The sequence below is a fragment of the Hyla sarda genome, chromosome 13 (genome assembly GCF_029499605.1).
Source record: "Hyla sarda isolate aHylSar1 chromosome 13, aHylSar1.hap1, whole genome shotgun sequence".
Classification (NCBI taxonomy): domain Eukaryota; kingdom Metazoa; phylum Chordata; class Amphibia; order Anura; family Hylidae; genus Hyla; species Hyla sarda.
In genome coordinates, this window is record NC_079201.1 from 27021406 (window position 1) to 27265198 (window position 243793).

The 243793-nt window shown below is 43.6% G+C and overlaps 5 protein-coding genes across 17 annotated transcripts; 2 read left to right on the top strand and 3 right to left on the bottom strand.

Annotated features, from left to right (window-relative positions):
• Positions 1-3484: 3484 nt before the first annotated feature.
• On the bottom strand, positions 3485-11878 carry LOC130297556 (nicotinamide N-methyltransferase-like). Of its 2 annotated transcripts, XR_008849583.1 has the most exons (4): positions 11564-11878; positions 9079-9286; positions 5297-6210; positions 5039-5187 (listed from the first exon to the last, which is right to left on the bottom strand). XR_008849583.1 is itself a non-coding variant. In XM_056550134.1 (3 exons), exons 1-3 carry the CDS (start codon positions 11709-11711, stop codon positions 5775-5777), a joined length of 792 nt encoding a protein of 263 aa, XP_056406109.1. In that variant the 5' UTR covers positions 11712-11878; the 3' UTR covers positions 3485-5774. The 2 variants fall into 2 exon arrangements, 1 of the variants encoding a protein (XP_056406109.1); XM_056550134.1 differs by having other exon boundaries at positions 3485-6210.
• Positions 11879-25924: 14046 nt separating this feature from the next.
• On the bottom strand, positions 25925-47523 carry LOC130297559 (nicotinamide N-methyltransferase-like). Of its 4 annotated transcripts, none has more exons than XM_056550140.1 (4): positions 47394-47523; positions 39900-40117; positions 35317-35524; positions 25925-28798 (listed from the first exon to the last, which is right to left on the bottom strand). In XM_056550140.1, exons 2-4 carry the CDS (start codon positions 40045-40047, stop codon positions 28363-28365), a joined length of 792 nt encoding a protein of 263 aa, XP_056406115.1. In that variant the 5' UTR covers positions 40048-40117; positions 47394-47523; the 3' UTR covers positions 25925-28362. The 4 variants fall into 4 exon arrangements, with proteins under 4 accessions (XP_056406115.1, XP_056406118.1, XP_056406116.1 ...); XM_056550143.1 differs by lacking the exon at positions 47394-47523 and adding an exon at positions 47323-47375; XM_056550141.1 differs by lacking the exon at positions 47394-47523 and adding an exon at positions 47250-47264.
• CSNK1D (casein kinase 1 delta) lies at positions 47451-89649 on the top strand. Of its 4 annotated transcripts, none has more exons than XM_056550138.1 (10): positions 47451-47778; positions 57575-57685; positions 57827-57975; positions 67699-67927; positions 69324-69494; positions 70332-70480; positions 75617-75788; positions 77421-77467; positions 83048-83115; positions 87901-89649. In XM_056550138.1, the coding sequence occupies exons 1-9, from the start codon at positions 47703-47705 to the stop codon at positions 83078-83080; spliced, it is 1137 nt and encodes a 378-aa protein (XP_056406113.1). In that variant the 5' UTR covers positions 47451-47702; the 3' UTR covers positions 83081-83115; positions 87901-89649. The 4 variants fall into 4 exon arrangements, with proteins under 4 accessions (XP_056406113.1, XP_056406111.1, XP_056406110.1 ...); XM_056550136.1 differs by having other exon boundaries at positions 47452-47778; positions 77421-77560; XM_056550135.1 differs by lacking the exon at positions 83048-83115 and having other exon boundaries at positions 47452-47778; positions 77421-77560.
• Positions 89650-100498: 10849 nt separating this feature from the next.
• Positions 100499-142002, bottom strand: SLC16A3 (solute carrier family 16 member 3). Of its 3 annotated transcripts, none has more exons than XM_056550037.1 (6): positions 141873-142002; positions 135646-135834; positions 112794-113035; positions 107702-107845; positions 105929-106693; positions 100499-102274 (listed from the first exon to the last, which is right to left on the bottom strand). In XM_056550037.1, the coding sequence occupies exons 3-6, from the start codon at positions 113014-113016 to the stop codon at positions 101988-101990; spliced, it is 1419 nt and encodes a 472-aa protein (XP_056406012.1). In that variant the 5' UTR covers positions 113017-113035; positions 135646-135834; positions 141873-142002; the 3' UTR covers positions 100499-101987. The 3 variants fall into 3 exon arrangements, with proteins under 3 accessions (XP_056406012.1, XP_056406011.1, XP_056406010.1); XM_056550036.1 differs by having other exon boundaries at positions 135641-135834; XM_056550035.1 differs by lacking the exons at positions 135646-135834; positions 141873-142002 and adding an exon at positions 124412-124568.
• On the top strand, positions 141945-241927 carry CCDC57 (coiled-coil domain containing 57). Of its 4 annotated transcripts, none has more exons than XM_056550030.1 (20): positions 141945-142065; positions 145694-146111; positions 148888-148996; positions 166832-166933; positions 167999-168156; positions 170419-170493; positions 175260-175460; positions 197119-197277; positions 205000-205162; positions 206787-206906; positions 213597-213786; positions 213868-214050; positions 218522-218622; positions 221288-221488; positions 225373-225429; positions 226415-226628; positions 229055-229176; positions 230034-230150; positions 231611-231797; positions 241581-241927. In XM_056550030.1, the coding sequence occupies exons 2-20, from the start codon at positions 145711-145713 to the stop codon at positions 241742-241744; spliced, it is 3024 nt and encodes a 1007-aa protein (XP_056406005.1). In that variant the 5' UTR covers positions 141945-142065; positions 145694-145710; the 3' UTR covers positions 241745-241927. The 4 variants fall into 4 exon arrangements, with proteins under 4 accessions (XP_056406005.1, XP_056406003.1, XP_056406004.1 ...); XM_056550028.1 differs by lacking the exon at positions 141945-142065 and adding an exon at positions 142071-142183; XM_056550029.1 differs by lacking the exon at positions 141945-142065 and adding an exon at positions 142071-142183 and having other exon boundaries at positions 230034-230117; positions 231608-231797.
• Positions 241928-243793: the final 1866 nt, after the last annotated feature.

Genomic DNA, 243793 nt, shown 5'->3' on the forward strand with positions numbered 1-243793 from the left:
CTTTTTTTTTATATATCAACTGGCTCCAGAAAGTTAAACAGATTTGTAAATTACTTCTATTAAAAAATCTTAATCCTATCAGTACTTATGAGCTTCTGAAGTCGAGTTGCTCTTTTCTGTCTAAGTGCTCTCTGATGACACGTGTCTCGGGAACCGCCCAGTTTAGAAGCGGTTTGCTATGGGGATTTTCTTCTAAACTGGGCGGTTCCCAAGACACTTTATTTTTTACACTTGCATGTTCTTGTAGACTCAGTGTTTTAATTTTTACACGGGGTAAGAAATACCCCCAAAATTTGTAACCCAATTTCTCTTGAGTAAGGAAATACCTCATATGTGTATGTAAAGTGGTCTACGGGCGCAGTAAAGGGGTCAGAATGGAAGGAACGACAATGGGATTTTGGAGATTGAGTGTTGCTGAAATGTTTTTTTGGGGGCAAGTCACATTTAGGAAGCCCCTATGGTACCAGAACAGTAAAAAAAAAAAAAAAAAAACACATGGCATACTATTTTGGAAACTACACCCCTCAAGGAACGTAACAAGGGGTACAGTGAGCCTTAAAACCCCACAGGTGTTTGATAAATGTTCATTAAAGTGAGATTTCATGAGGAAATTTTTTTTTTTTACACTAAAATGCTGGGGTTACCCCAAATTTTTAATTTACACAAGTGATAATAGGAGAAAATGTCACCGTAAATTTGTAAATACATTTCTTCGAAGTAAGGACATACCTCATACTTGACGTTAACTGCTCTGCGGGTGCACACCAGGTCTCAGAAGAGCAGGAGCGTCATTCAGCTTTTGAAGAATTTTGTCAGGGGCCTTGAGCGTTTACAGAGCTACCATGGAGCCAGAACAGCTAGACCCCCCCCTTAAGTGCCATAATTTTGGAAACTACACCCCTCAAGGAACGTAACAAGGGGTACAGGGAGTATTTACACCTCACAGGTGTTTGGAACATTGGGCTGTAAAATGACAAAATAGTTTTTTTTTTCATATTTTTCATTTGCACAAGGGGTAATAGGAGAAAATGCCCCGGGGAAGGTGTATAGGGGGGAACTGGACATTTGGAAAGGACGGGTGTTCCCTAAATTTATTTTCCAGGAATGGATAAAGTGTTCTATAGGGGGGAGGGATGAAAATTACAATGTTACTACTGATATTCCAATTATGTTCCCAGAATTATGCCACAGAGCATAGCCAAAAGTATAAATTATGCCCGCCCCAAACCCTATGCTCTGAATCATCTTTCTGGGAATGTGATGTGTGTGGCCGTCCCTAACCTGTTGCCTCAAATACGCACACTGCTCAGGTGGAGAGAGAGCGCTGCGCATTTGAGGTAACATAAAAAAGTCCCCGATGATAGTGACAATAGTGGAAAAAAAGAGGTCTTATCAGGTTTTCTTTTTTTTTTTTTTTTGATGAAAAAGTTTTTTGGGCAATTGAGTGGTTTATGGGGTTAAAATTTGGAATGTACTCTGGACTTGGTACATTGGGGTCAAATTATGGAAAATTTAAATGAAAAGGAAAAATGTAGTACTGCGTGGAAGTGTGATACTCCCAGTTTTTAATGCAGAGGACTGGATGATCGGGGCAAGTGTCACACTGAGTGGTGGTGTCCTTCCGTTTCCCCCTACTGCGATACACTCTGCTTTTTTGGGGGATCGTCCCTTCTTTCCAGTGTGGGGGACCACACCTGGAAAGTGTTGGCTGGGGACGATCCTGGCACCTATAACTCCAGTACAACTCCAGGCCGCCTCTTTCCCGGTCGCCAAAGATCAGGGCCCTTAGGACTTCTTCTTGGAACTGGAGGAATGTCCCTGTTGCCTTCGTACTGGGACAGTATAAAAGCGTTGTACATGGCAACCTGTACCAAGTAGACCGCAACTTTTTTGTACCATACCCGTGTTTTTTGCATGGCGTTGTATGGCTTGAGGACTTGATCAGAGAGGTCAACTCCCCCCATATAGTGATTGTTGTCCAGAATATTATCGGGCTTGAGGACTGTTGTTGTGGTACCTCGCACAGAGACGGATGCGAGAGAAAAGAAAAACCCCTCCCCTAATAAAAGTTTGAATCACCCCCTTTTTCCTATTTAAAAGAAAAACAGTGTAAATGAAAAGAAACATATGTGGTATTGCCGTGTACGTAAATGTCCGAACTATAAAAATGTCTAGTTAATTAAACCGCATGGTCAATGGTGTACGCGCGAAAAAATTCCAAAGTCCAAAATAGCGTATTTAATTCCGATCTAAACAAAAATGAAACAAATTCACATCATGGTGCAAAAAATGAGCCCTCATACCGCCCCATTGGTGGAAAAATAAAAACGTTATAGGGGTCAGAAGATGACAATTTTAAACGTATACATTTTCCTGCATGTAGTTAGGATTTTTTACAGAAGTACGACAAAATTAAACCTATATAAGTAGGGTATAATTTTAACTGTATGGACCTACAGAATAAAGATAAGTTGTAATTTTTACCGAAAAATGTACTGCGTAGAAACGGAAGCCCACAAAATTTTCTAAATTTCATTTTTTCTTCAATTTTGTCACACAATGATTTTTTTTATTTGTTTCACCATAGAGTTTTGGGTAAAATGACTGATGTCATTACAAAGTAGCATTGGTGGCACAAAAAATAAGCCATTGTATGGATTTTTAGGTGCAAAATATAAAGGGTTATGATTTTTAAAGGGTAAGGAGGACAAAATGAAAGTCCAAAAACGGAAAAACACTCGGTCCTTAAAGGGGTACTCTGCTGATCAGCGTTTAGGACAAAATGTTCTGAATGCTTAGAGCTGATGCAGGGAGCTCGTGACGTCATAGCCCCCTCCCATAGACTTGCATTGAGGGGGCGGGGCGTGACATCATAATGGGCAGGATTATGACATCACAAGCTCCCAGCATCGGCGTTTGTTTCAAACGCTGAGCAGCGGAGTACCGCTTTAAGGGGTTAAGTACCAGGGCACGAGGACGTACATTTACGTCCAATGTCGTTAAGGGGTTAGTTAAATTTTACTGTACTGATGTGATATAATAAAGTTACTTGTAATATTAAACTGTGGAGTACATTTGGGTTATTTTCTGGATTTTTTGTTTTGTTTTCACTTATTTAGCAATGTGTTACCTCATTTTATTTGTTAAAACATTTCAGACGATGTTCAGTCACTGACCAAACATCAGTAAGAAAATGATCCATTTATTATGCATGTTAAAATTGGGCCCTAAATGTTTCATTAGTTGGCATGGGTTACTCACACAAACTTTATTATAAAAAAAATAATACCTATTTTAGTTATCATTATAAAAATACTAAAAATGCTGAATTCAATAATCCAGAGGCTGAGACAAGAAAACCAATAAAAGGTTATCTGATTTAAAAAAAACAAAAGTTAGGGCACATTCACATGGAAGAATTTTGGTCAGAATTTTGCACCAGTGAGCAAAAACTAAAATGCACAAACAACAAAGGACCTAAATAAGATTACTCTTTATTAACAAAAATACAAAATATAAAATGTATCCATAAAATTAATAAATGCACCATGAACATCAATGGGAAGTACACAAGGAGGAGACTGAATAATGGCTTCTCATGGTAAAACAAGAAAACATCAAATGAAGAACTTTTATGGGTTACTCTGGTGCTCCTGCGTTCTGAACATTTTGTTCAGACTGCTCAGAGCCAGAGGCCGTGATTGTGATGACACGGCCACGCCCCTCTTGATATTATGCCACGCCCCCTCCATTCATGTCTATGGGAGGGGGTGTGCCGGCTGACACGCCCCTCCCATTGACATGAATGGAGAGGGGTGGCGAGACGCCATGAGGTGAGTGGCTATGACATCACGACCACTGCTGCAGGAATCCAGCATTTGTTTAGAACACCGGGTGCTGCGGGAGATTGCAGGGGGCCCCAGCAGTGACATCTTATCCCCTATTCTTTTTGTAGGGGATTAAATATCTAGCAGCTGAGTACCCCTTTAACTCTGGATGAAAGATACAATGTAAGCTCTAGCATCACAAACAGCTCAAACAGATAGTACATACATAACAATACTAAACCCGAGAGACACAAAATAAAGTTGTTAACCATGTACTTGCGCTTCGTAAGTTTTTGTGTTAAAGCTTCACTGTAATTTAGAAAATCTTTTAACATGCTTAAAGTTTTGATTGCTCGGGGTCCAAGTGTTCAGACCCCCATTGATCTCTCAAAATCACTGGGAGAAGTGCATGCTATCCAGCTGCCTGCAAGCTGCACTAAACAGGCTCCATTATAACTCTGTGGGGTTTGTCTAGTGTAGATGGAAAGAGATCGTGGCCATCTTGGGAGTGACGCGCGCGAGCATGCCCTTCTCCCAGTAATATCTAAAGATTGATCGAGAGCTGAACACTCAGACCCCGAGCAGTCAAAAGTTTTGACATTTCACATGGACACTGGATAATAGGTCATTTTGTAATGACACATTCCCTAGTAGGATATATATATATATATATATATATATAAAATTTTATGGCCATCCAATTATATAGAAAATGTTAGCTTATTTGCGCCATTTTGTTGTTTTTTACTTTAGATAATGCATTAATAATTTTATTATGTATTTATTTATTATTAACAATTTATAAAACCTAATTACACGTGTTATCATTCCATGACATTAGCCTTGATTTAGTAAACTATGCCTTAAAGGGGTACTCTGGAAGAAAGAAAATGCTTTCAAATCAACTGGTGCCAGCAAGTTGTAAAATTACTTCTGTTTAAAAATCTTAATTCTTCCAGTACTTATCAGCTACTGTATGCTCCAGAGGAAGTCATGTAGTTCTTTCCAGTCTGACCACAGTGCTCTTTGCTGACACCTCTGTCCATGTCAGGAACTGTCCAGAGTAGAAGGAAATCTCCATAGCGAACCTTTCCTGCTTGGGACAGTTCCTGACATGAGCAGAGGTAGCAGCAGAGAGCCCTGTGGTAAGATTGGAAAGAAATACACAACTTCATCTGGAGCATACAGCAGCTGAAAAGTACTGGAAGGCTTAAGATATTTAAATAGAAGTAATTTACAAATCTGTATACTTTTCTGGCACCAGTTGACTTGAATTTTTTTTTTCCACCGGAGTGCCCCTATAATGGCACATTTTTGTTTAGATCTGAGATCCTACATCAGTGGTCTCCAAGCTGTGGACCTCCATCTGTTGCAAAATTACCACTCCCAGCATGCAGGACAGCCATTGGCTGTCGGGGCATACTGGGAGTTGTAATTTTGCCACAGCTGGAGGTCCACAGTGTGAGGACCACAGTCCTACATAATACTTAAGGCTGTTCAGCCATAGAGAAAATCTTGCCTGAAATAGTTTTTTAAAGGGGTAGTCCGACTCTAATACATCACGCCCCCTCCCATAGACTTGCATTGAGGGGGCGGGGCGTGATGTCACAAGGGTGGCGGAGTCATGATGTCGCGATACTTGGGCACTGTGGTCGTCACGCTGCACACTCGGAGCCTCCAGTGCTGTGGAGAGCTCACAAAGGTGGGTGCGGAATGACAGATTGCGGGGGTCCCCAGCAGCGGGACCCCCGCGATCAGACATCTTATCCCCTATCCTTTGGATAGGCGATAAGATGTATTAGGGTCAAAACCAGCAGGAAGGGGAAATATAAGTCCTTTTCTTATATTTCCTATTGTTTTTTAATCCATCTCTATTTTTAACGCTAAAAAAACTGGCCAATTAGCTGCTATGAAATGCCGTGCAGAACCCTTTTCTGGATACAACGCTCACACCTTTCTTTCTTTCCTAGCAACGATAACATAATGACCTGATAAATCTGCACCGCCTTCTCCAGAGGTTTCATTTATCATAAAGAGCTCAAAGTTTTCAATAACGTATCCAGCCCCAGTTATGGCTTCTCTCAGAAAGGCTTCATTGAGGCACAGGCCAGAAAACCTTTCTTCGCCTACCATGTAGAAATTGTTTCCCAAAACACCCGCGAGCACCAAATAACCACCTACTTTTAATAAATGGGTAATATTTTTTAATGCAGTGACATAGGATTCTAGATCTTGACATGCTCCCTCCAGACACAGGCAACTCAGGAGGCAATCCACTGCGGGAATAGTAACCGGATCTAGGGGATTTGTAATCAGAACATCACACTTCAGGACTTGTTTTATGCATTCTCTCAGCCGTTCTTCCTTTTCTTGGTAAGATATCCTGTCACAGAAGAAGAAGGAACGTTACTATAAAAATATTTTATCTACACGTATACGTAGTAATAAAAAGGATAGACTGTAACAGGACAACAGGAGACATGAGGCTATCCCCGGGATCCCCGCTGTGGCACCCCGCTGTCTTTACTGCACAGAGCGAGTTCGCTCTGTACGTAATTACGGACAGTACAGGGGCCGGAGCATCGTTACGTCACGGCTCCGCCCCTCGTGACGTCACGGACCGTCCCCCTCAGTACGAGTCTATGGGAGGGGGCGTGGCGGTCGTCACGCCCCTGCCATAGACTTGTATTGAGGGGGCCGTCCGTGATGTCACGAGGGGCGGAGCCATGACTTCACGCTGCTCCGTCCCCTGTATCGCCCGTCATTACACACAGAGCGAACTCGCTCTGTGCAGTAATGACAGCGGGGTGCCGCAGTGGCGATCCTGGGGGTCCCCAGCAGTGGGACCGCGGCGATCTGACATCTTATCCCCTATCCTTTTGGATAGGGGATAAGATGTCTAGGGGCGGAGTACCCCTTTAAGATTGTGAGATACATTGGTCCCTCAAGTTACAATATTAATTGATTCCAAGATGACCATTGTATGTTGAAACCATTATAGAGTGGTTCCTCAACTTACAATGGCCTCAGGTTACAATATTTTCAACATTTAGTGGTCTTTTTTGGACCTTTGTAACTTTAAACCATACCCACCATACAATGGTATTTTATGGATCCTTGCAACTAGTTGAAACCATACTTACTATACAATGCTACAGACAGTCCAGATCTGTGAAATGTGTCAATGGCTGGAAGAACTGACCAATCACAATGGGCATTCATGCTAAAACCCCTGTATTCCTGAAATGGGTGCACTGACTGGCTGTCTGGTAGCGCCTCAGTACAGTACAGGGAGGTACTACATGTTCTGTGCCACTCTTTACCTCTGCCAGGATTAGGTACCCTTTGGACACCAGGTGATGACGGCTTCATTTAATTATTTTGGGACACTGTGTGTACTGTACAGGACCCTGAAGAAGCTCCTGTCCTCTACATAGACAGTGATTACAGCTCCCAGCAGATCTTTCTTACTTTTATATGTAAGGATTTGCTTTATCTGTATTAGTTATCTTATTTTTCTTTAATCCTCACTTTTTCCTACTATTTGATAACATTTTGGGGCTTCAGAACAAATTACCAGGTTTCCATAAAGTGATGGTCTCCATATACAATGGCTCCAACATACAATGGTCCTTGACCCAAATAATATTGTAACCTGGTAATTTTTTCTGAAGCCTCAAAATGTCCCCTGAAAATAGGAAAAAGTTAGGATTCAAGTTACAGTGGTCCAGACAGTGGTGTACCAAGGGGGGGTGGGGGTGCGGGGGTGGACGGCCCACTCCGGGTGGGTGCCACTCGCAAGGGGGGTGCCAGGGGTGGACTGACCAACCGGTCTGTTTGGACGTCGTCCGAGGGTCCGGCCGTGTTAAGGGACAGATCCTATTGACTTGAATGGGGCCGTCAGGGATCCGGAAGTTTACCAGAGTTTAGCGTAGAAAAAAAAAGTGCATGAACTATTTTATTTTCCGATAAACTCACTTCATTATTACAGATTGCCAACTGAGCACCATATAGCGGACCCCGACGGCAATGTGAAAGATGCCTTACCGGAGGATGGGTGATATTTATGGGTGAGGTTTAAGGGGTTTCCTCAACTTGCAAAGTTATCCTCTCTCTATGGGACTATGGTGGGAATTTATCATTGTAGGTGTTGGTGAAGCATTTTTGTACACCTTTATTTTATGTGCTGCTAATGTGTAGCTGCACTAAATTTATTAAATGGTTGCAGGGCATTTAAAAGGGTACTCCAGTGAAAAAAATATTTTCATATCAACTGACTCCAGAAAGTTAAACAGATTTGTAAATGACTTCTTTTAAAAATATCTTAATCCTACCGGTACTTATCCGCTTCTGAAGTTGAGTTGTTATTTTCTGTCTGAGAACAGTGCTCTCTGCTGACACCTCTGTCTGTTTCAGGAACTGTCCAAAGTAGGAGAAAATCCCCATAGCAAACCTCTCCTACTCTGGACAGGTCCTGAGACAGACAGGGGTGTCAGCAAAGAGCACTGTTGTCAGACAGAAAAGAACAACTCAACTTCAGCGGTTGACAAGTACTGGAAGGATTAAGATCTTTATTTTTTTTTTATAGAAGCATTTTACAAATCTTTTTAACTTTCTGGAGCCAATTGGCATGAAAAAAATTGTTTTTCACTGGAGTACCCCCTTGATAAATTTTGTGCAGGTATTTAAATTACTTTTTGGTGGTATCTGCGCAAAAATTTGCAAGAATAAATTTATTACCACTGCAAAGGACTAACCTTAAGGCTAGGTTCAGACTACGGAATTTCCGCCAGAATTTTCGCTTTGAAATTTCCGGCAGAAATTCCGCTTACTATAATGCATAGTGTAGTGAATGGTTTTCCGTTCACAAATTCACACTTCGGAATTTGTGAAGCGGAAAATCCGGATGAAAAATCCGCTAGAAAATTTCCGCCTGAAGAAAGGGGTTGCTCTTTCTTCAGGCGGAAATCCTAGCGGAACACATAGCAGTCTATAGGAGACTGCAGTGTCCGCGCGGTCCTAGCACTGACTAATTCAGTCGGCGCAGGCGGAACACGGAATCTCTGGGCGGAAATTTTCTGCCCGGAGATTCCGTAGTCTGAACCTAGCCTTATAGCTGCAAAGTACACACTTAAATTATTATTATTTTTTTATCAATTTGCCCCTATCTTATAGGGGGCCTAATGCTTGTCCCTTCTTCCAGAATCATTTTTAAAAGATATTGTTTGGCATTGTATTTTTTGCACAGTACCTGCCACCTTCCAGTTGGCATACATGTTTCACCACAGGGCTCCAGTCAAATGCTCCAGGCTGATTCTTAAGCCATAGATTAAATTCCTCTCTGTTTTTGTCAGTAAAATCAGAGACAATGATGTTTTTGAAGACTTCACAGGCTGATAGTAGCTGGTATATAGTGGGCCCCGTCCCAATGTCAATCAATGTGTCACCTTTAACTTTACCTTATAGGACAAAAAAGAAACAAAACATTATGAAAAGGTTCAACAAATTGTACAAAATAAAAACCTTTACAATTATGACTGTAGCCATTTTCCCATTGTATCTGCTTTAGGCTTGAGGCTAAGTTTACACAGCGTAAACAATCCTGCTGTGAAATAAAATACGGCGTGACATTTCACTCTGTGTGAACTTAGCCTAAAGTGGTATTTCATATCACTAGGATTTGCCATCACTTTGTGATTGGTAAGAGAAGGATCTCTGAGACCCCCACCAATCATAAGAAGGAAGATGGAAGCAGCATTAGGTTAGCGCTATCTTTCCAGGGCCATGACCACCACTGTGCAGGGATGAAGCCATGGTGCTGATTTGCTAAAAAAGGGGGTCTCCTCGGAGGAGACCCCCTTTTTTAGCAAATCAGCACCATGGCTTCATCCCTTCGGCAAGCACCTTAGATGCCAGGCATCACTGGTGACCACAGTGACACTGTTTCTGTGCCCATGAAGTTACTATGCTGCACATGTACAGCATAATTACATAACACTAGAATTTCTATTGCATATATATATATATATATATATATATATATATATATAATCCCAAAATAAAGCAGCACTACTTATCCAGTCCAACCAAAAAATTGGTGCCAGCGTCCCAAAGGACTTGATCAGAGTCCATCCAAGATAAGAACCAGATACAGGCGCAGCACTCCAACAAAAAAGTGATTTAATATCTCATGTCAGCATTACAACGTTTCAGCATGCTTGAAAAAGGCTCCAGGAGGAGCTGAAACGTTGTAATGCTGACATGAGATATTAAATCACTTTTTTGTTGGAGTGCTGCGCCTGTATCTGGTTCATATATATATATATATATATATATATATATATATATATATATAATATGTGTGTGTGTGTATATTTTTCACCAGGGGGTTAAAGGAGGACATAATATAAGGGAAGGCCAATTTATAGAGTCCCAAATTGCGAACCCCCTAATGCACTTATTTCAACAGGTATTAGAAAATAAGAATTCTCTGGCCATGTCCTAAAGCTCATTGTGATGACCCTTTTCATCCAGCACTTTAGTTAGTTGTCCTTTAAAGGTGGTTTTTGTACCTTTTTGATTGATGGCCTATTACTGCCAGTACCCTGCCGATCGGCTGTTCAGTGAATGGGAGCCGAGCTGCAGTTACCTGGTGCCACCACTATATAATCAACGATGCAAGGCTTCCAGCTTCGTTCACTGTATAGTGTAGGGCAGCGAACATCTGATCAGCAGAGGTGTTGATCCTGTAGATTGATCATCTGTCTAAAAATCATGGAAAACCTCTTTCACATGTTATATTTATTATTTCAAGGGGTAATCCAGGATTTTTTAATTTACTTTGCAACATGGGCTGTAAAGTTAGTGTAAGATATATATATATATATATATATATATATATATATATATATATAGCATGTATATAGTGTCTGTACCTGTGTTTGATGGCTGGTCTGTTCATTCTTAGCAGCATACAAAATGAGTATTGTCTGAGGTTTTCCCCGGTTACAGTGGGTATAATTATATATATATAGGGTATAATTAGTTTTCTCAACATATCCTAATGTCCATGATAGTTAAGAAAAGTAGTTTTAAAAGTGTCCTACCCCTCAAAAAAAAAGCGCTGGGACCCCCACGTTCTCCTGAACGGGACCCGTCTCTCTGAAAGGGAGCGCATGCTACAGACGGCAGTGCTCCAATCTTTCTCTATGGGAGTGAAGAGACCCGAGTGCTGTTCTCAGGCATCTCCGGCGCTCCCATAGAAATGAATGGAGCGCATGCTGTCTGTAGTACGTAGTCTCCTCAGAGAGCCTGGTCGCATTCTGGGGATTGCGAGGGGTCCCAGCAGTTGAACCCCCTGTAATTAGACACATTGCATATTCTGTGGATAATTATGTTCAACAATAGGCAGCACCTATATCTTGCATGGCACTGCATCTGCTCGGTGTGAGCCAGGTCTTATCGTTCAGCTCGAATCTTTACCAGGTGGCAGACCTAAATAAGCGGATCCCTTCTAAAAATAAATGCGTACCCCAGCATTAGACCTTAACAAGCCTTCTATTACAGCAAGCTAATTTCCCCAAAATTTTTATCCCATTACCTTTTAGCATACTTTTTAACATATTCCAATTATAAACATCTGTAGAATAGAAAAAATATTCCATCCCCCAAATTAGAAATCAATGTAAATATTATGGAGGCTTAAGTTTGGAAAAATGAAAACAATTGTGACCTACCTGAATGAAATGTTTTTGCTAGCTGCTTGAGTACAAATTGTAGATAGTCGTCTCCCAAAGACCCTTCACCCATTCTATAATAGGCGTTCAGATATGCCTTAGGGCTGAATAATTTCTGGTATTCCTCTTTTCCTGTGAAGTTAGACATGGTTTCTTCTCTGGAGATACTGGCTGAACTGACTGAGATGTTTCTTCACCAGGACTGTCCTCAGTGCACTGCTGGGTCTTGTGAATAGAGTACAAACATTGGTGGTCTGCCAAGACAGTGCTTGCGTAATCTCAAATTCCGAACACCCAGTTCTTTTACTGTGCACTGATAAGATATGGGGAAAATTTATCAAGGCTTGTATGATAAAAGCAAAAAATTTTTGCACTTTTTGCAAGTCTCATTTTGTTAAAAAATTTGCAACTTGTGTTTTATTAACTTTTGCACCTCCTCTGACAAAAGGGCATAGTTATGCTGTTTGCTCAACTCCCAATAAAGTCAATGGGAGTTACACCGATTGCAAATCCTAACTCCTTCAGCTGTTTTCAGCTTCCCGATAGCCTCCAGATAGGGGTAGGTCCTAGAGATGGAACCTGCACCTGGGGACATTTATAGCATATCCTGTTGACATGCCATAAATGTCCCAGATGGTTATACCCTGTTAGGGTAGGGTCACACACAGCCTAAATGCAGCATATATTTTACACTGCGCAAAATCCGCTGTGCAGTGGTAAATATGGTGCGTATGCTCTTATGAGCAGATACACAGGGCTACCCGGCGGCAGCCCTGTGTGTGCAGTGAGGTTTGGAGGAGGGCACGTTGGGCCCGCCTCTAATCATTACTGCACACACAGGGCTTCCGCAGGTAGCCCTGTAGGTCTGCTCTTAGCCGAATATGCAGCGTAACGCTATGTGTGGCCCTATCCTTAAGTTTAGCAAGTTTTTAGACACATTTATTATATGCAACTATTTGAATCCACAAAACAAAGAAGTACAACTAAAGAATTTCAGATTCATGGCATAATTGAAATGAGCAAAAGGCAAAACCTGCAAGCGGAGTTAAGTCTCAAATTATAAAATTGTCTATGAAAGTGTCACTGTCCCTTTGAATGGAGTGGTGCAATTTTGTTAGCAAAAAGTAGCATATAATAAATCTGTCTTAATACTCATTACACTTAAATCATGCCCTTGTAAAATGAAGGCCAAGCCTTCTGTCAGAGGACTAGCAGCTATCTTTGTTTTCATGTTCATTTTGAGAACGCTGTCCATCATTAATTGAGAGCACCCACTGGGCGAAGCCCAGAGAAAGAAAGGATTGGAATAAAAAAAGATGTTAGTTATGGGTGTGGCTTGCTACTTGCTTCTATAGCTCCACAGAGACTGTAAAGGTAGGACCTTTGAACCCATGAAGTGAGCCCAAATGACCTCCACCCCAGCAAAAGTTTCAATTTATATTTCTTTACAGGAGGCAGGTTGGAAGGTCTTGCTTAGATGGTACTTAGTTCCAACCAGGGTGGCGAGAATTTTCTCTGTGATTCTCGTAAGTATAAGAGTAGGGGGGGGGGCAATGCTTTATATCTTGTGGGATTGCCCTCATGTTTAGCAATTTTGAATTCGCATTTACCATCTCGTCTATTCGGTAATGGATGTTAACCTTAGAAGGCAGCCAGAACGAGCATTATTGAATGCTCCTCTAAAAGGGAGTACCAGAAGCTTATCGATTACATTTTCTTGGCAGCCAAACTTGCCATCGCCAGGAGTTGAAAGATTCAATCTATACCTCCAGAGCTGCTTAGGACAAAGATTTCACAGAAAGCTTTTCACGATCACTTACCTGGATAACTCACTGTAACTGATACTCTTTTGGAATTGCTGACTATATTTTAGATTTCCCCCTCTGGTCCCTTCCCTTTGGGAGTCTTGTCTGTCTTTCTTTTTTGTGTCCATACACTCTGGCCCTGATTTACAATTCTGAACCCGACCTGCTTTGGTTGGGTTGTGCAGAGTGTGGCGCAGTGAGCCACAAATTCTGTCAGTGCTAGAATTTGTGGCACACTGGGCCAAAATAAGTTTACAGACTCAACACACTGGGGGGCATGGTGACCTGAAAAAGGGGCATGTCCTCATAACCATACCTATTTACTATTGAATTCACACAAAAAATCTGTGATTAAATCGCTGGAAATGTCCACGAAGGAAAAGCTGGTCAGAACATTCCAGACCTTTTAAATTCCCATAGTAAATAGATTGGAATCATGCGAGGCTGAAATTACATTCCACAATAGTAAAAACCCAACACTCTTAACCAATCAGGGCCACTTAATCAATCAGGGCCACTACCCTTAATAACTTCCGGAAATCTCGTTTTTAAAGATTTATGATTGATTTTGGAAATTCAGTGATAGGGGTTTATTGATGGAATAATCAGCTATCCATAATGGGGGAGATTTATCGAAACCTGTCCAGATGAAAAGTTGCCCAGTTGCCCATAGCAACCAATCAGATTGCTCCTTTCATTTTGCAGAGGCCTTGTTAAAAAGGAAAGAAGTAATCTTATTGGTTGCTATGGGCAACACAGCAACTTTTCCTCTGGACGGGTTTTGATAAATCTCAATCTCATCTTCAGTTATGTGTATAATGGTAATGGATCTCATTGTCCTTGTCTACTAACATTCTGATCCTTTTATAATTAGCTTTTTGTGTATTTGATTATGTTACTTTGTGTGCCGTATGACATTGACTTTAAGATATTGGCTGTACCCTTGTAAATCATGAAAATAAAAATCTGTAAGTTATATTGACTCGTTTTACATACATATCACTCTGCTCCATACCCTGATGCTGATGGATTGGACGCCATCTTCATGATGACAGGTTCGCTTTAAAGAAAATGGGGCCCTGGGCAACAAAAAAATAATGTCCCTCATCCCTTTTTAATAATTTTTTTTTCTCATTGCAAACTATATATAATACGATATAAAGCCCAATTAATATGCAGTAACCAAAGAGTAGTCATACTATAAGAATGCACATGATACTCTCATAATATTTTCACATAATTCATTTGCAAATAAGAGCAAGAGTTTAGATCATATTTATAAATGTACAGTTAGGCTCAATAGAGGTCAATAGAGACTTTTACCCCTTCTCGACCCTTTTCATTATGTCATGGGTTATCTAAGGGAGTATGGCACAGGCTCAGGAGCCAAGCCCGCTTTATATCTGGCGTATGCCAACTGCTATCTTTTCCCTGATATCTTTTCTACCTATTTTGGATAACTGTGTTAGCCCATCAGGTGTCCTCACTTGCTCTCTCCTGAGTTCCTCCTTGCGTAACTTATCGCGGAATCACCTTTGGACTCACTTCTCGTAGTTGGTTGTTGTTCTGTCACGTTTACATATGTTCATTTATATATTTAAATTTTTTTAAATTTTTTTTCTTTATTTAACTAATTATTCAACATACAAAATGTAATATCCATACAACAATTAAACCAAAATAAGTGCATTTTTTGCATGTGCCGTTTTTTCTGCTGTCAAAATAAATGGAAATGAGTGCAGATGGGTACAAACTGGTGCAAACAGATTGTAAAAAAATCCCATTGACAGAAAACATGTCACTTTTACCACACCTAAAAACATAATCCCCCCATATGAGAAAAATTTCCTTTTTTTCAATTGTACCTCACACATATATATCTTACAAAAAACAAGCCCTCATAAGGCTCTTTAGGTTAAAAAAAGATAAGAGTTATGGCTCTTAGGAGAGGAGAAAAAAACTAAAATCTAAACTGAAAATTTAATTTAAAAAATAAATGTTAAAAATAAATATTGAGGAGAAAATCACATAGGAAGTGCGAGGCCACCGTCACACACAGGTACAGACACTATATTATGAACTACACTAACTTTACAGCCCCTGTAGCATAGTCAAATAAAAAAAATCCTGGAATACCCTTTTAATGGCAAATCATTTGTCACTTATGGACAGAAAAAAGGTGAAGTCCTGCATTCGCCCCCAAAACCTTTCCCTTCTTATTGCGTATACGCCCTAACTGACACAACCACAAAGACGGTCCCTGCCTAGCTACGTGCTGGGACTTCAGAGTCAAAATAACAGTAGAGGAGGGGGTGCGGGCGTTTAAAGTACTTTTCAGGGCTGAAGTGAATTAGGGTGGGTTAGGCTAAGTTCACACGGCCTTCTAGACCCGTTCCGTTTTACTCCCGTCAAAATTAAAAACGGACTTAAAAAAACGGACAATAACGGATGCAAACGGATGTTATCTGTTTGTATCTGTTTGGATCCGCTTTTGTTCAGTTAATAAACCCAAAAACATTTTTTTTGTTCTGAGCATGCTCAAAAGTAAAAATGGATAAAAAAAATGGATTGAAAAAACGGATGCAAACGGATGACATTAAAGGCACATCCATTTTCCATAGACTTCAATGTTAAATTTACTGTATCTGTTTTTTCTTCCGTTTTTGGACGGAAGAAAAAATACTGCATGTGCCGTTTTTTCTGCTGTCAAAAAAAATGGAAATGAGTGCAGACGGGTACAAACGGGTGCAAACGGATTGTAAAAAAAATCCCATTGACATGAATGTGATTTTTTAAAAACCGTTTTGAATCTGTTTACAGCCTGCAAAAAAGCAAAAAAAAAACAGGGATAAAAAAAACGGGGACAGACGGCCGTGTGAACACACCATTAGTGTGTAAAGGATGGGAGCTACGACTTTTGTGTGACTTTCAGGGAAAAGTCAAACTTGGCGGTGGTATTTGTACACTGCAGCACATGTGGGCAACGCTCTATCTATAGGCACACTACTATATTATTTCAGCACACAGTACTTATCCTCTCAACAGTAGCATATAAATGCAGGTTATTTTTTTCATTTGATGTTAGCCGTTTTGGGGTTGAGCCATAAGGATAAAGTATGTACATATTTTTTTGCATATGGGCATACAGGTCGTGTATTTCTTTGCTTCCTCATACTGTGTCTTATAGCTGCTCAATACTGTTTACATATGTGATTGTGCACCAGGACTTCTCTGTGTCCGAGGGTTATTATATCCAGTGCCGGGTTAGTGTGGTAGGATTATATTCCTCTGCTTGGTCTTAGTATATTTTAAATTATTTTAACTATTTGTTTACTCACTTTTGTGTATCCGAACCAATGAAGATATTTTGCATTTTTTCATTATACATCATGAGTGTGCATCATTAAATGGTTGCTATCTTTTCCTTTTTTTGTTTGAATGGTTATTTTTGCAACTGGTTTGCACCCTGACATTATTCTGTGGGTGGTGCCTGTCTTTTTCTCTTATTGCACATCATGAATCGATCACTGCATAAAACAAGTCTAAAGCACTGCTATAGCAAAAGTCGCACAAAAAATACAGGAAAAGTGATTGAGCCTTTTGATGAGTCAATTTGTGAAAAAAAAAACATTCTAAAAAGGTTGAGGAATTCCCCTCTTGAAGACTATACATACGCGGAATGTCAAGCATGTGGTCCTTACCCTATGAACACAGATGGATGCAGGATTGCTTAAAGGGGTACTCCCGTGGAAAACTTTTTTTATTTTTACTTATTTATTTATTTTTTTAAATCAACTGGTGGCAGAAAGTTAAACAGATTTATAAATTACTTCTATAAAAAAAAATCTTAATCCTTCCAGTACTCATTAGCTGCTGAATACTATAGAGGAAATAGTTTTCTTTTTGGAACACAGAGCTCTCGGCTGACATCACGAGCACAGTGCTCTCTGCTGACATCTCTGTCCATTTTAAGAACTGTCCAGAGTAGGAGAAAATCCCCATATAAAACATATGCTGCTCTGGACAGTTCCTAAAATGGACAGAGATGTCAGCAGAGAGCACTGTGGTCATGATGTCAGCAGAGAGCTCTGTGTTCCAAAAAGAAAAACATTTACTCTGTAGTATACAGACCCTAATAAGTACTGGGAAGATTAATATTTTTTTAATAGAATTAATTTACAAATCTGTTTAACTTTCTGGCACCAGTTGATTTAAAAAAAAAAGTTTTCCACGGGAGTACCCCTTTAAAGAGATTGGAGAATAAGTTGACTCCTAGTCTACTGAAACACAAAAGGTCGAGAATAAATCCTCCTGTCCTTTCAGATAAAGACCTTAGCATTATTGATGAGGTCTACTCCACTTCTGATACTGAACAAGAGGAGGATTTTCTTGGGCCTTAGAAGGCTCAGAAGTTGATCAAGTTGGTCCAGACCGAGGATGGGGAGGTTCGTGTCCGCAGTAGTAGCTATTCTAAGAACAAAGGGAAGAAAAGTTATTCCTTATCTCAACAACTGGATGCTATTAGCAGAGTCAAAAGACTTATTAAAAATTCAGACAGATTACTCTTCAACTCCTAAGCCAACTAGGCTGGATTGTGAACTGGGAGAGATCCCATCTTTCCCCAGTCACCACAAGATCCATTGCAGGAAGAATCAGGCATCTACGCAGACCTCGCCAGGTCTCTTTAAGAACTTTGATGAGAGTTCTAGGACTCATGTCCTCTACAATAGATACTTTCCCTTGCTCATTGTGGTAACTTAGACCTCCACAATCAGAAGTCCTCAACCATTGTAACAGGTCCTTTTGGAGTCTAGACACGCATAGAAGATAGGTTGCGCTTAGTTTAGCCAGATTGGATGGTACTTACCACAGATACCTCGGGCGTTGGTTTGGGGGCACTCGCATACCTCAGATGTCCGTTTAAGGAACTTGGAAGCCAGTGGAGAAAATCCTGTCATCAAATGTCAGGGAATTGAAAGCAATCAGGCTCTATGGGGGGTATTTATCAAAACTGGTTGTTCTATGTGGTTTTTTACCCATTTTTTTGGGGCATTGTTTTCTACGGACTTGCGCAAAATTTATCATTTGTCGCACGCTATATCGTAACTTTGGCGTTTATTGGGGTTTACTAGCCAAAACTGGTGGTATTGCACTTTTTTCTGTCCGTTTAAAAATGACTTTGATTTGCGACAAAATTGCGGTATTAGTGACCGTTTTTGCGACAAAGTATAAAAGGCGCAATTAGTAAATTCTCAACCACTGCAAAAAAATGCTGTCAACAGTTGAAATCCAGTCGGAACATGAAAACAACATAATGACAAAGGCGCAATGCAAAGTCGCAAATCGCAATGTCTCAGAGGAAATGCGACAAAAGTACACAAGAAAAGACGTGTATATCCAATGATAAATACCCCCCTATGTCACTATGTCCCTTACCTCAAGAACAGGGCAGTGAGAATCAGATTGGACAATATACATGTAGTGTCTGTTTTCTACATCAACAAGAAGCACCAGATCAGAACTCCTACTCAGGGAAGTAGGGAACATCATGAAATGGGCAGAAGATTGGGTATCATGGATATCTGCTGTCCACATAAAGGGAGCACTGAATATTCTCATGGACAGATTGTCCCGCAACCTGATAGTTCCAGGAAAGTGGTTTCTGGACCTTCAGATCTTCCTTTAGTTAACCAGAATGTGGGGCAATACGGAAGTGGACCTGATGGCTACATGAAACAATACCAAACTCCACAAATTCTGCTCCCTATATCCAGTGGACAGTCCCCTAGCGGTGGATGCCATGTCCATTCCATGGACATTCCATCTGGATTATATGTTCCCTTCTATGCCAATGATACCGGGAAGAGGGATAAAAAAAAAGGGCAGATAGCGCTACAACCCGACTCCAATCACCATTCAAACAAAAATAGACAAATAGAACTTATAGATAGAATAGAATTATTTTCTACATTTGGATTGTATTAACTTATGTTACAATTTGGAGGGGTTGGACCCCCTCCAAGAATTTACTAGAGCCCATTCTACAAGGGCTGGTGGCTCTTCCTGGTTGGAAAGATGCCCTGTCCCGATTAAGCAAATTTGTTTATCTGTTACTTCAAACATTTTTTTGTTATTATAGGATGGACACTAGACTTGTAGCCCAACCTACTCAGAAGCACAAGACTTCCTCCCTAGTTTATTTACTTTATAATTGACTCTGGTAGGTGGAGGGGGTAAACCTATTATATGGGCGGGGAACTTATTTACATATTTAATTATTTGATCTTTATTAAAAATTCCTTTGTCCATTGGGGCGCACAGGGGCAAAACTACAACTCCTAGCATACCCTGACAGCCCTGGGCATGGTCTGATGAAGTGGTCTCCAAACTGTGGACCTCCAGATATTGAAAAACAACAACTCCCAGTATGACCTGACACACTTGGCCACAGTTTATTGCAGGGTTTCCCAACCTGTGGTTCTCTAGGTGTTGCAAAACTACAACTCCCAGCATGCTCTGTCTGACAGCCCTACGTATGGTCTGATGAAGTGGTCTCCAAACTGTGGACCTCCCAGCATGACCTGACACCCTTGGGCATGGACTATTGCAGGGCTCCCCAACTTTTAGTTCTCCTGATGTTGCAAAACTACAACTCCCAGCATGCTGTGACAGCCCTGGGCATGGTCTGATGCAGTGGTCTCCAAACTGTGGACCTCTAAATGTTGAAACACCTGCCCTGACAGCCCTTGGCATGGTGTGATGGATTTGTCTCCAACTTGTGGTTCTTCTGCTGTTGCAAAACTACAATTCCCAGCATGCTGTCACAGCCCTGGGCATGGTTTGATGTAGTCGTTTCTATACTTTGGACCGCTAGATGTTGAAAAACCACAACTCCCAGCATGCTGTGACAGCCCTGGGCATGGTCTGATGCAGTAGTCTCCAAATGGTTGATCTACTGATGTTACAAAAATACAACTCCCAGCATAACCAGACTGCTGTCCAGGGCATGCTGGGAATTGTAGTTTTGCAACAGCTGTAGGTCCACAGTTTGGAGACCACAGGTCTATCTATACACAGGACAGGGGAGAACTCAGGCTAGGTTCATACTGCTTTTTAGCAGTCGAAAAATGTGATGCTAAACAGTGCCACCTAGTGTATATGCTATTTTAAGCAGACTGGACAACACTACAGACTAAACTTTTAAGTCTTCTTAAAATAGTGCATATGTCCCAAATGTGTTGAAATAAATAGCACACGCTGCTGTCTGTTACAGTACAGTGACCCCCGACCTATGATGGCCCCGATATACGATCATTTCAACATACGATGGCCTCTCAGGCCATCGCATGTTGAAGGCAGCATCAACATACGATGCTTTTGTATGTCGGGGCCATCGCATAAACGGCTATCCGGCAGCGCAGACTGCTTCAGCTGCCACCGGATAGCAGTTTACGGAGCCCCGTGTGCCCCTGTGAGTGTCACTTACCTGTCCCCGCTGTTCCGGACCGTCCTCTTCATGCTCAGCTCCATGGTCGTCGCTCACCTTCATCGTCATCACCAATCTTAGGAATCCCCAAAGATATTGAATGGAGCATGGGCTTTTCATGGGCACTCAGCAATGTTAGGAAGCCCCATAGAGTATGAATGGGGTGCTGGTCGTGCATGTGCACTCAGCATTGTTAGGAAGCTCCACAAGAATGAATGGAGCACTGGCCGTGAATACATATTTAGCAATGTTAAGAAGCCCCATAGAGTATGAATATGGTGCTGGTCGTGCATGTGCACTCAGCATTGTTAGGAAGCCCCATAGAGTATGAATGGAGCACTGTCTGGGTATGTGCACTGAGCACAAGAGAGATTCTGGGGCCCCCCGGGTTCTCCTGTATGGAGCCCCAGCTCCCCCCCCCCCCTGGAGCAGCACATTGTGAGCCTCCATATATCTCTATGGGAGAGCAGTTCATTGTTTAGTGTGGCGTTTTTTTTTAGTTTTTTTTTATTCTGGCGATTTTTCACTTCTCTTTGGCGTTTTCCTGCTCCTTGGCAGTTTTTCAAAATCACCTTGAGACTATGGTGTTATTTTCACTGAAAAAAATGTTATGTGGGTTTTTAACTTTGATGTTTTTGTGGGCGTTTTTTGTTCTTTTTTGGACTTTAGCGATCCAAAAAAAAAAGAATAGAGTTAGCTATTTTTATTAAATTTCGTAGGGTACCATAAAAAAAAAAAAAAAAAAAAAAAAATGTTACAGTAGGGATGGAAAAAATTGTAGTTAACAAAATTTATATTTTTTTAGAACTAAATTTTTATTAATTTTCAAACAGGGACAAAACAGGTAAATATGAAAGCCGAGAATGGGGAGGGAATTGGGCAGCGACGGCGGGACTCTGGCCCTGCAGAAGCCGCTGCAGTTACCAGAAAGCGAGGCCTGGACCCTGCAGAAGATGCGGAAGGAGTCGGAGGATCGCGAAGAAGACACCAGAGCAGCGGGACAGCATCGGGAGCCCCTTGGACAGCATCGGTGAGGACCTGGTCTGGAGTGGCGGGGACAGGTGAGTACAGCTTCCTATACTTTACATTGCACGGATCCCTCAACATACGATGGATTCGACAAACGATGGGTCGTTTGGAACGAATTACCATCGTATGTTGAGGGACCACTTGTACTGTATACCGCCCAAAGGGCTATAGGAGCAGGGAGTCCTGTCAGTCTGGTGACAGGATTCCCGGCTCCTGTATAGTATACACGGGTACACTATGCACCCCTGTATACTATACAGCTGGGGGAGGTGCGTAGTGATGCTATACATCACTCCTCATCTCCTTACACTCTTTGGACCGGGCGCTCAGCATCCGATCCACAGAGTGGTACCCTGAAGGCCGTGAGAAAACTGCCACAGGGGACAAATTTGGCTGTTTCCACACACCAGGAAAAGTGCCAGAAAAACTGCCAAAATGCAGGAAAAAGCTGTGGCAGTTTTTCTGGCAGTTTTTCCTGGCATTTTTGCTGGCGGGAAAAAACCTCAGTGGAATCCTAGCCTAAATAAAAAAACTACAATTTGCATTCAGCTCTGGCTCCTCCCATTCCTCGATCATCTCTGAGATGTATCTACACCTTGTTTGGAGTCACCTGTGGTAACATCAGGTGATAGGACAGGGTTTGAAAAGACACGGCCCTGTCTATATAAGGTCTCACAGCTGAAAATGTATATCAGAGCAAAAACCAAGCCATGAGGAAGAAAGAACTGCCTGTAGAGCTCAGAAACAGTAGTGTAGACACAGATCTGAAAAGGTGTACAAAGAATGTCTGCTGTACTAAAAGTTTTTGAGAGCACAGAGGCCTCTATAATTCTCTACAAATGAAAAAAGTTTCAAACAACCAGGACTCTTCCTAGAGATGGCCAACCCACTAAACCTAAGTGATCGTGAAGAAGGCCCTTGGTATGAGAGATTACCAAGAACCCAATGGTCACTCTGGCTGAGCTCTAAAGATTCAGTGAGAGGAGAAAATCTTAGAAGGCTAACCATTGCTGTAGTCTACACCAATCTGGGCTTTATAGCAGAGTGGCTGGAAAAAGAACTATCCTCAATAAAATACACATTAAAGCCTCCCGGAGTTTACAGAATGCCCTAAAGGACTCTCAGACTGTGAGAAACAATTCTCTGGTCTGATGAAACCAATGTTAAACATTTGGTTCTTAGCGTCAAGTCTGACAAAACCAAACACTGACCATCACCAATAGTGATCGTCCAATAGTGTTGGGTGCGAATATTCACATTTCGAATTTTTATTGCTAATATACCAAATTCGTGAATATATTCGCTATATATTCGAAATCACGAATATTTACTTTTTTCCGCATATTCACGTATGCGCATATTTGCATATTCCTTCTTTTCATTTGTGGGCCAATTAGAATGATCCAAATACACTTGTCAGGTGTTATCAACATCATCCCTAGCAACCAATAGTAAAGTTGCCCACCCCCTCACTTTTCTTCCTCAAATACGCGAATATGCGAATATAATGAATACGCGAAATTTTCAAATATAGGACGAATATTCATTTGTATATTCGCAGAATATCGCAAATCCGAATATGGCCAATGCCACTCATCACTACTGTCCAATACCAACCCTACAGTGAAATATGGTTGTGGCAGCATCATACTGCAAAGTCCTATTGTTTTCAATGGGATTCTGCTGCACTGTGCGCTTGGTGGAATTTCTCGAGGTGGAAACATCCGCTCAGAAATGCATTGTTGTCTTTGCAAGCAGTCCTAGCGCCAGCATGTTCTGCTGATGCCTGCTTTGTGCAGAGTGTCCACTGGGCGGACATTCCGCAAAAAAATACACCAGGTGAACATACCCTAATTGTTCATTAATCTGTTAGCGTCTATTCGCATGGCAGAATTTCCGTTTGCAGAATTCCACCTCAAATTAAAGCCCATAGGTTTCTATAGGATTCCGCACTCCCATTCATACTTCTGAATTTCGGAAATTCAGAAGTGTGAATGGGAGTGCGGAATCCCATAGAAGTCTATAGGCTTTAATTTAAGGAGGAATTCCATGAATTCAGTTTTTTGAATGTGAAAGGTGTTTTCTTTCCTATCTTTTTATTACATTTTATGGTAATGACTTGATATAATAAAGTTACTTGATATAAAACTGTGGATGATATTTGGGTCCTTTTCTTGGATGTTTTCTTTTTACCAGTATTTATGTGGCAATGTGTTAACTCATTTTGTTTGTTAAACATTTCCAACAAGGTTTTTTTTCTTTTCTTTAATTATTCCTTTAGTCACTGACCAAACATTAACAAAAAAATTGATTCATTTATTCTGCATGTTTACACCGTATAATTAATGTTTTATTAGTTGTCATGGTTACTTACACAAACTTTATTATAAAAAAATAGCTATTTTAGTTACCATTAAGTATAAATGTAGCTTAAAATGTAGCTTTTGATAATCCAGAGGCTGAGTTGAGAAAAACAATAAGGTTTTCTGATTAAAAAACAAAACTAGGCCACATTCACATGGAAGTTTGATCAGATTTTGCACCAACAAAAGATCTGCATCTCCTTAATGTTCTGGACCCACTACTGGTTTTGGTTTACAAATAATGATGTGGATTTGATGTTAAATGGGTACTCCACTGCCACAGCGTTTGGAATATTTTGTTCTGAACGCTGGGTGCGAGCTGCGAGGGTTGTGACATCACGGCCACACCCCTCATGATGTCACACCACGCCCCCTCAATGCAAGTCTATAATGTAATAGACTTGCATTGAGGGGTGTGGCGTCACATGGGGCATGGCCGTGATGTCACAACCCCCGCAACTCGCTCCTAGCGTTCGGAACAAAATATTCCGAACGCTGCGGCAGTGGATTATCCCTTTAAAGGGAATGTACCATCATAAAATGATCTATTCTTTAACCACTTAAAGGGGTACTCCACCCCTAGACATCTTATCCCCTATGCAAAGGATAGGGGATAAGATATCTGATCGTGGGCATCCCCTGCGATCCCCCTGCTGCATCCCCACGTTCATTTAGAGCGTTGGGTGCAGCTTCGGAGACTTGTGACATCACAGCCAAGCCCCTTTGTGACATCACGGCCACGCCCCTCAATGCAAGTCTATGGGAGAGTTGCTTTGAGGGGGTGTGGCTGTGATGTAGCGAGGGGCGTGGCTGTGACATCACAAGCCTTCTGCCCTGCATCGGCAGTAATCCGGCATGGAGCGAAGTTCGCTCCGTGCACCGGATGATTGGACCTCCGCAGCCGAGATCGCGGGGGTCCCCAGCGGCGGGAGACCAGCAATCAGACAACTTATCCCCTATCCTTTGGATAGGGGATAAGGTGTCTAGGGGTGGAGTACCCCTTTAAAGGGGTACTCCGGTGGAAAATATTTTTTTTAAATGAACTGATGCCAGAGAGTTAAACAGTTTTAGCAGCTGTATGCTACAGAGGAAATTCTTTTCTTTTGAATTTCTTTTTTGTCTTGTCCACAGTGCTCTCTGCTGACACCTCTGTCCGTGTCAGGAACTGTCCAGAGCAGCATAGGTTTGCAATGGGGATTTTCTCCTGCTCTTGATACGGGCATCAGGTGTCAGCAGAGAGCACTGTGGACAAGACAAAAAGGAAATTCAAAAAGAAAAGAATTTCCTCAGTACTTCACTTTTTAGGTCTCCATAGGGGACAATACATAGCAATCATTAGATTGCTGTTACTAAGCAATGCTATGCATAGACATAGCACTGACCAGCAATATCCGCAATCTACTTCTCTGGTCTGCTGGAAGGCAGTCCAGAGGAGCATATCGTCGGAGCCACTGGGGGGGAAGCAAGGGGACCTCTGGCAGCCATTTTGACTCATAGACACTTGCGACTATGCTGTGGGTTGTCAGATGAGTCCTCCGATAATGCGGCAGATGGCGTGATCAGTATTAAAGTGTACGTAAATGTAAGTCCTGCTGTGTTAAGTACCAGTATACCTGGACATACATTTACATCCGGGTTAAAGCATGTTTTAATAACCATATTTTCAAATAATTGTTTGCTCTTATTTTCCATTTTGCTATCTATATCATTAAAAAAAAATCCTAAAATCATGACGTTTTCAGTATGGCCACTAGGCCTAATATTAACCTCGTAATGACCATTGACATGTACCTGGAAGCCCCCAGCTGATTTTTGTAGCTGAGGGCTGCCACTAACAGCTGACATGTGGCAATCACCGTGGGCGGCTATTAACCCTTTAGATCGCCGCTGTCAAACTGACAGCGACGCCTAAAGGGAGATTTAAATGGACCCTGGTGGTCTAGTGGGATGGATCGTTATCCACTGCTGAAGTAGCCGGAGGACTTACCTCTCCTGTAGTCCGGTCCATGGCTCTATCAAGGCTTTATCAATCGCCGGTCACATAGTTCAATGGAGTTCTATGGAACTCCATTGATCTGTATGAGTAATCTACCGTAATAATTCCTCCCAAGTCCTCTAAAGGACCAACAAAGTGTAAAATTTTTTTTTAAAATAAAGGCTTTTATTTATTAAAAGTTTATTAAAACTTCCATATTAAGAGTTTACATACCACAGTTTTCCCATATTCCATATAAAAATATGTAAACATCATAAAAATAAGCTTATTTAGTATCGCTATTTGCGTAATTGTCCGAACTAAAAAAAATATAACATTATTTATCCCGTATCACGTTATACCCCAGATGAATGAAAATATGAATGATGATATTACAAAGTACAATTGTTCCTGAAAAAAATAAGCCCTTATATTGGTGTGTAGACTAAAAAATAAAAGTAATGGCTATTAAAAGGCGAGGAGAAAAAACAATAGTGCAGCAACAAAAATTGTCCTGGTCCTTAAGGGGTTCAATTGAAACTTCCTGTTCTGTACATATCACTTTTAATTTGTCTCCTCTTTATCATCACATCCCAGAGTACAGTGAAAGTTGACATCAGTGTATAGATAAGACAAAATCTTGGCAATAGCTTAAGCTCACAGCTAAGCCTCCCCCTTTCTATGGATTGACCTCTGTATAGGTCACAGAGGATGCCCAGTAATCTTTGTTATGTCAAAGGAACAGATGCCTCTTGCTGCCTATGTCCATGGGACCTGCTGTTAAGCACATCTCTAAATACTGTTAAAAACAGCTCAAGCATAATGGCTGCCTCCATATATAGAAAAAAATGAAATTAAATAAAAAAATTGAAAATAGAATCAGACATGCCAAACCTTTTGGGCGCCCGGGGTCTCAGTGTTAAGACCCCGACCGATCTCTTGATATCACTGGAAGAAGCTGATTGCGAGCTGCACTAAACAGGCTCCATTATAACTCTATGGGTTCCATCCAGTGTAGCTGGATCGTGGCCAGCCAGGAGTAAAGCATGCTAGCATGCACTTCTCCCAGTAATATGTAGAGATCGGTCAGGGTCTAAACACTAAGACCCCGAGTGATCAAAACTTTTGACGTGTTTTTTTTACAGAGAAAGGGTCACTTTAAATATTTATTAGATCATTTTGTGACGGCACATTCCCTTCCAGTAGGTTACTATATATACCATATATGTATGTAAAAGATGTTTTACATCACTGGCCATAAATATATATATATATATATATATATATATATATATATATATATATATTTATTATTTTTTATGGCCAGCGATGTAAAACATCTATTACCCACCTATTGATATTTTGATGCCAGATTATAAAAAAATTTAGTTTTTTGTGCAATTTTTTTCTCACTTATAATTTTTTTCTTACTCATAATTTTATTATGAATGCCATAACATTTTTAAGTTTTTAAATTAACTGGTGCAAGAAAATGATACAGAATTTTAAAAATGACTTCTATTTAAAAATCTTAATCCTTCCAGTACTTATCAGCTGCTGTACACTACAGAGGAAGTTGTGTGGTTCTTTCCAGTCTGACCACAGTGCTCTCTGTTGTCACCTCTGTCAGTGTCAGAAACTATCCCAGAGGAGAGAAAAAAAATGATGCACTGGATATGGCGCTGGTTCAACTTGATTCCCAAAGAGATACACAGAATGCATATGTATTGTTAAGAAGCATCAATAGGTTTTATTAACAACGAATAAAACAAAAAAGTAATACATAAAAAGGGCAATGATACATTTCAAGGGAATATCCCTCTTTCTCAGATTGGCAAAGTGTCAGGAACTGCACAGAGCAAGTGCATATTCCCAGAGCGAACCTCTCCTGCTCCGGACAGTTCCTGACACTGACAGAGGTGGCAGCGGAGAGCAGTGGGGTCAGACTGGAAATAACTATACAACTTCCTTTGGAGCATACAGCAGCCAAAGCCAAAAGAGTATCTAGCAGGAAGGAGAAATATAAGTCCTTCCCTCATATTTCCTATTGTTTTTGAATCCACCTCTATTTTTAACGCTAAAAAAACTGGACAATTAGCTGCTATGAAATGCCGTGCAGAACCCTTTTCTGGATACAACGCTCACACCTTTCTTTCTTTCCTAGCAACAATAACATAATGACCTAAAAAATCTGCACCGCCTTCTCCAGAAGTTTCATTCTTCATAAAGAGCTCAAAGTTTTCAATAACGTATCCAGTCCCAGTTATGGCTTCTCTCAGAAAGGCTTCATTGAGGCACAGGCCAGAAAACCTTTCTTCACCTACCATGTAGAAATTGTTTCCCAGATCACCCGCGAGCACCAAATAACCACCTACTTTTAATAAATGGGTAATATTTTTTAATGCAGTGACATAGGATTCTAGATCTTGACATGCTCCCTCCAGACACAGGCAACTCAGGAGGCAATCCACTGCGGGAATAGTAACCGGATCTAGGGGATTTGTAATCAGAACATCACACTTCAGGACTTGTTTTATGCATTCTCTCAGCCGTTCTTCCTTTTCTTGGTAAGATATCCTGTCACAGAAGAAGAAGGAACGTTACTACAAAAATATTTTATCTACAAGTATACCTAGTAATAAAAAGGATAGACTGTACCAGGACAACAGGAGACATGAGGTGTTATTGTTATTTTACCAAAGTGAAAGTGAAGAATGACTTTATGAATTGCCTTTCGCAAAATGGGGGACATATGAAAAAAAAATGTGCATAATTTTTGTAACTAATCACAACAAGACTGCGCTATGCCTACCCCTATTAACTGACCATAAAGTGTCCCCCCTTTTTCCATAATAAATGACATAACACATGTTAACCAAGTGGACGTGGGGGTTGGCCACAGCTTTATTGAATTTATGTTAACATGGATGTAAAACAACCTCCAACCTCCTGTGGGTTGGCAACTAGAGAGGAAGCGCACTGCCAGCCGCCAGCATTGGCCGACGGGCAACTCAGCCATCCACCTACATCATTACTAGAAATTAACTCCTGCACCGCCAGCTGTGACTTCTGAAATTCAAATACATGGAAAGGGACCAGCAACCGCAGCCGAACTGCAACCAGCCTCCAGGAAAGCGCACCTGCCAAGACAACAACCCTCCAAAACATCCGACAGAGTAAATAAACAAATTGACCAAGAAATGACAAGTAGGAAGGAAATATACCATTATATATTCTTTTTTTTATGTTTTTTTTATAAAAATTTTAAAAAGGGCGGGAGGGTGAGAACTCCTGCTGGCCACAATCAGGTAAGAGGAGGGGGCAAGCAGGGGCTTATTATATCCCCTGACACGACCACCCCTTCCTGTTCTAAGACCAGTCCCCCCATTAACCCCTTAACCACCAAAACGAGGGGAATGACTGCTTAAGACAGGGGAAGGGGGGCGGGAGCCTGGCTACCTGTGCTGCACCTATAAACATTCGCCCAGTCCGTGCCACCTAGCCCTATACGGACTGGTGGCACCCAGACTGTGCGAAATACACCTTCCCCTATTAACTGACCATAAAGTGTCCCTCCCCCCCCCCCTTTTTCCATAATAAATGACATAACACATGTTAACCATCTTAAGTGGATGTGGGGGTCGGCCACAGCTTTATTGAAATGATGTTAACATGGATGTAAAACAACCTCCAACGTCCTGTAGGTTGGCAACCAGAGACCCCCACCTAACACATACAATGCTTGCTCGGTACCATCCTGCAGCCCTGATAAGAATATATCAAGCCCTCTGTCGTTAAGGTGAACCCCATCAAAAGACGAGCTGCCTGTGCCTAACCACTACACCCGACTGTGCACGGACGTATCGAGCCAAACGTGAGCATCCCGTGCCCCCTGCCAGGTGACTCTAAGGACAATTTCGGACCAAACGTCAATGACTTCGGAGAAGAGTAAGATGATCCTCTCTAAGTAATTCCTCATCAGCGTGATCAATTCGGGAACCGGCATGGAACATAGATCATTCCCAGCGGCATGGATAACCAGAAATACCAGTGAGAGAGAATGACCCGCAATCACCAGGGGCCACAAAAAAATCGTTCAAATAATGAATTATGGACGAACAGACAGTTTCAAACCACACCACCCACTCCAAGAACGAACTGAACATATCGAAGGTGATAACACTCTGGGTATACCGGTAGGAGCCGGAAGGCAGATTGTATTTCGGATTTTGCCATAAGGGCTCCTCTTCCCGCCCGCCAAACCAACAACACTGCCCTATAAAAGGATACAGAAGGGGCATCCTTAGAAATTCCGGCATTAACTGAGCCACCCTTCGGGTACGAAAGGTGATGTATTAAGCGGAACTTGCCACTCTCCTTTTTCGGGACCACCCCCAGGGGGGATAACGTCAAACTGAAGAAAGGGGGGAAACAAAAGGACCCTGAAATCGACCCAGATTGACCTCCTTTCCTACTTTTTCCCTAAGGGCAGCAGGGTGAAGGTTATCGGACTGCAAATTCAGGGCCTGCTGTGAAAAAACAGAGGGAACATATGGGATGAAAAAAAAAAGAAAAACCAAGATATAACTGATTAGCTTCGGACCTACTGGGGTAACACTCTAGCCAGGGCAACATCGCGGCCACGTTCACTGGCGTCTTTCCCCTCGGAAGGAGCTGGCTCCTAGACCAGCAGTTTTGCCACACTGTGGAACATTCGTGTTTGAACTTGCACAGTCCGAAGAACTTGCAGTGGCCCTCATTAAAGAGCCAGAAAGATCCGGGACGGCGTGCGGCCACTGCACCCTGGGAACCCGATGAGGAAGCAGTTGCCCCTGCTGGAAAGGGAGTAGAACGATGGGACATCATTGATCTAAGTCAAACATTGGTGGCCCTAGAACCCCAACCTACATCCGGCTGCAGAGCTAACCGCCATCTGAACTCCTCATCGTACTTCCACCACCCAAAACAGCCATGCGACTTGAAAGCGCCATAGATGGAATCCATGTATATGAAGAGCTCAGAACAGCGCTCCAGGTGCTGCTGTCCCATAATACACCCCAGGACCGAGAAGGCTTGTAATCAATTACACTTCAATTGAGTTTTACGCGGCTGGTGTTCAGCAGGTTTGTCAGAAAAAGGCGTGCGTTCCTTATCTATCAGAAATTAAGTACCATATGTTAATGTATTGATTAGCCCATATATTTTTCTTCTTCCTCGACATGAGCCCCCAGGAGGCTGATGCAGCAGAATAAAGCCTCTTTGTGCACCCTCGTCCCGGGCGGATAAGGGGCCCGCTTCGCCAAGGAGTGTTGAAAAGACCCCGCCCCTTGAGAACCAGGCTCCAAATGCGCCAGCAAGGCCTTAAGGGCCGAACTAACTACCTCTGACCCTCCCCAAGCCCCAGCAAAGTTTTACTCACAGGGAGACATAGATGGAGGAGGAGCAGGTTCAGAAGAAGGCAACACCACCGGAACCAGAGGAGGAGGAACCAGAATCGATGAAGAAGCAGCAGCGTGCAAGCCCACAACTGCGCCGGACCAATTGTCCGCTCGTTGGGAACCCATCGCCGAATCCGAGGGCTCCCGCTGCCTCCTGGAAGAACACTCATGACCCCGCGGGCTCCTGAAGCAGCTGTCTGAGGAAGAGGGGGACCGCCATCTGGAGGACCTGGAGCATCTGGAGCGACTCCTCAACCGATGGGATTCATGGCGGCCGTGCCTACAGCTCTTGCTGGAACCACCCGTCTTGCTGCGGCGTTACCGACTGGAACCATCCGATGAAGAGCCAGACAAGGAATGCCGCCTCCTGGATGCATCACGGCGGCGGCTACTGTAGCCGTACACAGAATTACACTGCCTGGAAGCAGGTGGCTGGCAGGTAAGGGGAAGGGACTCTAGGGCATCATGAAAACCTGACCCATGGGCCGCAGGTTCCTCCACATAGGGAGGGGGGCAGGAGAAGAGGAAGGGGGTGTAAGTGACACAGACATATCTGGCACAGGGTCAGGCAAATCAATCTCCTCAGGCGAGGAGCTGGAAGCAGGGGCCATGTTATTGCCAATAATAACAGAAGAAACCGGTGAAGGAGAGGGGAGGATGAAGGGCTCCACCGGCACCACACCGACTTCTCCTGACTGTGCGGAGAGTAAGGGAAGAGTCCTCGGCGCTCCCGCTCTCCGTCGCAGCGCCCCTCCCACCACCTCTAACAGTACTCACCACAGCAGCCGCACCACAGCACGGCCACCTGTGGCATCCGGAGCAAGGACAGCGGTAATCAGCAAGGGGGCCGGTCTGGAGGAGTTTAAAAAAAATGTAATAAAAGTAATCATGAGTTTCTTATCAATTTCCCACCATAAATAATAATTTTTTTGGTTGCCTCATAGATTTTATGGTAAAATAAAAGGTGCCATTGCAAATAACAATTGGTCATGCAAAAAACAAGCCCTCATATAGGTCTGTAGATAAAAATAAAAGAGTCATCTGTGATTGGTTGTAATGGGAAAAACCAGACAATTCTCCTCACACATTGTGATAAATCAGATTGTCACGATCATACCCTATCGGTCCAGCCAAGACATTAGAGAGAGTGTGATGGTGCAAGGGTTAAGGCCACCAGACCTCTGGGTATACACTACTAGTCCCAGCAAGTCACCAAATTAACCCTTAGATAAACGTGTTTCCACCAGAGCTGCCTTCAGAAAGGTGAGCTCATATATTTAGAGATCAAAGACCAGAGCTGATTAATTAAACATTTAATCTGATAAAAGGTATCACAGTGCTAACTATATAAAAATACAGAAACAAATGACATACAGGTATAAAAATATATAAAAGAGTTTTGCAAGACAAGTTCAGAAAACAAAAATGAAGTTCTTACAGCATGATGGTATAGCCGTCCTTTGTGGGTGAGAGCTCTTGTCAGCTTTGGGCACAGCCTTCAACAACAGTTGAGTCCAGCATTTTAAGTCTTTCCTGCTTCCTTGGAGGGAAACTCCATTCCCCCCCTCCCCTCTGATCCCACCAGGTGGGGCATCTCTCTTCCTGACCCCTTATCTGTTTATTATATGATGGGACTAGAGTGCCCCTTACATCCTGCTGCTTCAAAAGAGCCTTTGACTTCAAAGGAGATGTAAACAAACAGCCAGACCCCCAATAAAATGCAATACACAAAAAGGATACACCGTCTGAATGACCTCTCACCCATGTCTTGGATAATACATCACACACAGTTATAATTATAATACACATATAGGATTTTAATAATCAGGCCTTGGACCTGACACAGATCTATTGGGGAAGGTTTATCAAAACCTGTACGGAGGAAAAGTTGACCAGTTGCTCATAGAAACCAATCAGATCGCTTCTTTATTTCTAAAAAGACCTCTGAAAAAGAAAAGAAGAGATCTAAATTGGTAAAATTTTCCTCTGCCCAGGCTTTGATAACTCTCCCCCCTGGTGTATAGGACAGGGAGCAGCTGTGGGGACCACATTATACACAGAGTTACTCCATTCCCAACTGCTTTAAAAATTATGGGGAAGATTTATCAAAACCTGTGCAGAGGAAAAGTTGCTGAGTTGCCCATAGCAACCAATCAGATTGCATCTTTCATTTTGCAGAGGTCTTGTTAAAAATGAAGGAACCGATCTGATTGGTTGCTAAGGGCAACTGGGCAACTTTTCCTCTGGACAGGTTTTGATAAATCTTCGCCTATGATTTTTTTTTTTAACCCCTTAACGACGCAAGACGTATATTTACGTCCTGCGCCGGCACCCGCATATGAAGCGGGATCGCGCCGCGATCCCGCATCATATCGCGTCGGTCCTGGCGCTCATCAACGGCCGGGACCCGCGGCTAATACCACACATCGCCGATCGCGGCGATGTGTGGTATTAACCCTTTAGAAGCGGCGGTCAAAGCTGACCGCCGCTTCTAAAGCGAAAGTGAAAGTGACCCGGCTGCTCAGTCGGGCTGTTCGGGACCGCCGCGGTGAAATCGCGGCGTCCCGAACAGCTGACCGGACACCGGGAGGGCCCTTACCTGCCTCCTCGGTGTCCGATCGACGAATGACTGCTCCGTGCCTGAGATCCAAATGTTAGCGGGAGAGGGCGGGAGTGGAACAAACATCCTATGGGAGCGGGTGGGAATGGTCAGAAATCCAGCAGAAGCGGGATTTAAAAAACAGCCTTCTACAGGGCTCTACTGTACAGGACCCTGAAGAAGCACCTGCCTATTGTGTATGAAGTCATTTATGATTTCTAGCAGCAATTTCTGAATTTACAATGTAAAGATTTGCTTTATTTGTATTAGTTGAGAGAAAAAGTCTATCAGCTCACCCCTGGTACGCTTCAGGTCCGTGCCCTGACAGGTGCGACCCAGCACTGAGAGAAACCAAATGGAAGAAAGAAATATATCCAGCGCGGACTTCGTGCGAATATGAACTTCTTTATTCAGGTACCAACAAGAACAGGATAAAGTGACGCGTTTCAGCCAGACAAACTAGCCTTTAAGGCTAGTTTGTCTGGCTGAAACGCGTCACTTTATCCTGTTCTTGTTGGTACCTGAATAAAGAAGTTCATATTTGCACGAAGTCCGCGCTGGATATATTTCTTTCTTCTATTTGTATTAGTTATCTTGTCTATTTTTCCTATTTTTGGGTGACATTTTGGGGCTTCAGAACCAAATACCAGGTTTCCATAGAGTTATGGTCTCAGCATACAATGGTTTCATCATAAAATGTTTGTCCTGGAACCAGTTCATGTTGTAACCACTGTATTTGCCATTGTTTAGATATATACAGTGTTATCATACATAAAAATGGTCTTATAGCTATGTTATCTTGGGAATATATACAATGGGTGCGGAGAGGGGGGGGGCAATATATCTTTGTAGAAGCTAGCAATTTTACGGCTGGGGTCCAGATCCCGACACATTGTCACTGCTGTATGATCTGACCGGCTACAGACTAGATAGATAACACAAGGGCCAGTGCAGACTAAGTAGATCTATTGCAGAACAGTCAGGCACATTGAGGGCTGTTGTTACCAGAGAGAGGGGAAGGAGGTTAAAGGTTTGGCATTGTATTTTTTGCACAGTACCTGCCACCTTCCAGTTGGCATACATGTTTCACCACAGGACTCCAGTCAAATGCTCCAGGCTGATTCTTAAGCCATAGATTAAATTCCTCTCTGTTTTTGTCAGTAAAATCAGAGACAATGATGTTTTTGAAGACTTCACAGGCTGATAGTAGCTGGTATATAGTGGGCCCTGTCCCAATGTCAATCAATGTGTCACCTTTAACTTTACCTTATAGGACAAAAAAGAAACAAAACATGATGAAAAGGTTCAACAAATTGTACAAAATAAAAACCTTTACAATTATGACTGTTGCCATTTTCCCATTGTATCTGCTTTAGATTAAGTTCATACAACATAAAAACTACAGCTGTAAAACTTAGCCTAAAGTGGTATTCCATCTTGTAAAGTGATGGATGGCATAAGACTAGGATACATCACTTAGTGATTGGTGGGGGACTGACCTCTGGGACCCTCATAGATTATGAGAAGGAAGGTAGAAGCAGCATTAGGTTAGCGCTGTCTCTCCAGGGAATTGCACAGTGGCCATGATTACCTCTATGCAGAGATGAAGCGACAGATGAAGTACGCAGCGCTGGAGCCATGACTCCGCCCCGTGTGACCGTCACACCCCCTCCCATAGACTTGCATTGCGGGGGCGGAGTGTGATGTCACACGGGGGTAGAGTCGTGATGTCACGATACTCCAGCCCTGACCCGGCAGACTCCGAGGCTGCAGTGCTGCGTGCAGCTCCCAGAGATGGGTGCTGCATGCGAGATAACGGCGGGACCCCCGTAATTGGACATCTTATCCCCTATCTTTTACCAATTTTTCCAATCCTTCCTGAATAGACTATAACCCTGTATGCTGACCCCCCAGTCATAGCTATCATCCAACCATGTCTCTGTTATTCCTACAATGTCATAATCCTCCTCAGACATCATCAACTCCCGTTCGTCATTTTTATTAGTCAGACTTCTGGCATTGGTCAACATGCAATATAGAGGTGTTTGAGGCTTTTTCCTATGAAGCCTATCCCTATTATCTAACCCCTCCCTCCGCTCCACCCCCCAGGTACATTAATAAGTCCCTGCTCTCTATCTACACTGTCTTCCACTTCTATATTGTGGCCATCGTCTCCCCGAGCACAGCTGCACCAATTGAGGTGCAGCCCGTCCCTACTGTAGAACCTGTATCTGATAGAAAAGTTGGCCCAGTTCTCCATGAACCCAAACCCCTCCTTCCTACACCAACTTCTGAGCCACTTATTTACCTCACTAATTTTCCACTGCCTCTCTGGTGTTGGACTTAGTACAGGTAATATTTCAGAAAATACTACCTTGCAGGTCCTTGCCTTAAGCTTACGGCCTAAGTCCCTAAAATCATTTTTAAGGACAATCCACCTACATCTTACTTTGATATTCGTGCTAATGTGCACCATGACCGCTGGGTCTTCTCCAGCCCCACCCAGCAACCTGTCAACCCGATTCACAAAGTGCTGCAGGAAAACAACACACTGTTTGACGATCCCGGTCCTTGCGACAGATTGCCCTGTCTGTTGAGTCCCCCACATGAGGATGTAAAAGCAACGCACCAAAAAAACTGTTGAAGACCAAGTACACCCTTTCAGGACAACAGAATTCCCCAATGGAGGTGGCCTCTTTCAGCAGAATAAAATGACCTGTAACTCTGCAAAAATTGTTCCAAAATGACTCTTCCAAAAATAGTTCAAGGTGTTAAGCATCTGTGGATGTGCTGGAAAAACAAGATTCATGGAGGGTACACCTCACATCATGACATTTTTTTTTTAGATACCACAAACACTTTAAGAGTACGTTCACACGTACGCAGATTTGATGCGCAGGATTTGATGCAGAGGATTTTCTGCTGCGGCTTTCAATGTAAACTAAATGACTCAGCACAGCTTCTAATCTGCAGTTACAAATCCTGCGCATCAAATCTGCGCAGGATCCTGTATGTGTGAACGTACCCTTAAGGTAGGGTCACAGGTAGAGCATACGAAGCATATTTCATGCTGCGAATGCACCCATGCCAGTCACTGGAGTGAGCTCCCCGCTGTGGCAGAGTACCCCTGTGTGTCTTCCCATAGCAGATCAGCAGCGGTGAAACTGCTGCTATAAGCAGACCCACAGGGAGCGTGCTCTAGTGACTGGCATAGGCGCATCCGCATCCTGAAATACCCTGCAGATGTGTTACATGTGACCCTACTCTTAAAGGGGTACTCCGCCCCTAGACATCTTATCCCCTATCCAAAGGATAGGGGATAAGATGTCAGATCGTCGGGGTCCCGCTGCTGGGGACCCCGGGGATCGCTGCTGCAGCACCCCGCTTTCATTACTGCGCAGAGCGAGATCGCTCTGAACGTAATGACGGGCAATACAGGGGCCGGAGCATCGTTACGCCAAGGCTCCGCCCCACGGGCGTCACGGCCTGCCCCCGTCAATACAAGTCTATGGGAGGGGGCGTGGCGGTCGTCACGCCCCCTGCCATAGACTTGCATTAAGGGGACGGGCCGTGATGTCATGAGGGGTGGAGCCATGACGTCACGCTGCTCCGGGCCCTGTATCGCCCGTCATTACACACAGAGCGAACTCGCTCTGTGCAGTAATGATGGCGGGGTGCCGCAGCGGCGATCCCCGGGGTCCCCAGAAGCGGGACCGCGGCGATCTGACATCTTATCCCCTATCCTTTGGATAGGGGATAAGATGCCAGGGGCGGAGTACCCCTTTAAGGATCTGTTGCGAAATTCCACAGGACACCTTCAGAGGTCTAGTTTGGTTCTTTTTTATAATTCAATTATTGGTGAAAATTTTGTATGGAAAAATGTTGTATACAGTGGTCCCTCAAGTTACAATATTAATTGGTTCCAGGACGACCATTGTATGTTGAAACCATTGTATGTTGAGACCATAACTCTATGGAAACCTGGTAAAGTGAGGATTAACAAAAAATAAGTAGATAACCAATACAGATAAAGCAAGTCCTTACATATAAAAGTAAGGAAATAGCTGTCTATGTCAGTGTTTCCCAACCAGGGTGCCTCCAGCTGTTGCAAAACTACAACTCCCAGCATGCCCGGACAGCCGTTGGATGTCCGGGCATGCTGGGAGTTGTAGTTTTGCAACAGCTGGAGGCACCCTGGTTGGGAAACAATGGTTTATGTAGCGGACAGGAGCTTCTTCAGGGTCCTATACAGTACACACAGTGTCCCAAATGGAGCCACCCTTACTTGGTGTCCAAAGGAGCAGCTAACCCAGCACCGGTAAGGAGTAGTACAGAATTTGTAGTTCCTCCCTGTACCGTAGCCATTCAGTGCTTGTCAGTAGTAGAAGTGATTTACAGTAATAGAGGTGATTTACCAGTAAAATACCAATTCTGATTGGTCAGTTCCTCCAGTTGTGACACGTTTCACAGATCTGGACTTTCCGTAGCATTGTATGTTGAGTCTGGTTTCAAGTTACAATGGTCCAGAAAAGACCATTGTATGTTGAAACTATTGTATTTTGAGGCCATTGTAAGTTGAGGGATCACTGTACTATGCATATATGAGACAACTAGCAGTGTACCTGGCATTGCCTGGTCTTCCTACCTAAACCATGTGGGAAAGGAAAAGCAACAATGAAGTTCTCATCCTCATATCCAGTTCTCACATGCTGACCTCATATACTGCCCTCATATCCCGACCTCATATACCGTTCTCATATCCCGACCCCATATCCCACCCTTATATCCCATTCTCATGTCCCGTCCTAAAATCCTGTCCTCATGTCCCAACTTCATATCCCGTTCTCATGTCCCGTCCTCATATGCCGTCCTCATATACTGCCCTCATATCCCGCCCTTATATCCCGTTCTCATGTCCCGTCCTCATATGCCGTCCTCATATACTGCCCTCATATCCCGCCCTTATATCCCATTCTCATGTCCCGTCCTCATATCCCGACCCCATATCCCACCCTTATATCCCATTCTCATGTCCCGTCCTAAAATCCTGTCCTCATGTCCCAACTTCATATCCCGTTCTCATGTCCCGTCCTCATATGCCGTCCTCATATACTGCCCTCATATCCCGCCCTTATATCCCGTTCTCATGTCCCGTCCTCATATGCCGTCCTCATATACTGCCCTCATATCCCGCCCTTATATCCCATTCTCATGTCCCGTCCTCATATCCCGACCCCATATCCCACCCTTATATCCCATTCTCATGTCCCGTCCTAAAATCCTGTCCTCATGTCCCAACTTCATATCCCGTTCTCATGTCCCGTCCTCATATGCCGTCCTCATATACTGCCCTCATATCCCGTCCTCATATCCCGCCCTTATATCCCATTCTCATGTCCCGTCCTCATATGCCGTCCTCATATACTGCCCTCATATCCCGTCCTCATATCCCGACCCCATATCCCACCCTTATATCCCATTCTCATGTCCCGTTCTAAAATCCTGTCCTCATGTCCCAACTTCATATCCCGTTCTCATGTCCCGTCCTCATATGACGATCCTCCCCCAGATAAGAAATCAATGTGAATATTATGGAAGCTTAGACAAATCAACCTTAGAAATGAAAACAATTGTGACCTACCTGAATGAAATGTTTTTGCTAGCTGCCTGAGTACAAATTGTAGATAGTCGTCTCCCAAAGACCCTTCACCCATTCTAAAATAGGCGTTCAGATACGCCTTAGGGCTGAATAATTTCTGGTATTCCTCTTTTCCTGTGAAGTTAGACATGGTTTCTTCTCTGGAGATACTGGCTGAACTGACTGAGATGTTTCTTCACCAGTAATGTCCACTGCTGGGTCTTGTGAATAGAATACAAAGTGCTTGTTCAGACAAAAGCACCTTGGTGGTCTGCCAAAGCAGTGCTTACATAGGCTCAAATTGCGAACAATCTGTCCTTTCACTGTGCACTGAGGAGGTACAGGGGGAAATGTATAAAGGCTTGTATAAAAAACAAAACAAAAAAAAGTTGCACATTTTTGCATAAACATCATTTTGCTAAATAAAAACAAATAAATAAATTGTGTTTTAGTAACTTTTGCACCTCTTCTGAAAAAAAGGCAATTTGAGCAACTCCCATTAAAGGCAATGAGAGTTACACAGATTGCCTAACTCGCCTCCTTTGTCTGTTTTTTAGCTTCCCAACTACTTCCAGGTGGGGGTCCTTGAGGTGGGACCCGCAACTGGGGACATTTATAGCATATCCAGTCAATATGCCATAAACATCCCAGATGACCCCTTCAAGTTTAGTGAATTTTTAGACATATTTATTATATGCAAATATTTAATCCCTTAAGGACCAGGCGTTTTTCGTTTTTTGCACTTTCGTTTTTTCCTCCTTACCTTTAAAAAAATCATAACTCTTTCAATTTTGCACCTAAAAATCTGTATTATGGTGTATTTTGTGCACCACCAATTCTACTTTGTAATGACATCAGTCATTGTACCCAAAAATCTACGGCGAAAAGGAAAAAAAAATCATTGTGCGACAAAATTGAAGAAAAAATGCCATTTTGTAAAGTTTGGGGGCTTCCATTTCTACGCAGTAAATTTTTTGGTAAAAATGACACCTTATCATTATTCTGTAGGTCCATACGATTAAAATGATACCCTACTTATGTAGGTTTGATTTTGTCGTACTTCTGGAAAAAATCATAACTACATCCAGGAAAATTTATACGTTTAAAATTGTAATCTTCTGACCCCTATAACTTTTTTTTTTTTCTGCGTATGGGGCGGTATGAGGGCTCATTTTTGTGCCGTGATCTGAAGTTTTTATCGGTACCATTTTTGTATTGATTGGACTTTTTTATCGCATTTTATTAATTTTTTCATGTTATAAAAAGTGACCAAAAATACGCTATTTTGGACTTTGGAATTTTTGGGCGCGTACGCCATTGACAGTGCAGTTAAATTAACTATATATTTTTATAATTCGGACATTTCCGCACGCAGTGATATCACATATGTTTTTTATTTTTATTTACACAGTTTTTTTTTATGAGAAAAGGGGGGTGATTCTAACTTTTATTAGTGAAGGAGTTAAATGATCTTTATCAACTTTTTTTTCACTTTTATTTTGCAATGTTATAGCTCCCATAGGGACTATAACACTGCACACACTGATCTTTTACATTGATCAATGGTTTCTCATAGGAAACCATTGATCAATGATTCTTCCGCTTGACTGCTCATGCCTGGATCTCTCTGAGCAGTCATTCAGTGATCGGACAGCAAGGAGGAAGGTAGGGACCCTCCTGCTGTTCTACAGCTGTTCGGGATGCCGCAATTTCGCTGCGGACATCCCAAACAGCCCCCTGAGCTAACTGGCATTAGTGTACTTTCACTTTAGATGTGGCGTTCAACTTTGAATGCAAACCTGTGTGACTACTGCAACTCAATTATCTTCAAACCAGTAGCACAGTGGCTAGCAAATCAAAGCTCATTGATATCTAAGAAGTCCCAGCAAACCTGTGAGGAACCTGAACTACGGTCCTCTATACAAAAACTGTTCTGTTTCCTGCAGTTGCATAAAATATGCAGTAAAGTTTATTCCGGTTTTCATCAAATATCGCCTGTGGACATTCAATTATTTCTCCCTACCGTTTCTGGGACGGTTGGCGGTAGGACCATTACTCTAAGGAAACCTCATCCTGGTGTCACGACAACATAGGGTTAATACCAACATACCCTACACTATTACCTGCACCACCTAGTCACCACACACCCAAAAGGCTACCATGATATCACAGACTTTACTACCCCCGATGGCCCTACATTGCTACTGCCATCCTCCTTGCGGACACCACAACTTAACCTCCAAAGAAATTTCTACCATGTTTCTTATTAAAAGACTTTAACAAAGATTCTTGAAAATAAAAAGCTGTAAGTCCTAATGAATCTTTTCACATACATATCATTCTGCTCTATATGGTGATGCGGGAGGATTGGACAGAATTTTCATGGTGACAGGTTCACTTTAAAGAAAAAGGGGCCCAGGGCAACCACAAAAAAATGGGGTCCCTCATCCTTTTTACACATTTTTTTCTCATTACAAACTTTATGTAACACAATATCCCAAATAATAACAACAGTTTAGATTATATTTATAGGTCAAATTAGTAAAAAAGAGGTCTAATACTCGAACCCCTTCCCGACCCATAACATATTATTAATTCATGGGTTAGTTGAGGGAGTAAGGTACAGGCTCAGGAGTGTCGGCTGCTATCTTTCCCCCGTTATCTTTCCATTCATATTTTAGCTGTGTCAGGCCGGTGGGTGTCCTCACCTGCTCTATTCTGAGTCCCTCCTTGGGTAACTCCCACCTGTCACATTAACATATGTTCATTTATATATTTATCTTTTTTGTTATAAAGCTTTCTTTTCCTTCTTTTCCTGCCTGGGTATTTGCCTGGGGTCGTCATTTCTATAGCCCTTCCCTTTAAAGGGGTATTCCAGGAAAAAACATTTTTCTTTATATCAACTGGCTCCAGAAAGTTTTGTAAATTACTTCTATCAAAAAAATCTTAATCCTTTCAATAATTATCATCTGCTGAAGTTGAGTTGTTGTTTTCTGTCTGGAAACAGTGCTCTCTGCTAACATCTCTGCTTGTCTCGGGAACTGCACAGAGTAGAAGAGGTTTGCTATGGGGATTTGCTTCTAAACTGGGCGGTTCCCGAGACAGGTGTCATCAGAGAGCACTTAGACAGAAAAGAACAACTCAACTTCAGCAGCTCATAAGTACTGAAAAGGATTAAGATTTTTTAATAGAAGTAATTTACAAATCTGTTTAACTTTCTGGAGCCAGTTGATATATATAAAAAAGTTTTTTTTCCTGGATAACCCCTTTAACCCTCTATATAATATCCAAGGCCTAAATAGTCTGGTCATGAAGCATTTCAGGCATATCATTCCATGCAGGGCGACATTGGCCCTCATTTACTAAGAGTGGAGTGGAGTTTTCTTTGTGGGGCTTTTTTTCCCCCGACAGGTATTTTTCCATAGTATTTACTATTGTATCTTGTATTTGGTGATTTTTCTTATGTTTTGCTTTTTTACACATGCTCTGAGCTGTTGGGTTTTCCAGAGCTCAAATCTACCACATTTTATGTGGGAACATTACTAAAGTTGTAGTTTTGTTTTTCTCTAAAATGTGTTTTTGGAGACACACTCCTTTTCCTTGGCCATGTCCCTTTTTCAGGTTTTTGAAGTAAAGTGGAGAGTTTGTAAAGTAAAATCTACTCGGAAAAGCCTTAGTAAATGAGGCCCATTCTGTTCCTAAAGAGACTTCACCTGTAAAGCGTACCTGTCAGATCACCCGGAAAAAAAAAAACTGTTATATGTTGCTCAGTATATGTTGCTCCTGATCATGTACATGTAATCTTATGTGTCTATGACCAATACAAGTACACACACTGTGCCTACAGCTTTTGCAGAACTACAGCTCCCAGCATGCCCACACATCCTATGAGTTGTAGTTTTGCAACAGCTGGAGGCATATGATTGGTAAAACTGATTTTCAGCAGTGTTGCTGCAGGATGTGTTCTTCCACTGGTTGCAAAACCACAACTCCCAGCATGCCCACACATCATTTGGGTGTGCAGGCATGCTGGGAATTGTAGTTTTGCAACAGCTAGAAGTATATGATTGTAGTCCCCCCTGTAACGCACACACACATTCACTTCATATATTCACAGATACATATACATATAAATACAGTCATGGCCTTAAATGTTGGCACCCCTGAATTTTTCCCAGAAAATGAAGTATTTCTCACAGAAAAGGATTGCAGTAGCACATGTTTTGCTATACACATGTTTATTCCCTTTGTGTGTATTGGAATTAAACCAAAAAGGGAGGAAAAAATCAAATTGGACATAATGTCACATCAAACTCCAAAAATGGTCTGGACAAAATTATTGGTACCCTTTCAAAATTGTGGAAAAATAAGATTGTTTTAAGCAGGTGATGCTCCTTTAAACTCACCTGGGGCAAGTGACATGTGTGGGCAATTTAAAAATCACACCTGAAAGTGGATAAAAAGGAGAGAAGTTCACTTAATCTTTGCATTTTGTGTCTGTGTGTGCCACACTAAGCATGGACAACAGAAAGAGGAGAAGAGAACTATCTGAGGACTTATCAAGAAGTTTGCAACCCATGGCATTGTATCTAATCTCCCTGGGCGTGGACGGAAGAGAAAAATTTATGAAAGCTGTCAATGCAGGATAGGCCGGATGGTGGATAAGCAGCCCCAAACAAGTTCCAAAGATATTCAAGCTGTCCTACAGGCTCAGGGAGCATCAGTGTCAGCGCAAATTATTCGTCGACATTTAAATGAAATGAAAAGCTATGGCAGGAGACCCAGGAGGACCCCACTGCTGACACAGAGACATAAAAAAGCAAGACTACATTTTGCAAAAATGAACTTTTTGGTAAAGCACATCATTCTACTGTTTACCAAAAACGGAATGAGGCTTACAAAGAAAAGAACACAGTACCTACAGGAAAATATGGTGGAGGTTCAATGATGTATTGGGGTTGTTTTGCTGCCTCTGAGACTGGGTGTCTTGAACGTGTGCAAGGCATCGTGAAATCTGAGGATTACCAACGGATTTTGGGTCGCACTTAACAGCCCAGTGTCAGAAATCTGGGTTTGCGTCCGAGATCTTGGGTCTTCCAGCAGGACAATTACCCCAAACATACGTCATAAGGCACCCAGAAATGGATGGCAACAAAGCGCTGGAGAGTTCTGAAGTGGCAGCAATGAGTCCAGAGCTAAATCCCATTGAACACCTGTGGAGAGATCTTAAAATTGCTGGTGGAAAAATAGAGACCTGGAGCAGTTTGTAAAGGAAGAGTGGTCCAACATTCCGGCTGAGAGGTGTAAGAAGCTTATTGATGGTTATAGGAAGAGACTGATTCCAGTTATTTTTTCCAAAGGGTGTGCAACCAAATATTAAGGGTGCCAATAATTTTGTCCAGCCCATTTTTGGAGTTTGATGTGACATTTTGTCCAATTTGCTTTTTTTCCTCCCTTTTTTGGTTTGGTTCCAATACACACAAAGGGAATAAACATGTGTATAGCAAAACATGTGTTACTGCAATCCTTTTCTGTGAGAAATACTTCATTTTCTAGAAAAATGTCAGGGGTGCCGACATTTACGGCTATGACTGTATATATCCAGACACACATATATTTACATGCAGGGACACTTACTTTTTAAACAAACAATCCTCCATTCAGTCTTCTGTCTCCAGCTCAGTCATGGCAGCAGTGTGCTTCTGCCTCTCCTCCCCTTCTCTTCACACAGCAGACAGTGAGGGAGCCCAGAGTAGTGTGCTTCTGCCCCTCCCCCACCCCTTCTCTCCACAGGAACAGCAAGCAGTATCTTTAGACCTGCAGACCTGTCAATCATGAAGTGTGTCCATGATGTAGGTGATGATAAGTGGACACAGTAGGACTAGTGTGTATCCCAGGAGGCGGGGGGGGGGGGGGGGGTCAGTTCTTTGACTGGCTTTTTCAGTATGAAATACTGATTTTTTTTTTTTTTTTTTATGAAAGCAATTGCAAAACCTATTGGTTTTGCATACTTTACAACATATCAAAAGTTTTTTTTATATCTGACACTGCCCATTTAATCCTCGTCCCAACCTAAATTTATGTGTAAACTTGTTCCTATTCTTTTTATGGCACTAGTGGCTGAGAAGAAGCAGGCCCTCATGAGCCCTAACACAGCTCATAGACAGAAAATGTAAAAAGGTTATAGGGGCAATGATATGGCAAATTGAAGCATGTTTTATCGCAGAAAACATGTCACGTATACCACAACTAAAAACAGAATCCCCCCGAATGAGAATTTTATTTATTTTTTTCAGTTATACCTCACACATTTTTATTGTTTCCCAGTATATTTTAGGGTTAAATGAAGGGTGTCATTACAGAGTACAATTTGCCATACAAAAAAAAAAGCTTTGTAGGTAAAAAAAAATAAGAGTTATGGCTCTTAGCGGGAGTGTTCCCTGATGTCTGTCGCACTGCCGTGTCATAACGGCACAAAGCCACTTAGTGGCATCCGTCACATATAAGGTTCCATAGTAAAAAGATATAGTGCACAACATATGTCTTTCTATGAGATCCAGCTCAGTAGAATAGTTCAGAGGTGTGTGCTATACCAACCAGCAGACCTTGCTGCATATGTTATGATCCACGATAGGCCTCCATCAGGTACATGGGGGAGGGGGTCCAGGAGTCCGTCTGGGTTCACACTACGTTTTCTCCCATACGGGAGCGCATACGGCAGGGGGAGCTAAAACCTCGCGCTCCCGTATGTCACCGTATGCGCTCCCGTATGTCATTCATTTCAATGAGCCGGCCGGAGTGAAACGTTCGGTCCGGTCGGCTCATTTTTGCACCGTATGCGCTTTTACAACCGGACCTAAAACTTTGGTCAACCACGGTTTTAGGTCCGGTTGTAAAAGCGCATACGGCGCAAAAATGAGCCGACCGGACCGAACGTTTCACTCCGGCCGGCTCATTGAAATGAATGACATACGGGAGCGCATACGGTGACATACGGGAGCGCGAGCTTTTAGCTCCCCCCTGCCGTATGCGCTCCCGTATGGGAGAAAACGTAGTGTGAACCCAGCCTAAGACATGACCCGGACATGTCCCAGCATTTCCATGAAATGGATGCAGAGTCTTAAAGGGGTACTCTGGCCCCAAAACATCTTATCCCCTATCCAAAGGATATATGGACCTGGACTACCATGATGGACACCTGTATTGTGGTATATGGAGCTGGCACTGTAGAAGAGCTGTTGCAAAACTAGATTTTTAGTTTTGCAACAGCTGGAGGCACACTGGTTGGAAAACAATAAAATATTAGGTTAACTCTATATGCTACTGTAAGAAAGGATTTCTGGTATAACCCACACTGCATTGCAATGTCGAAAATATGATGTTTGCACCGGATATAAATAATAGTGTAGTGCCTACAAACGACCACCTGGTGGCAGCAGTTAAATCCGGCGGCAGCCTACGTGATCGATACTCTGTGGTTACGGTCATGTGACTTACTGGCTCCGCCCTCAGCTAGTTCGTAGCTTGTTGCTAGGTGGAGTGACGTCACAGGCTCTGGGTGACAGCCTCTCGCTGGGGTTCTTTTCCGGAACGGGAACGGGGGTCAGTGTAATCCGCCGTAATCCACCGGCACCGAGCGGACGGGAAGCTCGTGAGTGTCGGGAACACTCGGTGAAGCCCCTGCCTTGTCCGTACAGCTCGGTTTCGGGCGCCCTCATAGCCGATGGCCACCGTGAACCGATGGTGAAAAGTGCTCCGGGGGTCAGAGGCTGATTGCGGGGAGGAGGAGAAGGTCTGCGCGGTGTCATGGAGCTGAGAGTCGGGAACCGGTACCGGCTGGGCCGGAAGATTGGTAGCGGTTCTTTTGGAGACATTTATTTGGGTAAGAAACGTACTGGAGACGGGAGGGGTGAAGGAGGGGTGCGGGGTTGTCGGGCTTCATTGTAACTAGTGGGGGCGGTAGTCGGGGACACCGGGGTGTCATGGTGTCTGGATAGGATGTTGGGGTCTGTAGGCCCGGACTGTGTGAGCCGGAGGGGGAGGGGACACCACCCCCCGCCTGTATATAGGGAGGATGATAATGGGGCCTCGGCTGCTGTATACAGTATGTCCTGTACACCCTCATTGTGGGGTCCCCCGAATCCTACATAATGGATGTGTGGGGCCCCAAAGCCTCATGACAGGAGCCGGGGCCCAGAGGAATTGGGAGTGTCTTGGTATAGTGCACCCTCCTCCCATCATTGTGGGGTCCCCCGAATCCTACATAAGGGATTGGTGGGGCCCCAAAGCCTCATGACAGGAGCCGGGGCCCAGAGGAATAGGGAGTGTCTTGGTATAGTGCACCCTCCTCCCATCATTGTGGGGTCCCCCGAATCCTATACTTAAGGGATTTGTGGGGCCCCAAAGCCTCATGACAGGAGCCGGGGCCCAGAGGAATAGGGAGTGTCTTGGTATAGTGCACCCTCCTCCCATCATTGTGGGGTCCCCCGAATCCTATACTTAAGGGATTTGTGGGGCCCCAAAGCCTCATGACAGGAGCCGGGGCCCAGAGGAATAGGGAGTGGTATAGTGCACCCTCCTCCCATCATTGTGGGGTTCCCTGAGTCTGAGAACTGGGCCTCCTCTACCTACATACGTGGTGTGGGGCCCTAAAGCCTCATGACAGGAGCCAGGGCCCTGAGGAATACGGAGTGTCTTGGTATAGTGTGTGTGTGCGCGCCCCCCCCCCCCCCATCATTAAGGGGTCCCCTACACTCCAGTACTTCTGCCCTCCTCTGCCTACATAATGAATGTGTAGCCCAAAGCTTCATGACAGGAGCAGGGGGCCTGAAGAATAGTGCCTTTGTATAGCCTTCCTTATCATTTTGGGGTCCCCTACACCCCAGTACTGGGCCTCCTCTAACTACATAAGGTATGTGTGGGGCCCTAAAGCCTCATGACAGGATCCAGGGCCCTGAGGAAAATGGAGTGTCTTGATATAGTGTGCGTGCCCCCCCATCATTAAGGGGTCCCCTACACTCCAGTACTTCTGCCCTCATTACATAATGAATGTGTAGCCCAAAGCTTCATGACAGGAGCAGGGGGCCTGAGGGATGGGAAGCGTCTCAGTATAGCCTCTCCCCAAATTAGGCGCAAGCATCACCCCCCATCCCCCCCCCCAAAAAAAAAAAAAAAAATGTCAGAGCCGGTAGCCATATGGCACGATTTTAGACCCACACCTCAGTCAGTCCTGGATAATGGTATTAATAAAAGACTAAAGGTGAATGCAGGGAGTTTTAGTTGTGTTACGGCCAGGGGTCCACATTTTGGAGACCACTGTCTAGGACGTCTCGTGTGGTAGGTGCTAAACCTGGTCTTGTGGCCCGGTATCCAGGTAGAGTGGTGGGCTCTGGAGCGTTTACCCTGGATATGATCCCCACTGCGGTCAGCTTCTGCTTGTCTGTACTGTATATAGGATCTTCTCTACACCTTCATTGTGGGGTCATGGCAGCACCGTGTACTGTATATAGGATCTTCTCTAGACCTTCATTTTGGGGTCATGGCAGCACCGTGTACTGTATATAGGATCTTCTCTAGACCTTTATTGTGGGGTCATGGCAGCACCGTGTACTGTATATAGGATCTTCTCTAGACCTTTATTGTGGGGTCATGGCAGCACCGTGTACTGTGTATAGGATCTTCTCTAGACCTTCATTGGTGGGGTCATGGCAGCACCGTGTACTGTGTATAGGATCTTCTCTAGACCTTCATTGGTGGGGTCATGGCAGCACCGTGTACTGTATATAGGATCTTCTCTAGACCTTCATTGTGGGGTCATGGCAGCACCGTGTACTGTATATAGGATCTTCTCTAGACCTTCATTGGTGGGGTCATGGCAGCACCGTGTACTGTATATAGGATCTTCTCTAGACCTTCATTGGTGGGGTCATGGCAGCACCTTGTACTGTAGATAGGATCTTCTCTAGACCTTCATTGGTGGGGTCATGGCAGCACCGTGTACTGTAGATAGGATCTTCTCTAGACCTTCATTGGTGGGGTCATGGCAGCACCGTGTACTGTAGATAGGATCTTCTCTAGACCTTCATTGGTGGGGTCATGGCAGCACCGTGTACTGTATATAGGATCTTCTCTAGACCTTCATTGGTGGGGTCATGGCAGCACAGTGTACTGTATATAGGATCTTCTCTAGACCTTCATTGGTGGGGTCATGGCAGCACCGTGTACTGTATATAGGATCTTCTCTAGACCTTCATTGGTGGGGTCATGGCAGCACCGTGTACTGTATATAGGATCTTCTCTAGACCTTTATTGTGGGGTCATGGCAGCACCGTGTACTGTAGATAGGATCTTCTCTAGACCTTCATTGGTGGGGTCATGGCAGCACCGTGTACTGTAGATAGGATCTTCTCTAGACCTTCATTGGTGGGGTCATGGCAGCACCGTGTACTGTAGATAGGATCTTCTCTAGACCTTTATTGTGGGGTCATGGCAGCACCGTGTACTGTAGATAGGATCTTCTCTAGACCTTCATTGGTGGGGTCATGGCAGCACCGTGTACTGTATATAGGATCTTCTCTAGACCTTCATTGGTGGGGTCATGGCAGCACCGTGTACTGTATATAGGATCTTCTCTAGACCTTCATTGGTGGGGTCATGGCAGCACCGTGTACTGTATATAGGATCTTCTCTAGACCTTCATTGGTGGGGTCATGGCAGCACCGTGTACTGTATATAGGATCTTCTCTAGACCTTTATTGTGGGGTCATGGCAGCACAGTGTACTGTATATAGGATCTTCTCTAGACCTTCATTGGTGGGGTCATGGCAGCACCGTGTACTGTATATAGGATCTTCTCTAGACCTTCATTGGTGGGGTCATGGCAGCACCGTGTACTGTATATAGGATCTTCTCTAGACCTTTATTGTGGGGTCATGGCAGCACCGTGTACTGTGTATAGGATCTTCTCTAGACCTTCATTGGTGGGGTCATGGCAGCACCGTGTACTGTGTATAGGATCTTCTCTAGACCTTCATTGGTGGGGTCATGGCAGCACCGTGTACTGTATATAGGATCTTCTCTAGACCTTCATTGTGGGGTCATGGCAGCACCGTGTACTGTATATAGGATCTTCTCTAGACCTTCATTGGTGGGGTCATGGCAGCACCGTGTACTGTATATAGGATCTTCTCTAGACCTTCATTGGTGGGGTCATGGCAGCACCTTGTACTGTAGATAGGATCTTCTCTAGACCTTCATTGGTGGGGTCATGGCAGCACCGTGTACTGTAGATAGGATCTTCTCTAGACCTTCATTGGTGGGGTCATGGCAGCACCGTGTACTGTAGATAGGATCTTCTCTAGACCTTCATTGGTGGGGTCATGGCAGCACTGTGTACTGTATATAGGATCTTCTCTAGACCTTCATTGGTGGGGTCATGGCAGCACAGTGTACTGTATATAGGATCTTCTCTAGACCTTCATTGGTGGGGTCATGGCAGCACCGTGTACTGTATATAGGATCTTCTCTAGACCTTTATTGTGGGGTCATGGCAGCACCGTGTACTGTAGATAGGATCTTCTCTAGACCTTCATTGGTGGGGTCATGGCAGCACCGTGTACTGTAGATAGGATCTTCTCTAGACCTTCATTGGTGGGGTCATGGCAGCACCGTGTACTGTAGATAGGATCTTCTCTAGACCTTTATTGTGGGGTCATGGCAGCACCGTGTACTGTAGATAGGATCTTCTCTAGACCTTCATTGGTGGGGTCATGGCAGCACCGTGTACTGTATATAGGATCTTCTCTAGACCTTCATTGGTGGGGTCATGGCAGCACCGTGTACTGTATATAGGATCTTCTCTAGACCTTCATTGGTGGGGTCATGGCAGCACCGTGTACTGTATATAGGATCTTCTCTAGACCTTCATTGGTGGGGTCATGGCAGCACCGTGTACTGTATATAGGATCTTCTCTAGACCTTTATTGTGGGGTCATGGCAGCACAGTGTACTGTATATAGGATCTTCTCTAGACCTTCATTGGTGGGGTCATGGCAGCACCGTGTACTGTATATAGGATCTTCTCTAGACCTTCATTGTGGGGTCATGGCAGCACCGTGTACTGTATATAGGATCTTCTCTAGACCTTCATTGGTGGGGTCATGGCAGCACCTTGTACTGTAGATAGGATCTTCTCTAGACCTTCATTGGTGGGGTCATGGCAGCACCGTGTACTGTAGATAGGATCTTCTCTAGACCTTCATTGGTGGGGTCATGGCAGCACCGTGTACTGTAGATAGGATCTTCTCTAGACCTTCATTGGTGGGGTCATGGCAGCACCGTGTACTGTATATAGGATCTTCTCTAGACCTTCATTGGTGGGGTCATGGCAGCACAGTGTACTGTATATAGGATCTTCTCTAGACCTTCATTGGTGGGGTCATGGCAGCACCGTGTACTGTATATAGGATCTTCTCTAGACCTTCATTGGTGGGGTCATGGCAGCACCGTGTACTGTATATAGGATCTTCTCTAGACCTTTATTGTGGGGTCATGGCAGCACCGTGTACTGTAGATAGGATCTTCTCTAGACCTTCATTGGTGGGGTCATGGCAGCACCGTGTACTGTAGATAGGATCTTCTCTAGACCTTCATTGGTGGGGTCATGGCAGCACCGTGTACTGTATATAGGATCTTCTCTAGACCTTTATTGTGGGGTCATGGCAGCACCGTGTACTGTAGATAGGATCTTCTCTAGACCTTCATTGGTGGGGTCATGGCAGCACCGTGTACTGTATATAGGATCTTCTCTAGACCTTCATTGGTGGGGTCATGGCAGCACCGTGTACTGTATATAGGATCTTCTCTAGACCTTCATTGGTGGGGTCATGGCAGCACCGTGTACTGTATATAGGATCTTCTCTAGACCTTTATTGTGGGGTCATGGCAGCACAGTGTACTGTATATAGGATCTTCTCTAGACCTTCATTGGTGGGGTCATGGCAGCACCGTGTACTGTATATAGGATCTTCTCTAGACCTTCATTGTGGGGTCATGGCAGCACCGTGTACTGTATATAGGATCTTCTCTAGACCTTCATTGGTGGGGTCATGGCAGCACTGTGTACTGTATATAGGATCTTCTCTAGACCTTAATTGGTGGGGTCATGGCAGCACCGTGTACTGTATATAGGATCTTCTCTAGACCTCTATTGTGGGGTCATGGCAGCACCGTGTACTGTATATAGGATCTTCTCTAGACCTTTATTGTGGGGTCATGGCAGCACCGTGTACCTGTATATAGGATCTTCTCTAGACCTTCATTGGTGGGGTCATGGCAGCACCGTGTACTGTATATAGGATCTTCTCTAGACCTTTATGGTGGGGTCATGGCAGCACCGTGTACTGTATATAGGATCTTCTCTAGACCTTTATTGTGGGGTCATGACAGCACCGTGTACTGTATATAGGATCTTCTCCAGACCTTCATTGGTGGGGTCATGGCAGCACCGTGTACTGTATATAGGATCTTCTCTAGACCTTCATTGGTGGGGTCATGGCAGCACTGTGTACTGTATATAGGATCTTCTCTAGACCTTCATTGGTGGGGTCATGGCAGCACCGTGTACTGTATATAGGATCTTCTCTAGACCTTCATTGGTGGGGTCATGGCAGCACCGTGTACTGTATATAGGATCTTCTCTAGACCTTCATTGGTGGGGTCATGGCAGGAGTCTGGCCAATATTCTGAATACTGTCAGTAGTCACTGGCCTTAGCAGAGATAGCCTTATGCCTATTGCTCAGCATGAAGCCATTTTGGCTTCAGGAGAAGTGACTGGCTCCAAAAGTTGACCAGATTTTTCTCCAGTTTTTTTTTTTTTTTCTAGCATGATGAAGGTAAACAGCCCCCCAGGAGGGGGTCCTTACTGGTGTCTTTCGTGTCCCTGTTACATTGGTTCCGGTCCGGCTGCTCTCCAGATTGTCTTCATACTTACTATAAATAACTGGAAGATGCTCATTGTGAGTCATATAGGATTATGGTCCTTGTAAACAGGCCGGCCATCGAGTAGAAGTCACACAGCCAGTCTCTGGATTGCTCATGCCCTTAACATTCATCATGGTTGGCCACACATCCCCCGTGTACATGGAGCAGAGTGCGGCCGACCAACAATGATTTTAGGTCTGCAGAAATGATCAGCCAATAAATGTCTTCTCTTTCCTAGGCTGATCGCTGGCCCTTTCACACAGGTCGGGTATAAGGGAAAAACAGCTGTAAATGTTTGGCCAATAATCTGCTGATGTACAAGACCCTTCACTTAGAGAAAGTGACTTCTGGTCCACACTGTGTGAACTGTGGGAGAGGAACAGAACCCGTGTCATGTCAGGGAAATGAGGGCGGCTGTTTACCCTGACCATGCTTTACCTGGAGTATTGTGTGTGGTTTATTTATTTATTTAAAGCGGTTGTCTGGTGAAAATTATCTAAAAAATATCGCCAGGCTGCCTCCTATATAAAAAAAAAAAAAAAAAAAAAAAATACTTTTTCTCTTGGTCCCAATAGCTTCTGCCATTGCTGCTCAGTCTCTCCATCTTCCACTTCCTGGGCCTGTGGCTTGGGATTTCAGAGTGCTTCTCAGCCAATCAATGGATGAGGCCGGACACCGCTGTGGCCAAGATTGGCTGGGCGGCAATGTGCCATGCTAACCCCCATCTCCAGTGAACCCCCCTGGTGTTGCAGACAACACGTCACATAGACAAGCCCTGTACTTGGTTCTCTTTGGTGGAGGTGCAGCTTGTATGCATGACCGCCACTCCATTCTAACAGGAGACATAAGACCCTGGCACTAGCTATCATTGGGGGGTCCCTGCACACCCAATAATCTAGCTGTCTAGTATATAGGGGTTAACTTACTACCAGAATTCCTTTTTCAAAGTGATTTTGTGCAGCACTTTTCATGATGGTCATCTTTTAAGATAACCTTCATATCAGTCGGCGCTTAATACCTAAACAGACGCCGTTCTTCCTGTTCCCTGACGTTCAGAAATATGTGATAGGAGGCAAAGCTTCCCGCTCCAACTCCATAGTACCAGTCTCCAGTGTAAGATCCATTGCCATAGTCAACATAGCATACTGGGAAATATTGGACTCAGTTAAGTCAGTGAGGTTTAATGGATACCATTGGTGTCCAGCATTAAAGGTATTAGTCTCCAAATTGTGATGTTGCAAAATACAACTCGCAGGATGCCCGGACAGCCGTTGGCTGTCCGGGCATCCTGCGAGTTGTATTTTGCAACACCTGGAGGTCCACAGCTTGTAAGGCTGCATTCACATCACGATTTCTCCATCCGACATGAGTACATGATTTTTATAACTTTAAAATCGGATGAAATCGTATATAAAATCGGATCCATTGACCTCCATTAAAAAATCGGATCCATTACACACATCCGATTTGATCTGCATCCGATTTCACACGATTTTTGTTCGGGTCTGAAATCGGGGTTGACCACGATTTCAGACCTGAACAAAAATCGTGTGAAATCGGATGCGGATCAAATTGGATGTGTGTAATGGATCCGATTTTTTAATGGAGGTCAATGGATCCGACTTTATATACGATTTCATACGATTTTAAGTTATAAAAATCGTGTACTCATGTCTGATGGAGAAATTGGAGAAATCGTGATGTGAATGCAGCCTAAGAAATTGGGTCTCCCTATGACTGAGCCAGACGTTGGAATAAGGTGTGCTGGTGTGAACCCTGCCCAATTTCCTTTTTGTGTATCGTGTTTGGAGTTTTCTACTGAAGTGTTTTGATGGATTACGAAAGGGGCTGTCACTTTCCAGGAAGTTGCAGAAATAATTGGGTTTGTGCACAAGTCAGGCACCGTAAAGAAAGATCACAAGAACGTCCTGTAGGCAAAAGCTTGAAGTGTCACAATATGTTGGAGAAACCTCCTTGTGATGACCCAGTCCCATGCAAGGGAGGGGTTGGATATAGATAACAACTGGTCTAGTCAGATGTGGGTGTAGGTGAGGCCTATCGCCAGCTAACTGATAGACTTCTACCTGCCAACCCAACACTGGACATGGACAGGCAGCATTAGATGTTTGCTTCTAGCTTAGTACAAGGTTTATATCTCCTTTTAGGTTTAGAATTGGTCTGGTTTAAAGGGGTTATACACTATAAGGTGATTTTAGTACGTACCTGCCAGACCGTAATGGACATGCTTCGGTAGTATATACGCTTGTCTTGGGGCCATATGGCTATGTCATGAGATTACCATAATACTGTGGCTAGCTTTTTGTGAACTGGTATTTCCTGTTTGAATTTTCTTTTTTTTTTTTCTACAAATCCCATAATTCCATTTTCCTCCCTCCCACACATCAGCTACCCCACCCATTGAAACATATATGAGCTGCATCCATTCAAAAGACCTGTGGTTTTCAATCAGGGTGTCTACAGCTGTTGCATTAGTTGCAGATTGATCTCTCTCCCACAAAGCGATCGCTCCACCCATTGAAGCATACAGGTTCCCTGTCATCAGCTGACAAGTGAAGTCAGGTCTCGGCCGCATTGTAACCTGGGAAAAATCTGAGACAACAGTCATTTTGTATACTGTTAAAAATAAATATTGGGTGAAAATTAGGGATCGACTGATATAGATTATTATTATTTTTTTTTTTATTTTTTTTTTTAGGGCCGATACCGATAATCTGTGAACTTTCAGGCCGATAGCCGATAACTTTTATACCGATATTCCGGTGTAAGTTATCGGCGGGCGCTTTAAATCGATGAACTGCAGCGGCTTTTGCGGGGCCAGAGACCGCCACCCGCTTCTCTCCCCCTGCCTTTCCTGGGGTCCTCCTGAATCCAACCACCACCACTGCTGCTGCCCTCTTCTCTCCCCCTGCCGGTCCTGAGTCCAACCACCGCCGCTGCCCCATTGCCTCCCCCATCCCCGGTTTTTAGAATTACCTGTTCCCGGGGTCCGTGCTACTTCTGGCTTGGCGGCGTCCTAAGCTGTCACTGTGATGTCGCTTTGAGGATGTCACTCGTCATTGCACAGCAATGGTGCAAGACTCCGCAGGAACCAGAAGTAGCACGGACCCTGGGAACAGGTCATTATAAAACCAGGGATTGGGGAGGCAATGGGGCAGTGGCAGTCTCTGGGCGGGGCGGAGGTGCGGGGCATTATTGGCAAGGTAATTGCCGATACCGATAAAGTCCAAAATCGATAATATTGGCCAAACCCATAATCAGTCGATCCCTAGTGAAAATCAAAGAAGAATTGTGAGAAAAACAGTCATACACAGGTACAGACACTATATTATGAACTACACTAACTTTACAGCCCCTGTAGCATAATCAAAAAAAAAAAAAAAAAATCCTTGAATAACCCCCTGTAAGTCCAGGTCTTGCGTTGGTTAGAGGAGCTTTACTCCTTGTATAATAACACCATTTTTTTTTTCTCATATAAATTGGTCTCCTGATATAAGTGAAGTGGTAATGATTTGCAATTGGGATACAAGACCTTGTTTGTATAGACTGTAAGGATGGGGGTTGTATGCCATAGCAATGACACATGACTAAATGGACTGTTGTCTTTATTGAGTGCCATTACAACCTGGTGGCTGTCTCATCATATCCTGTGTGGCTCATAATGCCCTCTGTGTTCCAGGCACTGACATTGCAGCAGCTGAGGAAGTTGCCATCAAATTGGAATGTGTGAAAACAAAGCACCCGCAGCTCCATATCGAGAGCAAGATCTATAAGATGATGCAAGGAGGAGGTGAGTGGAAGTGATCATGGTGAGCTATGGTAGTGGGAAAAAGACGGGTGCTGAATGGGGTGGACACAGGACAAATATTGGGGGTAACAGTTGTCCTTTGACGTAAATATGGAGGAGTTGATCATCTTGTTTGCTTTCCAGTGGGTATCCCAACCATAAAGTGGTGTGGGGCCGAAGGGGACTACAATGTCATGGTCATGGAGTTGTTGGGACCAAGCCTTGAAGATCTTTTCAACTTTTGCTCCAGGAAATTTAGCTTGAAGACTGTGCTGCTACTTGCTGACCAGATGGTAAGAGTCATTGCGGTATTATCCATATCCTGCAGATTCTCCTCTGGGGTCCACCACAAATGTATGTTTATATGGGCATAATGATTGGGAGGTTCTGCACGGTTCTCCCTCTTCTGTTGGAGTCAATAAAAGCAGAGTTTTCCGTTGTAAGGCCAGAAATTTGCATGATTTTCAAGCCAAAAAACACTGTTATAAGCCATGTGAACATGCGTAAAAAGGGATTTGCCTATAGCACTGTTTCCCAACCAGGGTGCCTCCAGCTGTTGCAAAACTACAACTCCCAGCAAGCCCGGACAGCCAAAGGCTGTCCGGGCTTGCTGGGAGTTGTAGTTTTGCAACAGCTGGAGGCACCCTGGTTGAGAAACACCCGCCTATAGCAACTGACGCATATTTACGATAAGGAACCAAGGCACTTATCTGAGGCCAGCAGATCAACATGAGGAACCAGTGCAGTGAAATGAATAGTGTCTGGTGGTGATAAGGCAACAGTCGGGTTCAAAGGTCTTCTGCTAAATCCGTATGCCCTAAACGTGATTTAAATGCAGCCTTAGGGAGGACACTACTTGCTGTGAGGTTGTCTCCTACTCTTGAGCGATACTCTGATTTTCTGCGCCATCGTGAGAACAAGCCCACTTCAGACTTGCCCACTCATCCCACATAAGTAGGCTGGGTCCTTAGATGGGATTGCCCTTTGGTACTTCCTGTTCGAGCACATGTTTTGCTATACACATGTTTATTCGCATTGTATGTATTGGAACTAAACCAAAAAGGGAGGAAAAAAGGCAAATTGGACATAATGTCACACCAAACTCCAAAAATGGTCTGGACAAAATTATTGGCACCCTTGCAATATTGTGGATAAATAAGATTGTTTCAAGCATGTGATGCTCCTTTAAACTCACCTTGGGCAAGTAACAGGTGTGGGCAATATAAAAATTGCATCTGAAAGCAGATAAAAAGGAGAGAAGTTCATTTAGTATTTGCATTGTGTGTCTGTGTGTGCCACACGAAGCATAGACAACAGAAAGAGAAGAGAACTGTCTGAGGACTTGAGAACCAAAATTGTGGGAAAATATCAACAATCTCAAGGTTACAAGTCCATCTCCAGAGATCTACATTTGCCTTTGTCCACAGTGCGCAACATTATCAAGAAGTTTGCAACCCATGGCACTGTAGCTAATCTCCCTGGGCATGGACGCAAGAGAAGAATTCAACACAGTATTGTCCGGATGGTGGATAAGCAGCCCCAAACAAGTTCCAAAGATATTCAAGCTGTCCTGCAGGCTCAGGGAGCATCAGTGTCAGCGTGAACTATCCATCAACATTTAAATGAAATGAAACTATGGCAGGAGACCCAGGAGTACCCCACTGCTGAAACAGAGACATAAAAAAAGCAAGACTACATTTTGCCAAAATGAACTTGACTAATCCAAAATCCTTCCGGGAAAACGTCTTGTGGCCAGATGAGACCAAGATAGAGCTTTTTGGTAAAGCACATCATTCTACTGTTTACCAAAAATGGAATGAGGCCTACAAAGAAAAGAACACAGTACCTACAGGGAAATATGGTGAAGGTTCAATGATGTTTTGGGGTTGTTTTGCTGCCTCTGGCACTGGGTGCCTTGAATATGTACAAGACATCATGAAATCTGAGGATTACCAATGGATTTTGGGTCACACTATACAGCCCATTGTCAGAAAGCTGGGTTTGCGTCCGAGATCTTGGGTCTTCCAGCAGGACAATGACCCAAAACTTATGTCAAAAAGCCCCCAGAAATGGATGGCAACAAAGCGCTGGAGAGTTCTGAAGTGGCAGCAATGAGTCCAAATCTAAATCTCAGTGAACACCTGTGGAGAGATCTTAAAATTGCTGCTGGGAAAAGAGAGACCTGGAGCAGTTTGCAAAGGAAGAGAGTGGTCCAACATTCCGGCTGAGAGGTGGAAGAAGCTTATTGATGATTAGAGGAAGTGACTGATTTCAGTTATCGTTTACAAAGGGTGTACCACCAAATATAAAGTTAAGGGTGCCAATAATTTTGTCCAGCCCATTTTTGGAGTTTGGTGACATTATGTCCAACTTGCTTTTTTCCCCCTCCTTTTTTGGTTTAGTTCCAATACAAACAAAGAGAATAAACATGTGTATAGCAAAACATGTGTTACTGCAATCCTTTTCTGAGAGAAATACTAAACATTTCAGGGGTGCCGACATTTACAGCCATGACTATATGTTATCACACACGGGTTTGTCCTTACTGATGCCTGTATATATGATCACACACACCCGCACAGCCTGGCTGTCACTCCCACAGACCATGCATGCTTAGTTCTGTTCCTCTTTACTTGTAGAGTGCACTGTGCATTGTTACACACACTATATTTGCACTTTAGAGGAATTTAAGCAGAAAAAAATAAACGAATCTCCCGGAGAAAGATTCTCAGGACTGCTTAGTAGCAGGGATAGAATTCCTTCCGCATGTTGCACCCAAACAGCAGGAGAGAACGTCTGCCAAGTCTAGAGACAGCTGTGTCTGAACATGATTCTGATGGTTTAGTCATGAAAGACATCCAAACACAAATCAATGAAGGGGAGACGTGGGGGACATAGGACAGAAGTGCTGACTATTTTTACCTGTAGGTTAGAGCAGGTTAACGATGCATTGGAATTCAGTCCAAGGCAAATGGATTAGATTTTACAAAACATTGCGCACGGGCTGTGGAAATTTTTTGCATTTTAAAATGTGCTGCGCATGTTGAGAATCGTACGAACATTTTGTGGTCAATGTGGGGGGGGAGGAGATCAACTGATCAAATACTTTTGTGGGTCAGCCCAAGATCAAGCAGATTTATCACACCTGTGTAACCCCTAGAGGACATGCAACATACATGTGTCATTTCTGCCTGTTCCTTAGTGCACAGTGACATGCATGTACATCACATTTTACAGGAGTCCATGAAACAGTCAGTCCATGCTCTTACTCAGTGAGTGACCCACATCAGTGATGCCATTAAAGGAAATGTGTCACTTGCGCTAATATGGTAGAGCAGAAGTAATTTTTAAATAGTAATGCATGTTTTAAATAAAGATTGTTTAAAGTCCCCAAAATGTAATAAAACAACAAACTAACAGGTACTCACCTCTGATCCGCTCTCTGCCTCTGGCTGGCATTCTGGACAAGCTTAAGGAGCGGAGGTCACATGACCACCACTGTCAATTGGCCTCAGGTCTTGCTCCGTACTCCTGACATGGCTCAGGTGTGGTGCTGTTTGGGCAAGAAATTGTCTCTCTTTTTCTATTACTGCAGAACCCTTTTAAAGCCTGCTATAACAAACTGCCTCCCAGCCAGACATGGGCATACTCTGAGGTCAGTAAGATGGCAGAACAAAACAGTTAACTGAAGAGGCAAACAGACCATTTATTTCTATTTTGAGCCCTAACATATCCCTGTATGTGGAAAAATAAAAAAGTTATAGGGGTCAGAAGATGACCTTTTTAAACATATACATTTTCGTGCATATAGTTATGATTTTTTCCAGAAGTACGACAAAATCAAATCTATTTTTTCTCTATCGGCTCCATTGGGGGACACAGACAGTGGGTGTATGCTGCTGTCTCTAGGAGGTGACACACTATGGTAATAAAAAACGTCTGCTCCTCCCAGCAGGCTATACCCGCCTTAAAGTCCTGAGCTAATCAGTTTAAGCTTAGTGTCTGAAGGAGGTGGACATGGTCTGGAATTCTCCGGACCAGGTCTTCTGATTTTTAGTTTTCCTAGTATAGGGACGTGTTAGTTTTTTATTCCTTTTTCTTTCCTGTTTTCAGGTGGGGACTCAGGGACTCCGGTTCCCTGTTTCCCCATTGCGAGTAAGGGGGCACAGACATTGCGTATATGCGCTGTTCACCCCCCCTCGCCAACGGTCAGCGCCTGGGTTGGTACCACATGGGTCCGGGTCCCCCTATTTCCCTGCTTGCCTCGCTCGTGCATAGCAGCCAGGTGTGATGCAGGTCATTAAAGCTGACTGAAGACTTCACTGAAGACAACATTAGGTAAGTTCTTCTGGCTGAGGTAAGTACTTTCCTCCCTTTTCTCCTTAGGTACGGTCTTGCAACCTCTGGAGACCCTCTGTTTTTGGCCCACCTTAAAGGGCATGTCATCTATGTTTTACATTGGGCACTTCACTGTGTGTGTGGTTCCCTGCGGCTGTGTCTGCAGCGCCTTATAGGCGGCTAACAGCGGTGCTGGTACGGGCCGGGCGCTCTCAGCGCCGGCTTACTTTCACTTCTACAGCAGACTCTGCCGGCGTATAGGCCACCCGCTCTATTTCCCCGAGCGCATATGTGGCTGACGTGTGCGCTCGGGACAAGGAGCGGGCGCCATTACAGCTTTTTCTCGGCCAGTCTATAGCTCCGCCCACAGGGCTGTCAGAGCTCTTCAGAGGCGCAAAGTAGCCCTCAATCACCGCCGTGGGCGTGATTTTCAGTTAGAAGGGGCCAATTAGTTAGTGCCTCTGCTTCAGGCACGCCCCTCTCTCTCTATTGGCTAGCCTGTTTCTTACACTCTAGCTGCACGGAGCCGAGTTCTCCTCACTGCAGCGGCCAGGGGACACAGACTAGGGTGAGAAAGTTCCTCTTTTCTCATTATGTCCATACCCAGAGCTGTTCCTCCCTCTAAACAGAAACCTGGTTCGTCAGTGACTTACTTTGTCTGTAAGCACTGCAATACCAAGATGCCTGGCTCTACTGAGCCCACTTGTCCTGCCTGCTCCACTGCTTCCCCAGACCCCCTGGTACCCCCTGATGCCCTTTCGGGTTCCAGTGGATTCAGCCGCTCCACCAGCCTGGGTTTCTTCCATGACCCAGTATATGGCTGACTTGACCCAAGTCTCCCGTTCGGTGGCTGAGGCCTCCTGGGAAGTGGTGTCCGCCTTGAAGGGGTCTTCCTTGCACAGGGCCCGCTCCTTGTCTCCACATACTTCACGCTCTCACAAGCGTACTAGGGGTGCCTCGTCCGACTCTTCCATTGAGTCTTCAGATAGACGTGGGCATTCCCCTCGTGGGTCCACCCCCCCCCCCCCCCGTCATCTGGGCACAAATGTCTCTCCTCCAGAGGATGTACTCGGAGTCGCCGCTCTGCCACGCCAGAGCCGTGTACCCGGTCAGGATCGCCCCCTCCAAGACTGCCTCTACTCGTTCACATTCTCCTGGTGAACTGGCGGACGAGGCTTCCGAGCCAGCATCTGACTCAGGACCGCTCGGATTCAGTTGAAACGGTGAAGTCATTGGTGACAGCCATAAGAGACACCTTTCACTTAGAGGACCCAGGATTTTCGGATGTCACTCCAGGAGTATCCTTTCATCGTGCTAAGCCAGCACCTCAAAGGTTCAGCTCTCGCGCTGACTTTGACGACATTCTGGAATCTGCATGGAAACATCCAGACAAGAGGATCCGGGAATCAAGACGATTCAAGAACGTTATCCATTTGACTAGGACTTTGTCACTAAGGGGGTTTCCACTCCCTCAGTGGATCCACCAATCTCCCGGATCTCTAAGGCGACTACGCTGCCACTGGCTTCAAGGATTCCACGGACAAGAAGGTAGAATCCTTAGCGAAGTTTGCCTCTGAAGCAGCTGGCTCTTCTCTTCTTCCCAGCTTCGCCTTGACATGGGTGTCCAATGCCCTGTCGGAGTGGTGCCAAAAGCTCCATCAGGATATCTTAGCGGGATCCCCCCCCCCCCCCCTAGAGGATCTATCTGCTCTGGCTCTCCAATGCTCTAAAGCTGGGGACTTCCTGTGCGCAGCTTCCATGCAGTCAGCCCGTTGTTCTGCCTTTGCTGTGGGTCACTTAGCGGCTCTCCGCCGCTTTATGTGGCTTAAAGCTTGGAACGCGGATGCCGCTTCCAAAAGGTCTCTCTCGCTGAGCTTGCTTTTACGGGTTGCCGTCTTTTTGGCAAGCGCCTTGATGAGATTATCTCTGAGGCGACGGGAGGTAAGAGTTCCTTGTTGCCTCAAAATAAGGCTCGCCCTACTTCCCAAAGGAAGTCCTCTTCCTTTTGGACCTTTTGGCCCCAGCAAAGGGTCTGGGCAGGTGCCTTCGCGGGACAAAGGCTCCCTCGTTCCGGGCGCGCCCGTCTTGTAAGTCGGACTCCAATCGGTCTGGCGGTTTTGCACCCAAATCAGGCAACCGCAAACCCACTTCTGCATGAAGTGAGGCCCCCACCCGCGGTTTCTTCTTGGGTGGGAGGTCGTCTTACTTTTTCTAGACATCTGGACCTCACACATTTCAGGACTCTTGGGTCAGGGACATGGTGTCCAACACTTACCGAATCGAATTTGCCTCCCTTCCGAGGGATCACTTTTTTCGATCCCGGTCTCCTTCTCTGGCAAAGCAATTTCGAGAGGCTCGCCAGTCTCTGCTTCTCCAGGGGGTTATTGTTCCCGTTCCTCCAGGGGAACGGTTTCAGGGTTTCTATTCAAATCTTTTTGTGGTTCCCAAGAAGGACGGTTCTGTGCGTCCAATCCTAGACCTCAAGCGTCTCAACCGTCATCTTCTTATCCGCCACTTCCGAATAGAATCTCTCCGTTCTGTGGTGGCGTCCCTGGAACAAGGGGAGTTTCTTTGATCGGTGGACATCAAGGATGCCTACCTCCATGTGCCAATATTTCGAGGCCATTATCGGTACCTCCGCTTTGCGGTTCCGGAGGGGCATTTTCAATTCGTAGCCCTCCCCTTTGGTCTGGCCACGGTTCCTCGGGTCTTTACCAAGATCCTTGCGCAGTGATGGGCCTGTTACGGTCGAGGGGAGTCTCGGTGATACCCTACCTGGACGATCTTCTCATCAAGGCTCCAACCCGAGCCCAGACTCTGGAGAATGTGGACGTCACTCTCCACACTCTGGATCGCTTCGGGTGGATGGTCAACCGGGACAAGTCAGTCCTCTGTCCTACCCAGTCTCTAACCTTCTTGGGATTTCGCTTCGAGACGGCCTATGCCCAAATTTGCCTCCCGCCGGACAAACGTCTGGCGCTTCTGTTGGGGGTCCGCTCCCTTTGGACCCAGGTCTCAGTCCCCATCCGCACTTGTATGGAAGTCCTGGGTCGGATGGTGGCAACTATGGAGACCGTACCCTTTGCCCAATTTCATTACCGCCCCCTTCAACTGGCGATTCTCTCTCGATGGGACAGGTCTCCTCTGTCCCTTGATCGTCAGATTGTTCTCCCTCTCAGGGTCCATTAGTCTCTGCTCTGGTGGCTCCGCTCCCCCCTTCTCCAAGGGCGGTCATTTCTTCCCCCTTCACTGGTAGGTTGTTACAACGGATGCCAGCCTGTCGGGCTGGGGCGATGTGTTCAGGGATTGAACGGTTTAGGGACTCTGGTCTCCTCGGCCCTTCTTCCGATAAACATATTGGAATTACGGGCGATTCTTCTTTGTCTTCTTCATTGGGAGTCCCGGCTTCAGTCCCGTCCTGTCCGCGTCCACTCGGACAACGCCATGGCCGTGGTGTACATAAATCGACATGGCGGGACCGCGCAGCTCGGCAGCCATGGCCGAGGTGACCAAGATTCTCATCTGGGCGGAAAGCAATGTTCCGGCCATTTTCAGCGATTCACATTACGGTAGTGCTCAACTGGGAAGTGGACTTCCTCAGTCGGTCCTCACCCGACCCGGCGAGTGGTCTCTACATCCAGAGGTCTTCGCGCAACTCTGCGACCTCTGGGACATTCCGGACGTGGACCTCTTCGCGTCCCGACACAATAGGAAGATCCTTCCTTTTGTGTCCAAGTCCCGGGACCCTCAGGCTCTGGCCGTGGACGCCCTAGTGATTCCTTGGGCGGGGTTTGCCCTACCCTATCTATTCCCTCCCCTTCCGCTCCTTCCCAGGGTTCTGAGGAAGCTCAAAATACAGGACGTCCCCGCCATTCTGGTAGCTCCAGATTGGCCCCGAAGGTCGTGGTACGCCGACTTAGTCAGGCTCCTGGACGACGCCTTCCGCTCCGTCCGCACCTGCTCTCTCGGGGTCCTCTTCACAGTCTCTGCATTTGACGGCGTGGCGGTTGAGACCGTGTTTTTGAGGGCCCGCGGGTTCTCTTCCCAAGTCATTCACACCATGCTCAGGGATCGTAAGCCCTCCTCCGCAAGAATTTACCACCGTACTTGGTGGTCTTATTTTCCTTGGTGTGAAGCTCAGGACTTATCCCCTGTAACCTTCTCGGTTCCCCGTCTTCTCTCCTTTTTGCAGTCTGGTTTGGAACTGGGGTTGTCTCTCAGTTCCCTTAAAGGTCAGGTTTCGGCCCTTGCTATTCTTTTCCAGCGGCCCTTGGCTTCTAATTCTCATGTCCCGACCTTCCTTCAAGGAGTGGCGCATGCTGTTCCTTATCGGTCACCCTGGGACTTGAATTTTGTTCTGAGTGCCCTCCACGGTGCACCCTTTGAGCCACTTGGAGAGGTGTCTCTCCGCCTCCTTTCTTGGAAAGTGGCGTTTCTTGTTGCTATCACCTCCATCGGGAGGGTGTCTGAATTGGCAGCTCTCTCCTGCCGTTCTCAGTTTCTGGTGATCCACCAGGACAAGGTTGTTTTCCGGCCAGATCCTTCCTTTTTGCCTAAGGTGGTTTTGCCTTTCATCTCAATGAGGACATTGTCCTCCCGTCTTTTTGTCCTGCTCCTTCTCATCCTAAGGAGTTCTTACTACACAAGATGGATGTAGTTCGGGCTTTTTTGGTCTTAGCTCTCCATCACTTCTTCGTTTTGTCAGTGTGATTCCTTTTTCGTCCTTAAGGAAGGTTGTCGCAAGGGACACCCTGCTTCCAAGGCCACCATTTCTCGGTGGATTCGGTCCGCCATTTCGGAAGCCTATCGCTGTAAGGGGAAGATTCCTCCTTTCAGGGTTGTGGCTCATTCTACCCGTTCTGTTGGGGCATCCTGGGCTCTCCAGAATAGAGCCGCAGACTTGCAAGGCGGCTACCTGGTCGTCTTTGCACACTTTCTCGAGGTTCTACCGAGTTCATACTTTCGCATCGGCTGATGCTAGTCTGGGTCGTAAAGTGTTGTCTGCCTGACTGGTTATCTGCCCACCCAAGGGACGGCTTTGGTACGTCCTACGGTCTGTGGAGCCTATAGAGAAAAGGAGATTTTTGTTTACTTACCGTAAAATCTCTTTCTCGGAGGATCCATTGGGGGACACAGCTCCCGCCCTTTTTGGGGTTTCCTTTGGTTCTTTGTCCGAGGGTGTGTTCAGTTTGTTTTTTCTTCTGGTTCTCGGACAGTTTGGTGTTTTTCTTAGACCTGTTGGTCTCCTCCCATTGCTCTGGAACTTAAACTGATTAGCTCAGGACCTGAAGGCGGATATATCCTGCGGGGAGGAACAGACCTTTTTTTATTACCATAGTGTCACACGTATACACCCACGGTCTGTGTCCCCCAATGGATCCTCCGAGAGAGATTAAACGGTGCCTCCACGTGTTGCATAACTACTACTCCCAAAGGCTGTCCGGGCGTGTTGGGAGTTGTGGTTTTGCAACACCTGGAGGCACTTGTTGACAAACCTTGACATAAGGATCAAGGAATAGAAGGTGCTGGGCTGCAACAAACCAAATACCCTGCAGAGACATCTGTGCAGTACATGAACCTTCTGTAGTCTTGCCATTCATTGTCTTTTATATGTGAAACTGATTTTTTTTTTAATAAATAATAATTTTTTTTTTTTTTTTTTTTTTTTTTATATACAGATCAGTCGCATCGAATACATTCATTCCAAAAACTTCATCCACCGCGATGTTAAGCCTGATAATTTCCTCATGGGCCTTGGTAAAAAAGGAAACCTGGTCTACATAATTGATTTTGGACTTGCAAAGAAGTATCGAGATGCCAGAACACACCAGCATATTCCCTACCGTGAAAACAAGAACCTGACTGGGACTGCCCGATATGCGTCCATAAACACTCACCTTGGAATAGGTATGGCTTAGCAGAAGGTGCAGTGTAGCTAGTCTTAAAGAGTAACGGTCATAAACCACATTTCTACTTCCCTGCCCCCTCCTGCCTTAATTCTTTTCACTTTTTTTCTTTTTTTTTTTTAAAACCTTTTCTTCCCTCCTGTCTTTAGCTTACACATAGTGGGAAGGGGGCGTTCCCCGGCAGGCGCAGCATCATCTGAAGCCCTGCCAGGTTAACTTCCGCCCCCTGTCTTCCTGCGCAGCCAAGAGGCAGCCAATCACTGCAGGATGTCCTCCTTCCCGTTCTCTCTGCCTATGAGAGGAGGGGGGGATCGGAGCAGACCTGCAGTGACTAGCTACACAAAGCATTTGCTCTTCCCTCAATGATTGACAGGGCAGAGAGAGAATGCAGTTTATAGCTGATGTCCCACCTGCACTTCATGAGTTTGGACTTATGAGTCCAAACTTAGTGCACAGACAGAGAAAGGGAAACCCCTAGTGGCCATATTTTTCAAGTCCTTAAACTTTATATCAGAAATATTTTTATTTTCAATAAAGGAAAATATAATCAGTTGATTTTTAATGACAGTGCCCATTTAATGTATCATTTATGTTTATAATTTTTTTAAATATATATATATATATTTTTTTATTTGACCTTATTTTCCTTTTAGTTCTAAAATGACTACCCTTCAAGGAGAACTCAAGCCAAAACGAATTTATCCCCTATAGGCGATAAGTAGCTAACCGCAGTGGGGGCTTTTTGATGCTCTGGTAGCCAGGTCCCATTTCAGAGATCGCTGGGGGGTCCCAGCAGTCTGACCCTATCTTGTGGATAGGGGATAAGTTAGTTTTGGCTGGAGTTCTCCTTCATAGAAGTAATAGTCCTATATTGGAGAATAAAGGCTCTAAATTCATACTTACTGTGCCATGTATGGGTTGTCTTTCACCCTGATTCCTTCTTTCTCTCTGATACAAGTGGTGCAGGTCAGTAGTCAAGTTGGTGGTCCTACTCGGCAAATAACAGCTCTCTATGCACACGTATACGAATGTAACTGTTATGAGTAGGATCTCCCACTTGACTACTTGGCCCTGAAGGTCTATTGATGATGATCATAGCGGAGTACAGCATTTGGCTAACTTTAGAAATCTAAGAAATCGGCGGCTGCTTGTGTGCACACCACCTCAATTTACTTGGGACAAAGGACATTTTTTTTCTTTTTTTTTTTCTTTTCTTTTTTTTGCCGTCAGGTTCACAGTGGTCAGACACCACCAACAAGATACTTGTGTCCCATCCTGTGGATAGAGAATCCTTTTTTAATCTTAGGATAACCCCTTTTCCTGTTACTAAATGCAATGCCCTACAGTCACAAATTGAAATTCTTTAGTTTTGTGCAATGATGTTGTTTCTCTTGCAGAACAATCTCGCAGGGATGATCTCGAGTCATTGGGTTATGTGTTGATGTATTTCAACCTTGGCTCACTACCATGGCAGGGACTAAAAGCAGCCACCAAACGACAAAAATACGAGCGCATAAGTGAGAAAAAGATGTCTACACCCATTGAGGTCTTGTGTAAAAGTTATCCTTGTAAGTTTCCAGGCTTTAATACACTACACGATACTTGCGTATACCATGATGTGGATAAATGTAGCTTGCTTTTGGGATTGCGGTATATCGCCAGAGTTCAACTTATGTGTTTTACAATGTAGCAAATATTAGAAAGCTAGTTTAGAATCCTTTTCCTGACACTACCTCCATAGGCAGATGTTCACTCGGTGTAACCTTGATTTTTTTTTTTTTTTCCAAAACTTTATTTAGCAAGTTTTATAATTTAACAGTCATACACAAGGAACCTTGATTTTATTTTTTAATACTTGAATTCTAGCTAAACAGTTATCTGTAAAATGTTCATAGGTTTCCTTTTTTACTATACACTGTTCAGCTATGGCCTAAAAACCACTGACAAATGAAGTGCATAACAATGACAGTAGTGCCTGTCAAAAGTACATAGCAGCAAGTGAACAGCCCCTTCTTGGAGTTGATATTGTAAAAAGGTAATATACGACTTTGACAGTGACCCGAATGTGATGGCGAGACATCTGGTCAGAGAATCTGTGAAGTGGCATGTCTTTTGGAGTGTTCTGGTTATGTAGTAGATCAGTGTTTCCCAATCAGGGTGCCTTCAGCTGTTGGAAAACTACAACTCCCAGCATGCCCGGACAGCCGAAGGCTGTCCGGGCATGCTGGGAGTTGTAGTTTTGCAACAGCTGGAGGCTCCCTGGTTGGAAAGCACTGTAGTAGATAGTACCCACCAGAAGTGCTACAAGGAAGGATAACACAATATTAGGCATGTAGTCATAATAGTAAAGTCAGGACATGAGAATATTGACAATAAGCTGAAAAATGTATTTATTTATTTTTTAGCCGAGTTTGCTACCTACCTGAACTTCTGTCGGTCCCTACGTTTTGATGACAAGCCAGATTACTCTTTCTTAAGGCAGCTATTCAGGAATCTCTTCCATCGTCAAGGTTTCTCCTATGACTACGTGTTTGATTGGAACATGCTAAAGTTTGTGAGTATAATGCAGAACTATAACTACATAACTTAAATGGATACTCTGACTATACACGTTCATGGGATATTCTCTGGATATGCCATAAATGTCTGATAGAATGAGGCCCCACCCGTCGGAGAACGGTATCTCTTCACGTTTACGCCAGCGACTGCATATACGGAGAGTGCTGTCCTTTTGTCATTCAGGAGATTCAGCTATTTGGGGGCACCACATGACCATATACTTATGTGCTGTGGAGAGACATCTTTAATGGGTACTCCGGTGGAAAATATATATATAAAATAAGTATATATATTTTATTTTTTATTTTTTTTTTAAATCAACTGGTGCCAGAAAGTTAAACAGATTTCTAAAAGACTTCTATTAAAAAATCTTTACCCTTCCAGTACTCTTTAGCAGCTGTATGCTACAGAGGAAATTCTTTTCTTTTTGAATTTCTTTTTTGTCTTGTCCACAGTGCTCTCTGACACCTGATGCCCATATCGGGAACTGTCCAGAGCAGGAGAAAATCCCCATATCAAACCTATGCTGGTCTGGACAGTTCCTGACACGGACAGAGGTGTCAGCAGAGAGCATTGTGGTCAAGACATAAAAGAAATTCAAAAAGTAAGTAAAGAATTTCCTCTGTAGCATACAACTGCTAAAAAGTACTGGAAGGGTTAAGATTTTTTTTTTTATAGATGTAATTTACAAATCTGTTAAACTTTCTGGCACCTGTAGATTTAAAAAAAAAATAAAAAATTTCCACCGGAGTATCCCTTTAACGACGCAGGACGTAAATGTACGTCCTGGTGAGGTGGTACTTAACGCACCAGGACGTACATTTACGTCCTAAACATAACCACCAGCATCGGAGCGATGCCCGGATCATGCGCGGCAGGTCCCGGCTGCTGATCGCAGCCAGGAACCCGCCCGTAATGGCGGACATCCGCGATCCCGTGGATGTCCGCCATTAACCCCTCAGATGCCGTGATCAATACAAATCACGGCATCTGCAGCATCGCGGTCATTAAAATGGATGATCGGATCGCCCACAGTGCTTCCGCGGCGATCCGATCATTCAGCACGGCAGCCGGAGGGCCCCTCACCTGCCTCCGCTGTCTTCCGGGAGTCTTCTGCTCTGAACTGCCTTCCCGCAGACCAGAGCAGAAGATGACCGATAATGCTGATCAGCGCTGTGTCCTATACATAGCACTGAACAGGAATAGCAATAGAAGGATTGCTATAAATAGTCCCCTATGGGGACTATTAAAGTGTAAAAAAGTAAAAAAATGTAGTTAAAAAAAATGTGAACCCACCCTCCCCCAATAAAAACGTAAATTGTCCCATTTTCCAAAATAGATGCTTTTTTTAATACATTTTATTCCAAATTTTTTTTTATAAAAAATGGATTAAAAGATCTATATAAGCAAATATGGTATAAAAAAAAAAGTCCAGATCACAGCGCAAAAAATGAGCCCTCATACCGCCGCTTATACGTAAAAATGAAAAAGTTATAGGTCTTCAAAATAGGGGGATTTTAAACATACTAATTTGGTTAAAAAGTCTGCGATTTTTTTTTTAAAATTTTTTTTTTAAGCGCAACAGTAATAGAAAAGTATGTTATCATGGATATCCTTTGAATCGTATTGACCCAAAGAATAAAGAACACATGTCATTTACCGTAAATTGTATGGCGTGAAAACAAAACCTTCCAAAATTAGCAAAATTTAGTTTTTTATTTCACCACACAAATATTATTTTTTTTGTTGCGCCATACATTTTATGGTAAAGTGAGTGACGGCATTACAACGGACAACTGGTCGGACAACTGTGGATGAAAATATAAGAGTTATGATTTTTTGAAGGCGAGGAGGATAAAATGAAAACTTAAAAATGTAATTGTCTGCGTCCTTAAAGAAGTATTCTGGTGCAGAGTATTCCTGCTCCGTCCTGCCCGGGCTGCAAAAAAAATTTAAATAAACCATCTCTCACCTTCCTGGGTTCCTGCGGAGCGCCACTACAGCTGATCGGTCCTCCGGTCAATCTTCTTCATACTTCCGTGTGTAGCGAAGTGTCACTTGGCGCTCAGCCTGTTGCCGGCCGCCGCGATATTCTGCCTCTGCCCATAATAGGCTTAGCGCCATGCGATGCTTCCTTACACCCGGAAGTATGAAGAAGATGGACCGGAGGACCGATCAGCTGTAGTGACGCTCTGCTGGAACCCAGGAAGGTGAGAGATTATTTTCATTTTTTTTTTTTTTTTTTTTTTTTTTTTTTTTTTTTTTTTTTTTTGCAGCCCGCGCAGGATGGAGCAGGAATACTCTGCACCAGAGTACTCCTTTAAGGCCCAAATGGGCTGCGTCCTTAAGGGGTTAATCTGTATAAAGTGCACATGAGCATGAGCGGTTCTAGAGCACCCGTTAGATGCTCTTATGTAATTTGTCCTGGGGACAATTTATTTTAAATAGAAACTTTTTGCATTGACTGGAAGCATAGACAAAACAATAACCGTATTATCCCTGTTACTTGTGCACTTGTTAATACACTTACATATCTGTGTACGCTGAATGGCTACTTTATTGGAGACTTCAATCTAGTAGAACCTTGTCTTTTTGCTTTCAGAACCACAGCGCTTTGTTGTGGCATAGATCCACTAGTGCAGTGTTTCCCAACCAGGGTGCCTCCAGCTGTTGCAAAACTACAACTCCCAGCATGCCTGGACAGCCAAAGGCTGTCCAGGCATGTTGGGAGTTGTAGTTTTGCAACATCTGGAGGCACCCTGGTTGGGAAACACTGCACTAGGAGGTGATCTTTCTGCTAGGATATTGGCCGGTACAGAATGGCATCCCCTGCATCACCTTTTTGCTCAGAACAATTTTTGACATCATCATCTGACTCTTTTTTTTTCGTCAGCAGCATCCCCTTTTTCTGAATGGTTTTTCCATAAAAACACTATGGTATACTCTAGACCCCATTACGTGAGAACCCCAGAAAGTTGACCATTTGTGACGTTGTGACCCCGCGCTAGTCCAGCACTGATGACACAGCCTTATCTGTTCAGATAATATGTAATGTAACTCTTAATGTGGATACCGAATGAAACTGATGACTTCATTTTATGCTTTCTCCGGGGTCACAGGTCTGATATAAGGAAACTCTCATTGTGAAAGGACAGTTGTCTATCACAAAGTGGCCATTCAATGCATGTCCGGGCAGTTCTCCAGCCATGGAGCTTAAATGTTGCTCTGATTTTCTCCATTTAACCCCTTAAGGACTCAGCCCATTTTGGCCTTAAGGACTCAGACAATTTAATTTTTACGTTTTCATTTTTTCCTCCTCGCCTTCTAAAAATCATAACTCTTTTATATTTTCATCCACAGACTAGTATGAGGGCTTGTTTTTTGCGCCACCAGTTGTCCTTTGTAATGACATCACTCATTATATCATAAAATGTATGGCGCAACCAAAAAACACTATTTTTGTGGGGAAATTAAAAAGAAAAACGCAATTTTGCTAATTTTGGAAGGTTTCGTTTTCACGCCGTACAATTTACGGTAAAAATGATGTGTGTTCTTTATTCTGAGGGTCAATATGATTAAAATGATACCCATGATTATATACTTTTCTATTATTGTTGTGCTTAAAAAAAAATCACAAACTTTTTAACCAAATTAGTAAGTTTATAATCCCTTTATTTTGATGACCTATAACTTTTTTTTTCCCCTATAAGCGGTGGTGTGAGGGCTCATTTTTGCGCCATGATCTGTACTTTTTTTTGATACCACATTTGCATATAAAAAACTTTTAATACATTTTTGATTTTTTTAAATAAAATGTATTAAAAAAGTAGCAATTTTGGGCTTTTTTTTTTTTTTTTTAACGTTCACGCCATTCACCGTACAGGATCATTAACATTTTATTTTAATAGTTCGGATATTTACGCACGTGGCGATACCAAATATGACTAAAATTAATTTTTTACGCTTTTTGGGGGTAAAATAGGAAAAAACGGACGTTTTACTTTTTTATTGGGGGAGGGGATTTTTCACTTTTTTTTTTTTTTTTTTTTTAACTTTTACATTTTTTTAAATTTTTTTTTTTTACACTTGAATAGTCCCCATAGGGGACTTTTCATAGCAATACCATGATTGCTAATACTGATCTGTTCTATGTATAGGACATAGAACAGATCAGTGTTATCGGCGAACTTCTGCTCTGGTCTGCTCGATCACAGACCAGAGCAGAAGACGCCGGAAGCAGGAAGGAGAGGGGACCTCCGTGCGGTGTTCTGAATGATCGGATCCCCGCAGCAGCGCTGCGGGCGATCGTTCATTTAAATCGCGCACTGCCGCAGATGCCGGGATCTGTATCGATCCCGGCACCTGAGGGGTTAATGGCGGACGCCCGCGAGATCGCGGTTATGCACAGGACGTAAATGTACGTCCTGGTGCGTTAAGTACCACCGCACCAGGACATACATTTACGTCCTGCGTCCTTAAGGGGTTAAAGGGGTACTCCGCCCCTGGCATCTTATCCACTATCCAAAGGATAGGGGATAAGATGTTAGATCGCCGCGGTCCCGCTGCTGGGGACCCCTGGGATCTCAGCTGCGGCACTCCACAATCATTACTGCACACAGCAAACTCGCTCTGTGCATAATGACGGGCGATACAGGGGCCGGAGCAGTGTGACGTCATGGCTCTGCCCCTCATGACATCACGGCCCGTCCCCTTAATGCAAGTCTATGGCAGGGGGCGTGACGACCGCCACGCTCTCTCCCATAGACTTGTATTGACGGGGGCGGGCCGTGACGTCACGGGGGGCGGAGCCGTGACGTAACGATGCTCCGGCCCCTGTATTGCCCGTCATTACGCGCAGAGCAATCTCGCTCTGCGCAGTAATGATAGTGGGGTGCTGCAGCAGCGATCCCCGGGGTCCCCAGCAGCGGGACCGCGGCGATCTGACATCTTATCCCCTATCCTTTGGATAGGGGATGTCTAGGAGCGGAGTACCCCTTTAATGAAAAAGACTACTGTGGGCTCCTCCTCAGCTTTTCTTTTTGCCAGTCTTGAGAAAAGTGATAAGACTGCTTGATTTCTCATTTAGTATGTTACATAGCAGAGTTGACTGTAGCTACTGCTTTCCTCATAGGGTGCAAGTCGTGCTGCTGAAGATGCAGAGCGTGAGAGAAGAGAGCGTGAAGAGCGCCTAAGACACACAAGAAATCCTGCTGCCCGGGGCTTGCCTTCTACTGCTTCAGGGAGACTAAGAGGGACGCAAGAAGTAACGCCACCCACTCCACTCACACCAACCTCCCACACAGGTATGACAGTATAACTTGTTTCGGCACTGAATAGCAATTTGCACAGTTCACCATACAACCTAAGGGTATGTTTACATGGGCAAAAAAAGCTTCAGAAAGGCCCCTAAAAAATGCCTCAAAAGACATGCAACAAGCATGGTGACCAGTGATGGAGAGCCGCCTCTTTCTAGGGGTTATGCAGGAAAAAAACCTTTTATATATATCAACTGGCTCCAGAAAGTTAAACAAATTTGTAAATTACTTCTATTAAAAAATCTTAAGCCTTTCAGTACTTATGAGCTTCTGAAGTTGAGTTGTTGTTTTCTAAGTGCTTTCTGATGACACGTCTCTCGGGAATTGCCCAGTTTAGAAGCAAATCCCAATAGCAAACCTCTTCTACTCTGTGCAGTTCCCGGGACAAGCAGAGGTGTCAGCAGAGAGCACTGTTGTTGGACAAAAAAGAACTCAACTTCAGCAGCTGATAATTATTGGAAGGATTAAGAATTTTTAATAGAAGTAATTTACAAATCTGTTTAACTTTCTGGAGCCAGTTGATATAAAAAATGTAAAAAAAACTTTTTTTTTTCCTGGATAACCCATTTTTAACCTGGATCCTGGCACATCTTTAAGTGGTTTAAACAGCTTTCCTCTATTTGATAGCCTATGTGATCTGTAACATATTTGTAAATCACGTCAATTGCCAAAAATAGAGTTTTTTTTTTTTTTTTCTTGGGGTAAGAATACAGTCTTGGCCACTAGATGTCTCACTACTTCCACTTGGCTATACTCTCCCGCTTTTTAGGCTGTCCTCTTGTAACAGTCAGGTAAGGATGGAACATAGGAAGTGGCGCTGCCTGTTGCAGTTGCCCGGAGTAACACATTAAGATGCAGATTAATAGGGTTCTGCTTACCTGGGGCTGTTGAGCTCAGAGCTCCACACTTATTAGTGCATATTCAAGAAACACAGTGGCTGCCCCCAACCCTGACTGGAACCCCAAGGAGCTCCTGCTTGCAAATAGTTGTGATGGCTCCAGGCCAGCGGAGGGAGGAAAAGAGGGTTTATATGGGCGCAGGCCGTGAGGGTGTAATTAAAAAACTGCAGACAATGTTAATATTGTAAAATAAAAGGAATAAAATATTTAATGGTACGGATGACTCATTAGGTCATCAAGGTCTTGAGGAAGGATCTCCTCGAAACGCGTCAAGTATTTGCATGTAATATTCGTAAACAGGCCAGTTGTATGAGGGCTGATAGTGTTGGGGTAAGTATACCTGTATTAAATTGGGCTTTTAATCCCAAATACATGGTTGCTTTTGAGGGATGACCCGAATGTAATCACTGACTGAATCGGAGTCTTCTGGCAAATAAAGTCAATAGAGCCCATGCCTATTGGTGCATGTGTACGTTGGCATCCAATTTTAACAGCTTGTGCATTAGGTTACACGTATAAATCGGCAATCCTAATATAAACCCAGCATCTTGTTCTGTTTGTATCCTGTCTCTATGGTACAGTTAACGACCATGGCTGCTTCTGTTGTAATTGTTGCTTAGTTTTGCAGGATGTATTATATCTCGGAGCAGCTGGAGTACTTGGTGACGCACATTTTGTTTCTCCTCATCAATGCCCTAATATTTCTAATTGATTTTAACAGCCAACACCTCCCCCAGACCTGTGTCCGGTATGGAACGTGAACGGAAAGTGAGTATGAGACTGCATCGTGGTGCTCCTGTTAATGTCTCTTCATCTGACCTAACTGGTCGACAAGATACCTCTCGCATGTCAACTTCACAGGTATGAGTTAAACTGCTAAGGCTCATGGGTATAAAGGAACACAAATTGCTTTTGCTTCTGAGCTTGCTAGCTGTAAAGAGTGTGATTCATACCTTCATCTCAGCAATGCTGTCTGTCTAAATTGCTAAGGGTTATGGGAGATCTACCCAGTTTGGATTGTTCTCCTTTAATCGTGCAATGCCTGCATTTTAGTTTTATTTTGCTTCCATTACTATGGTGATGATCTGTGGGGTTCCTGAGAGCTGCTGCCATCATCATTTCAGTTGAGACTCCTAGCAGAATAAAGTTCTCATTATACCACAGTTGCATCTCTGTAGAACTTCTTTCACTAGCTAACATTTGTGGTGACTCCTCTTCTCATTAGGCCACTGCCAATCATTACATGTTGTGAACTATCATCTTATCTGATATAATATTGCCTCTAAAATGAACACGCCTAATGTAGTAATACCAACGAATTATGAGTGTTTAAAAACATTCTTCATGTTCTTCATTTACTGTGACACTGATAACAATGATACTTACCTGGTCCTGTTCGATGCTCTGCTTCTCCTGCAATCTTCTGCCTTTTATCTTTCGTTCCAAGGCCAATCTGGAGCATGGGCAGAGCTTGTTGACCTCACTGTCACTAAGCTTTGCCCATGCTTAAAGGAGTACTCTGGAGCAAAATATTTATTGCACATTGTAAAGCTAGTCCAAAGTTATAGAATATCCTAAATTACCTCCGTTGCGCTAACTGCACGCTTATACAACTTTTCAGAAAACCGAAAGTGCAGCCAGTATCTCACAATTATTAATTTCGTTCCCCCAGTATTCCGCCTGCCGCGGCCATCTTCGTAACGAAACGTCATCACTGTAAAGATCCTCCCCGCTCCCATATTTTACATATTCATATATTCCTCGTTTGCGCAGCCGTCATTGGCTGGACTGCGCAAATGACTCTGAGTGCCTCCTGCCTATCACATGAAGCTGAGCGCGCCGGCGCACTCAGCCTTTCCCCGGGACCGAACATGTGACCACTCCAAGCCAATGATATCCCGGTTAGTTATGCTGCCGTAACTAACAGGGATATTCTTCAAACAAGTTACACATAATTTCAATGTGTAACGTTTCAAAGGGGCGGGTTTAATATAATTACTAGGGAGGGGAAAGGATGAGGTAGAGGAGGGGGTGAGAAGGACTGAAACACGGAGGCACTGGAAACTGGAGCAAGGCAGCATGGGGGATGACGATTTTTACGTCATCCTCCACACCACCATAACCCGGAAGAACCGGGAAATTCGCTGCGCTGCAGCGAGAAAACGGCCAGACCGATTTCTGAAAGAAGGATATTGATAGAAAGGTACAGCCGCGGGAAACATTTTGGGCTAAATGTACTCCTTTAAAGCATATTTAAACCATAGTACTCCTTTAAAGTCTTTCTTGGAACGAAAGATAAGGTGGAAGGTTAAAGGAGAACCAGAGCATCGAATGGGACCAGGTAAGTATCGTTGTCATCAGTGTCGCCTGCACTACCTTTCTGTACTAGCAGGTTGGTGCAGGTGACGTTGATGACAGATTTACCTTTTAATAATGGGAGTGACTATCATGTGATGAGTGGAATTATATAGTCAGGGGGATATGTATGTTCATTCTGGGCCGTGTATGCCAAATACACCCCACCTGACCGTGTAATCCCACCCTTCACATCAGGAGTCTCAAACTTGTGGCCCTCCAGATGTTGCAAAACTTCAACTCCCAGCATTCCTGACAGCCGTTAGCTGCAGCAAATGGCTGTCTGAGCTGGGAGTTGAAGTTTGCAACATCTGGAGGGCCACCAGTTTGATGTCTGAGCTGGGAGTTGAAGTTTGCAACATCTGGAGGGCCACCAGTTTGAGACCACTGCTTCACATAGTTACTCCTATTATTAAAATTCTCTCCCATCTGACTCCTTCCCTAAATTGTAGGGCAAACTATAAAAAGCACAAATCTCTGGAATGAAAAGGCGTATCGGTAAACTGTAAAGGCGTGATCAGGACTCCCTAAACTATTAAATTGCATTTTTTTTGGGGAGTTGACCATAGGTCTTCTAGAAGGTGTCTGACCCTAGAATTAGGTCTCTTTAAAATTTGGGTGGTTTCATTTGCATCCAATAACTTGCAGAATGCTGTCGGGAGTAGGCAGCACACCTCATATATAAACTGGTGCTACATTGTCTGCAATAAACATGCCCAACAATACATTGCTTATTTACCCATGATTGCATCTTATGTGGGCTTTTAAAAATATATAAAAAACAATCTCACTATATCAGTGATAGGCCCTTGTAAATCTGCCCATGTTACAGCAGTATTATTTCTCTTTGTGGTGGGTGTGCTTAAAATTTCCCCTCTTTTATTCAAATAGGTTTCTTATAATGGGCTGTTGGGCTGTTTTTCCTCTTCCCCCTAAGAGTGTGCTCACACATTCAGGTCTTTAATTGCTATTTAATGCAAAGCCAGAAACCGCTCATAAATTGAGGTTAGAAATAAATGGAAGTCTCTCCTTTTATAAGAGTCCTTTCCTGGCTTAAAAACCTGAACGTGTGAACACGCCCTAAAAGGGGGGTTTCCACTAACAATGTTTATGGTGTATCTACAAAATAGGTGATGAATGTATGATCGCTGGGACCCCACTGGTCATTAGGGATGACTGTCCTTGAGTCCCATGTACCTGCGTAACATGCAGTACATCATGCCCAAAAACGTATCTGGTCGGACCCCCCGAGATCTAAAAATGATCCTCTATCCTGCGGATAGGGGATACGTTTTTGGGCACGGTATACTTCCTGCCTATGTATTAGAAAGAGCAGAGTACTCAATGACCTGTCAATCCCATTGACCAGTACTTCCTTAACAGCGTGCTTTCAGTTCCTGCAGCACCACAACTCCCTGCACGACCAGACAGCCAAATGCTGTGCGGGCATGCTGGGAAGTGTAGTTTTGCAACAGCTGGAGGCACACTGGTTGGGAAACATTGCCATAGACCAGTGGTCTCAAACTGGTGGCCCTCCAGATGTTGCAAAACTTCAACTCCCAGCTGGGAGTTGAAGTTTTGCAACATCTGGAGGGCCACCAGTTTGAGACCACTGCCATAGACAGTGAATGGAGTGTATTTAAAAAAATGAAAAAATTCAAGCTTTTGTGTGCGCTGACAAAATCTCCTCTTGCAAAATGGAACTTAACTGGCATGAGAAAATGGGGGTCAGGCTGGGGTGTCAGTGTAGATTCGGAGTCTAAAGTCAGGTATATCTAAACAACTGGCTTCAGTCAGGTGTGTGTGTGTTTTTTTTTTTTTTTTGTTTTTGTTTTTTTCCGTTTAGTTGTTTTTTTAGGTTTTGGTAGTGGAACTTCAACCCAATGTCTGGATTCTCACATGGGATGACCTCATTGGATTGGTTCTGTAAACATCTAGCTCTCGGCCATTGAACACATAAGAAGCTCAGCTCTTATGCATGAATATAGTGTGATCACTATGGATGCAGAAGTGTCTAAAAGCCACATGGTGCACATCTAGACAAGCAGTCTAAAGAGAATGTGGCACTTATTTCCGTGGTCTGTCGCTGATGTGTGTACTGCATGCATCCCTAGTGAACGCACATAAGAAGATTATGCAGATTAAGGCCAGGTTTTAGTGTGGTTGTAGGGCAGACTGTCCGTCTCTTTAAAGGGGTACTCTGGTGGAAATTATTATACCGTATTTATCGGCGTATAACACGCATTTTTTAGGCTAAAATTTTTAGCCTAAAGTCTGTGTGCGTGTTATACGCCGATACACCCCCAGGAAAGGCAGGGGGAGAGAGGCCGTCGCTGGCCGCTTCTCTCCCCCTGCCTTTCCTGGGGTCTAGAGCGCTGCTGTCGGCCCTTCTCACCCCCTGGTTATCGGCGCCGCTGCCCATTCTGTCCCCCTATCGGTGCCGGCGCCGACAGCCAGGGGGAGAGAAGGGGCAGCGGCACCCATTGCCGGCGCCGCTTCCCCGTTGCCTCCCCCCATCCCCGGTGGCATAATTACCTGACTCGGGTCCGCGCTGCTCCAGGCCTCCGTCGTGCGTCCCTGGCGTCGTTGCTATGCGCTGAACGGCGCGGCGCATGACGTCAGTGCGCCGCGCCGTGCATAGCAACGACGCTGGGGACGCACGACGGAGGCCTGCAGCAGCGCGGACCCGACTCAGGTAATTATGCCACCAGGGATGGGGGGAGGCAACGGGGAAGCGGCGCCGGCAATGGGTGCCGCTGCCCCTTCTCTCCCCCTGGCTGTCGGCGCCGCTTCTCTCCCCCTGGCTATCGGCGCCGGCACCGATAGTCAGGGGGACAGAACGGTAACCAGGGGGTGAGAAGGGCCGACAGCAGAGCTCTAGACCCCAGGAAAGGCAGGGGGAGAGAAGCGGGCAGCGACGGCCTCTCTCCCCCTGCCTTTCCTGGGGGTATATCGGGGTATACACACGCACCCTCATTTTACCATGGATATTTGGGTAAAAAACTTTTTTTACCCAAATATCCTTGGTAAAATGAGGGTGCGTGTTATAGGCCGGTGCGTGGTATACCCCGATAAATACGGTATTTATATTATTTTTATATATATATATATATATATATATATATATATATATATATATATATATATATATATATATATATATATAAATTTAAATTAATATATTTTTTTTTTTTTTTTTTTTAAATCAACTGGTGCCAAAAAGTTAATCAGATTAGAAAATGACTTCTATTTAAAAATCTTAACCCTTCCAGTACTTATAAGTCAGTGTCTCCCAACCAGGGTGCCCCCAGCTGTTGCAAAACTAAAACTCCCAGAATGCCCGGACAGCCTCTGGAGGCACCCTGGTTGGGAGACACTGACTTATAAGCTGCTGCATGCTCCACAGGAAGTACTTTTTCTTTTTGAATTTCTTTTCTGTCGGATCACAGTGCTCTCTCTGCTGACACCTCTGTCCATGTCAGGAACTGTCCAGAGCAGGAGAAAATCCCCATAGCAAACCTATCCTGCTCTGGACAGTTCCTGACATGGACAGAGGTGTCAGCAGAGAGCACTGTGGTCAGATAGAAAGGAAATTCAAAAAGAAAAGAACTTCCTCTGTAGAATACAGCTGCTGATAAGTACTGGAAGTACTGGATTAAGATTTTGAAATAGAAGTAATTTACAGATCTGGTTTTAACTTTCTGGCACCTGTTGATTTGAGAAGTAGTTTTCCACCCGAGTAGCCCTTTAACCTCGCATGCATAAGCTAATTTGGGGCATTAGTATGAATTTTAAGTGTCATGAGAAATTCCATTTATGGAAACTAAATGGAGTTTCCTCAGAGATCCTCACTTTCTCAGCCACTGCTTCACACTTCCTTCTGGCTGGCGCATCATGGGTGTATGCTTAAACACAAAGCAAATGTACATCTTAAGCACAGTAAACTGCTGGGTTGTTGGACAGTGACAAGCAGCTGTCTTTTCCCCACCTCAGAATAGCATTCCATTCGAACATCATGGCAAGTAGCTGCTCGCCCCAGTCTCGGTTGAAGGCAGCACTGGGTGAGTGTTGTTTAGAAAGCATCCCTATGGATTACAGCCATTCCTCTTTTCCCAATAACTGACTGCTGTATATAATTTTTTTCTTTTCTTTTCTATTTAATGCATACAATTATGGGCGTTTATCTTGCCTGAGCTACTTAGAACATCATTTAGAGAGATGCATTACAGCAGTCACATGGACATAGAAATGTAGTCTGAAGCTGACTCATTGACTTCTATGGGAGAGTGTTGTAAGCGTGGTCTGTGTAATAAAATACAACATAATTCCCTTTCAAGGGCTCTACCAACCATTAAAGGGGTACTCCAGTGGAAAACAATTTATTTAAAATCAACTGGTGCCAGAAAGTTAAAAAGATTTGTAAATTACTTCTATTTAAAAATCTCAGTACTTATCAGCTGCTGTATACTACAGAGGAAGTTCTTTTTTCTTTTTGAATTTCTTTCCAGTTTGCCCACAGTGCTCTCTGGTGACACCTCTGTCCATGTCAGGAACTGTCCGGAGCAAGATAGGTTTGCTATGGGGATTTGCTCCTACTCTGGACAGTTCCTGACATGGACAGAGGTGTCAGCAGAAAGCACTGTGGTCATGATAGAAAAGAAATTCAAATAGAAAAGCACTTCCTCTGTAGAATACATCAGCTGATAAGTACTGGAAGGATTGAGTTTTTTTTTAACAGAAATAATTTACAAATCTGTATAATTTTCTGGCACCAGTTGAATAAAATTAGTGTTTCCGACGAAGTACCCCTTTAACCCCTTAACCATGAAGGACATATATTTACGTCCTCCGCTGGCTCCCGTGATATGCCGCGGGGTCACGCAGTGCCCTGCGTCATATTGAGTCGGTCCCGGCGGCTATCAACGGCCGGGACCTGCGGCTAATACAGGACATCACCGATCACGGTGATGCCCTGTATTAACCCTTCAGGCGCAGCGATCAAAGCTGACCGCCGCGTCTGAAGTGAAAGTGTAAGTATCCTGGCTGCTCAGTAGGGCTGTTTGGGACTGCTGCGGTGAAATCGCGGCGTCCCCAACAGCTTACAGGACACCGGAAGGGACCTTACCTGCCTCCTCGGTGTCCGATCGACAAATGACTGCTCCGTGCCTGAGATCCAGGCAGGAGCAGTCAAGCGCCGATAACACTGATCACAGGCATGTTAATACACGCCTGTGATCTGTGTAAGAGATCAGTGTGTGCAGTGTTATAGGTCCCTATGGGACCTATAACACTGCAAAAAAAAAGTGTTCATAAAGATCATTTAACACCTTCCCTAATAAAAGTTTGAATCCCCCCCCTTTTCCCATAAAAAAAATAAGTGTAAATAAAAATATACATGTGGTATCGCCGCGTGCGTAAATGTCCAAACTATAAAAATATATCGTTAATTAAACCGCACAGTCAGTGGCGTACACATAAAAAAAAATCCAAATTCAAAAAAAGCTTATTTTTGGTCACTTTTTATACCATTAAAAAATGAATAAAAAGTGATCAAAAAGTCCGATCAAAACAAAAATGGTACCGATAAAAACTTCAGATCATGGCGCAAAAAATGAGTCCTCATACGGCCAGTACGCGGAAAAATAAGTTATAGGGGTCAGAAGATGACATTTTTAAATGTATACATTTTCCTGCATGTAGTTATGATTTTTTTCAGAAGTGCGACAAAATCCAACCTATATATGTAGGTGATCATTTTAACCGTATGGATCTACAGAGTAATGTGTCATTTTTACCGAAATATGCACTGCGTAGAAACCGAAGCCCCCAAAAGTTACAAAATGGCGTTTTTTCTTCGATTTTGTCACACAATGATTTTTTTCTTCCGTTTCGCCTTGAATTTTTGGGTAAAATGACTAATGTCCCTGCAAAGTAGAATTGGAGACGCAAAAAATAAGCCATAATATGGATTTTTAGGTGGAAAATTGAAAGGGTTATGATTTTTAAAAGGTAAGGAGGAAAAACGAAAGTGCAAAAACTGAAAAACCCTGAGTCCTTAAGGGGTTAAAGTACCAGTCCCATGCCGATAAGTACAGAAAAACATATTCCTATCTGGAGGATAGGGTATAAGTTTTAGGTCTTGGGGGATCTGAGCGCTGTGGCCCCCTGCGGTTGTCTGTACAGAGCCCCGGCTCTCCCACAGGATGGTGGGTCGGGCGGGGGACGTGATTTTCCATTCTGAGAGCCGGGGCTCCGTACACATGATCACAGGGGGCCACAGCGCTCAGACCCCCCAGTTTACAAAAAGCCACAGTGTTATGGTAATCTCACAACATAGCCATTTAGCTCCAAGACAAGCGCAGATCCTTCCTAGGCATGTCCATTACTATCTGGCAGGTACGTACTAAATACACCTCATGGTGGAGAACCCCTTTAATCTGTATTCACAAATATGCAAAGATCCTAATATAAAACATTTATAAATGACCCACACCATCAAGGATACTGAAACAACCTTGTAATGTTAAGGCCTTACAAGCTAATATATGACGGAACCAACAAATTAACACTGTGCAGCACCCACATTACTTTCGTCTTCGCCAACCAAATACTCCCACTCAATTTACATAGTACGAATAGCAGCAAATACAACAGTGCAGCACTACATACTGTTACATCAGTGCTGAACTATTAAAATGCCGCACAACTTACCAACAAATACAGTGAAGCACAAAATGTCTCCAGAAGAATGACCATTGTCATTGGAGGTCCTTTACCCATTATTAGCGCAGTCTCCACTTTAAAGTCCCTGCTTAGTGCCAGTGTCTGGCACCGGTAAGGACCCCAAACCTCACCAGACAGTTACTCCCCCTTTACAGTTTTTAGAAGCGCTTGTTTCAGGTTGGGGGAATAACCAAAAATAAAACATTTACAAATTCCCCTCTGAATGATCACATTACAGGTAGAGGGGGTCCCAGCGACTTAACATTTATCGCCTATCCTGTGAGTAGGTAATAACAGTAGGGATTTGGCAGCACAAATTACATTTGATTCCTACATTGCTGCTCTTATGGTGACGACTAGTACTTTATTGCAGAATATGATGTGCCCTATAAAACGTAACCCATGTCCTCAGGATAGGGAATTAGCATCTGTTGGTGGAGGGTGTCCGACTTCTGGGCCCCCCTGTGATCTCCAGAACCAGCGCCCTGTCTCTCCCTGTACACAGCAGCATGTCAGCATGCACTCTACTAGCGGAGATACAGGAGCGCTGTACTTGGGTATCTCTGTTGCTCCCATAGAGGATTCATGGAGCACATGCCAACACGCTGCTTCATGCACCGGGAGAGACTGGGGCTTGTCAGATGCTTTGTCGCCTTTTTTTTAAAGGGACATTTCAAAGCTAATCCCATATCCACAGTAATGAGTTGTCAGTAATGAAATGTCGTTGCGTATCAAGAAAACGAGAGACCAGTGTGAAAGCAACTAAATGAAAATAGCAGTGCGTATATATAGAATAAAATGCTTACTGAAATAATAATAATTGTACATTACAAACCAGTTTAGATCAATCTAACTTGCAGCATTCCATAACCTTCTCAGTGTGTGAGGCATGCAGAGTAGTTCTGCAGCAGCTGGAGGGCCTCATGTTGGGGACAGTTTTTAATACTAATTCCTGCTTTCTCGAAACGATCAGACACCCCCCTATCCTGTCCTGTATCCCACCCCAACCGATTACTAGAATAAAGGGGTACAGACTCAATGCTCTGCCTTTTCTATCCCTTCACCTATTTGGTCATTTCATGGTTGTTTGGAGTTTTGACACCTGTGTGCAGTGTGTGGGGCAACCAGGGGCAATTTTGACAGATTCCTTTTAGAGTCTTATTGTAAAAGGTAGTGTGTAGGCCTAATAATGTCCAAGGGGTGGTCTGGCATCAATATTGATTTTTTTTTTAGGGCCAATAACGATAATCTGTGAACTTTGAGGCCGATACCTTATACCGATATTCCGGTATAAGTTATCGGCTAATTGCCAATACCAATAATATCCAAAATCGTGAATATCGGCTGATAATATCGGCCAAACCGATAATCAATCGATCCCTATCTGGCACACAGGAAAATATTGACTTAAAGGGGTACTCTGCCCCTAGACATCTTATCCCCTATCCAAAGGATAGGGGATAAGATGTCTGATTGCGGGGGTCCTGCCACTGGGGACCCTCGCGATCTCTTCTGTGGCACCCCAGACATCCGGTGCATGGAGAGAACTTAGCTGGCGATGTGGGGTGGAGACTTGTGACATCACTGTCACCCACTGCTCATGATGTCATGGCCACACCCCCTCAATGCAAGTCTATGGGAGGGGGCGTGACAACGTCACGCCCCCTCCCATTGACTTGCATTGAGAGGGTGTGGCCATGACGTCACGAGCCTCCTGCGCTGCACCCGATGCTCTAAATGAACGCCGGATGCTGCAGGGAGATGGTGGGGGGTCCCCAGCAATCAGACATCTTATTCTTTGGATAAGGGATAAGATGTCTAGGGGCGGAGTAACCCTTTAAAACAGCCTGTCATTCGTTTCCTGCTGCCTGAACACCAGCTACCTGCCACGTATTCTGCATTGAGACAGCGTTTCCGAGACATTGCATTTTATCATACTATCTAGAAATGGGGCTGAGAGTCATCGGGGCGTTTCTAAACGGTGATATGCCCAGGGATGAAGGGTTCTGGTATCTTGTCGTCAGCTTCTCATAAGTCTCTGCAGCTATCCATAGAAATGTCTTTTCCTGCAGTGTACTGACCAGAATGATACAGATAGTCATGACCTTCTCCTTGCTTTGCAGATTCCCAGTCGGGTGGCCTCCAGTGGTTTCCCTTCAACTGTCCACCGATGAACACATTCCCCCGTGGAGGGGCGGTTAAGTGCATGGCTAATCTTTCAATGGTTTCACTAGCAAATAAAAATAAAATAAAAAAATAAAAAAAATGGAATCTGAAAATAAAGGCACAACCACAGCAACAAAACCCGATTTAAAAGCAACCAAATCCGAATGGAGCTTTACATGCTTTTTGACAAAGATGGCGGCGTGAACAACAAACGGCCCAGCTAGCGAAGATGTGACGCCCTTTAGAACTCTTGCCCACCAGTGCAGACGTAGACTTTTAAGCGCCAAATACAGCAATGCCATTTTATTTTTCTTAGTTCCTTTTTCAGGGCTCTTTTTTTTGTTTTTTTTTTTCAAGGCCCTTCTCTACATGGTTTTGTATGTATCTTTGTTTAAAAAAAAAAAAACAACTTTCCATGAATAAATGTGCCAGATCTGTCGGTCTTGTTTCCACAATGACAGTGATGTAGCATGAGCGGAGATTCGCTGGCCATGATTTTACTGGTGAGAAGACTAGTGCATATGGGCTCCATGTACAGTTCTTTTTAATAAGCTTTATTTAATTTAGTTTTTAATTTAGTTTTAGTTTTTCCCGCTTTTTTTCTTTTTCTTTTATCAGGGGTAATAAAGCATTCCTATGCATGCCTAGATAGAGGGATTTTTTTTTAAAGACGTAAAGTTCTTGAAGCACTGGCGATCATTTGTATTTCGGAAACCATTCTGTGAAATCCCTCGCAGTGCACTGTGAGGGTGTGTGTTTTTTGTTCTGTTTCTTCCCCCCCCCCCTCACCCCCTCTGTTGTTAATTTTAGGTTTTAGGACATATCAATCCTGATGCCTTCATATCAGAAAAGGAGGGGAAAAAAAACCCATACACTTCCATTTAGAAGCATCGCCGTACACAATGCGGCATTAGTGTTTTAGATCTCACCGTTTGAGCCTCAAGTTATCACTGTAGCAAGTAAAAGGTGAAAGCCACTAAGTGTACGTAGAGGTAACTCTTTAAACGTGTTAATCTTTGTCCTTATATATTAGGCAGCACAGGCCCTTGTTAAAGGTGTAAATTCATAGGACTGGCTACCCATATTTGGGTTGTGCAATATGGACAAATGTCTAAATTTTGTGAGGGGTAGGGGCTGTGATATGGGGAGGGGGTAGGGCGGGTTTCCAATGTTTGATGTGGTCTTCAGCTGTGTTTTTAAAGATTAAATTTCCTCTTCATTCAGTAGGCTTCACATGACTTTTTATGGTACAGGATGCAGTCTGTTAGATGGATATTTACAATAGGTAAGGCTTTGTGTTCTTGTTGTAAGAATGTTTATTACCGAGTATTTCTAAAGTGTGAGGATCGTCATGGAAGGAGTCGTCTGTGTATGCTAGTTAACCTGTAATATTTCCGCATGTCCCATGTGCTCTGTACAATTCTTCACGACGTGCTTTTTTCTTTGTAAATATCTGTGAATGTCCTGTTAACTAACCAACTTTTCTAACCACTGTACACCAAGGTCTTTACATACTGTTTGAGAGCATTAGTAAATTACAACAGAGGGGAGCGCTCAATTCCCTCATTTGCCATAATGACAGAATGTTTTCCTGGGATCTTAAGAAATCCTGTACATTGATACTTATTGCCAAGAAAACAATTTGTATCACTACTGTATTTGTGTACTTTACAAAGTGTGTAAATAATAAATTCGTAACTTCTACAGTTTTGTGTCTGTTCGTATTATTTTTTTTTGTGACTTATCAGAATGCATTGCGTATTTAAAGGCATCACTTTGGGGCCTAGCTTTGCAATAGTTCTTGTAAAAGTGTAGCGACCCCCCCCATAACTCCGTCCAGTACTTACCAGCTGCTGTATGCTCCAGAGGGAGTTGTGTAGTTCTTTCCAGTCTGAGCACAGTGCTCTCTGCTGACACCTCTGTCCATGTCAGGAACTGTCAGGAGCAATAGCGAACCTCTCCTGCTCTGAACAGTTCCGGACATGGACAGAGGTGTCAGCAGAGAGCACTGTGCTCAGACTGGAAAGAACTACACAACTTCCTCTGAAGTATAGAGCAGCTGATAAATAATAAAAGCATTGAGGTTTTTTTTTAGACTTAATTTACAAATCTGTTTAACTATTTATTTATTTTCTACACCAGTTGTTGAGTTTTTGTTTTTTTTCCCACCGGAGTACCCCTTTTAGAGTAAGCTTAGGAGCTGATCTCTCTTCAGATTTGACACGCCTCCAACACTCATTCAAATTCTGGACAATGGTGATCACAGAGATGTCTGACACTAATCCTTGTGCAAAAGGGATGAGATACTGGTGTTGGTTTGGGGGTGCTGTTTGGTTAAGTTGACGGCCAAAGGGGCCCACACCTGCCTCATACGATTGGATCGGCACTTTGGAAATACATGCAGCCTGTCTAAACATGGTGCTGATAATACTGATCTTGATCTATGCTAGAACAGCATCGAACAGTCTTTGCAATCAAAAGATTTCATGTAGTAGTCCCCTATGGAGTCTACAAAATATACATATATTAAACTGAAAAATGTTTTGTAATGTTAATAAACCCCTCCCCTAAAATAAGTTTAAATAACCCCCATTTTTGGGCAATTAAAAATAACATTAATGAAACCAGTAGGTAAATGGTCTAAATGTAAAAAAAAAAAAAAAAAATCCTTATTAGAAAAAAAAAATCAAATGTCATATTAAAACAAAAATGCTACAGATAAAAACTACAATGGTGGGGAAAAATAGCCGTCATACAGTCCCATATATGACAAATAAGTGTTGGGGCTCAGGAGACAATTTTTTAATCATACTCATTTTATCACAAAAGTTAATTTTAAAAGTAGTAAAACAAAACCTATAACAACTGGGTATCTGTAATCGTATGGACCTAGAGAATAGACAACGTCTCGATTTAACCATAAATTACACTGCGTGGAAACAAAATAAAACTGTTTAATTTTTTGGGGTCTCTCCCCACAAATTTTGCCTTTGCAGTAGATTGTGTGGTAAAGTGTCATTACGAAGTACAATTGGTCCCTCATAAAACAAACCCTTATATGGCTCAGAAGGTGAAAAATGTATGGCTTTTAAAAGGCGAGGAGTTAAAAAAAACACAAAAATAAAAATAAAATGCGTTCTGCACTGACATTTGACTGTTTGTAGGGAATTGTTGCTTTAATGGTGATGTCATGTCCCAGATTTAAGGACTATTGGACCTAAGAAAAGAATTAAGATCGCCAGAACTATCACTCTAGCACAATAAAATGTGATTTATTTGTTGTAGGGCAATGTGTGATATACTATGTATCACCAAAATACAATGGCACTTCTTACTAGCAGGTTGGACCAGTTTTAATTTCAGCCATTCATAGGTAACACATGCAGAAAATGAAAGCCTGCAACCTACATAAACTAGCGAGAGAACAAGTCCTATTGAGAAGCCCCAAGAACGGTTTGTCAGGAAATTTGTGGCGTTAGCTTCCTTGGCAAAATGTTTCAGAGAAACCTGAAATCATCATCAATACGGAGACTGGCTGGAGTAGTGTAAAGACGTCTAGGCTGCGGATCAATGATGACTGGTGCACACAAGGAGCAGGTTTGCTATTGCCAAGCTTTTTTGCATTTGATACAGCAGGTAAAAATAAATTAAGATTTGTAATTTACACCCTGTAAAGAAAAGAAAAAAAAAATACTTTCATGGCCCTTTTAAATCTGGCCACTAGGGGTCTCCCTTCTGGTCCAGACTGCATTCCATCTGCTCAAAAGCACAGACTTTTGTCTCCTGCTGTAATGGCAGGAGACCAAAATCGGGAAGTGCGGTCTGGCCACAGGCAGTGAATAGCACCTGCTTATCCCTGTTTCATACACAAGCAGAGAGTGAGCGCTATTTACTGCATATGGCCAGACCGCACTTCCTGAGTTTGGTCTCCTGCCAGTCCAGCAGGAGACCAAAATCTGTGCTTTTGAGCAGACTGAATGCAGTCTGGGCCAGAAGGGAGACCCCTAATGGCCAGATTTATAAGGCCATGAAAGTAACATAAAAAGACATTTTATTTACAGGGAGTAAATTTCAAATCTTATTATTTTTACCTGCTGTATCATATGCAAAAAAAAATTTTTTAATGACAGTGCCCATTTAACAGAGAGAAAAACCAAAAGGTTTTAAGATATCCAAAGATTAAAAAAAAAAAAAAAAAATTTAAGATGATTTCCATTCTCGGCCAATACACAGATTATTTGCACCTTGATGGTGTATTTCCACATGAAGGTTATCACATGAACTCGCAGAAGGTTCTTTACGTCCCAGTCCGTTGGGTTTGTCTATATTACTAATAAACATGATCAAGGTGACAACTCCCTGACCTTTTAACAATGCCATAAGACGTTAAAGGAGTAATCCAGCACTTAATGTGCCTGTTCTCAACAAACTTTTTATATAATGTAGATAGCATATGTATATTTGTAATATACATTGATTAAAAATTGTGTATTTTTGGGTGGAAAAATGCTGTCTCTGGAGCTATTGCCTGTGTCTATGAGGAGTCCAAATACAGGAAGTGAGGGCAGGACAAGAAGGGCTCTGTGCAGGTTCCTGGCTTGTCAATCATCCTAATGTGTGAGCTAGGAGCATATTATAGAGCCTTGGTGTACAGAGCCCCGCTTGTCCTCGGTGTACAGAGCCCCGCTTGTCCTCGGTGTACGGAGCCCCGCTTGTCCTCGGTGTACGGAGCCCCGCTTGTCCTCGGTGTACGGAGCCCCGCTTGTCCTCGGTGTACGGAGCCCCGCTTGTCCTCGGTGTACGGAGCCCCGCTTGTCCTCGGTGTACGGAGCCCCGCTTGTCCTCGGTATACAGAACCCTACTTGTCCACCCTCCATTCCTGTATTTGGACTCCTCATAGAGACACACATGCAATAGCTGTAGAGACAAAAATATACATATTTTTTAACCAATGTATATTACAAATATACATATAGTATTATCTACATTATATCAAAAAGTTTTTGCTGACAGGTACACTTTAAAGGGAACCAAACAGTAGATTGTACCATATATAACACTTGGCAACACGTTACTTATGGTAAAATCCTTATCACCATCCTTGGGGGATGTTTTTTCCCATAGGGATGGTAAGGATATGAAGTTTGTAATATACCCCCGCTGCACTGTAAGTAGTCTTCGGGGAGCTATACTCCCAACTGTAGTGACACCCCTTTGGCCTGATTGAGAGCCTGCGTCACCACTCTGCTCTGTCTGCTTAGGGACCAGTGCGATGACATGGGCCATCAAACAAGCAAGAGGGGGGCATCACTTTGGCTATAGCGATAGGACACCCAGGGGACTACTTACAGGGCAGCCAGGGGTGGTGGTAAAGATTTTACCATATATTACGTGTTGTCAAGTGTTATATATGGTAAAATCTACAGCTTGGTTCCCTTTAATAACTTAGCCCCTATCCAGAGGATAAGTGAGTGTCTGACTGCTGGGAGCCCCTGGGATGAGCACTGATAAGTACTGGAAGTATTAAGATTTTTACCCCCCGGAGTACCCCTTTAAAAGCGGAACTCCTTTATGTTTAGACTAGAAGAGTCTACGGCCAAGCTGCCGGATTTGGTTTCAGCCTGACCTACAGTAGATTTGTTTCCCTCTAGTGAGTCCTATTGGTACAGCGAGCAAGCTTTGTAAAGCGTTGTGGAATAGTGTCGGCACTTTTATAAATGAATTATACCCCAGAATTATGCCATTGAAAAATACAGCTCCTCCTGCAAAGAACAAAATTGCAGCATCGTGAAAGTCGTCAAGGGTTAATGCAGTCACGAGCCATTTGTTTACATAAAATAAGTGGAAGAACATTATGCTGTTGGTATATACAAAGGCAGAAACAGTTTACTAGATTTTACAGGTAATATCTGCTTAGCAGCCTTTGCGACCAAAGCCGAATTGGTGATCTGCTCTTTAATATATTTTAGAACAGTGGTCTCAAACTGTGGCCCTCCAGATGTTGCAAAACTTTAACTCCCAGCATGCCCGGACAGCCTTTGGCTGTCCAGGCATGCTGGGAGTTGTAGTTTAGCAACACCTGGAGGCACCCTGGTTGGGAAACACGGAGTTATAATCTTATCACAGCACAATAGAGCTCTGTTAGGTAAATAGGCATTCCTTTCAAAAATAACAAAAAAAATTGTTTTTTGTGATCTGATTGAGTTACAAGCCTCTTGGGCCCCTTTCACACTACAGGTATCATCCTGTAAAAAACAACCTCCGTTATTACTCCCAGCAAAAAGTCCTAAAAACGGCCGTCAAAAAATCCAATGTCAATGGGATTTTTTGAACATCCTTTTGCATCAGGTATGTCCGTTTTTACTAATGTCCGTTATTTTTGCCGGCACAAAAAGTGGTGCATGCACAAATTTTCAGTCCGGCAAAAAAAAAAATGGTGAAAAACCGGACGTTAAAATTTAACATTGAGGTCCATGGGAACCGGATGTTCCAAAAAAAAAAAAAACATCCGTGTTATCATCAGTTATTGTCAGGTTTTTAACATCCGTTTTTTTTGTACTGAGCATGCTCAGTACAGCTTTACAAAAAAAGGGTTAAAAACCCGATTAAAAAGAAAACGGATGTAACTGGTAATAACGGATAAGAGATGAACAACATCCGTTTTTTTTAAGAAAAAAAATACATTAAAAATAATGGATGATGGATGATGGTCATCAGTTATCATCCTATATTACCAGTTATTGCGTCCTTTTTTTTTTTTATCCGTTATTGTAAAATAACGGCAGTAAAAAAGCAGGATGAAACCTGTAGTGTGAAAGGGGCCTTAACGACCAATGATGCAAGTATCGACAAGAAATGATGCAAGTATCGACAAAAATTTACCTCTAACATAAATTAGAATATGTCACGAATAAACAATCACAGAATCAAAGTTAAATGGGTACTCCCGTGGAAAACTTTTTTTTTTTAAATCAATTGGTGCCAGAAAGTTAAACAGATTTGTAAATTACTTCTATAAAAAAATCGAAATCCTTCCAGTACTTTTTAGGGGCTGTATACTATAGAGGAAATGCTTATCTTTTTAGATTTCTCTGATGTCACAACCACAGTGCTCTCTGCTGACCTCTGCTCTCCATTTTAGGAACTGTCCAGAGCAGCATATGTTTGCTACGGGTATTTTCTCCTGCTCTGGACAGTTCCTAAAATGGACAGCAGAGGTCAGCAGAGAGCACTGTGGTCGTGACATCAGAGAAATCTAAAAAGACACAAAATGGCGAAGTTAGTCTCCCATGACCTGGTTCACCCTTTCGACCTGCCCATTGGATTGTGGGTGGTAACCTGACGAAAAATCCAATTTAACTTGGAGACATGAACAGAGGGCCCTCCCGAACTTTGAGACAAACTGAACCCCTCTGTTGGAGACAATATGAGAAGGCAATCCATGTAGGTGGAGGAATAACTTGGCAAGCTGCGGTGCAGATGGTAATCCTGGTAGAGGCACAAAATGAGCCATTTTAGAAAATCGGTCCACTGCAACCCAAATGACCATATTGCCGCCAGAGGAAAGAAGGTCAGTAATAAAGTCCATTGCTATATCGGTCCAGGGCTGCTCTGGAACTGGCAATGGATGTAGTAGACCAGCAGGCTTGGGGGGGTCTTCTCCCGGGCACAGACCGAACGAACAAAGTCAACGACATCCTATTTTAAAGTTGGCCACCAGTACTGTTGGGAGATGAGTTGCTAGGACTTACGAATACCGGCATGACCGGCCAACAGAGAGGAATGGCCCCATTTCAAGACTCGAAGTCCAAGATGGGGAGTTACGTAAGTCTTCCCAGGAGGCAGGTGCTGAAGACTTGCTGGCGCTGCAGAAATGAGACGATCAGGAGGAACAATATTTTAAGGGAGGGATTCCTGATCTTCTACATCAGAGGATCTAGATAGGGCATCAGCTCGAAGATTCTTCTCTGCAGGACAGAAGTGAATAAAAAAGTCAAATCTAGAGAAGAACAGAGACCAACAAGCCTGCCGAGGGTTAAGACGATGGGCAGTCTGTAGCTAAAGCAAGTTCATGTGGTCAGAATAAATAGTAAGCGGATGTACAGTGCCCTCCAAGACATGACACCATTCTTCCAGCTCGCGATCTCCGATGGTATAATTTCTCTCCGCAGGGGAAAATCTCTTGGAGAAAAAAAACGCAGGTTACAGTTCTACCTTTGGAGGACTTTTGTGCTAAAACTGCACCTGCTCCAACTGAAGAAGCATCCACTTCCAAAATAAATGGCTTGCCTGGATCAGGTCTTGATAAAACAGGAGCAGCAGCAAAGGCGGACTTTAACTGTTTAAACGCTTCTTCGGCCTCTGGAGTCCACACCTTCGGATTAGCAGTTTTTTTGGTAAGAGATACGATGGGGGCTATCAAGGTGGAGTAGTGAGGAATAAATTATTACCGATAATAATTGGCAAAGCCGAGGAAGTGCTGGATTGCTTTTAAGCTAGAAGGTCATGGCCAGTCCAGTCCAGCGGACAACTTGTTAGGATCCATTTGTAGACCTTGACTGGTAACGATATACCCCAGAAATGGAAGACTGTTTTTTTTTCGAAAGAACACTTGTCAAGTTTTGCATAGAGATTATTGTCTCGGAGATAATGTAGAACTTGACGGAGGTGAGAGCGATGAGTGACGACATTGGGCAAATAGACGAAAATGTCATCCAAATAGACAACGACGCAGGAGTATATGAGGTCACGAAAAATATCATTGACAAACTCCTGGAAAACTGCTGGAGCATTACAGAGTCCGAATGGCATCACAAGGTCACAAACGCAGTCTTCCATTCGTCTCCTTCTCATATATGAATCAAATTATAGGCCCCAAGAAGGTCTAGTTTAGAGAAGATCCTGGCACCCCACAGACGATCAAATAAGTCCAGATTAAAGGAAGTGTGTAGCGGTTCTTTACAGTAATTGTATTCAAGCCTCGGTAGTCAATGCAAGGTCGCAAAGACCCGTCTTTTTTTCCAACGAAGAAAAATCCGGCCCCAGCAGGGGTAGAGGAGATTCTCTTGGATGTAATTGGACATGGCCTGAGTTTCAGGGACTGACAAAGGGTAAATTCTGCCCCGAGGAGGTGTGGTGCTGGGCAGTAAGTCGATTGGACAATCATAGGGACGATGTGGTGGTAAGACTTCAGCTTGTTTTTCACTGAAGACATCTGCAAAGTCCTGAAGGAACGAAGGCAAACTGGGCATAGGAATAGAAGATGGCTCCAACTTAGACAGATGTATATGAATACAGTGATTGTTGCAATATGGACCGCAACAGAGAACTTCTCCAGACTTCCAATCCAGCTGCTGGGCATGGAGTTGCAACCAAGGTAGGCCAAGCAGGAGAGAAGTACAATGAGAAGGTACATAGAAGGACAAGTTCTCCTTATGCAAAACTCTGACTTGCATTGATAAGGGTTCTGTGCGATACAGCACAGTACAGTACAGTCTTTCTCGATTGACCGTAGAGATGTACAAGGGCTTTAACAGGCGAGACTCTGGCAGATGATACCTATGTACTAGGGAGGCATCAACAAAGTTTCCCGCAGAACCAGAGTCCAGGAAGGCAAGAATCTCTTTGGAGGGTAGAAATAGCTGGACCGTTGAATTCAAACGTGGAGAGGTGGTATTCACACCTAGGGAGGCCTCTCCCACAAACCCTAGGTGTGAGCGTTTCCTGTGACTGTGAATGCAGAGGACATTCTCTGAGGACATGATCTGCACTGACGCAGTATAGACAAAGATTCTCAGTTTGTCGGCGAGTTCTTTCCTGCAGGGTCAGGCAAGACCGATCCACCAGGTTGCGGTGGTTGCTGGAAGACAGATGCCAGACGAGGAAAGCACCAAGGTCGTGCAGACTCCCTTTCTTGGCGTAGTTCCTCACGTGACTCAGAGAAGCGGATATCAATCCCGGATGCCAACTGTATGACTTCATTCAGGCTAGATGGCAATTCCCAGGCAGCGAGGACATCCTTGATATGACTAGATAGTCCTCTCTTGAAGGTGGCGCAAAGAGCTTCATTGTTCCATGATAACTCTGATACCAGGGTACGAAAATGGATGGCATACTCGTCCACAGTGGAGTTACCCTGAGAAAGACTCAGCAATGCCATCTCAGCTGAAGAAGCTCGAGCTGGTTCTTCAAAGACTCCCCGAAATTCCATCAAAAAAGCCTTGAAATTGGTTGTAAAAGCATCACTGCGATCCCAAAGGGGGTTTACCCAGGCCAATCCCCTCCCAGTTAAGAGACTGATGAAGAAGGCCACCTTTGCACGTTCCGTAGGGAACTATTCCGCCATGAGTTCAATGTGCATGGAGCACTGAGTCACGAAACCACGACAGGACTTTTCCTCATCCTTCTCAGGAAGAGACAGGTGGAGTTTAGATCTGGAGACGACTGCAGGTGCGGGAGGCAACACTGGAGCAGGAGGAGGCTGTGGCAGTTGCGGTTGTTGTTGAGCATTTAGCAACTGTGCCTGCTGGGCCAACTGCTGTGACTGGGGCACCATGATAGAAGCGAGATCTGAATTATCAGGCAGAGGAACTCCAGCGGGATCCATGGCCGGATCTTGCTTTTACGAAGCTGGATGTGGATCCTCTAACCTGTGTGGCAGATGGCTCAGACCGTATTGGGGAGCGGAGTCTAAGATGCCGCTGGTCTTCACCAGAGCCCGCCGCAACGCCGGTGACACCCAGGTTGCTACCCCCGACACAGCAAGATCACACAGGTAGCTGGGCAGGCGAGGTACCGAAGCAAGAGGCAGGTAGCATAGTCGAACTTAGCAGGTGGTCAAGGCAGGCGGCAAAGGTGCGTAGTCAAATAATGTAGCGGAAAGGTCTGGATACACGGGTAAGACAAACAGGCAATAGGGAATGCTTAATCTCAGGCTAGGGACACTGAAGATCCGGCAGGGAAGAGGGGGAGGTGCAGGAACTTATAGACTGGTGACAGGTGTAGGACATAATTATGGGTGCACTGGCCCTTTAAATTTTAGAGCTCCAGCGCGCGTGCCCTAGGGGACGGGGACACGCACGCCGGAGCTGAGACACAGTGGATGCAGCAGCAAAGGAGCATGGTAAGTGACGGGCTGAGATTTACATGCGGGCGCATCACGCAATGCAAAACCCAGTCCCGCCGACAGCCAGGGAGAGAGGGACAATGCAATCGTGACCTGTGCGTGCGGCCGGAGCATGAAGTGTAACAGCTGCAACTCCCAGCATGCCCAGACAGCCAAAGGCTGTCCGGAATGCAGGGAGTTGTGGTTTTGCAACTTTGGGGTGGCTACAGTTTGAATACCGTTAATCTACAACAACAATTTTTGGTGGTATTAGATCAGATTATTCAGGTTAAAGGGGTATTCCGCTGTTCGTGGGGGTCCTGTCACTGGGGCATCCCCCAATCTCCCGCAGCCCTTGGCGTTCAAAACAAATGGCCATAAAGGGCTAACACGCCCCTCACATATACATGAATGGAAGGGGTGTGATGTGATGTCACAAGGGGTGTGGTCGTGACATCACAATCACGTCAGCCTGCGTTCTGAACAAAATGCAGTACCCCTTTAAAGCATTTTTGATGACTGATAGGAGCACATTTTTCTATTAGTCCTTTTTAAATGAAAACTGACGGTGGGTTCACAACCAATAAAACTCAATGCACAGGATTAGAGTGAGTAAACCGGAATACAATAAGGCATCACTTATCTAGATCCAGGGTGTATTAGCCAGCATTGCTTTGTGCAATGGAGGCGGGACCTGGCATACCCAACATCCCTGCCTCTATCTCCTCTGCTCTGATATGCCCGCTCACATGGGAATATTCATGAGGTAGGTAGGCATATCCGTGCAGAGGGGATGGAGGCAGGAATGCTGGGTATGCTAGGACCCGCCTCCATTGCACAAAGCCAGCCATTTCCAGATTAGAAATGTTGGCCATTTCAACATGTGATACCTTATTGTAATCCGGTTCACCCGCACTATAACCCAGAGTATTGGGTATTTATGACATTGCAAGAAACTAACCAGACTAGGGTATAGCTACACAATGTTAGAAAAGGCATCTCAAGTAAAAGTCACAATGAAAAGTCTCTAAACAGCACTGATAACATGTCCATCTGTATTTTTTTTGTTTTTGTTTATCCATATTTTCATTTTAGAAAATGCTTTACGAAATTATAAAGCAGGGTAGGAAACAATATTATCAACCACGTGTGCGTATTTAAGGTCCATTTCATATCTGCCTAAACCAAAAGACTTTCTGCCCTCAAAAACAGATATGCCACCCCCCCCCCCTTCCAATACAAAAAAAACTACATTGCCCACGATCCCCCACTACTTGGCACAGTGATTTCTTGTCAACAATGCAATTTTGTTACATAACATATTTTTTCCCTTTTTATGATAATCTGTAAACATTTCTAAACATCCCTTTAAGAATATATAGAAAAATCCTGGGCTTATAGCGTGAAGGCAGTGCTAGCATACACATAAAGGAATAGACTCACTGTTCCAGTAGAGTACAAAACGACCAGCCGGTCTTCTTTTATTTTCTCTTTTTCCAATAAAGTGCAGTATACAACATTCACATGTCAGCCAGGTATTCTCAGCTCAGGGCAACAGGATATGACGCAACGTTTCGAGGGACACGCCCCCCTTTAAGAAGGCTATAACCTTTTGACGACTGTATATTGCAAAGCACTTGCATGTCTAAGCAAATATTTTTATATCCAATAATCCAATCCAATATTGCTTGTATACAGAACGGGAAGGGTATGGCTCCTGTTAAAAGAAACTAGGAGACAGATCATCCCTGCTGCATCTACTTCTTTAAAGGGGTACTCTGCTGCTAGACATCTTATCTCTAGGGATGAGATGTCTGATCACTGGGGTCCCACTGCTGGGGCCTCTGCAATCTCCCACAGCACTCGGCATTCTAAACCAACGCCAGGTTCCTGTGGCAGTGACGTCACGCCATGCCCCCTCCATTCATGTCTATAGGAGGGGGCGTCTCAACCTACACGCCCCCTCCCATGGACATGAACGGAGGGGGTGTGACGTGACATCACAAGTGCGTGGCCATGATGTCACGATCACAGCCTCCGGCTCCGAGCGTTCTGAACAAAATCTGAACACTGGAGCACCGGAGTACCCCTTTAAGGGAATGTGTTCTTAGTTTATACTGTAGGTAATTTTCCCCCAAAAAAATAATATTAAACATTATTTCTAATCATTTTTGGAGAAATTTTTTTTTTTTTTCATTTAACTTTTTATATTATAAAATAATCTTGAAAAATTAAAATTTTCTGACCACAAAGCACACATGATAATGGTAGCAGGAAAAGAATATAAGCGTGCTCTGTTTGTACTTCTAGTGTTACCATGAATAAGAATCACTAACGATTCAAAATGCGTTGGAGTTTCATTTGTATTTTTTAATACTTTTTTTTCTACCTATTTTAATTATGCCTCAACAAATTTTGAAATTTTTGTGTTATGCATAATCCCTGCAGGGAACCGCCCGTGCCTTGCTACGTACTTCCTTTTAACACTTCATGTCCTCCAAGGGATTTCGTAATAACTTTTTTTTTTTTGCAAGGAATAAAGCACACAACTATTCTTTGTTTAAAAAATTATATGTTTATACGAACATATAATTGACTCTCAGTGCAATATCAAATATAACCAAAAATCAAATAAAACTTCATAAAGAGACACCATAAATAAAATGATAAATATAAATACATTTACAGTGGACACAAGACAAAACAAAACAAAAAAGTAAAAAATCAAGACTGTGTGAAACCAAACAGGGGTACTGTGATGGGTCGATACAACCATTTACAATAATAGTAGCTAACATTTTAGACGGAGAACCTGTGACCTTTTGCTTCGACCTCTGCATGTGTGGTTTGGCTTCTTGAATACATTAGAGTGATCCAGAATTGGCACAGCCCTAATTCTAAATCCTATAAATAAATTCTGCTAAAATGTCCAGTCATCCTTCACACACAGGTTTCTGGATTCGTTACAACGTCACCATTTTTCTCCTTCTCTTCTTTCAAGAACTGTTCTGCCTCTGCCGGTTCTGCCTTCTCATCTTGGGGCGCTTTGTCCTCCAGTTTATTGATCTCTCCTATTTCTGCAACCTCTTCTTTACCATGTGGTTCCTCAGGCTTTTTCTTAATGCAGAAAAAATTGCCAAGGGTTAACACTAATGCAGATGTGACCACTTCAGTCCCGGCAATAATGAAGACGAACATGTATCTTCCCGTTGCATCCAAAATTTTCCCTGTGAATGGCAACAAAAATATAGGTCATCAATATGAGGAATACAGATAAAGGATTTTAGAGCTTTTAAACACATGGTTAAAGTGAGATGACTTCATTAAAGTGTGACCTTAAAGGGGTACTCCGCCGCTCAGCGTTTGGAACAAACAGTTCCAAATGCAGGAGCCGAAAGCTTGTGACATCATAGCTCCGCCCCCTCAATGGCACGCCATGCCCCGTCAATGCAAGTCTATGGGAGTTGCATTGAGGGTGCGTGGCTATGACGTCACGAGCTCCCGGCTCCTATGTTCGGAACAGTTTGTTCCAAACGCTGAGCAGCCGAGTACCCCTTTAAAGAAGTAGTCCCCAATAAAAAAACAAACTTGTCCCCTATCCACAGGATACAGCGTATGTGTACTGCTTTGTGCCGTGGTCGACACATTCCATTCATGCAGAGAGCCGGTGCGGCGTGTGGGAAATCGCAGGTGGTTCCAGCAGTCCCGCGATCTGACACTTATCCCCTATCCTACGGGTAGGGGATATGTTTTTTGATACTGTACAACACCTTTAGGGCTGGATTTACACATTGCTTTCTTTTGAAAAATGCCACTGCGTGTTTTTTTTGTTTTGTTTTTTATGTAAGATTGAAAAGCATAAGGCTCTGTTCACACCCCGTTTTTGTTTCTGTTTAACATATGCATTTTATAAACTTGAAAAGGAAAAAAAATTATATGTTAATGGATGCTAAAAGCGGATGCTGCTGTATGTCACACTACTTAATGTACATAATAGCGTACAGAGGTCCCTCAATTTACAATGGCCTTAGGTTGCAATATTTTTAACATACAATGGTCTATTCAGGATCATTATAACTTGAAACCAGACTCAACATATTGTATGTTGAGTCTGGTTTCAAGTTATAATGATCCTGAATAGACCATTCAGATCCGCAAAACGTGTCAATGGCTGGAAGAACTGACCAATCAGAATGGTAATTTCACTGGTAAAACCCCTATATTACTGAAATGCATGCACTGACTGGCTGTCTGGTAGCACCTCCCTACAGAACATGGAGGGATTACATGTTCTGTACCACTATCTATTTGCGCCACCGTTATCTGCTCCTTCGGACACTAGGTGAGGTCGGCCCCATTTTACATTTTTGGGACACTGGGGGAGATTCATCAAAACCTGTGCAGAGGAAAAATTGACAAGTTGACCTGAGCAACCAATAAGATCACTTCATTTTTGAAAAGGCCTCTCAATAATAAAAGAAGCAATCTGATTGGTTGCTATGGACAACTGGTCAACTTTTCCTCAACACAGGTTTGATGAATCTCCCCCACTGTGTGTACTGTACAGGACCCTGAAGAAGCTCCTGTCCTCTACATAGACAGTGATTTACAGCTCCCAGCAGATCTTTATTACTTTTATATGTAAGGATTTGCTTTATCTATATTAGTTATCTACTTATTTTTTCTATAATTCTCACTTTTTTTCTATTTTTGGATGACATTTTGGGGATTCAGAACCAATTCTGTAGAGTTATGATCTCAACATAAAATGGTCTTAAAGTGGTACTCCCCTGCTCAGCATTTGGAACAAACTCTTCCAAATGCTGCAGCCGATGCCGGGAACTCGTGATGTCACAGCCCCGCCCCCCTCATGATGTTATGCTCTGCCCCCTCAATTCAAGTCTATGGGATGGGGCGAGATGGCTGCCACGCCCCCTGCTATAGGTTTGCATTGAGGAGGCGGAGCGTGACGTCACACGGGGGCGGGGCAGTGACATCACAATGCTCCAGCCCCGGTGATCGCCAGTAATCAGACCCGGAGCAAACATGCTCAGGGGACTGATTATAATGGGGTGCTGCGTGCAAGATAACGGGGGTCCCCAGCTTTGGATAGGGGATAAGATGTCTTAGCGAAGGAGTACCCTTTTAAGTGAACACTGCAGTTGACTTTTTTGTTTATGGCAAAATTAAACATACTGTAAAAGAAACAGTGAAACTGAGACAAGAGCGCAGCATGCACCCACCATAGTCTTTCCTATATATTTCCTATTCATTTTGAATCGATTTTTGGTTTTGGTTCCAAAAAACGACAGTGTTTTTTTTTTTTTTTTTTGCTATGTAAGAAACCACCCTAAGAGTGTTTTCACATGAACAGTATCACCTGCATATTTTCTTATTAAGGTTAATAGGTAGCAAAATCAGCTGCAGAAAATATGCAGCAGATACTGGACATGTGAATACACCCTAAAAGGGTCTCTAAATCAAGATGACCCCCTTATCAGATTGAAGCTGATCCAACAATCAGAAGATGCAGCTAGACATAATATTACAAGCTGGACATTTAAATGAATATTCCACAATATAAAACATGGACCGATCAGGTCTGCCAGAAGAAGAGTTCTTAGTTACTGGCTACAAAGGGGTTATCCCAAGATGCTAAATTATCCCCTATCCACAGGATCGATGATCTTAAAGGGATACTCCACTGGCCAGCATTCGGAAATTAATGTTCTGAACGCTATATTCGCTCTGTGGGGGTCTGCCACGCCCCTCGTGACATCACGACCACGCACCCTCAATGCAAGTCCCACCAATCCTGGAATGGAGCTAAGCACTTTATGGGACTTCCAAACATTACTGGGCTCAGCACTTTAAAGGAGTACTACAGGTTGCAACTTTTTTTTACCTGCCCAGTGTGTAATCACACTGCAGGCACCATCTGCAGCAATGTCCCACTTCGGCCAATGAAAGTCTGAGCGGGATCAGGAAGAAGACCGGGGCTTACTAAGTCTCACTGCCGCTCAGACTATCATTGGCCGAGGTGGAAAATCGATGTTGTCGGCGACTAGCTGAGCTGCAGTGTGACGAGTCCACCACAAAAGGCAGGAGACCGCAGTGGAGGCCGGGATACTGGGTCATAAGTCCAGGTGTTTTTCTTTTCTTTTTTACTAAGGAGGCTTCATTGGCTGTCACGCGTACACCCGCCCTCTACTATAAAGCATCCTTAGTACTCATAGGGGGATATTTATCAAAGGATTTAGACTGGTTTTTCCTGTCTAAATTTGTCGCACACAAAGTCGCAGTCTAAATATGTGCGACTTTTCTGCGACTTTTGCTCTAGAGGATTTTTAGAACATTATGCATGCAAGTCTATTTTAGACGGAAATACATTGGAAAATGCATTGGTGCTGAATATATCAAAAGCGACTTTTCAGCGACAAGTCGCATCGGCTGAAAGTACGCTGAAATGTCAGTCCATGCTGGAGCAGGTTTAAATATAGTCTAAAGCATAGATCCCAAAGTCTGTGCACAGAATTTATCAAGAGCCGTGCGCCTTTTGATAAATTATAGACCGGCCTAACCCTCTGTAGTTTGGTCTATATTGATGCGGGACATAGACAACTTTGATAAATATCCCCCATAGAGTCAGCTATCACATTCGGCATCAAAACACAGAAATTTCCAGTACGAGGATGCTAAAATTTAAAAAAGAGGAGGAAATGAAAGTTGCTACACTTGAAAACAGAGCATTGCCCATTAGAGTCTTGTTTTATCCTATCAAAGCAAATGCTAAAATAACAGTAAATCTGGAATGTTAACTATCACTATTGTATAAAAAAATAAATATAGAAACACCAAGCAATGTCTTTTCCTAGACTTACCTGCTGAAGGTGGTCCAATAAGGACAGCAATTGCTTCTGCCAGAAGAACCAATCCAATAGCACTGGAAAACCTCTGTGTGCCAACAATTGCCATGAGGACCTCAAACTGTAATGCACCAACCATCCCATACGAAATCCCAAAGAAAATACAGAAAATCACCAAGCCTGTATAAGTGTCCGCCATGGATCCCATCAGGTCAGTGAATCCATTAAAGATCATGGCGAAGCCAAAGAGATAGACGCAGCGTGGTCGAACCCACTTCATCCCAGCAATGATACCACAGGTGGGCCGGGCAAAGATGTCAACAAATCCAAGAATGCTAAGGAGAAAAGCGGCTTTTGTATCTTGATACCCAATGTCTTTTGCATAGCTGACCACAAACACTGGAGGAACAAAAAGCCCCAAAACCATAATAGAAGCAGCAACAGTGTAGATGACGAATCCACGGTCCTTGAACACAGAGAAGTCCAGCAGTTTTTTGGGTTTGGGCTTTTCTACTTCTTTGGTCTCTTTTTCATTCTTTGGTGGCTCTAGAGGTCTCATCAGGGCACCACATGCGCAGCAGTTAAGGAGCAGACCACCTAATATAAGAAAGCCTCCTCGCCAGCCAAACTCATATTGGAGAATTTGTCCTAATGGAGACAGCGCACAAAGGAACACAGGGCTTCCAGCAGCCGCCAACCCATTGGCCAGTGGACGGCGTTTGTCAAAGTATCGATTTAACATAATAAGGGAAGGCTGGAAATTCAGTGCCAGTCCAAGACCTACAAACACACACAATAGCATTAATAAGGGAAAAAGAAGTCAAGACAAAACATAACACAGCACCTAACCCCTCATTTTACAGCTCTTTACCTACACTATAACCCAGTATGGGTTTAGTGCGGGTGAACTGGCTGATAGATTCTCTTTAAAGGGGTTCTCCAGTCCTGAGACATCTTATCCCCTATCCAAAGGATAGGGGATAAGATGTCTCACTGCGGGGGTATTGTGACGTCATGACTCCGCTCCCGTGTGACGTCACCCCCTGCCCCCGCTATGCAAATCTATGGGAGGGGGCGTGACGGCCGTCACGCCCCCTCCCATAGACTTGCATAGCGGCGGTGGGGTCATGATACTTGGTGGCGTCACGATACTCCATCCCCGTGGTCGCCACCTGGCTGTATGTGAGCTGGCACCGCGGTGTGCAGCTCAAACAGGTGGGTGGCGAATACAAAATTGCGGGACCCCCGCGGTGAGACATCTTATCCCCTATCCTCTGGATAGGGCATAAGATGTCTCAGGGCCGGAGTACCCTTTTAAAGGGGTACTCCAGAGTTTCAAATCAACTAGTGTCAGAAAGTCAAACAGATTTGTAAATTACATCTATATAAAAATCTTTAGCCTTCCAGTACTTATCAGCTGCTGTATGCTCCAGAGGACTTTTTGAAGGAACTTTCTGGAGCAGGAGACGTTTACTATGGGAATTTTCTCCTGCTCTGCACAGTTCCTGATACAGACAGAGGTGTCAGCAGAGAGCACTGTGGTCAGACTGGAAAGAACTACACAACTTCCTCTAGAGCATACAGCAGCTGATAAGTACTAGAAGGATTAAGAATTTTATATAGAAGTAATTTCCAAATCCGTATAACTTTTTGGCAACAGTTCATTTGGATTTTTTTCTCTCTGGCGTACCCCTTTAATTACCCAGCCATTAGGAGTCATTACTAATACTTTCCCTCATCTCTACCATCACCACTGCCCATGATTTAGTGAATGGTGATGTAACCTACCTGTCACGACTCCAGCAGTGAGGTAGATCGCGATGATGTTTGTACAAAACGATGCACACACCATCCCAAGTGAGGCAAATAGACCACCAACCATCATTACTGGCCGGCACCCAAACCGGTTCACACAAATACTGCACAAGGGACCTACAACACAAGATATAGAACTTAGTTTCACGCAAAATGTGTATAATGATATATTAGGCGACACTTATTTACCCATCATCAGTAAAGACAGATCATTAAGATAACGTTATAAAAAAATTGTTATCTATCAGATCACTTGTTTTTATGTTCTGTTTGATTTCAAGGGAAACCTTATCAAATGCAAAAATACAAATAGGTAGAAACACACAATACAGATGACAGAAACACCTTTACAACAATCTCAGTATCTCACAATAAGAGGGGTATTCTCAACTGAAACAGGTATCCCCTCACAAGCGGATCAGTGGGGGTCTGACTGCTAGGAAAATCCTACCCCCGAATAAATGGAGCGCACCACGCATGCCTGGCCGGTGTTCCAGTTGTTCTCTATGGGTCCGAGCAGCTGATCAGTGGGCTCTTCTTTTTCTTGTGGATTGCTGATAATGTTACTATTTGTGAATACCCCTTTACATTAGGCATGATTGACAAGAAAGGGTGCCCCCCCCCCCTTCCACTCATTGGAGTGTTGTCAGGCTTTATCTATCTCCACCAAAGACTCTTTTGGACTAAAGGCCACAACAAGGAGTGATAATCTCAATCTAGATTTTGTAGTTTTAAGTGCGATTTTCCCAGAGCAACCAATCACAGCTCAGCTTTCATTTTGCCAGAGAGTGTTAAAGGGGTATTCCAGGAATTTTTTTTATTTGACTATGCTACAGTGGCTGTAAAGTTAGTGTAGTTCATAATATAGTGTCTGTACCTGTGTGTGACGGTTTTCTCACAATTCTTGATTTTCACCCCAATATTTATTTTTATCAGCATACAAAATGGCTGTTGTCTCAGATTTTACCCAGGTTACAATGTGTCCGAGACCTGACTCACTAGTCAGCTGATGACAGAGAGCCTGTCTGCTTCAATGGGTGGAGGGATTGCTTGGTGGGAGAGAGATCAATCTGCAACTAATGCAAAAGCTGTAGGCACCCCGACTGAAAATCACAGGTCTTTTGAATGGATGCAGCTCATTTATGTTTCAATGGGCAGGGTGGCTGATGTGTGGAAGGGAGGAAAATGGAATTATGGGATTTGTAGGCAAAAAAGAAAACTCAAATCGGAAATACCAGTTCACAAAAAGCTAGCCACAGTGTTATGGTAATCTCACAACATAGCCATTTAGCCCCAAGACAAGCGCAGATCCTTCCTTAGCATGTCCATTACTGTCTGCCAGGTATGTACTAAAATCACCTTATGGTGGATATCTTTAAGTTCCAGGCCCGTATACTCACTTAACAATTTTTTGTGGACTCTTTTTTTTTTTGCACATCTTAAAAAGGGTACTCCCCTGGCCAGCATTTGGAACTAAATGTTCCAAACGTTGTTTTTGCACTGCATGGTCGGCAATGCCCCTCGTGACATCACGACCACGCCCCTCAATGCAAGTCTATGGGAAGGAGTGTGACGGCAGTCTGAGCTGTTTAAAACAGCATTTAGTGATATGCTTTACAGCAGGACCCATAGACCGCAATAGACAGGAGCTGTCCCATTCACATGAATTGGAGACCTTTACAGAGATAATTTTACAGGGAGGGGGGAGAGGCTGATCCCTGCTGTGAATGGTGGTGGATCTAGTGTTATCTCTCTACTGATGTCCCTTTTCACTGTACCCCCTGAGAAGAAAGATATTAAAGGAAAATTATCTGTACAGAACAGGAATTCTCAGCTTAATTTTAGTCAGAATAGAATTCTTAGAGAACATTTTTAACATAACAACCTGATTTCAACAATAGGTTTATAGCTCAGCACTGGTCATTACAATTTGGGGCATAGCAAGGGACATCAGATCACTTACACTAAAGGCATTTTAATGTCCCATGGGATGTGCCAGATTTGAAAGGAAAAAGGTGCCTGGTCCATTCACTATAGGATTAGATGGAGCAATATCTCTACTTTGTAAACACTATGTAAGCTGACCCTAATAAGTCTCTATATAAAAGATCTGGCTTTTTGGGCAGCATTGATCAGCTGCTTAGTTAGTAAGAACTGTGCTGGACAGGGGATCTTGTCTTCTGGCAATCTAGAAGGTTGACCTTCTCTGTTCTCTACACAAGACCCAACAGATCATCTAACAAGGGATTGGTATCGTGTATGGAAACTCTAACCATATACAGTCATGGCCGTAAATGTTGGCACTCCTAAAAATTTTCTACAAAATGAAGTATTTCTCACAGAAAAGGATTGCAGTAACACATGTTTTGCTATACACAGGTTTATTCCCTTTGTGTGTATTGGAATTAAACCAAAAAAGGGAGGAAAAAAAGCAAATTGGACATAATATTACACCAAACTTAAAATGGGCTGGACATTATTGGCACCCTTAATATTTGGTTGCACACCCTTTGGAAAAAATAACTGAAATCAGTGGCTTCCTATAACCATCAATAAGCTTCTTACACCTCTCAGCCGGAATATTGGACCACTCTCTTCCTTTGCAAACTGCTCCAGGTCTCTCTTATTGGAAGGCGCCTTTTCCCAACAGCAACTTTAAGATCTCTCTACAGGTGTTCAATGGGGTTTAGATCTGGACTCATTGCTGGCCGCTTCAGAACTCTCAAGCGCTTTGTTGCCATCCATTTCTGGGCGCTTTTTGACCTATGTTTGGTGGTCATTGTCCTGCTGGAAAACCCAAGATCTCGGACGCAAACCCAGCTTTATGAAACTGGGCTGTACAGTGAGACCCATAATCCATTGGTAATCCTCAGATTCCATGATACCTTGCACACATTCAAGGCACTCAGTGCCAGAGGCAGCAAAACAACCCCAAAACATCATTGAACCTCAACCATATTTCACTGTAGGTACTGTGTTCTTTTCTTTGTAGGCCTCATTCCACAATTTTGGTTCTCAAGTCCTCCAACAGTTCTCAAGTCCTCTCAAGTTCTCCTCTTTCTGTTGTCCATGCTTAGTGTGGCAAACACAGACACACAATGCAAAGACTAAGTGAACTTCTCTCCTTTTTATCTGCTTTCAGGTGTGATTTTTATATTGCCCACACCTGTTACTTTCCTCAGGTGAGTTTAAAGGAGCATCACATGCTTGAAACAATCTTATTTTTCCACAATTTTGTCAAATTTGATTTTTTTCCTCCCTTTTTTGGTTTAGTTCCAATACACACAAAGGGAATAAACATGTGTATAGCAAAACATGTGTTACTGCAATCCTTTTCTGTGAGAAATACTTCATTTTTTTGGAAAAATTTCAGGGGTGCCAACATTTTCGGCCATGACTGTATACAAATATCATGACCAATAAATCAGTCGGAAACTAAAGTGAGACCGCAGTCAGAGGACAGAGATATGGCTGATCCCATGTAACGGATCGCTTGCCAGTACAGATGGACTATAAGTCTGTCTTCAGGCAGACACTACACTAGACTGGATTACATCGTCCTTATCCTGATTTAGATTATCCGACTCTGAAAGAGAAACAACATACAGGCTCCTTGCAAATACAAGTGTATTTAGGACCCACAATACGCTGTGTGAACAGAGCATAAGGTTTTTTTCTTTTCTTATTTAGCTTTATGGCTCCCTTGCTAGGCAATGGCTCATGGGAGTTCGTGGTGGAGGGGACTCACAGAACCAATTATTTCCACTTCTCCTGGCAAAAGAGCTGAAGGGCGTCTTATAGTAAATCTATCCAAGGAATCGCCAAGGGAATCATCCTCAGCACTTCCCTGCAAATCATTCTGCAATTGTGCCATAGTCTTTGTATTATTTGTAGATTGAAAAACAATCCATATTAGGAACACAATAGAAATAACAGGAACGACATAGACCGTACCTCTAATGATTACGGCCTTGCGAGGAAGATGCTCCAAAAACCACATCTTTCGGTGTCCGGTGTTGAAACGTGTAGCCAAAAAATTCATCTTTTGGAACATTTTGTTCCGAACGCTTGGAGCGGGTGGCGTTGGGTCATGACCTCACAACCACGCCCCTCGTGACATCACACCACGCCCCCTCAATGCAAGTCTTTGGGAGGGCGCGTAGCAACTGCCACGTCCCCTCCCATAGACTTGCATTGAGGGGGCATGGTCGTGACATCACGACCCCCGCTGCCAGCATGCAGCGTTATAAACGAACACTGGGTGCTGCACAGAGATTGCGGGGGTCCGGGCTGTGGGACCCTCACGATCAGACATCTTATCCCCTATCTTTTGGATAGGGGATAAGATGTCTAGGGACAGACTACCCTTTTAACAAAGTAAGCAATGTTCCACAACCCACATCTAATATCTCCCTGAACTGATTTCGAGGCGGTGTCGTGAACCAAGCTGGACGCGAGGGCAGCAGCAGCTGTGGTTCTGGTATAAGGGCTTTGAGGCTGAGTTATACCTGGAATTGGCACAACTCTAAAAGGTAAGCCGACTACCTATATAGAGAAACCATGGGTACAATTCTGGGGAAATGATGCCTTACATGAGAGCTCCCAAACCTGTGGCTCACCAACTGTTGTAAAACTACACCTCCCATCATATGATAGGAGTTGTAGTTTGGTAAAAGCTGGACAGCCACAGATTGGGGAGCACTGCCTCCCATGGTACACATGGAGACCAATGGATCTTTTAGGTATTGCACAGACATCAACTGCTCCAATTGGTGAAGGTCTAAATGAGGTAATGACCCATTTCCCTTTTATTTGGGCTGCATTGACATTTTGTGATTGTATTGTGTTACGACAACGGCGGTGTGTGAATGGAGCCTATCCTGATAGGGCATATAAGGAAGCTGTCTAGTTTTGAAATACCAAAATACAGTCATATGCAGCCATGAAAAAAGATATACAAGTCATTTATAATATGCAGTATCTATTGTTAGTAAGGCCAGATGTAAAATAATCCCTTTCTTTACAACTACACAGGAATTGACAACAATTTGGTGAGCGCTCTTACCTGTTCCATACAGCATAGCTAGTAGGATGGAGGATATCCATGCTGTGTCACTGTAACCAATGCCAAACTCCCTGATGAGTTCCTTGAAGAACACGCTGACTGCTTTAGGGAAAGCATAGGAGAATCCGGTGATGACAAAACAGCCGAAGAGAACTGCCCATCCCCAACCTCCATCTGGCGCCTTAACTTTGGACGGATTGTCATCCACAACCACTGCCCCCATGGTGAACTATTCTGTCCACCTGCAATGAGGAATAAAGAGGGTTCAATGTTCAGACTCAAACTAGTCATTGCATTAGATTACTAGCCACCATTCTACATGCACGTTCACACACATTCATGGTCTTTTATTCCTGCGGTGAAGTAGGATGTGTAAAGCGGACCTGTTGTAGGTTTCTATCTCTCATTAGTTAGTTGACCCCTCCAGCACCGAGATATTAGAGTTTAAAATGATATGCAAATTATGCTTTGGAGTCCACTGGGCGTTCCCTTTAGTGACTTGAGCCCAGCACAGTTTGGCCCCATTACCAGTCACTGCAATCCCGGCCCTCCCCTGTAATCCCACTCCTGTGCCTTAGAGCAATGGAGTGGCGCATGCGCGGTAAAGTACTCTTCTCCAAGCTTCCTCTGTGATCCGTGAGGGTCAGAGTTGTCGCATCGCACCTGATCAGCTAGTTATCTCTTATCCTATGGATGGGGATAACTTTTAATCTTGGGATAGCCACTTTCAATGCAAAACATACAAATACTTTTTTTTATATATGTACCATATACAAAAGACGCATCTGCCTAGAGGGGTTCTTAACAATATAGACCTTGATATACATTTAGGTTTTGAGAATTAACAAAAACAACTATTTTATGTATTTAAAAAAAAACAACAAAGCACCAACAAGCAGCTTTGCTTTTGAAATTAAAAGTTTTTTTTTTTTTTTTAGATATATATATATATATATATAAAGTTATATATATTTATATATTTTTTTGTATAGTCACGTACTGTAATAAGAACTTCATAAACATTAACAGAGAACACAAAGTCAGCCGCCAGCAGCATTTTTTTTTAGGCATCCAGTCTACCTTCCAGCCCTGTGACTGCGGTCAAAGACAAACATCTCTCTTCCATGCGTTGTTACCCGCCAGTCATACTGGCCTAGACTAGACGATAAACTGTGAAGTTTTATTCGTAGCCTCCAAAACTTTTATTAGAACCAAGAACATTGCTGCCAAGCACATCAAACACAACACCATGCTGTGCCAGTGGGCACTACTATTTGTAATTCTATCCCACAAGCAGTGACCTGCATATAACCTGCATCCTTGTGACAAAGCTTTTCATAGATTTCCTTACCTACAAATGAGAAACCCTAGTTTTCCAATGAAAGAGTTGAACCCTTCACTTTAAAGGGATACTCCACCCCTAGACATCTTATCCCCTATCCAAAGGATAGGGGATAAGATGTTTGATCGCGGGGGTCCCACCGCTGGGAACCCCAACAATCTCTTCTGAGCACCCCGTATCATCTGGTGCACGGAGCGAGCTTCGCTCCGTGCCTGATGACTGGCGATGCAGGGGCCGGAGGATCGTTACGTCACGCCTCCAGGTGACGACACATCACGCCCCCTTAATGCAAGTCTATGGGAGGAGGAGTGGCGGCCAAAGGATAGGGTAATAAGATGTCTAGGGGCATACGCCTTTAAGGCTATGATCCCATGGCGGAATTCTGTCGAAATGTAATGCCCATTATGGTCAATGGGATTCCGCTGTCCAATTCACACAATACCGCATTCCGCAAAATTTTAAGACCTGTCTTTAACCCGTTGTGGACGTATGGTGTACAGGAACGCTTGACATACCTGTACCCCCTGGAGCAGGGGTTCTCAACCGGTCGTACGTGTACCCCTAAGGGTACGCCACCGGTTGTGCGGGGGTACACAATGCGCTGACAAATACCGGCCATGCATTGGCCAGTATTTGTCAGCGCATTGCGGGGAATGGCCGCGGCAGCTCTCAGTAAAGTATTGCGGCCGCGGCTACTTTATGGGAGCTGCGTGGTTGCTGGGGGGGGGGGGGGGAATCGGAGGGGGAGAGAAAGAATGGCACAAGGGTATTAAGATGGAGGGGGAGAGAGGGATAGTGACAAAAGGGGATCAGAGGGAGGGGAGAATTATGGCACAAGGGGAGTAAGATGGAGGGGGGGGGGGGTAATGATTATCCCCCCCCCCTCCATCTTTATCCCCTTGTGCCATTATTCCCCCTGCCTCTGATCCCCTTTTGCCATATCGGATAATTATGGCACAAGGGGATCAGAGGGAGGGGGGAATAATGGCACAGGGGGATTAATATGGAGGGGGAGGGATAATGACAAAACGGGATCAGAGGGAGGAGGGTATTATGGCACAAGGGGATAAAGATGGAGGGATAATGGCAAAAGGGGATCAGAGGGAGGGGGGGGATGATGGCACAAGGGGATTAAATATTGCATTAGTATAAAGGTAAGCACACGCCTTTTGTCCGCAGGTACCCCTCGCGCGTAAATTTAGCGCGAGGGGTACCCGCGGATATGCTTTCAGCCTTTGGGGGTACAGTCACCAAAAAGGTTGAGAACCACTGCCCTGTTGTGTTGATTCCGCTGTGTAAACAAGGCCTTACGCTTGCCTGTTTTTCTACCTTCACACATGGTGTTTTCCAAAGAGTGTATTTCCAGCTGTTGCAAAACTGCAACTCCCAGCATGCCCGGACAGCCGAAGGCTGTCCGGGCATGCTGTGAGTTGTAGTTTTGCAACAGCTGGAGACACACTCTTTGGAAAAACACTGTTCTAACAGATGAACTGACTGTTCTGATATATCAGATGAACTGACTTGCGGCCTGATATATCCCAGCCCTTGACAAGGGCCATTGAGGAGATATTTAATGTTTTTCACTTCCCTTGCCAATGGTTTTAATGATATGGATGATCGGTATATACATTTTATGATCAGAAATTCTATATAATAGCTCAGACTATCTGGAATATAATAGAGTTCCAGCCTTATGCATAAAAAGCCAGAACTACAGAAGAATATAGTCACACAGCAAAAGACCAGATTTCCGCAAGATGCCCTTGCTGTCACCAGCCAACTCCCCGTTATGTCATACTATGCCGGTATTAATAATTCAGAGTGTTTTGCGCTGTGTTATTTCTACATCTAAAGAGCGAATATTTTTGGTCCGAGTCAATTTACCATGAAATCATATAGAATTACTGACAAAATAAGGTCAGTGCACAGAGCTCCCTGGTACAGACCGCTGACTTCAGATAGGTTCTTACAGAAAGGGTCACAGGTATCGTGTACGCAGCAGATTCATGCTGCGCAAAATCTACAGTGCAGCAGAAAATCCACTGCGTAATTTGCTAAGAGAGGACACACAGGGCTACCTAGCGGCAGCCCTGTTTGTGCTGTAAGCTTTGGAGGCGGGCCCGTGAGTCAGTCACGCAGGTGCGCTGGGCCCACCTCCAAACCTTACTGCACACACAGGGCTGCCGCGGGAAGCCCTGAATGTCTTCTCATAGGAGAATATGCAGTGTATTTCCTGCTGTGCAGCAGATTTTGCACAACGTGAAATGCGCTGCATATACTCTACGTGTGACCCTACTCTTCGGCTGTCTATGCATGCTGGGAGTTATAGTTTTGCAACAGCTGGCAGATGTTATGCATGGTGGACAGTCTCATGGGCACTTTTATTCAGGACTATTAGGAAGGTTACTTCACGTTTTATTTTGTATTGATAAAGCAATAAAGATAAAAATGAATATATATATATATATAACCAAAGGATAAATTGGCCAGCACTATTGATCCAAACTATTGTAAAAACCTGGCTTGCAGGTGCAGGCTGCTGGGCTAAATATACAGCAACAGGAGAATACAGCAGCACACTGCTAGCACAAAGATATAGATGAAACATGAGTATATAGTACTCTATATACTCATGTTTCATCTATATCTTTGTGCTAGCAGTGTGCTGCTGTATTCTCCTGTTGCTGTATATATCTACTTTGACAGACATTATCCATAGGAGAAGTAACCAAATTGGTGGCTCAATTGAACATAGCACCAACAAGCACAGTCTCTATGGGACTTCCGAACGTAGCCAAGTATAGCACCTGCCAGATCTATGGTGGCTGAGCATGTGGACCTCTGTGACCCCCACCCATCAGTTATGCTGTATTCCATGGATAGGTGATAGCAAAATCTGTATGTATTACCTACAAACTGTACTGTAACATCTTCACAGATTTCACCCTATACATAGAAACATAGAATGTGTCCGCAGATGAGAACAATTCTGCCCATCTAGTCTGACCAATATTCTGAATACTATGAACACTCCATTGTCTCATCTTATATAAAAGATAGCCTTATGTCTATCTCTACCTTATATGAAGGATAGCCTTATACCTATCCCTATCTTATATGTAGGATAGCCTTATGCCTATCCCTATCTTATATGAAGGATAACCTTATACCTATCCCTACCTTATATGGAGGATAGCCTTATACCTATCCCTATCTTATATGGCGGATAGCCTTATGCCTATCCCTATCTTATATGAAGGATAGCCTTATGCCTATCCCTATCTTATATGAAGGATAGCCTTATACCTATCTATATCTTATATGGAGGATAGCCTTATACCTATCTATGGCGGATAGCCTTATACCTATCTCTATCTTACATGAAGGATAGCCTTATGCCTATTTCTATCTTATATGGAGGATAGCCTTATACCTATCCCTATCTTATATGAAGGATAGCCTTATACCTATCCCTATCTTATATGAAGAATAGCTTTATGCCTATCCCTATCTTATTTGGAGGATATCCTTATACCTATCTATATCTTATATGGCGGATATCCTTATACCTATCTCTATCTTATATGAAGGATAGCCTTATGCCTATCTCTATCTTATATGGAGGATAGCCTTATGTCTATCCCTATCTTATATGAAGGATAGCCTTATACCTGTCTCTATCTTATATGAAGGATAGCCTTATACCTATACCTATCTGATATGGAGGATAGCCTTATGCCTATCTCTATCGTATATGAAGGATAGCCTTATGTATATCCCTATCTTATATGAAGGATAGCATTATACCTATCTCTATCGTATATGAAGGATAGCCTTATGTATATCCCTATCTTATATGAAGGATAGCCTTATGCCTATCTCTATCGTATATGAAGGATAGCCTTATGTATATCCCTATCTTATATGAAGGATAGCCTTATGTATATCCCTATCTTATATGAAGGATAGCCTCATACCTATCTATATCTTATATGAAGGATAAACTCCTTAACTGTATTTGCAGCGACCACTTCTGCAGGAAGGCTATCCCATGCATCCGCTTCTCTCTCAGTAAAGTAATACTTCCTTACATTACTGCATAAACCTTACCCCTCTAATACAACACTATGTCCTCTTGTGGTAGTTTTTCTTTTATATACACTTTCCTCCTGTATTGTGTTGTTTTTTTCATGTCCCTTTGGTTATACAATGCAAAGAATTAGTAAAATCTGCAACTTTTTGGGCAAAATTCCATCCATCCACATACATTGTACCGTAGACCACTATAATAGAGAATCGGGATCACAAACCTGCAGCAAATTACTCTGGCTTTATGTTAATAATGCAAAAGGACTTAGAAAAATAGATAATAGAGTTCTGAAAATGTTACACATCTGGGTGGGTCACAACTGCACATAATCTGCATCATTTCACCATATAAAAATAATAGAAATGCTCTCCATTTTAGGAGGCTGCTGACTCCGCACCCCCCAACAGCTATTCTTAACCCACGTTCCAGGAATGCTCCCTGTCCGCAGCCCCAAATTATTTCGGGGTCAGGGTGGGTGTCCTTTCAGTGACATTTATAACTCAGAAGAAATCTTTCTCACACGTAGACCAGAAATAACCTTAACCTTATAACACTTATGCCCTATTTTTGGGTCTTGCTCTTTAGGCTGGATATCTGCCCTACTCTTTATAATACCCATCCATTCTGGCTGAGGAGTCTGTGCATTGTATAGGATTGTATAAAAGGGTACAAACGTTAAAGGGGGTTATGCAGGAAAAAACTTTTTTATATAGATCATCAACTGTCTCCAGAAAGTTAAACAGATTTGTAAATTACTTCTATTAAAAAAATCTTAATCCTTTCAGTACTTATGAGCTTCTGAAGTTGAGTTGTTCTTTTCTAAGTGCTCTCTGATGACACGTGTCTCGGGAACCGCCCAGTTTAGAAGAGGTTTGCTATGGGGATTTTCTTCTAAACTGGGCGGTTCCCGAGACAGGTGTCATCAGAGAGCACTTAGACAGAAAAGAACAACTCAACTTCAGAAGCTCATAAGTACTGAAAGGATTAAGATTTTTTTAATAGAAGTAATTTACAAATCTGTTTAACTTTCTGGAGCCAGTTGATATATATATTAAAAAAAAAAGTTTTTTCCTGGATAACCCCTTTAAAGAAGTACTCTTATTTATGTTTTCTTATATACTGCAGCATAGACTATTATTGGAGAATAATGATGCTTGTGAATGCCTTGTGCTTACCACTTTTAGCTGATGTGGAAGGCATGGGTTTTCAGCCATACTGATTCTATTTACACACTGAAATAATTTTTAGAGAAAGGGGTATCTAACCATCTGACTAGACTCCAGTAGCCAGCAGCCTAAACTGCTGGGGTCAGTTCACATTATGCACAGTTTTGATGCGTTTTCTTTTTCATAATGAGTTTTTTTTAAATAAATATTAGCATGAGAAAAAAGTGATTTGGCCATCAAACACAATTGAGGTGTTTTATGGACATATGGAGTCTTCAGGCTGTGTTTTTACTGTATGTTTGTAGCGTTTTTACCACAGTTTTTTTGTGATTTAACAAAATGTGCAGTAAGAGTTATCTTTCTTTCTGTGATTTGTGCAATCACATTAAAGTAGGTCAATTATCCTGAAATTTCAGGGTAGACTACTTAATATCCTGATCCCATAGGGATGGCAACAGCAGTATACAGATACAGATGGGAGGGGAGGTGTAAAACTACTATATAGCCTGATTCTATGGAGATAGCAGCAGCAGTATACAGATAGAGCCGGGGGGAGGTGTATAACTTCTATATATTCTGATCCCATAGACATAACAGCAGAAGTATAAAGATAGAGCTAGAGGTGAGGGGTATAACTACTATATATGCTGATCACATAGAGATAGCAGCAGCAGTATACAGATAGAGCTGGGAGGAGTGTTGTATAAATACTATATATCCAAATTCCATAGATATGGCAGCAGCAGTATACGTATCTGGGTGGGTAGGGGAGCATTTAGAAAAGATGTGATAGGCGATGATATCGTGTAGTTCACAGGAACTTGCTGAATCAGGACAGACCACTGTGATTTCTTGTGGGTCAGGCTGCTGATCACATGACCCAGTTACAGTAATGAAACACATGAGTGCAGCTCTGATATGATAAAATTGAAGGACTAGTGGTGGTGAAAGTGCATGATATGGGCAGACAAAAAAAATTTAAATAAATAAACTGGAGTGCTTCTTTAAGTTTAAAAAAAATAAAATAAAAAAAATAAAAACATTGTTTGCCAATGATTCCCCTTGCAACACTACAACTTCCAGCATGCCCGGACAGCCTTTGGCTGATATAGAAGTGGACAGGGAGGATCACGGTATGATAAGTTTGCCATTCAGGTGAGTGGGAAAGCTGGGTAGCACTTTTGATGGTAGAGAGATGCTATCTCAGTGCCCTGACACACAGCCATGGCCAGGCTTTTATTCAGGTCTCTATTTAATTATTTTAAAACCCTTAAAGTAACCCGAGGATTAATCCTCCCTACAGCAGCAGCCGCTGCCAGCGAGATGGGAGATGCAGGGATGAGGAGGAGAATGGCGCAGGGCAACAGATGTCTTTGCCATGGCAGCTGCTAATAAGTTTTATGCAAATAGCGGCGGGACCTGCATTAGCTTTGTGCTAAGTGAACAGCGGCCACCTGTTTAGCTGGGGGAGGGGCGATGGACAAATAATCTGTAGGGGAGATGTTAGGCCTGGGTTTACACGTACAGGACCATTGCATCCAAAGTAGAACACTTCGGCTAATAAAAACAAATGATAAAAAATGATATTATATATTGGGGTTCACTAGTCAGCGGTTGCAGTTCAGGGGATTTGCCACAGAGGGCGGCATTGAGGTTATATAAATACTGAACCAGATTAATTCAAGTGCCAGATGCACCCATGGCCACTACTGGCAGGTTGTGTACCTAGAATATCTATCTAGCCTGCAGCCAGGCCGTATGCTCTGCTAAAGCTGGTACTGCAACAAATTACCGCATGGACTTTTGCTGCAAATTACCAATATTGTGCCAATTTTACCGCAATTTCGATCATCTGCAGTAATCAATTGCTTTACCGCTAATTAGCTGCAATGTGTGAACACATCTCTGGCTGCAGTAAAAACCAATAAATATGGAGGATTTTTTTCCCCTTGAATCCATATGTTAGAGAGAAGTCTTAGGGTACGTTCACACTGCGGAATTCTGCAAGTAGAATTCCACGCAGTATCATCAGTGTGAATGGGTCTTCTGCAAGACCCTTTCACACTGCGGAATTTCAGTGGCGGACAATTCTGCCACTGAAATTGTTCAGCGCAAGATAAGAACATTTTCATTCTTTGGGCGAAATTCCGCGAGTACTCCATAGCCGTCAATGGTGACGGTGCAATGTCCCACGGTCCTACCGCCAAACTATTTTCTGTGGCGCCCGCCTGATGGAATCTCCACTCACGGAATTCCGCGAGAGGAGATTACGCAGTGTGAATATACCTTTAAAGGGGCACTTCAGTACTGAACAACTTGTCCCCTATCCAAAGGATAGGGGATAGGTGTATGATTTCAGGGGCGGTCTGACGACTGGGACCCCTCACAATCTCCTGCCCAGCGCCCCGGCTCAATTTTCTGCCTGGCACCTCGACTCTCCGCATACACGGAGCGAGCACCCCCAAAACACCCCCACATGCATGCGTTTTGGGGGTGCAGGTATAAAGGAAAGGCTGGGACTTCCTTTAAAATCCATCCCTGGCCTTGTAGTCAATAATGGCAATTAAAAACCTGAACACGTGAACACGGCCTTAATGAGTAAAGCAATGTTTCCCAACCAGGGTGCCTCCAGCTGTTGCAAAACTGTTGCCAAAGGCTGTCCGGGCATGCTGGGAGTTGTACTTTTGCAACAACTGGAGGCACCCTGGTTGGGAAACACTGCTCTTCGGCTCCATACTCACATGCAGTGGCCAACTCCCTCACCATTTTGCTGATAATTTAGCAGTATTATCTGCAGCCATTGGCCGGCGCACGTGGACAAGACAGAGATGCAGCAATATGGTGAAAACATGATTTGCCTTTTAATAGTTAAAGGCCACACCGTTTTGGGGTACAATAAGCTGTACAGGGTCTTTTCATCAATGGGCACATCATTATGACCCATAGAGATCTCCGATGTTTTTCAATTTGGGCCATCAGACCTGCAGTCAGGCCAAACCTGCATCCATAAGGCTAAGGCTAGGTTCAGACTACGGAATTTCCGCCTGCAATTCCACTTTGAAATTGCAGGTGGAAATTTCGCTTGCTAAAATGTATAGTGCAGTGAATGTGTTTCCGTTCACAAATTCACACTTCGGAATTTGTGAAGCGGAATTTGTGAACGGAAAATCCGCTTGGAAATTTTCGCCTGAAGAAAGGGGTTGCTCTTTCTTCAGGTTGAAATCCGTGCGGAACACATTGCAGTCTATTGGAGACTGCAGTGTCCGCGCGGTCCTAGCGTCGACTGATTCAGTCAGCACTGGCCGCACTCGGAATCTCTGGGTGGACATTTTCTGCCTGGAGATTCCGTAGTCTGAACCTAGCCTAAGTTTCCACTTGGTTTTTTTCTGGCAGTTTTTGGAATACTACCACTGCAGTTTTTGAGCCAAAGTCAGAAGTGGATCCATAAGGGAGGAGAAATATAAGTTCTTCCTTTATATGTCCTATTCCTTTTGAATTCACTCCTGGCTTTGGCTCATAAACTGCAGTGGTAGTTTTCCAAACACTGCCAGAAAAAAACAAGAGGAAATTTAGCCTAACACCCATCCGTAACAGGCCTTGGCGTGTGTTCACACATTCAGGTTTCTTTCAATTGAAAAGATTGACTTGATTCGTGTCCTCCATCTATGACCTGTTCCTGGTTTTGTATTCAGTCACTGCATATAAACACCTGAATGTGTGAACACGCCCTAAATGGTTAAAACTGAGCCTGTTTAAGTCATCCGAAGAGATTTATTAAAGGGGTATTCCGGTGAAAAACATTTTTTTTTTCCCATATCAGCAGAAACAGATTTGTAAATGACTTCTATAAAAAAAAAATCTTAATCCTTCCAGTACTTATCAGCTGCTGTATGCTACAGAGGAAGTTGAGTTGTTCTTTTCTGTCTGAACTCAGTGCTCTCTGCTGCCACCTCTGTCCATGTCAGGAACTGTCCAGAGTAAGAGAAACAGTTCCTAAAATGGACAGAGATGTCAGCATTTTCCTCTGTAGTATTCAGCAGCTTATAAGTACTGGAAGGATTAGGATTTTTTTTTATAGAAGTCATTTACAAATCTGTTTAACTTTCTGGCACCAGTTGGAGTACCCCTTTAACTTTTCATCTGCACAGGTTTTAGTTTATGCACAACCCCTCCTTCTATTAACACTGTAGTCCAGTGAACCTCCAGCTGTTGCAAAACTACAACTCCCAACATGCCCGGACAGCCGCTGACTGTCCGGGCATGCTGGGAGTTGTAGTTTTGCAACAGCTGGAGGTGCACAGTTTGGAGACCACTGCCATAGTCTATACCCAACTCTACAAAAGGACAAAAAAAAAAAAAGAGGAAGAAATGATAAAATAAAAGAGGAGTAGATCATAGCTCAATAGTAACCTACAATAATTAACTACCAAACACAGTCACACAGATCTGCATGATCAGGCTCAGGGCAGACACATCTATAACAGCTGAACTAATAATAATAATAATAATAATAATAATAATAATAATATATATATATATACATACACACACACACTTTGTATTTTTATATACATACATATATACAGAGATATAAATATATAAAATATAGTGTATAATATAATAAATCATGCATCCATTATTTATAGGGACAAAATAACATCGCACATTAACAGCTACAAAGTAGCATAAAAACAAACAAACATGTAAAGTAGCATAAAAATAGTTACAATATCCCCCACACACCCACCACCCACTATCACAAACTATATATAACCCTACAACCAGCATACTGTATAGATAATCTACCATGGAGGACGGCACCTACATGTAAAACACAAACGATATATATATATATATATATATATATATATATATATATATATATCATAGACACAATAAATATGTACGCCACCATGACGTATAGCACACAGGGACCCCGCAGCACACCAGCCCCCTGCCCAGGGCATCAGTCAGTGCCCCGGCTGTGCCCACCTCCCGCTCCTCTCCCATCCCCGGGCACCTGCAGCCGATCCTCTCTATTCCCTCTCCCGGACTCCGTCGCTTCTCGGAGCTTTAACTCCGCACGTCCTCCCGTGACGTCACCACCGCCTGTCACCTCCAGTAGAGGCTGAAGGTCGCAGCAGTGATCGGAGCATCCTCCGCCGGTGGGTCCAGAGCATCCTCTGGACTGGGGGAGGGGGCACCGATCATCATCACCCTGTGACACTGAGGAGGAGGATGGAGCAGGGGATGGGCTCTCCATACAGATCCCACCACTGCACGACTACATTTATATCATTATTTTTTTTTTTTTATTGTTGTTGTTGTATTCTTTTACATTTTATTTTTTTGTTGTTGTATTCTTTTACATTTTATTTTTTTGTTGTTGTATTCTTTTACATTTTATTTTTTGTTGTTGTATTCTTTTACATTTTATTTTTTTGTTGTATTCTTTTACATTTTATTTTTTTGTTGTATTCTTTTACATTTTATTTTTTTGTTGTTGTATTCTTTTACATTTTATTTTTTGTTGTTGTATTCTTTTACATTTTATTTTTTTAGTTGTTGTTGTATTCTTTTACATTTTATTTTTTCCTTGTTGTATTCTTTTACATTTTTTTGTTGTATTCTTTTACATTTTATTTTTTTGTTGTTGTATTTTTTTTACTGCAGACAATATATATTATATATATGTACATTTCTAGGTTCATTTGCTTCTGATCATCACCCCCCATGGGAGCTGCAGGAGCGGCCATAATGGCTCCTCTTAGAGAAGCATAGAGCAGTGGCTGTAGTGTGTGAGTGCAAAGTATGACGATCAGAGATTGTGCCCCATAGATTGGAGAGTGAGTGGAGGTGCATACAATGTGCAGGTCACCCCTCAGTCAGTACGGGAGCAGGAAGTCCTACAGTAAACAGGAGTCCCTGCTCCTGTACATATAATGGGGAGATTTATTAAAAAGTTGATCAGTTGCTCATAGCAACCAATCAGATGCACTCTTTTATTTTTCGGAAGCCTTTATTAGAAGTGAAAGAAGCGATCTGGTTGCTATAGGCAACTGCAATACACAGGTTTTGATAAATATTTCCACTCTGTGGGTCGCTACTTCCTGTACGGAATTTAGGTACAGGAGCAGGGATTCCTGTTTACCCCGCCCCTATATGTTTTTTTGTTTTTTTTTGTTTTTTTTTATATTGATTGTGACTTATTGGAGGAGTTGTATACAGAGGGGAGCTAAGGGGGGGGGGGAATCACAGTCATACTAGGGGAATCTATCTAATGGGGAGGATTACCTTCCTACTAGAGGAATCTAATTGGGGGGGGGGGGGGGGTAACTTTCTTCTAGGGGAATATCTCAAATGGGGGATTCTCCTAGAGGCATCTACCTAATGGGGGATTACTTCCTGCTGGGGTCATCTACCTAATAGGGGTGATTAGCTTCCCCCTAAATCAGTTTCTCAAGCACGGTCCTCAGGACCCTCCAACAGGTTATGTTTTCTTATGTTTACTGTCTAAAATGGACAGCAGAGGTCAGCAGAGAGCACTGTGGTCATGACATCAGAGAAATCCAAAAAGAAAAGCATTTCCTCTGTAGTATATAGCCCATAAAATGTATTGGAAGGATCAAGATTTTTTAATAGAAGTAATTTACAGATCTGTTTAACTTTCAGGTACCAGTTGATTTAAAAAAAAAAAGTTTTCCATGGGAGTACCCCTTTAAATCACCTGTGAAAGACTAAGAAAATCCTGAAAACATGACCTGGTGGGGGGGGAGGGGGGTCTTGAGGACCGGACTCGGGGAACACTGTCCTAAAGGAATTTGCATAATTGGGGATGGGGGAGGGGGTGTTACTTTCCTACTAGGGACATCGATCTAATGGGGAGATTACCTTCCTACTATGGGCATCCACCTTTTATGGGGGATTGTCTTTCTACTGGGGACATTTACTTATGGGGGGGATTACCTTCCTACTAGAGGTATCTACTAATATGGGGGGGGGGGGGTATTACACAGAATACAAAATCAGAATGTTTCAGAGCTTTTTATTATACATAGATATATTTGTGATGCACTCTGTATATTGGTATTTTGTTTCGCTTATGCCATCAGTTTTCCAATGGAAATCCAATGGATGACAGTAAAGACCAATATAATTACATCTTTGCATCAACCAACTTAGAACATTCCCCTTCAGTTGTTAAAGGGGTACTCCACTGGAAAATATATTTTTTTTAATCAACTGGTGCCAGAAAGTTAAACAGATTTTTAATTTACTTATATTTAAAAATCTTAATCCTTCCAGTACTTATTAGCTGCTGTATGCTCCACAGGAAGTTCTTTTCCTTTTAAATTTCCTTTCTGTCTGACCACAGTGCTCTCTACTGACACCTCTGTCCATTTTAAGAACTGTACAGAGTAGGAGCAAATCCCCATAGCAAACCTCTTCTGCTCTGGACAGTTCCTAAAATGGACAGAGGTGTCAGCAGAGAGCACTGTGGTCAGATAGAAAGGAAATTCAAAAAGAAAAGAACTTCCTGTGGAGCATACAACAGCTGATAAGTAATGGAAGGATTAACATTTTTAAATAAAAGTCATTTACAAATCTGTTTAACTTTCTGGCACCAGTTGATTTAAAAAAAAACTAATCTTTTCCAGGGGAGTACCCCTTTAAGTGACAATTGTAGAGATAGTAATTACTGCTGAAAATGACTTGGCGTCGTGTCGGACATAAGAGCACAGCGCAGGAGGCTGCAGCTGCTGCTGGCTCCGAGAATACGGGAAACCTTCATGTTTTTGCACAATGGTTTTGCACAATACAGTCATCAGATCCGGTCTTGTGTATTGCAATAAAAGACCAAGATCCCCATTTGCTGTATTCCTTAAAGTATTACCATTTATACTAACATTTCACATGTCATACAGACATGTCATGAATTTAGATCGCACTGGGTCTCAGTCCTGAAATCCGCTGTGATCGTGAGTTATAACATAGAGAAGCATGCAGTAGCGCTCTTCACTCCCTGGCCGGCCGCAGATCCGACTGATGCAGTTCATTATAGTCTATGGAATGCATTAAACTGATCTGGTGGGCGGCTGATTATAACTCACGATCACAGCGGGTTGTAGGACTGAGACCGGGTGCAATCTAAACTTTTCTATAGAAACATAAATGACAGTAGCACTATAAGCCTACATGCAGTTTGAGAGACTTTGCAGCATAAGCTGTCTTATGTGTACATAGTGGGGAGGATTTATCAAAACCTGTGAAGAGGAAAAGTTGCCCATAGCAACCAGATTCCTTTTTTCATTTTTAATAAGGAAATAAGCAATCTGATTTCTTTGCACTTGGTTTGATAAATCTCCCCCAAAGAGTAGCACTATTCCTGGCCATTAAGTAACTCTTCTTCAGGCTTTGTCTCTAATTATATAGAGACTAGCTGCTATGATGTCTCCCATACACTGTTCACACAGATGAAGAGCTCCTGCTCCCTGATATCTCTATACCACACCCTAAAAAGAAGCAGCAGCAGAATTAATGGATGACATTATAGAGCAGTACTGAACAGTGTAACATGATGATTAAAATTATTTTTCAGGCTTTACACAAAATAGCCCAATTGGCAGGGATTTGCAGGCAGTTTGATAAAACCATACTCACCTCTCTGCCCCATTCTGTTTTCTTTAGTCTATAGACTTTTTATGGACTCATAGGGGGGAGATTTAAGGGGGGAGATTTATCAAAACCTGTCTAGAGAAAAAGTTGCTGAGTTGCCCATAGCAACAAAAGTCTCTGAAAAATGAAAGAAGCGATCTGATTGGTTGCTATGGGCAACTTAGCAGCTTTTCCTCTGGCGAGGTTTTGATAAATCTCCCACATGTGCGCATGCTTGACCACAGTTCCATTCAAATAGGGGACATGGGAACTGATAATCACCTTTTGCACAGTCCTCTATCTCCCAATTTGTATTGATCTAGTGAAACCTGTTTGAGAAGATTAACCCCCCCCCCACCCCCCCCCAAAAAAAAAAAAAAAAAAGTATTTTTATGCCTTTGTGATTGCCTATGTGTGCCAAATGTATCAGTGTCTTTTGGGCTTGTTACATTTTACGTAGGTAGAGCAAAACAAACATACTTGCTTTGAAAGATAAAATTGTCAGGCAACTGAAATGTCGCACAATGTTTTACCTAAAAATGTTCAGCTTCCTGATTTTAGGAGAACAAACTGAGGGGAATTGATTAAATCTGGTGTGAGTTTTGGATGTTATTAGTCCGCAAATGTCACAGAGAATATGGCAGATGTGTGCCAAAGTAATCGAATGGCGCACAGAAATTGATAAATCACCAAAAAACTGTGCAAGGACCTTAACACAATTGTCGCTTAGAACCATTTTGATCTTGACCTGCCCTGTGATAACTTCTAAATCTTATCCAGTGCGCAGGTCAATCCTGCCATATGGAACTAAAGAAATGGCTCTATGCGTCAATTGTATTAAGGTCCTTGCGACATTTGATACAATTGTTGCACGAGCGCCACTTCTATGTGACATTTAACCAGACTAAAGTGGAAAAGTTCTGTGGTGATTCACCAAAGTCTGTGCGCCATTTGACAAATTTGTGTTCAGAGAAATAAAAAGTAATTTTCCTGTGTTCTGGCTCATCAATTAGACTGGAGCGTAGATATCAATTTAATTTATTCATACAAAGGACACGTTTAGACCCTGGACTAGGGTCTTCATCAGGTTACAATTATTTGGCACACATCTGCCACCTTCTCCAGACTATTAACGGCCAAAACTCACACGAGATTTGATAAATTCCCGTCTTTATGTGTACCCCCAAAAGTTGCAAAGGAACAGTGCTTAGACACACGTGCAACATTTTGTGGGTTGGAAGTAAGCAAAAAAAAAAAAAAAAAACAACAAACGCTCTAGATGCAATTATAAATCTCTCCTCCCCGGTCTTTTAAAGAGGTTTCACTGTACATGGTAGCACTATGTGGACACTATCAGAATTAAACATTGGGAGAAAGTGTAGTAAGGGACAAGATGCTAAGGGCTTTTTTAAGTGTAGAAAATCTAGATGCAAAATATGAAGTAATATAATACAGGTGCATAGACATAGTGCAAGGATAAGCCATCACTTTATTATCATGGGGGTCTGATTCCCTAGGATCCTTACTGATCCTGACAAACACGGAATACAGCTCTTACTGATCCTGAGAATAAACATCTGACTTCTCGGACCCTACTTAGGCTGGGTTCACACTACGTTTTGGCCATACAGGGACCGGATCCGGCTGGGGGATGGGAAAACCGGGCATTCCCGTATCCCAGCCAGCCCTGATCCCCATCTCATTCATTTGAATGAGCTGACCGGAGTCAGATAGTGACTTCGGTTGGCTCATTTTTGCCCCGTATCTGGTTTCCTGACCGGACCTAAAACCATGGTATACCACAGTTTTAGGTCCGATCAGAAAACCAGAAATGGGGCAAGATAGTCAGATAGAGACTGCGGTCAGCTCATTCAAATTAATGAAATGGGGGCCGGGCCCGACTGGAATACAGGAGCACTCGATTTTCTCTTCCCCCAGCTGGATCCGGTCCCTGTGTGGCCAAAACAGTGTGAACCCAGCCTTATCCTAAGAATGAAAACCCTGCAAGACTGGTGTAGGTCTATGACCACTTTAGAGACAAGGAGTGAGCAGACAGCACACAGTAGTAAAACCGGGACTTCTAAGGCTCTTCTCTAAACTATGTACACAAAGAGGTAAAATAACTGGTTTATTGAGTAAAAGTTGCTAAGCACAAATAGCGTTTCTAGCCCGGACAGGGCTCTTCATCAGGCACACATGACAGGAGCACATAAAAACAGAGGTACCACTGATTTTATGCGCTCCTGTCATGTGTGCCTGATGAAGAGCCCTGTCCGGGCTAGAAACGCTATTTGTGCTTAGCAACTTTTACTCAATAAATCAGTGTACATCGTTTGGAGAAGAGTCTTAGGAGAAGTCCCGGTTTTACTACTGTGTGCTGTCTGCTCACTCCTTGTTTGCATAGTTACTGGCCCATACTTTGGTTAGCCGGTGGGACCACAAGGCTGCTGACCATCTTTACTTTCACACGCTCATAGATGTTGTGCTCTGAGCATAACATCATCCAGTAAGAGGCTATCGACACTAAGTCATCTATGTTAAATTTCCTGCCAGTCTTCACGAGGTGCGCTCCTGTGCTTTCTTTGTGTTTTTCATATTGCCTATGTCCACCTTAGGGCAGTCTATGTTATACCAATATTTATGAGTTATGCCATCACTTTGTAAAATTTGAAAAACCCCTTTTCAGCTTGTTATAAAATGATTATGGCAAAAACCGAAGAGCACAAACAAACACAGGAAAATTATACATAATAAACTTTTGGTTTAGAATGTCGCTTTTCCAGCTGCACCAGATATTTTTGAGACCTTTGGTGACTCAGAAAATGTCAGATAATAGGTTTGTTTAATGTAACTAAGGAACAGCTGGGGTAGCGCTCTTTTTTGTTTTGCTGTGTACCCTGTGGTTGAAGTGAATGACTTCTTTTAAAAGCCTTAAGTACATTGTAATAGCACTAGCACTAGACATGTGGTAAATGTATTGCACGAAACATGATCAGATCCAATGTGGATAATCTCTCACTAGGTCACTGCCCAGAGTCGGTGACAGCTTTTTTGTAGGTGGCCAGGAGGAGAACTGTACCCAGCTTTTCCATCGGATCATGTGTACTCCTTAACCAAAGTGTTACTGTATTAACGTAGAGTGCTGCGTAAATTGTGTCAATGAAATGGACATCAGGTCTATGCAAAAATGTATCTAAGTTATTGTACATCTTAGTTTTTTCCTCTTTTGGGAAAGCTTGGCAAGAAGAGAAAAGGAAGAAGTATGAGCATTTGTTACTAGATATTCAGGTGACTACAAAGAGATACAGAAAATATTAAAAAAGGTTTAACACTCAAGTTTCTGTAGACAGGAAGGCTTGTAGTAGTGGATCCGCTGGACCCGTGTGGCAGATGACACAGACCGCAGCAGGGTCTAAGGTGCCAATGGTTTTCACCAGAGCCCGCCGCAAAGCGGTATGGACTTGCTGCGGCAGGCGGCACCCAGGTCACTACCCTTGGCACGGCTCGACCACACAGGCAGCTGAGGAGATTCGAGGCACAGATAGGATACGGCATCTCGTGGTTAGGATAGCAGAAGGTTATGGCAGACGGCACAGGTGCGTAGTCAGGGACAGAGCAGGAGGTCAAAAGGCAGGAGGTCAAAAGGCAGGAGGCAAAGGAGCAAAGTCAGGTCACAGAGCTAAGGGTCAATAACACAGCAAGACAACAAACAGGTACGCTTTCTCTTAGGCACTGGGGCAACAAAGATCCGGCAGGGAAGTGTGGGTGGCGTAGGAACTTATAACTGAACCACAGGTGTTCACTTGATTATTGGGCATACTGGCCCTTTAAATCTCTGAGCTCTGGCGTGCGCGCCCTAGGGGACAGGGACATGTGTGGCGGAGCAGAGAGGCAGAGGAGGAGGCAGGAGAAGCACCAGGTGAGTGACGGGCTGGGAATCGCATGCGAGCGCTTCCCGTGATGCGAATCCCAGCCCCGCCAGCATCGGGAGGTGACGGGGCTATGTACTCATGGCCAGCGTGTGCGGTCGGAGCGCTAAACATAACAAAAAGAATTGGAGTTTATTGGACAATGACCCATTGGAATTGTATGTTTCCACACTGTCTGGGGTAAATACATCTGGTTTTGATGTGTTGCTTATGGGCGTCACGGTTAACAGGAAGTTATTATGCAAACTGGCACTAAAGCCGAAGGAAGAGACAAATATTAATATCTTGCAGCTGCAGAACAAGATAAATAGAAGTAGCGGACTCAAAGAACCTCATTGTATACTGCAGCAATGAAAAGCACTTTATCATCAGTAACTGGAATATATGTTGTAAAAAGGCATCTTTTATTTTCTGGGAATTAAAATAATTGACAAAATACAGCAGTTTTAGGGTGTGTTGACACATTCATGTTTATACTGAATACAAAGCCAGGAAAAGATCATAAATGGAAGACACATATAAAGGAAAGGCTGAGACTTCCCCCCTTTTAAAATCCATTCCTTTGTATTTATTCATTTCTATTAAGAACATGTAATGTGGGAACCCTTAATATTCACTACAGGGAACAAATCCCATCCCAGTAAGACCATTACCTTTAACAGTCTGCAGTGAAACTGCTTTGAACACCAGTTAGGATGAGGATTAAAAAGGTTGTACAGGATTAACAAGACATTGCTCCGGCTTCGCTGGGACTGAACTCTAATGCTGGACAGGTCTGGCTACACGTAAATTTAAATGGGACGATTTACCATTGCATTCAGGCTTTAAAAAAAAAAAAAAAATGTTATGCTTACTCCGGGTGCACAAAATGTCGCATGTGCGCCTAGGCACTTTTTTTAGCGACTTTTGTGGGTACGAATAAAGTAGAAAACAGCCTTACCTAAGCAACTTTGTGAATTTATAAAGCGTGAATGGCATACAAAAGTCCCAAACCCCTCCAAAATGTCGCAAGCCAAAGTCAGGTCAGACCTTGCCCACAAAACTGCCTTTGGAGAGCATTTTTAAAAAAAAGTTGCACAAAACGCACAACATGCCGTAACTGCAAGAATCATAAAAATGGTGTCCTGAAGTGATTCATTATTTTTTGCTGATGTGCACCCAATTTATTAACCCCCCCCCTTGATAGTATGATAAATGCGTTACACTTCAAATCTCCAAAGACAACAATGATAAATATCCCCCAATATCATCAGTGCATTCTAATACTTTGTAGCAGTCCAAAAATTGGTACTGATGGCCCTAAAATGCAGTTTGTATTTTAAATGAACCTATTATTGCCTTCAGATTGCTTGGCCATATAAAACTCTTGTCTCCAGCGCCAAGACAGAAGACCAAATGCATGGTCAGACACCTGGGTTACATGGAAGATATTACAGAAAACAGGGGAGCTAGTATAAGTATTCGTGTTACACTAATGTGTTTGCAGTGATCGAGAATAACTGTGTCACTAGAGGTTGGCACATTTATCCCAAGGAATAAATTGTAAAAAGTTGTCTGTTCTTCACTAGAGGCCGCCAATAAGAGGAATGGGATTGGGATTGTCGTGTCTCTTTTTTTCAGTAGGGATTGCTGGTCTTGAAGACAGCTTTCATTGACTTCCTGCTTAGTCTGTGATTTTTCTGTGATTATATATGCAGCCAACCCTATGCAGAGCTGCAGGTGAAAATAGAGAGGAGCAGCCTGCACCAATGACAAGAGGAGGTCTGTCTCAGACCACCTTAGACTCCCTGTAGGCACTGTAGCTGAGCTGTAGTCACCATTGTGATCAGCACTATTAACACATATCAGCAGGTAAGTATAACTTAGCCTGATGAAATGCTTCTACATAGAACCTATTAAAAACACAGTATGCAGTAAACTAGCAATCATGTCCTACTGACAGCTGTAAGAGGCCAGCATTCAGGCCCAGATTTACATACATTGTCTAAAACAAAAAAGTATTTATCCTATTTAGCAACTAATGGGTTAACAGGATCCCAATTGTCTTAAATGTACAACTGCATCCAAAACTGTTGCAAAATCTGTAGCATGAAAAGGAAAAAAAAATCTACATTTACATATCCAGATTGTTGTTAATAGCCAATGGAATAATCTGATGTAAAAACATAACCTAAGCCAAGTTTCAATCGTGGCTTTTCAGCCTATATACTTAAAAAGGAATATAACATAGGCCCCCAGGCCGGCTATTGCCATATGCCAAATAGGTTGGCATACACTATTCATAGTCTATGGGACTGCTAAAGACAGGTGAGTACAGCACTTAAAGGGGTACTCCACTGCCCCAGCATCCAGAACATGTTGTTCCGAATGCTGGGTGCAGTCAGCGAGGGTCGTGACGTAATGCACACGCCCCCTAGTGACGTCACACCACGCCCCCTCAATGCAAGTCTATTGAGGGGGCGTGGTGGCTGCCACGCCCCCTCCCATAGACTTACATTGAGGGGCGTGGTGTGACATCGCTAGGGGGCATGTACATGATGTCACGACCCCAGTAGCCCGCACCCAGCGTTCAGAACAAAATGTTTTGGACGCTGGGGCAATGGAGTACCCCGTTAAGAAAAGCATTGAAGTGTGGAATAAAAATTCACTTCACGTGGATGTACTTCCTGAATACTTTATCAAAGTTCCTATGGACAGATGTTGGATCAAGGCTGTCGAGGTGTGCGCCCCATTATAATAAGAAGCCATTGTGTTTCCTATGCTGCTGAATAATTCAACACAAGCAGACGGCCACATTATACGTCAATAGGGTCTGTCAGGTGCTTCATCACTGGAATTTATCGGACGGAACACAAAAATAGAAATGACAACTCAGCCTTAGGCAACTTTCATTCTGCGTTTTGCCGTGTTTGTTTGCTGTAAATTTTGCTGTTTTTTTCTTCTGACAAATACATCAAACAATTACCCACCAAAGGCCAAAAAGTGTCCTTTTGTCCTTCCTCAGACTCCAATACATCAGAATACTTTGTTTCTGTGTTGTGTGTTTTCTGTTGTATACTGTGTGGCTTATGGTTTTCGTGCTAGACACCACTGTTTGCCTATACAGTGGCATTTGTTGAAGGCATAAAGAAAATCCTCCCAACTTACTACTCCAACAGAAACCACAAAATGAAGTGTAAGGGTAGGATCACACGTGTCGTATATTGCTGATACATATTTTCCTACCCATTGAAGTCAATGGGTAGCAAAATCAACTGCAGAAAATAATCAGCAAAATACGACACGTGTGACTCTACCCCTAGGCTCTATTCACACGTACAGTATTCTGCGCATATTTGATGCGCAGGATTGGAAGCTGCAGTTTTAAAGCTTTGTTCAGTCATTTGGTTTACATTGAGATCTGCAGCTTCTAATCCTACTGATCAAATATGCACAGGATACTGTACGTGTGAATAGAACCTAAAAACAGTATTGCTTTGCAGGTGTCATTGTGGTGTCTTTATTTAACATTGACCTTTTTGTGCTGTGATAAAACCAATATTTCTATATAAGCAGCCAGCCAGCAGGACGGACGCATTAAGAAAGACCTCAATTTTATATTCAAACATGACCTCAAACATAAGATGAAAGAATAGCAAGGACAGAGCCAACAAATCATTACTTGCCTTACATCATCTATTCTGTTTACCACCTAACGCCATTGGCACTTTACTGCTGGTGACAAATGAGATCCAAGGAAGAAGCCACACTGTCTGCCTTCTAATGAAACTCGGGGGGCAGCACGTTCTCATCAGACATGGATCTCCATGCCAACCCAGAGGGTCATATTCACCAACATCATTTATTCATGTCCATGGCACTGAAACAGATAAGAGCAAAATTATTCTCACTGATAAAATCCAAATACTTCCTTTTAGTAAAGAGCTCCTGGCTGAATGTGGGTTGTCTCACCTGAATACCACCTTATAAATAGTCCTATTAGGATGTTTGGATGATTTTAAAGGGGGGGGGGGGGTCATTAGCAGGAAACCTCCCTCTATGAGCTGTTGTTAAAGCGCAACTGTCATGAAATTTTGGTGCAATAACCTGCACACAGCCTTTGCAGGTGGTGGGTATAGCAATATTTTTACCTGAAATTAACAGGCATTCATGACGCCAAAAAATGCTTTTATTCAAAGCCACTGACGGTCAGATAGGCGTGGCACGAGGTACGCAATGCCCGCCGCCGCCACACCCACCCTGTATGTCAGCGCTGGGACCGCTGTGTGATTGACACACAGATCCCAGCGCATGCGCCCTTCAGCTAATCTAACCTGCGCGCCGCCGCCGTCTTCCTCCTCAGTGCGCCTGCACAGTGCTAGGTGCAGAGAGTGCACTTTCTCGCTGCACCTAGTATCGAGAACTAACCTGATTGCAGGCGCACTGAGGAGGAAGATGGCGGTGGGAGCGGGCGCTTGCTGGATGACACACAGCGGCGCACACATTAGATTAGCTGAAGGGCGCATGCGCTGGGACCTGTGTGTCAATCACACAGCGGTCCCAGCGCTGACATACGGGGTAGGCGTGGCGGCGGTGGGGCATCGCGTACCTTGCACCACGCCTATCCGACAGTCAGTGGCTTTGAATAAAAACATTTTTTGGCATCATGAAAGCCGCCAAATTTCAGGTAAAAATATTGCTATACACTCCACCTGCACACAGTACAAAGGCTGTGTGCAGGTTATTGCACCAAAATTTCATGACAGTTGCGCTTTAAGAGTAATTCTTTCTCTGGTGGACTTGGCAATTATGGCTACCATGAAAAATGTATTTCCCTGGCAGCCCCAGAAAGTGCAATTATTACAGTCATCCTGACTGGTCTTGCTGGGTAACAACACGGATTAGTATGGTGGGTGTGAACAACATGTCTGACAATATACTGTCTTATTACCATCTGAGAAGAAATGCTCACATTGCCTCATGGTTTGTCTTCCCTTTCATATTAGTTTCTTTATGGAATGACTAAACCAATGTATAGTTTACAGGATAAATTATTGGGCTTCGACACATTTTTCTCTTAGGTAGTACCTTTATACCCCTAATATATCCATACAGGTGTAAAACAAATAAAAAATAATAATGATGCTTCTAAGAGGTCACTCATCTTTAATCATACTGCTAACTCACCAGCCTTCCATGACAGAGGAGACCTCTAGGACTCTTTACGTAGTGAGAAAGTCCCTGATAAGGGAGTCTTTCAATAAGTGCTTCTACTATATGACTACTGCTCTTTGAGGCAGATCTTTTCCAGTGTAGATCAGAGACAACAACGTGAGTAAATTTACTTGAATTCAGCTATATTTGTTGGAATGTTGGCTGGCATTATTAAAAGACGCACTCGAACACCACTAAGTCAGGTTTTATTGGAGAAGCCACAATCCTGGACTTTCCCTGGTCTGATTTCTAGGTCACAGTCCCCAAAAAAGTCACCAAATCCTGTAACAAAGAAGTAGTGAAGTGGCAACCAGCCCCTCACCAGGACTCACTAATGTAAGCTGAGGGAACAATAGCAACAGCTTCAGCCAAACATAACAAAAACCCAGCATGGATCTAATAGTCCGGCACAAATAAAAACTGCTGCCAGCACAGACAGCTTATATATTCCTTCATATCATAATAATATCTGGGACTTCTAAGTCAGTGTGCTCCAACTACGGTGCCTCCAGCTGTTGCAAAACTACAACTCGCAGCATGCCAGGACAGCCTGCGGCAGCTGGCAGCAGTTTTTATTTGTGCCGGACTATTAGATCCATGCTGGGTTTTTGTTATGTTTGGCTGAAGCTGTTGCTATTGTTCCCTCAGCTTACATAAGGATCAATATTTAACTCCTTTCAGGTTGCTATTTATAGTGATTATCTCTTGCTACCATGGGTACTGAGTGTTATCTGTCTATGTCCTATCTATAGTCACATTGAACCGTTTGGAATTGTTTCTGGGGTATTGCAGAGATTTGCCCATTTAGTATTCCGATTTGGCTTTTGCTAGTTCACTATCCCTTTGAAAGTGTTTCCCTGTCATTTTTTGTCTGAGTAATCCAGCAGGACTACTACCTTTATTTGTTCTAGTCACCTTATGGTAATAAGTAATTTGCTATTGTTTCTGACATCAATATGTGCTTGTATGCATTTCTTACATGTTTGCTGACTGGTTATCTAATTCTGGCCTACTAAGTCCTGGGGGTATCTGATTCATTGTTAGGACCCAGTAAGAGCAACTGCTGAGGACCCTTAAATGGACACTGTCAGATACAAAAACTTTTCATATGTTGTAAAGCATGCAATACCAATAGGTTTTGCAATTGCTTTCATTAGAAAATTGCCTGCTTGGACACATACTAGTCCTGCTGTGTCCATGCGTCATGGACACACTTCCTTGATTGACAGCTGTGAGTGCAGGGCTCATACATGGAGGAAAAATCCTCCCACTGTCAGCTTGTGTCCTGCTACTATCAGTGAGGACAAGCTGGGAGTTGTAGTTTTGCTAATGCTAGAGGAGATGTGAGCAGACAGCATACTGAGGGAGGGGGCGGAGACCTGCACAGTGAGGCCACGCCCCCTCCCTTTGAGAGGAATTTAATCTAGTGAGCTAAATTAAAAGTGTGATAAAAAAAGGAAAGGTGCTAGACACATAAAAAGGTCAGGTTTAGGTACTGAGTGATATATTAAATTAAAAAAAAATCTTGTTGGATCTGACGGGTACGCTTTAAAGTATTCATAGTATGTGCAACACCAGAGCCAGGCTCAGGAATCAGGTCATCAATGATAGTCAACAGTGTAAATTGGGTTTCTAAACCTACCAAGAGTAATAGTAGCCTGGCGGGTTTAAGTTTGGCATGTACCATAATTACTAGAGATGAGCGAACTTACAGTAAATTTGATTTGTCACGAACTTCTCGGCTCGGCAGTTGATGACTTATCCTGCGTAAATTAGTTCAGCTTTCAGGTGCTCCGGTGGGCTGGAAAAGGTGGATACTGTCCGAGGAAAGAGTCTCCTAGGACTGTATCCACCTTTTCCAGCCCACCGGAGCACCTGAAAGCTGAACTCATTTATGCAGGAAAAGTCATCAACTGCCGAGCCGAGAAGTTCGTGACTAATCGAATTTACTGTAAGTTCGCTCATCTCTAATAATTACCCTTAATCCCTCATCCAATGACATGCAGTTGACTGATACTAATGATAACCATCAGCTAACTAAAAAGAAACGTGAGGATCAACCTCATGATTGTTTTACCTCTTTAAATACCACCTGGTAGGCATTGATATTATCCAGATCAATAACTGCAGGTAGGTCATTTGTCCTTCAGTCTTAGCTGAGGGTCACAGACTTTTGCAAATGGCTGCCATTATATGTCTGTTTCAGCTTCTGGTTGGTGTATTTTTTTCTTGGCACGTTTACCTTGGTATCAGTTTTCTCTAGTGAGAATCAAGATCTGTCGGTGGCACAAAGTCAGTCCCATTTCTCTTCGGCAGCCTCTACTAAGGACCAGCCAACTTTTCACATTCTTTCTCTTAGTGGAAATGTGCATGTGACACCTTAGTGTAACGTTATGCTTATACTAGCTCCCCAATTTCTACAATATCTGTAGAGGTGTTAACCAATGCTTATTTTAGATTTGCTCATTTATTAACCAGGACTGGGTTGGGCCCCATTTAGCCTTCAGAGTGTTTCCAATATATACTCAATGACATGAATTATAGACATGATTCACAACTCTTTTAGATTTTCTCATATATAGTGCATTATGAGAGGTCGTTTTTTTGGGACATCCTTTTTCAAGATATCCCTCATTTTACCACGAAATATAGGGGAAAACAGATAATAATTTCTGAGCTAAAGAAAAAAAGATATATATTTAAAATGTTCCTAATTTGTCTTGCTTTCTGTATTGATCAGGTTGGTCCGATTACATCAATCCCCAATTTGTTTATATGTTTTACTAATAAAAAAAAATTAAAAGTAAAGAAAAATATATGTATATATTTTCTGACCCCCCCCCCCCCCAAATTTTTTTTTTACTTTTCTACCTACAAAGCTATGTGAGTATGAGATCTACATGTCTGTATAATACACACACACACACACATATATATATATATATATATATATATATATATATATATATTATAAACAATGTAATATACAGACAGGCGTCTTTGGGAGGTAAAACACCAAGATTTCTTGGAAAAAAATCCATAACCAGATCATGCTGAGATTTTGAAAAACTCCACTAAATGGTTAAAAAACACCCAATCTGGTTTAGCCAGTCACTGGCCTCTATTAGGCTTTGTTCACACAATGGAATTTCTGAGCTGAATTCTGCGGCATTGTACACATGAAGGAAATCCCGATTCTGGCGCCCGCAGAAACAATGAATCTGTTTAATGTTTCTGTGGATTCAGCTCGGAAATGCATTGCATTCTATGGAGACAGCATATTTCCGAGAAATCCCAGCGCCTCAAAAGAACTTGCAAATGTGCGGAATGTCTGCCCGTGTTTTCTGCTGTGTGAACATTGTCTTTAAGGGATTATCCAGCTGTTTTCTTCCAGAAACAGTGCCACTCTTGTCTTCAGTTTGTATGTGATGCTGCAGCTCAGTTTTATTTAAGTGACTAAAGCTGGGGGGAGGGGGGGGGGTCTGTATTTATGTGGGTAGGGGGGTTGTTTTTTTTAGGGGGTCTGTATTTATGTGTGTGTGTGTGTGTGGGGGGGTATTGAGGGGGTCTGTATTTGTTTAGGGGAATCTGTATTAATGTGTGTGTGGGGAGGTCTGTATTTATATAGGAGGTCTGTATTTATTTAGGGGGGGCTGCATTTATTTAGGGGGGAGTCTGCATTTATTAGGGGGGCTGTATTTATGTGGGGGGGGTGTCCGTATTTATTTAGGGGGGAGGAGTCTGCATTCATTAGGGGGGGCTGAATTTATTAGGGGATCCATATTTATCTAGGGGGCTGTATTTTCTAGGGGGTTGTATTTATGTAGAGGGTCTGTTTTTATCTAGGGGGTCTGTATTTAATGGGGGGGGGGTTCTATATTTATGTAGGGGGGTCTGTAATTTTTAGATGGTCTGTATTTATTAAGGGTGTCTTTATTGTTTTAGGAGGTGTGTATTTATGTAGGGGGCTCTATATTTATGTAGGGAGGTCTGTATTTATTAAGGGGGTCTTTTTAGTTTTAGGGGGGGGGTGTATTTATGTAAGGGGCTTTGTATTTATTGGGGGAGGGTCTGTATTTATGTAGGGAGGTCTGTAATTTTTAGGGGGTCTGTATTGTTTTAGGGTGTGTGTATTTATGTAGAGGGATCTCTATTGTTTTAGGGGGTGTGTATTTATGTGGGGGGGGTGTCTGTAAATTTTAGGGGGTCTGCATTTATTAAGGGGGTCTGTATGGTTTTAGGGGGTGTGTATTTATGTAGGGGGGTCTGTATTGTTTCAGGGGGGGTGTATTTATGTGGGGGCTGTAATTTTTAGGGGGTCTGTATTTATTAAGGGGGTCTGTATTGTTTTTTTGGGGGGTGTATTTATGTGGGGGTCTGTATTGTTTCAGGGGGTGTGTATTTATGTGGGGGGGGCTGTAATTTTTAGGGGGTCTGCATTTATTAAGGGGGTCTGTATTGTTTTAGGGTGTGTGTATTTATGTGGGGGGCTGTAATTTTTAGGGGGTCTGTATTCATTAAGGGGTCTACATTGTTTTTTTTGGGGGGGGGGGTGTATTTATGTGGGGGGTCTGTGTTTATTTAGCGGGGTCTGTTCAGACTTTGTCTCATCATACAACCATCTTGACATTCCAATGTAGATTTTATATGAGAAAACAGGGCACAATACAATATCAGTGCGGTCATGAGGAGCCCAGGAACTACCTCGCTGTGTCCTCTCGGGGGAATGTGTTCTCAGCTGCACCATCCGGTAGAACGCTCGTTTCTATGGAGACGAAGTCGCTGTGGCCTTCTAGGACAGTTGCCATAGAAACGAGGCATTGGTTGCCGCTGTACAGGAAGCTACCTGCGCGCGATAGAAGGAACTTCCGGGAGAGTTTATACTCGGGAATCTGAGGTGAGAAGACGCGTATATAGTATGAACAGGCTCCAAGCACTTATGCTTGTCATTCTATTGACAGGCATTACTATGAGGGCGTGGTCAGAAAATATTTTGGGAATGGGGCTTAGGCTATGTAAGTAAAGTTTTACATAGAGCAGCTGTTTACATTATTATTACAGACCTGTAATAGAGCAAACTGTGAACTCCAAACTGTGGACCTCCAGATGTTGCAAAATTACCACTCCCAGCATGCCCGGACAGCCAACGGCTGTCCGGGCATGCTGGGAGTGGTAGTTTTGCAACATCTGGAGGTCCACAGTTTGCAGACCACTGCTATACAGGTAACATATTAAAGAGAATGGGGCTGACATGTCCCCTCCATACAGCTCTATGGGAAAGTGACGGCCCGCTTAGCCAATCACCGGTTGAGGCTGGTATAGGAGGTCCCAGTCCTGTGGATAGCGGATAGGTTCAATTCCTTGGAATACCCTTTAAAGGGGCACTCCTGTGGAAAACTTTAATTTTTTAATCAACTGGTGCCAGAAAGTGAAACAGATTTGTAAATTACTTCTATTAAAAAATCTTGATCCTTCCAGTACTTATTAGCTGCTGAATACTTCAGAGGAAATTCATTTCTTTTTGGAACACAGTGCTCTCTGCTGACATCATGTAGAGAGGTGAAGCGGATGATCCGATCACGAAAAAAGTGGAACATCTGAAGGAGCGCAGACCTCAGGTCAGTGTCTCTTCCCTGTCCTCAGAGCCTCAGCCGGACAGGGAAGAGACACTGACCTGAGGTCTGCGCTCCTTCAGATGTTCCACTTTTTTCGTGATCGGATCATCCGCTTCACCTCTCTATTGATGCACAGGACTCCGCTACCCAGAGGAACCTGGATGCTGCGACCCCTCTCTAATTTCAAAGTGACTGCAGGTGTTATGCTCTGAGCATAACACCGTAAGGTAAGGGACCACCCTGCTGGCCCGTTTATCTAACTATTCACACACGAAGTAACCTTTTTTACCTGCACGAGGTGCGCACCGTTCTCTTTCTTGTATCCTGCTGACATCATGACCACAGTGCTCTCTGCTGACATCTCTGTCCATTTTAGGAACTGTCCAGAGCAGCATATGTTTTCTATGGGGATTTTCTCCTACTCTGGAAAGTTCTTAAAATGGACAGAGATGTCAGCAGAGAGCACTGTGGTGATGATGTCAGCAGAGAGCACTGTGTTCCAAAAAGAAAAGGATTTCCTCTGTAGTATTCTGCAGATAATAAGTACTGGAAGGATTAAGATTTTTTAATAGAAGTAATTTACAAATCTGTTTAACTTTCTGGCACCAGTTGATAAAAAAAAAAAAAAAAGTTGTACATCCAGTCCTATCACAGTAGGCAACTATTTATGGTCTTACAGGCGAACGACATAGAAAGGGGTTGACCACCTAAATGTGGTAGAGACTGTTTTTCATTTATAAAGTATTTTGGATACTCAGATTTGATATCAGATTTCTGTCTGATCTGATGTATATTTACTAATTGACCTAAGATTCTTTGTCTGTGCCAGAAAGTTAAACAGATTTGTAAATTACTTCTACAAAAAATTCCAATCCTTCCAGTACTTATCAGCTGCTGTATAATACACAGGAAGTTCTTTTCTTTTTGAATTTCCTTTCTGTCTGACCACAGTGCTCTCTGCTGACACCTCTGTCCATTTTAGGAACTGTCCAGAGTAGGAGCAAATCCCCATAGAAAACCTATGCTGCTCTGGACAGTTCCTGATACGGACAGAGGTGTCAGCAGAGAGCACTGTGGTCAGACAGAAAGGAAATTAAAAAATAAAAGAACTTCCTGTGTATTATACAGCAGCTGATAAGTACTGGAAGGATTGAGATTTTTTAATAGAAGTAATTTACAAATCTGTTTAACTTTCTGGCGCCAGTTGATTTGAAAGAAAATATTTTCCAGTGGAGTACCCTTTAAGGATAAGTCAGCAGGACACGTTCACAAAGTATTGTTTATTTCCGTGTAAAATTCCTGTAATGAGGTCCCTAATGGTCCTGAATCTCTGCTTATTAGTCTTAACTCCACATTACTACATAATGACCTGAAAATCCGGGATTATTATACCTTGTAGGAATAAAGCACTACTCTGAGTTAGTGAAATGTATCCCCTATCCTAAGGATAGGGGATAAGTGTCGAATTGCGGGGGTCCGACCGCTGGAACCCCCGCGATATCCTGTACGGCGTCCCAGCTCTCTGCATGAAAAGAGCTGTGTTGACCACTGCATGTTGCCCTCTCCATACATCTCTATGGTAGAGTTGGAGCGCTGTACTCGGTATCTATCGCTCCCCCATAGAGATGCATGGAGGTGGTATGTCGGCCACCTTTTCGTGTGGTGGTCGAAACGCCTCCATTCATGAGGGGAGCCAGTGCGCTCTGTGCAGTGATGACTGCGGGGTGCCACAGCCGGGAGGTCTGACACTTATTCGCTATACCTAGAATAAGGGATACATTTCCTTAACCCAGAGTACTCCTTTAAAGGAGATCTCCAGTGATAAAAACGAAAAAATTAACTTATCCCCTATCCACAGGATAGGGGAAAAGTAGCTGATCACAGGGGGTCTGAGCGCTGGGGCCCCCCACGATCACCTGGACGGGACCCGGTGCTCAGTGAGGAGTGCATGCTGCAGATGACACGCGCTCCCTTTACTTCTATATGAGCGCTGAAAGGACCTGAGTACAGCACTCGGGCATCATAGAAATGAATGGAGCGCGTTCCTAAGTGACATGCGCTCCTAACTGAGTGATCATTGGGGACCCACGATCAGCTACTTATCCCCTATCCTGTGGATAAGCAATAAGTACATTTTTGCCAGAGTTCTTCTTTAAGCAGAATCTGAACAGCCTTTGTGGTCACCATGTATCAATTGCCACGACGTCGGTGACAGCGATGTTATCATGACGCCGCTGCAACTGCAGTATCTGCTTAAAGGAGATATCCAGTGGTGACCCAGTGGTGAACAACTTATCCCCTATCCTAAGGATAAGGGATAAGTTGCACATTGCAGGGGGTCCGACCGCTGGGGCCCCCGCGATCTCCTGTACGGGGCCCCGACAATTCGCAGGAAGGGGGCGTGTCGACCTCCGCACGAAGCGGTGGCCGACACGCCCCCTCAATACAACTCTATGGCAGAGCTGGAGCGCTGCCTTCCGCAATCTCCGGCTCTGCCTTAGAGATGTATTGAGGGGGGGTGTCGGCCGCCGCTTCGTGCGGTGGTCGACCCCCGCTATCTGGCCGGAGAGTCTGGCCCCCGTACAGAGAGATCGCAGGGGGCCCCAGGGGTCGGACCCCCCGCAATCTCAAACTTGTCCCCTACCCTTAGGATAGGGGATACATTTTTCAACACTGGACTACCCCTTTAACATTGCCATGGTCAGGGTCTACTTGCAAATCCAAAGGCTGTCCAAGCATGCTGGGAGTTGTAGATTTGCAGCAGCTGGAGGCACCCTGTTGGAAACCACTGGCTTAGATGTAGGGAGGGAAGTAATAGAATGGACTGGATGGCCATATTTATTGTCACCCACCTTCCCGGAGACTTTTTAATGTGTATATAGTGACTATAATTATTGTTTTCTTGTGCAGTACATGTACTTGGCGTGATGCTGCCAAATGAAACAGATCTGAGTGAACTGCTGGCTAAGAAAGAACAAGAATGGAAAGAGCTCCAGCAGCGTCAGATCCTCGCTCTCCAGCAAAACCTTAAAGGCGCTTTGAAAAATCTCCAAGAGGAGAAAGATAAATTCAACAGGTTGAAGAATGACTTCACCCACAACCTCAAGGTGCTGGGCGAGAGGGACCGTGAGCTGGAGCGGTATGAAGTCATGTACAGCCGAATAAAGGTTCTGGAGAATGCAAAGCAATCTGAGATCAGTGACTTAAAGATACAGATCGAGAAACTTCAGCAAGAGATCCAAAGAGAGAAGAAGAAGTATGACGACTTACAAAGCCATTATCAGCGAAGAGTGAAGGAGCACCAGCTAGATCTAGAGCGAGTAAACAGGTAATGGACAGATGGGATTCCTGCCTTAAAGGGGTATTCCAGGATTTTTTTTAAATTTGACTATGCTACAGGGACTGTAAAGTTAGTGTAGTTCATAATATAGTGTCTGTACCTGTGTGTGACGGTTTTCTCACAATTCTTCTGTGATTTTCACCCCAATATTTATTTTTAACAGCATACAAAATGACTGTTGTCTCAGATTTTTCCTAGGTTGCAATGCGGCCGAGATCTGACATCACTAGTCAGGTGATCAGAGGGAGTCTCTCCTGCTTTAATGTGTGAAGCGACAGAGAGATAATTTTGCAACAGCTGTAGGCACCCTGATTAGAAAACACTGATCTTTTGAGCTTATTTGTGCTGCAATGGGTGGGGTGGCTGATGTGTGAGTGGGAGGAATGTAACTTCACACTTACAAGCATGGAACTATGGGATGTGTAGTTTAAGAGACCAAACTCCTACAGGAAATGCCCAGATAGCTTGGAGGGTATGTACTAAAATCACCTTATGGTGGATAACTTTAATATCAGCAGCAGATACTGTATTGGTTTGTTCACACAGGGCAGACACACTGCAAATTTTGTGTCCAGATTTGCAGGCATGTACTTTGCAATACTTCATACTTCAGTCCATCCTTAATGCCGCAGCCAGACTCATCTTCCTCTCCAGCCGCTACACCGACGCGTCCTCCGTGTGCCAGGCACTACAATGGTTACCAATTCAGTCCAGAATACAGTACAAAATCCTCAGTCTCACACACAAAGCTCTCCACAATGCTGCACCTCCCTACATTTCCTCTCTCATCTCCGTCTACCATCCTACAAGTTCTCTCCGATCTGCTAATGATCTCACACTAACATCTTCTATAATCCAAACTTCTCAATCCCGTCTCCAAGACTTCACTCGTGCTGCACCGGTTCTCTGGAATGCTATCCCTCAATCCCTGACTCAACAACAACATCCATAGTTTCAAACGTGGCCTGAAAACACATCTCTTCAGACAGGCCTATAACATTCATTAATTGGCCTCAACATATCCCCAACATATCCCCAACATATCCCCAACATATCCCCAACTTATCCCCAACATATCCCCAACATATCCCCAACATATCCCCAACTTATCCCCAACATATCCCCAACATATCCCCAACATATCCCCAACATATCCCCAACATATCCCCAACATATCCCCAACATATCCCCAACATATCCCCAACATATCCCCAACTTATCCCCAACATGTCCCCAACATATCCCCACACCTCTTGTTTGAATAGTTATTGTGTAATTTTATGTCTGATACTTGTCTTTGTTTGTACCCCATAATTGTAAGCGCTGCGGAATCTGTAGGCGCTATATAAATAAATAAACTTTCTGGCACCAGTTGATTTGAAAACATTTTTCCCCCGGAATATTTAAAGAGGTTGTCCATTGAGCAGAAATGGTATAACTCTCCACTTCTGCCAGTCTAACAGTATATGAAATGCTGAAAGCTGATCTGGCAGCGTGCTGACAACAGAGAAGGTGAATGCAGCTTGGCAGCCGTCATGCCATCATTCCCTCCTAGCTCAGGCTGTGGTGTTAATCAGATGACATTTACATACCTCCCAAATATGCAAAAGAGGAAAGTAGGAGAGCAAGGTGCAGTGCCCTTTGAGCAGCAAACTTTTTAACCTTTGTCCGCATCCTTAGAAGTCTGATGTTTGTATATAATAAATATAGTGCATTGTGATGCATGCAACATCGACAACAATACCATAATTTCACAGATATACATACGGTGCCCACATAAAGCCAGATAATATCAAGTGTCATACTTTGTCTGTATACCGTAGGGTCCGCATGAAGCCATTTAGTATCATAAAGTGCCATACCACTATCACAAGTGCCCAAAAGTCACGTTAAGTGCCCAGAGCTCTGAGGGCTTCCTCAGCCCCTCCTCCCAGCTTTGAGTGACAACTTCAGTGCTCTCCCCATTGAATGCTATAAAGGGTCAACCTCCTGAACACTTGAGACCGTGGTCCATGAGACGCTGCAAGATATTTGGTCACACAGCCTGCATGAAGGGAACTTTAGCCATGTGTTACTGTCAGCAGTTTTAAGATCTTAGAACTGCTGCCAGATTCTCTTTAATAATCCTTTTTTATTTATGGGTTTGCTCCAAATATTTTGTTTCCTCTTGCACAAAAAAATAAAATAAATAAAAAGCCATACTGCCGTATTATTCACTTTCCTATGTGTTGTGTCTTTAATAGAAAAGTTAGATTGCGAGCCCGATTGGGACAGGGTCTGATGTGACACAACACTGCTGAATATGCTGGTGCTATATAGGGAACAAGAAATAAATAGATATAAAATGTATAATAACCTGTCGTGAGAAGCAGTGAGATCTATAATGGAACCACTCCACTTGACCTTTCCGTACATTTCAGCCTGTCCTGGATGATCTATGTTTGTTCCAAGGAGATTCCTACCCTTGACGGGTTGTTCTCAATTCTCTTCTGTCATGTGGCATTTACAGCTTTTGCAAATGATACCTATTGAACTACAGCACAGGATTTGTGTCACAACACGGTATATAAAATAGCTGTTTAGGTTAGTTCTTCAATCCAAACAAAAATGACTGTGTATAAATGCGTATGTTTTTTTTTTATTATTATTATTATTATTATTATTATTATTATTGTTGTTGTTATTAACTATGTTTGTGTTGTTGTTAGACACTAATGATTTGCTCCGCTACTTTTCATTGCATTATCTCTGTACTTCAATTCAGCTCTAAAAATGGTGATGTTGATCGTCTCCGAGGAGAGTACGAGAATGTAAAGCGCCAGTTGGAAAGGAAAATTGAGAAGGTGCAAGGAGACCTGAGCCTACAGAGACAGGTAAGAGATGTATGGTGTGTACTGTACTTAGAAGACCATCAGCTTTCAGCTCTGCACTGTGTGTACTAATACCTGAGCAAGTTACATGACTGATGTTACATGACAAGACGTCTCAAGGACAGCACATCACAGTGCCCGAATTGTAGCATAAAGTCCTTATACCCTGCTCAAAAAAATAAAGGGAACACTAAGATAACACATCCTAGATCTGAATGAATGAACTAATCGTATGAAATACTTTCGTCTTTACATAGCTGAATGCGCTGACAACAAAATCACACAAAACATATCAATGGAGATCAAATTTGTCAACCCATGGAGGTGTGAATATGGAGTCACAGTCAAAATCAAAGTGGAAAACCACACTACAGGCTGATCCAACTTTATGTAATGTCCTTAAAACAAGTCACAATGAGGCTCAGTAGTGTGTGTGGCCTCCACGTGCCCGTATGACCTCCCTACAATGCCTGGGCATGGTCCTGATGAGGTGGCGGATGGTCTCCTGAGGGATGTTCTCCCAGACCTGGACTAAAGCAAAGTGAGACATGATGTCCCAGATGTGCTCAATCGGATTCAGGTCTGGGGAATGGGGGGGCCAGTCCATAGCATCAATGCCTTCCTCTTGCAGGAACTGCTGACACACTCCAGCCACATGAGGTCTAGCATTGTCTTGCATTAGGAGGAACCCAGGGCCAACCGCTCCAGCATATGGTCTCACAAGGGGTCTGAGGATCTCATCTTGGTACCTAATGACAGTCAGGCTACCTCTGGCAAGTACATGGAGGGCTGTGCGGCCCCCCCAAAGAAATGCCACCCCACACCATTACTGACCCACCGCCAAAGCGGTCATGCTGGAGGATGTTGCAGGCAGCAGAACGTTCTCCACTGCGTCTCCAGACTCTGTCATGTCTGTCACATGTGCTGATTGTGAACCTGCTTTCATCTGTGAAGAGCACAGGGTGCTAGTGGCGAATTTGCCTATCTTGGTGTTCTCTGGTAAATGCCAAACATCCTGCACGGTGTAAGCACAACCCCGACCTGTGGACGTCGGGCCCTCATACCACCCTTATGGAGTCTGTTTCTGACCATTTGATTGGGCACATGCACATTTGTGGCCTGCTGGAGGTCATTTTGCAGGGCTCTGGTAGTGCTCCTCCTGCTTCTCCTTGCACAAAGGCAGAGGAAGCGGTCCTGCTGCTGGGTTGTTGCCCTTCTACGGCCTCCTCCACGTCTCCTGATGTACTGGTCTTTCTCCTGGTAGCGCCTCCATGCTCTGCAAACACAGCAAACCTTCTTGCCACAGCTCGCATTGATGTGCCATCTTGGATGAGCTGCACTACCTGAGCCACTTGTGTGGGTTGTAGACTCCGTCTCATGCTACCACTAGAGTGAAGGCACTGCCAGCATTCAAAAGTGACCAAAACATCAGCCAGGAAGCATAGGAACTGAGAAGGGGCCTGTGGTCGCCACCTGCAGAACCACTCCTTTATTGGGGGCGTCTTGCTAATTGTGTATAATTTCCACCTGTTGTCTGTTCCATTTGCACAACAGCATGTGAAATTGATTGTCAATCAGTGTTGCTTCCTGAGTGGACAGTGGGATTTAACAGAAGTGTCATTGACTTGGAGTTACATTGTGTTGTTTAAGTGTTCCCTTTTTGAGCAGTGTACATAAAAAAGCAGAGTTCTGTTTATTAAGCTACCTTGTGACCATTAAGATCCACCACAATAGATCGATCCACATTGCAGGATAATATTTTGAACTTATGCCTTACAATTTTCAACCTTACAAACTTGTTACAATGCCATGGCTTCTGTATATATAGAATCCCTGGTGCTAATGTAAACATAACCTTAATACATTACACCCCCACATTCCCCACAGTTTGATATGTTGAAGCTCATTATGACTGTTATTGTGTGTTTCACTGTTCTAGCTGTCATACAAGGCAGCAAAGTGCACTGGAAAACATTGTAATTCTGCTATGTCAGTGTTTTCCAAACAGTGCGTCTCCAGCTGTTGCAAAACTGCAACTCCCAGCATTCCCGGACAGCCGAAGGCTGTCCGGGCATGCTGGGAGTTGTAGTTTTGCAAAAGCTGGAGACACACTGTTTGAAAAACACTCTCCTGTGTCTTAGTGCAATTTAAAGGGGTATTCCGGTATAATAAAGTTGTGTTTATATAAAACTCTCACCCCCAAGGCTTATAACTTACTTAGCTTACTTATTACAAATTGTACTGGCTTCAGTGTTTTTTTCCCCCAGACATTAAGTTGTGTAGTCCTTTCTTCAGTGTGGTGTTGTCTCAGCAGCTTCCAGCTCCTCTCTCCCTCGACAATGTATTATCTCCTGCTGTGGCTGGATCTTGTCTTTGCGCTCTAGCCCTGCCCCCTGAGTGATATCACCACCACTGACCAGCCTCTACAGCCTAAATCACCATCTCCCTCTCATATATATATATATATATATATATATATATATATATATATATATATCTTTATTGGAACATTTAGGAAGAATAAGGAGTGTCTATAGCATACTGCCTTTTGCTGAGCAATGCCACAGGCAGAGGAGCAGACAGGGCATGAATAGCAGGTGCTGTAAACTCATTCTGCCATAGTCTGCTGTTAAATTAGATATTCTGTAACAGCTCTGGGTTGGCAACCGGCAGGAGTGCGGTGGGAGAGGATTAGACAGGGTGGAAGGACTGTATTCTGGGATTTGTAGTTCTGAGCAACTGCTCAATCAGGAAGTACAGGACCAAGAACCCCAAAACAAATATATTTTTGATGATTTCAGAACTGGGGCAGACAGGTAAGAAATGCTATATGCTACTGCAGTATTTAAATTTTTTAGCTGATATAGAAATACACCTTTAGGGTATATTCACACATAAAGTATCCTGCGCAAATTTGATGTACAGGATTTGAAGCTGCAGATTTAAAGCTGTGTCCAGTCATTTAGTTTACATTGAACTCTGCAGCATCAAATACAGTGATCCCTCAACATATGATGGTAACTTGTTCCAAATGAACCATCGTTACTTGAATTTATCGTATGTTGAGGGATCGGTGCAATAATAATATACAAAGTTATACTCACGTGTCCCCGCTGCTGCCCTGGATGGTCGCTCTCCATCGCCGTCATTACGTCCCCGGGATTTCCCCGCCTCTCCGGGCCGTCACCGCTGCCATAGATCGTCTCTCTCCATCGCCGTCATCACGTCCCCGGGATGTCCCCGCCTCTCCGGACCATCACCGCTGCCCTGGATCTTCTCTCTCCATCGCCGTCATCACGTCCCCGGGGTGTCCCCGCCGCTCCGGTCCAACACTGCTGCCCTGGATCGTCGCTCTCCATCGTTGTCATCACGTCCCTGGGGTGTCCCCGCCTCTCCGGACCGTCACCGCTGCCCTGGATCTTCTCTCTCTATCGCCGTCATCACGTCCCCGGGGTGTCCCCGCCTCTCCAGGCCATCACTGCTGCCCTGGATCGTGGCTCTCCATCGTTGTCATCACGTCCCTGGGGTGTCCCCGCCTCTCCTGACCGTCACCGCTGCCCTGGATCTTCTCTCTCTATCGCCTTCATCACGTCCCCGGGGTGTCCCCGCCGCTCCGGTCCAACACTGCTGCCCTGGATCGTCGCTCTCCATCGTTGTCATCACGTCCCTGGGGTGTCCCCGCCTCTCCGGACCGTCACCGCTGCCCTGGATCGTAGCTCTCCATTGCCGTCATCACATCGCTGCACGCGCCGCTTCTATTGGATGACGGGACGGCGTGCATGGCGACGTGATGACGACGAAGGAGAGCGACGGCCATACAGTGGGGCATGAAGAGGACGGGCCGGAACGTCAGAGACAGGTGAGTGACACTCACAGGAGCACACAGGGCACATTACAGCACTGCCGGATAGCCATTTATGCGATGGCCCTGACATACAAAAGCATTGTATGTTGATTCTGCCCTCTGAGAGGCCATCGTATGTTGAAATGATCATATGTCGGGGCCATGGTAGGTCGGGGGATCACTGTATGCACAGAATTCTGTACGTATGAATAGACTATTAAAGTGATTTTTGATTTGTCTGTAAATTGTGAATACTTAGCATCTATAGAGAGGGGAGTGCTGTGTGTCTTGTGTATTCACATCCTGCAGTCTAGTGATCTGGAGTCTCCCGTCATCCGGGGCTTCTCTCTGGTATTGCTCTTTAATGGTCCGGGGTGTCTGCTGATCAGGACAGCTGCTGTTCTCAGTCTGGCAGTCTGACTAAAGATACCGTTCTGACAGCCCCTGTGAGTGCAAACAGAAAAGAATGCAGAGTGGAAGAGCACCGATCTCTGCAACCTTGAAAAGGTCACATTTAATAGGGGATTTCTGAGCAGGGCAGCTTTGTAGACCTTTGCCTTGACCTGTGTGGTGTTGTAACATTCATAACTGACCTGACATATATGTCAGATACCGAGCAGCTCCCTGTGGGGCCTTGGAAAGGTCAGGAAGTCATGGAGGCATTGTACAATTTTTAGGTTTTCCCTGGCAACTTTATAAAGCGTCAGTACCCCAAAACTTCACATAAATGAGTACTTCTGAAGTACCTTTTGCAAGAACCCTGTCCCGTTCCTCAGTTGTTCCTCCTGGACACAGATGAGTAAATTGTAAAACATTTAGCCTTGTCAAGGGTAATGTCTCTGCTCACCATGACATTGTCCAATCGTTGTTAACAGTCTCAGTATTTTAAAGGTAATCTTTAGAGGGGTTGTACCACCATAACAACTTATCTCCTGTCCAAAAAAATAGGGATACATGTCTGATCATACAGGGCCCAACTGCTTGGATCCCCAAGATGTTATCAGGAAGTATTACTTTATTGAGAGAATTGTGGGTACATGGAATTGCTTACATGCTGAAGTTGTAGCTGCACATACAGTAAAGGAGTTTTAGCATGCATTGGATAGGCATAAGGCTATCCTTCATATTAGATAGAGATAGGTATAAGGTTATCCTTCATATAAGATAGAGATAGGCATAAGGCTATCCTTCATATAAGAAAGGGATAGGTATAAGGCTATCCTTCATATAAGATAGGGATAGATATAAGGCTATCCTTCATATAAGATAGAGATAGGCATAAGGCTATCCTTCATATAAGATAGGGATAGGTATAAGGCTATCCTTCATATAAGATAGGGATAGACATAAGGCTATCCTTCATATAAGATAGGGATAGGTATAAGGCTATCCTTCATATAAGATAGAGATAGGCATAAGGCTATCCTTCATATAAGATAGGGATAGGTATAAGGCTATCCTTCATATAAGATAGAGATAGGCATAAGGCTATCCTTCATATAAGATAGGGATAGACATAAGGCTATCCTTCATATAAGATAGGGATAGGTATAAGGCTATCCTTCATATAAGATAGAGATAGGCATAAGGCTATCCTTCATATAAGATAGGGATAGGTATAAGGCTATCCTTCATATAAGATAGAGATAGGCATAAGGCTATCCTTCATATAAGATAGAGATAGGCATAAGGCTATCCTTCATATAAGATAGGGATAGGTATAAGGCTATCCTTCATATAAGATAGGGATAGGTATAAGGCTATCCTTCATATACGATAGAGATAGGCATAAGGTTATCCTTCATATAAGATAGGGATAGGTGTAAGGCTATCCTTCATATAAGATAGGGATAGGCATACGACTATCCTTCATATAAGATAGGGATAGGTATAAGGCTATCCTTCATATAAGATAGGGATAGGCATATGACTGTCCTTCATATAAGATAGGGATAGATATAAGGCTATCCTTCATATAAATTAGGGATAGGCATAAGGCTATCCTTTATATATTATAGGACCAGGGACTATTCATAGTATGCAGTGTATTAGACAGACTAGATTGGCCCGAATGGTTCTTATCTGCCGACACATTCTATGTTTCTAAGATCAAAGTCTACAATCATCCTCTAGGGAAGCCGCTGGAGATAGCCGGGTACAGCGCTCATCTATCTCCTGGAGCTCCAATAGAGAATAAATGAGAGCAGTGGTGCGCAAGTATGACTACCACACTGCCAGAAGAATAAGGTCCCCACTCTAAAGATTGCAGAGGTCCCAGCAGTTGGACCCCCTCTGATCAGTCCCTTATCTTCTAGCTTGTGTATAGGGGATAGGTTGTTATGATGGAATTTTGCCTTTAACTTTAGACTAAATGGTCAGGTACATGCAAACCTACAAAGAAAAATATAGGAGGGCTGTTGTATTTCTGAATTGCTATATTGCAGTGGCAGTATTCAAGTTTGGATGTATATAGAATTAAAGGGGTTTATGTTTTTATTCTCGCTGGCTCGCTGTCTTGGAGTTATACTTGACTCTGATCTGTCTTTCACTCCCCATATTCAGTCTGTTTCACGTTCTTGTCACCTGCATGTCAAAAACATTTCCAGAATCCGCCTGTTTCTCACTACTGAATCTGCTAAAACTCTCATTATTGCTTTGATTCACTCCCACTTCAACTACTGAAATTCTTTACTAATAGGCCTTCCTTTCTCCAAACTCTCTCCTCTTCAGTCCATCCTTAATGCCACAGCCAGACTCATCTTCCTCTCCAGCCGCTACACCGACGCCTCCTCCCTGTGCCAGTCACTACACTGGTTACCAATGCAGTCCAGAATACAGTACAAAATCCTCAGTCTCACACACAAAGCTCTCCACAATGCTGCACCTCCCTACATTTCCTCTCTCATCTCCGTCTACCATCCTACACGTTCTCTCCGATCTGCTAATAATCTCACACTAACATCTTCTATAATCAGAACTTCTCACTCCCGTCTCCAAGACTTCACTCGTGCTGCACCGGTTCTCTGGAATGCTATCCCTCAATGCCTCAGACTCAACAACAACATCCATAGTTTCAAACGTGGCCTGAAAACACATCTCTTCAGACAGGCCTATAACATTCATTAATTGGCCTCAACATATCCTCAACATATCCCCAACATATCCCCAACATATCCCCAACATATCCCCCACATATCCGCAACATATCCCCAACATATCCTCAATATATCCCCAACATATCCTCAATATATCCCCAACATATCCTCAATATATCCCCAACATATCCCCAACATATCCTCAATATATCCCCAACATATCCCCATTATATCCTCAATATATCCTCAACATATCCCCAACATATCCCAACATATCCTCAACATATCCCCAACATATCCCCAACATATCCTCAACATATCCCCAACATATCCCAACATATCCTCAATATATCCCCAACATATCCCCAACATATCCTCAATATATCCCCAACATATCCCCAACATATCCTCTATATATCCTCAACATATCCCCAACATATCCCAACATATCCTCAATATATCCCCCAACATATCCCCAACATATCCCCAACATATCCCCAACATATCCTCAATATATCCCCAACATATCCTCAATATATCCTCAATATATCCCCAACATATCCCCAACATATCCTCAATATATCCTCAACATATCCTCTATATATCCCCAACATATCCTCTATATATCCCCCACATATCCCCAACATATCCCCAACATATCCCCAACATATCCTCAATATATCCTCAATATATCCCCAACATATCCTCAACATATCCTCAATATATCCCCAAAATATCCGCAACATATCCTCAATATATCCCCAACTTATCCCCAACATATCCTCAATATATCCCCAACATATCCTCAATATATCCCCAACATATCCTCAATATATCCCCAACATATCCTTAACATATCCCCAACGTATCCCCAACATATCCTCAACATATCCTTAACATATCCCCAACGTATCCCCAACATATCCCCAACATATCCCCCACATATCCCCCACATATCCCCCACATATCCCCCACATATCCCCCACATATCCCCCACATATCCCCCACATATCCCCCACATATCCCCCACATATCCCCCACATATCCCCCACATATCCCCCACATATCCCCAACATATCCCCAACATATCCTCCATATATCCCCAACATATCCTCAATATATCCTCAATATATCCCCAACATATCCCCAACATATCCTCAATATATCCTCAACATATCCTCTATATATCCCCAACATATCCTCTATATATCCCCCACATATCCCCCACATATCCCCAACATATCCCCAACATATCCTCAATATATCCTCAATATATCCCCAAAATATCCGCAACATATCCTCAATATATCCCCAACATATCCCCAACATATCCTCAATATATCCCCAACATATCCCCAACATATCCTCAATATATCCCCCACATATCCTCAATATATCCCCAACATATCCCCAACATATCCTCAATATATCCTCAACATATCCTCTATATATCCCCAACATATCCTCTATATATCCCCCACATATCCCCAACATATCCCCAACATATCCCCAACATATCCCCAACATATCCTCAATATATCCTCAATATATCCCCAACATATCCTCAATATATCCCCAAAATATCCGCAACATATCCTCAATATATCCCCCACATATCCTCAATATATCCCCAACATATCCCCAACATATCCTCAATATATCCTCAACATATCCTCTATATATCCCCAACATATCCTCTATATATCCCCCACATATCCCCAACATATCCCCAACATATCCCCAACATATCCCCAACATATCCTCAACATATCCTCAATATATCCCCAAAATATCCGCAACATATCCTCAATATATCCCCAACTTATCCCCAACATATCCTCAATATATCCCCAACATATCCTCAATATATCCCCAACATATCCTCAATATATCCCCAACATATCCTTAACATATCCCCAACGTATCCCCAACATATCCTCAACATATCCTTAACATATCCCCAACGTATCCCCAACATATCCCCAACATATCCCCCACATATCCCCCACATATCCCCCACATATCCCCCACATATCCCCCACATATCCCCCACATATCCCCCACATATCCCCCACATATCCCCCACATATCCCCCACATATCCCCCACATATCCCCCACATATCCCCCACATATCCCCAACATATCCCCAACATATCCCCAACATATCCTCCATATATCCCCAACATATCCTCAATATATCCTCAATATATCCCCAACATATCCCCAACATATCCTCAATATATCCTCAACATATCCTCTATATATCCCCAACATATCCTCTATATATCCCCCACATATCCCCCACATATCCCCAACATATCCCCAACATATCCTCAACATATCCTCAATATATCCCCAAAATATCCGCAACATATCCTCAATATATCCCCAACATATCCCCAACATATCCTCAATATATCCCCAACATATCCCCAACATATCCTCAATATATCCCCCACATATCCTCAATATATCCCCAACATATCCCCAACATATCCTCAATATATCCTCAACATATCCTCTATATATCCCCAACATATCCTCTATATATCCCCCACATATCCCCAACATATCCCCAACATATCCCCAACATATCCTCAATATATCCTCAATATATCCCCAACATATCCTCAATATATCCCCAAAATATCCGCAACATATCCTCAATATATCCCCAACATATCCTCAACATATCCTCAATATATCCCCAACATATCCTCAATATATCCCCAACATATCCTCAATATATCCCCAACATATCCCCAACGTATCCCCAACATATCCCCAACATATCCTCAACATATCCTTAACATATCCCCAACGTATCCCCCACATATCCCCCACATATCCCCCACATATCCCCCACATATCCCCCACATATCCCCCACATATCCCCCACATATCCCCCACATATCCCCCACATATCCCCCACATATCCCCCACATATCCCCCACATATCCCCAACATATCCCCAACATATCCCCAACATATCCCCAACATATCCTCAATATATCCACAATATATCCTCAATATATCCCCAACATATCCTCAATATATCCTCAACATATCCCCCACATATCCCCCACATATCCCCAACATATCCCCAACATATCCTCAATATATCCTCAATATATCCCCAACATATCCTCAACATATCCTCAATATATCCCCAAAATATCCGCAACATATCCTCAATATATCCCCAACATATCCTCAATATATCCCCAACATATCCCCAACATATCCTCAATATATCCCCAACATATCCTCAATATATCCCCAACATATCCCCAACATATCCTCAATATATCCTCAACATATCCTCTATATATCCCCAACATATCCTCTATATATCCCCCACATATCCCCCACATATCCCCAACATATCCCCAACATATCCCCAACATATCCTCAATATATCCTCAATATATCCCCAACATATCCTCAACATATCCTCAATATATCCCCAAAATATCCGCAACATATCCTCAATATATCCCCAACATATCCCCAACATATCCTCAACATATCCTCAATATATCCCCAACATATCCTCAATATATCCCCAACATATCCTCAATATATCCCCAACATATCCTTAACATATCCCCAACGTATCCCCAACATATCCCCAACATATCCTCAACGTATCCTTAACATATCCCCAACGTATCCCCGACATATCCCCAACATATCCCCCACATATCCCCCACATATCCCCCACATATCCCCCACATATCCCCCACATATCCCCCACATATCCCCCACATATCCCCCACATATCCCCCACATATCCCCCACATATCCCCAACATATCCCCCACATATCCCCAACATATCCCCAACATATCCCCAACATATCCCCAACATATCCTCAATATATCCCCAACATATCCCCAATATATCCTCAATATATCCCAAACATATCCCCAACATATCCTCAATATATCCTCAACATATCCTCTATATATCCCCAACATATCCTCTATATATCCCCCACATATCCCCCACATATCCCCCACATATCCCCCACATATCCCCCACATATCCCCCACATATCCCCCACATATCCCCAACATATCCCCAACATATCCCCAACATATCCTCAACATATCCTCAATATATCCCCAAAATATCCGCAACATATCCTCAATATATCCCCAACATATCCTCAACATATCCTCAATATATCCCCAACATATCCTCAATATATCCCCAACATATGCTCAATATATCCCCAACATATCCCCAACATATCCCCAACATATCCCCAACATATCCTCAACATATCCTTAACATATCCCCAACGTATCCCCCACATATCCCCAACGTATCCCCCACATATCCCCCACATATCCCCCACATATCCCCCACATATCCCCCACATATCCCCAACATATCCCCAACATATCCCCAACATATCCCCAACATATCCCCAACATATCCTCAACATATCCTCAATATATCCCCAACATATCCCCAACATATCCTCAATATATCCTCAACATATCCTCTATATATCCCCAACATATCCTCTATATATCCCCCACATATCCCCCACATATCCCCCACATATCCCCCACATATCCCCCACATATCCCCAACATATCCCCAACATATCCCCAACATATCCCCAACATATCCCCAACATATCCTCAATATATCCTCAATATATCCCCAACATATCCTCAATATATCCCCAACGTATCCCCAACGTATCCCCAACGTATCCCCAACATATCCCCAACATATCCTCAACATATCCTCAATATATCCCCAACATATCCCCAACGTATCCCCAACGTATCCTTAACATATCCCCAACGTATCCCCAACATATCCCCAACATATCCTCAACATATCCCCAACATATCCCCCACATATCCCCCACATATCCCCCACATATCCCCAACATATCCCCAACATATCCCCAACATATCCCCAACATATCCCCAACATATCCCCAACATATCCTCAACATATCCTCAACATATCCCCCACATATCCTTAACATATCCCCAACGTATCCCCCACATATCCCCAACGTATCCCCCACGTATCCCCCACATATCCCCCACATATCCCCCACATATCCCCCACATATCCCCCACATATCCCCAACATATCCCCAACATATCCCCAACATATCCCCAACATATCCCTAACATATCCTCAACATATCCTCAATATATCCCCAACATATCCCCAACATATCCCCAACATATCCTCAATATATCCTCAACATATCCTCTATATATCCCCAACATATCCTCTATATATCCCCCACATATCCCCCACATATCCCCCACATATCCCCAACATATCCCCAACATATCCCCAACATATCCCCAACATATCCTCAATATATCCTCAATATATCCCCAACATATCCTCAACATATCCTCAATATATCCCCAACGTATCCCCAACGTATCCCCAACGTATCCCCAACATATCCCCAACATATCCTCAACATATCCTCAATATATCCCCAACATATCCTCAATATATCCCCAACATATCCCCAACGTATCCCCAACGTATCCCCAACGTATCCTCAACGTATCCCCAACATATCCCCAACATATCCTCAACATATCCCCAACATATCCCCCACATATCCCCCACATATCCCCCACATATCCCCCACATATCCCCAACATATCCCCAACATATCCCCAACATATCCCCAACATATCCCCAACATATCCCCAACATATCCCCAACATATCCTCAACGTATCCTCAACGTATCCCCAACGTATCCCCAACGTATCCTCAACATATCCCCCACATATCCCCCACATATCCCCCACATATCCCCCACATATCCCCCACATATCCCCCACATATCCCCCACATATCCCCCACATATCCCCAACATATCCCCAACATATCCCCAACATATCCCCAACATATCCCCAACATATCCTCCACATATCCTCAACATATCCTCAACGTATCCCCAACGTATCCTTAACATATCCCCAACGTATCCTCAACATATCCCCAACATATCCCCCACATATCCCCCACATATCCCCCACATATCCCCAACATATCCCCAACATATCCCCAACATATCCCCAACATATCCCCAACATATCCTCAATATATCCCCAACATATCCCCAACATATCCCCAACATATCCTCCACATATCCCCACACCTCTTGTTTGAATAGTTATTGTGTAATATTATGTCTGATACTTGTCTTTGTTTGTACCCCATAATTGTAAGGGCTGCGGAATCTGTAGGCGCTATATAAATAAATAAATAAAACATTTTCTGAGCACATTAGCTAATAGAAAGATCCCATATAAAGTCAGGAGCCAGGATAGCACAGCTCTGATCAATGTAGTCATTCATTATTTCTAATAATGTTATTGATTTCCTTGTAGCACAATACTGCACCCCACCCCCCTGCACACAGCTCAGTATTTAGGATTGCCAATGTTTCCCTCTGAAATGAGGTTGTAAAGATGGCAGAACATGTGAAATGAACAGCCCAAGTATGTTGAGATTGTTTCCCAGTCATTTCTAAGTTAGACAAGATGGTGGGGTACATTGAACTGCCGAGTATCACAAGTGATGGCTATAACCTGCACCCTCAGACGAGCGATGGATTACAGGAAGACAATTCATTGTCCAAATTCAATGCAAAATGTTTTGAAATAATTTTAAAGATGGGATGTCCTGAGGACTTACAGAATTCTGTAATACTCCTGTATAGATGCAATCTGTAACCTTATTTACATCTAATACATGTATTCTTGGTAGCTGGGATGTAATATTGTATTACCATCTGTAATGTGTATACAAAGATAAAGAACTTAATATAGTACTATTATAATAATAAAGTGATCACAGAATTGGCTTGGATGCTGAAATCCTACCTCCTCCCTGGCATAATGTCAATGGAGAAAAAACTGATAACATTATTGGCTCTGTATGAACCCAGCCCCTAGTAAAACACATGCTCTACCTGCTACAGTGTTCAATTCCTTCCCTGGCCAGTCATCTTCAGAGGTCACCTATTCTAGCATGTTGTTTCCTCCTCTGCTTTACCTGAGTGCTGTTCTGGTTCCTAGTGTCCATTTGTGAAGAAGTGCTATATCTGATCCTGCTTTCCTGTGTATTGACTTGTGTCCATCTGATCCTTCTGTACTGCTACAACTCTCCAGATTGTTAAACCAGAACCTGTGCTGCCTGCCTCGACCCTCTTGCCAGCTACAGACTCTTCAGTGCTTGACCTGGACTGATGACTATATACTTGCTTGCCTGACCCACTGGTACTGTTTTCGATGCGTTCCAAGTAACCGCACTAGGTTGATGTCCTGAACCATATCAGACAATACATAACTAACAACAAATCTCAGAGGGGAAACAGCGTAATACCAGTATCAACAAATTGGGGGGACAACCCCCAAGGGGTACCCTAAACTAGAAACACCCTAAACCAATATAGTAAAATATAACCTTTAAATAGTCACTGTCACTAACCTTTTTTTTTATGTTGTATTACTTATGTACTACAACATATCTCTAATATACTTTCATTATTTATTTTAGTTTTTTATAAAAATAGTTTATTTTATATTTGAAAACTGGCCACTAGGGGTCTGCCTCCTAGTGGCCAGCTGCAGCCTACCGTGACGTCACGACTGAATTAGTACCGATGCCGGCCGGGCAATCGGTCCTAATTCAGTCAGCCAATCAGCCTGCGCTCGCTCCCTGTCTGTCAATCAGACAGCAGAAATGTAGAAAAAAGCTGCAGTGGTTCTTCCAAGGAAGTAACTACCTGCAATTGATAAAGGGAGCTGTGACTCCCGAAACGCGTCTTGCTATATTTATTTATTTTTATAATGTATTTACTTTATTATTTACTTTACACCTATACCCACGACTTTGGGTTACTTCCTTGGAAGCGCCACTGCAGCTTTTTTCTACATTTCTGCAGTCTACTTACGGACCCACCCCTGGGCTCTGTCCTTACGCTGCAGGCCTGCATACCAAGCTACCATCACTGGCAAGGGATACGCTACCCCCCACCAGGGCACCTACCTACACCGGCTAGAGACCTACACCGCACCCGGCGCCACCTCCGCTTTTTTTTCGCTATATACTGTCAATCAGACAGGCGGGAGTGACCGCTGAGAGCACAGAGGATGCGGCTCCCTGGCCTCGCACGCCGGCCCCGCCTCCCGGCCTCAGGACTGCCCTGCACTTCAGTAAGTGATTTTTGGGGTGGGGGCGGGGGGTAGAGCGAGTTACGCGGTGGTAGGCGGGGGGGGGGGCGATAGAGCGGGTTGCGGCCGTAACAAAGTTATATTGTTTTCAACACAGGGTGCCTCCAGTTGTTTCACCACTACAACTCACAGCATGCCCTGACAGCCAATAGATGTCATGGCAAGCCGGGTGGTTGTAGTGGTGAAACAGCTGGAGGCACCCTGTATAGATGAACTAAGGGTGGAAGTCGGCACCCCCAGCAGGTATCAGTGACGTCGTGCCTGCTGGGGAAGTCTGCCTGGTAAGTGAGCACACTACCAGGCAGACAAAAATACATTTTTTGGGTTGGGGGGGGGGGGGTGGGTTAGGGAAAGATGGGCAATAGGCAGATACAGGAAAAAAAAAAGGTTGGTGGGAGCTACACTTTAATTAAACATTTAAAATATAATGGTGAAAGACACATGTGAGAATTCACCTGAACACCACTAGGTGTCAGTATCACACAAGATATTTACAATCACAGCTAGTCATGCACTTGATTTCAGTTGCTGTTCATATTACTGCCAAAATATCGGTGTGCCACTCTATCTTTTGGGCCGCTCAAATGGCTGATAGATAATAGAACTGGGGCTGAGAACAAACGCTGCTGATTAAAATATCACATAAGCCTAAGTCTTGACGTTTTGCTGGAGACCCAGCTTCATCAGAGGACTGGCGGCTAAATTAGACAATACGTGCACGGAGAGAAAAAACTCACGCTGACACAAGATTAGGTCAAAATGGTTCTTTCTGATTTATTGTATTGTGTACACACAAGATATATTCTTCAGTAGGGCGTAGCACATTGTTTAAGCATTCTAATTGGTTAGCAGACTACTTTACGTAAGCATTGCATCATATTTTCTGTGCCAAGCAGGGTGGTCACACAGGGCCTGATACAGGATGTAACCTCCATTTTAGAAGAATGATCTTCATTACATATATTATCCATAACAATACCATGCACTGATACCATCAAGTGTGTTGGGCCAGCCAGTGCCCACACTAGGGCCATGCTTGGGAAGTGACCTGCTACCCTCCAACAGCAGAAGTTAAAGGGTGAAAACCCAGAGGGTACCTTGATCCCAGGCGTTGGTCAAAGCCAAAGCAGTTTGGTTGCACAGTTGGTCCACAGTTGTTGCCCGTTACATTCTCTTGATAATTCATCATTAGTAATTCCCTAATGAATAAATCATTTTGTGACCCTGTAGTTTGTTGTCACAGTGCAGCGGTACCCACGGCATATCAGGGTTGCACCTAGAGTTGGTGGGCGTACAGACAGCTCTTTTCTATTTCGGTGATAATCTGCTTTTTACACCCACATTCACAAAGAAATTCACAAACCTCTCCTACTCTGTGCAGTTCCCAAGACAAGCAGAGATGTCAGCAGAGAGCACTGTTGCCAGACAGAAAACAACAACTCAAATTCAGCAGCTGATAATTATTGAAAGGATTAAGATTTAAGAAAGGATTAAGAAGTAATTTACAAATCTATAAAAAATAGAAATTGAGGCTCAGGGTCAATGAATATTGGATGATGATATGTTTATTATAATAAAATATATATGATAGTTAAAGTGTGTGCCGAACCTCACAGGGCCCTTGTGGGTCGGCAAATACACAATAAAAATTCACAATAAATATACAAATATAATACGGCAATTGTAACTAATATCAACAGGTAATTAGTAAAATTCATAAAATTGTAAAAAATTTATAAAAAATATAAGAGTGTCCACAGTATCCGATAAAACAGCCAAAATTATCCACAGTGTCCGATAAATCAGTCAAAATTAACCACAGTGTCCGATAAGCCAGACGAAAAAATAGAGATATTCTTGAGAAATTGATCTAATAGTTCAGATGGTGGGTACCATGAAAATAAAGTGCATATTAATCTCTTAGTAGTTTTGTTCAAATGAATCCCCTTTTTCGGCTGGCTTATCGGACACTGTGAATAATTTTAGCTGTTTTATCGGATACTGTGGACACTCTTATATTTTTTATAAATTTTTTACAATTTTATGAATTTTACTAATTACCTGTTGATATAAGTTACAATTGCCGTATTATATTTGTATATTTATTGTGAATTTTTATTGTGTATTTGCCGACCCACAAGGGCCCTGTGAGGTTCGGCACACACTTTATCTATCATATATATTTTATTATAATAAACATATCATCATCCAATATTCATTGACCCTGAGCCTCAATTTAATTTTTTTTTATTTATTGCATTTTTTACACCGTGGGTATAGGTGTTATTTGAGTAGCTCGGGTCCCAGGAAACTAGTTGATAAGAGCCTCTCCTACTCTTTAAACATAATTTACAAATCTGTTTAACTTTCTGGAGCCAGTTGATATAAAAACATTTTTTTTTCCCTGGAATACCCCTTTCATTCTTTGTATGTTCTGACATTACTGCAGTAAAATGAGGTGTTGACACAAATTTTGAGCCATAGGGAGCGATGCATCCCCAGAATCTGTGTCTTGTTCTGGAGTCATCATTGTGAAGATGGCCATCTACCCACCAGGCCAAGTTCATAGACTTCTAGTGAACATGCTATGCTAGGTGTGTCACGATCTTACTTATGTTGCTTATATTTGTGTTTGCATTTTTTTTCTGCAGGAATTGTCTTTGGAATTTGATTGTGAAATGAAGAAACGCGAGCATGAGTTTCGTCTACGTCTAGATGAGATGAGCACTGTAGTTCTTTCACATGAACTCAAGGTAAAATCTATACTGTACATATGAAGACACCTACAGGTGAAAGGTTTGGATTGACTAAGTTGGGTTGTGTTTAAATGGGCATTCTCATTAAAAATAATTTTTGCTATTACACTCCTTATGGTAAATAAAAAAATCTTTCTAATGTACTTTGTTTAAAAAATTTTTTTTTTAAAAAAAATGAAGTCTTCTAGGTTTTATTTATGTTTAAAAAAGCTGCCACTAGGTGTCTCCCTACTTGTCCAGAGCACATTTCCCTCCATCTCTTGCACAAACTTTGGACTCCTGCTGGCCTGGAAGAAGTCAAAAATCAGGAAATGCAGTTTGGAGTGTGCAGCCTTAGCCAGTCATAGCTCATCTCACACTGAACTGCTCTAGGCTGTGTGTAGTAGAGTGAGGGAGGAAGTTCTCCCCTGTATGGCTTCAGATGATGTCACGCCTGTTGGGGAACACCGCTTTCCAGTCTGTGAATCTGACTGAGCACAAAATACAGAGCTATATCAAGGTATAAAACTAAAAAACTATAAAAAATAAAGGCAGGGGGTGGTTTATCATGAAGGGGCAGGGAACTGGGAGGATTGAAAAATTTAACAGGATGATGACAGGTACTTTTTTTTTAAGGACCTTGTCAGAAGAGCGTAAAATTGCAGCAATCTCACAGGGATGGTACGGCAGGATGTTACAAAGCGCCCTGCTGTACCATCCCTGTGCGATTGCTGCAATTTTACTCTGCACTTCACGGAAATAAAGGTGAAAGGCTGCACAACTGACTTACGTGGTGAGTGCTTCCATATGTTCTTCTGACAAAGATTTTACATTAGCGTTTTGTTCTTTCCTGGATATGCACCTCCACCTGTTCAGATACATGTCCTAACGCACGGCTATAGTGTGTCCATATTGGGGAGTTATTTCGGAACGTATGCATTGTTAGCGGTGCCGAAACTATCTGTTCCTGTTCTCACAACTCTTTTTAAGGAATTTCATCAATGAAGATGAAAACAACCTTTTTTATTTTAAACTTATACAATTAATACATTAATATTAATTTTTAATACATTTTTTTTAAAGGCAAAGCTACTGACAAAAGAGTTAGAAGTTATGAGGGAAATGGAACTGAAAGGAGCAGAAACCATTCAGGAAACAGAATCCACCAACCAGAGACTGCAAGAGGCCTTGAAATTGAAGGAATTTGAAATGAAAGAGCTATCAGCAGTAAAAGATGCACGGTAAATCCTAAAAAAGAAATGTGAAAATCATATTGGTCTCTAAGTTTCTGCTTGGACAAGCTTCTCACTTCCTATGAGATCTTAGGACCATTTACACAATTTCCAGACTGTTAACATATATAGGTTATTAGGTGCCTAATACCTTCCTTTCAAAAGAATTGGAGGATCTAGGCAGACAAAGGGTTGACATTACTACACGAATATCTGGAAAAAACGGGAAACAGCGCTCCGTGGTGTATTAAAAGAGGATGAAGGATTGTTTTAAAAAGGCATGTAACCTGCTCACCTGGTAGGGTTGTGTAAGCACATACACAACAATGGTGAGCACATGATAAGGTGTCCGCAGCCCTCCGGCACAAGAATATGTATATGAGTAAGCAGCTTCAATGGAGACGCCGGCTCAACGTGGCGCTGGACACAGACCAAGCAGCTTACTACACGAAGACAGTAACTGGGCACTGTTGTTGTAGGAACCAGCTATATGTCACAGGAAGCCATCAACCCCTAAAAAGGTGCAGCCTTCTATGGATTCAGATTACCATTTACGTAGACGTGCTTTCATATCTACCACTATACAAGCCAGGTATAATGGATATATTACAATGGATTGTGATTTGAGGCTACACCAGGTCCCCAGAACAACTGTGCATCAAAATACGAAAGGGTAGACTTAGCATTTAGGCCTGTTTTTTCAAGGGATAATTTCCTAACATAAAAGAAGAAATACTTAAGAGTTATTCAAATAACATGAGAGAAGGACTTCAGTTGGAGGCACCTGACATAAACCCCATCAATGCAATTAACACCATGAACACATACAAAATCCTATGGTAAACGTTGGTTCAATAGTAGACCTGAAAATAGCGGTGGTACTAGGAAAATATAGACGTCAAAAATATAAGTAAAAAAAAGAAGAGTCCTGCAACTCACCGCTAGGATATAGATCACTGTAGTAGGGCCACCATGGATCACCGGGATGGTGTGGCAAGCTCAGAGGCTGAAAACCGGTAGGTTACGTGCAGGTGCACCTCTTCCGGCCGGAGGCCGGAAGAAGTGCTACCTGCACGAAACCTACCGGCCGGAAGAAGAGCACCTGCACGAAACCTACCTGCTGGAAGAACTGCACCTGCACGAAACCTACCGGTTTGTAGCCTCTGAGCTTCCCACACCATCCCGGTGATCCATGGCGGCCCTACTACGCTGATCTATATCCTAGCGTTGAGTTGCAGGACTCTTCTTTTTTTACTTATATTAAAGAGTTATTCCCATTGTTGACTTTTATTAATTCATTGATATCCAAAGAATATGCCATAAATGTGTTATAGATGCAGACCTGCACCTATCTTTAGGAAATGGGGTTTCCTAAAAACAAAATAGGGCAGTGAGCTTCTCAGTTTCTGTAATTTCAGAGTTATGGAACCAGTGTAGCACAGTGAGGTACAATGTTTAACAGTAGTTCACTGTCAGCTTGGCTGTTTCCATATTCCACCTCTATGTTCAGCGTTAGCTGCACAAGGCAGAATGAGGGTCCAGGACACCCATTCTGGAGATATGTGTGGGCCCTAGAGGTAGTGGGAGCTGGAAACAACGTTCTTTCTCATGTAACCACCTGGGACCCGGCAAAGCTATTAACCGCGCTTCCAAGCTGCACCCTCCAACATGTGAGAAGCTGAATCTTCTAAACGGTGTGCAAGTATTTTTCCTTTTCCCCAGAGGTAGTACCTGCATCTAAAGCTGCTTTCACACTGTGTAATTGCTCCGTTACAAACGGACATTAATTGCTCTTTTTTTCAATTTTGCGAGCCATTAACATCCGTTATTGTAACGGAGTATTTCGGGAATTATAACAGACAGAGAGGATCCCATTAACTTGAATGAGATTCCTCTAACATCCGTTATAACTCCTGTTATTGCGGCGGAAGATAGCGGGAGAAAAAGACGGCGCAAGCACTAATTTTTCTCCCGCTATCTTCATAATGGCCGTCACACTACCGGGACTAAACGGACTATGCCATATGCTGCGGATAAGCCATTTGCATATACACTAAGGGCTCCAGACTATATGCTTGCTTAAAGGGGTAGTCCAGGGAACTAAACTTATCAGACACTAATCTCCTATCCATGGGACTCCCCTGACAATTGCAGTCCTGGCTAGTGTCCCAGCAATAACACTCCATTACGGTACTGGAAGGTATTTTTTCTCTATTTTCTGTCTTATTTATAAATTATTAATGTTTTGTGGTTTATATTTATGTATTGTAGAATTAAAGAACTAGAAGAAAAACTACAGTCAATGCAACATCAGATGAAAAAACAAGAGGAGACGTTCCAAAGAAAGTAAGATCAAAGAAAACCCTGTGACAGGGTAAACCCATCTATTGTCTTACAGATATGCTGTCCCTAATATATATATATATATATATATATATATATATATATATATATATATATATAGTGGGGACAAAACGTGTATTAGGGCTTGATATGTTAAAGGGGGTACTCCGCTCAGCTTTTGGAACAAACTGTTCCGAACGCTGGAGCTGGCGCCGGGAGCTCGTTATGTCATAGCCCCGCCCCTCATGATGTCACACCCCGCCCCTCAATGCAAGTCTATGGGAGGGGGTGTGACAGCCGTCACGCCCCCTCCCATAGACTTGCATTGAGGGAGCGGGGCGTGACATAATGGGGGGCGGGGCTATGACATAATGAGCTCCCGACTCCAGTGTTCAAAACAGTTTGTTCCAAACGCTGAGCAGCGGAGTACCGCTTTAAAGGGGTATGAAAAAAAACTTTTTTATATATATCAACTGGCTCCAGAAAGTTAAACAGATTTGTAAATTACTTCTATTAAAAAATCTTAATCCTTTCGGTACTTATGAGCTTCTGAAGTTAAGGTTGTACTTTTCTGTCTACGTGCTCTCTGATGACACGTGTCTCGGGAACCGCCCAGTTTAGAAGCAAACCCCCATAGCAAACCTCTTCTTAACTGGGCGTTTCCCGAGACAGGTGTCATCAGAGAGCACTTAGACAGAAAAGAACAACCTTAACTTCAGAAGCTCATAAGTACTGAAAGGATTAATATTTTTTAATAGAAGTCATTTACAAACCTGTTTAACTTTCTGGAGTCAGTTGATATATATAAAAAAGTTTTTTCCTGGAATACCAACAGTTTCTGCCATTATGTTCAGCAAATTCCAATGCCCCGCTCCCTCAATCCGCAGGTTGGAGACCACTGGTCTAGAGTATGAATACTCCTTTAAGGTATTATTGATTGAATATGCAGATGGTGGAGAGTAAATTATTAATAATGATGAAAAAGTTAATGTATTTGGGCCATTTGCCACAGTGCCACAGAAGTCAGCCGAGCTTACAGGACTCTTCATTTCTCTTACATAGAGCTGCCAGATATATCGTATCACTTACAGTGGAGTTTAATATTAATGGAACTTTATTAACTCTGAGTTCCTTGTTGTCCTATGTAAGCCAGCTATTTATAGCAATGGAGATAACGCACTTCCGGCCTGTAATGTCCATGGATGACATTGCAGAATGTTAAAGAGCATCTGTCATAACAATAAACCTACTAAAAGTATGGAATCTATATTGCCTACCCTTTTACAGCTGCTCTGGTAACATTGAAGACAACACTCAATATATACAAAGGGGGGTTGTTTTCTTAGAAAACCTTGATGGAATCAGCCCTGTCTCCCCATAAACATGCATGCTTAGTTTTACACCTTTTTCACTCCGTTTTCAGACACCTTTGGTGCTGTTGATGGTGAGAAAGGCTAAAAAATTGAACACTAGCTTGTTGGACTCTTGTTTTCTCTAATATAAATATCTAAGGACTGATATTCCTTCCCTACATTTTCGCTAGGACACATTAAAATTGGTTTTCTTAGCAAATCTAGAAGGATCTGATGAAATGGAGGGAACTTGTAGAGCAGTGGTCTTCAACCTGTGGACCTCCAGATGTTTCAAAACAACAACTCCCAGCATGCTCGGACACCAGTTGGCTGTCCGGGCATGCTGGGAGTTGTAGTTTTGCAACATCTGGAGGTCCGCAGGTTGCAGACCACTCCTGTAGAGAATATGCTAGACGCCAAGTCACGGGACCATATCGTGGATGTTGCTGCACTTATATGCTCAGCTAGAGAAGAGAATATCTCCTAGGTTAAATATACAGTGGGGATCAAAAGTTTGGGCACCCCAGGTAAAAATTTGTATTAATGTGCATAAAGAAGCCAAGGAAAGATGGAAAAATCTCCAAAAGGCATCAAATTACAGATTAAACATTCTTATAATATGTCAACAAAAGTTAGATTTTATTTCCATCATTTACACTTTCAAAATAACAGAAAACAAAAAAATGGCATCTGCAAAAGTTTGGGCACCCTGCAGAGTTAAATGGGCACTGTCACCAACTTTATTTTTTGATATGTTGTAGTACTTATGTACTACAACATATCTCTAATATACTTTTATTTTATTTTTTTCATTAAAAAGGTTTAATTTACATTTTAAAACCGGCCACTGAAAAAGGACTGATTTTGGAGTGGCAATCAGTCCTTTTTCAGTTAGGCTGCACTCGCTCCCTGCCTGTCAATCAGACAGGCGGGAGCGAGCGCATTGGCTCCCCGGCCACTGGCTGGGAGGCCACTCCTCCCGCACATCACCGCCGCCGCCGCTGTCCCTGCACGCCCTCTGCCAGACTCTGCAGTAACTGCATGTGTAATGAGGGAACGGGGTATGCGGGGCGGGGGTGGGGGATGCGGGTAGGAGGGAATTGGCTAGTGCCGTAGCGGGGGGGGGGGGGGGGGGGGATTTAACGGGCAAAAAAAAAAAAAATAGGATGGTGGGAGCTACCCTTTAACATGAGGTGTGTTTAGGATCATTATCCATTTGTAGAAGCCATCCTCTCTTTAACTTCAGCTTTTTCAAAGATGGCATCAAGTTAGCATCCAAAATTAGCTGAAATTTTATTGAATCCATTTTTCCTTCTACTCGTGAGATGTTCCCTGTGCCACTGGCTGCAACCCCAAAGCATGATTGATCCACCCCCATACTTAACAGTTGGGCAGAGATTCTTTTCATTAAATTCGGTTCCCCTTCTTCTCCAAACGTTCCTTTGCTCATTCCGGCCAAAAAGTTAAATTTTAACCTCATCGGTCTACAGAACTTGTTTCCAAAATGCATCAGGCTTGTCTATATGTTAATTTGCAAAGTTCAAATGCTGATTTTTGTGGTGAGGATGTAGAAGAGGTTTTCTTCTGATGACTCTTCAATGTAGACCATATTTGTACAAGTATCTCTTTTTATAGTGGAATAGTGTACCACAACTCCAGTGTCTGCCAGATCTTTCTGGAGGGATTGTGCAGTCAAACCTGGGTTTTGAATTGTTTTTCTCACAATCCTGCGAGCTGTTCTGTCTGATATTTTTCTTGGTCTTCCAGATCTTGCCTTAACTTCCACTGTTCCTGATGACTGCCATTTCTTAATTACATTCTGAACAGAGAATATTGACATCTGAAGACGTTTTGCTATCTTCTTATAGCCTTCTCCAGCTTTGTGAGCATCAACTATTTTCAGTTTCAGATTTCTAGACAACTGCTTAGAAGAACCCATGGTGCTGATTGTTGGGGCAAGCTCAGATGAGTCTGGGCATTTAAAACCTTTGAGATTGACATCACCTGGTCTTCTTAGATGATGATTGAGAACAATCCATGACACTGGAAGGTCTCAGCTTTGCAAAGGGGGCAGTGCATGCTATAAATTCTGCATGGTGCCCAAACTTTTGCAGATGCCATTTTTTTGTTTTCTGTTACTTTAAAGGGGAAATGATGGAAATGAAATCTAACATTTGTTGACATATTATAAGAATGTCTAATCTGTAATTTGATGTCTTTTGAAGAGTTTTCCATCTTTCCTGGGCTCCTTTATGCACATTAATAAAATGGGGTGCCGAAACTTTTGATCCCCACTGTATATATATATATATATATATATATATATATATATAATCTGATGTGTATTTCCATAGCAGAAATCTAAGGCTGATCCTAGCATTTCTGCCTTAGATGTGCAGTTTTCCCTGATGTGGATCCATTCAAAAGCAAGCGCCATTGTCCGGAGTTGGACTACCTCAACTATTTGCTGTGAATAGAAACCTAGGCAGTGCAAGTGAATACATTTCTTTTGCATTAGAGGCAGATTTTCATTGGATTTGATGCAGACTTCAGAATGCATTCTGTCTCAAAATCCAAGTCAAATCTGACCTGCGTGAGCATAGCCTAAAACTGGTGGAAGGTAACTGGATCTGCTTCTGACAATAGGTGTTGGGGACAGCGCAGATGAAAGCAACTGCTCTGCATCACGGCTATAGCTAAGAAAATGGACTAAAGTTATGTAAAATAAAGAAAATCCAGGAATGAGCTAGGTGCAAGGGTCAGATAGTTGATATCTGTCACAGCGAAGGTTTGTCTGTTAAACTGCATCTGTCCACTACTAAGCTGCCCACACATGGGTTATCAATAAACTTCGCTTTAAAAAAAAACTTCTAGGCCTTGTTCACACCGCCATTGTGCTAATCAGTCCATCCAAAGAACGAAGGACGGGAGTTGATCAGAGAAAAAAAATCCTGCATTTCCTATGCTTTCTCCCCCAAGCTTAAGTCAGTGGGATCCGTCAGGACCTGGCAGTGTCAGATGTGCTCTGACCATTAAGGGTCAGTACAAAATAAAACCGAACGGACCCTTAATGGGTTGGAACCCAAGGCAGTGTGAACCTAGTCTGAGCCTGGTAAATTCTATTGACAAAAAATAAAAATGGAAATCTGAGTTGAAAGCAATCCTAAATGTGACTGATTTGTTTAAAACCAACATGAGAGCCCAACAGAAAATCTAATCTAAATGTAGGATCACACATGCTGTATTTTGCTGCATATTTTCTGCAGCTAATTTTGCTACCCATTGGCTTCAATAGGAAGGAAAATATGCAGCAGCAAAATACAGCATGTGTGACCCTACCCTAATGAATACTTTTCTGCCTGTACAGCTTTGTCTCAATGTAAATGAATATTTACTGATGGAAATGTTACATTGCAGACACGTGCAGCTAGACCGACTTGCACGTGAGAAGGAGTCGGCTCTGGAATCGATGAAGGAGGCTCACGCTGAACATGCACGCCGGCTAGAGAAACAGGTCAAGGAGCTGCAGATGTGTGTAGAGACTCTGCAGGCAGAGCAGCAAAGAGCTCAGTGCAGGCAGAAAGCCACACTGACTGAGAGAGACTCCACCATTGACAAGTGAGTACAAATATGCCAGCATAAATTCTTTGATGTGAATTTCTATACACACAGTAGTATTAACCCCTTAACCCCTTAAGGACACATGACGTTCTCATACGTCTCCATTTCCGAGTCCTTAAGGACACATGACGTATGAGAACGTCATGTGTTTTACCGGCCCCCCGCAACCATCTGGAGCGGAGCCGGTCCCCGATGCCTGCTGAAATCGTTCAGCAGGCATCGGGGCATATCGCACAGGGGGGTAATTATGACCCCCCATGTCGGCGATGGCCGCAGATCGCTGGACAATTCAGTCCAGCGATCTGCGGCGGATTCCGGGTCAATCGGGTCTCCAGTGACCCGGTGACCCGGAATTATTGGCTGATCGGGGCCGTCAGAGACGGCCCCGAACAGCCAGAGCCAGCAGGGGTGAGGTGGCACTGGTGCCACCTCACGATCGCCCTGATTCGTCGGCCGGATTACCGGCCGACCAATCAGGGCGCCTGCTGCGGGCGTCACTCCCGCAACCCGCTCCGCCCCTCTTCCGGAGGACGTGAGCGGGTGCGGGACGTGCACCCCGGGTGCTGGGGACCCCGATCCCCGGCGCCCCTGTTGGGATCGGGGCCCCAGGAGCAGCGGCGGAGACGACGAGGGACTGACCTGTGCAGCGAGGATCGTTGGAGGTGAGTGACAGCCTCCTGCTGTTGCTTAGCAACAGCTCCCAGCATGCAAAAAGGGCATGCTGGGAGCTGTAGTTATGCAACAGCAGGAGGCAGACCACCACAACTCCCAGCATGCCCTTATGGGCATGCTGGGACTTGTAGTTTTGCAACAGCTGGAGGCACATTCTTTCTATGGAAAAGTGTACCTTCAGCTGTTGTGTAACTACAACTCCCAGCTTGCACAATCAACTAAAGTGCATGCTGGGAGTTGTAGTGGTGCATCTGGTGGTTGCATAACTACAACTCCCAGCATGCCCGTTGGCTGTCGGTGACTGCTGAGAGTTGTAGTTTTGCAACAGCTGAAGGCACACTGAGTTAAGTAGCAAACCAGTGTGTCTCCAGCTGTTGCATAACTACAATCCCCAGCATCCCCAGCCAAAGTAGTATGCCTCCAGCTGTTGCATAACTACAACACCCAGCATGCCCTTCCGCTGTCCGTACATGCTGGGGGTTGTAGCTTTTGCAACAGCTGAAGGCACACTGGTTGCAAAACACTGAGTTTGTTACCAAACTCGGTGTTTCACAACCAGTGTGCCTCCAGCTGTTGCAAAACTACAACTCCCAGCATGCACTGATAGACCGTACATGCTGGGAGTTGTAGTTTTGCAACAGCTGGATGTTCCCCCCCCCCCAATGTGAACGTACAGGGTACACTCACATGGGCGGAGGATTACAGTAAGTATCCAGCTGCAAGTTTGAGGTGCGGCAAAATTTCTGCCGCAGCTCAAACTGCCAGCGAGAAACTACTGTGAACCCCCCGCCCGTGTGACTGTACCCTAAAAACACTACACTACACTAACACACAATAAAATAAAAAGTAAAAAACACTACATATACACATACCCCTACACAGCCCCCCTCCCCTCCCCAATAAAAATGAAAAACGTCTGGTACGCCACTGTTTCCAAAACGGAGCCTCCAGCGGTTGCAAAACTACAACTCCCAGCATGCACTGATAGACCGTACATGCTGGGAGTTGTAGTTTTGCAACAGCTGGATTCTCCCCCCCCCCCCCCCCCCCCCAATGTGAACGTACAGGGTACACTCACATGGGCGGAGGATTACAGTAAGTATCCGGCTGCAAGTTTGAGCTGCGTCAAATTTTCTGCCGTAGCTCAAACTGCCAGCGAGAAACTACTGTGAACCCCCGCCCGTGCGACTCTACCCTAAAAACACTACACTACACTAACACAAAATAAAATAAAAAGTAAAAAAACACTACATATACACATACCCCTATACAACCCCCCTCCCCAATAAAAATGAAAAACGTCTGGTACGCCACTGTTTCCAAAACGGAGCCTCCAGCTGTTGCAAAACAACTACTCCCAGTATTGCCAGATAGCCGTTGACTGTCCAGGCATGCTGGGAGTTTTACAACAGCTGGAGGCACCCTGTTTGGGAATCACTGGCGTAGAATACCCCTATGTCCACCCCTATGCAAGTCCCTAATTTAGGCCTCAAATGCGCATGGCGCTCTCACTTTGGAGCCCTGTCGTATTTCAAGGCAACAGTTTAGGGCCACATATGGGGTATCGCCGTACTCGGGAGAAATTGGACTTCAAATTTTGGGGGGTATTTTCTGCTATTACCCTTTTAAAAAATGTAAAATTTTTGGGAAAACAAGCATTTTAGGTAAAAAAAATATATATTTTTTTACATATGCAAAAGTCGTGAAACACCTGTAGGGTATTAAGGTTCAAATTACCCCTTGTTACGTTCCCCGAGGGGTCTAGTTTCCAAAATGGTATGCCATGTGTTTTTTTTTTGCTGTCCTGGCACCATAGGGGCTTCCTAAATGCGGCATGCCCCCAGAGCAAAATTCGCTTTCAAAAAGCCAAATGTGACTCCTTCTCTTCTGAGACCTGTAGTGCGCCAGCAGAGCACTTTTCACACCCATATGGGGTGTTTTCTGAATCGGGAGAAATTGGGCTTCAAATTTTGGGGGGTATTTTCTGCTATTACCCTTTTTAAAATTGTAAAAATTTTGGGAAACCAAGCATTTTAGGTAAAAAATATATATATTTTTTTACATATGCAAAAGTCGTGAAACACCTGTAGGGTATTAAGGTTCACATTACCCCTTGTTACGTTCCCTGAGGGGTCTAGTTTCCAAAATGGTATGCCATGTGTTTTTTTTTTGCTGTTCTGGCACCATAGGGGCTTCCTAAATGCGGCATGCCCCCAGAGCAAAATTTGCTTTCAAAAAGCCAAATGTGACTCCTTCTCTTCTGAGACCTGTAGTGCGCCAGCAGAGCACTTTTCACCCCCATGCGAGGTGTTTTCTGTATCGGGAGAAATTGGGCTTCAAATTTTGGGGGGTATTTTCTGCTATTACCCTTTTTAAAAATGTAAAATTTTTGGGAAACCAAGCATTTTAGGTTAAAAAAATATATATTTTTTTTACATATGCAAAAGTCGTGAATCACCTGTAGGGTATTAAGGTTCACTTTACCCCTTGTTACGTTCCCTGAGGGGTCTAGTTTCCAAAATGGTATGCCATGTGTTTTTTTTTTTTTGCTGTCCTAGCACCATAGGGGCTTCCTAAATGCGGCATGCCCCCCAAAAACCATTTGTCGCTCCTTCCCTTCTGAGCCCTCTACTGCGCCCGCCGAACAATTAACATAGACATATGAGGTATGTGCTTACTCGAGAGAAATTGGGTTTCAAATACAAGTAAAAATTTTCTCCTTTTTATCCCTTGCAAAAATTCAAAAATTGGGTCTACAAGAACATGCGAGTGTAAAAAATGAAGATTGTGAATCTTCTCCTTCACTTTGCTGCTATTCCTGTGAAACACCTAAAGGGTTAATACACTTACTGAATGTTTTTTTGAATACTTTGGGGGGTGCAGTTTTTATAATGGGGTCATTTATGGGGTATTTCTAATATGAAGACCCTTCAAATCCACTTCAAAACTGAACTGGTCCCTGAAAAATAGTGAGTTTGAAAATTTTGTGAAAAATTTCAAAATTGCTGCTGAACTTTGAAGCCCTCTGGTGTCTTCCAAAAGTAAAAACTCATAAATTTTATGATGCAAACATAAAGTAGACATATTGTATATGTGAACCCAAAAAATATATATTTTGAATATCCATTTTCCTTACAAGCGGAGAGCTTCAAAGTTAGAAAAATGCAAAATTTTCATTTTTTTCATCAAATTTTGGGATTTTTCACCAAGAAAGGATGCAAGTTACCATAAAATGTTACCACTAAGTTAAAGTAGAATATGTCACGAAAAAACAATCTCGGAATCAGAATGATAACTAAAAGCATTCCAGAGTTATTAATGTTTAAAGTGACAGTGGTCAGAATTGCAAAAAACGCTCTGGTCCTTAAGGTATGTTGCAAAACTACAACTCCCAGCATGCCCAGACAGCCTTTGGCTGTCTGGGCATGCTGGGAGTTACAGTTTGGCCTTCCTAGTGGTTGCCACAGTAAAGATCACATTACTCATTACTTGTCATTACTTGTCACTGACAGCTCCGATCATCACAGTTTTCCGGGTGATCGGGTCACCAGAGACCCGATCAGCCCTGAATAGGAGAAAATCGCATGTCTGAATTGACATGCGATTTTCTGCGATCGCCAAAATGGTGGGGTCCTGGGACCCCCCTCGGCATTTGCACGGCATGCTTGCTGAAGGATTTCAGCAGGCATGCCGTTCCGATCTCCACCTGGTGAGCGGCAGAGACCGGAAAACGCCATGACGTACTCATACGTCATGGGTCCTTAAAGCCCAGGGTGCGGAGACGTACGCATACGTCATGGGTCCTTAAGGGGTTAAAGGTGTACTCCAGCCCTAAGACATCTTACTCCCTATCCAAAGCATAGGGGATAAGATATCTGATCACGGGGGTCCTGCCGCTGGTGACCTCCGCAATCTCTCACGCAGCACCCACTTGTCTCAGCTGCACGAAGCGATGATCGCTCCATGTCTGAAGACTAACGACCACGGGGCTGGAGTATCGTGATGTTAGTACTCCGCCCCTTGTGACATCACGCCCCACCCCCTCAATGCAAGCCTATGGGAGGGGGTGTGGCGGTAGTCACGCCCCATCCCATAGGCTTGCAGTCTCATTGGGTACAATGCTTGGTGCTAAGCAGCAGTCTGGGTTACCACATGCTCAATGATTGCAAAAAGAAGTCTGGAAAGCCCCAGTGAATATCTACAATGGGAAACTAATTCACACTCTGTGGTGTAATAGTACATTGCTGTCAACCTCCACAAAAAAAGTATTTAGGCAGCCATCAATTGTGCAATTTCTTCCACTTAAAAAGATGACAGAGGCCTGTAATTTTCATCATAGGTATACCTCAACTATGAGGGACATAATGAGAAAAAAAATCCATAAAATCACATTGTCTGATTTTTAAAGAATTTATTTGCAAATTATGGTGTAAAATAAGTATTTGGTCATCTGCAAACAGGCAAGATATCTGGCTCTCACAGACCTGTAACTTCTTCTTTAGGCTAAGTTTCCACTTGTTTTTTTTCTCTGGCAGTTTTTGGGCCAAAGTCAGAAGTGGATCCATAAGTCAGGAGAAGTATAAGTCCTTCCTTTTATACGTCCTATTCCTTTTGAATACACTTCTGGCTTTGGCTCAAAAACTGCCAAAAAAAAACCAAAACAAGTGGAAACTTAACCTTAAAGGGTACTCCTCCCCTAGACATCTTATCCCCTATCCAAAGGATAGGGGATAAGATGTCAGATCGCCGCGGTCCCGCTGCTGGGGAGCCCCGGGATCCCCGCTGCGGCACCCCGCTATCATTACAGCACAGAGCTAGTTCGCTCTGTGCGTAATGACGGGCGATACAGGGGCCGGAGCATCGTGACATCATGGCTCCGCCCCTCGTGACATCACGGCCCATCCCCTTGATGCAAGTCTATGGCAGGGGGCATGACGACCACCACGCCCCCTCCCATAGACTTGTATTGAAAGGGGCGGACCGTGGCGTCACGAGGGGCGGAGCCGTGGCGTCACGAGGGGCGGAGCCGTGACGTAACGATGCTCCGGCCCCTGTATTGCCCGTCATTACGTGCAGAGCGAACTCACTCTGTGCTGTAATGATAGCGCAGTGCCGCAGCGGGGATCCCGGGGCTCCCCAGCAGCGGGACCGTGGCGATCTGACATCTTATCCCTTATCCTTTGGATAGGGGCTAACATGTCTAGGGGCGGAGTACCCCTTTAAAGGGGTACTCCCGTGGAAAACTTTTCTTTTTATATCAACTGGTGCCAGAAAGTTAAAGGGGTACTCCGCTGCCGTGTGTCGGAAGCTCCGCTCCCCAGCGTCCGGAAGTTTATTGTTCCGGACGCTGTGTGCGAGCTTCCGTGTTCAGGGCTTCCCCTCGTGACGTCATGCCCGCCCCCTTCGTGACGTCACGCCCGCCCCCTCAGCGAAAGGCTATGCGAAGGGGGCGTGATGGCCATCACGCCCCCTTCCCATAGACTTTCGTTGAGGGGGCAGCCGTGACGCCACGAGGGGCGGCCCTGAACACGGAAGCCCGCACACAGTGTCCGGAACAATAAACTCCGTGTCGGAGCGGAGCTTCCGACACAGGGCAGCGGAGTACCCCTTTAAACAGATTTGTAAATTACTTCTATTAAAAAAATCTTAATCCTTCCAGTACTTTTTAGGGGCTATATACTACAGAGGAAATGCTTTACTTTTTAGATTTCTCTGATGTCATGACCACAGTGCTCTCTGCTGAACTCTGTTGTCCATTTTAGGAACTGTCCAGAGCAGCATATGTTTGCTATGGGGATTTTCTCCTGCTCTTGGCAGTACCTAAAATGGACAGCAGAGGTCAGCAGAGAGCACTGTGGTCATGACATCAGAGAAATCTAAAAAGTAAAGAATTTCCTTTGTAGTATATAGCCCCTAAAAAGTACTGGAAGTAGTAAGATTTTTTAATAGAAGTAATTTACAAATCTCTTTAACTTTCTGGCACCAGTTGATTTAAAAAAAAAAAAAATGTAAAGTTTTCCATGGGAGTACCACTTTAAGAGTCTCCTCTGTCCTCCACTCGTTGCCTGTATTAATGGCACCTGTTTGAACTTATCAGTATAAAAGACACCTGTCCAAAACCTCAAACAGTCACACTCCAAACTCCACTATGGCCAACACCAAAGAGCTGTCGAAGGACACCAGTAACAAAATTGTAGACCTGCACCAGGCTGGGAAGTCTGAATCTGCAATAGGCAGGCAGCTTGGTGTGAAGAAATCAACTGTGGGAGCAATTATTAGAAAATGGAAGACATACAAGACCACTGATAATCTCCCTCGATTTGGGGCTCAACGCAAGATCTCACCCTGTGGTGTCAAAATGATCACAAGAACGGTGAGAAAAAATCCCAGGACCACACGGGGGGACCTAGTGAATGACCTGCAGAGAGCTGGGACCAAAGTAACACAGGCTATCATCAGTAACAGACTACTCCGCCAGGGACTCAAATCATGCAGTGCCAGACGTATCCCCCTGCTTAAGCCAGTACATGTCCGGGTCCATCTGAAATTTGCTAGAGAGCATTTGGATGATCCAGAAGAGTATTGGGAGAATGTCATATGGTCAGATGAAACCAAAGTAGAACTTTTTGGTAAAAACTCAACTTGTCGTGTTTGGAGGAGAAAGAATGCTGAGTTGCATCCAAAGAGCACCATACCTACTGTGAAGCATGGGGGTGGAAATATCATGCTTTGGGGCTGTTTTTCTGTTAAGGGACCAGGACGACTGATCCGTGTAAAGGAAAGAATGAATGGGGCCATTTTGAGTGAAAATCTACTTCCATCAGCAAAGGCATTGAAGATGAAACATAGCTGGGTCTTTCAGCATGACAATGATTTCAATCACACCGCCTGGGCAACGAAGAAGAAAAACTTTGGATGGAGTTGAAAGTTGCCCAGTGACAGCCCCAAAACATCACTGCTCTAGAGGAGATCTGCATGCAGGAATGCGCCAAAATACCAGCAACAGTGTGTGAAAACCTTGTGAAGACTTACAGAAAATGTTTGACCTCTGTCATTGCCAACAAAGGGTATATAACAAATTATCGAGATGAACTTTTGTTATTGACCAAATAATTATTTTCCACCATAATTTTGCATATAAATTTTTAAAAAATCAGACAATGTGATTTTATGGATTTTTTTTTCTCATTATGTATCTCATAGTTGAGGTATACCTGAAAATTACAGGCCTCTCATCTTTTTAAAGGGGTATTCCACCCCTAGACATTTTATCCCCTATCCAAAGGATAGGGGATAAGATGTCAGATCTGCTGGGGACCCCTGGGATCCCCGCTGCGGCACCGCGCTATCATTACAGCACAGAGCGAGTTCGCTCTGCACGTAATGATGGGCGGTACAGGGGCCGGAGCATCGTTACGTCACGGCTCCGCCCCTCGTGATGTCACGGCCCGCCCATTTCAATACAAGTCTATGGGAGGGGGCGTGGCGGTCGTCACGCCCCCTCCCATAGACTTGCATTAAGGGGACGGGCCGTGATGTCACGAGGGGCAGAGCCATGACGTCACGCTGCTCCGTCCCCCGTATCGCCCGTTATTACGCACAGAGCGAACTCGCTCTGTGCTGTAATGATAGCGGGGTGCCGCAGCGGGGATCCCGGGGGTCCCCAGCAGCGGGACCGCGGCGATCTGACATTTTATCCCCTATCCTTTGGATAGGGGATAAAATGTCTAGGGGCGGAATACCCCTTTAAGGGGGAGAACTTGCACAATTGGTGGCTGACTAAATACTTTTTTGCCCCATGGATGATCTGTTTATTTCTACACTGCTCAAAAAAATAAAGGGAACACTAAGATAACACATCCTAGATCTGAATGAATGAACTAATCGTATGAAATACTTTCGTCTTTACATAGTTGAATGTGCTGGCAACAAAATCACACAAAAATTATCAATGAAAATCAAATTTATCAACCCATGGAGGTCTGGATATGGAGTCACACTCAAAATCAAAGTGGAAAACCACACTACAGGCTGATCCAATGTTGATGTAATGTCCTTAAAACAAGTCGAAATGAGGCTCAGTAGTGTGTGTGGCCTCCACGTGCCCGTATGACCTCCCTACAACTCCTGGGCATGCTCCTGATGAGGTGGCTCCTGGACAATCTGTGGTGCAACGTGGCATTGGTGGATGGAGCGAGACATGATGTCCCAGATGTGCTCAATCAGATTCAGGTCTGGGGAATGGGCGGGCCAGTCTATACCATCAATGCCTTCCTCTTGCAGGAACTGCTGACACACTCCAGCCACATGAGGTCTAGCATTGTCTTGCATTAGGAGGAACCCAGGGCCAACCGCGCCAGCATATGGTCTCACAAAGGGTCTGAGGATCTCATCACGGTACCTAATGGCAGTCAGGTTACCTCTGGCAAGTACAAGGAGGGCTGTGCGGCCCCCAAAGAAATGCCACCCCACACCATTACTGACCCACCGCCAAACCGGTCATGCTGGAGGATGTTGCAGGCCGCAGAATGTTCTCCACTGCGTCTCCAGACTCTGTCACGTCTGTCACATGAGCTCAGTGTGAACCTGCTTTCATCTGTGAAGAGCACAGGGCGCCAGTGGCGAATTTGCCAATCTTGGTGTTATCTGGCAAATGCCAAACGTCCTGCACGGTGTTGGGCTGTAAGCACAACCCCCACCTGTGGACATCGGGCCCTCATACCACCCTCATGGAGCCTCTTTCTGACCGTTTGAGTGGACACAAGCACATTTGTGGCCTGCTGGAGGTCATTTTGCAGGGTTCTGGCAGTGCTCCTCCTGCTCCTCCTTGCACAAAGGCGGAGGTAGCGATCCTGCTGCTGGATTGTTGCCCTCCTACAGCCTCCTCCACATCTCCTGATGTACTGGCCTCTCTCCTGGTAGCGCCTCCATGCTCTGGACACTATGCTGACAAACACAGCAAACCTTGCCACAGCTCACAATGATGTGCCATCCTTGATGGGCTGCACTACCTGAGCCACTTGTGTGGGTTGTAGACTCCGTCTCATGCTACCACTAGAGCGAAAACACTCTAGCTCTAGTGACCAAAACATCAGCCAGGAAGCATAGGAACTGAGAAGTGGTCTGTGGTCACCACCTGCAGAACCACTCCTTTATTGGGGGTGTCTTGCTAATTGCCAATAATTTCCACCTGTTGTCTGTTCCATTTGCACAATAGCATGTGAAATTGATTGTCAATCAGTGTTGCTTCCTGAGTGGACAGTGTGATTTCACAGAAGTGTCATTGACTTGGAGTTATATTGTGTTGTTTCCTTTACGTGTTCTCTTTATGTTTTTTGAGCTGTGTATAACTCCTCTTCATGTATTCCCCATCTGGATGTGGGGGCCAGAGGCTTTCTCTCCAAGTGGAATCGGTGTCCTACACCGTATCCAGGTTGAGAGTGAATGGAGGGGTGGTCAGAAGATCCCTGTTCTGGGGATATATCAAAGATATAATTTACAGTGGAGTTGAATATTAATTGAACTCCCTTCTGCGCCAGCATTGAAAGTCAATTTTTTTTTTACATTTGATACTTGATGTGAGTTTACATAAACACAGTAGTTTTAAAAGGGTCAGTAATTCCCTTGTAGGGGTAATAGACTGTAAAGAAGTAGTGTCCCAGGGGGTGCCACTTTGTAATATACACCCTATCATAGGGCTTGTCGGCAGGAAGGACCCAGTGGTAGAGACTGTAGTGATTTCACAGAAACAGAATGTGTCGGCAGATAAGAACCATTCGGCCCATCTAGTCTGCCCAATATTCTCAATACTATGAATAGTCCCTGGTCTTATCTGGTCTGATGTCTATCTTATATGAAGGATAGCCTTATACCTATCCCTATCTTATATGAAGGATAGCCTTATGCCTATCTCTATCTTATATGAAGGATAGCCTTATGTCTATCTCTATCTTATATGAAGGATAGCCTTATACCTATCCCTATCTTATATGAAGGATAGCCTTATACCTATCCCTATCTTATATGAAGGATAGCCTTATGCCTATCCCTATCTTATATGAAGGATAGCCTTATGCCTATCCCTATCTTATATGAAGGATAGCCTTATGCCTATCTCTATCTTATATGAAGGATAGCCTTATGTCAATCTCTATCTTATATGAAGGATAGCCTTATACCTATCCCTATCTTATATGAAGGATAGCCTTATGCCTATCCCTATCTTATATGAAGGTTAGCCTTATACCTATCCCTAACTTATATGAAGGATAGCCTTATGCCTATCCATATCTTATATGAAGGATAGTCTTATATCTATCACTATCTTATATGAAGGATAGCCTTATACCTATCTCTATCTTATATGAAGGATAGCCTTATGCCTATCCCTATCTTATATGAAGGATAGCCTTATACCTATCCCTATCTTATATGAAGGATAGCCTTATACCTATCCCTATCTTATATGAAGGATAGCCTTATGTCTATCTCTATCTTATATGAAGGATAGTCTTATACCTATCTCTGTCTTATATGAAGGATAGCCTTATGCCTATCCCTATCTTATATGAAGGATAGTCTTATACCTATCCCTATCTTATATCAAGGATAGCCTTATGTCTATCCCTATCTTATATGAAGGATAGCCTTATACTTATCTTATATGAAGGATAGCCTTATGTCTATCTCTATCTTATATAAAGGATAGCCTTATACCTATCCCTATCTTATATGAAGGATAGTCTTATACCTATCTCTATCTTATATGAAGGATAGCCTTATACCTATCTCTATCTTATATGAAGGATAGCCTTATACCTATCTCTATCTTATATGAAGGATAGCCTTATACCTATCCCTATCTTATATGATGGATAGCCTTATACCTATCCCTATTTTATATGAAGGATAGCCTTATGCCTATCCCATGCATCCTTTAACTCCTTCGCTGTATTTGCAGCGACCACTTCTGCAGGAAGGCTATTCCATGCATCCACTACACTCTCAGTAAAGTAATACTTCCTCATATTACTGCAGAAACCTTTACCCCTCTAATATAAAACTATATCCTCTTGTGGTAGTTTTTCTCCTATATAAATCTCCTCTCCTCCTTTACCGTGTTGATTCCCTTTATGTATATAAAAGTCTCTATCATATCCCCTCTGTCTCTTCTTTCTTCTATACATGTTAAGGTCCTTTAACATTTCCTGGTAACTGAACTCTCCAATTTATATCCTTCTAGAGATATGGTCTCCCTTACATTATGTCCAGAAGGTGTTCTCTTATGTTAACAAAAATGATGATACTGTACATTTCTGCAATATGACCGATCAATGTTACATTGCTTCCATGCATGCTTTAAAGTGTACCTTGTGGTTTCAGCATGTATAAGCTGCCCTGTGTGTGTACATGATGAGCAGTAGTATTTTTGGCAATTATATAACTTGTATATGGCATTTTTCAGCAGATTGCTGCTCCATAGGCTTTATCATACATTTTCAATTCTCTCAGAGCTGATTGGAGGGGGAGTCTATGTTTTCTCCCATACACTACACAGGGGAGATCTTTTATGCCTCTATACAATGAGCAGCAGCTTGAAAGGCATAATAAAATAAGCAGTGAGCAGTCTAAACTGTGCATAAAGGCCTGGGGTGAGGTCTATTACTTAGGGATGTCTCTTTGTTGTCCCTCTCGGTAGCTTGTGTGTCTTTCCAGGCACTCTCTCCCCATCTGCCTCCTACCCCCCCCCACATACTTGATATGGGGAAAAAAAGGGGACATATACCGGCGCACCCTGTGCCTTTATCTCATGTTAACAAGAGTGTGAGTGTGTAAGTGAACTGCTCACCTTGTTGTGTTGCAAAATCGCTTGGGGGGGGGGGGGGTGCGGGGGTAACAGCAGCAGCCCGTGTCCATCTGTACCTGGAATCCTGGAACGGTCGTAGAACTGGAGGGAACCACAACTAGCGGCGGTGTGGGGAGAAAAAAGGAAACGTTCTCCTGCGCTTGCTGGAAGTAACTCTGTAATGATGATCTCAGACTCCAAAGAGGTGGAAGTAATAAGCATTTTATTCATGCAAAAACGGGATGACAACGCGTTTCGAGGGGACAGCATCCCTCTTCCTCAGGTCTACCCCCTACATAGACTTGCATTGCTTGTAATTTGATCCTTGAGTAGGCGAAATTAAGCTGACTTTTCAGAGTAGATGACATTTGGTTTGGGGTGGGGGGTGTTAGCTTGATAACAGGAGAAAGAAGCATTTTTGTCTAATAAGATATATTACAATGTTTCTTATATTCACTTTTGATCTATGCATAGTTTGTTGAAATAACACTGCCTATTTAAGATTACAATGCAAAAGCAAGACCCAGGGTGTCTACAATAATGTGTACCCCAATAAATGCCCAGCCATTTTTTTTTCATTATAATGGTGGGCCCTTTTAATGCTAAAACACAGCTAAATAGTTCCCTCTGGTTCTTTACTAAAGTGATAACTATAATATAAATATACTATATGAACAGCACAGTTCTTTGCCCTTTTTCCACTGGGCTTCCACATTTAAAAGGGTACTCCGCTGCTCAGTGTTTGGAAAAAGTAGCTCGTGATGTCATAGCCCCGCTCCCTCATGTTGTCACGCCCCGCCCCCTCAATGCAAGTCTATGGGAGGGGGCGTGAGGGCTGTCACGCCCCCTCCCATAGACTTGCATAGAGGGGGCGGGGTGTGATGTCATGAGGGGGCGGGGCGATGAAGTCACGAGCTCCTGGCTCCAGCATTTGGAACAGTTTGTTCCAAACGCTGAGCAGTCGAGTACCCCTTTAAGCTGGTCTACAGAAGTGATTCTATATATAGTTCTATGTGATGTATATATGGGCATTGGGTAAAAATAATAGTTTAGGGGGACAACAATGGGGAGACTTAGCATGAAAAGGGTTTAGTTTTAAATACATCAAAATGTTCAAAAAGTTTGTGAGCAAAATAGGTGTAAACTAAATCAATTAACGGGTGGTATAAAATTCGAAGAAAAGTGTCTAAGATGTCTAGCAAGATACACCAAATTTATCATACCGCATGAGCTACTGAATTACATTTTGGCAAATATTTAACCCCTAAAGGACGTTGAATGTAAATGTACACCCTTGTGCCCTGCTACTTAACACAACCAGGACGTACATTTACATCCTCAGCAGCATTCGGACTATGAAGCTAAGGCACAAGCTGCGCTCCCTTCATAGACTGTAAGTGACTTAGTGACAGAGAATAGCGATCTCGTTCTCTGCCATTGACCCCTTAAGTGCCGCAATCAATAGTGATCACCGCACTTAAGCATTGCAATTACAGTCCGCCTAATTGCAATATAAAATAAGTGATCAAAAAGTCATATATGCACAAAAGTGAGAGAAACAACACACGATCACGACACATAAAATGAGCCCTCAAACAACCCCATATATGGAAAAATGAAAAAGTTATAGGGAGTCAGAATACAGCAATTTTAAACCCACTTTTATTTTGTTTAAAAAGTTAGACTTTAAAAAAAAAAAGCAGTACAATAATAGAAAAGTATGTAAACATGGGTATTATTTTAATTGTATTAAGCCACAGAATAACGATTACTGGTATATGTAATTTTTACCTTAAACTGTACTGCGTCAAAATGAAACTCAAAAGGGGCTAAATTGTGGTATTCTTTTCAATTTCACCCTGGAAATAATAATTTTTTTAGTTTGCGCTGTAAATTTTCATGGTAAAATGAAAGGTGTCATTACACAGTACAATTGGTTGCGTAAAAAAAAAAAAAAAAAAAAGCCCTCATATGGGTCTGTGGATGGAAAAATAAGAGTTATCTAAGAGTATCCTCAAAGCCAAAATGGCCTGTGTCCTTAAAGGGGTACTCCGCTGCTCAGCGTTTGGAACAAACTGTTCCGAACACTGGAGCCGGGAGCTCGTGACGTCATAGCCCTGCCCCCTCATGACGTCAAACCCTGCCACCTCAATGCAAGTCTATGGGAGGGGGCATGATGGCAGTCACGCCCCCTCGCATAGACTTGCATTGAGGGGGCATGATATAATCACGGGGCGGGGCTATGAGGTTACGAGCTCCCGCTGCCGGCTCCATCATTTGGAACAGTTTGTTCCAAATGCTGAGCAGCAGGGTACCGCTTTAAGGGGTTAAATTTAACTAGACACTGTTGTTTGAGCAAAGTTTGATAGCACAAGTGAATATAGTAAACGTGATATATCTTATTAGACAAAATTGCTCCTGTTATCAAACTATTTACCATCTGCCTCTTCCCTGCTCCTCCTGCTGCTCAGATATTCTTTCCTGAAAATAAGCTTAGCTTTCTCCTGTGTCTGCAAGACAAGCAATACAAGTCTATGGAGGGGGGAGGAGGGAGCTCAGCCCACCAGCTCTTGGAGAACTGCAAATTTATACATGAAGCCTGCAGAGCAGAAATCTGCTGAAAAGTTCTATAATGACCAGAAATAGTGCTGTTTCTCATGTACACATATGACCGCTGTTCCTAGAAAAACTTTCTGAAAATGACAGGTATGCTTTTGTGTTTATGCTGTCTACATATAAGACAAGATAAGTAAATCTGCCATAGGAGTTGTGCAGTGAAATCTGACTTATCTCCTATTTGAAGGAGATGGGATAAGTAGCTGATCTCAAGGGCGTCTGACTACTGAGACCCCTGCAATATTCTGCCTGCATGGTGCGGGGATTGGCACATGCCCTCTATGCATCTCTATGGGAGAGGTGTATCTCTCGCTCTCCCCCATTGAGGTACATGGTGGGCATGTTCTGACCCCCCCCCCCCCCCCCCCCCCGGCGATCAGCTTCTTATCACCTATCCTGTTAGTTTTCCCCTTCTCTAACATTGAACATCTTGGTTGTCATTGCATTATAATAGATTTGTGTCCCAAGGTTAACACATCACATTTAATTTCAATGGCCCTTCAGATAAGCTCCTGGAACATGTGGTATGTCTCTACATCAGTGATATGGTGGTTGTTATTGAGTCATTGTTGATTCCAAGCTCTATCCTTGCAGAGAGATGATCTCATGTTTTTTCCTGGTCTAGTCTGTGTATTTGTAATTAGAGGAAGTGTCTGATATTGTTGTGTCAGTGCCCTAAAGTGTACAATTGTCAAGCGGCCATTGAGCTCTGTGTATCCAAAACTAAGCCTGTAGAGCAGTGTTTTCCAGCCAACTGCTCTCCGGGCACGCTGGAAGTTGTAGTTTTGCAAAAAAAAGCTGGAGACACCCATTTTCTGAAATTTCACTCTTCACGTACACCAAAGAGTTAAGCTAAGTTTTAGCTGGTGTAGTGTAGAGACTTTTCAGTGGCTTTGTGCCTTTTTGCGCCTTTTCACAAAAAGGTGCAGTTCATAAAACCCTTCCATGTCATGGGTATTGCCAAAATCAGTGGATTACAACTCAAAATCAGCTAATTTGAGAAGCGGTGGCTTTACCAGATGGGAACGACCTACCAATCACTACCCTGCTGGGCGGTGACCGGGGCTGGCGGGGGTCTCCTACCTTTTCCTGGCCCGTTCGGAGTCCACTCAGGAGCGGCAGCGGCGGAAAGGAGCAGCAGGAGCAGTGGCAGCAGCAGTCCAAGTGGTGCAGACAGCAGGATACAGCAGAAGGTGAGGTCTGTTCACCTTCTGCTGTTGCTTAGCAACAACTCTCAGCATGCACAGCCAAAAGGCATTCTGGGAGTTGCAGTTTTGCAACAGCTGTAGGCACATTTTTTCTATGAAAAATTGTGCCTACAGCTGTTGCATAACTACAACTCCCAGCATGCACGGACAGCTAAAGGGCATGCTGGAAGTTGTAGCAGTGTGCCTCCAGCTGTTGCAAAACTACAACTCTCAGCATGCCCTTGGGTTGTCGATGCATGCTGTGAGTTGCAGTTTTGCAACAGCTCAAGGAACGCTGATTGCGAAACAGAGTTTGTATCCTAACTCAGTGTTTCACAACAAGTGTGCCTCCAGCTGTTGCAAAAATACAACTCCCAGAGAACGTACATGCTGGGAGTTGTAGTTTTGCAACAGCTGGAGGTTTGCCCCCCCCCCCCCCCCATGTGAATGTATAGGGTACATTTACACGGTCGGGTTTACAGCGAGTATCCTGGTGCATGTTTGAGATGTGGCAAATATTCCGCCTCAAGCTCCCAGCGAGAACTCACTGTAAACCGTGTGAATACAATGTACCCTAAAAACACTACACCTACACAAAATAAAAAGTAAAACACTACATATACATATACCCCTACACATTTCGTTTTTTTTCACACAGTTTTTTTTTTTCTGCAGCGTTATAGCCCCTCTAGTGGCTATAACACTGAACACACTGATCTTCTACACAGATCACTGCCATACATTAACATGGCAATGATCAGTGTTATCGGCGGTCGATTGCTCAAGCCTGGATTTCAGGCTTGGAGCAATCAATCGCCTATCGGACATGCCGGGAGCAGGTAACGGACCCTCAGCTCGCGTTCTAGCTGATCGGGACATCGCGATTTCACCACGATGGTCCCGATCAGCCCGACTGAGCTGCCGTGAGTGTATTTTTGTTACTTTAGACACAGTGATCATCGCCGCATCTAAAGGGTTAATAGCGCGTGGCACATCGATCGGTACCGCGCGCTATTAGCCCAGGGTCCCAGCTTTCATTAGCCGTCGGACCGTCCCGCTATGACGTGGGGTCACGGAATGACCCCATGTTATAGACCGGGCGCAGGGCATACAGGTACGCCCTGTGTCCTTAAGAGGTTAATTTTCACAAGCGGTAGAAGGAAAAAAAGACCCCCAAAATTTGTAACGCAATTTCTGAGTACGGAAATACCCCATATGTGGATGCAAAGTGCTCTGCGGGCACACAACATGGCTTAGAAGTGAGAGCGCACCATGTACATTTGAGGTCTAAATTGGTGATTTGCACAGGGTTGGCTGATCATTACAGCGGTTCTGACATAAACGCAAAAGAATAAATACCCACATGTGACCCCATGATGGAAAAAAAAGCACTAAAATGCTGGTGTTACCCTACATTTTTCATTTTCATAAGGGAAAATAGGAAAAAAGCCCCCAAAATTTGTAGCCCCATTTCTTCTGAGTATATAAATACCCCATATGTGAATGTAAAGTGCTCTGCAGGCGCATTACAATGCTCAGAAGAGAAGGAGCTCCATTGAGTTTTTGGAGAGAGAATGAGTCTGAACTTGAAGGCCATGTGTGTTTACAAAGCCCCCATGGTGCCAGAAAATTGGACCCCCCCCCCCACATGTGACCTTGGAAACTATGCCCCTCACGGAATGTAACACGGAATGCAGTGAGCATTTACACCCCACAGGTGTCTGACAGATTTTTGGAACAGTGGTCCGTGAAAATGAAAAATTTGTGAATAAAATTTTTGATTTGCACAGCCCACTGTTCCAAAGATCTGTCAAACAGCGGGGTGTAAATCAGACAGTGGGGTGTAAATGCTCACTGTACCCCTTATTAAATTCTTTGAGGGGCATAGTCTCCAAAATGGGGTCACGTGGGGGGGGTCCGCTGTTCTGGCACCATGGGGGCTTTGTGAATGCACATGGCCCCCGACTTCTATGCCAACCAAATTCTCTCTCCAAAAGCTCAATTGCTCTCCTTCTTTTCTGAGCATTGTAGTTCGCAGAAGCACTTTACATCCACATATGGGGTATTCCCATACTCAGAAGAAATGGGGTTACAAATTTTGGGGGGCATTTTCTCCTATTACCCCTTGTAATGAAATGAAAAATTTGGGGTGACACCAGCATTTTAGCGAAAAATAAAAATTCATTTACACATCCGACTTTAACCAAAAGTCGTCAATCACCTGTGGGTGTTAAGGTTCACTGTACCCCTCCAAAATAGTATGCCATGTGTTTTTTTTGCTGTTCTGGCACCACAGGTGCTTCCTAAATGTGACATGCCCACCCAAAACCATTTCAGAAAACCTCACTCTCCAAAATCCCATTGTCGCTCATTCCCTTCTGAGCCCTCTACTGCACCCGCAGAACACTTAACATCCACATATTAGGTATTTCCTTACTCGAGAGAAGTTGGGTTACAAATTTTGGGGGGATTTCTCTCCTTTTGCCCCTTTTCAAATACTGGGTCTACAAGAACATGCGAGTGTAAAAATGGAAGATTTTGAATTTTCTCCTTCACTTTGCTGCTATTCATGTGAAACATCTAAAGGGTTAACACACTTTCTGAATGTCATTTTGAATACTTTGGGGGGTGCAGTTTTTATAATGGGGTCATTTGTGGGGTATTTCTAATATGAAGGCCCTTCAAATCCACTTCAAAACTGAACTGGTCCCTGAAAAATTCAGATTTTAAAAATTTTGTGGAAAATTGGTACTGAATTTTGAAGCCCTCTGATGTCTTCCAAAAGTAAAAACATGTCAACTTTATGATGCAATCATAAAGTAGACATGTTGTATATGTGAATCAATATATAATATACCGTATTTATCGGGGTATACCACGCACCGGCCTATAACACGCACCCTCATTTTACCAAGGATATTTGGGTAAAAAAAGTTTTTTACCCAAATATCCATGATAAAATGAGGGTGCGTGCGTGCGTGCGCGTGTATACCCCGATACATCCCCAGGAAAGGCAGGGGGAGAGAGGCCGTCGCTGCCCGCTTCTCTCCCCCTGCCTTTCCTGGGGTCTAGAGCCCTGCTGCCGGCCCTTCTCTCCCCCTGGCTATCGGCGCCGCTGCCCGTTCTGTCCCCCTGACTATCGGTACCGGCGCCCCATTGCCGGCGCCGATAGCCAGGGGGAGAGAAGCAGTGCCTACAGCCAGGGGGAGAGAAGGGGCAGCGGCACCCATTGCCGGCGCCGTTGCCTCCCCAATCCCCGGTGACATAATTACCTGGGTCGGGTCCGCGCTGCTGCAGGCCTCCGGCGTGCGTCCCCTGCGTCGTTGCTATGCACGGCGCGGCGCACTGACATCATGCGCCGCGCCGTGCAGCGCATAGCAATGACGAAGGGGACGCACTCCGGAGGCCTGCAACAGCGCGGACCCGACCCAGCTAATTATGCCACCGGGGATGGGGGGAGGCAACGGGGCGCCGGTACCGATAGTCAGGGGGACAGAACGGGCAGCGGCGCCGATAGCCAGGGGGTGAGAAGGGCCGGCAGCAGCGCTCTAGACCCCAGGGAAGGCAGGGGGAGAGAAGTGGGCAGCGACGGCCTCTCTCCCCCTGCCTTTCCTGGGGCGGTATCGGCGTATAACACGCACATAGACTTTAGGCTAAAAATTTTAGCCTAAAAAGTGCGTGTTATACGCCGATAAATACGGTATTTGGGATGTCCATTTTCCTCATATGCAGAGAGCTTCAAGGTAAAAAAAAAAAAATGCAACTTTTTTCCGTGAAATTTTGGGATTTTTCACCAAGAAATGATGCAATTTACCACTATGTTAAAGTAGAATATGTCACAAAAAGACAATCTCGGAATCAGAATGATAACTAAAAGCATCTCAGAGTTATTAATGCTTAAAGTGACAGTGGTCAGATGTGCAAAAAAGGAGTACTCCGCTGCTCAGCGTTTGGATCAAACTGTTCAGATCCTAGGAGCCAGCGCAGGGAGCTCGTGACGTCTTAGCCATCCCCCCTCATGATGTCACGCCCCCTCAATGCAAGTCTATGGGAGGGGGCGTGAAAGCCATCACGCTCCCTCCCATAGACTTGCATTGAGGGGCGGGGCGTGGCATCATCAGGGGCGGGGCTATGACGTCACGAGCTGCCGGCTCCAGCGTTCAGAACAGTTTGCTTCAAATGCTGAGCAGCGGAGTACTCCTTTAAGGTCATAATGGGCTGTGTCCTTAAGGGGTTAAGATTATTAAATCAAAGTAATTTACACATTTTCTGTATAATTTTCTGGCCTCAATTGATTTGAATACATTTATTTATATATATACTTGCCTTCTGCTGATACCCTATCGGTGCCAGTCTCTCCTACCATGCATAAAATGCCCACTCAGCCAATAAGTAAAAATTCTAAAATGGCTAGCGATTGGCTGGGTGGGCCTTTCCTATGTGTCATGATGGAGAAAAGGAAGCACCAAGAAGCAAAGACTGAACCATCGGCATGGCCCTGGCAGAGGATCTTGTTGTTTTTTTTTTTTTTTATTTACATTACACCTCACACTCTTCACACCATGGTCCTCAACCAGTTGTCTGTCTCTTTTATTCTATTCAGTGGACCCTCTGTGCTCTGAATTCTGGTGATCTCTGCTTTTTTTCTGCTTTTCTTTTTCCTATGGGGTATAAGTATTTTATAGCAAGGTGAAGACAGGCCACCCACGCTGCTGGGGACAACACCCTGTGCCTACTACTCTGCTTGTTATGCACTTGGTCTGCTTCTGTCCCAGGGAGGGCAGCCCTTTTATCCATCCTTGTATTCTTTAAAGGGGTACTCCCGGGGAAAACTTTCTTTTTTAAATCAACTGGTGCCAGAAAGTTGAACAGATTTGTAAATTACTTCTATTAAAAAATCTTAATCCTTCCAGCACTTTTAGTGGCTGTATACTACAGAGGAAATGCTTTTCTTTTTGGATTTCTCTTATGTCACAAGCACAGTGTTCTCTGCTGACCTCTGCGGTCCATTTTAAGAACTGTCCAGAGCAGGAGAAAATCCCCATAGCAAACATATGCTGCTCTGGACAGTTCCTAAAATGGACAGAGATGTCAGCAGAGAGCACTGTGCTCGTGACATAAAAGAAATCCAAAAAGAAAAGTATTTCCTCTGTAGTATACAGCCCCTAAAAAGTACTGGAATTATTAAGATTGTTTTATAGCAGTAATTTACAAATCTGTTTAACTTTCTGGCACCAGTTGATTAAAAAAAAAAAAAAAAAGTTCTCCAAGGGAGTACCCCTTTAACAAAAGCAGTCTACTAAAACTATAGTTACTAAGCCGCTTTCTTTTAAAGGTTGAAAGATGATGTTGCCACTCTGAAGAACGGCTGGGATTCCTATGTTACCCAAGTGTCTAAAGATACTGTGACTAAAGACCTCCAGATTCAAGCCTTGCAGGAAGAGGAACAGAAAATAAAAGCTGAAATGGCAAAATACCAGAAAGACATTGAAAGGTAAGTGACGGGGCCGAGGCATTCTCAGAAGAATATCTCTGATTTTGAGGAGCTGTTCATAATTTATAATACTTTATAGTTATGCTGGATTGTTCCATCTTCCCTGTGAATTCCCCTATTCAGGATATTTACGCCCCTTACAGTGAACTGAGATATTTATGATTTATTCCCACAATATTCCATAAATGACTGATAGTTGGCAGCCAGACCTCTGGGACCCTCACTTATATCAAGAATGTGTCTGGCTGATCAAGGACACTTTATGGCACATCCTAAACTTCCACCTTTTCAAGAGGTTTTTCCACCAAAAACAATTACCGTATAAGACGCACTTTTTCTTCCCCAAAACTGGGGGGGAAAAGTCGGTGCGTCTTATACGGCGAATACACCCCTATCGCGGCGGTCCCTGCGGCCATCAACCCCCGCGGCTAATACAGGACATCACCGATCGCTGACCACCGCGTCTGAAGGGAAAGTGACACTAAGCCGGCTGCTCAATCGGGCTGTTCGGGACCGCTGCGGTGAAATCACGGCGTCCCGAACAGCTTACAGGACACCGGGAGGGACCTTACCTGCCTCCTCGGTGTCTGCTCCGTGCCAGGATCCCCTGCATGGCCGGCACTCTCCTTCGACGTCATCACGTCGTCGCGCACGACGTCCCGTCATCCAATAGGAGCGGCGTGCTTAGCGATGTGATGACGGCGACTGAGAGCGCGGATCCCGGGGAAGAAGACGTCTGGAGCGTCGGGGACACCACGGGGACGGAGCGATGGAGCGACATCCAGGGCAGCGGTGATGGGTCCGGAGCGGCGGGGACAGGTGAGTACTACCTGCTGTACCAGTGGTCTTCAACCTGCGGACCTCCAGATGTTGCAAAACTACAACTCCCAGCATGCCCGGACAGCCGTTGGCTGTCCGGGCATGCTGGGAGTTGTAGTTTTGCAATATCTGGAGGTCCGCAGGTTGAAGATCACTGTTGGGTTCAGAATATTTTTTTTCTAGATTTTGCACCTTTAAAATTGGGTGCGTCTTATATGCCGGTGCGTCCTATAGTGCGAAAAATACGGTATCACCTTCCTGCAGGTGGAACATTGAGAGCGGCCGTGGAAGCATCTCTTCATATTAATGTGCCTGTTGGACATCAGCTAGTTCACTGGGTTTTTACCAGAGCATAACATTGATAATCTTTATACTTAGTGGGAATGTGCGCAGATTCACAATCCACCACTTTATTTACTCTTTGAATGGGGTCAATTTGAAAAAGTGCCCTGAGCAGACTTGGCCCACTTGTGCGCACGAGTATGGCACAACTCATTTACTACTTCTTAGCTGCCATAGTTTGAGGCGGTGTGGCATCCTTGGCTGTCTTATATAGACATCTAATATAGAGTGATAAAAGGAAGAGTAAAAATGTAGAAGATCGCACTCACCACAATTGCACAAGATTCTTTATTGAAGCATGTACGGCAGGGATAGATGACTCCGATGTGGGGGCGCCTCCGCGGGACGGTGTCCGTTTCGTGTGGCAAGCGCACTTCGTCTAGCCAACACTCCAGGGATCGTTGGCTAGACGAAGTGCGCTTGCAGCACGAAATGGACACTTTCCCGCGGAGGCGCCCCCGTTGTAAGATTGTTTGAATTTTTAATAAGGAAAACGGCCGCTGAAAATCTCACCACTAGGCGTCCCCGTACCTACTGGGTCACTAACCAGCCCTACAGCAGCATCAGTTTGTCCATGAGTCTTGGACAAAGTTGCATGACCAATCACCTTCCACCACCACAAGGTAGAGGATTTCTAACACTGTGAATTAATGAAAAGAGGGATTTTTATAATGATTGGTGATATAGGCATAAAATTAGGTTTAGGTACGGAGTATCATATTATTATTATTATTTTTAAAAAAATTTTGTGGGACCTGACTGGTACGCTTTAATGTATGATCAGTAGCGACCTGTAGCCTGCTACCTTCACATATCTATGGAAACAAGTGACCACCTTGCTTACTTGTCCATGTAGATTTGTACTGCCTGTCAGCCCCTTTCAGTATAGCCACATGAACTACTACAGACCCCCCCTTCATTGATAGCTTTTCTTAAAGGGTATGTATCACCTACATTTTGTACTTCTTGTCTTTCTTTATTTTCCAATTGCTGACCATTATGATTATGAAGCAGTCATTTTTCCAGATTTCTTTTTAACTACTTTTAATAAGATGCTTTACAGCATCCCCCATGGACGTAGGAAACAATAGTCTGAAGTTGACTCATTGACTTCTATGGGAGAGTTTTCTAATCATGCTCTGTGACCTGTGCAGAGGTGAATGTGCACGGAGGAGGACAGCTGTGCCCATCACCTATTGTTAATGTTAAATGCTGTGTTATCGGTATATTGATGTGTTAGCCTATTGTTAGGCTTAGTGGCAAAATGAAAAGCATAAGTTTTAAATATTGATTTGAAAATGAATAAAAAATAAGTAAATAAATAATTTCTCTCTTTATTTTCACATTAAAAAGTAAAATCCTAATGAAAAGGGAGGCTAAATGGAATGAAACATTCTCTACAATTTGTGGTTATTTCTAGTGTATAGAGGTCTAATTATGGAATTGAATGAAAGCAGTCATCCTGTTCACCCGCACTAAACCCACCCAATACACTGGTTATAGGGCGGGGGAACAGGAGTCGGATGAGGGGTCACTGACTAAAATACATCCCTTAGGTCTGGAGATATGTCCCTCCACAGATCTGCTTCTATCTTCTCTGAATTGCGCGCTTTAGGTGGGGTGCCGCCTGCCCAATTTGCATATTCATTGTCCGTGACTCCACTTCCTAGTGACGTGGAGTCGCTGGTCACTTGAGCTTATACGCCAACTAGTGATCACATGACCAGCAACAATGAATATGCAAATTGAGTCGACGGGGCCCGCCTCCAGCACGCAATTCAGAGAAGATAGAAGCAGATATTCAGGGGGACATATCTCTAGACAAAAGATACGTATTTTAGTCAGTGACCCCTCATAGGACTCCTGTTCACCTGCACTATAATCCAGTGTATTGGGAGGATGATCGTTTTCCTTTTAAGCGAACATTTTTGTTGTGGCCAGTAGGTGTCACTGTTATCCCTTCATTTGCAAGGCTTTCATGTATGTCCGCATCTCCAGTCTTATTTTCTTTAATTTGCTACAAAAACACCAGAAGGAAACTGATAACAGAACCGATCCCATTATTTGTCCGGCTGTCATCAGTCTTTCTGCTGGATGGCTTCCAGAATAAAATAAAATAAACACCTGACTTGAGACAACTGTCCTATGTCTACTAGCACTATGTATGGTTTTTTTTTTTTTAGCAGATTTTGCTTTATATGGGCTTTTGATGGTCTAAAAAAAAAAATCAAAAAAACTAAATAAAAACTTTTCCTCATGTGTTAGAAGCCCTGATACAGTGTTACTAGAAATAAGAAAAAAATTATAATAAAAAAATAAAATAATTATATATATATCTATATATATAAAACTCATTATTGTGTATGTATATATGTTCCAGCATAACGTCCAAATGGCTAAAGATATTAACATGAAACTTGGCCACATGTTACTTATATGTCAACAACAAACATAGGATAGGTGATTTAACCCTTACACACCCCCAGTTGCCAGGGGCAGGGTTTATGTTTAAAGTCCCATACAAGTCTATGGGAAATATATGTTACTGCATAACTTCTAAACGGCTGAAGATATTTCTATAATACTTGGTCACATGTTACTTATATGTCCACTTAAAATATAGGATATTAATCCTTAACTACCCCCATTTGTGAGGGTCGGGGTTTTTGTTTAAAGTCTCATGCAATTCAATGGGAAATGTATGTTCCCACATAACTTCTGTACGGCTGGAGATATTTCAATACCTGGTACACATATTATGGGTCGGGATAGGAGGTCGACATAGGAGGATGGGATAGGAGGACGGGATAGGAGGACGGGATAGGAGGACGGGATAGGAGGACTGGATAGGAGGATGGGAAAGGAGGACGGGAAAGGAGGACGGGAAAGGAGGACGGGAAAGGAGGACGGGAAAGGAGGACGGGAAAGGATGACGGGATAGGAGGACGGGATAGGAGGACGGGATAGGAGGACGGGATAGGAGGACTGGATAGGAGGACGGGAAAGGAGGACGGGAAAGGAGGTCGAGATAGGAGGACGGGAAAGGAGGTCGAGATAGGAGGACTGGAAAGGAGGACGGGAAAGGAGGATGGGAAAGGAGGTCGAGATATGAGGATGGGAAAGGAGGACGGGATAGGAGGACGGGATAGGAGGTCGGGATATGGTGACGGGATAGGAGGTCGGGATATGACAACAATATATGAGGATGGGATATGAAGTCAAAAGCTTCCTCCTTTGTTTATTTTCCTCCCCAACAAGAATTAGGAAGGAAAAACCGGGCAACTCCGGGTACTCAGCTAGTATATATATAATCTCCGTTTTCATCAATAGTAACATCCCAGGTCAACTTAGAGAGACACAAGTTGACATCTCATTTCAATAATAGTAACTGTGTGTCCTACTAGTTGATTTATTTTTTTTTTTTTATGCTTCTTCCCAATGATGACCTACAGCAGTGTTTCCCAACCACAGTGCCTCCAGCTGTTGCAAAACTACAAGCCTTTGGCTGTCTGGGCATGCTGGGAGTTGTAGTTTGCTACAGCTGTGGTTGGGAAACACTGACCTACAGAAAAAAAGAGCTGCTATCATTTAGACTTTTCTCCCTTGGCATGTAAAAGGGATCACTATGCGGCTGAAGCTGATGTTCTCATCCACTAAATGGGCCCGACGAAGACATTGTACCAGTCTCAAAACAAACGGCCATTTAATCATTTTTCCTGACTATAAGATATACTGCAGGTTAGCGTCCATTTTGACTGTCAGACCCATGCCCAATATGATTGGTGATCCATTAGATTGGCGCTCAGATAATGAATCTTTTATATGGATCAATCATTGGGCGGCCGAGGCTGTAGGAACAATCGATGGATCATTGGTGCAGCCCATTACTGCAATTGGCCGGTCCGGACAATAATTTCCTTGTGTAGGAGGCCCTTTAAGGGCTGTCTTTTCTTCTCCTGTACCAGGAACATGGTACCTAAGCAAAGCTCAAGAAAAACTACATCTGTTTAGTATATGTCTTATACCATATAGCTCTATTTATGAATGGTAGTATTCCAGTAATATTGTAGGGGAGGAAGTCTAAAAATCAAGACACTATCCTTATGGTCATACCAAGCATTTACATTCCTGCTTTATTTTCCAACAGCTCTTAAAATGCAACCCAGAGTCTGATTCATTTTTGTTGGACAATGCTTAAAAACTAAGGACCCTGTATACATAGGAGAAAATGAGTTTTCCATATCTTAGTGGTGACCTTGAGCTTAAAGTGTTGCAGTAAGTTTTGAATAATTTCCATAGCGCCAATGTGCAGTTTGCAGCATACATCTACGTTTAGATTAGTCTCCGGTGTATGTTTCCTCCCTGTAATACATGCAAGATGTGAGGTATGTTAATGATTCTCCACTACAGACTGCCTGGTATCTGCTTTCCTCTCTATCTACACCCATGTGAGCTGCCCTCCATGTATGCTCTCCCAATTAGTATCTGCTTTCCTCTCTATCTACACCCATGTGAGCTGCCCTCCAAGTATGCTCTACTATCTGCTTTCCTCTCTATCTACACCCATGGGAGCTGCCCTCCATGTATGCCCTACTATCTGCTTTCCTCTCTATCTACACCCATGTGAGCTGCCCTCCAAGTATGCTCTACTATCTGCTTTCCTCTCTATCTACACCCATGTGAGCTGCCCTCCATGTATGCTCTCCCAACCAATATCTGCTTTCCTCTCCATCTACACCCATGTGAGCTGCCCTACATGTATTCTCTACTATCTGCTTTCCTCTCTAGCTACACCCATGTGAGCTGCCCTCCAAGTATGCTCTACTATCTGCTTTCCTCTCTATCTACACCCATGTGAGCTGCCCTCCATGTATGCTCTCCCAACCAATATCTGCTTTCCTCTCCATCTACACCCATGTGAGCTGCCCTCCAAGTATGCTCTACTATCTGCTTTCCTCTCTATCTACACCCATGTGAGCTGCCCTCCATGTATGCTCTACTATCTGCTTTCCTCTCTATCTACATCCTATGTGAGCTGCCTTCCATGTATGCTCTACTATCTGCTTTCCTCTCTATCTACACCCATGTGAGCTGCCCTCCATGTATGCTCTACTATCTGCTTTCCTCTCTATCTACACCCATGTGAGCTGCCCTCCATGTATGCTCTACTATCTGCTTTCCTCTCTATCTACATCCTATGTGAGCTGCCTTCCATGTATGCTCTACTATCTGCTTTCCTCTCTATCTACACCCATGTTAGCTGCCCTCCATGTATGCTCTACCAACTAGTATCTGCTTTCCTCTCTATCTACATCCCATGTGAGTTATCCTCCATGCAAGCGCTCCCAACGCTCTACGCTCTTGTCTCATGTATATACCCCCTCTACTGCTAACCCTGATACTAACAAAAGCAGAGAGCCTTTTGGAATCAGCAACCGATCTCTGGTGGATTCTTATCACACTAGGGAAGCAGAACGTCAGGTTAAAGGGTTACTCCACTGGAAAACATTTTTTTTTAAACTGGTGACAGAAAGTTAAATAGATTTGTACATTACTTCTATTTAAAAATCTTAACCCTTCCAGTACTTCTCAGCAGCTGTATGCTCCAAAGAAAGTTATTTTCTTTTTGAATTTCCTTTCTGTCTGCCCACAGTGCTCTATGCTGACACCTCTGTCCATGTCATGAACTGTCCAGAGTTGGAGAAAATCCCCCATATCAAACCTATCCTGATATGGACAGAGGTGTCAGCAGAGAGCACTGTGGTCAGACAGAAAGGAAATTCAAAAAGAAAAGAACTTCCTCTGTAGTATACAGCAGCTGATAAGTACTGGAAGGATTAAGATTTTTAGATAGAAGTAATTTACAGATCTGTTTAACTTTCTGGTACCAGGTGATTTAAAAAGATGTTTTCCAGGGGAGTACCCCTTTAAGACAGTGTTTCCCAACCAGGGTGCCTTCAGCTGTTGCAAAACTTCAACTTCTACCCAAAAGCTGTCCAGGCAGGCAGGGTGTAGTCAAACAACAGCTGGGGGCACACAGCCTCCACAGCAGTAAAATTGTAGATTGTTTAAAGGGGTATTCCAGGCAAAAACTTTTTTTTTATATATCAACTGGCTCCGGAAAGTTAAACAGATTTGTAAATTTCTTCTATTAAGAAATCTTAATCCTTCCACTAGTTATTAGCTTCTGAAGTTGAGTTGCTGTTTTCTGTCTAACTGCCTTCTGATGACTCATGTCCCGGGAGCTGTCCAGCTCCTATGGGGATATTCTCCCATCATGCACAGCTCCCGGGACGTGACATCATCATTGAGCAGTTAGACAGAAAACTTCAGAAGCTAATAACTATTGGAAGGATTAAGATTTTTTAATAGAAGTAATTTACAAATCTGTTTAACTTCCCAGAGCCAGTTGATATATATAGAAAAAAGTTTTTGCCTGGAATACCCCTTTAATGAAGATTGTTTAGAAAGTTGCTTACTTTTGCATCTATGTGTCACTTATGGGTTATCTTTTGAGTCTCTTTGTATTTTCCTTTTTTTTATTTATTTACTTCTCATCAGGTACCAGCAACAACTGGCATGCTCATTGGAGCGTGAGAGAATTTTAGAACAAGCCAGGGTCCAGGTTGAATTGGACTGGCAGAAGCGTTGTGAAAAGGCAGAGAAAAAACAGTATCAGAAATCTGAGGAACTTATAGAAAATCTCAGTAAAGCCAAGGAACAGGTACAGTAAATTGCTAGAGAATATAAGACACAGCTTGAGCAAGGTCCATGTGTAATCCCATAGCTGCTCTCTTCTCAGACGTGGCAATATGTCCGAAGCTAAATGGGTTCTGGAGTTGTTAGGAAACATTAGGGCTCTGAGTGCTGAAGACACCATTGTGCGGAGTCAGGTTATACAGCCAATTTTCTTATTTGATAGCCTATAAGACTCTCCACACCAGCTGGTGGTCTTCACAAGGGGAAGTGCTACCCTCTCAGACCATCTAAAAAAGACATTTTCGAGTTGTATTGCAAGTCGGAGCCCTATTGGTCAGCAGGGTAGAACAGTCTCCATAATACCAACTAACACAATCTGTGTCCATAATGTCCTGCTCCAGATCCTAGAGACAGCAAACAGCCCCCAAACTCCAGTTCTGACAGCTGTATGACAGCCAGTCATATAACCTGTATTGGTAGATTGGATTGGATGAGCTTTTTCGAAAGGCATCAAACTTTTAAGAACAGCAGCTGCAGATGGTGGGAAGAAAAAAAAATGTAATAGATTCATCATATGGTATAGAGAAGTGTTATTGGGGTCTTCTGTTTTCTTCATTTGGTAATAAACCATTGGCCCCTGGTAGTAGTTTTTTTAATGCACGGTCAGGCCATGGGAAAGAAAGTGGGTTTGAGCTAGCGGAGAGTCTGTGTGTATGGTTTGACACTTTGTCCCTTAAAGGGGTACTCCGCTGCCCTAGCATTCGGAACATTTTGTTTGGAACGCTTGGAGCGGGCGGTGGGGGGTTGTGACGTCACTGCCACGTCCCCTCGTGATGTCACACCACACCCCCTCAATGCAAGTCTATGGTAGGGGGCGTGGCATAGACTTGCATGGAGGCGGTGTGGTGTGACATCACGAGGGGCGTGGCCGTGACATCACGACCCCCCCCCCACCGCCCGATCCAAGCGTTCTTAATGAATGCTGGGTGCTGAAAAGAGATTGAGGGGGTCCCAGCGACAGGACCCCCGTGATCAGACATCTTATCCCCTATCCTTTAGATGTCTAGGGGCGGAGTACCCCTTTAAAGCCAGCCATAAAGATACATCTACCAACAATCTATTGTAAATGGGGCAGCTCTAACATGGGGGAAGAACGGTTTACTACCCAGCTCCTAGTGATCTTTGTCTCACTGCTCCATTATAAGGCTATGGATCAGCAAGACAAAAATCACTGAGAGCCGCGTAGTAAACCATGCTACCACGTGCTTCTCCTTCTTTCTGATCTTTGGGGGTCTTAACACTGAGACCCCAACCAATCAAAACTTTTGACATGTCTCTGTTACGTGTCAAAAGTTGTTTTTTTTTTTTCAAATGAAAGGTACACTTTGCAAATAGTCTTGATTCAAAATGTACCCATTCTGTCCTCTGCTTCTTGCTTATTTACCAGGTAGGTGAATGACGGGGGCCAATCAGACTATACGGTTTGCTTGTAACCATGAAGACGCATTGGTCTGAAAAGTTGCTGTAGAAACAGAAAGATTTTTCAAGAGTAACTAGAAAATTGCTTTTTTTAATTCTAGAAGGAGTAAAACAAAAAAAAATCTACAAAGGTGTGCATAACATTTACAGATGGTGACATTTTTTAACAGTTGGAGGCCGACATGAAGGAAAAGGAGAGGAGACTGAGCGAGCTGCAGCTGCTGGTGTCCACACTTTCTTGGGAAAGGGATCAAACTCTTAAGATGGCAAGCAAATACCCAGGAGAACAGGTGGGAATGTACCTTTTATTTTATCCAAATATAAGGATTGGTCAGTAAGATGATTGGGTGAAATAGGACCTTAGACTATAAACACTCCTTGTTAAAGAACCAGAGTTTTGTGAACGTGAAACTTATAGGCACTAGATGTATGTGATCTCCGCCAGGTTTAGAGTCTCACAAGTGCTGCCGCCCCTTTAAACAGCTGATCTGTGCCAGGATCAGCCAGGGATTTTACTCCTGCTGATCTACCCTTGATGGCCATCATTAGGTAACCCCTTTAAATTTACAGAAGGAGGGCAAAAAATGAAGGAACCTCCAGCTCTTCCTAGTAGTGTAACAGTTAAAACATCACTTTTATTGTAGCAATTAAAAAGATAAAGACATCCATGGAGTAAAAGTGAAAACAAAAGAAATACTGACGCGTTTTGAGCTGTTTACAGCTCTTAGTCGGCCACGACTAACTTACTTGGCCTCGACTAAGAGCTGTAAACAGCTCAAAACGTGTCAGGGTTTCTTTTGTTTTCACTGCTATTCCATGGATGTCTTTATCTTTTTAATTGCTACAATAAGAGTGATGTTTTAACTGTTACACTACTAGTAAGAGCTGGAGGTTCCTTCATTTTTTGCCCTCCTCCTGCTTTTCCGGGATACAGCCCGCTATCTACCTGTCTTGCTCTCCGGACATAACTATTCCAGATGCATTGGACTTCTAATGTGGGGAGCTGAATTACCCTCTTCATTTGTGTTTCCTTTAAATTTACCTCCATTGTATGTTGGGACTTCAGCATTTCTTTACAGGTATACATACGATGCATTTTGAAAGTCTTCAGACTCTTTTACTTTTTTCACATTCTGTTATGTTGCGGCCTTGTCTAATAATCAACAAAATTCTATTAAAAAGGAAAAACTAAAATATTGCATGGACATAATTATTCAGACTCTTTACTCAGCATTTAATTTAATTGAAGTCCCTTAGCAGTGAATTCAGCCTCCAGTCTTCTAGGGGATGATGCCACAAGGTTTGCACACCTGGATTTGGGAAGCTTTGCGAAATTGGATGGAGACCATCAGTAAAAGCCATTTTCTAGTCTCCCCAGAGATGTTCTACTGGGTTGAAGTCAAGGCTGTGGCTGGGCTACACAGGATAATTCACAGAGTTCAAAGCCTCTCCTGTCTTGTTGTAAAGGGAAACTTAAGCCCAGTTTTCGGTCCAGAGCACTCTAGATCAGGTTTTCATTAAAAAATATCTCTGTCATTTGCTCCATTCAACTTTCCCTCAACCCTGACAAGTTTCTGTAGGGATGGTACTAGGCAGGTGATGAGCAGTGCTTACAATTGAGGCAAAAAAAGTTCTTTCATAGTTTCATCAGACTAGAAAATCTTGTTTCTTAAAGTCCGAGAAACAAGGTTCCTTGAGAGGTTTTTTGCAAACTCCAGACAGCTTTGAGGAGAGCCTTTGAGGAGAGCCTTTATTCTAGCCACTCTACAGTGATGGTTGACCTACTGCAAGTTTCTCCCATCTGCACACAGGATCTTTGGAGCTCAGCCAGAGTGACCATTGGGTTCTTGTCTATCTCTCTTACCAAGGTCCTTACCTGATTACATGGTTTGGGGAGGCCAAACTTCTTCCATATAAGGCTGCATTCCCATCTCGTTTTTACATTACGTGTGCCGGATCCGGCTGGGGGAGGAGGGGCAAACCGGGCTCTCCAGTACCCCAGCCGGACCAGCGCTGAACTCCATTCACTTTAATGAGCCGACCGGAGTCAAGCGGTGACTCCGTCCGGCTCATTTTTGACCCGTATCCAGTTTTGTGACTGGACCTAAAACCATAGTATACTACGGTTTTAGGTCCGGTCAGGAAACCGCATACGGGTCAAAAATGAGCCGACCGGAGTCACAGCTTGACTCCGGTCGGCTCATTAAAGTGAATGGAGTTCAGCGCTGGTCCGGCTGGGGTACGGGAGAGCCCGGTTTGCCCCTCCCCCAGCCGGATCCGGGACCTGTAATGTAAAAACAAGATGTGAATGCAGCCTAAGAATTCTGGAGGCCACTGTGCTCTTGGGAACTTTGGGTGCAGCAGAATAGTTTTTTACCCTCCACACAGTCCAGTCTCTGAGCTCTACAGGCAGTTCTTTCCACCTCATAGCTTGGTTTTTGGTATACATTGTCAGCTGTGAGACCTTATATAGACAGGGCTGCGTTTTTCCAAATCCAGTCCTATGAGCTGAATTTACCGCAGGTGACTCCATTCAAGGTGTAGAAACATCTCAGAGGTGATCAAAAGAAATGGCCGGAGCCAAGTTTCAAGTGTCATAACAAAGGATCTGAATACTTATGACCATGAAAATTTTTTGTTTTTGTCCATCATAATAAATGTTTAAAATGTGTTTACCTACTCAATAAAGCATTTGAATGAGAAAAAAATTGCACAAAAGAAAAAACTCCTTTCTTAAAGGAGAACTCCGGGATAGCAAAACTTATCCCCTATCCTAAGGACCGCTGGGACCCTCTGCAATCTCCTGTAAGGGGCCCTGGCTCTCCTCCTGAATGGAGCGTGTCGACCACAGCATGAAGTGGCGGGCCAACACACCCCCTCCATGCAGCTCTATGGTAGAGCTGGAGATCGCCGAGTGCAGCGCTCCGACTCTCATAGAGCTGCAGTGAGGGGGTGTGTTGACTGCCGCTTCGTGTGGTGATCAATTAGCCCCATTCAGGAGGAGAGCTGGGTCCCCATAAGGAGATTTCGGGGGGTCCCAACGGTCGGACCCCAGTGATCTGACACTTATCCCCTATCCTCAGGATAGGGGATACCTTTTGCTATTCCGGAGTTCTCCTTTAAGCTATAACTCATTAATTCTCTTGATACCAAGCTTACAGCCCCAGCATGGCAGAACCTCTAAACAGTGAGGACTACAATACAAATCTCTGTATGCAAACAGAATTGGAGTTTTTTGGGTACGGGGAAATGTAAATATGTAGTTTTCATGGGGAAAAAATGCTTTCTTAGAACTGCTAAGAACCTGGCAGGAAAGTAATAAGGTATTCTGACTACTTATCTTATCTGACAAAGACAGTACTGTTTGCAAAGCCACTGTTATGGATTGTGAGGAAATCTTATCAGAAGGAAACCTTTCGATTGTTAAGTGGTGTTATATTTTTATAGATTATCAGTAGTGTCAGAAGAAGCTGTTACAGTGAAGAAAGGCACCGGCTTCCACCACAGCTCTGGACTAGGAGGACAAATCTGGGCAGACTCTGAAGGTTATCTGCTGACTTAAAGGGGTACTCCACCCCTAGACATCTTATCCCCTAGCCAAAGGATAGGGGATAAGATGTCTGATCGCGGTGGTTCTACTGCTGGGAACCCCGCGATCTCTCCTCCAGCACCCCCGTTCATGAGCTACATAGAGCGAAGATTGCTCCAAGGCTGATGATGGACGATACAGGGGCCGGGGTATCCTGACGTCACGGCTCCGCCTCCTTGTGATGTGATGCCCCACCCCCTCAATGCAAATCTATGGGTGAGGTCGTGACGGCCGTCACGGGGCGGAGGGACGGAGTGCCCCTTTAACCCCTTAAGGACGCAGGACGTAAATGTACGTCCTGGTGAGGTGGTACTTAACGCACCAGGACGTACATTTACGTCCTAAGCATAACCGCGGGCATCGGAGCGATGCCCGTGTCATGCGCGGCTGATCCCGGCTGCTGATCGCAGCCAGGGACCCGCCGGCAATGGCCGACGCCCGCGATCTCGCGGGCGTCCGCCATTAACCCCTCAGGTGCCGGGATCAATACAGATCCCGGCATCTGTGGCAGTTCGCGATTTAAATGAACGATCGGATCGCCCGCAGCGCTGCTGCGGGGATCCGATCATTCCGAACGCCGAACGGAGGTCCCCTCTCCTTCCTCCGTCCGGCTCCCGGCGTCTCCTGCTCTGGTCTGTGATCGAGCAGACCAGAGCAGGAGATGACCGATAATACTGATCTGTTCTATGTCCTATACATAGAACAGATCAGTATTAGCAATCATGGTATTGCTATGAATAGTCCCCTATGGGGACTATTCAAGTGTAAAAAAAAATGTAAAAAAATGTAAAAGTTAAAGTTAAAAAAAAGTGAAAAATCCCCTCCCCCAATAAAAAAGTAAAACGTCCGTTTTTTCCTATTTTACCCCCAAAAAGCGTAAAAAACATTTTTTATAGACATATTTGGTATCGCCGCGTGCTTAAATGTCCGAATTATTAAAATAAAATGTTAATGATCCCGTACGGTGAACGGCGTGAACGAAAAAAAAATAAAAAAAGTCCAAAATTCCTACTTTTTTAATACATTTTATTTAAAAAAAAATTATAAAAAATGTATTAAAAGTTTTTTATATGCAAATGTGGTATCAAAAAAAAGTACAGATCATGGCGCAAAAAATGAGCCCCCATACCGCCACTTATACGGAAAAATAAAAAAGTTAGAGGTCATCAAAATAAAGGGATTATAAACGTACTAATTTGGTTAAAAAGTTTGTGATTTTTTTTAAGCGCAATAATAATATAAAAGTATATAATAATGGGTATCATTTTAATCGTATTGACCCTCAGAATAAAGAACACATGTCATTTTTACCATAAATTGTACGGCGTGAAAACAAAACCTTCCAAAATTAGCAAAATTGCGTTTTTCGTTTTAATTTCCCCACAAAAATAGTGTTTTTTGGTTGCGCCATACATTTATAATGAGTGATGTCATTACAAAGGACAACTGGTCGCGCAAAAAACAAGCCCTCATACTAGTCTGTGGATGAAAATATGAAAGAGTTAGGATTTTTAGAAGGCGAGGAGGAAAAAATGAAAACGTAAAAATTAAATTGTCTGAGTCCTTAAGGCCAAAATGGGTTAAGGGCTAGGTTAACACTACGGAATTTCCGGACGGACAAAATCTGGCCAAAGATTGGACCGACAGCAGTGTCTGCGGCGCAGAGTCCACCTAAAGAATGAGCAAGCTCATTCTTTTGGCGACTGAATTTCAGCATCTAACATTCCATAGTGTGCACTGTGCAGCAGAATCCCATTGCCAGCAATAGGATTCTGCTGCATCAGAATTTCAAAGCAAAATTCCACTGGGAAATTCTTTAGTGTGAACCTAGCCTAAAACATCAACAAATTTTATCCAACTTTCGGAGTCGTCATCTTTATTGCATTTCCATAAATCGGCTATCTTGATTGTTTTGATCATGTGTCATTCCATGTACAATATCCAGAGATGGCCATACACTATAGATCAGTGTTTCCCAACCAGAGTGCCTACAGGTGTTGCAAAACTACAACTCCCAGCATGCCTGGACAGCCAACGGCTGTCCAGGCATGCTGGGAGTTGTAGTTTTGCAACATCTGGAGGAACCCTGTATGGGAAACACTGCTATAGATAGCTGTCAGCCCAGTGCTCTGCTCATTCAACCAATTTCTTACTAACCCATCCACACACCTTCAGATCCTATACACATGCACTTAAGCTTGCATGTGTTGTCATAGGTTTTTTCCAAAGAGGGTGCATCCAGCTGTTGCAGAACTACAACTCCCAGCATGCCCGGACAGCTTGCTGGGAGTACAAAGGATCAGTCTTGTTTAAATACAACATTCCTGATCCATCTTACCCAGAACCTGACATTCGGGTACCCCTACAATGATTTGACCAGCATTTCATAAAATATGTATGGCCTTTCTTTGATGTAACATGTCCTACATGTTGTTGTTGTTTTCTCTTTGTGATTCATTTGTAAACTTTCTGGATAAAGAGGCCTCTGTACTCCAGAAGTTTCCAACCGCAAAAAAGCACAAAGAGGGGACAAACACCCATAGCAAGGGGCAGTGATACAGTGCCACCCCTTGATAGTTAAAAAATGTCACTGTTTTCCCTATATCCAGGAGTAAACAACAGTGGACACGGAAGCGTCTCGGATACTGTTGATCCGGTTAGACGTCCTTATGTGCGCTAAGCAGCCAACAGGACCGCACGGCTCCCCGCAACTCGTGGGTACGCACATGGAAATCGCATAAGGACGCCTAACCGGATCAACAGTATCCGAGGCGCTTCCGTGTCCACTGTTATTTACTCCTGGATATAGGGAAAACAGTGACATTTTTTAACTATCAACGGGTGGCACTGTATCACTGTCCCTTGCTATGAGTGTTTGTCCCCTCTTTGTGCTTTTTTGCGGTTGATGATTGGACTGCTAAAAATAGGATTTATATGGTATAATAATACCCCAATTGTCCCTGAGGAGGTCATAGATTGTGACCGAAACGGGTCGGATGTGGGGATAACCATTGACATACAAGTAGATCATAACACTCTGGCTTATTTAACAGTGTGTAGAAACTATCTATTGCGTCTTTTGCTGGGGAGACATCATCAGTTCTACCACATTCACAATTGTATATGTTCTTTTAATGATATTATATTAAAAGTTAAGTTTTAGTCACTCCCTCCCCCTCTATACTATATTGATTGACCGGGAGTTTTGTACATTGGTCGGTAGATACACTTAAATTCTCTACGTTACTTTACATGCTTGGGGGGGTTATAAGATGTAAGATAACTATGAGCCAACATTCTGTCATGGCCGCCAGTTTTACCGTAATTTATTGCCGAGGATAATTCCATGTATTACAACTAATTATTAAGCAGCCATCCACTTTATTCACAGACACTGGGAGCTGTGCCAGACTTTGCTTCAAAGGAAATTCACAAGCTGCAAGAGCAGAATTCCGAACTGCGGGAAGTGATAGGTCAAATGAGAAAAGAGATGGAGTCTTTATGTCAGCAGATTTCTCCTCCGCACCCTGAGAGGACAGAATCTCCATCTAGAAACACAACAGAGAATGTGGCCACTGCTGGTGAGTCACGGCCGAGGAGTCTGACATTATAACGTTTGTTCTCTTTGTGTTTCTTTGTTATAATTCTTGCATTGTGTTCAGATTATGTGAAGTCACTTGAAGTGGAAATCCAAGATCTAAAGCAGAAGAACCGATTAATGGAGGAGAAGTTTCAGGAGGCATTGTTGCCAAAGGACAATCCTGAGCGGCCTTCTACCGCAAAACCTGTTTCTCCAGACAACATCTACATCCAAAACCACATTAGTAGCTTGAATGAAACTATTGGTAATAGCACAAAATCATGGATAATAAATACTGTTGTTTTCATGTGGCCACCACACAGTCTGCAGTTTTAGCTTCTAGGGAAGTGTTTCCCAACCAGGGCGCCTCCAGCTGTTGCAAAACTACAACTCCCAGTATGCCCGGACAGGCGAAGGCTGTCCGGGCATGCTGGAAGTTGTAGTTTTGCAGCAGGTATAGGCACCCTGGTCCGAAATCACTCCAATAATACCACTCCAAAGCACTCCAATAAGACACAGTATGGCTATGTACATGAGGACTCAAAATGAGATATGAAATGGGAAAACTCCTGGCGTGTATATGGTAAATCTAAGGAGATATCCAGTGCTGAAAAACGTATCCCCTACCCTAAGGATAGGGGATAAGTTTCAGATCGCGGTGGGTCCGACTGCTGGGGCCCCCCACGATCTCCTGTACGGGGCCCCAGCAGCCCGTGGGAAGAGGGCGTGTTCACCACCGCACGAAGCGGCGGCGGCTTACACGCCCCCTCAGTACAACTCTATGGCAGAGCCGGAGTGCTGCCCTCGGCAATCTCCGGCTCTACCATAGCACAGTATTAAGGGGACGTGTCAGCCGCCGCTTCGAGCCATGGTCAACATCCGCTATCTGGCCAGCGAGAGGAGATCGTGGGGGGCCCCAGTGGTCGGACCCCCCTGGGCACTGGACTACCCCTTTACCTCCAGAAGCCAAAAAAGTCACACTATAGGCTTTGTTTGGGTTTTATACATTAGAAAATGCTATATGGAATAGCTCGGAAAGCTGTCCTATCCGATAAAGCAATTACAGGCAGGTAGTGCGGGTGACACTGATATGACAGCCATACTCACGTGTCTGCTATCTGCATCTGTTCCCTCTGTTTGGCTGTCGGGCTTGGGGCATGGGCGGAGCTTTGTGACATCACAGCTGCTGTTTCCCTAGGCCTGCTTACAGCATGGCCTAGGAGATAAACAGTAGCAGTGCCGTCACGAAGCTCCGCCCATGCCCCAAGCCCGACAGCCAAACGGAGGGAACAGATGAAAATGCTAGAAGACCGGGGGCACAGATCGTGGACATGGGAGTATGATTGTCCTCAGTGTCACCCGCACTACCTGCCTGTAGCAACAAGTTAGTGTGGTGACACCGTTGACAGTTTTCCTTTAAAGGGGTACTCCGGTGCTAAGACATCTTATCTCCTATCCAAAGAATAGGGGATAAGATGCCTGATCGCGAGAGTCCCGCCGCTGGGGACCCCCATGATCTTCCACGCCGCACCCCGTTAGCATCAGCTCCCAGAGCGTGCTCGCTCCGGGTCCGATTACTAGCGATCACAGCATAGTGATGTCACGGCTCCACCCCGTGTGACGTCACGGCTCCGTAGGCTTGCATTGAGGGGGCGGAGCGTGACGTCACACGGGGGCTGAGCCGTGACGTCACTATGCTCCGTGCCTGTGATCGCTAGTAATCAGACCCGGAGTGAGCACGCTCCGGGAGCTGATGCTAACGGGGTGCGGCGTGGAAGATCACAGGGGTCCCCAGCGGTGGGACCCCCGCGGTCAGGCATCTTATCCCCTATCCTTTGGATAGGGGATAAGATGTCTTAGCGCCGGAATACCCCTTTAAAGGGGTACTCCGGTTAAAAACTATTTTTTTCATATCAACTGGCTCCAGAAAGTTAAACAGATTTGTAAATTACTTCTGTTAAACAATCTTAATGCTTCCAATACTTATCAGCTGCTGAAGTTAAGTTGTTCTTTTCTCTCTGACCACAGTGCCCTCTGCTGACATGTCTCAGGAACTGCCCAGAGCAGGAGCAAATCCCCATAGCAAACCTGTCCTGTTCTGGACAGTTCCTAAAAGGGACAGAGGTTTCAGCAGAGAGCACTGTGGTCAGACAGAAAAGAACAACTTAACTTCATGTCAGGAACTGTCCAGAGCTGGAGAAAAACCCCAAAGAAAACATATGCTGCTCTGGACAGTTCCTAATATGGGCAGAGGTGTCCGCAGAGAGCACTGTGGTCGTGATTCAAGAGAAAGAAATCCAAAAAGAAAATCATTTTCTCTGTAGTATACAGCTGCTACTAAGTACTGGAAGGATTAAGATTTTTTAATAGAAGTAATTTATAAATCTTTTTAACTTTCTGTCACCTGTTGATTTAAAAAAAAAAAAAAAAAGTTTTTCACTGGAGTACCCTTTTAACCCCTTAAGGACTCAGCCCATTTGGACCTTAAGGACTAAGACAAGTTTTTTCCTCCTCCCCTTCAAAAAATCATAACTCTTTTATATTTTCATCCACAGACTAGTATGAGGGCTTGTTTTTTGCGAGACCAGTTGTCCGCTGTAATGCCATCACTCATTTTACCATAAAATGTATGGCGCAACAAAAAATATACTATTTGTGTGGGGAAATTAAAAAGAAAACCACAATTTTGCAAATTTTGGAAGGTTTTGTTTTCACGCCGTACAATTTATGGTAAAAATGACGTGTGTTTTTTATTCTCTGGGTCAATACGATTAAAATGATACCCGTGACTATACACTTTTCTATTACTTTTTCTAGCACTTTAAAAAAATCGCAAACTTTTTAACCAAATTAGTGCGTTTAAAATCCCCCTATTTTGAAGACCTATAACTTTTTCATTTTTCCGTATAAGCGGCGGTATGAGGGCTAATTTTTTGCTCCGTGATCTGTACTTTTTATTAATACCATATTTGCCTATACAAAACTTTTATTACATTTTTTATTAATTTTTTTTTGGAATAAAATGTTATAAAAAAAGCAGCTATTTTGGACTTTTTTTTTTACGTTCACGCCGTTCACCGTACGGGATCATTTACATTTTATTTTAATAGTTCGGATATTTACGCACGCGGCGATACCAAATATGTGTAAAAAATAATTTGTTTGGTAAAATAGGGAAAATGGGACAATTTACATTTTTATTGGGGGAGGGGGTTATTCACATTTTTTTTACTTTATTTTTTTACTTTTATTTTTACACTCTTATAGCCCCCATAGGGGATTATTTATAGCAACCATTTGATTGCTAATCCTGATCAGTGCTATGTATAGGACATAGCACTGATCAGGGTTATCGGTCATCTTCTGCTCTGGTCTGTGGGAAGGCAGATCAGAGCAGAAGACTCCCGGAAGACAGCGGAGGCAGGTGAGGGGACCTCCGTCATGCCGTGCAGGATGATCGGATTGCCGCGGCAGCGCTGCGGGCGATCCGATCATCCTGTTAAGTGACCGCGATGCTGCAGATGCCGTGATCGGTATTGATCACGGCATCTGAGGGGTTAATGGCGGACATCCGCGGGATCGCGGGTGTCCGCCATTACCGGCGGGTCCCTGGCTGCGATCCACAGCCGGGACCTGCCGCGCATGATGCCGGCATCGCTCCGATGCCCGAGATTATGCTCAGGACGTAAATGTACGTCCTGGTGCGTTAAGTACCACATCACCAGGACGTACATTTACGTCCTGCGTCTTTAAGGGGTTAAGCAGAAGTGCATTCAGCCCAGTTACAGTGAACGCAGAAGAAAATTCCTCTCACGATACAAAGCTACAAAGAATCTGAAATATTAGATGCACCCTGAGGCATAATGGAAGTTAATAAAAAAGAAAAGAAAAGAAAAAAATGTATTTACCAACACCTTCCTGCTTCAACAAAGCTGTGGGTGGTATTGCCCTTTAAGTTCTATTTCCAGTATTCTACTGGTTATTCATGTTTACCATATCACGAAAAGATTCTGCAGATACACATAAGTATTAGATAATATGACATCACATAGTGCGCACTGGTGAGTCCTCCCAACACGTGTGCTGAACAGGTCCTCTCTGGGCCCAATGGATTTCAAAAGAGTGCCCCTCTGGCATCCACCAGGCAGATATACATCTGTATACCTTTTTATTTTTATTTACTTTTTTTTTATACTGTGTTGGAAAGCATAGACTAACCTCTGCAAAAATTCCTATACTGCATGGTACAGTTTCATTTATTTTTATTTTTCACATGATTGTCCATTGATGACATATGCAACTGTATGATATTCTGTTACTTACATTGGGCTATAGGTTCAACACCCACAAGATTTTTCTGTCTCACGCTAAACTTGAAGCATAAATGTGATGTTAAAGGAGTACTCCACTGCCCCAGCGTTTGGAAAATTTAGTTCTGAACGCTAGGTGCAGGCTGCGGGGGTCGGGACGTCACGGCCACTTGTGATGTCACGGCTATGCCCTATCGTGATGTCATGGCCACGCCCCCTCAATGCAAGTCTATGGGAGGGGGCGTGGCTGCCGCCACGCCCCCTCCCATAGATTTGCATTGAGGGAGCGTGGTGTGACATCAAGACCCCCACAGCCCGCACCCAGCATTCGGAACTAAACGTTCCGGACGCTGTGGCAGTGGAATACCCCTTTTAATAGAGCCAATTAAAATATTCTTATAGCATGTTTTTTGGGGTTTATTTCAGGAGCGTTAAAAGCTGACAAAGTTGCATCATCAGCTGCTTATAAGAAACTGGAAGCAAGAGCAGCTCACTTAGAATCTATGGTTACAGAGCTCACACAGAAGGTATATTCTTAAATAAACTAATACCCAGAGAAGGACTCCAGGCAAAACTGATACACTTTGCTATGCCTAATGCAGGGTCCGAGAAAGGAGCATGAGAAATGGATGGCAGCTCCCAAGGTGCAAGTACAATAAAACTTAATGTTTACTTCATCCAATTAAAAATAAAATTCCGTGGTGGAAGTGAGTGGTGACATGTTACTCTAAAATCGAAGTGAAACGCCGACGCGTTTCGAGCAAAAGCTCTTATTCATACCATGACTAAGAGCTTAAGCTCGAAACGCGTCGCCGTTTCACTTCGATTTTAGAGTGACAACACCACGGAATTTTATTTTTAATTGGATGAAGTAAACGTTAAGTTTTGTTGTACTTGCACCCTGGGAGCTGGATTTTCCTCTTGTTCTCTGCCTGAATGCTACGGGGATAGGCGGATCCCTGCATCCGGTGTCTGGAGTCTCCATGCGGTGAGCTGATCTATTTCCCTTCTGTACCTGCTATGACAAATGGCTGCTAATAATTCGTTAGCCCTGCACCCTGCTCAATGCCTATCACACTGTGTCAGAGTGTTCTTTTAGGCATGTGTCTGGTTTTTGGGGCAAAAGATTTGTAGCAGAATACAGTTGCTAAAAAAATGAACAAGATTTTAGCAAATCTCCACATGCGTCGGAAAAATATGTGTGTAAATTGACATGTAGTGTGGATTTTAAAGGGGTACTCTGGTGGAAAAGTTTATTTTTATCAACTAGTGCCAGAAAGTTAAACAGATTTGTATTAGCTGCTGAATACTACAGAGGAAATTATTTTATTTTTGGAACACAGAGCTCTCTGCTGACATCATGACCACAGTGCTCTCTGCTGACATCTCTGTCCATTTTAAGAACTGTCCAGAGCAGCATATGTTTTCTACGGGGATTTTCTCCTACTCTGGACAGTTCTTAAAATGGACAGAGATGTCAGCAGAGAGCACTGTGGTCATGATGTCAGCAGAGAGCACTGTGTTCCAAAAAGAAAATAATTTCCTCTGTAGTATTCAGCAGCTAATAAGTACTGGAAGGATTAAGATTTTTTAATGAATGAATTAAGTAATTTACAAATCTGTTTAACTTTCTGGCACCAGTTAATTTAAAAAAAAAAAAAGTTTTCCACCGGAGTACCCCTTTAAATCCATGGAATGTCATCTCATTGGATTTTCACAGCAGATTTCAACCTTTGCTATTTACAGAGAGAAATCTGCAGCAAATCTGCAACAACATTTTCAACATAATCCAAATTTAAAACATGCAGATGTTCCTGTTTCTGGCCTAACTAGCACATGATGCAGACAGGCCCGATGACATGACTGCATTACACTGTGTCTGGACCTGAAGTGCTTGTGGCCTATGAGGGTGTAGCAGGGAGGGGGATGGCTCCTAGGTCCGTCATTGTATTCATCTACATTTGCGTTCTGAAAAAGAGATTGCATCAGAGGAGAAACAGTCCTTGAAGTGTCTAAGTAGGGGTGAGGGTGTTTGGGGAATAAAGAATGAGCAAGAGAATGTAGAGGCTTGCTGAGGATAAGCAGCTCACAGGCTGGAGTGCCGCTGATCTTCTAATGCCTTGTTGGGGTTGTGAGCACATGCTATCAGAGATGGTAATTAAAGGGATACTCCGCCTCTAGACAAAGGATAGGGGATAAGATGCCTAATCACGGGGGTCGCCCGCAATCTCCCTGCTGCACCCGGCGTTCGTTTAGAGCGTTAGGTGCAGCGCCAGAGGCTCGTGATGTCACGGCCACACACCCTCAATGCAAGTCTAAGGGAGCGGGCGTGACCGTGACATCACGAGCCTCCGCCCTGCATCGCCAGTCATCCGGCACGGAGCGAAGTTCACTCTGTGCACCGGATGTCTGGGGTGCCGCAGTTGAGATCGCGGGGGTCCCGCCGCTGGGGAACTTTCTGACGACTGATGTCAGAAAGTTAAACAGATTTGTAAATTAAAAATGCAATGGGAGTACGCGCTGAGTTGACAAGATGGCAATACTTCAATGGAAATAAAATGAATGCAGAGAACCTACCTGATAAATGTGTTGTAAATAATTACTTGGACAGGCTTTGTAAATTACTTTTATTAAAAAAATCTTAATCCTTCCAGTACTTATCAGCTTCTGTATGCTCCACAGGAAGTTCTTTTCTTTTTGATTTTCCTTTCTGTCTGAACACAGTGCTCTCTGCTGACACCTCTGTCCATTTCAGGAACTGTCCAGAGCAGTATAGGTTTGCTATGGGGATTTGCTCCTACTCTTGGCAGTTCCTAAAATTGACAGCAGAGAGCACTGTGGTTCAAAAAGAAAAGAACTTCCTGTGGAGCATACAACAGCTGACAAGTACTGGAAGGATTAAGATTTTTTTTATAGAAGTAATTTACTAATCTGTTTAACTTTCTGGCACCAGTTGATTTAAAAAAAAATAAAAAATAAAAAATGTTTTCCAGCGGAGTACCCCTTTAAGATGTCCAGAGATCAGGGAGCCGTTCTAGCTGGATAAAGGTGGATGTAAAAAAGAAAATTGGTGGTAGCCTATGGCTCTTGTATTATCAATAGTCCAGATTCGTTGCGAGGGTCCCTTAACCTCTGCCTATATGTAGTTTGAATGAATAAACTAACTGTGGGTTTTATCTTCTAATCCTGTAGGTCCAGCAGAAACAGGTAGAAGTCAGCCAGCTACAGTTCCAATTGAACAGCGAGACACGACACAACCAAGCCACCATCTCCAGCTTGCGGCAGAGGCAGTCTGAGTTAGAAATGCAGCTTACTGAGGCCCGGAAAGAAGCCGAAGAATTTTTTAAAGGAAACCTGACGCAAAATCTGGAAACAGTGGGACTTGGAAAGGAGGTAGATAAATCAATTTATCTCTGTATAAAATTAGATGGACCTACTTTGTTCTTTTACCTGAAACTATATTGTATTAGGATTTAAACAGCAGGTCCCAACCTTATTAACTTGGCGGAATCCTATTTTTGCTTTACTGAGCCTTGGTGTAGAGCATTTATTCCCAACAAGGGTGCCTCCAGCTGTTGCAAAACTACAACTCCCAGCATGCTGGGAGTTGTAGTTTTGCAACAGCTGGAGGCACCGTGGTTGGGAAACTCTAGTATAGGGACTTGTGAAGCCATCTGTAATTTTTGCCGAATTCAGTTGGTGCCAGAAAGTTTTATAGATTTGTAAATGTAATCCTTCCAGTACTTATCAGCTGCTGTATACTCCAGAGGAAGTTGTGTAGTACTTTCCAGTCTGACCACAGTGCTCCCTGCTGACGCCTCTGTCCATGTCGGGAACTGTCCAGAGTAGGAACAAATCTCCATAGCAAACCTCCTCTGCCTCGAACAGTTCCTGACACAGACAGAGGTGGCAGCAGAGAGCACTGTGACAGGTATTTTAGCTGCTGTGTTCTGGGGAGCCCTAGTTGCCAAACACTGATGGAGACTAAGTTAAGTGGAAACGCTCAGGTCACTGTTTCCCAACCAGGGTGCCCCCAGCTGTTGCAAAACTACTACTCCCAGCATGCCAGCATGCTGGGAGTTGTATTTGTGCAAGAGCTGGAGGCACCCTGGTTGGGAAACACAGGCTCAGGTGATAAAAGACCTAGTAAGCTAAATTCCATTGTCCTTAAAAAGGAGCCCGTCAGATGCTTCATGCTGCTCGACCCTTGGGCTCTGACATCTTAGAAGCATGCAATACCCTTGTGTATCCAGTAGGTGGCGGTAATATCCGCTGCTACTAAAGAAAAGTTCTCCTAATGCAGCTTATTTCCACATACTGGGTTTAGTTTATCACTTTAATATGTTCTTTTCCTTGGCATGTTGGTAGATTTTTATATACTGATATGGTATTATGGTATAAGTTGAAGCGCTGCTACGAAAATACACCTATCTTATTTTCTGTCTAGCATCAGTGTGATTACTGTTGGGATCTGATTTGTTTGTATGGTCTGCATCACCACCATTTCCTATATTTTAGGTGCTTAACCCCTTAAGGACGCAGGACGTAAATGTACGTCCTGGTGAGGTGGTACTTAACGCACCAGGACGTACATTTACGTCCTAAGCATAACCGCGGGCATCGGAGCGATGCCCGTGTCATGCGCGGCTGATCCCGGCTGCTGATCGCAGCCAGGGACCCGCTGGCAATGGCCGACGCCCGCGATCTTGCGGGCATCCGCCATTAACCCCTCAGGTGCCGGGATCAATACAGATCCCAGCATCTGCGGCAGTTCGCGATTTAAATGAACGATCGGATCGCCCGCAGCGCTGCTGCGGGGATCCGATCATTCAGAACGCCGAACGGAGGTCCCCTCTCCTTCCTCCGTGCGGCTCCCGGCGTCTCCTGCTCTGGTCTGTGATCGAGCAGACCAGAGCAGAAGATGACCGAAAACACTGATCTGTTCTATGTCCTATACATAGAACAGATCAGTATTAGCAATCATGGTATTGCTATGAATAGTCCCCTATGGGGACTATTCAAGTGTAAAAAAAAATTTTAAAAAATGTAAAAGTAAAAGTAAAAAAAAAGTAAAACGTCCGTTTTTTCCTATTTTACCCCCAAAAAGCGTAAAAAACATTTTTTTATAGACATATTTGGTATCGCCGCGTGCGTAAATGTCCGAACTATTAAAATAAAATGTTAATGATCCCGTACGGTGAACGGCGTGAACGAAAAAAAAATAAAAAAGTCCAAAATTCCTACTTTTTTAATACATTTTATTAAAAAAAAAATTATAAAAAATGTATTAAAAGTTTTTTATATACAAATGTGGTATCAAAAAAAAGTACAGATCATGGCGCAAAAAATGAGCCCCCATACCGCCGCTTATACGGAAAAATAAAAAAGTTATAGGTCATCAAAATAAAGGGATTATAAACGTACTAATTTGGTTAAAAAGTTTGTGATTTTTTTTAAGCGCAACAATAATATAAAAGTATATAATAATGGGTATCATTTTAATCGTATTGACCCTCAGAATAAAGAACACACGTCATTTTTACCATAAATTGTACGGCGTGAAAACGAAACCTTCCAAAATTAGCAAAATTGCGTTTTTCGTTTTAATTTCCCCACAAAAATAGTGTTTTTTGGTTGCGCCATACATTTTATGATATAATGAGTGATGTCATTACAAAGGACAACTGGTCGCGCAAAAAACAAGCCCTCATACTAGTCTGTGGATGAAAATATAAAAGAGTTATGATTTTTAGAAGGCGAGGAGGAAAAAATGAAAACGTAAAAATTAAATTGTCTGAGTCCTTAAGGCCAAAATGGGCTGAGTCCTTAAGGGGTTAAAGGGGAACTCTGGTGGAAACAAGTGGAAAACAAATGTTTTCAAATCAATTGGTGCCAGAAAGTTATACAGATTTGTAAATTACTTCTATTTAAAAATCTTAATCTTCATAAATTGTGAAGTTCTTTCCAGTCTGACCACAGTGCTGTCTGCTTACACCTCTGTCCGTGTTAGGAACTGTCCAGAAGCAAATCCCCATAGAAAACCTCTCCTGCTCTGGACAGTTCCTGACATGGACAGAGGTGTCAGCAGAGAGCACTGTGGTCAGTTTGAAAGACCATCACAAATTTCTCTGTAGTATACAGCAGCTGATAAGTACTGGAAGGAATATGATTTTTAAATAGAAGTAATTTACAAATCTATTCTACTTTCTGGAGCCAGTTGATTTGAATTTTTTTTCCCACCGGAGTACCCCTTTAAGGTATAGGAATAGCTGTTCAATAGCTACTGCTCTATTGCATGCATTCTCCCCAAAAGTGGTCCCTCAACATACGATGGTAATCCGTTCCAAATGGACCATCGTTTGGTGAAACCATCGTATGTTGAGGGATCCTTGCAATGTAAAGTATAGGACAGTGGTCTACAACCTGCGGACCTCCAGATGTTGAAAAACTACAACACCCAGCATGTTGGCTGTCCGGGCATGCTGGGAGTTGTAGTTTTGCAACATCTGGAGGTCTAACAGGTTGAAGACCACTGGTATTGGAGGTTATACTCATGTGTCCCCGCCGCTCTGGACCCGTCACCACTCGTCACCGCTGCCCTGGATGTCACCGTCCAAAGCTCCGGCAAGGCCTCTGCTTCCCCGGCATCCTCGTTCTCACGTCGCCGCCATCACGTCGCTACGCACACATCTCCTATTGGATGACGGGACGGCGTGCGCAGCGACGTGATGACGACAATGGAGAGCGCTGACGAAGCAGGGGATCCCGAAGAGGACGCGCCGGAGCACCGAGGACAGGTAAGTGATCGTCAGCGGAGCACACGGGGCACCGTAAACGGCTATCCGGTGGCAGCTGAAGCAGTCTGCGCTGCCGGATGGCCGTTTATGCGATGGCCCCGACATACAAAAGCATCGTATGTTGATGCTGCCTCTGAGAGGCCATCGTATGTTGAAATGATCGTATGTCGGGGCCATGGTAGGTCGGGGGGTCACTGTATAGCAAAACATGTGTTACTGCAATCCTTTTCTGTGAGAAATACTTCATTTTCTTGAAAAATTTCAGGGGTGCCAACATTTACGGCCGTGACTGTATAACTAAAATATTAACCATATCTGGATGCAGTTCACAGTGTTGTGCCTGTAGCGTCACTCTGCCAGGTGAGCATATAGCTACAGGACAACATTGGAAATAATAACGCAACTCAGCAACTTTTCTTCTGTTTCCCTTTTTCTATATATTCTTTGGATTAACATTACTGCCTTGTCCCTCACATGTAGGTTTCTGCACTGAAGTTGGAGCTGGCCAGTCAGCGTGTCCCGGTGGTTCTCAGCGAGGTATGTGTTTATGTTATAAATGTATGCAAAATGTCTTGCCTTTACACAAGAGACCACTTGTTCTCTACTGGCACTGTGTGGCACTGCCCAGTCACAGGTGTACACAGTATTTATGGAGTCCTCTAGGCCCCAGGGAACCTTATCCACTAGACCGAGTCTCTATATTCATTTCCACATGATATAACAGTGTTAACCCCGTCCTACGCTTTCATTGTGTCAGTGATCCCTCAACTTACAATGGCCTCAACATACAATAGTTTCAACATACAGTTGTCTTTTCTGGACCATTGTAAGTTGAAACCAGACTCAACATACAATGTTACAGACAGTCCAGATCTGTGAAACGTGTCAATGGCTGGAAGATCTGACCAATCAGAATGGACAATTTACCGGTAAAACACCTGTATTACTGAAGTATATGCACTGACTGGTGTCTGGAAGCGCCCCCTACAGTACAGGAGGTATTACATGTTCTGTACACTTTACCTGTACCAGGGTTACTTGCTCCTTTGGACACCAGGTGAGGGCGACCCCATGTTAATTTTTTAGGACATTGCGTGTACTGTACAGGACCCTGAAGAACCTCCTGTCCTCTACATAGACCAGTGTTTCCCAAGCAGGGTGCCCCCAGCTGTTGCAAAACTACAACTCCCAGCATGCCCGAACAGCCTTTGGCTGTTGTAGTTTTGCAACAGCTGGAGGCTCCCTGCTTGGGAAACACTGACATAGACAGTGATTTACAGCTCCCAACAGATCTTTCTTACTTTTATATGTAAGGATTTGCTTTATCTATATTAGTTATCTACTTATTTTTCTTTAATCCTCACTTTTTCTATTTTTGGATGACATTTTGGTGCCTTTAGAACCAATTACCAGTTTTCCATAGAGTTATGGTCTCAACATACAATGGTTTCAACATACAATGGTCGTCCCAGAACCAATTAATATTGTAACTTGAGGGACCACTGTATTACTTTACTTTTAGACTGCAATGGTCAAGGAACTTCGGGAAGAGATCCTGACTCTCCGACAGCAGCTGGCAGTCCTTTCATGCCCAGACGGTGGTCCTGCAAACCCTTATATCCTAAGAAACAAACTGAAAGAAGCCGTGAAGAAAATTTCTCAATTGAGTTTGGAGAAACAACAGCTTATTGACATGGGAAACAGGCTGAGAGCAGAGCTGGCCGCCGCCGCAGGAGGTGAATTAGTTCTGTTGTATAAAGATGGTATTTAAAAAAATGAAGTTGAAAAAAAAAAATCATAGTCACCAATGAATAATGTAATTGACTATTTGTGGGGAGTGGTTTTCACCATTGTTCTCACTGTAGCTGACCCCATCCTTAGTGCACGATCCACTCCATTGACAATCACCATCTGTGAGCCACCACATCAGTGTTTCCCATCCAGGGTGCCTACAGCTTTTGCAAAACTACAACTCCCAGCATGCCCGGACAGCCTTTGGCTGTCCGGGCATGCTGGGAGTTGTAGTTTTGCAACAGCAGGAGGCGCCCTGGTTGGGAAACACCGCACGACATCTTTACCCCTGCAGTCTCCAAGACTTCTAGAAAGGATTTGTTAAGGAGAAGGGTTAGGGTGCGTTCCCAGGGCCGTCTGTCCCCGTTTTTTTTTTTATCCCCGTTTCGGTTCTGTTCTTGCAGGGTGTAAACGGATTAAAAACGGTTTTAAAGAAATCCCATTCATGTCAGTGGGATTTTTTTTTACAATCCCGTCTGCACTCATTTCCATTTTTTTTGACGGCAGAAAAAAACGTCACATGCAGTATTTTTTCTTCCGTCAAAAAAACGGAAGAAAACACAGATACAGTAAATTTAACATTGAAGTCTATGAAAAATGGATGAGCCTTTAATGTCATCCATTTACAGCCGTCTGTCACGTTTTTTTATTCCCATTTCGGTTCCCTTCTTGCAGGCTGTAAATGGATTAAAAACGGTTTTGAAAACAAATCCCATTCATATCTATGGGATTTTTTTTACAATACCGTCTGCGCTCATTTCCTTTTTTTTTTTTGACGGCAGAAAAAACGGCACATGCAGTATCTTTTCTTCCGTAAAAAAAAAAAGCGGAAGAAAAAACGGATGCAGTAAATTTAACATTGAAGTCTATGGAAAACGGATAAGCTTTTAATGTCATCTGTTTGCATCCGCTTTTTCAATCCGTTTTTTGATCCGTTTTTATTTCTGAGCATGCTCTGAACAAAAAAAATTAATTTGGGGGGGGGTTTATTAACTAAATAATAATGGATCCAAATGGATAACATCCGTTTGCATCCGTTATTGTTGTTTTTTATTTTTTAAAGTCCGTTTTTATTTTTGACGGGAGAAGAACGGGACTGGTCTAGACGGCCGTGTGAATGCAGCCTTAGAAGCAAATTCAACTTATTTATTCTTTTATCAGAAAATGAGGCAGTTTTGTTATATATTATGTGTATAAATTCATATGTAAAGAAAGAAAATAGAAACAGGACAACAATGTAAGCGCCGCTTATCCATTGTGGACAGCAGTATAGCAGGTGTAGTACCATGCACTCTCCTGGCAGTGCAACACTGTCACTTGTATGTAGTGAATCTGCACACTTGTGGGGGATGGCGATGGTCCTGGTAACAGCCTGGTAGCCTCCCAAACGACAGGGATTCATGAAGTCCGAGGGGGGTGGTTGAACTATCGCTCCGCAGACTACCTGAAAAAGCTGAGTTACTCTTCGGCGCAGATCGGGAGAGAAAGGATCAAATTTAGTCTTCCTCTGGTCTTTTTAAAAAGACCTGACGAAGAGGGTCTGTGCCCCTCGAAACGCTTTGTGGATTGAGATTTGAATAAAGTTAAAATTCTGTTTTAATATCAGGCGGGCTTCATTTTAGCCCTTCTTTCACAATCTTCCCAGCTTTCCTAGGTGGTTTGCCGAGCGCTGCTTCAACCACCCCCCTCGGACTTTGTGTATAAGTGCATCACACTTTTGAAGATCTCTGCTTGCAGTCATTGAATGAGAACAGGTAGAAGAAAGATGATACCCAGCACTCACCAGTAATGCACAGTGAAGATTTATGATGCCATAGTGTAGTACAAGGACGCGTTTCGGTGGGGGAGCCTTCCTCAACTGTCTGCCTATAGGTATTGCTGGGTATTATCTTTCTTCTACCTGTGGCTTTACCCTACCTTGTGCACCACTGCAGATTCCACGGAAGTGCCAACATATCCCTATATTGAATGGGAACATGCATTGTTTAAAATCAGAGACTGAATACCTGTGCTGGCCATGTGACGAATATACAGGTGCTTGGCTGGTTGCAGTATGGTTATTGGAGCCTTTCCTTGTAACAAGCTATGCACCAGCAATGAAGGTTCCTATTCCTAGTAGTGTCCACTGGAAACAGGACAGCCAACCCAAAATTTCGTCCGACTCCTCGACTCCGAAGCACTGGTTCTGAACGCTGTTTTTGCGCTGCGGGGGTCAGCCACGCCCCTCGTGACATCACGGCCACGCCCCCTCAATGCAAGTCTATGGGAGGGGGTGTGACGGCATCCTGGGAGTTGTAGTTTTGCAACAGCTGGAGGCACCCTGATTGGAACACACTGCCATACTGACTATAGTAAACATTATCTTTTACAGGAAACGCACCCAAAGATTCCATCCCTTCTGTTATAAAAATGCCTCCTACTAAACTTCAAGCAGCAGAAACGCAGAATCGTCTGTCAGCATTGGAAGGGCTGCAGTACCAGCTAACCTCTCAGGTAGGCTATTGCTAAAATATTAGCACTAAGACACAATGCCATGTTTGTTCATTCCTATGAGACCCTTGATGTCAATCTCAAAGGAATAGAGAAAGTGACTTACGGTCTACACAGCAGGCGCTGCCAGAAAGTTAGGTTGGTAGTCACATTGTGTCAGAGAATTGAGGTCAGTGTGAATAATCCACAACGTATCCACCACATAAATTGATATGCTGTGGGTTTAAAGGGTTACTCCAGAGCGGGAAAAAAAATTTGTTTAAATCAACTGGTGCCAGAAAGTTAAACAGATTTGTAAATTACTTCAATTTAAAAATCTTAATCCTTCCAGTCCTTATAAGCTGCTGTATGCTACAGAGGAAGTTGTGTAGTTCTTTCTAGTCTGACCACAGTGCTCTCTGCTGCCACCTCTGTCCGTTTCAGGAACTTTCAGAGCATGAGAAAATGCCCATAGAAAACCTCTTCTGACATAGACAGAAGTGTCAGCAGAGAGCACTGTGGTCAGACTGGAAAGAACTACACAACTCTCTGGAGCAGCAGCTGATAAGTACTGGAAGGGTTAAGATATTCTTGCTGAAGCAGTTTACAAATCTGTATAACTTTTTGGCACCAGTTGATTTGAGAACATTTTTTTTCCTGCGGAGTACCCCTTTATAGTCTGCACCACAAATACTTTCTGCAGATTCCACACAGATGTTTTGTCATAGTTTCATCCACTTTCCTTTAATAAAGAACGGGAATATCAGCAGTGTATCTGTTCTAGCATGAACTTGCTCTTAACATTTGCATATGTTGATTTCTACCTTAGAACTGAGGAATTCCCTTTAATATTTCCCTACACTTATCTTTATCTTCTCAAGGAGTTACAGTTTGCCCAGTACCAGAAACCTCACAGTCTTTCTGCCATGGATCAATCTACTACAGGCGTCAAAAACAAGAGAAACCAGGAAAGTTCTGTAGCTTCAGCTGCAATGCAGGTACATCAGTTATGTGCAATTGTCCTGTCTTCAATGGTGTGCACTGCAGTAGTTCTGTCTGCATCAATCGCATTTTTCCATTTTTAAAGGAGTCATCCAACTAATTAAAGGGGTATTCCGGCTTTATACATCTTATCCCACCGGGGGTACTTGCATTTTCTATATTGCTGGTAGAGACTGCCAACCTGCCATTCCATTCAAAACAAAGAGTTGGGGACCTGTTCTGGTGATCCCCAGGTGGTGGTGGGCCTAGCGGGGCTTGGATTCCTCGCAATGTCACACTTATCCCCTATCTTATCCCCTATCCTGTGGATAAGGTAAAGGTATATTCTGGTTTTATACATGTTATCCCTTTCCAAAGGATAGGGGATAAGATGTATGATCGCTGGGGACCCCCGCAATCTCAGTGCAGCCCCCCATTGTGTGCCGGGCGCTGCCTCCGAGACGGGGACGTGATGTCACGGCCACGTCCCCTAGCAACGTCACACCACTCCCCCTCCATTCATGGCCGTCACACCGCCTCCCATAGACATGAATGGAGGGGTGTGGTGTGAAGTCGCTAGTGGGCGTGGGCGTGGCCGTGACGTTTCCGTCTCGGAGGCAGGGCCCTCACAGAATGCCAGGGGCTGCACCGAGATCGAGGGGGTCCCTAGAGGCGGGACCCATGCGATCATACATCGTATCTCCTATCCTTTGGATAGGGGATAAGAGACCCATCACCACTCCTGGGATCTCCAGAACAGGTCCCCAACTTTTTGTTTTAAATGGAATGGCAGGTTGGCAGTCCCTGCCAGCTCTATAAAAATGTAAATACCTCGGTGGTGCCAGTGCAGCACTAAAAAAAGGGGAGTATACATGGTATAATATAACATAAAATATCAGTGGTACTTACCAACAAGCGGTGGTGCACTAGAGTGGTGACTGTCTGTCGGTTCCAGAAGCACCGTCTGAGCATACTTATTAACACTCTTTATTAGTTTATAATAAGTTTATGTAAAATCTCTTGAATATCTTGTGTAGAATCGTAGGTCTGTCAGAAGCAGACCTAACAAAACCTTACATCATCTGAATATTTCACAAAAGATGCTCCTTTATACTCCAGGACCATAGCCTTTCCTGGAGATACTAGCCGGCATTTATCATTGTAGTGTAAGAAAAGCATTTTTCTACACCTTTATTTTGTGTGCTGGTAATGTGTAGGATTTAATAAAAAGTCTATATATTTTAAAATATATCTTACACCACAATCTAGTAATACTTTCCATTAGTACCTTATACAGGATAGCAGTCTTATTAGAGCGTATTTATTAATTCCAAGTAGAATCGCAGCTTTCCCTGACCAAGCTTCTAAAAAAATGTTTTTGTTGTGGATTTGTGTTTTGTTTATATGCACTACCTAACAAATTATAATATTCATATAACTTGGATTTATTGTAAAATGTGCTTATTATGTTACACAGTATTCTACCTCTGAAGAGCCCAAACCTACATGGAAAGAGAACATGTCACCATCACCACATGGACGTCTCATGAACAGCTCAGAGGCATCTTGGATACAAGGGGACTCCTCTTCACAGGAGGTCTGGAAAATCCTGGATATGGGGTCAAGTCCATCTCTAATAAGCTCACAGGAAGATGCTCCGCAAGGTAAAGATTCTCCGCTACGTCAGTGTTTCCCAACCAGGGTGCCTCCAGCTGTTGCAAAACTACAATTCCCAGCATGCCCGGACAGCTAATGGTTGTCTGAGCATGCTGGGAGTTGTAGTTTTGCTACAGCTTGGGGCACCCTGTTTGGGAAACACTGCTCTATGTAGATGTTGTGTCTGCTCTACAGCATAATACTTAAAATATGCATATTTGGAAGATTCCCTCATGCTGCAGGAAGCTACAGGATAGACAAGATATTATGGTAAAAATGCTTATTATCATATGGAAGAAATACTAAAGTGAATGTTTTTAAGAGACTTCAATAATAGGCACATGAGTGCCGCCATCAACATGTGACACCATTCAAGCGCCGTACTACTTGTTCCACGCACTATAAGTAGTGAAGATCCGGCAGCAAATTACAGTACAATACATGCGGTTGGGGGTTTGAAAACACTGTCCACATGTACAGGAGCATTCTGTGGATTATCAAATCTGTAGTATGTTCTTTCTGTTGTGGAAATGCAACACATTTTCACAGTGGATTTTACCCTTCAGTGTATAGGGGTGAAAACATAAGTCAGTCTTTGTCACGTATGGGCAGGGAAAAGTTAAGCCCTGAACTCACGCGCTCCCACTTGCCCTGCCTCCTTGCATACCCACCCTAGGTGAGGGGTCCACAACCACGATGACAGTCCCTGCCTGAATAAGGGAAGGGAGTAAAACATCAACAAAATAAACTTACAATACAAACTGAGGTCGGGACACTGTATGGAATCACACACACTAACAGAAATAATAACTAAACATTCACACACAATATGTCAGAGTCCAAAAGCCGAGATAACAGAAAAGCCAAATTGCAGAAACAGGAGAGGAGTCAGAGAGCGGAGCCAATGGGTCAAATATGCCAGAAATACAAGATACAGTATAAATGCTAGCTAGGAGTAAGAGCTCTTTCGCAGGCAAGGCCTGGATGAATACTGAGGGTTTAAACAGGGAGCTAAGTATGTGAAAAGCCTACGAGATCAGCTGACCATCGAGATAACAGGGCGTTTCCACAGTAACCCTTTGGGTTTTTACAGTCTGCATCTAACACCTGGAATATCAAAAATTTCACCTGACCAGAATGCACCCTTTATCACATGGCGGAATGTCGACTCAATAAAAATTAGCATGGACATTCAGCTGCAGCAGAGTCCCATAAATTTCAACATGTCTATTCTTTCTGCAGATTCCATATCCAGATTCCAATTTATTAAGATATCAATCAAAAATACATAAGAATTGCCTTGCAAAAATCAAGTGTGGATTATACAACTTCAAATCAGAAATTTCATATCCGCGGCGCATCCAGTGTATGTACATAATTTGTGGAAAATCTGCAGCACCCTTTGAAATCAATAGATAGCAACAAAATCTACTGCGGAAAATCTGCAGAGAGTTATTTACATGTGAATGTATCACTGTATTTACAGTATAGTGATGGGTTCCACGGATTATCTTATACAAATTCTCCCTAAATGTAGCTCTAGTTGCCAAAAGCATAAAGCACAAATGATTTTCAGACTAGAAACTTCTATATGGATTCCATTTGCTTGAATTGGCCGCCACGCCCCCTCCAATAGATATGAATGGAGGGGGTATGATGTGACGGCATGAGGGGGCGTGACGTGATGTCACGACCACTGCCGCCTAAACCCAACGTTCTGAAAATAACTTTCAGAACGCCGGGTGCTACACGGAGATCGCAGGGTGTCCCAGCGGCGGGACCTCCGCGATCAGACATTTTTGGATAGGGGATAAGATGTCTAGGGGCAGAGTACCCCTTTTAGGGTGGGTTCACACCACGTTTTCAGTGTACGGCTACCTGATCCGGTTGGAGGGAGCAAAAACCTGGCGCACCTGTATCCCAGCCGGATCCAGCCCGTATCTAATGAATTTCAATGAGCCGACCGGAGTCAAATGGTGACTTCTGTCGGCACATTTTTGCCCCGTATCTGGTTTTCTGACCGGACCTAAAACCGTGGTTTACTGTACCCTAACCTGTGTCTGTATTATTGTAGTTTATTGTGTTGACTGTTACGGACGTCACTTATATAGGAAGGGACCAGCACCGTGGTTACGGACCTGCTGCCTAGGGTGAGTACATAAGTAGGCAGGGATAGGGGGAGTGGGTGAGAATAGTGTTCACTCCTTCCCTGCTCAGACGTGAAAATGAGTTTTCACAATGGTCTCCACACTAGTTATAGGACACAAGCAGAAGTCTTAGCTGTGAATGAGGACTGTAAATCCTAATATAATTCAGTTACTCGATGTTTTATGTGGAATTCAAACGGTCTGGGATATTATTTCCATTGCGCTGACCTGTGATAAACCTGGCCGTAGAGCAAGTGTCACTGTCGGTCATCACCTCCTGATCACGTGCCGTGTTGTTGTGTGGTATCTCTATTACACAACTTGTCTTCATGACCTGTGCTATCTGTGTGTGTGAGAAATCCAGACTGAAGTAACATCGTTCCCAGTGGATGAGATGCCAAGTGCTGTGTCAGAAGCGCCAGTGCTTTATCACATCGTATGAAAGTGTGCAAGCAGGAGATCAGTTAAGCAGGGCAAAGACTTTTAGGATTACAAAGCAGTTTTCAGTTTTTTGGCTGGAAAGGTTTTTTTTTTTTCTAGACACATTTCTAACACAGAGTTTTCATAATTATGATACAGGCTTTGAAGGGACAAATGATAATGTTGAGATGTGTTGGGTCTTGCAGATGTTTTTTCTAGAGTTTTACAGAATATCCCAGCAATGAGATTACACACACATATATTTGTGTATAAGGGGATGTCAGGGAGGACAGAAACATCCCGTGGAGCAGGATATATACATATATAATCCTGGTGGTGTTATTTATTTAGGATAAGCTGTCCTTTGTGTCTACATGAGACTCTTCATGTTTCTGGCCATCATATATGACATTTAGGTAGGGACTAACTTCTATAATGGCTCCCATACGTTTCACACACAGAGAATGGGGGATCCTGTTCTTCAATGTTTGTATAGCACACTTTCAGAAGAAGTAGTAGCATGGAGGACATTATAGATCAATACTGAACAATGTAAAGCAATCGTTGTGGTGTAATTTAATATTCACTATAATCTCCCATAGTCTCTGTGCCATCACGAAGTTTGTCACTGGATTTCTCCATCTATTCCCCCACTTCTCCTTCCTTCTTCATAGACATATCAGCAGTATGTAAGCTGATCCCTCAGTGAGCTGGTATATCGTCTCATCTCTCAGTATGAATTGTAGCCATTTTGTAATGTGAATTTTGAGTTGAGAATGGGGAGCAGGAAAGCAGCTTGATTAGTGGTTAAATAGGCATTTTCTTTGCTAAAATATAGTTATTACAGAATTTATTTTATTCTCCTGTACTATTGATTTATACAAAAAATGTTTGAATCAGCAGCGACCTCTTCATAAAATATTAAGCCAAGGCTAGACAGCAACTTGGGTCACATAGTTTTCCTCTTTAGGCTGAGTTTACAGCGTTTTTCATTGCTGTTATAAAAATTAGCAACAGAGATGAAAAAAGAAGGTAATGGATCCCATCCATGTCAATGGGATTTTTTAAATCTCCGCTGTACTGTTATTGTCCGTTGTGTTGTAGTTGTTTTATTAAGCAGAGAAAAGCCTATGGCAGTGTTTCTCAGCCAGGGTGACTCCAGCTGTTGCAAAACTACAACTCCCAGCATGCTGTCAAGCCCCCTCACATAGACTTGCATTGAGGGGGCGTGGCCGTGATGTCACGAGAGGCTTGGCCGACCCCCGCAAAAACAGCATTCGGAACCAGTGCTGTGGAGTTGAAGTCGAGGATCGGACGAAATTTGGGGTACTTGGAGTCGGAATCAGCAAACAATGCACCGACTCCGACTAAATTTAGATTGGAATTTAAAAAAAAGCACGTTTAAATGTTCCAATTCACTAAAAGTTATAATTAATGGCATGCAGTGCCTCACGTAACCGCAAAACAAACACGTTAAAGGGGTATTCCAGGATTTTTTTTATTTGACTATGCTACAGGGGCTGTAAAGTTAGTGTAGTTCATAATATAGTGTCTTTACCTGTGTGTGACGGTTTTCTCACAATTCTTATGTGATTTTCATCCCAATATTTACTTTTACCAGCATACAAAATGACTGCTGTCTCAGATTTTTCCCAGCTTGCAATGCGGTCGAGACCTGACTCACTAGTCAGCTGATGACAGGGAATCTGTGTGCTTCAATGGGTGGAGAGAGCAATCTGCAAGTAATGCAACAGCTGGAGGCTCTCTGATTGAAAACCACAGGTCTGCAGCTCATTAATGTTTCAATGGGTGGGATAGCTGATGTGTGGGAAGGAGGAAAATGGTATCATGGGATTTGTAGGCAAACAAGAAAACTGAAAACAGGAAATACAAGTTCACAGAAAGCTACCCACAGTGTTATGGTAATCTCACAGCATAGCCATTTAGCCCAAGACAAGCGCAGATCCTTCCTAAGCATGTCCATTACTGTCTGCCAGGTATGTACTAAAATCACCTTATGCTGGATAACCCCTTTAAGTGGCCTTGAAGAAGCATGCTTTTCATGTGCTTCACTATATGGCACGCAACGCACAATTAGGAGCGGCAATACTTATACTTTCCATGGTGTTGTGTTCTGCTGTTACAGGGAACCCATGGGTAACCTAGCCTCTCACTGATAAGGGATTAAGTAAATATGTTTTTTGCAGGACTAGAGACACTTGTATAAGTGAAGGGAATGGAGGGTCAATAGTTCAAGACTGAAGCTGTAAACCATTGGAAAAACTGCTGCCATTCAGCTAAGGCTATAAAAACTTGTAAACTCTGATTGTTAGCTTAAACTTTAAACATGACTATGGGATTCTACTAGGGAAATCATGTTTTATAATAAATGCCCCTTCCTGGATCCTCCCACTGCCCTATCTTCAGCAGCAGATCAGCACACAAAAAGGAGAAGGCAGCACCTTCTGCCCGACTACCTCTCTCTGCTAGAAGAGCTTAGAAGAACTTGGTGGAACAGCTTCTTGGATTCAACTGTAAGTGTTTATAAATACATTCGCATATTAATACAGAGGAGTCAGAAGTACAAAAAACTGCGGAGTCGGAACATTTATCTACCGACTCCACAGCCCTGTTCGGAACATTTACTTCCCCATGCTGGCCAGTGGAGTACCCCTTTTAAGGTTGAATTCATTGTGACTTTTGCACACTACCCTCATTTATGGTGTCAGACAACACAGTGTGCTCGGGTGAGGATAATCATTTCCCCCCCTAGCATTCATTGTTGTTCTTTTTTTCTTCGTTTTTTTAAATCTCCCCTGATGAACCTTGTTTATAATTGTTTAAATCTTGTATTGTTATCAGTTTGGTTACGGTCTTGCCCCAGTGACCAGTATTTTAAAAGTATAATAAATATTAATTTTAGAGCCACTTTTTTGGGTGCAGTAATAGTTTACAATACATGGTCCTTTTTTTTTTTTTTTTGGGTGATGCAGTGAATCAGCTGGATAGTGGTCTGGTCTTCTTGGAGGTCCTGCTCTGTAGCAGCTTACTTCTACTTATGGGCAGTAGGCAACCCACACATGTTTTTACCCAAAGAATGGGGAAGAATTTAAAAGAATGGCGCAGAGGAAGAATGGAGCTTTTGTCCATATCAGCCGATCACTACATCTTATTACCTCCCAGCTTCAATAACAAATCCAATGCTTTGTCATGAACAGATCATTGTATTTGCAGTGCAGGGTAACAGTATGGATCCTAGTTAAGGTTAATAAAGGGTTCCTGTCAGATCCCACAAAAAATAAATCTGTTATATGTCACTCAGTTCCTCATCCTGATCATGTACATATGACTTTTTTGTGGCTACAACCTATATTTCTCTCAGAAATACCTTTATTTACTTGCTCATTGTCTTTTCTGTTCCTTCAGAGGGAGGGGGGCGGGTCTGTCTCTTTCCCTCACTGATGACTCCTCCCCCTCCCTCAGTCTGCTCTGACTCACTGATCTCTGGAGCAAGCCAATTGAAAACTACAACTCCCAGCATGCCCAAACATCTTTTGGCTGAGCAGGCGTGCAAGGAATTGTAGTTTTGCAACAGCTGGAGGCAGTTTGGAAAACACTAGGTTAGGAAGAGAACATCTAGATCAGTGGTCTCAAACTGTGGCCCTCCAGATGCTGCAAAACTTCAACTCCCAGCGTGCCCAGACAGCCAACGGCTGTCCGGGCAAGCTGGGAGTTGAAGTTTTGCAACATCTGGAGGGCCACAGTTTGAGACCACTGATCTAGATAAATGTGAGTAGAGTGGTTGAACCATGCATACTCACACAGGCAGACAGGCCGGGAGAGAGCACAGCAGAGGTAGGCCCGCCTGCAGCCTTGTCAATCAGTCATCTTGTGTCCTGTGAAGTGTTCATGACCCCTGGACATGATGCTGCTGCTGAAGGACCCATCAGTGTCCCAGGAGGTATGGGGACCCCTAGTGGTGGGATTTTCAAAGTAGTTTTCTTTAATAAAACGTAATAAAAAAATTAAGAAAAAAAATAAGTATATTAGAAAAACTATTGTTTTGCCAAGATGTACAAAATATAAAAAGTTTTTTTTTTCATCTCACAGTGCCCATATAAAGGGGTACTCTGGTGGAAAACTTTTTTTTTTTTTTTTTAATCAACTGATGCCAAATTTGTAAATTACTTATTTTATAAAAAACCTTAATCCTTCCAGTACTTATTAGCGTCTGTATACTACGGAGAAAATTATTTTCTTTTTGGATTTCTTTTCTGTCTGACCACAGTGCTCTCTGCTGACACCTCTGTCCATGTCAGGAACTGTCCAGAGCAGGAGAAATTCCCCATAGCAAACATATGCTGCTCTGGACTGTTCCTAAAATGGACAGAGGTGTCAGCAGAGAGCACTGTGGTCATGACAGAAAAGAAATCGAAAAAGAAAAGCACTTCCTCTGTATTATACAGCACCTGATAAGTACTGGAAGGATTAAGAGTTTTTAATAGAAGTAATTTACAAATCTGTTTAACTTTCTGGCACTAGTTGATTTTTTATTTTTTTTTAAGTTTTCCACCAGAGTACCCCTTTAACTTTTAAAGTTTAGGCAGTCACCTTCTAATATGATTCCAGTTTCAGTATTTGGCCTGATCTTCATAACTATGTTTTGTAACTTCTGAGCAACATTGCAAAGGCTTGGAGACTTCATTGGGCCGCAGCTTATTGCCTCATGCAGTTTGGAGCTGTCAGTAGGTTATCACACCACTTCCCATCAGACGCAATGTCAACAGTGTTCACATCAGGCTATTGAGAACTATCCGTCTGGGTGAAATGCCACACATTGCAGAGTGTTAGTAAATCATTCACCAGCACGGACCTCTCCTCAGTCTGCTCTGATAACCTTCTGGAGATAAGTCTGCCATTCAGAATTTCAGTATATTATCCTATGTGGTTATATTTATTGCTGCAGTAGAACTACAGACTATAAAATCAACGGATACAATAATGTATGTAATAACCAGGTGGTTATAGATTTGGCTTAAGCCATCACAACCAAAGAGAGGGAAATGTACTTTCTGATAGCATCAGTCCATATGAATATATATTATTAGGCTTTAAAGCATAGCTGTCATTTCAGGTGACTTTACAGGATAAGCTGCCTTGTGTATGTACATGAGGCGCAGCACTATTTCTGGCCATTATTTCACTTACATGGCATTTTTCAACAAACTTCTGTTCTCCAGGCATCATCACTAAATTTTCAGTTCTCCCAAAGCTGCTGGGCTGAGCCACCCCACATAGACATTCATTGCTTGTCTATTGATCTTTGCAAAGTTTGTTAGCTTAAATAGGCACTGCCATTCGTACAATCTACATCAATATCTATGGCCTAAGTGGCCTAAATTAGGCTCTTGTCAAACATAGAGGACGCATATAAGGCTGCTGTCACACATGGAGCCTTATGACAGAAGCCTTATATGTGTCCTCCATGTGTGACAGCAGCTTTATACAGTGGGGCAAAAAAGTATTTAGTCAGCCACCAATTGTGCAAGTTCTCCCACTTAAAAAGATGAGAGGCCTGTCATTTTCATCATAGGTATACATTAAAGGGTTACTCCGCATAGACTTGCATTGCAAGACTTGCAAGGCCCCTTCCCATAGACTTGCATTGAGGGGGCAGGGCTATGACATCACAAGCTCCCGGCGCTGGCTCCAGCATTCGGAACAGTTTGCTCCAAACGCTGAGCAGCGGAGTACCCCTTTAACTATGAGAAACATAATGAGAAAAATAAATCCATAAAATCACATTGTCTGATTTTTAAAGAATTTATTTGCAAATTATGGTGGAAAATAAGTATTTGGTCAATAACAAAAGTTCATCTCAATACTTTGTTATATACCCTTTGTTGGCAATGACAGAGGTCAAACATTTTCTATAATTATTCACAAGGTTTTCACACACTGTGGCTGGTATTTTGGCCCATTCCTCCGTGCAGATCTCCTCTAGAGCAGTGATGTTTTGGGGCTGTTGCTGGGCAACACGGACTTTCAACTCCCTCCAAAGGTTTTCTATGGGGTTGACATCTGAAGACTGGCTAGGCCACTCCAGGACCTTGAAATGCTTCTTACGATGCCACTCCTTTGTTGCCCGGTGTGTTTGGGATCATTGCCCGGTGTGTTTGGGATCATTGTCCTGCTGAAAGACCCAGCCACATTTACTTTTCAATGCCCTTGCTGATGGAAGGAGGTTTTCACTCAAAATCTTTACACGGATCAATCGTCCTGGTCCCTAAGCATGATGTTTCCACCCCGATGCTTCACAGTAGATATGGTGTTCTTTGGATGCAACTCAGCATTCTTTTTCCTTCAAACACGACAAGTTGAGTTTTTACCAAAAAGTTCTACTTTGGTTTCATCTGACCATATGACATTCTCCCAATCCTCTTCTGGATCATCCAAATCCTCTCTAGCAAACTTCAGACAGTCCTGGACATGTACTTGCTTAAGCAGGGGGACACGTCTGGCACTGCATGATTTGAGTCCCTGGCGGCGTAGTGTGTTAGTTATGGTAGCCTTTGTTACTTTGGTCCCAGCGCTCTACAGGTCATTCACTAGGCCCCCCCCCCCATGGATACGTGGTACTCACTGTGTGCTGGAATTGACACTTATGTGCTGCCGTGGACATAACCACAGTCCCATAGACTATAGTGCAGTGTTTTGCACTAACATGTTTAACGTTTGCTTGTTGGTTTCCTGGTGTCCACAGTTGTAGATTTTGCTGCCGTGTTGTAGATATTCACTTCCCTGTTAAAGTTAATGGGAAAAAATCCACCACCATTAATTGACGTGCCGCGGCTTTAAAATTGACACTACGTTTCCGCACAGATTTTCTGTGAATTTATTTTTTCACAGCATGCACCCTTAGGTGTCTACAAATCCCATCCACCTTGTTGTAGTAATAAGCTGCAGATTTTATGATTGAAAATCCACAGTGTATTCGCAACAGTCGCAACATGTGAACAAATAGTAATACAGATGGTAAGTCTGGACCAGCACAAATATCGTTCATTTACAATGAAACTCCACTTTTTATGTATATTAATTGTGTATGTAAAATGATTTGTGAAGGTTCTATATATTTCTTTAGCAGCTATGTGTCAGTGTTTATTGTGCCTAGAGCTAACAATAAGAAGCTATTTATGACTTATGGGTTTTTTCTACATATAGTAACCACTACAAGAAGTCATCCAGGACTGAGGAATCAGAATACAAAACATTCTTCCTTGAGGAAAGGTTCAGAAAAGCCCAGCCAGTCCCTCAATACCAGACAGACCAAGGGCAGAGGATCCCACAACACCCCAAAAATTCGGAACTATAACATACGAGACTGAGTTCAATGGATCAGCTGCTTCCCTCCTAAGAACATACCTGGATGAATATTTTTTTATGAATTATCCTTATTTGGACAGGCTGAAACAGTAGCCAAAATGACCCCTTAAAGGGGTACTACTCAGCGTTTGGAACAAACTGTTCCGAACGCTGGAGCTGGCACCGGGTGCTCGTGATGACATAGCCCCGCCCCCTCACAACATCGCGCCCCACCCCTTCAATGCAAGTCTACTGGAGGGGGGCGTGACGGCTGTCATGCCCCCTCCCATAGACTTGCATTGAGGGGGGCGGGGTGTGACGTCATGAGGGGGTGGGGCTATGACGTCACGAGCTCCTGGGGTCAGCTCCAGCGTTCGGAACAGATTGTTCCAAACGCTGAGCAGCGGAGTACCCCTTTAAGGATAACCCCTTAAGGACACAGCCCATTTTAGCCTTGAGGCACATACAAATTTTGTATTTACATTTTCATTTTTCCTCCTTGTCTTTAAAGAGACAAAGGTCTTTTATATTTCCATCCACAGATCCACATGGGGGCATATTTTTTGCCCAACCAATTGTACTTCATAATGACACCTTTCATTTTACCATAAAATGTATGGCTAAGCAAAAAAAAATATATGTATAAATTTCAGGGGGCAATAAAAAAAACAAAAAAACGCAAATTTGGTAATTTTGGGGGCTTTTATTTTTGCTCAGTGCACTTTACAGTAAAAATAACATGTTTCCTTTATTCTGTGGGACAATACGATGAAACTGATACCCATGATTACATACTTTTCTATTAGTGTACTACTTTTAAAAACAGTAAAAAAAATGTAAACATTGGTATGTTTAAAATTGTCATATTGTGACCCCCATAACTTTTTTTATTTTTCCATAATCTGATCTGTACGAGGGCTAACACTTTTTTTGCAATGTGATTTCTAGTTTTTATCTGTACGATTTTTTTTTTTTTATAGAACTTTTTGATAACTTTTTTATAAAAATTAATAAAAAAAATTCTGACATATAAAGGGAGCAAAAGCAATTCTGGCGTTTGGTATTTTTTTTCACGTTTACACCGTTTACCGTGTGGGATATTACACAACATATTTTAATAGTTTGGACATTTCTGCATCTTGCTATACCAAATATGACTACTTTCACTCTACCGTTTTGACCCGCCCTTAACGGGTCTGTTAGGCTCTATTTTTGGCCTTTAACAGCCGTTATCTTAACGGGTCACAACAGGCATGGCCGGATCCCATTGATTATAATGGGATCTGTTGTTTTACAGGAGTATAGCGGCAGAAAAAGATGGTGCATGCTCTCTTTTTTTCTCCCGCTATACTTCCGTCATTTTGCAACGGCCGGTGCGTCACAACAGCAGTGTGAAAGTAGCCTTAGTTGTTTTTTTTTGTTTTTGTTTTTTAACTTTTTTATGGGAAAAGGTGGGTTATTTATATTTTTATAAAGGGGGTGGCTTTTATATATTTTTTTAAACTTTTTTTTATATATATTTATTTTTACACATTTTAAGCTATTATATGCTATCATTAGTTTGCTATGGACTGTTCAGTACTATGTAATGTTATAGTACTGGTCAGTACTATTGGTGCCCTGCAGAGCCAGGCTGGTGAAGAAGATTGGCCATCCTGCACATCAGAGTTGAATAGCAGACCTCCGGACCCAATTTGCCCTCATCGGACCCCAGTGATAACACTGTGGGGGTCCGATAAGCCCACCTGAACCCACCAGCACATCCATTTTTCCTACAGATTCCGTGATCTGCATTGATTAGAGCATCTATAGGGTTAATGGTGGACATCAGCATGATCACTGATGTCCGCCATTAGTGGTGTGTCCCTGGCTGCTGATTCAGCTGTGAAACATGTGCAGCTCCTGCTTCGCTTCATAGCCTTACCGCAAATGTACGGCGCTGTGCACAGAGTTACTTGCTGCAGCGCCGTACATTTACAGCGCATGTCTTTACGGTGTTAAGACATGGCTTACTTCCAGGCGTGGGCGCTACAATTGTTTGTTCCATATATTTACATGTTACTGGACCAGAT

Excerpts from the sequence above, each read along its gene's own strand:
- LOC130297559 (XM_056550140.1), bottom strand. The coding sequence starts at position 40,047 with ATGTCTAACTTCACAGGAAAAGAGGAATACCAGAAATTATTCAGCCCT. Across the intron at positions 35,525-39,899 it reads AGCAAAAACATTTCATTCAG|GTAAAGTTAAAGGTGACACA; the intron begins GTAGGTCACAAT and ends TTGTCCTATAAG. Across the intron at positions 28,799-35,316 it reads TGCCAACTGGAAGGTGGCAG|GATATCTTACCAAGAAAAGG; the intron begins GTACTGTGCAAA and ends CTTCTGTGACAG.
- SLC16A3 (XM_056550037.1), bottom strand. The coding sequence starts at position 113,016 with ATGGGGGCAGTGGTTGTGGATGACAATCCGTCCAAAGTTAAGGCGCCA. Across the intron at positions 107,846-112,793 it reads AGCTATGCTGTATGGAACAG|GTCCCTTGTGCAGTATTTGT; the intron begins GTAAGAGCGCTC and ends CTTGTGTTGTAG. Across the intron at positions 106,694-107,701 it reads CACTGCTGGAGTCGTGACAG|GTCTTGGACTGGCACTGAAT; the intron begins GTAGGTTACATC and ends GTGTGTTTGTAG.
- LOC130297556 (XM_056550134.1), bottom strand. The coding sequence starts at position 11,711 with ATGTCTAACTTCACAGGAAAAGAGGAATACCAGAAATTATTCAGCCCT. Across the intron at positions 9,287-11,563 it reads AGCAAAAACATTTCATTCAG|GTAAAGTTAAAGGTGACACA; the intron begins GTAGGTCACAAT and ends TTGTCCTATAAG. Across the intron at positions 6,211-9,078 it reads TGCCAACTGGAAGGTGGCAG|GATATCTTACCAAGAAAAGG; the intron begins GTACTGTGCAAA and ends CTTCTGTGACAG.
- CSNK1D (XM_056550135.1), top strand. The coding sequence starts at position 47,703 with ATGGAGCTGAGAGTCGGGAACCGGTACCGGCTGGGCCGGAAGATTGGT. Across the intron at positions 57,976-67,698 it reads TGCTACTTGCTGACCAGATG|ATCAGTCGCATCGAATACAT; the intron begins GTAAGAGTCATT and ends TTTTATATACAG. Across the intron at positions 69,495-70,331 it reads CTTGTGTAAAAGTTATCCTT|CCGAGTTTGCTACCTACCTG; the intron begins GTAAGTTTCCAG and ends TTTATTTTTTAG.
- CCDC57 (XM_056550028.1), top strand. The coding sequence starts at position 142,087 with ATGAACAGGCTCCAAGCACTTATGCTTGTCATTCTATTGACAGGCATT. Across the intron at positions 218,623-221,287 it reads TTACAGAGCTCACACAGAAG|GTCCAGCAGAAACAGGTAGA; the intron begins GTATATTCTTAA and ends CTAATCCTGTAG. Across the intron at positions 230,151-231,610 it reads TAGCTTCAGCTGCAATGCAG|TATTCTACCTCTGAAGAGCC; the intron begins GTACATCAGTTA and ends TATGTTACACAG.